At 54.3% G+C, this 223,821-nt stretch overlaps 10 protein-coding genes across 18 annotated transcripts; 4 read left to right on the top strand and 6 right to left on the bottom strand.

Moving 5' to 3' along the window:
* Positions 1–56,622: 56,622 nt before the first annotated feature.
* Positions 56,623–121,386, top strand: DNAH1 (dynein axonemal heavy chain 1). Its single transcript, XM_056335106.1, is given in 77 exon segments — positions 56,623–56,783; positions 57,291–57,447; positions 57,976–58,108; positions 59,607–59,768; positions 60,302–60,554; positions 61,786–61,943; positions 62,790–63,001; positions 64,235–64,533; positions 65,546–65,696; positions 66,277–66,470; positions 67,778–68,003; positions 68,665–68,784; positions 69,555–69,637; positions 71,066–71,207; positions 72,283–72,438; positions 73,419–73,617; positions 75,449–75,702; positions 76,606–76,818; positions 78,561–78,725; positions 79,407–79,528; positions 80,098–80,203; positions 81,305–81,484; positions 82,350–82,490; positions 83,146–83,309; positions 83,719–83,832; positions 84,477–84,665; positions 85,773–85,878; positions 86,957–87,070; positions 87,392–87,541; positions 88,029–88,115; positions 88,220–88,406; positions 88,522–88,613; positions 89,093–89,247; positions 90,923–91,100; positions 91,375–91,569; positions 92,226–92,345; positions 92,962–93,120; positions 93,377–93,478; positions 94,647–94,787; positions 95,260–95,420; positions 96,148–96,305; positions 96,443–96,616; positions 96,985–97,023; positions 98,123–98,301; positions 99,127–99,357; positions 100,713–100,909; positions 101,328–101,463; positions 102,638–102,846; positions 103,637–103,808; positions 104,165–104,356; positions 104,902–105,012; positions 106,104–106,289; positions 108,361–108,552; positions 109,014–109,181; positions 109,795–109,986; positions 110,404–110,535; positions 110,783–110,908; positions 111,405–111,524; positions 112,336–112,485; positions 112,881–113,041; positions 113,150–113,375; positions 113,460–113,655; positions 114,250–114,401; positions 114,878–115,074; positions 115,473–115,617; positions 116,062–116,220; positions 116,660–116,791; positions 116,975–117,145; positions 117,546–117,725; positions 117,814–117,990; positions 118,731–118,901; positions 119,094–119,224; positions 119,558–119,702; positions 119,966–120,172; positions 120,575–120,670; positions 120,672–120,810; positions 121,119–121,386. Coding segments are annotated over 77 exon segments (12,372 nt in total). The 3' UTR covers positions 121,241–121,386.
* Positions 121,387–121,555: 169 nt separating this feature from the next.
* BAP1 (BRCA1 associated protein 1) lies at positions 121,556–135,848 on the bottom strand. 2 transcript variants are annotated; one of them, XM_056337093.1, is made up of 17 exons: positions 135,721–135,848; positions 131,753–131,782; positions 131,598–131,652; positions 130,736–130,868; positions 130,234–130,353; positions 129,688–129,749; positions 129,462–129,604; positions 128,527–128,605; positions 127,674–127,797; positions 127,235–127,352; positions 126,649–126,836; positions 126,180–126,313; positions 125,099–125,571; positions 124,805–124,965; positions 123,968–124,060; positions 123,384–123,456; positions 121,556–123,091 (listed from the first exon to the last, which is right to left on the bottom strand). In XM_056337093.1, the coding sequence occupies exons 1-17, from the start codon at positions 135,755–135,757 to the stop codon at positions 122,958–122,960; spliced, it is 2,157 nt and encodes a 718-aa protein (XP_056193068.1). In that variant the 5' UTR covers positions 135,758–135,848; the 3' UTR covers positions 121,556–122,957. The 2 variants fall into 2 exon arrangements, with proteins under 2 accessions (XP_056193068.1, XP_056193069.1); XM_056337094.1 differs by having other exon boundaries at positions 124,859–124,965.
* A 2,384-nt stretch (positions 135,849–138,232) lies between these two features.
* On the bottom strand, positions 138,233–150,242 carry SEMA3G (semaphorin 3G). Its single transcript, XM_056338410.1, has 16 exons — positions 150,149–150,242; positions 146,024–146,184; positions 144,917–144,979; positions 143,171–143,290; positions 142,420–142,510; positions 142,194–142,310; positions 141,799–141,941; positions 141,605–141,719; positions 141,428–141,497; positions 141,068–141,212; positions 140,554–140,785; positions 140,343–140,434; positions 140,041–140,082; positions 139,631–139,856; positions 139,183–139,322; positions 138,233–139,080 (listed from the first exon to the last, which is right to left on the bottom strand). Exons 1-16 carry the CDS (start codon positions 150,234–150,236, stop codon positions 138,616–138,618), a joined length of 2,310 nt encoding a protein of 769 aa, XP_056194385.1. The 5' UTR covers positions 150,237–150,242; the 3' UTR covers positions 138,233–138,615.
* Positions 150,243–151,743: 1,501 nt separating this feature from the next.
* On the bottom strand, positions 151,744–156,426 carry ACY1 (aminoacylase 1). Of its 2 annotated transcripts, none has more exons than XM_056337189.1 (14): positions 156,300–156,426; positions 155,608–155,672; positions 154,947–155,051; positions 154,748–154,842; positions 154,487–154,563; positions 154,145–154,234; positions 153,843–153,899; positions 153,660–153,733; positions 153,528–153,577; positions 153,187–153,331; positions 153,037–153,105; positions 152,865–152,944; positions 152,526–152,586; positions 151,744–152,385 (listed from the first exon to the last, which is right to left on the bottom strand). In XM_056337189.1, exons 1-14 carry the CDS (start codon positions 156,406–156,408, stop codon positions 152,221–152,223), a joined length of 1,242 nt encoding a protein of 413 aa, XP_056193164.1. In that variant the 5' UTR covers positions 156,409–156,426; the 3' UTR covers positions 151,744–152,220. The 2 variants fall into 2 exon arrangements, with proteins under 2 accessions (XP_056193164.1, XP_056193165.1); XM_056337190.1 differs by having other exon boundaries at positions 153,037–153,090.
* Positions 156,427–158,350: 1,924 nt separating this feature from the next.
* Positions 158,351–160,042, bottom strand: LOC130148509 (protein ABHD14A-like). The gene is made up of 4 exons (XM_056337191.1): positions 159,642–160,042; positions 159,399–159,514; positions 158,816–159,048; positions 158,351–158,533 (listed from the first exon to the last, which is right to left on the bottom strand). The coding sequence occupies exons 1-4, from the start codon at positions 159,887–159,889 to the stop codon at positions 158,351–158,353; spliced, it is 780 nt and encodes a 259-aa protein (XP_056193166.1). The 5' UTR covers positions 159,890–160,042.
* Positions 160,043–160,384: 342 nt separating this feature from the next.
* On the top strand, positions 160,385–162,397 carry LOC130148510 (putative protein-lysine deacylase ABHD14B). 3 transcript variants are annotated; one of them, XM_056337195.1, is made up of 4 exons: positions 160,385–160,511; positions 161,048–161,257; positions 161,433–161,674; positions 162,021–162,397. In XM_056337195.1, the coding sequence occupies exons 2-4, from the start codon at positions 161,050–161,052 to the stop codon at positions 162,201–162,203; spliced, it is 633 nt and encodes a 210-aa protein (XP_056193170.1). In that variant the 5' UTR covers positions 160,385–160,511; positions 161,048–161,049; the 3' UTR covers positions 162,204–162,397. The 3 variants fall into 3 exon arrangements, with proteins under 3 accessions (XP_056193170.1, XP_056193167.1, XP_056193169.1); XM_056337192.1 differs by lacking the exon at positions 160,385–160,511 and adding an exon at positions 160,518–160,734; XM_056337194.1 differs by lacking the exon at positions 160,385–160,511 and adding an exon at positions 160,518–160,734 and having other exon boundaries at positions 160,895–161,257.
* A 1,194-nt stretch (positions 162,398–163,591) lies between these two features.
* Positions 163,592–170,043, top strand: PCBP4 (poly(rC) binding protein 4). Of its 3 annotated transcripts, XM_056338263.1 has the most exons (13): positions 163,595–163,787; positions 165,367–165,482; positions 165,821–165,844; positions 165,923–165,955; positions 166,223–166,339; positions 166,424–166,549; positions 166,779–166,907; positions 167,173–167,247; positions 167,422–167,466; positions 167,656–167,731; positions 168,104–168,156; positions 168,614–168,783; positions 169,108–170,042. In XM_056338263.1, exons 2-13 carry the CDS (start codon positions 165,387–165,389, stop codon positions 169,421–169,423), a joined length of 1,260 nt encoding a protein of 419 aa, XP_056194238.1. In that variant the 5' UTR covers positions 163,595–163,787; positions 165,367–165,386; the 3' UTR covers positions 169,424–170,042. The 3 variants fall into 3 exon arrangements, with proteins under 3 accessions (XP_056194239.1, XP_056194238.1, XP_056194240.1); XM_056338264.1 differs by lacking the exon at positions 167,173–167,247 and having other exon boundaries at positions 163,592–163,787; positions 169,108–170,043; XM_056338265.1 differs by lacking the exon at positions 163,595–163,787 and having other exon boundaries at positions 166,228–166,339; positions 169,108–170,043.
* A 459-nt stretch (positions 170,044–170,502) lies between these two features.
* LOC130149013 (probable G-protein coupled receptor) lies at positions 170,503–173,717 on the bottom strand. Its single transcript, XM_056338236.1, has 2 exons — positions 172,958–173,717; positions 170,503–172,635 (listed from the first exon to the last, which is right to left on the bottom strand). The coding sequence occupies exon 2, from the start codon at positions 172,523–172,525 to the stop codon at positions 171,296–171,298; it is 1,230 nt and encodes a 409-aa protein (XP_056194211.1). The 5' UTR covers positions 172,526–172,635; positions 172,958–173,717; the 3' UTR covers positions 170,503–171,295.
* A 154-nt stretch (positions 173,718–173,871) lies between these two features.
* Positions 173,872–178,742, bottom strand: PARP3 (poly(ADP-ribose) polymerase family member 3). 3 transcript variants are annotated; one of them, XM_056338233.1, is made up of 11 exons: positions 178,475–178,742; positions 177,603–177,836; positions 177,265–177,390; positions 176,624–176,815; positions 176,120–176,255; positions 175,641–175,867; positions 175,340–175,483; positions 175,114–175,191; positions 174,645–174,867; positions 174,328–174,474; positions 173,872–174,210 (listed from the first exon to the last, which is right to left on the bottom strand). In XM_056338233.1, exons 1-11 carry the CDS (start codon positions 178,655–178,657, stop codon positions 174,041–174,043), a joined length of 1,860 nt encoding a protein of 619 aa, XP_056194208.1. In that variant the 5' UTR covers positions 178,658–178,742; the 3' UTR covers positions 173,872–174,040. The 3 variants fall into 3 exon arrangements, with proteins under 3 accessions (XP_056194208.1, XP_056194210.1, XP_056194209.1); XM_056338235.1 differs by having other exon boundaries at positions 177,603–177,798; XM_056338234.1 differs by having other exon boundaries at positions 174,690–174,867; positions 178,475–178,740.
* Positions 178,743–193,165: 14,423 nt separating this feature from the next.
* Positions 193,166–208,456, top strand: RBM5 (RNA binding motif protein 5). Its single transcript, XM_056335264.1, has 24 exons — positions 193,166–193,325; positions 193,462–193,909; positions 194,269–194,424; positions 196,223–196,292; positions 196,778–196,851; positions 199,197–199,280; positions 199,977–200,037; positions 200,198–200,263; positions 200,413–200,573; positions 201,618–201,715; positions 202,172–202,259; positions 202,473–202,550; positions 202,639–202,711; positions 203,240–203,325; positions 203,676–203,754; positions 204,021–204,112; positions 204,651–204,815; positions 205,269–205,415; positions 205,496–205,567; positions 205,996–206,175; positions 206,381–206,455; positions 206,937–207,034; positions 207,113–207,242; positions 207,805–208,456. The coding sequence occupies exons 1-24, from the start codon at positions 193,309–193,311 to the stop codon at positions 207,928–207,930; spliced, it is 2,724 nt and encodes a 907-aa protein (XP_056191239.1). The 5' UTR covers positions 193,166–193,308; the 3' UTR covers positions 207,931–208,456.
* Positions 208,457–223,821: the final 15,365 nt, after the last annotated feature.

Here is a 223,821-nt window from a genome sequence, read left to right as displayed (position 1 = left end):
TTATTCCTCTGCACAGTGCTCAGCACAGAATTGTCTGTTACTGCTCCAGCCCAAAGCCAGCTCCATCTGACCTGCAGTCCCTTTGCCAACAGCAAAAGACCCCACGCATGAGCTAGCGTACATGGGGCTGCACTGGTCGGGTTTTGCAAGGATTTGTAAGAAGACAGTTGCATCTAAAGATGCAACAGCATTGCTTACCTGCCAGGTAACGATTTGCCTCTGGGCTGTTGGAGCCTGCCAGGAGCAATGACTTTCCCATGGGGAACCTGACTGAGTCACCACAGCTGAGCAGGGCTTTGCAGCTTGCCCATGCTGTCGTGGATGGGATATTAGCATCATGTGAGTGTACCCAGGGATGTGAAGAAACACAGAGTGCAACTATGGTCACACTGAGAGATCCCAGTGTGCTGGCCATGCTGGGACTAGCTCCACACCATCCTGGCTCTGAGGTGCTTCTGCCTAAGGAGACAAGTCACAGAAAGAGTGAGGAAAGTAAGAGTTGCTTGGTTTTGACACTCCCTTCCCTTTTTATTGGAAAAGCAAAACTCTTTCTATGCCAGCCAGTCTCCAGGAAGGAGGGAGATGGCCGGAGATGGCCAACAGCTCCCTGGCCGCAACCCATATGTGGGCAGGGGATACAGGGGCAGCTGTCAGGAAAAACACACCCAGCTGCTGGGCAGGGAGTGCACGAGCAAAGCCTGGGTGCATTCGGCATCAGTTTGCTCTCCTAAGCAGGCTGCTCATAGCCAAACAGTGCTAATGGTCGGGAGAAGTAACTGCGTTATTAACAGCACGAGCTTTTGGCAGTAAATTAAAAATCTTGGCTGCCGCCCTTGGCTCTGCTCTTGCCTCTTAGGAGACATTAATATCACAGCTCCCCAGCATTCCCATTATCACTTCATTAAGGATCCAATAATGATAAATGTGGATGGTTTTATTTTGCACAGAGCCTGATTAATGGCTAATATTTCACTAGGTGTTAATGGGGCCCTTCCTTTATGGAGGGTTTGGAAGGGGGCTGCCTTTCATCTACTCCACAAGCTGGGTAATTTTCACTATTTTCGCTAATGTGACAGATTTAATGCAAACCTTGAAAGAGCTGCTGAGGCCTCTTGAGAAACTTTGAAGAGCATCGTGCTTGGGGCAGCCCTTGCTGCCATGGCCGTTCCCCAGCTCCTTTCTTCTTCTTCTTCCTCCTTCTCCTTTGTCCTGCCAGCAGCCTCCTTCCAGTGCACACACCCAGATGCTTCCCAAGGCTGTCACCCATCTCTCAGGATAGTGGGGGCCAAAAGCAAACCAGGGGTCTCCCCATGGACGACCCCACCAGCACAGCTGCCAGGGCTCTCCACAACAGATGTGGTGCAGAATCAGGCCAGCCCTTGCAAGGGGGTGCTGGCCTCACCCCAGAGCAGCTTGGCACCCCTCATCTGCCCCGCCTCCCCCCCCCCCCGGCCCCGAGAGGGCTGGGGAGCCTGCGATGCAGGACAGAGCCTGGGCTGAGGCCAGTGGCACTCCTCCAGCACCCCAGGGGATAGCTTTGGTGGCTCCTCCAAGGCTGGCTTCCATAGCACAGGGGCTGTTCTCCGCCGTAGGACCCTGGCGTATTGCACGGCTTCAATCCCTATATGAAGTGGGATGTATAATCACATAGGAATAAAAAGCCATACATGACGGCAGGCTGTGAGTTGCTCCACGCTGGCAGGGCAACGGGCCAGTCCCTCTGCAGTGGCTGCCACAGCCCTCACTGGGATGAGGCTGGGCCCCGGTGAGCCCCCAGGACACCCCCCCAGCCCCTGTATCAGTCTGTGGGGAGACAGAGGAGCCCTGCATCAAACAGAAGAGAGGCGACGTTGCAGCCAGGAGAAAGCATGGGAGGCCCCAGAGCCTCGGCAGAGGGACACCCTGCAGGTCAGCACTTGCTCCCAGCTCTCCCAGCTAACAGGGGGCCTCCCACCCCAGGCACCTCCTTGGAGCTGAGACAAGACTTGCCCTGTGGTACACACAGAACTGCCCATCCCTGTCCCAGAGCATCAGCTCCAGGAGCTCCTCCAAACTGGTGACCCTCTGCTTGCACCACTGTCACCCCCAGGGCTTTATCAACACCACAAAGGCAATGGGTTGTGGTACCTCCAGCACAATTGCAAACACCTGGTGGGGGAGAAAAAGGCACCAGCCCCCTCCCTGTGGTGGCTGGAGTGTCCTCTGCCATCTGACCAGAAGAGGAGAGCCCAGCAGGTGAAGGGAGCAGTCGCAAGGAGCTGTCAGCGGCCGGCTGTCAGAGCACAAATCCCCTGGCAGCCCATTAGGAGCAGCTCCCGGCTGCCTGCAGGAGCTCTTGACAGGGGGCCAGGCACTGGCGCGAATCCTCCGCTAAGAAGGTGGACGTGGGTGGAATGAAACCAGGGAGCTATTGCTCTGGTGAACGCTTACTGGGCAGCACTGGCACAGCCGCTGCGGGCAACCCCATGTACTGGGGTGAGGGGGGCGACCTGGGCAGGCTCCTGCAGGAGCCCACCCAAGCGATGCTGGGGCTAAAGCCAAGTGGTGGCTGGCAAGAAAGGGGGGTTTGTGCTGCCTACTCTGCTGCCTTTCTGCTCACATCCCAGTGGCGATTCTGGCATCCTCAGGATGGGAGACCCAAGCAGCCCCTGCAGCCAGAGTGGATGTGTGGCATGTGCAGGCTCATGCAATGCAGCCCGGACGTGCACCGAGAAGGGAAGAGCTTCCTTTAGCTAAAAAAAAAACCCCAAAAAAAACAAAAAAACCCAAAACAAACCTCAAAAAAACACCCAGCAACAAAAGAACCCCACACAACACTACACAAAGCACGATGCAAACTCTGCTTGCCACGTGGCACCAAAACCCCTCTTTTTGCTGGCCCGGGAGACTGCAGCCAATTGCCAGCCCCTGGCTGAGCACTGTGGCATTCTTGGGCAGCACCGGAGGGGCTGAGCCACCTGAGAGCCATCACCCCGGGCTCCCCTGAACCCTTGAGGAAGATCTTCAAACTCCAGGCTGCCTTTCCAAGCCACATGGCAGCACTGGGGACATCAACACCCTTCAGAGCACTCAGGGAAACCTTCCTCCATCCCCAGGCTCAGGAGCAGCTCAGCAGGCTGGACTCTGCACATCATTCCCCATTGGGATGCTCCTGCCCAGCCCGACCCTGCACAGTGGACGGCCAGGAGTCCCTAGGTGAGGGTCCCCACATGTCCTCTCCCTGGGACAGCACAGGCAGGGGGCTTCCAGACCCCAAGGAGCAGGGGGGAACATCCCTTGCCGCTGCCTCACACAGAACAATCTAAGCAAGGGGCCTTTTTTTGGTGCAAAACCTGGAGGATTTGGCTTTCCACATCAGTATTTCCTAAACTCTCACCCACCTGCTCCATGAGCTGTGAAGAGCTGAGGGTTGAGCCATGTCACTGCCACATTTTGGGAGGATGGAGGGGTCATCCCCTCCCTGGAGAGGGGCAGCCACGACTCTCCCTCAGCTGGGCTGTGCCACAGCAACTGCTGGATCAGGCACTGTGGCTCCTCGAAAAGCACAAATCCTGCAGCGCGAGGGGCTTGACCCAACCGAGACCTCCAGCAAAAGCCATGCAGGAGGCGAGCGGTGACAGCCATCGGTGCAGCAGGAGGGAGACGCACACGAGCAACCACACCACCGGAGCAAACCGGGTGCGGAGATGGTACTGCCAGGTCCTCGGTAGCTCCTTAACCGCCTCCAAACCAAATCAGCAATTAAGGGATCGTCATTTGATGAATTGTACAAAAAGATGCATTTGTGAATCACCGTACCCAGGCTGGGTAAGAACACTGCCGGTGCTGTATTTGGGAGTAATTACTCTCCACGAGCATGTGAATCATTAGGTATAATTACCCTAATAAATAAAAGGAAGATAACTCCAGTCTCTAGCCTAATCTAGCACAAGCGATTTTCGGGGCAAACTGCGCAAAAGAAAACTGGGAGTGCGAGGCAAAGGGAAAGCAGGAAGAGGAGAGCTTCAAAACCTGGACCGTTAATCCCTCCCGCAGCAATCGAAGCTGGCCAGCAGCGATGGAGCCTCTCCCACAGGTCCTCGACGGAGTTTGGTGGCAAAGAATTTGCCGCAGAGGGCTGAGGTTTGGCTGCGACAGGGTTGTCCCTTCCCAGGACAGCATCCCACTGGAGCACAACTTCTCCTGGCAAAAGTTTCCCTGCTACAAAAATGCAATTGGGTTAAAAAAATATTTATTTTTGAGGTGGCTGGGGGCAGGGGGGCAACGGTTATTTGAGTCTGATGAAACCATTTTGCTTTTTTCCCCTGGGAAATGCTGGAATAAAATAAATAAATGAATAACCCCCACCCCACTCAAAGTTGACATTTCAAAACGAAGCAGCAATGTTCTTCTCCACTTAAAATGTCATCACAGACTTTTGCTTTAAAAAAAAAAAAAAAAAAAAAGCAGCCTTCTGAGTGACATTTTAAGGGGAAATGTTGACTTAAAGCCAGAAGGAAACCCCCTAACCCATGCAACAAAACGCTTTGAGCTACAGTGAGACTCGCTGCAGGAATATTGATATTTTTTGCAGGGAAAAAAAAAAACCCACCAAATTTGCAAGTAACTGCAGATCTTTTGCAGATTGAATTTCCCACAGGGCTAACCCATCCTCGAGGAAGCAAGACTTTGGACCATTGTACCAGACCTGCATGGAAAAGGATGGAGCAACACCACTGCCCTGTCTCAGAACAAACAGCATCCCCAATTCTGGGCATATTTTCTCAAAAGCGCTGCAAAGCAAAGCAAATAGTTGGGAGTGGAGGCTGGTTTTGTCCTAGAGAGGTGGCAGGCGAGTGGCGCTGGCTCTGTGCTGTCCCCGCAGGATGCCAGCACAGGAGCTGAGGCTGGACAGGGGCAGTAGTGGGGAAGATGCTGAGGCCAGGGGATGCCGGCACCAGGGTGGGGAGCACGAGGTTTATCCCACCTCCTCCAGGGTTCCCCACAGGCAGAAACAGGTTTTAGTCTGTGATTCATGGGAATCCCTGCTTGCTCCCCAGGGAGCAAGAGACTTGCAGCTTGTCCCTTCTCCACCTGCAAGAGGGGCTAACCCCTGCCGAGAGATGCTCCACAAGATCCAGCTGTGCCTAGCTGCCTCTGCCTGTGGCTCTTCTGCTGCGTGGGGTCTGACCGAGAGCAATCTGTGCTTGGGCTCTCCCCAGGCCACTGTTATTGCTGCCTGGGTTTGTTTTTTTTTAATAACTCGTAATATGAGAAGCCTGCCCAGGAGAGCAGAGGGATTACTGGCAACTACCACATCCCATTTACTGGGCTTCGAGGGGCTTGAGCCAGGTGGATTAGCCAGGAGCAGAGAGGGGGACACAAACCACCAGGCTGGGACAGACCATGGCTGAATCCTTTTAACACAGGGCTGCAGCAAAATCCCACAGACAAGTATCTTCCAGCCTCTGAAGGAGAGGGCCAGGTGGGAAGGGCTGTGGAATCCTAATTAGCTTTTTGATATTAATGAATTGGCACTGAAGCAAACAAACCGGCAACAGTGGTTGGCACAGCTCCTGCCACCACCTCCCAGTCCCAGCACCGGGCTGCCTGCACAAGGGGGCTTGGTGGCATAGCCCCTGCCGGGGGGGAACAACTGCCAGGAACATGTGGACCCAGAGAAACAGAGGGGGACACATGCCACTGTGGGAGAGGAGCTGCTTAGGCACAACAGCACAGGGAAGACGCAAAGCATCCAGGACCCAAGGGCACATGGCAGGGCACGCTGCAGTCTCCATCGCCACAGCTGACACTGGGAGACGCCACCGCTTGCACGGGGACACCCACCTTGCCAGGGGCTTTCTGCGAGACCAAGGCCGAGTCACTTTGTCCTCCCCGCCAGCAGCCAGGGAGGGGGCACTCCATCACCAGCTATGCTGACAGGTGCCCACTGGCTTGGAAAGCTAAAAGCCAGCAGCTGGAGACACAAGGCACACAAATAAATCCTCACACTGGACATCCGTGCCTCAGCCCCTATTTCAGGGCTCCAAAAGCCTAGAAGACACCCAGCAGGCAAGCCAAGAGGAGCCACAGGTGCTGGGGACATCCTGCAATATTAATTAGCACTATTAGTTATTAAATTTTGCCCAGGGAGAACCAGAACCAGACAGCTCCTTTCTTGTCTCCAAGACTAATATCTGCTAATGGGGAGGGAAGGGGCTCCCCACACACCACCCCCAGCACCCTGGGTGCAAACCTGGGAGTCACCTATTGGTAGCTGCTTGGATGCACAACCCAGCCACAGCCCCACTACTAACAGAAGGCACCCAAAGAGCCTGAAGGTCCTGGCCCAGCACAGGCTACAGGGGTAAGCCCTGCAGAAAGTCCCCCTCACCCACCCCCAGCTCAGGGTGATACCAAAAGCAAGCAACACCCTGGGCACAGCCCTCGAGCCCATCTCACCTCCTGCCTGCACCAGCAGCTCCAACAAGTCCAGCCTGAGAGGACACCTGAGTCTTGTCCCAGAACGCAGCTAACGTGACTCTACTTGCCAACAGACTACATCCCATCCCTCCTCAGCTGCTTTAACCTCTTGTAAGCCCTCCTGGAAAGGCAGGAATCACTGTGTGCTGTGCTGAGCCACCAGAAGTTGATTAAGCCCTAATTAATTGCATTAAGGTCAGCCAATGTACTCTGTTAAGGAAGAAAGCCAATAATTAAACTCCACGTGGGGCATGCTTCTGCCATTAGCTCCCCCGGCTGCAGCAGCAGAGTTGGGCTCGGCAGGGTCACAGCCAGCGCCACTCGCCAGCACACAGTGGTGGCAATCGGGGAAATAATTAAGTGCCAGGCATAAAACCATCAGCACTTCAATGGCTGGTTGACAAAACCCACCCAGCACGGCTGGCAGTAGTGGGGCTGCCTGGGAAGGCTCAGAGTGGAGGGGACCATGGGGGGGACACTGGCCACATGGAGAGCATCCTCTGCAGGGTGCCCTGAGGAGTGTGCAGCCATGTCTGGCCAGGCTGAGCCGCATCCGTGGCAGTGCTGGGGTGAGGAGAGCAGCAGGGGATGGCACAGGTCCCTGTGCAGGGAGGGAAGCCCTGTGGGTGCCGGCAATAGGGTTTTGTGTAGCCCAGAGGAGAGCACTTGCTCCCGCACCGGGTGGGAGGCAGCTGGGGGCACCGTACAGAGGTGACCTGCCCCTTGCTGTAGTGGTGCCATCTCTGTGTGGGGCCAGCCTGGCCAGGGATGTGGCCCCTGGCGTGGAGATGAGCTTGGGTGCTGAGCTGTGCAGGACTGGGCCATGCAAGCCCTGCCTCTGCCCACTGCCAGTCCAGCCTGAAAGTGCAAACGCCAGGCATAGAGGTGATGGGTATGAGCATCAGGTTGTTCCTGGCCCCCAGAAACCCAGGTGCTACGTGCCCTGAGAAGGCGAGGGTGCTGCAGGGGAGCCCCAGCGAAGACCCTCACCTGGCCCTGGGGCTCTGCAGCAGAGCAGGGAGCGACAGGGCAGCATGAGCCATTCCTGGGGTGAGGGATGGGGTCCTGCCACTTCTGGGTAGGGGAAGGAGCACAGGGCGCTTGGGGCTCTGCCCATGCAATCCCTCCCCGGCAGCAAGCTCATTTAAGGCTTTGCTTTGCTCCCAGCTGAAAAAATAAAGGACAAGGTAATCTGCCTGCCTGTCCCTCTTTGTCTCGGGGATAATAGCAGGCAGCACAGTGTGGAGCCCCCCAGGGCTTTGCAGATTACAGCTTTCAGAGATGTCTATAGTGCCTGGACAAAAATGAGAGGTAGTGGAGCAGAGCAGGACAGCAGGGACGTCACAAGGTCACCCGCTCCCTGCCTGCCTAACTGCATCTCCCCTCTTCTTCCCCTGCCACTGGCCAGGCAGGCGATGGGACGGTGGCCGGGCGATGGGATGGCAGCAGAGCTCTCCTCTGGGCTTCCCAGCTCCAAAGGCTGACCCTTCACTGACGGCAGAGTCATGAATATTTCACGGAGGCTTTTTGCTTTATAACTTACGCTTCACCAATTCTGATAATTACACATCTGATCTGGGGGGGCGTGAAACAGAGACAAAACCATGTAACCTGCCACAATAACCACAACAGTGTGAGCTACCGCTCCCATACTCATGATGACTTCTTTGCAAATCACCTACAGACCCAAAATGACTAGCTGGAGACACACAGGAATCACTGCACGGGGCTGAGCTGCAGCTGGCTTTTCAATAACTCCAAGGGTCAAGACACCGGAGGGAAAAAATCCCAAACCAATTCCCCCATTTCCCATTAGTTTTGTCTGGCAGGAGGCGTCCCAACCCCGGCAACAAATATCCGCCCAGGAATGCCTCATGTCTAAAAGCACACAAAAAAAAGGGGAGGTGGGAGGAAACCCTAGGCCTGGCCTTCTTTCCCCCTGGCCGAGTTCAAACAGCTTTGGGAGGGCAGGCAGGGGCAGGCAGGGGCTCGCAGCACCTTGTGCTGGCGCTCGGCAGCGTGGATGTGGGCAGAGGGGCAGGTCGGAGGAAGACGCCATCCCTTGTGCATCCCTCTCCCCAGCTCCTCGTCCCTGCTGCGGCTGCCCACGCCAGCCCCAGGTCGTGGCCAGGCTCCGGCTCCTGCTCATCCCCTGCTCGCCCTCCCTTCCCTCCCGTCACCACACACGTCATCCCTCCAAACACAGCCCACGTCGCTGGCGCAGCGGTGCCAACAGTGAGCCGGAGGGGGCCCGGCCAGCGCACACCATGGCGTGCGGCTCTGCACCTTCACGTGCGGCTCCTGCACAGCCCGGGTTTATTTAGTTTATTGAAACCAGGGGGGGCTGAAGCCGCAACAGCATCCTCCAAAAAAACTTCTGGGGACAAGGCATCTGTGTGGGCATTTTGTAGACCCTAGTGTGTACACACACTCCGAAACACCCCGCATGCCCTCTGTGTGCCACCCACCCTGACCATCACCTCTTTCCTGCCTTTGAGAGCCAGCCCCGAGACAGAGAAGGAACCAGACAGAGCAAAGGGGAGAAAGGGGCACCAGACAATAAAACCATGGCTAAACCCACAGTCCTTGACATCCCAGTTCTGGGCTTCACAGATCTTGTGGCTCCTCTGACCCACTCTGGCAGGCCCACACCTTCCCTGGGCACCCGGTCCCCTGGGGGTAGCACCCACGCCAGCTGCTGCCCAGGGCGAACTGCAGCATCCCATTGAAATTCTAGCTCCGGCCTCTGTAGCGGATGGAGATAAGGACAAAACTACTCTCCTGCTTATAAACAAGGGGCCAGATTCTGCCGCCAGCATCTGGCAGGCGATACCTGAGCCAGCGAGGCCAAACCCAGCCACAAAGCAGCTCCATGCAGGGATCACAACCAGGATCCAGCAGCTAGCCCACAGTATCGGGAGCGCGGATCAGTCCCAGCTTCTCCTTTTACCTGGGGCCGGCAGTGCAGGAGGAGCGATGTGAAGCAAAGGCAGCTTGGGGAAACAGGATCCCCTCCTGGGGACAGTATCAAAGACACATGCAAAAGGAAAAATAAAAGACCAACCCCCCTGGCCCCCATCCTCGTCCCTGCTCCAGACAAAGGCAAACCTAGGCATAGCAGCACAGACATGAAACAACGCCCCCCCACCCCCTTCCCCCCCCCCCCCCCCGAGACCCCAGGCCGGCTGAGGCCCCCCTAGCCCTGTGGGACCCCAGGGACCAGCACCACATACAGACCGGAGTGATGGAGATGCCCAAACTGAGAGACAGGGCCCATGATGAAAATCGTGCCGGGAGAAACACCCACCCTGGGGAAAGCAACGCCAGGGAGGTACCTGTACGATCCCCAGCCAAACCGTCGGTGGCCCCCAACCGCAGGGCATCCCAATGCCGCCTTTCCTGGGAGGTGACAGGTATTTATTGGGGCGAGTGGCTGTCCCCCCGCACTGGGGACCGGGGCTGGAGGGCGGCAGGGGCTGCCATTGGCTCCCGCGCCGCCCGGGCAGCATCGCTCTCCAGGGGCTCGCTCTGCCAGGGCCAACTTTACAAGGGAAGCAATTATTTCTTTTTTTTCTTTCCCCCAGCTGAAACAAAGACAAGGGCTAGAGCAAGCAAGAGCACAGATGAGAAAACAGGAGGGGGGGGGGGGGGCGGCTGGAAAAAAACCCACACAAACCCACGGATCTTGAAACAAGAGGGAAGGATAAAAAAGAAACTGGAGGCTGCAGAGGTAGACGTCGAGATGGGAGGGTAAAAAATTGCAGAGGGAAGAGGCGGCAGCTGGGAGCTGAGTGGGGAGCTCGGCCGTGTCACACGTTATCGCACCCCCAGGGAGCCACCAGCCACCCCGACAGCCCTGCAAGGCCACCCAGGGGGATGCCGTGCCCCACAGAAAGCCAGTCCCTGGTGGGCCAGGGCTCTGTGGGGCAAAGAGGGTGCAGGGGAGACAAGGGCTCTCCCCCGCAGGGCACAGCTCCTGCATCCCAAGGTTGCTCCCCACTCGGGTGGGCTCTCCACCAGGCCCCCGGGTCCCCACCACGGTGGCCAGAGGAGCGACCGCTGAGCACATGGGGGAACACAACGAGCGGCCAAGGGGTCCCACCGAGTGCTCCCCCGGATCCACCTGCCATCAGGCAGCCGGTGCCCCCAGCCCACGCCCACGCCAGCCCCAGCATCCCACGACCCCGCTTTCCGTGGGCCACCCAAGAAGCCCCCCATCACCCCGAGAGGTCCCCGGGACGACCAACCCTGCATCCTGGGAGCCTTTTCCCCCCGGCCGGCGAGGCAACCGCCTCCGTCCCCGCTGGCTCCCGGCGGCAGGATCCGGCCCCGGCCCCGGCCCCAGCCCAGAGCCCCCGGCCAGCGGCAGCCGCGGCGCGGGGGAGCAGAGCCACGCGGCTCCGCTCCGCGTCCCGGGGGCTGCTCCCGCCACCGTCCCGGGGGCTGCTCCCGCCGGGGCCGGTACCGGCCGGGCAGGGGCCGGCCCCGCTCCCCGCCCTCACCCTGCGCCCGGCGAGCCCAGCCGGGGCGCACCCGCCCGCCGCCCGCTCCTGCCCCCGCAGCGAGGCCCCCCCGCCCGGCCGCGGGGCCGGGGCCGGTGCCGGTCCTACCTGCGCGGCGCCGCCGCCGTCCCCGTCTGCAGCCGCCGCCGCCGCCGAGTCGCGCTGCCGCGGGGGCGGGCAGCGGCAAAGGGGGGGGCGAGCGCCCCCTCCCCGCCCCCAGCCTCCCCCCGGCACCGCCGGTCCGCCCTGCCCGGCCCGGCCCTGCCCGGCCCCGGCCCCCAGCCCCTGCCGCTGCCGGGGCTCCCCGCCCCCGCCGCAGCCTCCCCCGGCCCCCTCCCGCGCTGCCCGACATCCCCCCGGGACCCCCCTCCGCGGCTGCACCGGGCCCGGGCCGCGGCACAGGGGAGCCCAGCCCGGGATGGGGAGCACGGCCCGGGATGGAGGGTGCAGACCGGGGTGGGGGGCACAGAGGGAGAGCAGCCCGGGATGGGGGGCGCAGACGGGGGTGGGGGACACAGAGGGAGAGCAGCCCAGGATGGGGGGCGCATTCTGGGATGGGGGATGCAGACCAGAGCGGGGGGAACAGAAGGAGAGCAGCCCAGATGTGGGGCACAGCCCAGATGGGGGTTACAGGGGACCCCCAGGCCAGGATGGGGGGCACAGCTTCGGATGGGGGAGCAGAGGGGGAGCACAGCCTGGGACAGGGATGCCTGCACTGGGAGAAAGACCAAAACCACCTCAGCCAGGACAGAGCATCATCACTGGCCTCTTCCCTGCTTGCCCCGCACTGAGCTGTGGCAGGTCCAGGGAAGGGGCTGGCACTGTCCCCAGGCACTGGGGTGCTGCAGGGGCATCCCACATCAGTGCTCCCCAAAACCATGCAGGTGTGGGCACCCCTCCATGTCCTCAAGCTGGGTACCACCACTTCTGCCGGATGCTTCCAGGCAAGGGAGCTGCTACCCACCCTCCAGGTGATGCCAGGTCAGTGGGGACACTGGGGGTAGTGTTGCACCCCATCCACATTCACGCCTCCTCCTTTGATGCCTCACAACCAATTTGCCTCCCCCTTCATCTCTGAGGGCTGGGGCCAAGCCGGCAGAAAACCAGAGGGAAAGCGCAGATGGCACCCAGGCTCAAGGACACCAGCCTGGAGTGCTCCCCTTCATGCCAGGCAGAGAGGGGATGGTGAGAGGGGGACACCAGGCTGCAAGATGTGGACCCTGGGTTCCCTTTTGCCCATGCCAGTCTAAGAGCAACAACTTCATCCAAAACCATAAGGGAAGGTGGCCCTTGGGTCTGAAGCATGGCTTAAGGATGCAGGTGGTTTGGACCAATATCCCTGCTTGGTGACTTCCAAAAAAGTCCCTTTTCACCCTTTCACAGTGTCCCGCCTGCTCCCACCCTCACAGCACTGCTTGCCTGGAGCATGGCACAGCTGCTGGACTCTGAGCTGCGATGGCAGAGGTGGCCCTGGGGCTGTCACTGGAGAAGGATGGGGACAGGGAGTGCGTGGGAGCTGTGTCCCACCCATGGTGACCCCCTGAGACTGCCCTGAGCTTCATCTTCACACCCTGGATTCACCCAAGCTCCCCTACCCCTCCTGTCCATAGCCCCTGGGTGCAACCTGTGCCATTCCTCTAGCATTAATAAAGCCATTAATTAATTAATAGATTGGAGAGACAGCTCAGAAATGCTGCTTTGCAAGCGAGCTGGAAGCGCCTCAATTCGGATCATGGCAATAAGTGGGCTCAAGGAGGCAGAAGACATTTTAACGCCGGGGAGGCTGTTTCATACAGACAAATCCTTCCCTGGTCGCTTCTGACGCCCCGTGCACACCAAGCATAGGCCCACAAAGAAAAAACCCACGATGGATGAGCTGGGTTTCCCAGGAGAAAAGCCCCAACTGGGAGCAGAGGAGCCTCGGCCACCACGCCACAGAGCCGCCTTTCATTACAAAGGGCCGGGAAGCGGCGCGGAGCTGCCAGCAACACCGACACAGTGCAAGAGGGGATTTTTCAGGCTGATGCAGCAACAAAGGCAGTTAAATCTAACCAGGTAAGAGGCTTTCGAGGTTAGCTGGCCATTCCCACAGCACAGGCTTTTTTTTTTTTTCTTTTTTCTTTCTTTTTCTCTTTCTTTTTTTCCCCTCCTTTTCTAGGGGGAATTATTTTTGGTAATCCATGCGTTGCTGCTCATTGGGCGCTGGAGCAGAAGTAAGCAGGTAAGCGGTGCTTTCATCCCCAGCCCGGCTTCCCACCACAGCCGGGACTCCAGCGAGGGGCTTTGAGCCTCAAAGAGAAGCGGCGAGGCTGGGCCAAGGCAGCTGGAGCGGCGCTAAGCTTGTGGCAGCTGGGAATTGCTTATTTTTTTTTATTGAAGTGATGGCAGCAGAAAGCTACCTGGAGATGAGCAGCTTTCACACCAAATGCCTGGCGCACCGGTGGAGGCTGGGTGACATAAGGCATCGCTGGGTGATTTGGGGTGCTGGCACCCACCCGGAGGCAGAGAGCAGGGTGCACTCGCCACCTCCTCCTGCCTGGAAAGGTCGGGGGGACAGGGGCATCTCCAGCACCGGGGTGGGCAGAGAAGTGATCTTGCACTGTAACTTGGGCCCGGATGCTGCTTTGGCTGGCACCCACTGCCCAACCCCTCCTGGCAGGGCAGAGGGGTCCTAGGAATGGGAAAGCCACCCATGACACCCATGTCCATCACCCTGCAGGGAACCCAGCACCCTTGTGTGGGGAGAGGTGGGTGCTGTGGTCCTAGGGCAGGAGGAAGCTCCCATTGCCAGCTCTGCAGGGAGCCCAGGTGGTTCAGGCCTGTCAGTGAGATATTTTGGGGGTAGACTAGGATGGAGCCCAGACCCTGAAGCCTGTTGGAGGCCAGGAGGGTGTTTCTGAAGGGATCTGTGTCACTGAAGACCTGCATGCCTGCCCTGGCCCTGCCTGGGGAAACACCCTGGGCCAGAGTGGGCTTCGCCCTGGGCAGCCACCTTGCTGTGGTTCAGCCAGAAGGATGTGCCAGTGGCCCATGACTCAACACCTCCTGGCGCTTCGCATCAGCAGATGGGATGTGAAGTGAACCCAGAAGCTGTAACGAGCCGTGTCGGTGGAGGCAGCACTGGCTCAGTGAGCTGTGCTGCCGTGTGGGGACCCACGGCCCCCTGCCATGCCGGGGTTGTGGCTGTGATGGGGGGTGGCCACAATTCATCTCCCTGATAGAGCATGTCATCTCATCCTTCTTCTGGTGAAAGCCCCTCAGATGTCACCCCACCGGGCCCAGAAGACCCTATACTGATCCATCTGGTGCAATGATGTTGCAGACTCCATCCATCCTCTCGTATCGCCTTTTGGATCACTCCAGGCCACGTGCCGTGCAGGTGCTGTGCAGTGCCGGTTGCTTCCCACAGCCTGCACCCTGCTCTGGTTAACGGTGCAACGAGAGCACCCACCGCACCGCACCGAGCTGCCCGGCACCCTGCCTGTGGACCTTGCAACCTGCCTCTAGCATGGGGCCATGGCAGTGGGGGATCCCTCTTCCTCCTGATCATCCTCCTCCTCCTCCTCTCCCTCTGCCCAGCCGGCATCTGCTGCCACAACAAGATTAAACCAATTGCACTGTTATTTGTTTCATATTTAATAAGGGCTTGAGGAGCAGATCTCCCAGCAAGCCCCTGCTATCAATCAAACCCGCACAGAGTCCCCCTTTGCGCCCGCCTTTCCAAGAAGAAAGAAAACAAAATTGGACTAATTTATTATTCATTCGTTCATTAAGTCTGTATTAACCAGATATATTATAAAGGAAAACAGGATTGCTCCTTTTGATCAGCAAACTCTCTGCTCATGAATATTCATGAGGCCCCACCCCACCCCAGCGCCTCTCCTGTGTGTGGAGCGAGCCCACGGTGGGTGCCGACGGCGGGTGCTGATGGCAGGTGCCGGTGCTGGGCTGGGTCCTGGCACACACTGGGGCTGGGAAGCTGCTCTTGACATTCTCTGCTTGCACAGCACTGGGGAGCGGCTGTGCCACCCCACGGGTCTCCAGAGCTCAGGCCACCCGTGGGTGCCCACGGCTGGAAGGGGGAGGCTGGGAGCAGGGAGCTGACAGGGCTGTCCCGAGGGGCACCGGGGTGATGGGCTCCCCTCCCGCCTGCCTGGGGCTGAGCAAGAAGCCGAGCAGGTGTTGTTTCTGCGGCGTGAAAAAGCAGCATATGTCCCTGGTTCCCCAGTACGCGGCAGCGGGTGGCAGTGCCCGCGGCTCCCCGACGCTGTGGGGAGGCAGAGCGGGACCCCAGGGTGCCAGCCATGCCCTGTGGGACCAGCACAGGACTGGGGCAGCCTGTTCCCCCGCACCCTGGGGCACCATCCACAAGCCCCTTCCTCCAGCCCAGGAAGGATGGGCCAGGGCAGTACTGGGGCCCCAGCAGGCTGTTGTAGGGACCGGCTGGCACCAGGCTGTAAGCTCGCGGCGACGTGTGCCCGAGCCAGCCAGCAGCACCTCAGGCAGCGGCGGAGTGCGGGAGAGCCGTGTCCCAGCCCAGCGGGCGGTGGATCCTGGCCGTGCCCAGCATCCTGGGGCAGCAACAGGCGCACGCAGAGAGATGCCGGGCGGCACATCCGCACAGATGTCCGTGCACCCATGCAGTCCAGCCGGACCCAAAAATAGGTTGGTTTAAAAAATGCATCGCTTTGAAGTTATGTAAATTAAAAGCAGTGGCAAACAGCATGCTGGCGAAAGGTTTCCTATTTTATTCTTTTTCTTTCCTCCTCACCAGCTTCCTCCAGTTAAAATTGGGTTGCAATTCATTAATAAAGGAACAGTTGTACTGAATAAGCTCCCGTGCTTAAATCAGGACAGAGAAGCGTAATTAACCCAGCTCCAGTCTGATGTGATGGAGGAGGAAAATGCTCTTCTGTTTTGGTCCCTTCTCTTAAAAGCCCGCTGCGTTCTCCTGGCCTCTTGGGAACGGAGTCGAGCTTCTTATTTAAAAATGAAGCTTGCAGCCTGGTGGAGTGGGTTCATGTATATATATAAAAGCTGTCATGATGATATTTTATTCATACCCCTCTTCCCCTTCCCTTTGCTTGGAAAATCCAGGAGCAGCCAGCAAGCAGCTTGGAGAGAGAAAGCAAGAATCCCCTTTTAAAACTAAATTACAGATGCAAGTCACATTAGTTGAAGCCCCATGAGGCGGTGGATTCCCGAGCACCGGAGCTGGCACCGGTGGCTTGGCCGGCCCAGACCGGGCACTGCAGCTTCCCCCCCAGAATGCCAGCCCCCAGGAGCAGGAGGGGACAGGTGGGGTGGCTTCGGCACTGGGGTTACACCTCTGATTTATGCCAGCTGAGGACGTGGCCTTGCTTCTCTAATTGGAGCTAGCACCTAAATTACAGCTTAATTACAGTCAGGGCCACGAGGAGCTCCCGCTGGCAGGTCCCGCGGGTGGGATTCAGCCCACTGTCCCTGGCTCAAGGTGAGAGGGCTCCTTCTCCACCATTATTCTTGGGGCTGAATTTGCCACCTTTTCCCACAGCAGTTTGTCTGGGCGAGCTAGACACCGTCCGGCCACCATCGAGCTGGCACACTGCTCTGCATGTTGATGCAGCATCCCTGCAGCTCAGTGCTGCTCTGCCCGGCCTTGCTCCCCCCTCCTCCAACGCTGCTTTCTCACTCGCCATAAAAATACCAGCTGGCTATTCCCTGCATGGGAAGGCAGATTGTATTTTGGGTGGTCTCGGGGCGGGGGAAAGCTACCCGCAATGAAGGGGTTGGATTTGCTGTGAGGGGCAGTGGGGTCCTGCAAGGCAGAGCCAGCCAGCGTGGTCCATCTAAACTGGGGGTGCTGCGGGAGGATCCTGGCATGCTGTGAGAGGTGGGAGCTGCTGAAGTCCCGTGGGAGCAGCCATGGCCCCATCAGCATCTCGTCTGCCCCTGTTAGAGCCACGCTGGTCCCTGTGTCACCTGGGGTGAGCTGGGGTGAACGCCTGGGGGGATGTGGCCAGCCAGCACCAGTGCTCCAGGAGCATCCCCATGGTGGGGACATGCAGGAGAGCCCTGAGATGGGGACATGCACAAGCACCTCTGCAATAGGGACGTGCAAGAGCACCCCTGGGCCAGGGATGTGCAGCAGTATCTGTAGGCCCATGCTATGGGGCTGCCCAGATTCCTGCTGCAGCCTGTCTAATTGCTTTGCCCTGAACATTGAACTGGAGCAGGGATGGCACTGCCCCATGGCACTGCTCCCCCCACCTCCATCAGGGACCTCCCTGGGGACCTTCTCCATATTTCTTCTGCTTCACTCACAGTGTCCTGTGCCTATTTCCTCCCCCCATAGCCATAAGGGATTTCAAAGCTGCAGTAGTTTTGTTATCCATGTTGATTCCCAGTGCATGGGGGATGCTGGACCCTGCCATGCCATGAACCCATCATCCACCCCATGAGCGGATGGGCTGGCACTGCTGGGTACCAGCGCGGAGGAGTAGGAGCCCCACTGGGGCTCATCTTCCCCTGCCACACAGCAGCAAGCCTGGAAATCCTTGTCGGGGCACACTGGGACCCCAGGGCTGGAGAAGGTGCAGGGTGATGCTGGCCAGCCCTTTTGTGGCAGAGGTGCTTCTGGTGGAGGAAGACAAAGAGAAATCAGTGTTTGTTTCTTTTGGAGAAGATTGCTCTCTGCACGCTCCTTGTATTTAGTTATTATTAAAGGGTTGTTTTGCTGTCAGTGAAAGCCTGCAATTACGGGCTCTCTGTTTTTTTCTGGCTGTCACTACTATTCCCCATGAATGCATTGCCCACAATTTTAGCCTTTCTGCATTTCAATGTAAAAACACAAAATAATTTTGTGATTAAGGCCGAGATTTTCATGTGCACAGGGCTGGTTTCAAACTCCCCCAATTGTCATGTCTGTCTGTGTGTCGTGTCGTGTCCCCCCCCCCCCCTCCCCGAAAAACATTATTTTTGGGGCTCAGAGCAGAGCAGGATATAGCTGTGGACTACTAGGGGCTCATTGCTCTTTTACCCCCACTTGCTCCAGCCATATACCCATAGGCAAAAAGCTCACAGGAATCCCCCCGATGCCAACACCACAGCCCCGTGAAGCCAACACCACCTTGTGCCCTGCTCCCATGAATGCTGACGGGGAAAAAACATGCACTATTGCCATTGAAGATCCTTATACATTTCCCTTTGTCAAATAAATAACAGCTGATGGCTGGAAATATGCTTCATGCCCTGCATCTGCCTGCAGCAGCTATGCATCATACCTCCTGAGTCCTACGTCCCTTCTCCAGCCCCATGCGGCATGGCACATTCCCAGCCAGAACCAGCATCCCTGCAGGAGCCAGGGATGCAGCAGATGGGGCAGACCCGGCTCTACCAGACCCCGAATCCTCGATGTGCCTGGAGGAATTCCCCCAAAGTTCATGGGGACGCAGCTCCTCTCTCCAAAACCCTCCTCCCCAGCTGTATCACCACTAATCTAATGTGGCTAATTTTAAACGAAGCTGCCCTCCCTTGACATGCATCTCCCCATGGCATTGAAATTAAATGTAGGCTGTAATTTGGCATTTGAGAAGCGAAAGGGATGGTGGCCCTAAGGGAAAAGATAACAGCTTGGCTGTTTGTGTTAAATAGCTGTCTGCGAGCTTCAAACTGCAGCCGGAGATCCAGCCCGCCGGTGGGCAGGCTGCCAGCCGCCGGCCTCCTTTTTGGCTACAGCTTCTTTGCAGCAGGAAGCTTGGGGGGGGGGGATGTCAGCCCTGACCCCCCGACTGCATCTCACAGGGCATCTGCTTCTTCCCCACCCTCCATGGCTTCTACTAAAACTGTCTGATGGGCTCCTTGCTCCGGCAAGGGTGGGTGTCCAGGGGGCACGGCCACAGGGGAAGCACCAGGGATGGATGCCCTCCTCCGGGGCATCCAGCAACCTGGCATGGGGCAACACAGCCTGGCAGGGATATCCCCACTGCAGGTGGCATATTGCATGTTGCGGGTTGTATTTGCACGCTGCGTGTTGTACGTTGCATGTTGTATGGCCCCATTGCACCTTGCACGTTGCATGTTTCACATTGTACCTTGCACATTGCGTGGTAGTGGCAGCCCGTCAGGGACATCCCTGTTGCACCGTGGGTGCTGTGTGGCCGAGGAGGAGGAACACACAGAGCGACACAGGGTGGGAGCACCCTCGATGGCACTGTCCTTTGTGAGAGCACCAGGCAAAGATGATGGCTGATGTTGCCCTGAGCAGGGAGGAGCTGCCACCAACCCAAGCATGCCTGAACCCTACTTGCCTTAGGAAGCGTAACCCTGGCTGCCACCAAACACCTCACCAGCATGGATGTGCGGCTGGTGATGCTGGGATCTGGCCTCAGCGTGGCACAGAGGTCCCTAGAGTGGCTATAGCCCCTGCACTCCTCAAGGAGGAAAGCTGCCTGGCACCCAAGGATTTTGCTTTAAACAAAACTTTGTTTTGCTCAAATCACATGTTTCTCTTGGCCTGAAACAAAAATTAATTCTAATTTCAAGCTCGTGTTTGTTGTTTTTTTTAATGGATGTTGTTAATAAAAGGGAGACTTTGAGATAGTCATTTCCAGCAGCAGAACATGCCTGTTTGGGGGGCAGTTTGTTTTAAACTGGAGAAATTTCCCAAGCTGGTGGGAATTGGCCTGTGCTCCCTTTGCACAAGGTTTCTTTCTGGCTGGGAGGTGCCTGCCTGGGACAGGGACCCCTGCCCCCAAAAAACCTTTGCAGGGGCCGCTGCAGCAGGCAGGGACTGGCAGTGGATGGGGAAGGGGCAGATGCCCCCACGGCTGGAGCTGGCTGCGGGCCGGGGCTCCGCAATGTGGTGGGTTACCTGATGTATGCCGCAGCCCCTTGACTCTCACAGAAGACCCAACCCACCCACCATCCACCACCCACATCCGTCCCTCTGCCCTTCTCTTCCTCACCCACACCCAGCTGCCATTTCCCAGGAGCCACTCATCCCTCCCAGCCCTTTGTACCACTCTCCTCCATCCTCCCCTTTGTTTAGCATTTTAATTATTTTAATTACCTTGTTTGCCAGCTTATCGCGGCGCTCAAACCCATCTGTGCGTGCAGGCAGACACACAGACTTTTATCTCCAGCCCGCCGTCAGCCCGATTAGCATTTTTTGCTTTGGTGTTTGGTGGAGGAAAAGAGAAATTAGCATTTCTCCCTAGGCCGGTGGGGCAGGCATCGCCACCATCCCTCTCCTCGCAGGGTCACTTCATTCTTCCCAGAAGAATGGGACTAATTTATCTCTCCCCTCCTTGTATCCATTTCAAATGAGAGATTAAAAAAATAATAAATATAAAGCCCAAGTGGGGGGCCATGCCTGCACCCTGCGTGGGGTTTTCCCTCCCCAGGGAGGCAGCGGTGCCCAGGTGAGATGGGTGCTGTCCCTGGGGAGCACTGCTGGGTTGCCAGGAGCAAGGTGTCTTTGGAAAAAAACCTCTTTCTATTGAATTTAGATGCCAACGTGCTGCTTGGTGAAGGAGGTGGGGGTCAAAGGCGGGGATGCCAGACCTGACAGCGAGCAGAGGGCATGGGAACATGGTCGGGGGCTTCAGTCCGCAGTTAAAGCAGCCATGTTGCTACAGCAGCAGGAGTTTTTCAGGTGGGCTGCATGGCTGGAGCCCCTCACTCTCCTTTGGGGCCGAATGACAGATTTCACTGCTGGAAATGGTTTTCCAGCATCCTCTTAGCACTACTTAAATGCGTCTCCCAAAGAGACCTGGCCACCAATAAATCTGTATCAGCTCACCTTCAAATGCACTTCAGTGCCCTAATTTCTCTCCACAACAACAAAATAACAGCCCCAGTTCTGGAAACGACTGCCAGTCCCCCCAGCTGGGCTCCCCTAAGTGATCTGAGACCCCTTTCTCCCACAGCAAAGCATTGTTATAAGCACCCCACGAGCTGCCCCCGGAGGACCTGCCCATGGGGAGGGGTGTAGTGAGGATGTTGTGGGGGCAAGGCTGGGTGAGTGGCAGTCCCTCAGGGACGAAGGGGTGCCTGGGGGATTCATGGGTGCCTAGCTGTGCCATAGCTGTGCATGGTGTGAGCAGGGTGAAAAATGTCCCACCACTGGGCTGGGAAGCCAGAAGCTCCATCTCAGCCAGGACATCCACGGGGACAGGACAGCTCATGGGGACGGGATGTTCTGTGAGGACAGAAAACCCTTTGGAGAGAGGACCCTGATCCAGGGAAGAATGACCCTTGGGGACAGGACCCCCATCCAGGACAGGATGTCCCCTGGGGACAGAAATCCCCCTGGGGCAAGGACACCCCTTGGGAACAGGATGCCCCTCAGGGACATGATGCCCCCAGGCGACAGGCCAGCCCCTTTGCTGCCAGGGGGTGCCGGACAGTCCCCCCACCAGCGACCCTCAGAGCACTCCCCACTCCTGCCACCTGCTTCTAAACCCTCCTTTAAACACACAACACACTTACGTATGTGAATAAATTAACCAAATTCTGCATCAGAAGAATCCTCCCAAAAGCCTGTGCACCTTCCCTGCCTTCAGCAAAACCCCTTAAGACCCAGGAAAGGCAACAAAGACCAGTTTATTGGTCCTAAACCCGTTAAACAAATGAGCCAGAGGTGCAAAATCATCTGTCAGCCTGGAGAGGCTTGAGGGAGGCAGGTGGGGGTCCCATGGGACAGGGCGCAGGGATAGTGGCTCGGGCAGCTGGGGACCTGCCACAGCTCTGTACCACAGCCTGCACCAGGAAAGCAACAGGCAAGTGATTTGCTGATGTTTGATCACTTAACGAAGAAGAAATTAGAAATAGAAACTTCATTAAAGTAGCATTAGGACATCATCCCACCAAAGCAATAGGATGAGGAGCAACGGAAGGTGTAGGGACAAAACCCAAGGGAAGCTAGCATCTGAGACAGCACTGTTTGCTGAATCTGCTTAGGTGAGGAGGAGGAGGGTGAGGAGGAAGGGCTGCCTGACCAACTTGGTGGAGCCCAGCGCCACTGGCTGACAAGGGTGGGCTTGGCTGTGCGGTGATGGTGGTGGCAGGACAGGTGGGAGAAGAGCACCAGCCCCAAGGCGTCCGTCCAGCTGTGCCATGCCATGCTGCGCTGTGCGGTGGGGGACAGCCACTGCATTCACAAGCACGTCACGAGCTCAGCTGCTCCACTGCTGCTGGAAAGCACAGTGAATTTGATCTATAATTTACAGAGATGTCCGTCTGGGGAGCGGCTTGACGAGCCTGGGAGAGCAGCGCTGCCCTCTTGGCGCTCACTTGTCTTTTAATTTAAAAAATCTTTACATTGAGGGACGGTGTGAATAAGGGCTGGTGACAGGTGCCTCCTACCTCCCTCCGTACCCTGCCACCGCCACCCCACCTTGGCTTGCAGTAGTGGGTTCCCACACCCCACTTTCAGCCTCCCTGGAGCAGAGCATAGTTCGGAGGTGTTGGCTCCTGCATCTTTAACTCAGGCCATCAGGATGCATTTTCTTAGGAAGCCCCCAGAGAGATGTCGCATCTACCAGGGCCAGGCTAGATGATGCTGGTTGCTGTGGAAACAGCAGGGCCAGATCCAGGGACCGCATCCTTCCTGCGCCCAGGACCAGCTCCTCTCACCCATTTTGTGGCTGGAGAGCATAGGATGTGGGAGAGCAATTCTGGTGGCATTGGTCTGTCCCTGTCCCCAGCTTGCTCCAGTCCTGTTTTCCCTGGGGACCAGTGTGGTCACCTTGTCTCACCCCACCTGCGTTGTGCGTGGGGTCTTTCCTGGGATGGGAGACAATGCGCAGGACCTTGGCCATCACCTCTCCTCCCAGTCACCTGGGGGCTGGATCCAGCCATCCCACTGGGCACCACATGGCATAACCTGGCACCTCCAGGCCATAACACCCCCAGGAAAGCTTTTTGCACTGGCACCAACACTTCACTTACCTGGTGCACCACCACAGGTTCTCCTAAATGCCACCCAGAACCTGCGGGAGGTGAGATACAGTCACAAGCCACAGAGGGTCCCCCATCAGCATAGCCAAACCCTGCCACTTGCCAGGCAGGTGCCCACCGGGTGCCAGGCTCACACCCATCCCAGGCTTATCCCTCCTCCGCTTATGGGCAGCTCAGCTCGTTAGGGATGCTGGGATGATGGAGTATCCTGCTGGAGCAGAGGAAGCCAGGCAAAACCTCTCCATCCATCAGGGCCCCCACTTTCTGCCAAGTGCATTAGGGGATAATTAAGTAAAAATAGGCCTTCCGACCAGTGTAGCTCATTAAGGGCTAATTAAGTTAATTAGTGCCAGGTGTGGATTGCAGCGCTTGCGCGTGTGGCTGTTGTTTGCTGTAATTGCATTTTCTCAGCAGCTTCCTCCGCCAGGCTGGAGCGCAGCCAACAAGGAGGGTATTCAGTGCCCTGCTGTTGGTGCAACATGGAGCGGCTGATGGGCACCCAATGATGGCACTGCACAGCGGGCAATTAACACTTCTCTCCCTGCCCCCCCTGCCCCCCCAAGGTGGGTCTCCCACCCCAAAGCCAAGGCTTGGTGGTGGGGCAGCATGTGCAGCTCCTGCCCATCCCTCTCGGTGTGCTACTGCTGCCAGCACACAGGAGAGGGATGAGGAAGTTTGCCATAGCGGTCCCCAAAAGCAGCCAGGAAGGCAGAGGACAGCAGCAGGCACATTCCCCAGGCCCAGCAGCGTCTCCAGGACCGAAATCTCTGAAGACATTTGAAGACAGATACAGGCAGGGATGAAGCAACAGAGACAGCTGAGTGCACTGATCATATTGGTGCTGGTAAAGGAAAAGGGGATGGCAGAGAAAAGGGTGGAGAGGATGAGGGAAAGGCGAGAAGAAAGCATGAGAGGGTGAGGAGAGAGCTGCCGGGCTCTGATCTCTGCTCTCCGCACCCGGGAGCAATTAGAGCTATTCTGCCTGTGCCCCACAGAGACACTGGAGGGATGAAGATGTGACAAAGACCAGGCTATTTTTTGCTGAGGTTACTGTCACTAATAAATGGAGACTGTCCCTTGGCACGTGTTCCTGCTCCTTCCAGTGTCTGGGCATTTGGCATCCTCCTCCGAGCACAGCTCCACTGGTAGCAGCCTTGCTCGGAGCTGACCTGCGCTCCCTCTGGAGAGGCGAGATTCGGAAACAATCCCCTGAAATACAGCTGGCAGACGGACAGGGGACGGAGAGGCCGCACAGGGACCAGCAGCTCTCCCCACATCCCTCTCCTCATGCCATGAATCAGCCCCTGCAGAGGCAGGATCCAGACAGAGAGCCCCATCCATAACCCAGGATGGATGATGGGGAGCACAGCCGGCATCCCGGGGGGCTGCCTTGCCTGCACCCTCCGGCCGATGGAAAGTTACTGCTGCTTGCACCGCTGTGGCAAGCACGATGGAGAAAAGGGGGCTGGAGGCAAGGCAGGAGGAGAGCTGGGTCCTTGCATCCCCACTGTGAACTCTCAGTGCTGAGATAATTGCCTGCCAGTGACAGCTGAGGTCAGGCATGACGGATACCTTGGGAAAAGCTCCCAGTTCCAAGACCTCCCTGCAGCAACCCAGTTCAATACTGGGGTTGAGAAGTGGTTTTCCCCACCTCCCTCCTCCAGCACAGGCTCTCTCTGGGTGGATCAGGGTCCAGGTGGTGATCTTTTGGGCATCCCTGCCTTCAAACCACATGCAGCCACATCAAACAGCCTGATGCATGGCTGTGACCCTCGGGGAGGGATGGGGAGTAGTAGGGTACCAAGCCTGAAGCCCTAGAGCTCACATGGGGTATGGTGAGAGCACCCAGGCAGCAGTGCCCACCTGGGGGTCAGTGGGGCACAGATGGACCGGCTCCTGCCCTTTATCCCTCTATGACCAAAGGAGGCTTTTCCATCTTCCTCTCCCCTCTCCCTGCCACTCCAACCTGATGCACCAGGGATGTGCAAAGCACCAGGAAACCCCATGTCATGTGCCACGGGGAAGGAGCTGGGGAGAGGGTGTCCTGCAGACCCCTCAGATGGCTGGGAGACTAGTGGGCATGTCCTGGCACTGGCAAGGGCTTCATCCCTCCCTCTGTGCTGGGGTTGCTGCAGGAGGATTTTGCTTTCCTGTCCCCGTGCTCCAGCAGTGTGAGCGGGACAGGGCAGGAGAGGTGCATGTTGGGCATGGAGAGGCCAGGATGAGGCACAGAGCATGATGCCACCAACTTGGCACCTGCGGGAGCGAGGATGTGCCCAGGCAGGCAGGAGCAGGCAAGGAAGCAGGCAGGCAGCGTGCACTGAGGCAGCAGCGCAGCACCCTGGCTGCCCTCTCTTCGGAGCCGGGCATGGAGGCTGACAGGATCATTACAGCCGCTATCTGGGCTCACCAGCTCGTCCCTCTCCCCTTTGCCTTTTGCATAATGGATAGGCTGTGAGTAATGGGAAATGGCAGCCCAGCCGCGCTTGCTGGCAGTCCCTTAATGAAGAATATGGAAATCTCATCAGTCCAATCAGGCCAGCAAATGAAACTGCTTTCCCCTGCCGATGTGAGCAGAAGGCTAACGACCCGCACTCCCCGGATCCATCCCTCTCCTAGGAAGCCCCCCCTTCCCCTTTCTGTGTTGACAAGCAAGCTGTGAACTTCATTTTTCCTGGCAAGCAAAGCCCCAGCTCGTCTTCCTTGCCCCCCTTCCTCAGGCCAGCAGGTATTCCTGGCCTGAGCCTTCCTCTGGCTCCTGCAAGGGTTTTGCTCCCCACCCATGATGGTGTTGCTGGATGGGTAACACCATCTGCAGGTGTCACCCATCCCCGTCCCCTGGTCCTCCCTTTTGTCCCTCTGCTGTGCCTGAGCCTCCCAGCATCAACTTTGCCACAGTTGAAGGTGCAAGTCTGTGTTCCATGGTGGGGATGTGGGACACACGTCCTTCCCACAGCCACAGCCACCCGACATTAGTGTGTCTGTGCAAGCGCTGAGGTCTCTGTCGGTCCCCTGTCCAATGAGTCCCAGCACGACCAAGCTCTATGGATTTGTGTCTTCTCCTGCAGGGTTACCTGCAAAGAGCTACAGCATGGAGGAACCACTGTTTCCTCTCTCATCTCCCTTGTCCATCACCCATAGCCTTGAATCTGGTGTAGAGAAGACAGGCCCATCTCCACTTACCACTGCAGCATGCACCATCTCCCAAGAAAGATCTCGAGCCGTGACACCTGCTCAGCGATGCCTCCTGTTTTGTCAGAATTGGAGCATCTTTCAAGAAACCATATACCTCAGGGAACACACTGGTAGGAGCTGGAACCAGCACCTCCCCTCCAAATACTGCCCACTTTGGTGTCATCTGCAAACTTGATGATGTACCTTTTGTCTCCTCCTCCCCATAAGCACCTTCTTGAGCAGCCTGGAAGCGCCTCCAGTTCACGTCCCACAGCTTTTGGAGTTGCTCTGAGCTTCTGAGCTGTTGTCTCCATGGAGCTGTGAAACACTGTCCTTCAACTTGGCTACCATGGTGGCCTAGTAGTTTGGCTTGTGCATGTTGGTAGGACGTTTGGCTGAGAAAGCCTGGCCGTGTCTGTAGTGGGACACAAGATGTGGTCAGTACTGGTATCTCAGGCCACTGCGGGATCTGTACGGGGATGGTCGCCTTGGATAAGGAGCTAAGGGATGCAGGCTCAGCTCTGCTTTGGGCTCCCTGAACTGGAAAATCTGCACCAAACTGGACTTGCTGGGTCCAAAACATGGCTGAAAACAGGTGTTTGCACAGCACCTCACACCGCCAGGTCCTGACCTCCACGGCAGCATCCTCTGGCCTTTGCAGCACTTTGGGCAGGGGAGAGCAGCATCCTCCTCCCCTGCACCTGTCTGCTCCCTAGGCAAAGGCAAGAGGCTGGCAGGGAAATGGCTCACTGTTTTGGGGGAATATTTAATTGCTGGCTTTCACAGCCAGCATGTAGCTCCTAAACTGATGGTGTACTTCAGCTGTGAACTTGCCCAGAAGCACTGAGATGGGTATATGTTTTAATAAAGTCCCAAGCTATGTATACACCCAGGGCATTCATCCACGCATAAATATATCCGTAGCGTACACTCTTTGTACAGCAGTGGATGCTAGCTCAAGGCTGCAGGAAACCATTCGTTTTCATGAGTTATAAGTTCATATCTGGAAACACCTCTAACAAGCCAAGATCAGTGCAGTGGCTAAGCTGGCACTGGTCCCCAGTGCAAGCTGTTTGCACACACCAGCAGTGATGTGAATGGGCTGCCGTTCAACGGGCTGATCAATATCAAACCATTGAAATTAAAGGCTGAGGAGAGGCAGAGCCATAAACATTTATTGCAACACTCTGAGTATCATCAGCTGCTGATTTGGAGGCAGTGGAAATGTGCAGCTGAAATAATAGGATTTATCAGAGGCTGAGATGAACTGTCCTTGATGGATGGTTGTGGAAGGGAAACAATGTGCCATCTCCAGCACAAGGCCATTCCTAAAGTAAAGCAAGGGGATGCGGGGGTGTTGCCTTTATTAACAGTAATCTTTCACGATTTTAGAGCCCGCACCAGCCGTCAGACTCAACCGCAGCTGAATGAGAAAGCCAGCTAGAAGATGATGTGCTAGAATATCCCGGAGGACTGGAAATCAAAGTTGTGGTCTCTAAACGCCGAGTGTGTAATTTGCTGGAAAGCTGACACCATTTCTGCTTCATCTCGTTTGATCCCCTTTACATTTTTATCTCTGTTCTTTGGACAGAAAAAGCAAATCTAGGAATTTCTATTGCTGCTAGTGACACAGCTCAAGTTCATTCATAATGACACTGACAATTCACCTTGTAAACCAGAAGCATCTCCATCTCCTGCCACCCACCGAAGCAATGGATGCCCACCTTTGGCAGGGGAGACGCAGCTGCTGTGCTCCTGCAAACAGCAGGTTAAGGCAGGAACCGATGGCACTCAGAGCTCGGAGCTGCTGTAATCAAATTGTCTCCTGTCACCTCGAAGCACCCTGTAATACTCCTCTAGCTAACGGGCTGGGAGGAGGAGAGTGCTGAGAAAAGCAGTGTCAGAAGAAAGCAGGAAGAAAATAATTTGATGGATTTTTTTTTTTTTTTACATTGATCTGAAAATTGAGGTTAAGGATTGTTTTTTAAAAGGGAACTTCAGATAAAATCTCTCTGTCTCTTTCTCTGCTAGAAGTGACCCCAAGGAAATATTTCCATGCAAAAGTCTCTGACTTACAGATCATCCAAGGTGTTTTATGCACATCAAAGTGCCTAATACTTGAAACAGGAGACAAACCCCGTTTGACTTCACCAGATTTACAAATGGTTTAGCTTTGGCTGCACTGAACGTCTGCCACAGGCCCTGTGGAGAAGATCTGTCTTGTACCCCTGCACCCAAACTTCTCCTGGGGACCCCGGGCATGGCTGGATGCAGAAAGGCTGCTGCTGCGACCAACTAGCCCTAACTTGACCTCTAAAGAGGGTGGAACAGCACTACCGCCGACACCTTGCCTCTACGCACTGACAGGACAAACCCATCAGGACTGAGGCAAGAGGGAATGCAATGATGTTCCTGTCCCATCTGAGACATCCCTGACAGCCCAAAATTTAGTGCGAGATTCATACCTCATCAGTCTCTTTTCTACCCCCTCGACGCCAGCATCTCTGATAAAACAAGCCTCCCCAGGAGTCTACTGTACCTCATTTTTCTTGCTTGAATGGGTTGCAGAAGGGACTTGCTTTTGTTTCCACCAACACAAAGCCGAAAAAAAAATCCCGAAGGCTACATCAGTATGGGACGTGGGTGGCTGGAGAAAAATGGGTTTCCTGCTGCTTTGTATGTCCTAAAGCCTATTAGCTGGTACTCTGTTCCGACCACTTCTTGTTTTCCCTGACAGATTAAGCCCGCGTTGGCTTGATGGGACATTAGCAGCAGAACGTCTCTTGTCCCAGCCTGCCATGGTTCCTGCTCCTGCAGCTCCGATGTGCGGTGGTTAGCCCTGCTGAAGTCACTGCACCACAGCTCCTCACTCAAACCAACCCCATAGCCCTCTGAAGATTGCTGTGAACTACGCAGAAACAAAATTGGCTTCTTCGAGATGAGGTTGCATGCAGCTAGTGATCAAGGCAGTGTGGGGGTGCAGGGGCATGTAAGTAGAGATTTTCTGTCTGTTTTGCTGCTTTGGGCATTTGGCTTCTTGATGCTCAAGGCCCTGTATGCACAGGGGTGCCCGCAGCATCCCCTCCTCCCTGGGGCATCTCTGCTTCACTGACCTCTCAGAAATGAAGCTGGCCATCCCACCTCTTGGTGAAGGTGAGAAGCAGCCCACAAGATATCCAGAAGGGCTGGGATGAAGTCTGGGCAACCTCACTTTCAGGGAAAGCCTCAGATCAGATGGCCCACGTTTCCCAAGAGGAATCCTGTCTCTGGATGTCTCTAGGAATTACTGGGGAGCCTTTCTGCTGGGCTGTGTGCCGGTTGGAGGAGAAGGGGTAGCTGGAAGTTGACATCTTTCTCTCCAACATTGTCCTGGCTCCTGTGCTGCTACTGGGTGAATAGTTGGAGGGAAGCACACAGGGCCACTTATCAAATTGTGCACCATGGCAGTTCTCCCTGTGCCTCAAAACCTTCTCTATCAGGACTGCTTTTTCCCCTCCCTCTTGTGCTTTAAGGATCCCTGTCTCAGCCTTTGCTTTTCCTCCTGAGCTGGTCTTGCCTCCTCCCAGCCTTCCAAGAGCCCTGTTCCCATCAGCAGTGAGAACTTCAGTCCTCATTCCTTCTTCTCATCCAGAAGCAGGTTTCTTCTGCTGCACTTCCTAATAGAAATCTGTTTCTGAGTGCCCCTGAGCCTGCTTCCTCCTGCCTGCCCTGAGCCCTGTGCAGTCCGATGAGGAGGAAACAAGAAACATGAATGCTACGCACCTACAAATGCAAGAAAAAGGACCTTTTCAGTGTGGCTTCATGTCTTAGAGGTTGTTCAGAAACTGTTTTCAAGCACTTAAATAGTACGATGAAATTTGCAGCTCTGCACCTTTTGAAAAGGAAAATCAGTGCTAAGGTAACCTGCCCAAAAATGAGGGGTTGGCAGGCTGGTGTGAGGGAGGCACAGGTGATGGAGGAGCAACAGGAGAGTGTCTCCAGGTGGTGATCCCTCACTGCAGCCAAATCATTAACCACTGGAACACATATATCAAACCCAGCTCGGGGTTTATGCCTGTGGGAATGCTGTTTGGTCCAGGAGGGCTCACCTTTGCAGCAGCTTTTGGAAGGATCTTGCCAAGACTAGCCTGAAGGGCTGCCATGTGTTTTTGTTTGCGTTGACACATTTGCCCCATTATTCATGCTGGTGTGCAGTTTGTTTCCACTTGGTTCCCAGCTTACTTTATAGCTGGGTTTTCATGCCTTCGAGGCAAGCAGCATTGAAATGATGCCAGAGCGATAGTCCTTTGCTAAGAGCCAACTGATAGTGATAGTCCCAGGAGAAGGTGTCTGTGGTCATCCACTGTCTGTTTTGCCTCTCCTCTGCCCTGCCCAGCTCACTGATCAGTTTTTAAATCTGCCAGCTGATAGATGTGATGGAAGAGTAGGAGTCTCAAAGACAAGTGTTATGAAAACAGGTGTTCAGGTCTTTTTCCTTCATCTTCTTGCAGCACCAGCTGAAGGGAAAGGCTACAATGTATGAGCTCACCTTTAATTAGACAACAGATAATCCAACTGGGAGAGAGCAGTACTATATAAATTCATTCAGGGCTAAAGAAAATCTTCCACCGGTACCTCTCACCAACCATAAGACTCAGTGTCTCTGCCAAAAGTTGCAGGCTTTTTGCCACCAGATCAGCTGGGGCAGAGGCCCCTGGGATGGCTGAGCGCTGGGGGAAGGAGGACAGCCATGGGACATGGCCCACAGCAGGAGCCACTTGCTTCCCAGTGGGTCCTTGACTTGGACTTTATTTGCCATTTATGTCCCTAGAAGAACTGAAGAAAACCCAACGCCCATCCTGCCCAGCATCTCATCTCTGCCCATGCCTTGCGCTTTGCACAGTTACCCTGAAAACAGAGCAGCATGGGGCAGAGTACCTTGGAAACAGCACTGCCTTGCCAGCTACAGGTCCTCAAAGCCTCCTGCCCAGACCGTGGACTTATTTGCCTTCTCCTAAGATACTATGAGGTCTGAAGGCCAGGAAGAGAGTGATGCTATGGGGTCCACCTCTGAAATGAACCCAGGCACAGGTCTGCACAAGACAGGCAAGAGTTTCTCCAGGAGGTTTTGGCTGCTGCTGGAGCTGCTCAGCAGCGCAAGGGGATGAGGTGAAAGACTTGCTTGGCTTTCCTCCACAAAGGCACAACTCAGGCTGCGCCCGCATCGCTGCTCCCCTCCGACACAGTGCCGGGAAGGTGCTGCTGCTCTCCCAGTGACTGGCATGGGGAAAACAAACTGGCTGTCCTCCACATTTGATATAAGGCTTTCCACAAACACCAGCTAATGGGAATTCCTCAGTGGTGTCCCTGGGAGCTTCAATATTGGATGTCAAGGCAGCCTTTTGTCTTCTCAGCAGGCAGTCAGACCTGATGTGCTTAACCCTTTCCAGCCAGAACCAGAGGGCGAGGGACTGAGTGTGGCAGGATCTCAGAGCAGGCTGAAGGTCCCGCTCCAGCTCTCTGCTGTGTTTGCCCACTCCACGGCCTGGCCTCAGCTGCACAGCACTTCTGCTCCTGCAAACTCAGTGCACATACAGCTTCACTTTATCGGCAAGGTGCCTCGGAGGATGGGGATCCGGGAGGATTGAATGTCTTGCAGCTTGGAGCTGGCAGGCACACGGCCATGCTAAAGGGTTTTGTTTGTGCCCAGTGAGAGCAGCTGTAGGCAGGAGTGGGTGAGCGGGGAAGTTACAGAAAGAGAAATGGGGAAACAAAAGGCGCGTTGGGGCAGGGGGGGTATGTTTGCATGGGGGAGGGCAGGAATTTCTTTTCTTTGCCTGAAAGTCTAAAGTGCCTTTCTTTAGTGCCTCTGTCGCTGCATGGGGCCTTGGTCAATAACATTCCTCCCTCACCCTGCGGAAGGAGACGGGCCAAGCAAGACGTGGCTGAATGAAATTCCTCTCACCTCACCCCGTAAACATCCCGAGAGTCTGGCCCCATTATGGCTGGGTACAAAAGTCTGGGTCCGAGGCCGAACAAAAGGATGGGGAAGAAAGTGCAGGTTGCCAGGGCAACGCTGTCCAGGCCTCCTGGTTTTATCAGCAAGGGGCCTGGGTTTTCTGCCTGAGTTACAGGAATCTGAGGCAATTTATTTCCACCACAAGACAGAGGCTTTAGAGGGCAGGCACGGTGAGGCTCCAGCTTTGCTTTTGGTTTTTGCAGCAGGGCAGGTGAGGTGGGAGCAGCCAGCAGGGTCTCCGGGGAAGCTGGGTACCCAGGCAGCACGCAGCATCCCGGGCAGTGAGGGGAGCAGAGAGATGCCCAGGGTGTCTCCTGCAAAGGTTAACACAGAATGGTGACCTCTGCTGGGTCCATCCCGCCTGCCCATTACAGGAGGTGGGCTCTGTCCCAGCCTTTTCTACCACACGTGGAGTCCGTTCATCCCTCTGTTCACTGAGTCCATTCGTCTCTGTTCACTGAGGATGGATTTACCCCTTTCTCCCTGCTTGGGGATCCCAGTGCCCCAGCAGGTTGGATTAAATTGGAAAAGTTGGTTTTCAGTGGCTTGATGGAGAGGGTTTTCCAATTTAACCAGGACACACTTTGTTATTTTCCTTCCGGATGAAGGCTGGTGACTCCCAGATTTAACATTGTCCCCACTAGAGAGGACCTGGTCTATACCCAGAGAGCACCAGGGCTGCCTCTGAGAGGCCTGGATTGCAGCAGGAATATCTAGGACCCAGTGCCTGAAGGTCAGAAGAAGTGGGACTACCAGGTCCCTTGGTATGGCATTTAGCAAAGCCAACATAAGACTTTAAAGCATTGACATTGACAAGGAAGAGTTCAGCTACGGGAAATCCAGTTCTACCTGATTCGTCATCCTCACCTACCAGTCTGGGTGACAAGAGAGATGGTACTCTAGAGACCTGGAAGCAGTAAGGATAACATGGCAAGTTGAGTTGAGATAAATCTTACAAAGAGTGTTATGACACAGGGGAAAATACCATTCAGGCATCAGTTCAACACAGTCAGTCTATTGGGTGGCAAAGATGTTAGTGATGTGGCCCCCAACCAGTCTGAAGGAGATGACAGTGCTGAGTATAGGGTCAACATGCAAGATAGAGAATGACAGTATAAAGACTGAATGGTATAATAAAATAAGAGACAAAAGTCAGATCTGTTGATGCACTGCAGCCAGGGCAAGCAGGTATTTGTGGTTTCCAAACAAACTAATGTGCCAAACCGCAGGTGTGGTGGCAAGGTTTCCAGAGGCAGAACCTCTTGCAGAAGAGAAAGAACCACACTGCAGACTGTGAACGTAATACCCTTTGTTTTATTTTTTTTACTGTGGGGCTTGGGGAGTTTGTCAGATGGGTCAGTAGCAGGCAAAGACCTGGAACAAAATTTGCAGACCAGTGTGGTTAAACGGTTGGAGAAATAACAGCTCGACATGCCACGGAAAGCGTTGGGCCGAGACAGCCTGTTCATCTCAATTTATCTAGACAAATTTCTAGACAAATGTAGCAAGCTGTGCTCAATGGAGTAACAGGGAAATTGCTAATTAAACTGAAGATGATGGGATTGGTGGAAAAAATAGAAGTTGGGTACAGAAGCTGTACCTCTGGACAGATGCAGTAGCAGGCTAGACAGAGTTCACCACTGGAGTTTCTCCGGAATCGATCCTGGGATCAATCTTGTTTATTCTCTCCATGAATGATGTTGTCATAAGAAGTGGAAGCACTTAGGTTAAGCCAGCTGATGACACAGAAGAGGGAGGCATTGTGAATGCAGAGGAGATGGGACGTCAAACAGAAAGCAGCAGACAACCTTGAGCGCAGAGACACAGGAACGAGTTGAAATTCAACAGCACAAAATGCAAGACTAATCACAGGGTTGGTTTTTTTTGTGCTAGACAGGGAGTGTGTCAGTTGGACATGCCTGAGGAGGAGGTGAACTTGGTTGTAGCAGTCATGAGTGATTATGAACCACCAATGAGCTAAAAGCACATAAAGGCGAACAAGACCTGAGGGGCTTGGGATATTTCCAGTAGAAGCAGAAAATTATTAATAGCATTTGCAAAGTACTGACAAGACCTTCTCTAGCACTGGGTAGAGTCCTGGGCAGGTAGGCTGAATTCACACCAGAGGCAGTGCAGAAAAATTCTCCAAGTATGATCAAAAGACCAGAGGTTGTATTTCACCAGTAAAAGGAAGGCTGGAAGGAGTTATCTCCTCCAACGGTTTGCTAGCCAAGGTGGTGGAAAGAGCACATAGGAGGAAGAAAAGCTGCATAAAATAATGGGTGATGTGGGCAGAAGAATGAGTGATATCCAAGCACACCAGAAAAACTCAGTAATTAGAAAGCAAGGATCTTGACAAGCCCAAAGGCCCTGCATCCATCCCTGTGTTTCCAGCCCACCTGAAGCCACCTGTGCTTGCTCTTGCCTTCCAGGATCTCTTTTGTTGACCTACTGTTTGCCCCCTGCTCCTTCCCCCTCCCCACTTTCGTGTCTGGAAACTGATCCCCACTTCAACTTTAAAGAAGGAAAAAGAAAAGGAAAGCCAGTAGACTGGGCCTTTTGTACAGCAAAGCAGATTAGGGGCCTCCCAGGGACTTGCAGCTTGTGTTCAGAAGAGGGAAGGGCTGGGAGACGGAGGGAGGGAGGGAGGGAGGGAGGGAGGGAGGGAGGGAGGGAGGGAAGGAGGGAGGGAGGCTCGGCTGGGCTCTTGTCTCGCAGCCAGTGAAATTCAGACCTGCCTTTGGTCTGCTCCCTGCAAACATTTTTGTCCACCTTTCTTCCTTCCCACTTGACACTTTGGATCAGAATTTTGGGGACTAGGATCTTTTCAGTTCCTGCAACAGGTTTAATTCCTGAAACGTGTGTTGTGTTACCCTGCTCCCAAGCTGAATCAGGAAAGCATTTGCCCAAACAAAAGCCAAATCCCTCTCCTAGGGGAAAGCAGGAAAAGGGGTCCCTGCAGTGGTCTCTGGTCTGATGACAAAAGGTTGCTTGGACTATAGACAAGCAGGTTAGTGCTGCAGTGGATTAAAGAAATGGCTGTGGACAGCAGGGATTAGCTACCACCTGTGTAACGAAGGCTACGTGTCTGTAGTCCTAAAGCAAGGAGGACATGCCAGATGCTTTGTGCTACCTGTCTGCCCAAGCTTGACCCTCAAGATTTTTTTTTGTTTCCAACTTGCCCCCCAAAATGCAAAGCGCCTAGGTTAGAATAAGCCAGACTTGCCTAGACCCAGGTTTGGACAATCTCAGTCTCTCTTCATTTGAAATGGCTGATACCCTCTTTGATTCTGGACTGTAGGAGATGATTTGGCACCAGCAAGCACGCTAAGGTGCAAGCACGCTAAGGCGGTGCAACGCTTGGGTATGGTGCTAGCACAGAGCCCACCGCTCCAGCCAGGCACAGAGCTTCTCCTCATGCAGCAGCTTGGTTAAGCAACCCCTTCCACACTGGTGTGTGCTTCATTTTCCAGGTGTCTGCCACGGGGCAGCTGGCTTTCAGAAAGTCTCCCCTCCTGAAGGAAAGCTGCTACACTTTTCTGAGTGCTCTGTAATGTCCCACCCGAGGTGTGTCCGTGAAGTGCTCCAGAAATCCCATCCCTTTAGCTCTTCTGGTCTGAAGTTTTGTCCTCTGTGAAACAGCCATAGTGCAGACCAATCCTCTGGCAGGGGAGTTGCAAAGCTAAAATCATTAACAGGTTCAAAACATTTTAGCAAACTCGATTGAAAAGCTTTTTAAGAGACTAATAATCTCACCTCCCTAGCAGAGACTGAATAACGTGCAGTAAATCCTGCCTAAGGCTTCATGCACTGAGCCACATGGTGGAAACGAAGTATTGCGGGACTTTTTGCTAACCGTGCAAAGTTTGTCCTGTGTGCAGAATGAACTGGGGTCCTCTGGAAAATAGCTCAACTGTGTAATTCACGTTAAAAATTAAAAAATCTGTGCAATAATAAAAAAAAAAGATCTGTGCAAGTGACTTTGTTCTAGTGTTTCTCATGCTGCAACCAGCATGGCCTTTGGGCAATTTGCATGTGTATATGCATGCATGTTTTGTTCCATAGTAGTCACCCATACAGTCCATTTTGCCAAAGAGTTTTTGATTTTGGCCAAATTTGAGTGTTTCACAGGGACAGCAAGAACTTGAAAGAACAAAGTTAAAGTTAAACAAAAAACCTTCCCACAGGGGTGATGGAACACTGGAACTGGCTGCCCAGAGAGGCTGTGGGGTCTCCATCCTTGGAGATACTCAAAACCTGATGACATGCCTCCTGATCAATTTGTTTGAGCTGACTCTGCTTTGAACCAGGTGGTCGGACGACACGGTCTCCAGAGGATCCTGCTAACCTCAACTATTCTACGATTTTTAAGTAGGTGTAGAAGGTGACAGAGTAAATATATGCATACATTTCCCTCAAACTTAAGAAGTAGATGCCCCATAGAGAAAACTCATTGAAAACAATGAAGCTGGGCAAAATTCTAAGTAGCTGAAAAATTGGTCTTATGTTGGGAAATGTTGAGCAACCCTAACTGATACTTAAGACCCTGCTGGCAATGGGGTTATTTCTCCTATTCTAATTATTTTCTGCAAACTCTAAGGCTACTTTAGGTGTTTGGAGCTGCGGTCTGCTATAACAAGATAGGCACAGCAACAGAAGCTTGAATTTTGACAGGATATGTGAAGAAAGTAGTTTCACCGATCCTTTTTCAGAAGATCTTAATTGAGTTTATTCACCGTATCGGGTCAGACTGAAGACTCACCTCACCTAGCACCGCTCCTGCTGGCAGCCGTGGGGAGGTGTTTGGAGGAGAGACGGTGTGTGACCCTTCCCTCAGGCTCCTGACAACCAGCAGTTTAAGATGTCAGCAGGTTGGGAGAAGATGATTTAGCTGCTAACCTTCAGGACATGAGGTTTGCCATGGGAACTGACCATGCATGATGCAACGGCACTGAGCCTGCAATCCCATGTGAGCCAAGGGCAAGGTGCTACCCACAGAACACAAAAAGCCTCTTTTTGCTTCTTCCATTCGGTCAGGAGAAAAAGACAGTGGTGGTGGCCTGAATTATGGCACTTGTGGGTTTTTGCTGTTGCTGACAATAATGGGAGGCATCATTAGTTTCCATGCAACTGATCTTGTGGCTTTCCAAGGGCATCTGGCGGGGCGGGGGCGGGGGGGAGGTTCACTGAGGACCCTGTTTTCTTCCCTTTCCCTGGTAAGCATTACGCCTTCACCCAAACCACACAGACTCCACTCTCCTGGTTGCAGGTTTTTTGCCACCCCTTGACTTTGATTTTCAGATCCTCACAGTTCTTTTTGAAATATCAGCCAACACGGGCTCTCCTCATGGACACCCCCAAAGGGGCTAGATCAGGGGCAGAGATATGAAGTGAGGATGGCAGACATTAAAGAACTGGGCTGGTGGGTCTGGCAGAAGAAGACACAGTGGTAAGGTATAGCCCCACATAAGGGCATGTAAGCTTGGTGCTTCTTATAGCCTGGGGTGATTAGACTAGGGAAAGACAATGCACTGGGCTCAGCCCACAGCTTTGACAGGCCTTCATACCTACAAACCCTACAAAGCCACCCAAAAGAGTGAACTCAGCTGAGTCCTCATCTCAGGTCATGGTGCTGCTGCAGCAGGACCTAAGGCAAGAGACGACCGTGATGTTGCTAAATGCCACAGCATATTCCCTGCTAAAATCAGGGCTATTTCACTGCTGAGCCTGCAGCTTCTGAAGAGGAATAAAGCTAAAATACCAGTCTTTACCAAATAAAGCTGAATAAAGCTGGGTATTTCAAGGAACAAGGGAAATCAGACTCTCCATACTGCATTGTAGAAGTGGTGCCCAATGTTCTCTGGCTCCAAAACGTATATAAATGTAGATATGCTTCTTTAAGCCAGAGAACCAGAATGGTGGGCACTTTTTTCCTGGACCTATATTTTTTGTCTTTAAAATGTGAAATACCAGAAGAGAAGGAGAGCTTATAGGTTTCTAGGAACAGGAAGGATCAACTGTTTCCTAACAGAAGGCAAACCAGGAGCCAAAGGTGACCCCAGTAGAGGCATTGCCCAGTCAGGGCACAGTCCCACAGCATCGGACCCTGGCAGGCAGAGTCAAGTGCTGGTAACATGGGCCACAGACAGTCCCAGGCAAGGAAAAATGATGAACCAGCTCCAGGGTCCATCCATGGAGTCCTGTTAGGAGCACAAGGGCCAGAGACAGAATTGGAGACAAGGCTATGACATGGGTCTAAAGTCGACCCAGGAGGCAGGGCCAGAGATGGGGCTGGAGATGGATACACCTGTAACAATAGTTCAGGCAAGAACTGGGGGTCCAGGTCTGAGCTTAAATGGTGCTCTTGGAGCAGAGTGGCAGGAGGGACACCCTAGGTGAGGCTGGTCAGGGCCACTAAAGCCTACTGCTGCCCTCAGGGCCCTAACAATACAAGATTCACAGCCTCACTGGAAGCAATAGAAATACCTTAAAACCCTACAAAACCCAACAGGTAGATCCCACTCATGCCTCTGCTAATGACCACTTGCATTTTTCCTGGTGCCCTCTTGTGTATCATTTGCATCTCGGGAAGGGGGAAAACTGGAGCCAGGAATCAGAGTGTTCAGATCAACCCCAGGGACAAGGCAAACATACCAGACATGCCCAACATGAAATGGGATCTAAGAGGGAACAGGAGAGGAAAGGTGAAGGTGGATCCATTATTCATGAAGGCAACAGTACTACAACACAGCCTCCACAGACCCATGCAGCATCGGGTAAGGTTACTGCAGAAACAAGGGTTGGTAACGGTACGCCAAAGCTCTGCTTCTTGGGTGCAGAAAGCAGAAAGGCGTTGAGTTCCTCCTTTCCTTTCCCTTCCCTTCCCAGCAGATAACACTCTCCTGGAGTGTATGACAGCAGAAATAAGCTTCCTTGGAAAGCGCTGCTTGTGGCCCTTTGAGGAAGAGTTGGGAAGTTAGAAGTCCATACAGCACAGGAAAGGGAGAAGCAGCTCCCCAGAGAGGCGGGAGACAAGTGAGATCAGGGTAGCAGAGAAGCAAAGGAAGTGTGAACATGAATCAGACGGCTGGCCAGCCTCAGAGGATGAGGTCCAAGAGCTTTGGTGCAGGCTCCTGGGTGGATGTAGCAAAGTTTTCTGTCTCCTTGTGTCACCTGTTCCCCTTCTCCACCTCTCACCAAGGCTGATCCCTATTTCTTTGGAAAACCTATCGGGGCTTGGCATTTGTCTCAAATTACAGCATGCCTTTGCTACAGCTCTACTGTTTTTCACAAAACAATGATTTCTATTACATCTCCTAGACATCCTTCTTCCCCTCCCCGCCCCCCCCCCCCCATTTGCTGCTTTCTTTCTTTCTTCCCCTTGCAACCAGAGACAATAGCTCCTGTTTGGCAGGCTGGCTACAGGGCACCTCTTATATCTGGATGGGTGAACCAGGTAGCTGTGTAATGCCAACCGTTACAACACAGAGGATACATCCCAGCAGCTGTCTGGGGAGTTAAACTTCCCTGGCTGTTTGGACAGGAGACCAGGCTCTGGCTTTGCACCACTTGGCCTGGGAGCATCCTGAGAGTACGCCAGAGCGTTTGTCACAAAGAGGGGAAGCCACCAGCTCACAAGAAGATGGAGGTTAACCAGCTAGATTGATTTGCAGAGAAAGGGCTGTAGCCTTTATAGCTCATTTCCCCTGGAGTGGCATCACCTGCAGTGGTTTCTTTACCAGGGCTACTTAAATTTTGCACGATGAGCTGGATCTAGTTCCTCTTTCAAGCAGCAAATGGTGATTATTTTCTGCATCACTGTAGCTGCTGGAACTCGATCAAGCCTGTGGGGCAAGCAGAGGGATTGCTTCCTGGGCAGTTGGTGGTGTGTCTATATATAACACAGGTGTTGGGTAGGACAAACATTGAGGCATTTTGCTCAAACCGGTGTGCTCCTGCTCACCTTTTGGGCCTGATGTCTAGGGGAGAGGCAATGAGGAAGAGAATTATATATTAAAAGAACAATCAGGTGCTGAATGCAAATATGGACTATCATCCAGGGGGAAAAAAAATTCATCACTCACTGCAATGCTTTTGTTTTGCCTTGAACAGAATCAGACCTGAAATCCTAGTGGTGATAGAAAATGAAGCATTTCCTACCCTGGGTAGGTTGTGCAAGGCAGAAATGTGTGCAGGCATGAGAAGTGAATGGGATCTCTCAACCTAGCAGGTGAGGAGGCAGCAGCAGCTCTAAGCTTACGCTGATGGTGTGGTGGCCCTGGGACTGCAACACATCTGTAGGGGCCTCTTTGGTGGACTAGAGTGCAGGCTGAATCGGCCCCTTGTGCAAAAAGAGCTCTTATGCAGCTGAGGAAGGCTTTGCAGGATCAGACCCTGTTGGTGTTGCAGGAGGTGCTAATATCAAATCTCTGTGTGTCATCATTAGGCTACGCCTGGAGGGACGTATGGCTCGAGCACGCTGGCTTGGATCATGTCCCAGGTATAGTATTGAGGCTGCCAGACACTGCAGCCAGGAACGCTTAGCTCTCACCTGGAATACGTTGCATGATATATTTAGAAACCTTTTTTTTTCATTGTTTTTAATTACATTCAGCTTTTCTGATATTCCTGCCGGTGGTCGGCCACATGGTTTTGCACAAAAAAAAAAAAAAAAAAGCCACCACCCAGCAGTGTGTGGGCCCTGTGTCTGCCTGTGAGCCAGGTCCCATCTGGCTGTAATTACTAGCTTCACATCAGCAGAATAGGGTAATATTTAAACACAAATGTTCGATGTTTGCATAGCAAACCTCAGGATGGAAAGCTCTTGATAATCAGCCTGCAGGAGAAGAGGTGGGCCTGCTGCAGGTGCGCACGGAGGTGTATGGGTTGTAGCAAGACTTTGTGGGTTTTCAGGAGAATAGTAGGAAAAGCAACACTGAGTCCAGGAGCCCAGGAGGACTTCGTGCCTCACTTCAGGGAGAAGCTCCGTGCAGCCTCATAATCCTCATTTCTTGCTTAGACATAGAGGAGCTGCAGGCAGAGGAGCTCCAGCCACAGGCTACAAGCTGTGCAGAGCGGTGCAGTATGAGGCAGCTGTCCCTGGCAGGGGTCTCCTGTCTCATTCAATACTTGTGAGGTGGTCATCAAAGCTTGCAAGATGGTAGAAGAACTACTGAAACCAGCACAGGCTCCTTGCCCAGAGCAGCAGCCATCAGGATGGATAACAACATCTGGTGCAGCTCAGCAGCTCAGTGACCAGCCATTCCCAAAGAGAAGCGCAGGCTATGGCATGTTCCTTGAGTACCCAAGCTCGCAGAAACACAGAATATGTATTGCACTGGCCTCTAAAAAGTGATACTGAAAGCACAGCAAGCATTAGCTGCTACAGGGTGGACCTTATCTCTGCCAGAGAAGGCGGCTGATGGTGAGCCCCGGCCCTTCCAAGGGAACCTCCCTACCCACACAGGACCCAGTCTGACCTCTCTGGTGTACAAGACTTCACCTCCCTACCCTTCCCTGCTCATCCCTTGGGGAAGGGAAACAATAAGCTAGTACTTCACCCTGCTCCAAGTGGGATGACAAGTAAGAAAACAGCTTTATTCACTCCCAGACACCTCTGGAAGGTGACAGAGACACTCATGCTGTCTGCAACATCCTACTTTTAGCATTAAGGTCCAAGGGTGACCTGGCACACCCAGCCAATGACAGTCCTGGAGCTGCTGGTCCATGGGCCACCTCTGTAGGGTAAACAGCACGCTCGGTTTGCTTTCCTGATGGGGAAGGAAAGGCACGCCTGAAGATGGCTTTCATTCACGATGCCATCGTGTGGCTAGTGGCTATCTTTTCCTGAGCTTGTCAACCTGTTGCAACCTGTCATTTCATATCAGCAGGAGGCTAGAGCAAAGGTAGGATAACAAATGGTTCCTCGTCGTCTCACGGGGGGGTTGAGGCCTCTTCTCTGCAGCTTGTGCACCCAAGGTGAGCCAGCCCTACTGTCGTCATTGCCTCTGAGAAGCATTGCTCATCTCGGCAAACTCTAAAGCCGCATCCTGACAGACCAAAATAAATCAATCAATAAATAAATCGTCCGTCTCGTCTACTGGATTCTGCAGTTTATTTCCTTGGTGCTGATGAAAAATAGTTGGATGCTCAGTAGCTTCATGAGACTAATTATGATAAACGGCCCCATCGCTGCTAATATCCGGCCATTAATTCCCAGATGGAGCTGCAGAAAATGTCAGGAATGGAAATGTCAGCTCTCTAAAAGGACCTGGCAGGTATTGAAGTGGGGACTGGAGCGTCAGCAGAGGAGGGAGCAGGGGGAGAGCTGGGAATTAGCAGGATGACGATACACATTTGGAAGATATAATTCTTCTGACTTGATTGCTCAGTTTCTCCCAGTCATGTCTCTCTAAAGTAATGCCATGACCATGGCTTCCTTCAGATTTTGCCTACTCTGAGCTCCGCTCCCAGCACCAAGGCAAAAGATTTGGCACTCACTACGTGGGTGACACTTCCTTTGGGTAGAAGCAGCTCAACATTAAGCTTCAGCAATCTCCTCCCTGCTGAGATCCCCAGAAATGTCACCCTGTTTTGCAGGATGGGCACACCAGTAATTGCCTTTACACCAAGTGCAGGGTAGGCAGGCTGACTTGCAACAAAAGGTCACACACAAACACAGCTTCCATTCTCCTCTGGGTTTCATATTTGTGTTTGCATTCATATTTACACTGCTACAATAATCAGATGCACACAAAAATCAGATGGAAAACAGCAAAAAGCACTTGGGTTATTTTGCTTTCCACTGATAGTTTTTAATGGTTTCTCTGTGTTGGAGAGGGCTCTTTACAGGGAATATTCACTGCTAAGTGAGAAGGTACTTCAAGAGTAGATGAACCAGCCAGATAAATGATATGAATGCCCAGATATTGACAGTGCTGTGTTAATGATGGCAGGAAGTCAGGCTGGCACCTGGTGCAATAAATCAGCTGATGCACAAGTGTCAAGAAGGTATGTTTTGAAGCCATTCTAAATCCAAAAATGTTGGATTGTCCTCTCGTGTGGAGAGACGCTGCTCTGACACATTGGCATGCTTGAACCTCTGCTTCTGACGGTGTTACGCTTCTAAGGCCTGATGCAAAGAAATTTGTTGATTTTGTTGCTGTGTTCAGCACAGTGGCTCAGGCCCTGCTCCGTACAGCTTCTGAAATGCTGATGTTCAGGTGAGGATCTACCCCAGCTTTTGGCACATGCCTTCTAGCTGTAAAAATCTGAACAGGTTGGGGATCCCTTAATCAAATGCCAGTTGGCTGAAAGAAAGGCTTTTCACAGGAATCTGTTACTGTTTGTCAGCAAAGGATGGAATTTTTGCTCAAACCCAGATGATTTCAATGCTTACCTGCTGAGAGGAGATATAACATTGAGCCTGATGGGTCTGGTCCAGACCACAGATTTGAACCAGAGCTCCCCACACCCCCCAGCAAGTGCCTTTATGGTAGGGAGCCAAGATTTTTCCATCTCATGGAAAGCTTGATGTTCCCCTGGAAGCTTCAGGGAAAATTTCCATCCTTTCTAGAAGCGGCCAAGTAATTTCTCCTCAGCTTATTGAAAAAAAGCATACCCCTGCACTCCTGTGAGCATTCAGAATTAATTGGCTGAGGACCTTGATCCCTGTATGTTGTCTGGGAATGCCTGAGTTGTAAGACTGCTAGCAGCTCTTCAGAAACGGCTTGCAGTTCTTTTAGGATTGTTTTCACCAGTGTTGGGCGATAAATTTCCTTGAAGACAGCAGGCTCTATCTATAGCTTCCTAAGTGCTGTGTTTGCATGCTTGAAGAGTGTTTATATGTGAATCTCTGAAATTTCGGAAAAGTGCCAGGAAATGTCACCTTTCAGGCTACATCCTCCAAGTACAGACTTGGCATATTGTCTTCCTTGTGAGGCAGACCCTGGTACTCTTACCTGGGATGACTCGTGTCCCAGCTGTCAGCGGCCCCCTCTCAGCAAGAGCAAAGCTACAGCCACCTACTTTTATGCTCCTGGGTGCCAGTGTTTAGACTGATAGCTCCATTTTGATGATTTCGCCTAGGAAGATGGGGAAATGCCTGCACCATATCTGCCAGAAAAGCTACAGCGCTCCAAGCCTTCCGTGCATGTCCTGACAAATGACCTATCAACATGTCATCTCAGGCTGCATGAAATCTGGCCATTTATGTGGCTGGGGCTTCTGAGGAATTTAAGAGTCTAACCCCAGGGGATTTGGGAGACAGAGGCTGGGATACTCAGGAGCACGCCTGCCACTAACCCTCTCTGAAATCAAGGTTCCTATAAAGTACATACAGGCTCTTCGAAAAAATCTCTCAGCTCACTGCTGGCTGACAGGTTCTTTCTACCTGCAGCCCCATGGAGGAGATGGCAGCATTGTGTTTGAGACAGTTCTGGCCAATTCAGCTGAACCAGTTGTGTAAAAAATGCCTGCTGCAAGCTTCTCTGCCCACCACTGCTGAGATCTCATCACTGAGGCTTTCTTAGCTTCTCCATCGCCACCACTCCCTGCCTGCTCAGGCTTGTCCCTGGAACCCTTACTGTCATCTTCCTACTTCTGGCCAGCATCACACTTTCTGCACACCTTCCTTGGTGAACCAACCTCTACCTGCAAATTCCATGGGGAAGCCTTCTGGCTGAGCTGATGGTGTGATCTCAAATGTGAAAGAACGCACCCTGGGGAGATGATCCACTGCAGCACAGTGGTGGAGACGAGGAAGAAAGCTAATCAACAAAAATGTCACTATCGGGGTCAAAGCCTTACTCATTTTTTGAGCCTGCAGTGAAAACTGTGGTTGGAAGGCACAGAACTTGCAGCTGGCTGCCACAAACCTGCCTGAATCCAAGGTAACAGCCTTGCAATGAGAGAGATGTTGAAAGTAGTAGGAACATAAGTTGAAACTGGCTTCATATTGCCTTCCCAGAACCAAGCTGCCTCTTCAGGAGAAGGGCACAGGCAACGTGAAGCCAGACCTTGTCCTGACTCTTCCTGCTTTATGACTTTCTCGTGGGTTTGCATTTTGGGGTTCAATTTAAGGAGTTTCTGCCAAATGTTCTGCTAGCATCGTCAACACGTGGTGTTTTACTCTACATTAATGCTGTGTCTTGTGTGTGGGAACACATGTAGGTGTGGAGACAGAGAAATCTAGGGCCTTTTTCTCCAGTGGCCTTGTGCTTTGAGGATCATTTACACCTTCAGCAAAATGTGTGTGGGGTGGGTATAGAAATACTGGCAAATCTGAAAGGGCCTGCCACCCACATCGGGTAGGTGCAAGTGATAAAACAAAACAACCAGCATATCATCTCTGAGGTCCACAGAAATTGGGATTTTTGATATTTTGTTATCACTGCCATAACTAGAGGAAGGCCACTCTCTGTAGAAGCGAGCTTTGGTGAGATACGCTGTCCTGGCAATGGTGTTTTCTCAGCTGTTGGTTTGGGATAGATGCATGAGAGCCAAAGGAGTGAAAGTGGAGGGCAGGAAAGGTGGCTCCAACAGCTCCTGGACAATACAAGAGAAGCTGTGCTCTTCAGCCAGAAAAGCGCCTCAGAGACAGAATGAACCATCAGCATATTTCATGTATTTCCCCTTCCAGTGCCAGCTCACATTCTAACACCTATGAAACTGGTTCGATTCTCATGTCTGGTAACTGGGTGAGACGAGCACTTTCTCCCTCATTGTGTGTGCAGACTCTGCTAAACCCTGCTCATGTTTTCACCATGACAGTGGTCTGGCTGGTTAGATAGGCAGAACAGTGTTTTCCTTCTCCCAAAACAGCCTCGCACTAGGGAAAATCCTGGCTAAGTCACTGATCAGCTTGTTTCAGCACAGCCTTGGGAACCTCTTCTTGGAGAACCGTTTTCTTGGGAACTCAGCATCACATGTAAGCACGGGTGGATCTGTGACCTCAAGAGTCCCTGGCAGAAAAGGAGCAGGAAGAACTGTCAAAGGAAAGACAACCCTAAACTTTTTCTGCTGGCCCAGCTGGGGACAGCATCTCAGCTTGGACTGATACAAGAAGGAGAAAGCACAGAGATGCTCAGCTGTGCCAGCTGCTGCCACTGCCGCTCTGAACCTGCCTTTTGCAAGTGATTAGGTCTTACACTCCCCTGCCTGGCTATCCTGGGGTAAAGGAGCATCTGTGGAAGCAGGACACAGTGTTGGTGCACCCTACTGCAACCCCTGGGAGTGAGTCTCTGGGGAACCAGAAAGCCCTTTTGAAGGCAGGTCAGAAAATGAATCAGTCATGGCAGCACATGGATGGAGACCAGGGTTGCTCACACACCTGTCTGCATTCTGTTCTGGCCTGGTGGGTTTGTGAAGGCCCAGCCAGTCAAAACAGCTCATTTTCATCTCCTGACTCGTTGAAGTTGAACTTTGAAAGCCTGGTCAAAAATGAAGCACAACTAATTTCAGGGACAGCAAGACCTGCTATGAATCCCAACCTGCTGCAGAGGAGACAAAGCCAATATGAAATGTACAGGTATTTTTCCCATGCAAAGGGTGAAGGGGCTCCACCATCCCGTCCTTCTGGCCAGAGGAACCATCTGGGAAGTGACTCTAGGGGACTCCAGCAAAAGCTGAAATTATATCAAACCTAATTGAGGCAAGCCAGCACGGGCTCCTTTCGTAAGTAAAGCAACAGGGCCGGGCAGTACGGCAGAGAACCTACACCTGGGAGTTCCTCCAGCAACCACTGCTTTGAGAAGGGCCAGGGGCAGTCCAGCATGGGGTGCGAATCCACACAAAGACAGATGCTGTGTGCATGGGGCTGACCCAGAGAACACCTTGGCAGGAGTTGAGCATTGCTGGGAGGGGGATTTCTTGTGTGAAGAAGCTTGTGCTTCTTCCCTGAGGCTCTGCCTGCCACAGCCTCCACCCCTCTCTGCCCAAACCTCACATCCCCTTGCCTGCAAATTTTTGGATGGCACAAGCGCCTCTTCCCGCCTTGACTCCCAGGCCCTTTGTACCCAGTGCCAACCCAGCTGCTGGAGCAGGTGCCAGGGTGGAGCAGGTGCCCAGGCATGGAGCAGAGCCGGTGCTCATCACCTGGGCTCTGGTGCCTCCCCGTGGCATGCCCCTCCACCCCGGTGCCAGCCTGCCTGACCCTCTGCCCCCAAGCAAGGCCATGCTGGCATCCCATGGGCCAGCCTGCCGCTCTTTTGTCCTCAGGAAGCCCTGCAGAGCTCTGCTCCTCTGGCCCTGCTTTCCCGGACTCTACCCCTCCTGGGTGCAGAGCTGTGCAGCAGCAGGACTTGCTCTCAGCTCTCTGCCTGCCTGGCCAGGGCCAGCAGGTGTGGGGGGTCGAAGGGGCTGTGAAGCAGCCCCTGCCCATGGGTCCCCTCCAGCAGGAGCCTCCACTCTGGTCTCCTGCTTCATCCTTTCCTCCTCTGCCCTTTGCACTCACTCACACTAGATTTCTTACTTTTATGGCTTTTTTTCCCCTCTTTAAATCCTTTCCTCTCTGCTTCTTCCACCTCCTTCCTCTCCCCCCAAATAATCCAAACCTGTTCTTCCTCACTCCTCTCTGGGGCTGGTACTGCTTGTTCCTTCCCTGCCATCCCCTCCCCAGGGAGAACCTGCTTGTTGGGGCCTTCCCAGCAGGACTCCGTGCCACTTTTCCTTCTGTAGGGCATGACATGTTCTCCAGGGTCAGAGCACACGGTGGCAGTCACCAGCCGACATGACCTCCCAGGTGTGACTGCTCAAGACAAGTACATAAGCTGGGTCATAGACAAGCCATTAGGCAGTTCTATAGCCTGCAACCTGCCTGCCTACGATGGTTTTGGGGGTAGGATGAAGGAGGGATCTGCTGGACCTTCCTGGCCAGCTGCTGGTGAGATGGGAACCGGCTGCCATGGCAGGTGGCACTGGAGCGGCAGGTGCCCAGCCCCTCGCTGTCCCCGCACAGGGAATGGGGGCTGGCAGTGGTGAGGGCCAGCTCCTCGAGGGAATGGCTCAGCACGCACACCCTGGGGCTGGCAGCCCTGGAAGGCAAGGGCTGATGTGGTGGTGACTTGGTGGCAGTGGCTCCACGGCAGTGGCCTTGGCCTCTGGTGGCAGCTCTGCGGTGGCCCTGGGGTAACGGTGGTGGTTGGGTGATGACTCTGAGGCAGCGGTGGGGGCTCTGTGGCGGCGGCTCTAAGCTGCCACTGGGGGCTTCGTGACGGCGCTGTGGTGGCAGCTGTGAGGCGGCAGCAGCAGCTCTGCGGTGGCAGCCGGGCCTCCGCGGCGACCCCGCGCTGCCGACAGCGGGCCGAGGCGAGAGCTCCCCGCCCGGGCCATGCCGCTGCCCGGCCCGCGCTGCCTGGCGCCTCCTCCGGACCAGCCCAAGTGCCCGCGGGGGGAGCCGCCCCCTCCAGCGGGATGGTTGCGCCCGCCCCCTCTTTCCGTAGCAACGAGGCCGGCGTCGGGTACCTGCAGCCGGGGCGGTGCGGGCCGGGCGGTGCGTAGCGCCCGCCGGGAAGGGCCGGGCCGGGGTCCCGCCGCCAGGCTGCCGCCCCCCGGCCCGGGCAGCGCCGCCGCGGCCGGGAGCGGGCCCGGGGCTCCGGGGTCTACGGAGGGGCCGGGGGGGCTGGAACGGGCCCCGCAGGGCCCGGCCTAGTGGGGCGGCAGAGGGAGGCCCGGGCGGGCCGGGGCCGGTGGGCGGCTGCGCGGACGGGCGGTGGGCGCTCGGGTGTGGGTGGTGAGGGAGCCCCCTCGTTGTCCAGACACTGGAAATGTCGGGCAGGGTTTGGATCCCGTTGGAAGTGGGGTGCCCCCCCGCCACTGCTGCAAAGTGGAGGGCCCGGGTAGCTGTCCCCCGGTGCCTCGCCCTGGCCCTTCTCCACAGCTAGTGTGCCGCTGCCTTGGGTGACTTCTCTGGCCCTCCGGTAGCAACAGGAGTTGCTGTTCTTCCTAAATGAAACGAACGTTGTTGGAGTCACGGTCTAAATATTTTGTGTGGTGCCTTGTAACACCCGCCATGGCTATAACCTCAAATCGTGTGGTGTAACCTTGTCGTTAAGGCGCTCTGTGTAATGAGCAGCGCTGTTCACCATCAGTCTTGCTGTTCCCCCCTGCGTCCTCAGGTTCTAGTGGTGGTTGTGTGGAGCTTTCCCATGGAGAAAGGAATGCATTTAAAAACCCAGAGGAAAATCAATTTTAAAACCACGCAAATTGTTGGAGGGAATGGGCTGCTATAAAACTCGAAATTACTTTCAACTCCCTTTCTAAAGTAGAGGAGATTTGAAGTAGAGGATAATGTTTAAGCAGTTTGTTGAGAGTGCATCACCTTGTCTGAGCTTATATTATATGGCTTAAATTACAGGAAGAAGGAATTTCTACGTGTTGGCATCCGGATGGTGTAGTAGTTGGGGTTCTGGCTATTCACAGATAAATAGATTTCCAATAAATGACTACTGGATTTCAATCTGCAGTTTTGCTTAGGGGTGACATTATTTTTAAAGTACTTTTCTCTTTTTCTGTTGCATTTTTCAGCTGTTTTGAAAGAAAAGAGTCCATTTTGTCAAAGCTTTGGATCAAAGAATCAAAGTAGAGGCAGTAGATCAAAAAGCTCGTATCAGATATTGAGCAAGACATGTAGGAGTTTGACTTGGATATGTAAAGCCTGGATTTACCATGAAATTGTAATTATAGTTTTGCCACAATGACACACAGACGCTAGCTAATGTTGTGTCAGCAGTGCCATTAGAATATGCTCTCATTTTGAATAGTTCAATTTAGCATAGACAACGTACCTGGTATGTCTAGGAAACATGTTTTTCAGGTGTGAGAGTGCATGACTGACCTGTTAGAAAGATAGGCGTTTCAGCAGTCGTGAAAAGATTTTGAAAGCTTACTATTGCCAAAGCTGGGATGGCTGGTGCCAGGCAGATGTTTGCCATTGAAGAATGGGGAGGCGCTCCCAGGTGCATAGGGGCAGCGAAGGGTTATTGAGGTGGGCAGAGGATCTGCTTTCAGGAAGACACCTCATCTACTTGTGATGAGTTGAACTCCTTTTTCCCGCACTTTTGAAGCGCTCCTTGTTGAAGGGGAGCTTCAGCCCTGAGGAAAGTGTTCTGAGTAGAAAAGGATCGAAAATTGTGAACATGGCGTGCAGCCGGCCTCCTGCCCACAGCAGCCAGAGTGTGACACTAAGAGGACTCTGGGTGATTTTACTGCTTTTCTTAGAGTTCCTCAGGCAACCAAGAAATCCTCAAGTGTGAGCTACTTCACACCATTGGTAGTTGCTCTAGCGTAGCTGGCTGAAGGCTTGGGCTGCCGTTATGTTTTCGCTGCAAAGAGGAAGGCAACATGGCATTCAACAGCCTTGGCAATGCCTGTCAAGCTCTGCTGCCCAGGGATGAGGGTCTGGGGTCACCATTGAATGGAGGGTGGGGAGGACAGCCCTGGAGTTTACATGCTGCCTGTTGTTTTGTGGGGAGTGGGAAGGGCCTGTTAGTGGAGTTGGAGGCTGGGGAATAGTGAACTGCTCTTCAGTAAAGCCCTTGGCTCAGCAGCTAGGCTGAATAAAAGACAGGGTCTCTTTTGTCATCTTTTAAACCAACCTGGAGACTGTTCTTGAGAGCTGAATGTGAGCACCAAACTAGCTGGAGGCTGGCATAAGAGCAAGCTCCCTACCATGCCCCAGGAAACCAGTTTGCTGGAAACCCTGACCACATCACGACAGCTGGGGTGGCAGGACAGTCGGATTGTCTTTGGTCTTAGCAGTTGTCCCATCTCTGTATCAGCTTTAGCACACTCAGACTAGCTGTTGTACTCATCTGTCTGGGGAATTGCCAGGAAAACTTTGGAGGCCTGGTTTTGTTCTTTTTTTTTTTGTTTGTTTGGTTTTTTTTTAGTTGGTGTGTGTCAGGTTTTTTTGCAGTTGCAAACACTAGACCTTCCCTCTGTGCAGCTGGGAGAGCATGACAGATGGATGGTTTTTAGCTGGACACTGAGTAGGGGTTTGTTTTATTTTGAGATAAGTTCTCAGGAAGGGCTTTACGGAGGTGTGAGTGAGTATACAGGGAGCAAAGTAGTGAAGAATTAGGCCTGCTGTGGGCAGGCTTGGTGCACACTTCCCCCACCACGGGAACTCAGCCATCGTCTACAGCAGACACATTATTTTGGTTTTAGGCAGAGATTGCTAATCCTGCTAAATTGGCAGTGGGCTCAGTCACTCACCCTACTAAAGGTTCAGATTAACCTTGCATCCTGGAGGTAGCTTTTCTGAATCGGATGGGTTTAGGATTCTGGTCCTAAGAGGTAAAACAGCAAGTCATCTTGCCACTTTGCCCCTGCTCCCAGGAAGAGGGTGCTCAGGTGACATATCAGGAGAGCCACCACAGGGTCGTTCTGCCTTGCTGCTGCTGCTCCCTGTGCTGGTGCAGCAGGCACGAAGGAGTCCAGCAGTGATTCATCAGGAATCCTTGGATCTTGGCTGATAGCAATCATTCCTGCTGGGCTGCTAAAATAGATATGGCCAGAGCATAAAATAGCTAATAAAAACAAAATCCTCCATGGAAAATTCATTCTTCAGGGTATGAAGTTCCAGTTGCCACGCCAAAGAGAAGCTGAGAAGAGAAAGATTTGAGATTTTCTATCTTGAAGGAGGGGAGGGGGTGTTATTGATCTCATCTCCCAGGTCTCTCCAATCTGTTCATTTACTCCATTTCGCTTAAAGGATTCGCATCATGGTAACCTTGATTTATTATCTGTTTTCTTTTTTGATTCAACCTCTCAAAATTGTGCACTGGCTTGAACCTGCAGTAATAAACCAGCACAGTTATTCCCTCTTATCTCCGGCATGCATGTAATGCCTTCTGTGCTGTGTGTAGCCAATTCATTCTTGCAGACAGGCAGCAAGGTGAAATATAGAAAAAATTGCCCTCCCTGATCAAGAGTATAGGATGGGCAGAGTTTTCACTCTGTTCAAGTGCGGAACAGAGGGCATGGCAGGAATGTGGTGTTGTCTCCATGTCAGGATGAGACTCCAGACAGGTACCGTGCCAGCTGTGGCCTGTAAGACCAGGCAAGGCCTTTCTAGCACTTAGCTGCAGCAAAGCCGTAAGAATCCCATGTAGCAGCTTCTTGCAAAGGCTTGGCTTCCAGAAGCAAGCAAGGCAGACATGTGGGTCCTAGCAAGGGTGCAGGACACAAACCGTTAGTCGTGTGGGGCTGGATGAGGATTCTGGGTCTAACCCTGAGTAGGAATTGATGAATAAGCTGTATTGCACTTGGAGTAGCCTTGAGAGATGCTATGGAGAGCTTTGACTCATAATTTGTAGGAATAAGCTGTGTGGGTATGTGTACATCATTATATTGGCACATGTGTGTGCAGGCCGGAGGGGCTTGTGTCACTTTAGCTGTACTAATTAGTTACAGTAGTCATCTCTGTGTTTAGACAAGCCTAAAATCAAGGGTTGCATTATCATCATGCCAGAAGTCCAAGGGCAGCTCTTAATTACTATTTCTCAGTGTGCAAAGGTTTTTATAAAATAAAGCTGTATAGCTGTGATGTTTGCCTGGACTTGTGTCTCCCGAGATGGAAGAGTAGAAATTATCTGTGAGCTGACATCACCAGCAAAAATATCCCCTGCAGGAGGAGAGAGAGGGGAGCTTCTAGCTTTATTTTAATATGCGTTAGGCAATGCTTAAACATCTCTCCTGAATTGTTTACATGAAAGAGTCAGACTTTACACCTGGGAGTAGCTGTGTTTGTATCTAGGCTGTAGCCTGCTCCCACTGGAGTCAAGTGTGACGAGGTTTTTAAGGGATTTGGGTACAGCAAAAGTAGCACTTCTTTTGTAGTCCCAGCTTACTCAAATTCTCCTGGTAGCCTTTTGAATGCCGCCACAGATCCGGGAAGCCCCTGCTGCTTCAGAAAAGCAGCTTTTAATGTGTATACTGCTGGTTTTCCCCCTCCAAAATCCATCCAGAGTAATAAAGCACTCCCTTTCCCCAGGGTTAGTGAGCCATCGAGTCAGCCACATGAGACCAATGGCCCCCAGGTTATGAAGGCAGCACTTGGTTTCGAAGCAGGAGATCGAACCTACCTTGTTACCCACTTATCTTTGACTTGCTAAGATACCCAGCGCAGCAGGAGGGTGCGGAGGAATGCCAAAGATAGCGTTTAACAGTCTCCAATGTCTTTCCCTTCTAGCCAGCCTAGGGTTGCATCACAGCATTGTCTCCCTAAGAAGATGGATAAAGCAAAGGAGTATCTGAGGAATTCTCTGGGTAGGAGCCCCAGTCCTCCTGGTACCAGCAATGAGGCTTCATGCTGGGACTGCAGTCCAGGAACAAGTTTGTTGCTTCCTGATAGCTGCAACCAGGGGCCAAAAGAATACTCAGCCTTTAGACAAAAGACATCTTATGCTGATGTCCTCACTCCAGGAGCCTCCAACATGTTGGGGGTAAGTGCAAAGAGCAATTCTTTTTCTACCACTGTCCTAAAATGAAAAGACCTATGGTACACCTGGGTGGAGAAATACAGCTTTCGCCTCAGGTCCTAGCCCTTCATTTTGGTCAGAGATTTTAATGAAGACCTTGACCCGTACAGAGTGAAGCCATAAGGCTCTTCCTGATCATAGTTGTGCTGCCTTCCTCAGCAACCAGTACTACCACTGTCATGGTGTCCACCTTTAGGACATCAGTGTGGCAGGGCAGGTGTGTGGTTGTGACTGCAAATGGTATTTAGAAGTAAAACCCTAATGACTGCCTAATCAGCCCCCAATCTGCATCTTAAACTGCACTCTGCTGACAAATCCCCTGCCTCTCTGTACACTGGGCAGAACTTTGCAGGTATTTGTGTCTCTTTGAGCCTTTTCTGACCATTACTCACAGTCTCAATTGTCCCTAAGGCTCTGGTAAAGTTGGTCTTACAGTCTCACTTTCTCTCCGGACCTCTATAACGCACCCTCCCACTGTGCTAGAACTGTGCTTTGTTATCTCTGACACTTCCCTCACATGCTGCATTTCAGGATGTTTGTGCTGGCCCCCGTATGTACCACGCTTTGCTAAGACAGGCAGACCTTGAGCAGCACACCCCTAAAGGTAAATATATTGAGAGGGAAATTGATGTGGCAGGAAATGGGGCCATCATTCTTAAGGTTGCTTATAGTGAGCATGTTGGGAACTAAGCTGATAACTCTAGGTTAGTGCTTTGCTTTCATTCTCCTCTCGGTGCTCGGGAATGGTGCAGAGCTGCTTGAATGTCCTGTGAAAAGTGAATTTCATGTGGAGGTGGAGCAAAGTGATCTGAATGGGTGGTAAACCAGTGCTCCCTTGTCTCCTTGATATATCCACTCCCCCCAGCGTGTTCAGGGTGGGCTATGTTGCTGCTTATGGGAGTTTTGGTCCCATGAGCCAGGAGAGCACTGAATTTGCATGTGCTGTCATTGAGTATGGAGCCAGCAGTGTCCCTTTCCTAAGAAAACAGGACCTGCCTGAGAGCGCTGTATCGAGTTGTAGGTACCCATAGCCAAAGTCACGGCACTCTTTCATTTATTCATTCTGTATCCAACTGCACCCCAGAGTGGCCTGTTCTCCCTAGATGCAAGAGGTCTGTGTATACAGAGCTGCTAGTCCCACCTGCTTACAAGAGCTTGTTGTATCATGGATACTCAAATACAGGAGCAGAGCATGGCTGAAAGGTTTGCCAGCACTCTCCTGTCCCCTAGAGCACCCCTGGGGATACAGATCATAGACTGGCAGCAGGTGAGGAGAAAGTGTGCATGTGAGAGGATTTTAGTCTTAGGGAAAGATGGGAACTATATATACCACCTTCCTGTGCTTAGAAGTGACATTTATTTTCATGAGTGAGGACAAATGACTGCATCCTCAAGTGAATCTTGACAAGCTAGACTCATCTCTAACAAGTGGAGACAGATCTCTATTTATGATCTGCTGCTTCTTCAAGGGGGAAGAAGCTATCAAGCTGGAAATGTAAATGCAAATGAAACGCTAAGTATTGACATAAATAGTTGATAGTGCACAAAGTGCCATAATGGATGGTGCCATGGATTTTGCAGCAATGAAGTGACAAAATTGGAACAGCTGTGCTCCCTGACAACAAATATAAATCAGGGCCATTTTGTAAGGACCCCAAGCAAGAGATAGACGTGAGGCTAAGGAGCTGCATCTTGGGGATTCCTTGAACTTACCGTAAGCATGCATGTTGGTATGAACAACGCAAATGCTTAGGATCATATTTGTTCCAGGCTAGGTGCCCTTCCTAAGAGAGGGGAGGAGAGAGAGAGAGAGAGGAGCCATTTCAACAGCCATTTCCTTTAGTCCCTAAGCAGACAATGTACAGCTACAAGGGTTCAGTTGGGGGCCATTTAAGAAGGGCAAGGGAATGACCTCTTAGAGGACCCTTTCTGTACCTGATCATCCTGAAATGTGTCTGGATTCAGCATTATTGGCTGCTCTGCACAATTGCTTTGAAATCAAGGGGTTGCATCCATGATACAAGCAGAAGCACATGGAGCAGGGTGAAGGACTGGGTCCAAAGCTTGACGTACAAAATACCCACTTACAAGCCAGAACCTTAAGTTTCTCCTTGGTAGAATGTGAAAGTTCATCAAATGAAAAGCTCTCACTCCACTAAGATCCATTTATAGTTCAATGCTTAGCTCTGTCTAGGGAATAGGGCTTTTTAAAGCTTGCATGCAATTACTTAATTTAGGTTAAGCTTCAAATTCCCAGTTTGCTGCTGTTCTATTATTTGTGGCTTGTTTAGCAATATAAACAGTTTGGTTTATTTATGGGGTAAATGACATAGTTTAATTTCAGCCAATTCTTGGAAATGTATGCTTTCTGCTTAGTCCAAATTCCCATTGAAAACATTTGGCCAGATCGTTAGATTGTTAGCTGTTCAACTAAATTTTTTCTCACACCATTGTTGATGTGAGTGGGAGGTTCGCTTGAGCAAAAACTGCAGAGAGGTTTGTCCCAAGTAAGGTGTGAATAGGGAATTCAGGACGTGAAGATGCCCTGGGCACCTCACTCTCTCCTGCAGTATTCTTAAGCCCTTTATCACCATCTTGACCAAGTTCCTCCCAGCTACAACTGACTCTTGGTCTCGGGGCACTTCAGGAGGGCAGGGAAATCCCATCTCTTTCTGAGAATGAGGGAAACCATATGCTAAGAGACAGTAACTTGCCCATGGGCATGTAGAGAGTCTGTAGCAAAGCTGGAAACGGAACAGAGCTCCATAAAGCCAGGTCAGTGTCCTACCTCCTAATAAGGTGCATGACAGTAAGTCTCAGTGGAGGCTTCTTCTATGCCATCATTTTAATACTGGAAACCCATAATGACATGTTGCAGCAGGAAAAAAGGTCTTCCTTTCTGTTTCCTGTTTGATGTCTGCTTGATTTCTCTCACAAATCTAGTGAAGTGACTTCTGCAGACAACTCGGGAGACAGCACAGTCCTCCTGTGTGTGTGAATGTAAAGCAGAGTGATGTCTGGTGGTTTCAGATGTGTTTTGCTATGTCTCTTAGTCACAACCTTCCAGATGCCTGAGGACTTCTTAAGTGTCCTGGATAAGCAAGTGATTGGACCAACCACTGAGAACCTCATCAAGTCAGATTTCCCAGTACAATCATTTCAGCCCAAAGTGCAGATTCCTTTCCAACGGCTTCCAGGACAATGCCCTCGGAAGGTTGAAGTAGAGAGGTAAGTAAGCAGAAGGTGGCTAGAGACATAATTATGGAATGGACACAGCAGTTCAGGTGTTGCTTTTTGCTTTCAAGACATGGCATGTCAAAAATCTCTAGGAAAATACTGTCCTGTAAAGCAATGGTCTCCAAAGTGGGGCATGCGCAATGCAGCTGGTATGCAAGACAACTCACTGGGATGTGGGAAGAAAATAATTTTTAAAAATAGTGTTTTATTTCATTTTTTATCATCCTTTTTTAATTTTTATTTTTTGTATGCTCTATAATGTTCATAATATATTACTACAGTAGTACATGTATATAATTTATAAATTGGACTAGATTATCATTGTAGGTCCCTTCCAACTGAACTATTTTATTCTATAAATGAAGAAATAGAGATGTGTGCAGTGTGTGCTCAAAAACTTTTTTACTGATAGGGGTGCACAATCCAAAAGTGGAGTTGTAGGCGTGGGAGCCCTTCTAGGTGCTTTTAGTGGTTATTTCCCCATCTGATTCAAAACAGGATGAGACGGTTATATCTCACCTTTGATATTGCTGAGCTCTTAGCCAGCGAGGGGATAGACTCCAATCAGCTGATGCCAAGGCACCATGATCCTGACAATATGCCAACTGTTGAGGAGAAGAAAGATCCTATCTTTCCCATCTACCTCCCGTTGAAGGTCAGAGAGCATGTTTGGCACTTGTGATCTGTCTTATTGCTTATACCATGGGATGTTTCTGAAAACTGCGGGACACTTAGCGATCACTGAATCAACAGGCAATAAAAAAAGGAAATGCTTTAAAGCAGGTTTGGGCCCTGAAGGGTCTCTGCAAGATGCTGAGCATCTTCTGCAGGGTGCCCACTACTTCCATCAGAACTAATAGTCCTTGAGGGTGCTCCTCACTGTCATTTGTGTATCCAAAGAAAAGATGTTGTCTCATGTTTCCTTCTGAGTGCAGTAGTTAGCAGTATTATTGCATGAGACCTCTCTAGGTGGTGGTCTGCACTCCCTAGGGAAGGGCTAGATATTGCTGTTTGGGAGAAGATTGTTGATCAAACATCAGCACAGCTTTTGCACCTGGACTGTTTTGCATTTTCGTAGCCCATTTAGGAACTATATGTTAATTTCCCTCTCATGAAATGTTGTATTGGCTACTTCCGTCTCTCTGAAGTAAGACTTAATTTTACTCATGTCCTGGCTTTTTAGATATTTGACAATGATGAGTATGACTGTCGAACTCCAGAAGAGTGGATCTCGCTAGGACTGGAGCCAGGATCTCAGGATAGAAAGCCAGTGCCTGGAAAAGCACTTTTACCTACAGATGATGTACTTGGACACGGTAAAGCTTGAATGAGTTACTGCTCAAGCAAGGCAACGCTAACAGTTACAGGCCCATTCAGCAGAAGAGAATGTGTAGATTCTGATGAATGTGGCTCTGAATAGCAGAAAAGCAATATCTCATTCTGACCAGGCTCAGGCAGTCAGAGCAAGAGACCAGGGGTCTCACTGACAATGACTCCTGCCCTGGACTGACTATTTCCACTGTTTTAGAAGTAGCCTTTTAACTTTTGCCCTCCTCTTTCTGTGCCTGGAAGTCAGTACTGTCAAAATTTTGCTTTATTGATATATAGGTGTCATCATGAAGTTTGTTAGCTTGCACACAGCATGTTCTGCCTGGATTTCACAGCAAGTGCAGGATCAGAAGTCAAGTTCAGACTGCAGTGAAAATCCAAGTAGTAAATCTAGGGCAAATTAAGTGATGTGGGTGTTGTTTTCCTGTCACTTGGAGCCTTTGCAATAAGAAGGCATCACTAGGTACAGCTGATCTGGTGTCCAGTTGTGGCTGCAGGTCATATCAACACATCTGCACTAGCTTTAAATCATAGGAACTGACACGTGTACTGACTGTAGCTCTGGGGCAACCTCCAGAAGCTTGGCTGTCTGCAAAACCTAAGCGTAAAACATAAGCTGTGTGGATCTGCAGGCAGCCAGCACATGATGGCTGGGTTCTGCTTGCAGGTGGCTTGGGGAACACTACACCTGATCACTCTCCAGGTTGAATGGACTGTTCTGCACACAAGTAGTCAGACCCTCTGGGCCCTGGGGAGGGTGAGACCACTGACATCTGTGTACTGCCAGCACTGTTCCAAATTCCTGTAGTTCAGACTACTGTAGTTAACAGCATCCATTTTATATCTATACTGATATTGATACAGATATATACATCTGGGTAGCACCTCCCGGTATTTTAGAGGATCTGAACACTTAAGAGTTAGATGCCCTGGGAATGACCCAAAGAAATAATAGGTCTGGGGAGAAGGTACAGGGTTTTACATCTACTCCCAATTAGAAGAATGAGGACTTATGTGGAGGGTGACACAGGGCTAGACCCACACATGGGAAAGGAGAATGGGAACCCCACAGAGCTCATGTGGGTAATGAGGGTCCTGGATCAAGGGGTGAAGGAATTGGAGGCAGAGGGGTCCCTAGGTATGGGCTGAAAGAGGATGTAGGGGCATATGGGATCCAGATGTAAGACTATGGCTTCAAAGAGTGAGTGGGAGTGCCTGAAGCAGGAGGTAGGAGGATGGTCCACAGGGAACCTATATCGGTAAGAGGAGGGGAATGGAGAGCTTTGGTGTGTGCAGTTGGAAATGCTAAGCAGTAAGACCTCAGTTCATTATTTATTTTATCACAGCAGAAATTATGTGAGATTGACTAAGAACTAAACCAGTAAATGGATTTGACTGTAGCGTCACCCCCCTTATCAGGAAAGTACATTTGCTCTAGCTTCCAGGAGAATGGACTAACTCCATTTTAATCATTGATTCTCTCAGAGGACCCCAAAAGCCAGAAGTTAATCTACAAGTGGATTGATGTTGGTGTTCTGGATTATGACAAGGAGACAGGACTCTACTTGGTCCATAAAACAGATAAGAATGGGCTGGTGCGGGATGAAGAGGGGAGACCCATCCTCAATGGAGGAGTAACTCCAGAAGGTGTGTTTTGAGTAAGGCCTTTTGGGACCTGGCATATACTTTTGAGGGCAGTTCATTTCCCATGCTAGTTGGTCCTAGGTAGAGATTGGAAGGACATCAAGAAGTCATTCAATTCCTCTCCCCGTTACCACCCTTGACATGTGTCTGTTTAACCTGTCTGGAAAAACCTCCAGGGGAGAGAAGTCCACACCTTAATTTGACAACCTATTTGAGGCCTTCCCTTTGGAGATACCTTTCTTTTTTCTGTCTCTCATCTTTCCTGCCTTCAGGACGAGTTAAATGATGGTCTTTCTGGGTCAATGCCATTTTGAGGGGGAATGTGGACATCTTAAGATGAAGTACACCCCTCTTGAAAGGTTTGGAGCTGCTGTTAATTCCATGTTCCTTGTCTCTTGCTGTCCTCAGTTTTGGTCCCTCATTTTTATCTCCAGTAAACCAGCCCTATTATATTGTCCATCAAAAAGCTGCTGTCAGCATTGCAAGCCATTCTGTTTTCCCTGTAGACTCTTGTAAGCTTTACTTTCATTTCCCAGGAAGAGCCCCATTGTTGTCATGTCAGTACTGGGTGCCACGAGTTTGCCTGCTGTTTGTGGCTGAAGATCCCCAGGTGTTTGCACAGCGGATAGTTTCTGCCAACAACTTGCGTAAGAAGACACAGGCGCTGCTACTGTACCATTTGTATGTGGACTGCATGCCCACAGATGGACTAAACAGCATCAGCGAGAAGAGCCTGCAGAGAATGAAGCTGTTGGCTGTGCATACACCCAAACTGAGGAAAGGGAAGAGGTAAAGCATTAAGTACATGTCTGGGTCTCTGCCTTCAGTCCATTAACATTGTAGGACCTCACAGGGCTACAAAACAAGTGCCAATGGAGGCAGATCTTGAGCATCCAACTCATAGACTGTGGATCTGATCTGCCTTCCAGCCTGTGCACATGCACACCACCCCCTGGCCCAGAGTGTCATCAGAAGTAGGTTGGACAGGAGCCCCAGGGGCACGTGTACAGGATGGGTGGTTTGTCAGTGTTCCCAGATGAAGGAGGTGTACTTCATGTGCAGATCCACTGAGCCATGCATATGCCTACAGTTAAGTGGCCTTTGACAGCAGGAAAATTGGACAGAAATGACATGATTGACCTTGTCTTCCTGTGCTTTTAGGGAACAGATCAGTCACTGCTGATATGCAGGCCGCCAGCCATCTCTAGAGAGTTGGCTGTTGTCTGCTGGTGACTCTTCTACCTATTAACAGCTGCTAAAACAAATCAAAAGAAGATCTGCACAGGGTGATGCAAACAGGACAGATCTCCACCTGGATATAATTCAGTGTCTCTTTGAGATGCAGTTCATATCAGGAAGGTGTTTTAAGAGTCCCTGGGCTGGTGAATCATGAGCTGTTGGTGGTGTTGCTGGGAATCAGCCATACTGCCCTGCTCAGAGACAGGAAGGTGTGAAGGGGTGCATGGTCTGCCACCTAAACTAGAGAGTAGGAGAGTATTTAGTTGCTGTGAGAAGAAATATAGGCATAAAGAAAAGTACTCTGCCTGCTTGAGATGAAGGTTGATAATTTCCTAGGACAAACAGCAGGGTTTCAGCACTTATACATGTTGGCTGCCGAAACAAATGTCAAGAGGTGTTCAGCAGGAGGCAGTTGGGATGACAGCTCAGATAGCCCAACTTTTCCAGAGCTGCCAGCTAGCTTCCTAAGTTCTTGCTTATTTCCCCTTCCCTCTGTAATCCTTCTTCCCAGTGGAGATTTTGCTTTGATCTGAAAAGACACTTGAGAAGACTGCAGTCCTACTCCCAGGTCCCTGCATGCCTCTGTTATTAAATGTCCGGTTGATAGCTTTGCTAGCTGCTTCATTGTCTGCACAGCTCTCCTAATGTGTTCAGTAGTAGGTGAGCTTTTGGGTTAGCAAATCCAGAAGGGAGTGAGCAAAGGATGGTTTTTGCAGTAAAGCTGCAAGCATACTTCTGCTCAAACACTATGGGTTATTATTATTTCCATGTCTTGTGGCAGGGTATTAGACCATATGTGCTGCCTGGAGAAAGAAGTAAGATTAGACTATGAACGCACCATGAACAGGATAAGCTTTGACACTGTCGTCACTTCCAAACCTGAGATGTTTTCTTATGTCACCCTGCCAGACAAAGAGGAGAAGAAAGTACCAGAGAAAGGTAGGGACACAGTGAAACAGTCTGAATTAGGCATGGTTATAGGACCTCTTGTCTTTGATCGGATTCAAGCTTTGTTGCAGAAACTCTCAGGTTCACGTTAATTGTTGGAGCTCAAAAGGGGCAGCAGCAGATTATATGAGACTTTTGAGTGTGTCTGCTCTTTGTTAGGCTATATTTGCATGTTCATGTTACGTCAGTATAACACATTACCATCCGCCAGCTAAGCTGCAGTACCTCTGCAAGTGTCCCCTTAATGGCACCAAATGGATGGCACTGCAATTAGCTTAACTGCCTTCCACTCTGCACTGTGCTGGGACTTGCTGCCTTCCATTTGCTGGGCTGGGCTGTGGCATACCTCAGGTGTGAAAGAGGACTCGGGCTCTTTCAGAGTCCCAAAATGGCAGAAAATGACTGCAGTAAAAGATAAAGGGGGGAGCCAGTATATTGTGTACTTGGATCTTCCAAAGGTTGGAATGCCTTGAGGTGGTTCACAAGTGGCTTGTCACAGATGAGATGACTCAGCTGTGCCTTGAAGCCTCAGTGGGAAGATTCTTCAAGTCCAATGTTTTCTCATGGAAACTTCACGGGCCAAAGCTTCAGGGAGGTCAGGCACTGAGACAGTCCCTCAGCCACTAACGGGAGGCTGCAGAAAGTCTCTGCTGCAGAGAAGAGACTTTCTTTCATCCAGCCATCTGCTGAAACTGCTACATGATAATAAAGTCTGTGCAACAAAGGGGAGTCCCTCTCCCACGTGCTGTCCTGAAGGGAGCTGTAGTCTCCCTCTAAAACAGAAGCTGGGAATAACGTTGCAGGCAATAATGTTGTTGGTGTGTTTTTTTGGGTCAGGTCTCATCTGGATCCCAGACTATCCTTTTGTTGAACGACAGGCAGATTTCAACTTTGTCTCGCTCCTGAGCAGGCCAGAAGTCATCCTCCTCCTCACACAGGTGCAAGATGAGTGTAACAGGGCAGCCACCATGTCTCTGTTTAACTCAACCTTAGCCAAGCACGTCTGCTTGGAGGAGTTTGAACAGATCCAGATACAGACCTTCACTCAGGTGAGCCGAGGAAGCGTGGGGGGATGAACACAGGGAGCAGCAAAGCAGGCTGGCAGTGCGTATTAGACAGTGCAGCAGCTGCAGGTCGATTCCCTGGAAAGGGATGAGCTTTCAAAGGAGACATTGTGGGTGGGGCAGGGAGGAATTTGCATGTGGGTGTCAAATGTATTGGAATGTGGGGAGAATAGGCTGAAAGAGCCATAGGCCCCTAGTTAGCATCAGCTATTGCTGACCATGCTTTTAGTCATGGGTTGAGCAAGTGGCCACATAGGGCTGCAGCCCTTCCTTCCCCATCCTGGTCTCCCTGCAGATAACAGTCCTGGCTGGCACTCAGAAGTGTCCAGGTTTTTTTGGCTTTATTTCCCCATCCATCCAGATGCAAGACACAAGAGCTTTGGTTCCCCCTGAAGCACTCATAGGGTAATGCTTTGCTACACTCTATGTTCTTTATGTACTTAATTAAATTACTCGGCTTGCAATGTCAGCAGACAGACTAGGACAAAAATTTGCAACTCTGTGATAACTCTTGCTGGAAGATCTTCGTGCCCTCTAAGTGAAGGCAGCACATTGCACCCTGGATGTGGCCACATGCAGTAACTTGCACAATTACATGCTAAATCAGTGGCAGAGGGCATGTGCTGGTCCTTCCCAGTCCCATGCTGTTTCAGCTAGGCAGTGCTGTCATCCACTCAGTGACTGAGGTTGTTTTATTACACTCAAACAGCAGCTGCCTGTGGAGCAAAAGTAACACTTGGTGGTATTTTAATAAATTAAAACACTGCAGACTGCTGCTGCCCTTGGCTTCTTCCCCTCTTTCTCCTCACTTGTCAAGAGAAGACAACATTCTGTCCTTTACTTGCTCATCATACTGTCTACACAGCTTTTTATGAGGGACCCTGACACAGGCAGCTCCAGGAATACTGTTCTATAGAAAAGAGAACAAAAAGGAAATGCTGTATATAAAATGAAAGAATAGAGCACTCCTGCTTTTTAATATCAGGCTTTCTTTTTGTAGGTCTTCTGTCAGTGAAGGAGATGTATGGCCAGGTTCACGTGCCACACGTGTGTGTGCATGAATTTGAGAGCTACTGTTTAGCTGTCACAGCTCTGAGAGAACAGTTGCCTTTCACAGCAGAGAAAGGTCCAGCAGTCCCAGCTAGCAGCTAACCTTGCCATACTGCTTTCCCGTCGGCCCTTGGAGGATTACACACCTTTCTTTTTTCTTTGCCCTAGGTTCAGATGTTTCTCAAGAATACTTGGATAAATACTCTAAAGATTGCAGTAAAAAACAACCTGAAAGATGCAGGCAAAGACTGGTACAACCTGCAACAGAGCCACTGGGATGTCTACCAAATGTCCAAACTCCATAAGCTGATGAAGCGCATCAAATTCATGCTTCAGGACTCTGTGCGGTATCTGGTGCAGAACTCATTGATCAGCTTCACCTGTTTTTTGCTGGATGGTTGCCATAGTATCCTGAATTGCTCAGAGGACATGGAATGGGGAGATGACCTCATCAATAGTCCCTACAGGTAAGGAAAGGAGAGGGAGAAAAAAAAAAGGGTGGAAAGAGCAGAAAAGTGCAGTGCCATTGTCTTTCTATAACTAGTGTTTTTGCAAGTAAAATTTGCACTGTATGGCATCTTTTGGCAGGGCTGTTTCCTCCAGTCCTCCCCTTGAGGCATTTGCTTGAGTATGGAAGAATGACACAGAGCTGGCTGCTCTGTTCAGGTTGCTGTTAGAGATAAGAAGCAGCCCGTCAGAACCAAGGTCTGCTACTTTGACATACTGGTCTAAAGATTAGCTATTTCCAGTATGCTTGGGGGAGCAAATAATGACTACTAGCTTTTTTTCTAGAGACTAGGAAGAAGAATACCAGGAGGCATGGCTGCTTAATTCCATTCTTGGATTAACCTCAGGAGTAGGATCTGACCTGGGATCTCTAAGAATACCAAATTTTGGTTGTCACAGTGCCTAGAGTTTTATTCTGTTGGGTATTGATACAAGGATTTTTATTCTTTGTGATATTAAAAAAAAGAGGGTTTAGAAATTGAAAACAGGACAAAAAAGAGGAAAAAAATGGCTACTCACATGAGGCTTTCGCCTTGAAATCAGTGGAAGTCTTAACATTGACTTGAGCTGATCCTGAGCCATGCCGGTAACATACAAGATTGGAAGATATTGAATATAACTTCTAGAAGGTGCATTTTAGGAGTATATTGGAGATGCTGAATGCCTGGTTTGAAGACCATCTGCAATTTTTCTTTAAAGCAGCTCCAGTTCTCAACATAAGGTTATGACTTTTGGGGATCCTGGGATGCCATGATTAACACTTCCTTCACCTTTGATAGACAAGAGTTCTCAATGTCTTTACTGATAAATTCAGAATGCAGTTTGATACCTTCATGTGCATGGGACAGTCCTGCTCTCCTCTGCTTTCCTCTCCTGTCCAGTAGGTGTTTTAGTGTCAGCACCAGAGCGATATAGTTGTGTGCCTTTGTCTCAAAAAACATCCCTGTTCTTCCTTATCTCTTCCCACTGCAGGCCTCAAAGGAATCCGCTCTTTGTAACAGAACTTGTGCTAGACAGCAGTGGCATTCACTTCAGCCCCCCTGTAGAGAGCTTTGAGAAGTCCCTCATTTCTCTGTTCAACAAGGGAATCCTGGTGACTCACACTGTCCCACAGCTGGAGAAGGTGAACTCTTCTGCATCAACAGTCTTGTAACTGTGCAAGTCTCAGTGCATTGCAGCTTGGCATAGACACCCCTGAGCTTGCACTGAGGGAGAGAGTTACAGAAGTAGGTAGTTGGGAATCCAGTTAAATTAATTTGGGCACAGCACTGTGCTAACGCAGTTCTATTCTGACAGGATTTCTTCAAGCTCCCCAACCCTGTAGCTATTTTATCCGGTTGCTATCTCTGTTTAGTGCTGCAGGTTCTGTGGAGACATGTCCTACGTAGCCCGGTTGCCCTAAGTGCATGGCAGCTGACAAAAGCAGACTCAAAAAGGCAATAGCACCTCTTCCAGTGCTGTCAGTCTGGTGCAGATCTCTTCTGTGTATGCATTCTTCTGCCTGTGACTGTGAAAGACCTGTCTCCCTAGATCCTCCTTCTTTGGGGGGGCAATGTAAAACTGATAAAACAATTTCTGACACAATGTAGAAGGATGGACTGCATGACTTCCCAAGGGTGCCACTAGTGATTGTCTTGCCCCTCTCCTGAGGAGTCATGGTTAGCTCTGCTAGTCCTGAAAGACCTCTCTCCTTTCTCTTCCAGTATGTGTTGGAAAACATCGTTATCACAGACACACCCTTGCTGGACTCCGTGGGCTTGCATGAACCAGAAGTGGAAGAACTTCGTGAGGCTGTGCGGTCTGCCATTCAGAAGGCACTGATCCCTCTCCAAGCCTATGCCAAGAGATATGAGAAGTTCTTAGAGCTAAATAACAATGACATCCAGTACTTCCTACGGTAAGTGGCTTCTGACAAAGGCACCTCTAACCCAAATGGCAAGCCTTTTCACAAGCTGTAGTGTGGATTTGTCTGAGAATGCAGGATCTGTTCTGGGACCTCGAATGTGTGTGACATGCCTCAGATGTGAGGTCAGGCCTCCATCAGAGGCAGCCTTCAGCCGTGGGCAATGGTCCATGCTTTTAGAGGACATTGGTGGTAGCAGTGAGAATTTCTTCCTGCCTCTGACAGCAGCCACATTCCTGTCATGTTTGTAAGTGTAACTGGAGATATTAATGGCCCTAAAAATGACTCATCCTGTTTGAAAATCCAGTTAGAATACTTGACACTGACCTCCTTCAAATAACGTCTGCTCAGGCTGATAACATTCTATAGAAAGTATTGTTTTCTTTTGTTTCAGCCTCATTGTTTTCACTGACAAAACTCTGCACCTAGGCTGTCCTTTAGCCTCTGTTGCTTTAATGATCTTCTTTTTAGACCTCATTTTTTCTCCAACCAGTGGGAATGAAGTCCTTTTTCTCTTTTGTTATTCTAGCTTAATCCCATTTGACAAATTCCTGTCTCTTCCCAGAAGATGCTGAATTGCCTGCCCTCCTGCAAGGTGCCTCCTGATCTTGCCCTGTTTACACCAGTGCTTTCATTTTATCTCTCCCTCTCCTCTTACCTTATTATGTCTTTCATCTCTTTCTTCCATTCCCTTTCTGCAGCTGAAGTATTTCGTCCTCTTACTCTACACCTATTGTGCTCTAAAGCCTGTTGTAGATTTGAATCTGTCCTTTCCCTTGCTCCCCAGTAATGTTCCTCAGCTACATACCAGTTCCATGTCTTTTCATATACACGTCTTCTGAAACTGGGGGCCTGTCTACACCACTGCATGGGTGTAGCCTGGCTTCCTCTGCTTGGCATTGGTAACCGTAGCAGTGAAGACACTGAAGCAGAAGCTTTGGTGCAAGCTGGTCACCCAAATAGATGGACTTTACATGATATGTCTTTCCTACTGTAGCTTCCCATGTTCGGTGAAAGCTAGCGCTCATTTATTTGGCTGTGATACAAACCCCCCTCACTTCCTATGTAGGTATATCTTTGGTTGTAAGGTCTAGAAGCTGTTGGTTACCCTCTCAGTCTGTGCTTGCAGAAAGTTGAATATATTTGAATAGATGCATGTTTTAATAACACTAAACATACTCATTAATTTAATGTCTTGATCCTTTGGGTAGACACCTGTGGACATCCTAGGAACAGCCTGGGTGCTCAAATAACATTAAGGTCTACTTTACCTTTTTTTTTGTTGATGTTTTTATTTATAGAGACTATGAAGAGCAATGTCCATCAGCCCAGGAGGTGATGAGTATAGTAAACGTATACTTTTCTGAAAAGGACAACCTGGACAACACTCTACCAAGTTCTATTGTCATTGGTCCCTTCTATGTCAGCATAGAAGGTGTTAAGCGAAATCTGTCTGAAAAATACAAAGTGCTTGCCACTTCCATGTTGGACATACTGGCTAAAAACCTCCATTTGCAGGTGGAGAATGTAAGTTACCTGGTTCAATAGATTATCTGTCAGTGTCTTGTCCTTCTGCTTTTGAAGTCATTGTGTTTGTGAAATGGCCAAGACAGCAACTGAGGCCACATTAATGAGGACATATTAAAGACCTCATTGGAGTGATTATTTAAAAAAAACACCAAAAAAAAACCCCCAAAAAACAACTAGAGGGGAGATACGCAGACTCAACCAAATCAAGTATTAAATTTAGTTAATAAGTTAGGTTCCTGAAAGCTGTATCTCCTGAGACAAAATTTTTCAAGACCTTGCCATCTTATAAAAATGCCTTGGTGGATTGAAAAGATCTGCCTGCTGCAGGCTCTGAGGATAACTGGAACGTAGGCAATTGCTTCTGCTGGGCCAGAGGGTAGTCTGAATCTGTTATTATCATCATTTTGACTACATACCTGCAGTTCCTCTTCCTCTTTTTTTGGCAGTCTCATTCCCTTTGAGCTCAAATGAGATGGATGGAGAAAGACTGTGGAGAAAAAAAAAAGGAACGGGACTGTGGAAAGGAACAGGACTGTGTATTCATCACTTTTGACCACCTTCAGAATGGGAAGTGGGTGGATCATGGCAGGTTTTCCAGTTTGCCCATTAGCAATTAGTGACTTTTTGATGGTCTTTTCTCTGCTGTGTCTTACTGCAGATCTGTGATGCATATAAAGTTGTCAGCTGCAAAATGCATGAGAAACCAAACAGTATCGAGGAGCTGGCTGAGCTGCAGGAGTGGATGAAGGGAGTCCCTGAGCAGCTGGCTGTGCAGGAGGTAGGGCATACCCTCCTTACAGACAGGGGACACCAAGGGAAGTAAGAAGGAAATTTGTCAATGCAATGTGTGGTGTCTCAGAATTTTTTTGCTTGCATGTCTTTGCATGCAATGCCATAAGATTCCTGGCTCTGTATTTGTGTAAGTCCTAAGATTGGTATTTTTAAATACACATATCATGAATCTAAATAACTATGCAAAACAAAATAGCAGTTAAAAATCTTGCCTAAAAGACTTACATATACTTTTTGCTACCTTCATGATCCATTCTGCATTTGTATACTGAATAGCTGTCTTCCACAAATGAATGTTGTTTTCAAGAAAATATTTCTGCTACCAATTGCTCATGTTGCTATTAACGTATTTCTTTTACTAGGACACTCTAGTGCTGGTTATTTCAAAGTTATTTGAAGTGTAGGTCTTCCCAGCTGATTCAATGGGGAACAAAGGCTTGAAGCTGTAAGCTGACTTGTCCACGCCAAGGAAAAAACCTGGAGGATAACCCAAAACACTCAAATTTTGTCCAGCACTTGATCCACTAGGTCACACTTCATTCATACAGAACAGAGGGCAATGATGGCGTGATCCTTCGCAGAACAAGGGGTTGTAAATCCATTCCCACACAGCGGAGGAGCAGCCTACATCACGTTAAGCTTGTGTGACTAACGCCCTTCAAAGGCACCTCATGAAAATGAGGTATACACCAGAGAGTTGGAATTAGTATGGTCTAAAGGTGTCTATTTCTTGTCTCTTTCTTTCACCCTGTGCAGGAACTGATTCGTGAAGTCATGGAAGATTACAAGGTCATGGAGGGATTCCTTTACACTCTTACCGAAGAAGATTTCAATGACAAGTGAGCATCCCACTGTCAAAGTGGGACACTTTGCAGCAATTACCATTCTCAGTGCTTCAGGGGCTATGTGTCTGTCAGGGACTCCAGCAGAACTTCTAAGTGCCTCTCAGGCAATATAAGCACTGAATTCTTGAAATGAAGTTTATAGAGAAGAAGCGTGGGTTCATGCTGCCTTCTGGCCTGGGGCAAGGCAAACTGGTAGCTATTAACCTGTTTAATGTATTAAAGCTCTTTTCTCTTGGTTTTTTTTGAGACATTTACAAGGTCTCAAAGCATACATTTTAGTCTGTGTCTGAAAATTAACAAACATTTGCAGGGTTTTTTGGGACTAGGAAAGAACCTGAACCCTGTATTATTACTGCATTTCTTTTCCATGCAGTCTCCTCTTAGTTTTGTCTTTGGGTCTGTTGTTCAGATTGGGGCCTGACTATGCCCCAGTAGCAGAGTCGGCTCACACACACAGTCACACAGCTTCTGAAGTCAGCTCAGCCCTGGAAGCACCTCTTATATGACATGGGTTTGACCCAGTGTGCAACCTGAGTGAGTTTCTGCAGAGTGCTCCTAAAACTAGAAACATGGGATGCATGCTGAAAAAAAACCCCACAGAAGTTGCAGGAAAGAGCTCAGCTCTAGGGCAGCTTAGCATAGAGGTAGCTGTATGCTTACTGACCAGAACAGGCAGATGCAGAACTAGTAGGAGACTGCTGCATCCCCAGGTGCTGGGAGTGGTGTGATCTAATGCTCCAAAACCTGCGTCTGGCATGGCACACAAGCTAAGAAGTCCAAATGGAGGAATGGGTGGACTATGGCTGAGCAAGAACCAAGAAACCTGCCCTGGTGTGAGCAGTCACTTTGTGCAGCCTTCCCTGTGTCTGCATTGCCCTCCCCAGGGCACGCCGCAGAAGCCTTGCTATCCAGAGCTTCACTGTATCTGGGTTAGCCTGGCCCCTCGCTGCCCTGCTTAACAGGAGACTGGCTTTTTCAGTAGCCCTGAAAAGCCACAAGCCAAGACTGTGACCCCCTTTTTTTTCAGTTCCTTGTGAATGCATTCAAAGACAGACATTCCCTCTGGATGCCAACTGTTATTTTGCTGTCTCCTAGCTTTTCAGCAACATAGTGGATTTGTTCCTTTTAAAAAGGCCCTCCACTTCTCCCCAGCCCTCTCCAATTGAATAGCCTAGTCACAAGGACTGCATATCAACAAGACAAGCTGGAAAAAAAAATGTTTTGTTGAAACCACATGTGTTTCTGTTGTTGTAAAGCTTCCTTGTTTGGTGGGATTTGGCTTTCTCATTCTGTTATTTTCAGCATTTCAAACATATGCTCTAAAAGCTTCTCTCTCCCTCTCCTCTTTTTTTTCTTTTTGTTGGTTGTTTTTTTTTTTTTGTTTGGTTGGTTGGCTTGGTTTGTTACATCATGTGAGTGCAGGTGGGCTGCAAGTTACTGGCCGCTGAAAATAACTATGCAAGCTGAGTCCGTTCGGCTCCAGCACCTGGAGGATGAAGACAAATTTCGCAAAATCCACATCGTGGATCAGAATGGCTTTCAAGACAAACTGGAGGAGATGCAGGTATTAAGCCCCTGACAATATACTGCCCAGAGAAGGGAGCCTTGAAGCTCCTGTGGTCAGCCAGGTGGGAAACTTTCAGATGAGATTTTAGTCAGATGAGTTTTTAGGTCAATGTACTGTTGGACCAAAAATTACCACACTCCCCCTGGTTTTTATTGGAAGTTGGGCTTTTGACTGAGTTCTGGTTTTGTGTGAGAGACAATACTCTTTGGAGAAATACTGATTTTTCACTGGGAAGTTGTTCACTGAGATACAGTATTCTGATTCTTGGTGCTTGGGCAACAGATGCATCTCCTATTTTTTCTTGTGTACTCAGTGCCCTGCAGAGCATCTCCCGTGATGTGTTGTCATCAAGGGGAAAAATACAGCATTCAGTCATGGACTCATCTTGCATGAAAGACCCTGAAACCATAGCAGAGTTCTGGAGCTGAGATACCTCTGGGTTCTGCTGAAACAGTTTGAGTTTTATTTTTCAGCAGAAACTCTTAAATACAGAAAAAAAGTGCCATCTTGGAAAGGCTGCAATCGGTGACCTAGATTATCTTAGAAGTAGCCTCCCAAAATGATGATACCCCACTGCTGGATTAAAAAAAAGCAACTAAACAAACAGCCCAAAACAAACAAAGAAAACCAAACCACCAAAACAAAACAGAAAGGTTATTAGAGAAGCTCTGGACATGTGTTGTTAAACAATTCTTGAAAACAAACTGAGTGACCTAGTAGAGCTATCATTTTCACTTCACCGGTTCTGTAACTAATGACAGTATAAATTCAGTAGCAAGAAATCTGGGCACAGACTTACTGCTCCTACTCCTCAGGGATTAACTATTGTCAGGAAAATGAAAAGCAGCTAGTCATCACATTTGCACTTTCAACCACCTGACCAGAGCTTATTGCTTCTCCTCACCACTTTCATTGTGGTCCAACAGACGTGGAATTGGACTGGGGGAGGTGAAATTGTGAGGATAAAAATCATGCCTTTGATTGTAACAAAAGAGCACACTGGGAAGCCGAGATCTCCAGAGGCACCACTCAGCTTCAGAGCTACATCTTATGCCTGCCCTTTCTCTTCCAGCTGACTGTAGGTGGATTTTCCATCCAGGCAGATGTTAACCAAGCTCATGAGTTGGCTAAGAAAACAAGGCAGGTCAGGAAGCAGCTGAAGGAGCTTCAGAATTTGGCAATCCTCTACAACAGCAGGGAGAGAATCTTTGGGATGAAAGTTACTAATGTAAGTGTCAGGTCCTGTACCTACTGGACCCTAATCTTTGTTGGGACTTCTAGGTGGTAGGTAGAGCAAGTAACGAGACACAGTTCCTCAGGAAGGAGTCCTTCAAGCTCCTTTGGTTTATCTGGTGAACTGGTCCGTGGTCCTGTAGTGTGACACAGTGCTCCGTTACACCACTGTGCTGCAGAAGAGCTGATCCCAGGTGGATGTGGAAGGCTGCTCATGGGCCTGAGCTTCTGTGAGAGATTTTGTGTGCCCACACTTAGATCTGAGTGATGTTAATGAGGAGGAATTGGATGGGGAAGGTCTTGAAGCAGCAGTTGAGATGCATCAGTTTCTGTAAGGCTGTTACTGCAGTTATTTAGACGTGAATGAGACTGTTTGCACAGTGGTGTGCAGCAGCTGCCTGGGCTCCGAGTATAGCCTGCTCTCCCAAGGCAAGAGTTTATGTAGTTGCAGACACTCGTTTTGCCTGTAGCTGTTCAGCTGCCAATGAATCCTTGTCATCCATGTCCAGCCTAGTCTGGATGCAGAGTGGAAGTAGGAGTTCACATGATCCTTTCCTGCCTCTCAGTCGGTGGTTACTCCTTCCTGTAAGGAGCCAAGTTTCAGCATGATGTGCCGTGTGTGTTTTCACTGATTGTGTGTGGACTGCTTATCAAAATCTCCCCATTCTGCAGCAGAGCATTTGTAGAGGCAAGTGGGGAGAGTGCTTTCCATGCCAGACGTGGTGCAGGCACAGCTCCAGTGGATGCTTTCAGGCCTGAATGCATAAAGCTTAGCTCTGCTAGTTGCTCTCCCTTGGAATCTGTGTTGTGGTCCCAAGAGAAGGTAGTCTGACACACCTTCTTGAAGTACACGTCACATTGCTCGCTTGAGATTCAAAAAAAGATTTGTGCCTTTTTTGGCCTTTTGACATGCAAGCTGTCATCCAGAGAAGAATACGCTTGCTGCTTATGCTTCCTTTTTCTCTTTTTCCAAAGTACAGTAAACTATCCAGGATGGTTAAGGACTTCCAGCCATACTATGACCTCTGGACTACAGTGTCAGACTGGATGCAGTGGTACGAGAACTGGATGAATGATCCTCTCGTGCAGATTGAGGCTGAGCAGCTAGAAAAGAATGTCAGTGACTCTTTTAAGACAATGCAGAGATGCGTGAAGCAGTTCAAGGATTCACCAGGTAGATACGCAGTCTGGGAAAGTTGGTGCCTATCAGTATTTTGATGTGAGGCATGTCACAGAGTGCTCTGAACAGGGATTGTTAGGTTGTCACATGGATGTGTTGTGTATATTAGAGCCAGCTGAGAAAATGCTAGCAAAGTTATTTTCCACTTTTTTTTCTGGAACTATGATGATTCACATCTAGATGCTAGTTTGCTGCTTGAAGTACCAGTTTGGCATGGAAACAACCAGGCTGCAAATCCCTTTTATACCTAATTCCCAAGACAGTACTGAAATAAAAGCCACCCTCTTATGTTGCCGTTAATATTTACTCATTTATATAAAGTAAAATGATCCAGACTAGTCATAGAGAATTACTATCTAGCCCAGTGGCTAGACATGTGGGTTTAAGCCCTTGTGCAAGTCAGGCAGCAAAGGAACTTGAATCTGCGTCTTCCAGGTGCTGTTTTCTTGGCCAATCTTATTTTCTCTATTGGCCAATGAATTTAATGGAAAACCAGAAGAGATCTTGATTCTGTTATGAGTAAAATGAAATTGCAAAATCTGGAAATGATCTGTGGAATGTAACAACAATTTTCCTTCCTGCCTGAATGTGTGTGAAGTTTAAATGATCACATCCACCCTTGCAATTCATGTGAAGGTCTTCTCATCATGCCTCCTAGTAAAGCTGGAATTGAGACTTCATTTGGAGCTTAACCTCCCATTCCACGATTCTCAGAGATGTGTTGGTCATTCTTTAGAGCTAATTCTAAAATCTCCTGCCAGATGGCTTAGATTGAAATATATTTTGCAGTGGGAGATTTTTGATTCATCCTTTTTAACTTGAACTTGCTCTTAAACAATGCCATGAATCAGCCCCAATGGAGGAGGTGATGAGTGGATGCGTGAGTAACTATGAATCATTATGGTAAACAGAAATACTAAGAATACCTGCTCATATTCATTGCAATATTCCCTGACACCTGGTAAAATATACGCTTCGTCCTTGAGTCTGCCTTGTCTTTGCATACCACCCGGCAGGGAGTGTGAGATGGTCACATCCTTGCTGTGAGTGTGCAGTGTGACCACGCAGGGTGCAGTAAAAGGAGGCACATGCTGTAGCTAGATTTTGGAAAGGAAGCAAGTCCTATGCTTTTTGCCTGTCCATTGCTTTGCTTACAATAGCACAAGCTGAAAAAGGGCAGGATGTGAACAGTGCAGAGACATGGGCTTCCAGGGCGCCCCCAGAGAGCAAAGCTCTTTCCTTGACTTTGTCCTTCCTATGAGGCAGAAGTACCTTTGGCTCTAATGCGGCCACAGGCTGGCAGAGTCTCTCCTGCACTTTCCATTTCCACAGCTGGCTATGATCCTAGCCTGCTTCTAGCTCCTTTGTGCAGTGTCCATCCGTTTAACATGGCCAGAGCTGGGGCATGAGATAACTCACAACCCAGTCTTGTTAAGGAAGTGTGAAGATCTTGTAATGGTGACCAGAGCTTCTAAAATATCTGTTGGCAGATGGAGCTTCAAATAATTAAATTAATGCTTCTCCTTTTCCAGGGAGCTCTGGGCTAAGGAGCACTTAATCTTAGCATGGAATTACCTCTTACAGACTTTTGGCTAATGGGTCTGCTTCTGAGAGTGGGCTTGAATCCTTGCTTAGTAGCCACGTAGAGAGTGCCTTTGTGTCCTCATTACTTCAACCTGCATTCTCTAGTGCTCTCTCCTGCTGCTTACCTACCCCATACCATGTGTCTACAAGCAAATCAGGCTTTAGACAACTTCTTGTAAGTTCCTTAAGGTGACTTCCTCACGCACTGTTGTTGCTGATGTTCTGTTTTTCTCCCTGAAAGCCTGCCAGGGTGTGGCAATGGACTTTCGAGACAAGATCGAAGAATTCAGACTATACATCCCCTTAATTCAAGGGCTGTGCAATCCTGGCATGAGAAACCGGCACTGGGAAATGCTGTGGGAAGACACAAACGTCGATATCAAGCTAGAACCCAGCCTGACAGTTGGCCACTGCTTGGACATGAACCTGCTGGACCATATCAAGAGCATTACCAAAGTAGCTGAGATAGCTGGCAAGGAATATGCTATTGAGAAGGTGAGGGGAATGGGACTTGCTGTGTCTTTGGTTGCTTCTCAAATACGTTGAGCAGGCAGTCATTGCCCTGGGTAATGTTCCTGTTGTTCCAGAGCATTAGACACATTCTGCAGCATAAGTAAAAAGGCTGCTGCCCTTGGAGAGGGGAGCAATGGCCACGCAACTGAGTTCAAACACTAGAAGAAATCATTTTGCTTTGTGTGGAATTTCAGTGTTCAAATTCAGAATTTGATAACTGCGCTGCCTGACAGTTATGCTAATCCACTGGTTGGCTCTCACACCACACTGTGGGATTAGTGACTGTTTAATTTAAAATAAATTGATTGTCTGCATTCTGTTATGTCAGGGAGAGGAGCTGTGACTGGAAACAGAGGTAGCAAATTCTTTAGCACAGTAAATGTGCAGGGAAGACTTGCTGTTTCTGGAGGTTCATAGGTTAGATAGTCTTTCAGCTTCAGTTCACCAGTTCAGATGTGGCCTAAGATGGTCCTGATTGAAAGTCATTACCTTCTGGCAGCTTTTGTTCTCTGAAATCTTAGGTGAGTTCCTAATGGACAGCTACACCTTTCACAAAGCCATCATTAACCATAATCATTAATAGGCACTTTGCTGGCAGCCTCTGTACATCTAGGAGCATATATGGGCCTGGGGATGAAATTGCCCTTTTTTCCCTCCAGGTGTTCCTTTCAGGACAGCATTGAGGTGTTGAGTCCATAGGCAATGCGGAGGAAACATGCTGTTGCTGAGTATGTCATGTATAAAATACCCAGCTGCAGATTCCAGTGGAATCAAAGAGCAAAAATCTGTCACTTGCTAGAGAGGGGCATTAAGAAAGTTGAGGAAACTGAGATAACCATTGTACAGTTGTATCTGAAAATTAAATTGTTTGTCCCTCTGTTTCAGGCACTCGACAAGATTGAGAGTGAATGGAGTTCTGTCTTATTTACTGTGGTACTTTACAAAGACACAGATACCTTTATTCTGAGAAATACTGATGAAGCTTCTCAGCTCCTAGATGATCACATTGTCATGATTCAGAGCATGTCCTTCTCACCATTCAAGAAACCTTTTGAGGAAAGGATGAGCACATGGGAAAATAAACTGAAGATGACACAGGTATCGGTTTCTTAACCGCACATGGTGAAGGCAGGCAGCTGGGCTGCGCTGGGCAGCCATGCTTGAACATGGGCACTGTGTAGTTGCTGCTAGGGAACTGGGAGGACAACGATGAAGAAAACATCAGTCTTTAGTGGGGAAAAGGGCCTGTCAAAAGCCCTCTGACTCTAGTAGAAGAGGGGGTAGACTCAGAGCCTTATTCTGCAAACAGTAGTGATGAAATTCCAGCTCTTTTGCTGCCTATTGCAACACTTTTTGGTGGGGCCATGACTCTCCCATTGTTGTGAATAGTCCTGTTCTGGCGTCTGTAATCATATTAAACTAAGTGGACCTTACAGATTGTTACAGGCCCAGTAAAATCCATGCTAATCATTCACATCTCAGTGTAGGAACACATGTGGAAGACTGCTGTTTAGGGCAGGATCTGGCAGACCGTGCCAGCACTACTTCATCAAACCAGAGACTGAGTGCTCAGCACCCAACAGGACTCAGCCAGCAAAATAGCATTTTGCTGCAGGAGGAGAATTCCAATACAAGCATCTGTCTGGAGAACTCTGTGTAGATGCTGGTGTTTGCACAGCAGCATTGTTATCTGTTATTCATAACTACCTTATTCTGTTTATTGGTGCTTACCATCTGGGTGTGCTTGGGCCTTGGGCTACCAGATGCTAGCCTTGCCTCATGAGGATACAGAAAATCTACTCTAAGCCCTAAGATGGTAGGTGACATGGGGGAAACCCAGTTATTTACTTTGTGGGTTTGGCTGTGGTGATGTCCATGTATTCATCCTGCCTTTCCTGCCCATTCTTTTGATTTCATTCATTCCTATCACTAAAGGCCCATGAATCAGCTTCTGAGAAGTGGCTTATCAGGTTAGCCGATGGAGTATGGCAAACACTGTTGTCTGTATTGCTGGAAAACCCCACCTTTTGCTAGGTCAGGTGGCTGCCTGTGCTCAAGGAACTGTAGTGCTGTGTGACTAAGGGAGTCAAACACTTGCACTGCTTTGCAATGCTGGGCAGGTTCTCCGTACCTTCCAACCTCCCATGCCTGAAAATGGAGGAGGAAGATGTTCTTCCAACCTAATTTTCTTGCTCCTTGGAGTGCCTGACAAACAGGATTTCCTGTCTGATGTCTAAATTAAATGTTTAGCTTTTCATTCATGCTCTTATTTCAGAGTGCTGTTCAAAGATCTTTTCATGGGTTATTTCATAGTCAAGACTGAGGCTGAGGTACATCAGGCAGGAGAAAGGATATGACAGAACTGCAGAGTCTGGCATATTTTATTTGTCATTATTCTTCCCCCAAAAAGCTCTTTTAAAATCCCCATCTTAACTGTGTGCTCACGTTGTGCCATCTTTTGTAAAATGCAGAAACACTAGCCACAGCAATTTGACCTAGCACCACAAAGACCCTTTGAGCTTTAGTATTGGCTTGCACATGTTTCTAAACTACCCCCATTAAACTAGTGAGTGTTGATTTTGGTGCCTGCTGACAACAGTTAGCAAAGGAGACTAGGAGATTGCTAGGAAATTGTTAATTATTTGGGAAGGAAATTCCAGCCTCTGTTGCTGCAGATAGATTTTAGAATTATGAAAGGTCTTAAGTGCAGCATCACCTCTTCCCCCCCTCCCCCCACTCCCCCTCTTTATTTTAAATCCATTTTAGTGCACAGTTTGAATGGTTTTATTGAACATCTTCATAGCGTGGTGTCCTGATACGCTTTTCTTGCTTCCCACTAGGATGTCCTAGAGGAATGGCTGAAGTGCCAGCGTTCTTGGCTCTACTTGGAGCCAATCTTTAGGTCAGAGGACATCAAAAGACAGCTCCCATTGGAAAGCCAGCGCTACCAGGCCATGGATAGGGACTGGAGGAACATCATGAAGAATGCTAACGAAAACCCTGAGGTATGTGCTTTGATGAAAGCCAGTGCAGGTATCCCAAACTCCTTGGAGTTGTGCTCACACAAGGACTGCCTTTGAGTCATCATTTTTGTAGTGGTGTGGGCCTGAGCAGCACTGTATAAACCATGCATCCTTGCCCAGGGCAGTGTGCTAGGTCTTTTCTCTTGGAACTTGGCCTGTCGTTCCGGTGTCCAAATGGACAGAGTCATTCCCTGAGATGCCTTGCGCCAAGCTGTCCACCCCACCAGATACCTTCTCCTCAGCACACAGACTCCCTGCCTCCTATGACTCTTGTAACCAGCCCTGTTACAATCATAATCCATAAGGTAACTCCTTCACCTCCTCAAGACTGACTCTTTAAATTGAGAGCCATTGTTTTCACAATGTTCTGCTTTCCTCTGTTCTCCAGTCTCTGCTTCCCAGGACTCCATCACCACTTATATTCCATATTACACATTTTGGTATTTAGGAGAACCCAGAAATGTGCTTGTCACATCCATAAACACTGTTTCCCCCCCTTGCCCACAAAGCTCACACCTCTCCAAATCCCTGTGAAAGTACTCCTGTGAGTGACTCATTTAAATCTTATCAGCAACATCACTGGGCAGCCCAATTATCTCCACTGCCCTATCTCCCACATGCTCAGAATAGTGATTCTCCCTCTCTTCTCCATTCTGTTTATAGGTGATTTCTTTGTGCCCTGATCCTGTGCTACTGGAGAACCTGCAAAAATGTAACAAACTACTTGAACTTGTGCAGAAAGGGCTGAGTGAATATCTGGAGACTAAGAGAAGTGCTTTTCCCAGGTAATCCCAAATTTTAGTGGGCTGGACCACATTCTCTGGTTTAGAAAATATGAAACGAGAGGCTCACTCCAGTTAACTCTGCCAAGAAAGAGGAAAACAATCTAAGCTTAGGATATTGTCACGAGACTGCAAATATAAGTAAGGCTGTGCCTTTCAATGCTGCCATCTGATGGGGAGAAAACGAGGCAGACACAAATGTGAGTTAAGGGCAGCCTGGTAGCATCGTTGCGTATCTGTGCCTCTCATTTTTGTCTAGAAAGGATGGGGTGCAATAAAATCCTCCATGTAACTCAGTCCCTTGTTCCTGAAGGAATGCTTCTGTTGTTTGATACTCATTTAAACCCACCCTGCATGGGAATAACTGACTTCTGCAGATGGAGAAGTCTGTCTCTACAGAAAGGTAGATGGCTGGACTGTGTCTGCTAATCTCCTACACAAATACAAAGAGATCAGTGGGCAGTCAGAAACAGTGTCTCTAGCCATAGTCTTGTTCCTCAGCTTGCCAGCACGTAGCCCCTGATGCTGCAGTGAAGAGAGCCTCCCCTCATGGTTCCCTCTTGTGTTTTTAGGTTCTACTTCCTTTCAGATGATGAGCTGCTAGAAATACTGTCTCAGACGAAAGACCCCACGGCTGTACAACCTCACCTCCGCAAATGCTTTGAGAATATTGCACAGGTAGGCAAAGCAAGCATGCTAGGGCTTGGGCCATCTTTGAAAAGCTGGTGTCATGGGAACTTGGAGGTGTTCTGAGGTCTGGAGGAGTGTTCACATTCTGCTGTGTGGATGTGTATTTCCTGGAAACCTGTAACTGTATGTAGGCATTGAAAGGTACTCCCTGCCCTAAAGTGAGATTCAAGCAACCTTACTTTAGACATTTCAAACCCAGATGTCTGCCCATGAACTGAGCACCCTCAATTGCCCTTAAGACAACGTGGAGGAAATGGGCATCTGCAAAGGGAAACTTGGAGAAATTCCCTGAGCTACCTATCTTAAGAAGAGAGGACACTCCCTCTGGACGTGTCTGTCCATCTCACCATGGAGGCCAAGAGAAGTAGCTCAGACTTAGCTGTCTACTCACAGGCACCTGGTTGGGATGGAATCCCACTCTTGCTGAAAGCCTCAGGAGGGAGAGAGCGAGCAAGCCTGAACTAAATTAAGTTTCTGCCTTCATCCCTACTTAGGAGCTGGGCTTAACCCGGCTATCTTTCCTCTTTATTATTCCTAATAGACTTCAGACTCCATGGCTAGTCACAGATCACACCACCACAATACTCAGACACTAAAACCAATCTCCTAGTCATTAGCTGGGAAAATAGAAAGGAAATTGAGCTAGAAACCTGGTGCAAAGCCATTGGAATAAATAAGGAGACTTTCAGTGATATGCTGGGGCACTGAAGAAGCTGTTAAAATTTTACTCTTAAAACCAGGCACTGTGACCTCAAGGGAAATGATTTGAATCTACAGAATTGAACAGGAATCAAGGGTTTGAATGCTAGACAGGCAATGCGAAATGCTCATCCTACCTATAATTTGATTTGCTTCACTCAAGTTAAACCAGTGGTGTGAATTTCTGTTTTCATACAATCATCCTCCATTTTTTGGAGAGGTCATTTTGCACATCTGTCGCACACTTTATTATCACTACTGACAGCCAAGTTTAGCAGTGGATTTATAATGTGCGTACACCGCTATAGCCTCGCTGTCCTCCAGTGGCAGGGAGGCAAGGATAGAAAGGAAATCCTCCATTCACATCTCCTGTTGTGCTTCTTCCATTAGCTACTGTTCCAGGAGGACCTACAGATCACACACATGTACTCTGCCGAAGGAGAAGAGGTGAAGCTCTTTGTTCCCATCTATCCCACTGACAATGTGGAGGACTGGCTGCTGGAAGTGGAGAAATCCATGAAGGCCAGTGTACGGGACAACATAGAAAGATCAATTGGTGTTTATCCAGAGGTAAGAGTTTTTTATCACAGACTGATAGGTCTCTGATGGTTGCAGGCTTGCCATAGAGGTCACCAGTGATGATGGGGCTGGTGAATTTGTGATAGTCTATTAGTTTTAAAATACAATCTTCAATCCAATTGTGTGTGGGTCCAAGTGCAGAATGCGCACCTGAGCAAGCACCTAACTGTCCAGAAGAATGCACACTCACTCAGTGGCCACAGAGCACTGCCCAATATCATAGAACAACCCTGTACAAATCCACATCTATTTCTCTCTCCAGGCAACTTCCTCGTTATAAGGATCTTCTTCTTCTCTCATGTCTCACACAGTGTGCTAGGGGCTTCTAAAAGTAACCAAGGCACATGAACTATTGGTTTCAATCAATGCATAGGGGTTGCATCTTGGCTCTGGTTTCTGTGTAAAAGCTATGCTGCTAGAAAATGTAAATTTTTCTTTGGGTCTAGGAGGCAGAAAGGCTAAGAAATGAAAAGGCCTCAAATATTTCTGTTACTGTTTTCTACTCGGTCTGAAAATTTGAAACTAGGAAAGTCAGAACAGGTCAGAGGAGGGGAAACATTCTTTTGGGTCTCACAGATTCCTGTTCTTCACCTGCTGCTGGCCACTTGTTACTGGTTACTAACCTGCAGATGGCACAGTGGAGAGAAGGTACCTGCTGTACCCAGTGTCCAGAGAGCCTCTGCCTGAAGATTTCTTCACAGCAACTGGAGGAAAAACAAAGGAAAGCGTCTCAGACAGGAACTCAGTTCTTATTTGTGAATCACGCATCTCAGAGCAGGGAGATGTAGATATAAAACCAAAAATCATTGTCTTACCACCTTGGTGGGGGGGGTTGGGTTTTTTTTTCTTTTTTAAGGCTCCACGTACTACATGGGTCTTGCAATGGCCTGGCCAAGTGGTCATTGCTGGCTGCCAGATTTTCTGGACAAAGGAAGTGTCTGAAGCTCTGGAAGCTGGAGATTTGTCCAACAGGCTTTTCCCACAGCTGAGTACTCAGGTATGAAAATGAATATAAGGGTGAGATTTTGCCAGATGGAGATTTTTTCAATCATCAGACCTCAGATAACTTATAAATGTAGCCAGGACAGTACTGTGGGAGAAAGAGACACGCAGTTCTGCATAGTGCAGCTCAAAACCAGCCGAAAAAACAGGTTATTTATCATCTTAATCATTAGAATATTTGTCATCATAAACCTCCAATAAACCACAGGACTCCTAATGTGATCATTACTTGAAGACAGAAACAAGGTGAAAGGTAACTTCTCCAGGGTCACCGAAGAAGTCAAAGGTAGGAGAACTGAAGTGTTGGACAGTAGACATCAAATCAAAACTGCATCCTTCATATCTGTTCTGTACATCTAATCACATCTAATACCTGGGAGGTATTAGCTCTGGGCTTCATGGTGGCTCTAACTCTTTCTTTTCACCAGATCATGGTAACAGTGTAGGTAAAAGTCAGCTCTGAGCCAGCCTTGAGCAGTGTTTGCTTTCTGAGCAGTCATTTGTATCTCTGACAAGAGAAGAGGCAGAAGTTGCCTGGACATAGCCTCTGATCTGGACTTAGCATGCCATAAGTTTGATTGCATTGTGTTTGTACAGCCTGGGTCTTTGGGATATGGATTGCTTCAGAGCACTTTCTTTTCCTTTCCCAGCTGGGCGATTTGGTTGCCCTTGTCCGTGGAGAATTGTCCAAGATGCAGCGAGCAGTATTGTCAGCTCTTATCGTGATTGAAGTCCACGCCAAGGATGTTGCAGCAAAGCTCATTGAGGAGAATGTGACAAGCGTGAATGATTTTGAGTGGATCTCCCAGCTCAGGTAGAGAGCGTAACTGTTGAATCTCATGTAGCTACCCTGGCCAGTCTTCATTCTCCTTACCCATCAGCTGTGTCCAAGACATATGGAAACAAGAGTTTCATAGTCTGTAAACAGTATTCCTGAGTCGCCTCTAACATCCCTATGAGGAGTGGGATTGAAGTCTGCTAAGGATGCCAGGATACATCCGAGACAGACCATGCTCCTGCCCAAGGAGTGTGATGTTTGATACAACACCTAATTTCAGGTTCTGTGAGATCTCGTCCACCCTGTTGTGTTACCTTACCCTTTCTTCTCTCAAGAGGGAAATCTCTTGGCATGCAGGTCTCCAAACCTGGCTGTAGTCTTATGAGCTGCTGTATTGTCGCCAGCCAGGGTTTATCTTTCTGATGTCGTGTTCACTCATCATTAGATACTACTGGGAGCGGGAGGATCTGTACATCAGGGCGGTCAATGCTGAATTTATCTATGGCTATGAGTATCTGGGGAACAGTGGCCGTCTGGTTATCACACCCCTCACTGACAGGTAAGGGGATTGTTTTCTGGGTAAGAAGTGTATCTTTTTTTTCTTTTTTCTTTTTTTTTTTTTTTTTTTCTTTTTTCTTCTGGATGAACAAACCTCACTGAGGATTAAACCAAGGATCTGACCATGCCGGTCTTACTGCTTAATGTATGTAAATAGAAACCATTTGTACAGTGAAGGACTACCTGAGATGAGGGCATAGAAACACCTTGGCATTGGTTCTACTGTATTCCTAGTGATCAGTGCTTGGACTGATTGCTTTCACTCTCCTAATTCTTAATGTTGTGCTCTGACTCTTATAAAATGCCCACCTGATACCTAAGGAGCTGTTCCACAAACCAGTAGACAGGGGCATCTAATACTCTAGAATATGCAGCGGTAATAACAGTTTTACCCTTTTTCAACTGTCCTTTTTCTGGAGAGTGAATTTGTAGCCAGTGGCAGAAGGATTTATCCATGCAGGCCCCCATGAATACTAATCAAGGCCGCTTAGCTAACTCCTTTGCAGAATGCTGCATATCTAAGTGCTTCTGAAGAATAATAAAGGATGGATTCCTGCTTGTCTCCAGCTGGGTAGATCATATGTCTCCCTTACTGAAATCAGTAGCAGAAAGGCTTTTCATCATCTGGTCTCTTCTTTGTTGTAGGTGTTATCTGACGCTTGCAGGAGCTCTGCACCTGAAATTTGGAGGAGCACCTGCAGGACCAGCAGGAACAGGCAAAACAGAAACAACAAAAGACCTGGGCAAAGCACTAGCAATCCAAACTGTAGTGTTCAACTGCTCTGACCAGCTTGACTTCATGGCAATGGGAAAGTTTTTCAAGGGATTAGCCAGGTATAAGGAAACGCTGTGTATCGTTATCAAGGAGTGGGTAGGATACAGGGATGCTGGCCACTGGGAATTGGTGGATATTTTTTGTAGCAGCCCAGAAGAACAAGCAAAGCCCTAGTAAGGGGGTTACTGTGTTCCAGAATGAGCAAAGTTACAAAATTCCTGCCAGAAGGGAGGAACAATTGAGCCAATTAAAAAAAAAAAAAAAAAAAAAAAAAAGATAAAAATGGATTCTGTTCATTTAAGGCAAAATTAAAATGCTTTGCACCAATCCACTATGCAGTAATCCACCTGTGCAAATGTTTGCAGCTCTGGCCTTTGTTTTAATATCATACACATTGGACTGAGATTCAGCCCACAAGCTGCTTAATCTTGAGAAGGAGAGAATCTGCTGAGTGTATCCAAAATTGAGCAGCCAAGAGAGACTGCTCTAAGCCCTGAGGGATCCTCTCAGAGAAGCTTCTCTCTTCTCTACATTTCAAACAGAGCTGGTCCAATTAGTCTGTTGCACACTGGTGAATCTGAATTAGTTACTCCAACAAAAGCTGTTACTCTTTTCTCAGATGTTTTCTTTGTAAGTAATTTAACTTCTTTCTTAAACTGTGCCTTGTGGGAAGATCACCTTCCTCATATACATGCTTCCAGCTTTATACATAGTCTTCCAAGCTCCAAAAAATGGACTTAAGAGGTGTCTAAGTTGTATCTGCTACACTTACAGCTCAGGTACAAAACAGGAATTCAACATGACAACTATTTCAAGCCCGAATTTGTAACATGCGGAATTTGTCCCATACTGTAGGATCAGACATTGCCATCATCTTGCAGGGACCATGCACCTTTTTACTCATCACATGGCCTGTCGTGCATAGTCAGGGCAAGGGGCTGCAGCCCTTTCTGCTCTACCAGTACACTGTAACTGTGTCTACCTGCTGTGGGGCATTAGGGGCCTTTTAGGTTCGCTTCTTGTCTCTGTGCTGCCTCCCCAGTGTATATATATTTAAGTTTATATATATATATATATATTTTTATATATATATATATATATATATATGTGTAAGTTTTCTCCTGTGTGATGTTCCTGACTCACCTCATTTTTCCCTCCTCGCTCAGCTGTGGTGCATGGGCTTGCTTTGACGAGTTCAACCGCATTGATATTGAGGTTCTGTCTGTGGTGGCCCAGCAGATCACAACCATTCAGAAAGCACAGCAGCAGAGGGTATGTAATGAACATGTGAATGCAAAGACAGACAAACAAATCCTCCACTTGAGCTAGTCAAGGCAAGTCCTCGTCTTTGTGTGCATCTTCATGGAGGACTAGCTTCACTGCTCAGGGGCAGCTCAGACAGACATACTTGAGCTGCAGGGCCATGAGTAATGCCCTAGCTGTGGTGCATCATATCAGGCCATTACATAGTCGGCATCCTGAGTGGGTTTTGTAATTTTACCCCAGTCTGTGCTGCCACAGTTGCCCACACTCTTGCAGGCTGAAGTACGTCTCAGCTTGAGCTGCAGTGCCAGCAGACTTTGGTGTGGGAGACGCTCTGATACAGATCCACTGAGCTGATGCAAATTGGAGCTGTGATAAGGCAGCCAGCATTCTGCCATGAGCTGCTCAGCACCACATTTGTCTAAATGTGTTATCTAAGCTTTAGTGGATTCACAAAACCCAATATGTGCAAAAAAAATGCATACTCATGCACACACAGGGTTGCAACGTAAAGCGAATTGTTGGTTTTACACAGAGACTTAGCTAGCAGCCAGTCTAGCAGCCAGCCTCTGCTTTGTTCTCTGGAGACTCAGAGGGGTTAAGACCTGAATCTCCTTGACTTTGGCTTGGAATTAGAAACTTGCTCTCTGTGAATTCTTCTGCATTGCTTTATCCCCCATCTGAAATCACTACCTACACAGCTTTAAAAAGGATTTAGGTTTCTCTTTGCCCTCTCTGCCATGAATTAATTCAGGTCCAAACTCTACTGCAGAATAAATGGAAAGATGTTGTTTACAGCTGGAGGGATAGAAGTCTGTCCAAGAGCCAAAAAAAAAAAAAAATTTATCAGTAAATCTCCCCTGAGCCCAGTTTCTTAAACAGGGAAAAATATTGCTGGTAATACTGGATTCCTGTATAATCCTGGACCAGATTGAGTCACTGCAGTTGTGGGCAGCTCTGTGTGTCCATGCTTTACAATTTAACTACTGAAAGCCATTGTTTTCCTCTTGGAAGATTCTGCTACATTATTTAATTTGCAGGTCAGGCTCTGTTCTTTGAGGATGATCATGGTTTTTTTATTTTCTAGGTGGATCACTTCATGTTTGAAGGCACAGAGATCCCACTGGTCCCATCCTGTGCAGTCTTCATCACAATGAACCCAGGGTATGCTGGGCGTACTGAACTGCCCGATAACCTGAAGGTAAGGAGCGCAGACTGCCTAGACAAAAAGAAGGGCAATACAGGTGCTGGATGCTGCTCAGACCAGCAGTGTGTCCATGACAAGGGTTGGGATGTGATGCTTTTGGAAAGTTTCTAGAATAGTTTTGAGATTTGAATCACATCTGTAAGCAACCGGCGCTCTTCAGGTTGCAGTCTGCAGGGATGCTACCCTGAGAGGTGCCAGGCACACTCATGCTGGTGTCCTCTGAACAGTCTAGGATTGATACTTAGTGTTTTCAGTTTGCTGGAAAAAGCAAGAAACAACAGTGTTTTGATCTCATGTTGGAACTGCATGTTTCAGGCTCTTTTTCGTCCCGTGGCTATGATGGTCCCAGATTACTCCATGATTGCTGAGATCTCACTGTACTCCTTTGGGTTTAATGAAGCCAAAGCCCTTGCAAAGAAGATCACCACAACATTCAAACTATTGTCAGAGCAGCTCAGCACCCAGGTAGATGCCTTAATGTCCATATTGTTTTTTGAATGTGAGGCTTTCTCAACACAGGCACAAAGTACCTGGATGATTCTCTTGGTGCCTCATGATAACGTATCACAGAAAGGTCACAGTACCCATTCTTCATCTGCCTCCCTCCTTTCTAATTCTCATTTCTCCTCCTGTGGCCAGAATTTCATTCACTTGCAGTCCTAGTTAGGATTACAATGGCAGAACAGTTGAGCCAAGCAGCCCTGCCTACTTCTCTCTCCATCTAGGATTTTTTGTCATCCAGTTATTCCCCTCTTCCTCACCCATAGTCTGTACAGCTGAGGACTAGTTAGCTGTTTGAAGGATCCAGACAGCAGACTTGGATGGAAAGGACAGTTGTTTTGAAGGCATAATTCCCTCATTTTTCTTCTCTGCTGAGTGCATGTGTAGGTTCAGTCTTTTTTAGGTGATGCTCCTGTATCTGATGACATTGTTTCCCCTGTGCCTTCTCCAGGACCACTATGACTTTGGGATGAGAGCTGTGAAGACTGTTATCTCAACAGCTGGCAATCTCAAAAGAGAGAATCCTACTATGAATGAGGTAAATGTGCTTATACTTCACACTGTCATAGACTTCTGTGGCCTTTTCTGCAGCCTTATTAGAGAGGCAGGATCTTTGAAGTCTGAGTTCTTAAATCTTTGCAGGAGCTGATCTGCCTGCGGGCTATCAGGGATGCCAATGTACCCAAATTCCTGCAGGATGACCTCAAGCTCTTCAATGGTATTGTCTCAGATTTGTTTCCCAAGATCAGAGAAAAGCCTGTTGATTATGGTATCCTGGAAGAAGCCATTCGCAAATCCTGCATCAGAGAGAATCTGAAGGATGTTGATGGTGAGAGGAAAGGCTCTCTACCAGCTCCTTCTGGGCCTGGGCTTTTAGTCCAGTGCCCTGCCCTAGGAAAAAGACAGCTGGTCCCAGACCCACTCTGTATCATCTTCCTCTACAGGTTTTGTGACTAAGTGCATCCAGCTCTATGAAACCACTGTGGTTCGTCATGGCCTTATGCTGGTGGGGCCAACAGGTTCTGGGAAGACAAAGGTATGGATGAGACACTGTGCTGGCCCCAGAAAACCATTACCTACCTAGTGATGCAGAGCACTGAGCTTCACGGAAGACTCACGCTCCAGCATTTCCAGCTTTTCTCAGATAGAAGTCAGGGCACCAAGATGCTGCCTTTTAGTATTGATTTATAGCCACGGGGAAGTATATTACCAGCTCACTCTTTTGAGTTGGAAGATTAGACTGAGGCTTATTAACTCTGCTGCAGATTTCTAAGGCTGAAGCATACTTTGACATCTTGAGATGCTTCAGGCCTCTTGCATGGGAGATCTAACCTCTTCCCCTCCTGCATCTAGAATGCTTCATTTCTGTGAATACAGCCAGGTATCTCCTTACTATGACATTATCCTTCACTGTTTCCTTTCTTACTGCCTTTTGAGTGCAGTTGCTGTGAGAGCAAGTGGCTTTGTTGTTACGGAGCCATGCCAGTTAACTCTCTTGCTTTCCTGCTTTTGCAGAGTTATGAAGTCCTGGCAGCTGCAATGACATCACTGAAAGGTCAGCCTGCAGCCAGTGGTGGGAATTACGAAGCAGTCAGCTACTTTGTACTGAATCCCAAATCCATCACAATGGGCCAGCTATATGGAGAGTTCAACTTGCTAACGCATGAGTGGTAAAGTACAAAACCTACTTTCCCTCCTCCCAGATGGGAAACACTTTTCTTCTGGTCTTGAGTGTCTTCTCTTCAAGGCTGAGAACTGTTTAGGATAGTGGCATAAAACCAGAAGCGATCAAGTCCTTATCCTCACCAAGCTACAATAGCCAGTCACAGCGATTTAAGCTGACATCTTTTATTGTGTGCTCGGCCCGGCTGCCAGCACATGCCCAGACAGTTACTGCAGCTCAGCTTGCAGCATTAACTGTGTAACAATAATTCAATTGCTTTGGAGCCCATGCCCCTGCTTTAAGATACAGCAGCTTAAAAACACTTGCTTTGCTTCTAAAGAAAAGTGACCTCTGTACTGCGCACTTGAATTGTTCTGTATAAATACACTGGTGGCCTTGACTGATGAGGAGTGACTTTCAGGCATAAAGAGGCATTTCATTCCTGTTACCAGGGCTCCTGCTTGCTTACATGGTTTGGAAGCGAGAACCAATAGCCCATTTGCCCTCTTGACAGCCAGGTCCTACTGCTTATGTTTCCATATGTGACCGAAGGTTGACTTGGCAGCTCACTTTATGCAGAAGCTAAGGTGCGAGAAGCAGCGTGAATCTCCCTTTGGCCCTGTCACCCACCATTTGCTCAGGGGCAAAGCTAAAGACTGTGTTGTATAAAACAAGAGAAACTAAATGAATATGAAACTAACTGCCTCTAGGAAAAGTGCAACCAAGTAAGCATTACTGATGCTGAGACCCAGAGCTTCCCAACCTGGGCTCTAGTGCATATTTACTGAAGGACATTTTATAGGATATTCCAGCTAAGCTCTGACAGTTTATTTATGGTGTGACTCTATCCAGGGGCAGCACACAAGCACATCAACATGACAAAAAGAAAAATACAGCAGCCATGTAAAATGTATTTACAGACAAATCCATCTGTTTTAATCAGCTGAGCTTTAGAACAGACTGTTTTCCCTTGATCTCAGTAACAATACCCTGGAATTCACTAGCTCTGTAAAAACAACGGACAATTATTTAATAATAGGAGTAGAATCCAGAGCCTGAATGGAAATTGCACTCCAGGTTTCCATGTACAGATTAAGTTCGTGCTGTCAACAGCCAGTAAGTATTTCTTACGTGTCTGCTCTCCTGCTCACCAGTGCCAGCACCACCTGGGTTCACAGGCATCTGGGGATGGGGAGCTTCAGTTATAAAGAGGGGGTAGAGTCATGCTCTTTAGCCTGGATTCATCCTTGTGACCTATAGTTACCCAACTGAATTAGCAGAGTAGCTGTTCTGTCTCCCTTTACGCTTGGCAGAGAAAAAGAGGCACCTCCAGAGAGCAGATAACCTGCCTATGACCCAAACTGGATGCTAGCAAGGCCTCTTTGCTTTTCACTGAGGACAGAGACGTTAAAGGGAAGCCTGGCATTTTATAGTTAGTTGACATGAAACCCAGATCCTAATGCCCAAAGAAATTGTTTCATGGTGTCACTCAGGCTGAAATATATCTCAGTAAAAGAACGAGATGGACTTCTATGTAGCTCATCAGCAAGTGAGGTATAGGTATCCTTGGGCATATGAACCAGAGTAAGATTTTGGTTCTGTTGCCTTATACGGTGGAAGCTTTGCCATTGATTTCAGCAAAACCAGAATGGGCCAAGCCCTGCCTTCCTCCTACCTTTCAGGACAGATGGGATCCTTTCCTCACTCATCCGGCGGGGAGCTGCAGCCACTGACACCAGCAAGAAGTGGTACATGTTTGATGGGCCAGTTGATGCTTTGTGGATTGAGAACATGAACACGGTGCTAGATGACAATAAGAAGTTGTGTCTCAGCTCAGGGGAAATAATCAAGCTGACAGAGGTAACTCATCCCTCCTGCTTTTGCTACCTGTTGTTTTCCTTCCCTTTTCTTGGAACAGATTTGCCTTTTATTTTCCACTTGATGTCGGTGATGGCCTTGTATGGAAATTTGTGTCTCAGTAGCATCCCTGTGTTGTCCAGACCTCTGCTGCACTACAGCAAAAAGAGGGCTTCTGCAACAAAGGAAAAGATTTCAGCTCCACCAAATTATGCTGAAAGATATATCAGCAATGATCAAATCCTTATCCTCCTTTCTTTCCTTTTGCAATTTCCAGAGCATGACCATGATGTTTGAAGTCCAGGATTTGGCTGTTGCTTCCCCTGCCACAGTCTCCCGCTGTGGCATGGTTTACCTGGAACCCAGCATCCTGGGACTAGAGCCCTTCATTGAGTGCTGGCTGCAAAAAATCCCAGACATCATGCAGCCCTTTTCACAGCAGCTAGCATCTCTCTTCAGGAGATTTCTTAAGGTGAGCTACCATGCTGTTCCAGCCTTTCCATGGCTTGGAGCTTGTCAGCTCAGATATCAACCAGCCCAAACTTGTCAAGGCCTGAATTTAAGTGCCATGGTGGGAATACTTCAGACTACTAGTATACAAACTGCTCTGTGAATCTCCTGGGTTGAATAGAGGTTATTCACTGATCCCTATAGATGTGGCTTAGTCTTACTGGTCATTATAGTTTGTTTTGTTTCATTTTAAAATTATCTTCTGGACAAAATCATCCCTGATGCAGCTGCATTGCTTACAGTGGAGTAACTCCAGGGAGAAGGTTGTAAGAATAAGTCTTGTTATTTCTACTCTGCTCCTAAGCCACTATTTTAATGAATAACCTGGAGCTGCAAAGGATGGCTCTGAAGGGAGCAAACCGTTTAACAGCAGTGATGGCACAAGATGCGCAGAACCAAAAGGCAGGCCTAGAGGTTTCTTGGGTTTAAGACTGAACCAAGGGGTTTGACTTGCTTCTCTCCAGTCAAAACAGTGGTACTTGGGATGCATTCTCAGTCACACTGTCCCTGCTAAACATACCCTGCAGGGAGGCAAGGAGAAAGCAGAACCGTAGAAGGTAAAAGCAAAGTCACATGTGTTAGATGGTGACGCTGAGCTGTTCCTGCCTTTCCTTACAGGAGGCCATTGGCTTTGTCCGGAGGTTTGTGAAGGAGATAGTTGCCTCAACGGACAGTAACCTCACAAGGAGCCTCCTTACGCTCTTGGAAAGTTTGTTTCAGCCTTTCATTCCCATTGAGGTAGGATTTTGCTACCTCTATCACTTGTGCCGGTAACTTCTAAGGGCACTAAGTCATGCAGAGGTTTAGTCACCAGAGAACAAGGTGTGGGTACAGAAAGGTCATGCTACAGCTCATCTGTGTGGAAGAAGGTAATACAACATCCTGCAAAGCACAGGTAAACCTGGAAGGATTATGCTTTGCCCACTGAAAGAGCAAAAGATAAGCTCCGTGCCTACCAGGCTGGAGGGAAGAGGTTCACTTATATTTATAGCAGAGGGGATTGGAGAACGAGTGGAAAGCAGAGATCAGAGCTAAGCAGTGATGCACTTCAGATTGCAGGTCCTTTGAGAATTAGTATTGAAGAAGGCTGGACAAGTTTCAAATTAAAACCAAAGACTAAATTCTTCTCCCAGCTCCTGTTGAGTGATATTAGTTCAGCAAGGGGAGTCTCTCAAGTACACCAATGAAATAGCAAGTTTTAATCCACAGAATACATTAACAAGGCCTGTGAAAAACTGGCTGGAAAAAGCTACATAGAAGCTGAATAGAATTACAAGCATATTAAGAAGAGTCTGGATTTTGTGTATCTTAACTGTATCTGAGAATTTTACTTCCGCCCTTCTCTGATTCTCAGGGAATTAGGATGATTCCCAAGGAGAAAGCAGCTCGTATTGGAGAGCTGATTGAACCCTGGTTTATATTTGCCCTGGTCTGGAGTGTGGGTGCTACTGGAGATTCCCAAGGTCGCATGGCCTTCAGCTTGTGGCTGAGGGAGAAGATGGCAAAGGAAAAGGTGAGTAAAGGAAAAGCAGATCCTCTCTCATTATGGAGGAATGGGGGTCAGAGCTGTTTGAATGCCATGGGTGGGCTGCTGCACCACATCTACCTCAAACTTTAAGGGACCCCTGGAGCTGGAAGATCTGGGAGAGAGACCTGAGCCCTCTGGCCTGGGCAACATCCCATTAGTAAAATTTTCCTTGCGGTAGTGCAGATCCTCCTGTGAATTCAGCTGAGTGGCAGCCACATTCACCACAGCTTTATTCTCACAGATCCAGCTACTTTTCCCAGAAGAAGGACTGGTTTATGATTATAAACTGTATGATGCTGGACTTAGCAGTGCTGAGGATGATCTGGATGAGGTCGCTAGGGAGGTAAAATATTTCACTTTCAACTCCAAGCTGGGAAATTTAGGGGGAGGGACCAGGAAGCAATACAGTCCTGCAGGATTTGTAGGATTTCCTCATCAAGGGCAAATAAGAAAGGCCTACAGGAACCAAGTGAGAATGTTTAAAGTGAAATCAAGCTTTTCATTAAAGGAAGAAGGCTGTTTCGTGCCCTCGGGTTTGTAAAGTAGATTATTCATGTCTGAGCCAAGGGCTGGTCAGTTCAGACCCAAGTGCCTGTGCCAGTGCTCAGGAAAGTGGGAGGGCTCTACAAGTGTGGCAGCTGGAGGAGGACAGAGAGAAGCTCAGATGGAAAGGTCTGTGTTAGAAAGCAGTGCACAACAGCAGAAGAGCTGCATGCAGTAGAGGCTGGAGGAGGAGCAAAGCAGACAAATATGCCATCTTTTCACAGGAGACAGCAGAGCAGTAGGGTATGGAAGGCCCATCTGGTTGACAGTCACCAGCCCCTGGGCTGAAAAAAAGGGAAAAAAAAAAAGAGGAAAATGCTTCCCCTTCCTGAAATCAGAGCAGAACAAAGAGCCCTACATGAGGCTTAGCAGAAGCTGCTAGAGTTGCCTCTGTGGGAAGGCCACATGGGGCGGTCAGGAATGCACATTTTCTCAGTGTTCTCCAGCACATCCCTGACAAAAACCTCCATCTCACTTGTATAGTGGCCCCTGGGAGTTTAGTTTGTGACTTAATTCTAGCACAAGTCGTCCATGTCTTATACAAGTACAAAAACCTCCATGTGCCTCTGAGTGCAACACAGGTAATAGCACCAAATGTGAAGACAAGATCCCAGCTAAGCCCTCTGCCATGGGGGCACCTAAAGGGTGGGTCAGCTTAGGACAGAATTCCAGTTCTTCCAAATATCACGAGTATTCCATTCCCTTTTGATCCCAGTTTTCAGAAGGGAGTGCAAGTGTGTTGCTGCTGGGGCAATAATCTTATTCTTGAGCTACCTCGCTCCTGAAAGAAATGTATCAGACACTCACAGCAGTGCCATATAGAAAGGTAAGGCTGGCAAGACTAGGCAGAGGGGCTGGAAACCTGAATTCTTCATCAGAATCTGAGGGAAGACACAGCAGAAATAGTTTTCCTTTTCCCACAGGGGATAGCTACAACTGCTCCCTCTAAACACACCCATACCTTTCAGGTGTGCTGGGAGAAGTGGCTGGACTCTACCGCAAAGTTCACCATGGTTCCTGACACCAACTTCTGTGACATTATTGTGCCCACGATGAACACAGTCCGAATGGCCTATCTGCTGGAGCTGTTGCTCACCAACCATAAGCCAGTACGTGCCCAGCTTTGTCTTTGATGTCTCACTTCAGCCTTGGTCTCATCAACAGGAGCACCTTTTCCTCTCGCACTGCAGTCAGAACCTAGTTTGAGATTATTTCCCATTCCCATGGATTGGTATTTCTCTGCTCAGAAGCTGTGCCTAAGTGACAGGAGTTCTACATTCAGTCCTCAGACACCATGCCAGTGCCCCAAAGGAATATCAACGTTCCATTGTTCAATCAAAATGCAGCAGTTGCTAGATAGCCCATTACCATCCCTCTTTACCCATTTCTTACGGTTCCATTTCATACTTCTCTGGTCTGATTCCTTCCACACCAAGAGATCTGTTGAACAGCTGTCCTGTCCTTTCCCAGCCTTTGAATGTCTAAGTGAGCAGTAACCTGCATTTCTTCCAGCAAATGTCAGGGAGCTGGGAAACAGACTGTATGCCTATGGTTATGCTGCATTGCTGATTATGCTTCTAGGTTCTCTGCATTGGTCCCACTGGCACAGGGAAGACTCTCACAATTACAGACAAGCTTTTGAAGAACTTGCCTCTCAGATACATCACCCACTTCCTGACATTTTCAGCACGCACCTCTGCTAACCAAACCCAGGATCTCATCGACAGCAAACTGGAAAAGAGGCAAGTTCCTTTTCTATGTTTGAGAAGGCAGTATCCCTACGCTTAGTGTGTCTATCAACTTGGCCATCTAGTTTCATCCCAAGACCTGAAGGGGCCCCAAAGACACACAGCTGTGGATAGCAAATAGGACACACAGCTGTGGATAGCAAATAGGACACACAGCACATCTGAGCTGGGGTTGTGAGAGCCAGTAATGACTTCATAGAATGGCAAGAAAGTGAGGATCATTAGTGAGGGTCTGTAAAAGTTGCTCCAATTCTAGTTATTCCAGAAATACTACATTTCACAGCACAGGTGTTTGCAAACCCTGGTGTGGGATTTTTATAGAAACTGATGAGGGGAGAAAATGTGGCTGCTGACTCCCAATCCTACTCCCCATGGTTAACAGTTTCCCTCTTGCCTCCCTGGTCAGCCACTGTGGTTTGAAGTTTCCAACAGATTCATGGGCTCAAGCTTTGCTTTTATTCGTATGCATTTATTCATTGACATTGTGCATAAGTAGGCAAAATTTCACTTGTGTTTGGAAAGAAGCCAGTGCCTCAAACATTTCTCTGAATCTTTTCTGTGCAAAGGCCCAAATAAAGGGGTATACGGAGTGTCAAGCGGAAGGATAGGTGAAACTGCTGTCCTAGGAAGCCTCTGGAGAAAAAACTGCTTTGGGATCAAGTTAAGAGTATCTTTGCAATAGGAGTTGTCCTGCATCCTTACACGGCTTCTGTCTTTACAGGCGGAAGGGTGTGTTCGGGCCTCCAGTTGGGCGGTATTTCATATTTTTTATTGATGACTTGAACATGCCCGTGCTGGAGAAATATGGTGCTCAGCCACCTATTGAGCTGCTTCGGCAGTGGATGGACCGCCAAGGCTGGTACGACAGGAAACAAATAGGTAGGATGCAGATCCTTTGCCTAGTACTCTTGGCAGAATTGGCCCTGTTAGGTAGATGTGCATACCTGCTGCGGAGATTTGTGGCGAGGGTTTTTAGCTACAACTTCACATTCATTCGTGATTTTTGACTCTTCAAGGTACTTTTAAGAAGCTGGTAGATATTAATTTTGTCTGTGCCATGGGACCTCCTGGAGGGGGAAGGAATGCTGTCACTCCACGCTTCACTCGCCATTTCAACTACCTCTCCTTCACTGAGATGGAAGAAAGCAGCAAGAAGATTATCTTCTCCAGCATCCTCAGCAGCTGGATGGGTAGGTTCTGCAGACAGCTGCCGCCTCCTCATGCTGCGAGTCAACCTGATGATAATGGAGATTGGAAGGGGAGCAATTAATAGCGATGGTCTGATCAAAGTGTTGGAAGCTGGAACTTGCAGTAGTTGCTTGAAGATGCTTTTGGGAAAGTTTTGTTTGAATCTTGACAAACAGAGAATTCATGCACTGTTTAGACTCGGGGCCAAACTGCTGGTGCAAATCAGCAAACTTCAACTTTGGCTCTCACAGTTCCATAAGGTATCCTATAGCCTCGGCCTTTCAAAGAGGATTTTGTTTGTGATGAATGACACAGATATCTTTCATCTCAGTATGTAAATCTGTAACTCAGTTTTTTTGCCTTTTTCTAGCTGGACTCCTAGGAGAAAGAAGTTACAGAGATCCAGTGCGTAAGTAAGAGCAGAAAGATAAGAGAGAGAGGGAGAGACTGTGAATGGAACAAGCTGATGGGCACAGCATGGCATAGCTTACCTGTGCTTTCAGCAGGCAGGCACTTGCCCAGACAACAGCCTTCTGTGGAAGCAGAGCCTTCTGTTACTCTCCATCTGCTGCTGCCTGTGGACAGCTGAGCAGGGTGGATCTAAGCATGGTGCTAGAGCCACCCAGAAAAAAGGGTTCATTTGGAGTGAAATGAGTCCTCTCATAATTGACAAGGTGGGAATTTAGGATCATCTTTGCAAATGTGCCCTCATCTGCAAACTGCCAGTAGGAAGGAATGAGAATAGTGAGCTATGAGAGAAGCAAAGCAGAGCTTTCTGAGTGCTTCCAATATTCACAAGCATCAGTACCTGACTATGAGCTTAGGGGCATACTGAGGCATCTAGCTGTGATTTAAAAAGAAATTAAAAGAATTTTGGAAATAATGCAGAAACATACAAAATACTAAGTCACAGGGCTCCAAGTTTGTTACAGACACTCCTTGGGAAGTAATTGAGGGGGGGGGGGAAGTATTTTATGCTCTAAAACTGGCAGCTGTGTTTAAATCTTGCTAGACTATTGCATAAGAAATTATTCCTCAGTGACTTTGCATATGCTAAGCAAAATGAATTGCGAGGTGGTTTAGCTAAGAGGGCACTCACACCTTCTAGCTTAAAACTATCTGAGACTCTACTGTAGGAGTACAAGGAGGGAGCAGGAAAGCTTGTCTGGAATATTTCAAGTAGGCACCAATTACCTGTCTGGCAGTGTTTCCTCTCTCCTTGGGGTGCATGAAGTCTTAACACTGCAGAACTGTTGTGATACATTCTCTTCTCTCCCCAAAGTTGATTCCTTTGGGTTGGGAAACTCATTGGCAAACTGTCCACTGCAGTGAGCAGGTGCTTGGTCAGGTCCCCACAGTCTCTGCATAAGTAAGCAGAAGAAAAGTGTGTTCCTGGCCAAGCCCTAGCAACACCTCTGCCACTCAGTGCCACCTGTCTGCACTGCTAGGACCTTCTCAACCCAGAGTCACCACCTTGACATCCTCTCCACCTTCCTCTGTCTCTACAGCAGGAGCATTTGCAGTTAAAGACTTAAACGAGCCCTTGGTTGATGCCAGTATCCGCTTGTATTTGACCATCACATCCCAGCTGCTGCCCACACCAGCGAAGTCACATTACACCTTCAACCTGAGAGACCTCTCCAAGGTGTTCCAGGGCATGCTCATGGCTGAGCCCAGCAAGATTGAGGTGAGTCCTTCCATCAACACAGCCATGCCACTCGGGGGAAGACCAGAAATGTTCCAGTTAAGGGTCTCATTGACAGGCCTGCAAACAGGCCTCGATTTCTTGTTGAAGCTGCATTTTGGTACTGTTCAACGAACGTGGTGATCTTCCCTTTGGCTATATTGCCTAGTACCAGTAGTGAACAGACCTGTCACGCCACCCCAGCCCTGCCTTGGCATGGAAGCAAGCACAGGGAGCCAGTATACACAGCCTGGCCATTCAGAGCTGGATGGAGCCATAGGGGACCAGACAGGAGGCCACACAGGAGCAGAAGTGTTTTCCTGTTACCAGCTTGTAGCAATGGAGGCTTCTGCCCCTTCAGCTCTCCTGAGGGACCTTGTTCTGGCTCCGGTCTAGCTGGTAGACATTGTCTTATCACAAGAAATACTTGGGACCCTGGTTCTGTGCTACACTGGAATAAAAGGATCTTTCCAAAAAGAGACAAGAACTTCTGAAAACAGTAAAAATTAAATCAAACTGGGGGAAAGATAAGGACAAACAACATGAAATTAAAATCTCTCAAAGAAAGCCTGACATATGGACAAATAGAAGGGGGATTAGCCAAAGCTGTAATGAGCTCCCTGCAAAGCAGATGTTTTGACAAGAGTTGATTTTGAGAAGGAGAAGGGAATGCAGTTTCCTCCGCCCAGTTCTTTCCCCACTCCAACAGCTTTGTAGCAGGAGTGGAGCTGGCCCCACGCCACGCAGGAACCAGCTTTCCTGACAGCAAGGCTCTTAATAATTCTCTGCTTCTCTCATGGGGGCTGTTTTGCTGGGATCTCTTAACAGAACAAACTGCACCTGCTAAGACTGTGGTACCATGAGAGCTGCCGGGTCTTCTGTGATCGTCTGGTCAGCAAGGAGGACCGGGCTTGGTTTGACAACCTGATGAAGAGTATGATGGAGGAGCTAGGCAGCACTTTTGATGAGGTTGTCCCCTCCCAGCCAGTTCTGTTTGGAGACTTCATGGAGCCAGATGCCGATATCAAACGGTACAAAGCCATTGACAGCCAGGAAAAGGTAAGGGCCCTGGGAATCGTGATGTAGTGAACTATGTTCGCATCTTCCAAGTGTTCTGTAAACAAAACAGTTAATAGCAACCATGGGGCTGCTTGAGTTGAAGGTGTCTGGAATCACAAACCCTCTCAGGGCTCTCCTGTGAAATCCTACCCCAGATATGGATACTGGCTGCATTTGGTGTGATGAGAAGTTGAGGTGGAACAAGCTGTCTCTGCATTGCCATCCTGGGGGCAGCCTGCTAGGCCAAATCTCCCAGATGAGCTGCTCTTGGGACTGAAAAGTGAAATTGGCTGGAAAGAAATGGCACATTACTCCCAAACAATACTACTTTTGCTATTAAAGACTTCACAATTGACCTTTACAAGTAATTAATGTTACTGCCAGATTCCCTGTTGAAAAAGATACTGCGAGTACTTTGGTAGTGATAATTAAGCAAAGGCAATGAGCAGTGCGTTTTGCAGTCATTATCAGAAACAGATGATTATCCTGTCGTCTCTCCTCTTGTGATAGCTGTGTGACAAGGACTGGTAATTAACTGAGCTTTCCAATCTCTTCTGCAAAGTAGGTAGGCCTGTACCCCACTGAGGTGAGCACAGCTGAGGCAGCCAGACTTACCGAGCTGCTGTACAGTCCACTGATGCGCATAGGACTTTGGCGTCTAGGCAGGGATCTCAGTACTGTATGAATGCCAGCTGATGTTGCTTGCCCAGGTTCACAGTGAGATTGCTGAGGGGGTAGGACCAAATCCCAGATGCCTTGGTGCTTCATCTCATGCTCTGGCCCAAGGTTACTGTTAGAGAGCCCTGGAAAAGGCAGGAGATGCTGCTCCTGCAGCTATTCTGTGTGATGGCTGGACTGGGAGAGGAACATGCTTCTCTACCTGTCCACAGCCAGCAGTATTTTCTTCCAGCACTTGCCCTTTCCAACCAGGATCCTAGCTACAGCATGCAGCGGTCAGCTATAGGGCAAGGAAGCTTGCTCTCCCAGAGGGAGGCCCTGGAACAGTGTGGATCAGGCAGCCATAAACTACTTTATTTTGAACTATGCCTTGCTGTTTCTCCAGGCAAACAGCACTGTTGGGAACAGCAGACCTTAGGCACTTGCCTGAATTAGTTTAAGATCACCATCCAGCAGCTGCTGCCACCACCCCTACCTAAATTCAGCCTAGTGCAATGGCAGCTCCTATAGGAGCACAGAGTAAGGAGAACCATCACCTCACCACAGGCAGCTGCTCCCAGACCCTGCTGAGCACCAGGCTCTGCCCTCCTAGAGCCTTAGGTGTGCTTACAGGCAACCGCCCCCTTCCTCACAATTGCTTTTATCTGGTAGCCACAATTGACTGTTTCTGCCCACAGCTGAAGCTTGTGATTGAGGATTACCTGGAGGAGTACAATCAAACCAACACCCCAGAGCTGAAGCTTGTGCTCTTCATGGATGCGATACAGCACATCTGCCGAATCAGCCGGATTCTGCGGCAGGCTCCGGGGAACGCTCTTCTGCTGGGTGTTGGGGGAAGTGGGAGGCAGTCTCTCACCAGATTGGCATCACACATGTAAGTAATGCACCCCTATGCGCATAATGTGGAACAGCTCCACTGGAGCTGCCTCCAGAGAATCTTTTCCTGCCCTTCCTGCTACTGGTTACATGTTTTTCTGGTTGCTGACTTCAGATTTCACACTCAAGAGCTAGGGCTCAGTTAACATGGACATCTACACTGGAAAAATTGGACTCTTTCACCTGCTAGTAGCTTGGGTTACTTCTCCCAGTTTCTAGCTAGCTCAGGTATCTCTGCCTTGAGTAAAACATGCCCTTGGGTTGGTGACCGAACATGCACAAGGGCAGGTGTGTGCTCAGGACTCATTGCAGGAACACAACTTGTTTGGGTTGCCTGAGTCCAAAACACATACTCGGGAATGACAGAAGAGGAGATTTTAGTTCAGTGTAACTCCACAGGCTTCTTTTTCCTTTAGGGCAGATTATGAGTGTTTCCAGATCGAGCTGTCCAAAAACTATGGCATGACCGAATGGCGAGATGATGTGAGGAAGATCATGATGAAGGCAGGCCTTCAAAGTCTACCCAAGACATTCTTATTTGTAGACACACAGGTACAGGAGTATTAGCTTGGTGGACTCCATCTCAAATGGAGTCAGAAACACATCTCTAAGCTCAATAAATTGCCTTAAAAGGGATTGCGGAGCTTGATACAAACCAGGCACCACTTGTACTTCTGAAGTAGCCCACCTTCATCATCTTATAAAAAAGTCCCCGGGAAACTAAAAGTGGTACATTTGTTGCTAGAGGGACTGTGGAGCTGTGAATGGGGTGATTCTTCTGTTGCTCGAGGAAGACTCTTTCAGCTCCATCCAAGGGTTTTGTGGGATCAAAGATTTTAGACCCAGGTGCCTGAAGCTAAGCACTACACTGACCGCTGATACTAGTAGTCCTAAGTCACATCATTCTCTTTCTTTTCAAAGATACCCATAGATTTAGGACCTTATGCCTGCTGGTTCCACAGGATAATGTCGGCTTGTTACTGTGAACTGTTACTTGCTAATGACAAGGCCAGCTTCTGGAATTCACAGTTATGTTCCCCATAGGCTTTTTGACTGCCTTCATTATCATAGGAACCAAGTCCCTTCTGGCAGTGCCCTAAGCAGTGAGATGAGCATCTGTCAAATGCTGCTTGCTCTTGCATCCTTTTCCCTGCAGTGAGAAGCATATGTGGGAGAAGAGGAGCATGGGAGGGTACATTTAGGCAAGTAGATGGATTCTGTGTATTTCTGATTTAGCAAAGGTGGAGAGGTGAGTGTAGCTCTGGAGGGATATAATCCCACAAACTGTGACACATCCCTACGATTACTCTGTCTCCCACATCGATGAGATTTATCCTAATAGTGAAGTGCTCTGTGCTGGATGAATGAAGACCCAGAGCAACCTGGTGTCTGGGATCTGCTTGCAGATTCACTGCAAGGCAAGGAGCGAGGCCCTGAGCTCAATTTGTCTGTAAGGAGACGGCGAATGGGCAGAAGGATGTTTGTCCCCAGACACACAGCCTCATCCCTGAAATGGCTGAAGATGGCTGTTCAATTGGAAATGCTGGACAAGGGTCAGGGTGTGCTTTGGTGGAGCTGAGTGATCACAGAAATTATTTCTTATAACAGAGGCAGAGGGCTGTATTTATCCAGAAGTGATCTCTGTGGTATGTGGAGACATGACTGTCTTATGACGTACAAAACTGCTTTATTTCCTCCCCTCCCCCCATCCCCATCACCTACTTAGATTAAAGATGAATCCTTCCTTGAGGATATCAACAACCTGCTCAACTCAGGTGACGTTCCCAACATTTATGACCCTGATGATCAAGAACAGATCATGACGGCTATGAAGCCCATTGTTCGAGATCTAGGGCAGCAGCCCACCAAGGCCAATTTGATGGCCGCATACACAGGACGAGTTCGCAGCAATATCCACATGGTCCTGTGCATGAGGTATGGTTCAGGCGTAGGACTCCGTACTGTCAATGTTAATTACTCCCTCCTTGTCCTTTGCCTTGCATCACTTTGTCATGGCACCTTTGTTTCCAAGCCCCTGACTTTGGAGAAGGAATACCATTTGCATACCACCTTCCCATAGGACTGGATACTTTTTTTTTAATGCTTTGCTGGTTTCAAGATGAAATTTGAAAACTTTAAGAGTATGATTGTATGTGATAAAGATTAAACATAAGCTTCCTCCTCCCTCATGCACCATTGAGCTGTTTGTTACAAAAATATCTTGCTTGAATTTGGGGCTCAGTTGCACCATGTTTACTCATGAATCTAGTGCATAGTCCATGGGCAGCTTGCTTGCTTGCAGGAGGGCTGCCAGAAGGTACAGGGCATTCTCAGTGCAAGTGGAAGCATCGGGGCTGTGATTTTGGTCGGGTGATGGATGCAATCTCTGAATTCACCTTGAAATAGAATTCAGATCACATTTATTTCTTATACGAGAAGTGTTCTTTCTAGGGAAGGACTCGTAAAACATCACCCCACTACCATCTTAATATTTCCAGAATATACCCAGGACTTCCACAGAGTATGTTGTGATGTGTGCCTTAGGACATGCAGCTCACTGCCGCAACTTTCATTCCCCATTTCCCCTCCCACCTTCTTCCTTGGGTATATTCCACTCCTCCTTAATCTGTTAAGAGTTCAGGAGGGTTCTAGGGAACTAGGAAAGCTATTTTATCCCTCTGTTTATAGCTAGTTGTAACATCTCTTTTCTGCATTTTTCCCTCAGCCCTATTGGAGAAGTCTTCCGTGCACGCTTGAGACAGTTCCCCTCCCTTGTGAACTGCTGCACCATTAACTGGTTTAATGAGTGGCCTGCTGAAGCCCTGCAGTGCGTTGCCTTCTCCTTCTTGCACGAGATCCCCCATCTTGGTGCCCGTACTGAAGATGTCAATGGGATGGTAGGTGCCACACTCAACACACAAAACACAGCTCCTGTATGCTCAACATGCCATGTCTCTAGATGCACGTAAGCAATAGATGCAGGGCATACCTGCAGAAAGGTCCTACACTGTAGCAGAAACATTTAACGGCAGGATCATTCAAATACAGAACTGGTTAGCCTTTGTATGCCTTGAAATGAGCATGTCCCTTTGTCACCCTCTCTGTGGCACTGAAGCCCACATGCATATATAAACAGTGCTGTGACTGTATACTTAGGCTCTTTGTAAGCCTTTTGTGCTCTCTATGGGCATCACATAGACTTACCTACATGTTCAGTAACGACTAAGATTGTTTCTGTCCTTTCTCCTTGTAGGTTGAAGTATGTGTAGAAATCCATCAGAGTGTGGCAAAGAAGTGCCAAATGTACCTAGCAGAGCTGGCCAGACACAACTATGTCACTCCCAAGAGCTACCTTGAGTTCCTCAGCGTCTTCAGTTCCCTGATTGGAAAGAAGAAACAGGAACTAGAGATAGCCAAGAACAGGATGAGAAGTGGCCTGGACAAGGTTTGTCCCTCACACCCAGGAGAGCTTTGGGCCCCCCTTATCTGCTCTGAGCAGTGTATTTGTAGCTGCAGAGATACAGTGAGATGCCCTACACATCTCCTGTGTAACAGGAGAAAACTCTTGCTAAAGCAAATGAGAACTATGCCTTCTGCCAGGGCCAGTCTTTCTGAAGGTCTGAGACTGTAACAGCTCGAAAAGAATAATGGTCCCCAGTCTTTGAGGACCACAGACCTTTCCTGTAGCTCATCATCTCTCAGGATGTTCCTTATTAGCCTTTTACTTGAAAACCCTGTAACAGCAACGTTGTTCTGCTGACTGATTGCCACGAGCTTATGTAGTAATGCCCATTGTGTGCAGGCATTACCATTAGGTACTACTGTCTATAAGCACACCCAATGCCAGATGGTTGCTTAAACAGGGGCCAGGGCAAGAGCTGGTTTGTACAGCCTGACACTGCGCAGGGAGCACCTATCAGGGCAGCGCAGCCCTTTCCTAGGGCTTTCCGTGGCTGCTGTCGGTCCTCTTGCTCTGGTCTGCTCCCACAGCTCCTGCAAACGGCAGAGGATGTAGCAGGGATGCAGGAGGAGCTGGAGTCTGCCCGCCCTCTCCTGGCACAAGCAGCCAAGGACACACTGGCAACCATGGAGCAACTGCAGGTACAACTTGCACTTTGCAAGTCTGACTGCTCAGACTGAGGACAGCTCAGGGAGGCCGTGCGGGGACTGTACAAAACCTGCTTGATGTAGCAGTAAGAAGGTCTCCGATTAACACAGCAGGTATTTATGCAGAGCAGCACTGCCAGCAAGAATGGCCTTCTGCTGGGGTCCCTGGTGTTGTTGGGGGCTAGTCACAACCAACCAGCCAGTTGCTAGCAGAAGTGATGGCTCACATGCTTCTATCTGCAACCACAACCCAGGGATCAGTCAGGCAAGCTACCAGCTCCCTTTTCTCACTGGTTTAGATCCTTGCATGAACTAGCATCAGTACTACACAATCATTGGGTGGCCCGAGCAGCTCTTAAGCCCAGACTGTTGTTGCTGAAAGGAATCATTCCCCCACGTCCCATTCCCAGTGAGTTGATCCAGCTGCAGCCTGCCCCTGCTAGCCCAAACCTCAGGGATCACCACACACAGTCACTCATGCCATTGCAGAAGAGGGAACTGTCCTGTGTTGGTTGTCACTACCTTCCCTCTTCATTGTGTCCCTTCCTGCCCATCTACTGTGGGATGGCCAGACTGAGACAGAGGGAGCAGCAGAGGCAGTAACATACAGCTCTGCAAGCAAAGGGGAAGGAGTCTGTACATAGCAGATAAAGATTTGGCTATATACCACATTCCCTTTACACCTCCTAGTAGTGTTTTAACCCTGGAGTTAGGCAAAACCAACAGTTTTAGAAACAAAACCATCAGCATATCTTCTTATTCCTCCATCTCCTTATGGATTTCCATCTCTGGGCATCCTCTCCCTGTGCCAATAGGGAAAAGGGCTAGAGCAGCTAATTCCTGCAGGACTAACACCATTCCAGACACAGCCAGGGCTTGTGGATGATCTCTACAGGCTGACAAAAGCCTCCTGCTGGTATAACACATGAAGGGAATCCACTCCAGCAGTTAGGCCCCAGCATGTCTCTGCTGGAAGAAAGCACATGACCTGCCAAGGCAGTTGTGATATTTACCTAGCAGTGCTCAGCCAAGCCAAAGGTGTGCTCCAACTCCAGCATGCTTCTGAGGCTGTCTCTTTGCTGCAGGTAGACACAGCTGTGGCTGAAGAGACAAGAAGTGCTGTGCAGGCTGAGGAGATGAAAGCCAAAGTGAAAGCTCAGACAGCCCAAGCCATTGCAGATGATGCTCAGAAGGACTTGGCTGAAGCCCTCCCAGCTCTTGACGCTGCTCTCGCCAGCCTGAGGAACCTCAACAAAAGCGATGTTACAGAGGTAACTGGGTTGAGGGGGAGGGTGGCAGAGCTGGGTCTGGTCTTGGACAACCTCTCACTTTGCAGCAATTCCCCTTCTACAGGCTTGCAACATACCCAGCCTTTTCCAGTATCTCCATCCATCCCCCTGGGCTCACAGTCTGGGCAGCTGCCCACGCAGCTTCTCAGCTCCAGTCCTTCAGAAGCAAAGAGCTTTGAAGGGCAGAGGCAGCAACTGGCTCCTGGGTGTTTCTACATGTTGTTTCCAACTTGTGCCGGAGAGGTTATCAAAGAGGGCTCACCCCACAGTGCCTGTCCATGGGAGTAGAAAACAGGCAGTACCACAATGCAGCCATGAGTACTGACCGCACAGCACAGGGACAGATCTAGCAGCCCACTGTCTGAACCAGCAGGTTCTTTTGAAAGGGGATCCACCACAGGCAGAGAACAGGCAACAGCTGGTGGGCTGACTTCAAGGAGTACTGGCTTGGAATAGTATAGTCGGAGAAAGGAGGGCAATTCTGAGCCTGGCAAGTATCACAGCCCACAGCTAAGAAAGCAAACTCGGCAAGTACAGGACTTCACCACACAGGGGCAGGCTTATTGCTCTACAGTTGTGAATGACAGACCTTTTTATTCCCCACAAAAGATACAAAACTCCTTTCCCCAGAAGGAATCAGTCCTCTAGCCCCCAGCACCCATCCTCTTGTAGAATTGGCATGAAAAGTCTCCTGTCTATACAAGCCTTCCAGTGCCAGCACACAAGATGCATCGATTTCTTAGACGTCATTTAACCCACCCACCAGCTTTGGGCAACTCTTCATTTAAGAAATGAGCTCCGTGCGTCTTTTGAGTTCAGCTGCTGGGCCATGTCCCAAGTAACCTGTCACTGGAGCCAGGACCACCAGAGTTCTCTCCCAGTCCAGTATTGATGACCCAGCCCAACCAAAAGAGGACACCACTTCTGTGGCAGGGAGCGAGCATCCCTTTGACCTACTCCCTTTGCGCAGGGCAGCTCCATCAGCGGTCCCTTGGAGGAAGCTGACACCTGCTTCTCCAGCTCTTCCACCACCTGTCTCAGCTGATCCTCACTGCTTCTAGGTCCATATGAGCCTTCCTTAAGTCCTGCTTCACCACTTGCTCCTGCTCTTCTGAATACCTCAGCTGCTGCCACAGTTTGGCTGTCCAAGCCTGCAGCTTGCTGTGCCACCAGAGCTGACGGTCACGATAGTCCTTCACCTCCTGCTGCAGGGCCTCCAGAGAGGGACCCTCATCCTCCAGTATCATGCTTAGGATCTGTGGGACCCGACAACACATCTGCAATGCCCGCCTAAGGGCTTCTCCGTCCTGGATGGTCTTGCCTGCAGCCAGCAAGGCATCATAAGCCTCCACCTTAGCTGAGCTCAGCGCTCATTCACTGCACTGCAGAACGACTCAAGGAACTGCTTTGTCTGAGGGCAGTCAAAGTCCTTCTCACAGAGGGTGTCTGCATGAGGGTAGATCAGCCTCAGCGTCACCATAAATTGTGCTCCTCTGTTGACTGTGTCCAGTGGGAAAGTCTGGGAGTGTCTCTGGCTGAGCGTGGCAAGGACAGTCAGCACCAGAAGGGAAAAAGCAGGAGACATCCTTAAGGGTTCTGACACCCACAGCCATCTCAAGGGTGCTGCAGCAGCACCCCTAGCTGCCTGCTTGAGGAAACACTCAAGCAGTCCCTCCACAAGAGCTGCAGCCCGGCTCATGGGGTGTAGCACTGCTACAGTAGGGTACAAGACAAATGAGAGCCCACAGAGCAAGGGAAAAAGCCTGCCCATACCCCATTTCCATACAACCTCCTCCCCAGGGCCATACAAATCTAGCTGCTTTGCTAAGACATCTTCAGCCTGTCAGAGCAGGCTTTTTCAGCCTACCTAGTTTGTTCCATGCCCTTTCTGATAACCAGGTTTCCCTTCAAATACCTCTGTCCTTCCTGCCTGTGCATTGCATCCTCTAAATGTCCTGCCTGTGATCCCAGTCTCCCCTGAGCCAGCTGAGGGAGGAGCACCCCATCTCTCCGAGAACCAGGCCAACCCACTGTCTCCATTTGGGTTTTGAAGGTACGTGCAATGCAGCGGCCTCCCCTCAGTGTGAAGATGGTGATTGAAGCAGTCTGCATTATGAAAGGAATCAAGCCCAAGAGGGTGGCAGGAGAAAAGCTAGGCTCCAAGGTGGATGACTACTGGGAGCCAGGCAGAAACCTTCTCCAGGACCCAGGGAAGTTCTTGGACAGCTTGTTTAAGTTTGATAAGGTAAGTGGTGGCAGAGGGAGGCTGCAAACAGGGATCAGGTATTGCCTCACAGAGATCCTTCTCACAGCAATGAAGCCTAAAGCTCCTTGTGGGCAACACTCTTCAGCAACACAGAGGATAAGGACATGTTTGGCCCGGAAGCCCTCGTGTCAGCTGGCTACGCTTCATTGCCTTGAGCGATGGGACCCAGATGTACAGGTCTTGCCCCTCTGCCCTTTCCATGTGGATGGAATGTGGGCTGGATGGCAGTGGTATGGGAAGGGATTTACCCAGTCCCACACCCATGCCTCCCAGGCCTCAACATGCAGCAATTTGACCTGTCTTGCTCCAGTGCAATGCCTTAACCACCCAGCCAGATCCTGGGCCAGGCTGCAGCCACTGGGGAAGCCCTTTGAGACCCTCCTGAGTCAAATCTCTAGCACCCTCATTACCAAACTCCTTTGTCCTACCATTCCTTGCAGGACAATATTTCAGACACTGTGATCAAGGCCATCCAGCCCTACATTGACAGTGAGGAGTTTCAGCCACCTGCCATTGCCAAGGTCTCAAAAGCTTGCACCTCCATCTGCCAGTGGGTGCATGCCATGCACAAGTACCACTTTGCAGCCAAGGCTGTGGAGCCCAAGCGGGTAAGAAGCAGTGTGACCCAGTTGCTGTAGGTGTTAGGGAACACAATACTAGCAGCCCCCTTCTGCAGGAGGTGCATGTTCTGCAGGTCAGGACAATGTTCAGACCAAGCCTTAGCAAAGCCAAAGCCTCAAAACCCATTAACATAATAAATTAGTAGAAATCAGCTTAGAATATGCTGGGCCGGAAGTGATACCTTGTTCTTTATGCTGAGTTCCTGGCTCAGCAGAAACTGTGCTTGGAGAAGCATTCCCACATCTCACTAGTGTTTCAACCTGAATCCTCACCAAGCCAGGCTATTTACTTACTATTGTTTTGGGACAAGCAGAGGAACTTTTCCTCCTGTTCACCAGTGGGCCACATCTTGAAAAGCCAGAAGGCTCCTGGCTCTTTGGAGTTATGCAGAAATGCCCTCTTCACCCTTACTTTTGTTCCTGGGCTTGCAGAACATCCCCCTGGAGTTAGGCAGGTCAACCTTTGTCATACTGGGACGGATCTCAGTATCACCTAGTGCTTTTATGGAAAAACAACTCTTGCTCCAAGGTCTGTGTCTTTTTGGGGAAGAGTCTGGCCACCTACCCCACATACCCACTTTTTCCTTGTGCATCTCCCCAGCGAGCCTGGCAGGAGGCAGAAGAGGACCTGCGTGCCACTCAGCAGGTCCTTGAGGAAGCCAAAAAATGCCTGAGAGAGGCTGAAGGTGGCATTGCCATGCTGCAAGCCAAGTACAAGATCTGCATAGCCAAGAAGGAGGAACTGGAGATGAAGTGCGAGCAGTGCCAGCAGAGACTGGGCCGTGCCGATATGGTAAGGGACAGAGCTGGGTTCTCCCTGCTTACATGAGACAACCTGATTTCAGGTCAGGCAGCACAATGATGAAAACATCTATGTGCCTGCAACTCATGACAATCCTCAGTTGAAGCTGCCTGGCCAGATCTCAGCATCACAACAGGGCTGGGGAAGCTAAACTAGCCAGGCACTGGCGTGAAAAGCAGCTGTCCTGCGCACAGCTTCTTCAGCCAGCAATGGGTCCCCAGGACAGCTGAGAGCAGCCCACTAATCCCAGGATTAAGTGCTCAAAGCTGGGGACAGAATTCAGGATACGGCAAGGGCCACCCTGCAACCTCTGATCACCAAAGTTACCTGCGGTATTACCCAGAGACCAGGTCCAGGACACAAGGTTAGACCACACAGCAGCTCTCATGTGTACAACCTATCCCACAGCTCATTAACAGCCTGGCTGATGAGAAGGTGCGTTGGCAGGACGCTGTAGAGAACCTGGATTACAAGATCAACAACATCACTGGGGACATGCTGGTTGCCGCTGGCTTTGTGGCGTACCTGGGCCCTTTTACAGTAAGTGTTCAATGTTCCCTGCAAGGGGCTCAGTTAGCTGCTCTGCTCTCCTGGCTTCTTGCTGTCGCTGGCCAGATCCACTGGGAGAAAAGAACAGGGCAGAAGGGTGCAAGACCCTCCTGAATCTCTCTCCATTTGTGCCAGAGGCTGCACAGGATCCCATTTGAATTAGAAAGCGGAGGATTAGGTGCTCGCAGCAGACTAGCTGCAACTAGAAGAAAAGCTATGATGGTGCTTCTCTCGGCAGGGACACTACCGTGTAGCACTATGCAACGAGTGGCTGAGGCAGCTGTCAGAGAACAACATTCCTCACACCAAGGAGCCAAACCTTATCAGCACCCTTGGAGACCCCATGGAAATCCGCTCCTGGCAGGCAAGTTGCAGAAAAACCTAACGCTTCAGGCTGAATGTGCCTCAAGCAAAGGCTAAAACACTTGGCTCACCACTCACTGGGACCAAAGGACAGACCCTGAACCAAACGGCTCAATGATGACCAAACGCATCCACACTGCGAGAACAGGAGTTGCTGCCAGGACTCCTTGTGGCATGAGCAGGAGAGGACCCAGCAGCATCCAGGGCCACGGCTCTGAGGGCATCAGCCTTAACCCATAAGGCTTCCCCTTTACAAGCCACAGGCTTAGAGCAAAGCCCTGGCCTTAGCCTGGCCAAGCCTAACTGTGCCAGCACAGCTCTGTCCCATGGCTCAGCCACTCGAGGCAGAGCTGCAGCTCTGGGCTCAGCTGCTGTTGGAGGGAGGTACCCTCACCACCATCCCTATCCACACACAGGGACCAGGGCAGCAAGGGCTTCTCTCTGGTCAGCTGTGTTGTGCTACCAGGTGTTCCCAACAGCTTTTTCTATCCCATTAGATTGCTGGTTTACCCAATGACACCTTGTCTGTGGAGAACGGGGTAATAACACAATTTTCGCAGCGCTGGACTCACTACATAGATCCCCAAGGACAAGCAAACAAGTGGATCAAGAACCTGGTAAGAGTTGTGTGGGGTAGAGCTAGGTCTGCCAGGGTAGGTGAAGCAGCTTTCTGTTAGGAGCTGCACAGAGCAGCCTCAGGATTTGGACTCTAGAGCTGGAAGACCCCCGCGCTGTCCTAGCCCGGCCTCCCCAGCACCAGACAGGCTCCACATCTGTATTCAGCCCAGCTGGATTTCCCTGCTTAGGGAGATCAGCACAGGGCAGGAGGAGCCCTACTGTAAGCGAGGCATCAGGTTCCCACGCTGGTTCTCCACTAGTGTCCTAGGGGCCTTGCATCCTTCACCACAGCAAACACTAGCATCCCCCCTAAGAGCCTTTAGGGTGGCCAGGGCAGAAGAGATCCACGGTAGCATTACCTGGGTAGGGAGCTGCCAGAGCACTAAGAACACAGACCACCACCTCCTCCCTCCGGGAGGCACCCACTGCCTTTTTTAAAGGGTCAGGTGGGAGGCTCAGGCAGCTGCTCCTGTTTTGCTCCCCCAGGGCTTTTCCCACCCACATGCTCTCACTTTGCAAGCAAATGAGCTCTCAGTTACCAGTGTGGGGCTCCACCAGGGCTATGGAAGTTTGAAGGAGGTTCTCTCTGTTCACCTCCCTTTCCTGCTGCCTCACTGAGCTGTCTCTAGTGCCTGGTGACATAGACTAAACTTGCCAAAATAGCCAAAAACTAGCCAAGCAAGAGAAGGTATTATTTCTGCTGCGCCAGGGAGCTAAATCAGCCCAGTAAGAGGTGTGCTATGCCCCAGAGCTGCATGTGAAGGTGGGCAGGACACTGCAGAGATCCTGCCCTCCTCTGCTGCCTTTCAGGAGAAAGTGAACAGCTTGGAGGTGGCCAAACTGAGTGACCGGGACTTCCTCTGCAGTCTGGAAAATGCCATTACCTTTGGGAAGCCCTTCTTGCTGGAGAATGTCAGCGAGGAGCTGGATCCAGCCCTCGAGCCTGTCCTGCTGAAACAGGTCCTATGTCTTGCCTTGGCAAGGAGGAGCAGTGGGTACCTGGTTGGGCTGTAAGGGGGCATCTGATCAGGGTGCAGTGGGGTCTAGTGGCTTTGTAGGTCTCTCGGAGATGCTGCCTGTTCTGTGCTCATCTTGGTCGGGGCTCCAACATGCTGGCAGCCTCCTGCGTGACCCAGTCTCCTGCCAGCAGGTGTCTTTGCCTGGGAGGCAGGGCCATGGAATACAGCTGCTCTGTCCAGGTTCAGGCCTTTGGGTCTGCCAGGCAGCTGTGAGTTCCTCTGTCCAGAGACACTTGAGACTCTGCCCTCACGGCAGAGCCCAGGGCGCAGCAGGATGCCTTTCCTCACAAAAGGTAGCCGTCCCAGCCTTCTTGTGTTTGTCCCTTGCGGGTACAGACCTACAAAGAGCAAGGCAACACTGTGCTGAAGCTGGGGGATACGGTGATCCCCTACCATGAGGGTTTCAAGATGTACATGACCACCAACCTGCCCAACCCTCACTACAGCCCTGAGGTCTTCACAAAACTCACCGTCATCAACTTCACCCTCTCACCCAGGTACCTGCTTACCCCATTAGCTGCCAGTGCTGCTCAGCCTCATTCCTCGCAGTCCTCAAATCTTTGGGCCTGTTGTCCCCACCCTTATCTCCATGGCTTTTGTTGTAGTGGCTTGGAAGACCAACTGCTGGGAGAAGTGGTGGCTGCAGAGCGGCCTGACTTAGAAGAAGCTAGAAAGCAGCTAATTGTTAGCAATGACAAGATGCTACAGGAGCTGAAGGAGATAGAAGACCAGATCCTGTATCGGCTCAGCACTTCTGAAGGAAACCCTGTGGATGACTTGGAGCTCATCAAAGTGCTGGAGGCATCCAAGCTCAAGGCAGGAGAGATCCAGGTCAGAGGTGGAGGTGCTCTCCCCCTGCAGCTGTGCATCCCCTGCCAGCACTGCACTAACCATAACACCTCTTCTGTCCTCCAGGCCAAGGTGACGGTGGCAGAGCAGACAGAGAGAGACATCAACATCGCCCGCCTGCAGTATGTGCCTGTGGCTGTCCGTTCGCAGATCCTCTACTTCTGTGTCTCAGACCTGTCCAATGTGGACCCCATGTACCAGTACTCACTTGAGTGGTTCCTCAGCATCTTCCTAATGGGGATCAGTAACTCCAAGAGAGCAGGTACCTGCCCAGAACAGCCCCCTCCTATCTTTTTCCTCACCCCACATTCCTGGTCTAGCGGCAGCAGAAGCTAGGACACCTGCACAGTCAAGGCACATGTGGACACTTGCATTGGCTCTCAGCATGGTCCAGAGCTGCCCCTAGTTGTGTCCACACAGAAGGTCGCAGCCTGGCCTCCGTTCTCTTCCCCACGGCTTCTCCGCTGCCCTGCCTGACCGGGTGGGCGGGATGGTAGCGCAGCGCCCAGGCACATGCCATCCTGGTAGTGGGGTGGCCCGGCTTGTCACAGAGCTGCCTCCACACAGGTCCTGGCAGCCTTCCCCGCCCAACAGCACCTCAGCCGGGGTGGTGGGTGGCAGGGCCCATGCGGGCTGCCATGGTGCAGTGGGGACTCGCTCCCAGCGCTGGGGCAGCATTTTCTGCCCTGTGCTGTCTTGCGGCCTTGTGCTTTCCCAGGGGTTTCTGTGCCAAGGCCGCATTTGACAGCGGCGTCTGTTCTTCCTGAGCAGGGTGCGGGTGCACCCCTGTGACCAGGACCCACAGCTGCCGTGGAGAGCACTCTCCACCCTCGTCTGGTTGTTGCCTTTTTTTCAGACACCCTGAAGGACCGGATCACGAACATCAACAGCTACATCACCTTCAGTCTCTACAGCAACGTCTGCCGTAGCCTCTTTGAGAAGCACAAGCTCATGTTTGCCTTCCTGGTTTGTGTCCGGATTTTGATGAATGATGGGCAGATCGATATGGTGAGCAAGTCACCTTGGTTCTTTGATGGGATATGTCAGGGCAACTCAAGACCAGCCTGTTCAGCCCCCTGGAATAGTGTGCCAGGGTGGAAAAGGAGCCTTGTTCCCTGGGGCTGAGGGCAGGCTTGGCAGGCTGGTGGGCAAACCTGGGGCCTCCCTCTTCACTCAGATCTCAAACAATTCCCTGTGTCTATATGGAGAGCTGCATAGCCTGAATCATCTGCAGCTTCTGCCAGTTTGCTGCTACGCTGCTGCAAAGTTTAGCAAGTTTGGAGGGAGCAGGCAGGGATCAGAAGACATAGAAATGCTAGTGGCAGCTGAACAGCGGTGTAGATCTCACCAGACCCTCCAGTTCACTTACTCCTTGACACACACACCTAGCAGGAGAGGCACTACAGCATTTTAGTTGGATATGGCACAAATCCGCATGCCTTAGGTAGGCTGTAATCCGTCACCATGTCCCGTCTTGTTCCCAGGACGAGTGGCAGTACCTGCTGTCAGGAGGGACCATAAAGGAGACCAGGGAGAACCCAGCTCCGGCTTGGCTGTATGAGAGAGCTTGGGGAGACATCCTGGCCTTGAGTAGCCTGAAGAACTTCTCTGGCTTTGCCAATGATTTTGCAGCCAACCTTGTAGCATTCAGGGCCATTTTTGACAGCCCCAAGCCTCACAGGTAAGTGTCCCCACTCTGTCAGTTTGTCTGTACTGCACCTGGAAGCTAATGGCTTCCCTGGGAGAGCAAGAGGAGCTGATCTAGCCACAGTGCCATGCAAGGGAGAGGACGAGGCATTGCCTTGTCTCCTCAAGGGTAGCCCTTGCCTGCCCATGTTGCTTGCCCAAGGCAGAGCCCCACAATGCCTTAGCCCAGCAGTATTTGGTGCTTCCCCAGAGGAAGCAGCTCTGGTTTGCCTGCTGAAGATTTCAAAGCCACAGGCAACAACCTCAGCCAAGTGACTGGAAGGTCCTTGTCCCTTCTGAAAGCCCAGCGGCTGCCTGCAGGTGCCTTGGGTGCTTCCTGGGGAGCTTCAGGATCTGCCACGTGCCCCCAGAATGCACCTAATTGCTTTGCAGAGAGCCCCTCCCTGGGAAGTGGGAAGCTGAGCTTGATGCCTTCCAGAAGCTGTTGGTTCTTCGGTGTCTGCGGGGAGATAAGATCACCAACGCCATGCAGGACTTCGTGGCGCTGCACTTGGATCAGCGCTTCATTGAGCCACAGGTAACCAGCCAAAGGGAAGCACTGGTGGGGCCAGGAGTGGAGCGGGAGGCCTCGAGCTTGCTGCAAACGGGTCGTCAACATTTTCCAACTGCAGTGAGGGTGCTCATGCCTCTCTGCAGCCACAGTATTCCCACAGTTGGGGCAACAGTTATATCTTAGACAAGGGACATCCTGCCTAATGTCCACCAGTTAAACACAGTGGAGAGGGGGCAGATAGTGCAGGTGTATGAGGGATGAATTTGTATGACAAATGGGAAAGTGATGACTGCTCTGATCCTAACGCTGCCAGAGGAGAGCTGTCCTAGGCCCTTACTGAATGTGGTTTTGGGCTTGGCACCCGAGCGCACCGGTGCCTTGTAGAGGAGCTGGAGGCCTGGCAAGGTGAGGATGTGCAGCATGGTGCCACTGCGGCCCCTCGTCTCTGACCAGCATTCTGCGTTGCAGACCACAGACCTCTCAGTTGTCTTCAGGGAGTCCACTGCCACCACCCCCCTGGTGTTCGTGCTGTCCCCAGGCACTGACCCTGCTGCCGACCTCTACAAGTTTGCTGAAGAAATGAAGTTCTCCCAAAAGCTCTCTGCCATTTCTCTGGGCCAAGGCCAGGTAAGCTGCTGTTACCCACCTGCAGCAGCACTGTCCTGCTGGCACTCCCAGTGATCTCACCTAGCTCCAAGCAGATCAGACACCCTTGCAGCGCAGTGAAAATGCCCTGCTACCCCAGGACCCTTACTCACCAACATTCTGTTAGCTGCAGAAGCCAGTTCGGGGCAGCTGCAGCGGTTCCCTCTGTAGTGCCTTCTAACTTCCCAAATCCATCCCCAGTTCCTGGGCTCCCTCCGCCCTCCCACACAGGCTTGCAAAAGCTGTAAAAGGGCCTTGGCTGTGCCACCAGACGGCAAAGATCCAATTGAGCCACGGTGACAAAGCCAGACTAGCTCTGGAAAGCTGTCCTTCCACCCAGCAGCTGTCTGCCTGTCCAGCTGAGCAGGGCACACCCTGCAGTGAACCAGAGTCTCTGAGTTCTTCTCATCTGCCTCCTCAGGGGCCCCGTGCTGAAGCCATGATGCACAGTGCCGTGGAGCAGGGCAAGTGGGTCTTCTTCCAGAACTGCCACCTGGCCCCCAGCTGGATGCCTTCACTGGAGAGACTTGTCGAGGGCATTGACCCCAGCAAGGTGAGCTGTTCTGCTGAGCAGCCTGCCCACTCTGGGGACAACAGGCAGGAGGCTGGAGCCCTGGGAGGAGCCCAGATCTAGTTCGATCCACAGGTTCCCCATAAAACTAGAGGATCAGTGCAGGAGCAGCTGCAGTGGCTGTGCCTGCGCTCTCTAAGCACTTGCTGCCTTCTGGCTTTCCAGGTGCATCAGGACTTTCGCCTCTGGCTCACCAGTCTACCAAGCAACCACTTCCCTGTGTCCATCCTCCAGAATGGCTCCAAGATGACCATCGAGCCCCCCCGCGGAGTCAAGGCCAACCTGCTCAAGTCCTACATTAGTTTCAGTGATGACTTCTTGAATTGCTGCCTCAAGGTAAGACTCAGGTCATGCTTTGGTTTGCTGTCCCCAGCCCATGCCTGCTCCAATGTATGCTTTCCACCTGGATATTGCTTCTCTCAAGACATAGGTCTTCTCTCCGCTAGCACTCTCACATTTTAGAGAAGGGCTGGTGGTATTTCTCGGAAGCTCGTATCTACTCTGCGAGCCAATTAAGTTTCACTTTGGGAAACAGAAGCAGCAGGATTGTGGAGGCCTGGGCTAAGACACTTGCAGCTTTCAAGCAAGGGGTTGGGCCACAGCCTTCACCTCTCCAGGCTCCAGCTGGAACTACTCAACTGGCACATGTCTGCCAGGTCCCAGCAGGAGCTGACTCCATCCAGGGATGCTTCCTCCCAAGCTGAGCACCTCTTATACCCTGCTCCCCTGCCCACAGGTTGCAGAGTTTAAATCTTTGTTGCTGTCACTTTGCTTCTTCCATGGGAACATGCTGGAGAGGAGAAAGTTTGGGCCTCTGGGGTTCAACATCCCCTATGAGTTCACAGATGGAGACCTCCGCATTTGCATCAGTCAGCTACAGATGTTCTTGAGTGAATACACAGACATCCCATTCAAGGTAAGTGTGTGAGCCGGCCCCTCCTGTCAGCAGGAACAGGCTTGTGATGCGTGTGTGGGTCAGAAAGCCACAGCAGAGTCCTTCGCAGGTTCTGAAGTACACGGCTGGGGAGATCAACTACGGTGGCCGTGTGACTGACGACTGGGACAGGCGCTGCATCATGAGTATTTTGGAAGATTTCTACAAGCCTGAGGTTTTAATTCCTGAGTTTGCCTATTCCGAATCAGGGATCTACAAGCAGATCAGTACCTCTTCTGACCTTGACGTAAGTACTCAAGTAACAAATTGCAGCTCATAGATCCAGATGGGTCATCATAGTGCAAAAGGGATCTACTCCTCCCTGAAACCCCCTGCATTTCCAGTGCCCTGAGGGAATGTAAGTTTGTAAGAAAGTGGGGATCTTCAGCTGTGTTCAGGAAGCTGCAAGATAAGGAAAATCTTTTCCCTGTGCTCAGGAGGTGGTAGCAGCTATACCAGAGTTCCCCAGCTGAAATCACTCTAAACCATTTTGGTAACACCTACCTAAAGTACCTGAGGAGCTCTGAAGGAGACACAGCAGGAGGGTCACTGCCAAGCTGCCTGTTCTCACAGCATGTGTTTCCTTCCGCACAAGTGCAATTTAACTCCCCAGCCAGAGCACAAACCACGGCCTCCACTCAGACACCAAACCTGCCTCAGGGGAGCTGCCACCCCGCCAGCCTCTCCAGCAGCCCAAGTCCCGCAGCAGCAAGCATTGCTCTGGGCACACATAAACTGTCCCGAAGTCAAAGCCACAAGTTGCATTTCCTGGTTGTGACGGGACAAAGAGCTGTGTAACAGTCAGATGAATGAACCCCAAGCACCAAGAGGAGGAGGATCTCCCGAGTCTGTGATCTGCTGGGTTTAGCTTATCCAGCAACACTGGTTTAGTAATCTCGTTCAGGCCAGGCCTGTAGCAGCCTGATGGGGCACTGCAGCTTTATCCCTGCGCTTTTGGCCTCACAGCCTGTGCGGGTTCCTCTCCAGGGCTACCTCCAGTACATCAAGAACCTGCCGCTCAATGATAGCCCAGAGTTTTTTGGTTTACATGACAATGCCAACATCACCTTCGCTCAGAAGGAGACCTTTGCTCTGCTGGGAGCCATTACGCAGCTGCAACCCAAGACCTTCAAGCTGGGAGTGTGCAGCAGGGAAGAGGTGGGTGCCCTGATCCCATCGGTGCTCTGGCAGCCGGTGCCCAGCACAGGCAGCAGCACAAACGCCAGCTCTCAGCAGGTGCCACCCTGCCTGCTGGGTGCCAGCAACGGCACTGCCATCCAGGCATTAGCTCTCCCCTTCCCAGCAGCCATGGCCAGAAGGATGCTCACCCACTTGCTGCCTTCCTTCTAGCTGGTGGAGGAGACCTGCAAGGACATCCTGGCAAAGCTGCCAGCCCCCATGAACCTGCAGGAGGTGATCCACAAATACCCGCTGCTCTATGAAGAGTCCATGAACACAGTGCTGGTACAGGAAGTGATCAGGTAAAACCACTGCGGGATCACGTCCTGGGCCAGGAACCAGCTGGTCCCTTGGTGAACAGCAGAGATGTGCAGGCCCCTGCCCCTCCCTGCCCCCCACCTTTGAGGAACTTCATTGCTGGACATGGCAGTGGGGTTGGCAGACAAGCTAACAACTGTCTTATCCCCACCAGGACCTTCAGCTGATCCCTGTCCTGTGGGGACTCATTGGTGTCTCCATCTGCTAACATCGGCAGTTCAGGGCTGGGACAGGGGTCAGCTATGAGACCCCGTTAAAGAGGAATGGGGCTGGCGGAGCTTCGCTCACGCAGCGATCCATACTCTCTTTCTCGGTAGGTACAACAAACTCCTGGAGGTGGTTGCTCAGACACTGAAGGATTTGCTGAAAGCTCTCCAGGGCCTGGTTGTGATGTCCTCTCAGCTGGAGCTGATGGCCAGCAGCTTGTACAACAACACTGTTCCCGAGATGTGGAATGCCAAGGTACGTGTCCCAGCCAGCCCAGCTGCCCACAGGAGCTCACCCCAGCCGGGGAACGGGTCACTAGTCACCACAGCTGGACTGGGCTGCTTCACATGGAGCTGCCTCTTACTCCCCTGCCTTGGACGTGTCTCCTGCCTAGTGCAGCTTGCGCTTGTTTCCAGCTCCAGGCTGGATGAACCTCTGGGCAGCTGTCAGCAACTGGGGCACAAGGTCCAGGATGTCCTTGATTGTGTTCAACACCTTCCTCTGTGACTGCCCCGCAGGCCTACCCATCGCTGAAGCCCTTGGCATCCTGGGTGAATGACTTGGTGCAGCGGATTGAATTCCTGCAGAATTGGGTCAGCCGTGGGATCCCCTCCGTGTTCTGGATCAGCGGGTTCTTCTTCCCCCAGGCCTTCCTCACTGGGACACTGCAGAACTTTGCCAGGAAGTCCGGCATCCCCATTGACACCATCTCGTTCAGCTTCAAGGTCAGTGAGCTGGAGGCTCTGGATTTTTCTGGGTTATTTTTGCAGTGTGCTGCTAGAAAGCCACAAAGGCAGCAGTTCTAGCCCTGGCCTGCCCAAGAGGTGAAGCCACTAGCTGCACTGCTGCCCACAGAGCCCGTCATCCCCTTGGTGCTCAGATACAGCCACCCACTGTCAGACACCTCCACAAGGCGAGCAGGGGCTTCTCCGCCTCCCCAGACCTGCTCGCATCCCCTGCCCCAGGCACGATGCAGGGTGCCCGAAAACCCAGCCCAGCCCACGGGAGAGCTGGGGCAGGCGCCCCTTCGGCAGCGCTGACTTAACCAAGAGCAGCCCAAGGGGGTCCCTGGGGCTGACCAAGGGAGACGCCTCGCTGAAGTGCCCTGGGCCCGCTCCCCTCTGCAGGTAATGAAGGAGTCGGTGAGCCAGCTCACTCGCCACCCTGCCCAAGGCTGCTACATCCACGGCTTGTTTCTTGAAGGCGCCCGCTGGGACCCCCGCTGCCTTTCAGCTGGCGGAGTCGCGCCCCCGGGAGCTTTACACAGAGATGGCCGTCATCTGGCTGCTTCCCGGCCCCAGCCGCAAGCCTCCAGCTGCTGGCACCTATCTGTGCCCGATCTATAAGACTCTCAATCGTGCAGGTAGGTGCCCTGAAGATGGATCTCCAGGATAAGCGCTAGGAAGGGCAGCCCAGGAGAGGCTACAGGAGTTCCTCCTGCCACACACTGGCATGGAGCGAGGCAGCGTTGGCTGAGACCATCCAGGAACAAAAAAAGATTTCTCCTGCTGTGGTCGTGGAGCCTGAGCAGCCAGGCACCCTCGCTCTGCGAGCAGTGCCTCTGGCCAGGGGATCGCACATGGGCTCACGGGTATGGGGCAGGGGTCACAGGTCAGCGTGGTGCAGCAGGGTCTGCAGTACCACCTCCTGCCGTTGTTTCCCCCATTACAGGTACGCTGTCAACAACAGGCCACTCCACCAACTACGTGATTGCTGTGGAGATCCCTACTAACAAGCCCCAGAAACACTGGATCAAACGGGGCACAGCCCTAATCTGCGCCCTGGATTTCTAGCCAGAAAACCCACCAGCCCAGGAGGGGCCTGGCAGCCTGAGCTGGGGGCTCTGCCATCCTGCGCAGAGGTGTAGCGGGTGCCAAGTGCCAACTGCCAGCAGCTGCTGCCCTCTCCTCCTGTTCTCTGCGCTGTGTCAATAAATTAACTGGACTCCACCAGTATCACATTCACCCGGTGTTGCAATCCCTACACTTACCTGTTTTTTAGCACCACAGAAGTGCTGCTGGCAGGGACAGCACGGCCCGGAGCCACGTGCTCAGTGCTCCTGCCTTCCCTCGCACACCCCTGCCTTCCCTCGCACACCCTGCCTTGGCTGGCTGTTACAGGATAGCTTTATTCCTTCAGACAGATCCATTATTTACAGCACTTGATACTAGACACAGCAAGAGATGGGATTTTCTTCCCTTCAACAAATACCGAAAGAACAGCCTCATTCCATAGTCAAGACCTGTACAAACTTGCACATTTGCAAAATTCAGTCCTCTCCCATGACAGCACCCCTCGGCCCAGCTCTGCCTCAGGACACCTCTGGAGGGGTGCTGACCTCTGGCTTCTCAGTTCGGCTGGGTTGCTGGGGACAGGCCCAAGACCATGTGCAGGAGGTGGCAGGCGAGGGCCAGGCCAGGCGCTGCGGCAGGGAGCAGGCTGCTGCCCACACCAGTGAGCTCTGGATGAGCAGCTTTGTGCTCCCGCCACTGCTTCCACCCTCCCCTGCAGCCCCCATGCCACCCCGAGTGTTGCAGCACCCAGGCACCTCTCCCCACGCTGCAAGGCTTCACCAAGGGACTCCACACCCAGCGTCCACCCCGGCACAGTGCCCAGCAGCACCGAGGCCACCTGATGAACTTGGTCTGTTCGTAATTGACAGGGATTCAGAACTGGGCCTGGAGCAACCCTGTGTGACCCACCAGCACCGCCAGGGCCAGAGCTGGTCCCTAGGAGAGCAGCCATGGCAGCAGAGCCACGCGCCACCCCCCAGCACCACCACCGAGGGCTGGGCACAAGGCCCAGCTCCAGGGACAACCCCACCCCCCCTCCCCTGGCACTGGGGGTGGCACCAAGCCCAGAGCTGCGAGGGCTGGGCAAGGCAGGACCTGCACAGCCACCCAGGGGGCGGTTCTGGAAACCAGGTAGCAGGGAGGCAGGTGAGCGCAGGAGAATGGGCTCTGCCCAGGAGCCACCTTGCTCGGCAACGGCCAAAGCAGGGGTCAGAACCAAAAATAACTTGGGGAAGGGAGGGAGAGGGATAGGAGACAGACATAGATGGCCTGGGGAAGCGTAGAGCTGAAGGCCTGGACACAGGAGGACACAAGCCACAGCCAGCTGCAGCCAGCACGACCTTGCATCAGCATCGCCGGTGTTCACCATCGGAGCCGACTCGGGCCAGGTGGGCTCTCCCTCTCCTGCTGCAGTCCTTGGCCACAGTGCCGAGACACAGGCCCACAGCATGTGTGTGCTGCCGCAGCACGCTCAGGCAACTGGGCACGCCAGCTTGCCTTCTGCTGCGGCTGCAGGGACTTCCCTCAAGACAACATGTTCCTGCCTTTCACAGCTCAGGCTCAGAGGAAAACCCGATTTCTCTTTGTCCCCAGGCTCCACGTCAGCTGAGGGCTTGTCACTGTGGTCCGTCTTCCTTAGGCAAAATGTAACGTAGATCCAAGTGCCACTGCCCAAAGCCACAGAGCCCAGCTGCTTCTCACAGTCTTGACTCCCAGGCTACTGACGCTTGGCTTTATACGGGCGGGAGCGTTTCCGGCGATCTGGCTTCCTCTGCTTGTGCAGCCGGCCGATGCTGACCCCCTGCCGCCTGCGGACCGAGATGTTCTGCTCCACGAGGCTGGCCAGCATGCCTGCAGGGTGAGGCAGACAGATATGCCCACACTGGAGCGCTGCTATTGCCCATGCAAGGGTGCAGCCCTCCCCCTCTCGCCCCAAACCCATTAGTGGGCTCCTCCTGGGACTGTAAAATCAGAAGAACATAGACCAGAGATGCGCAGCTCCCCAGACTGAGCGCTACCCTCATGCCCCAGGGCAGGGTGAGCTTCCCAGGCTCCCAGCTGCTGCTCTGCCACGCTCAGCATGGCTCCCGCAGCTGAATCGGAACCCTGCGCTCCACCCCCTCGGCCGCACAGCACAGCTCACCTTCCTGGGCCAGCATGGAGATGAAGGTACATATGAACTCATCGTAGTTGTGGGTTCTCCTCTGGTCGTCGATCTACAAAGAGAGGAAAAATTCACAAATAATCCACAAATGGGTGGCACGGATGAAGGAGAGCTCAAGGCTAACAGTGAGACCAGAGCAGGCAGGGACCCACCTCCCAGCCCTGTCCTGTCTAGTGCACGACTGAGACTGTCCTCATCCCGGTTCAAATGCCAGCATTTTCCACAAAGTGCTGCTGGGGAGAGGCGAGGGTGGGCAGGGGAGAAATCCTGCCAGGCCTTGCAGCAGAGACTGCCCCCCCCCGCTTCCTCCTGTCAGTGCTGCTGTTCAGCGGTGGCTCAGCTGCAGCGCTCCCCATCCTCCTCAGGCTAGTCAGTGCTGCCCAGGGGCTTCAGTCTGTCCTGGCGGAAGCTCTGCCCCGTAAGGCTGGTTGGTAATGGGAAAGGGACCCTGAATACTTCCCATCGCCATTCTCAGCTGAACCGCTCTCCCTTCTCTTTGGTGTAAAGGCAGAAGCATTCGGGGAGCTAAACTGGCAATGCAAACAAGTCATCAACAAACAAACCTTGAATTTCTTCCTCTTCTCCACCTCTTCCTTCAGGCACGCCTCATAGTTTGCAATCTCTGCCTCCACACACTTGAGCAGTGCCAGCAGCTCCTGTCAGGATCAAGCAGACCAAACATGAGCAGACAGACCCCTGCCACAGCACAGGAGCGAGCTGGTAAGTGGCTGGGAAAGGGAGGATTTGTCAAAGTAAAAAACACTTGCCAGGGTAGGGGGGTGGGGGATCAGTTCACTGTAGGGAATTTCTGAGCCAGGGGGTGATCAATCAGGCAGCACTACGGCCAGTCCCAGAGGAGGAGCTGGGTTCTGCTCGAGCCTGGCCCAGCCCCGCGTATCTGGTTCTCTGGGACAGGGGGAAGGGTTGTGTGCATGCCTGAGGGACACCCCAGGGCCTGGTTATTCTCGATAACAAAATCTCAAGACTTCTCTTTCGAGTAAAACAGTTTCTAGCCCAGGTCTCTTCCAAGAAGCTCTTGATGTGCTTGTGCTGCCTGAGCCTAGTCCTGCCTTTGCTGGCGGGCACAGGCAGTGAAGGTACCAGCAGGCTGGGATTTGGGGGTGCAGGGTCCCACCAGCCTCTGGCTCAAAGGAGAGCAGAGCACAGCACGCCCAATGTCTCGGCTGCAGGAGACAGCAGCTCTGCTCGCTGCCAAGGCAAACGTCCCTGCGATGACGCAAGGCACACCACCTGCGCTGCCCTATGCCTGGAGGCACAGCTGCTGCGACACGTGAGCGGGACAGCGTGCACACGCAGTTCAGTCACTGCCAGCGCTGCTGCATCTCTGGGTGAGCGCAGGGAGCTCCAGGCTCCCAGGGCTGTCACAGCACAAAACTCACCTTGGGAGAATACTTTTCCCCCCCAGGGTGATCACTGGTCCTGCCAAGTCCCACCTTCTCTTTGCTGTCACTGGCCTCACTGCCCTCCTTCTCGTCCGGTTTGATTGCGACTGGGGCCTCTTCACCGGGTTTGATGGAAGGCGGGGAGCTTTTACCCCCATCTGTGGGCACAGGAAGGAAGCATTAGGAGCCATCAGCCACCGTAAAGGACCAGGATCCACTCCCGAAGTCAAAGGACACTATCCCACCACCACAGGGGAAATGCCACCCTTCCAAAAGTTGGCAGGCACCTACCTGCAACAGCCAGCGGGCAGAACACACCGTCCTCCGTGAGGTGTAGCAGCCCGGTACTGATAACGGGCCCCAAGTCCCTGACAGCCCGGTTGTAGCGCATGCAGTCAACACGCAGCAGGCCGTCCTCCTCGCCAAAGAGCACCTTGGAGATGTGGGAGGTGACGGGGCTGGAGGGGCGGGTGGGGTTGGCCGAGCGGATGGGAGAGCGCAGCGGGGAGTTGAAGGCGCTGCCAATCTCCGAGGCCGTGTCCGTGCTCTCGTTGCTGGGGGTGGGAGAGGGCTGGGAGTGGGTGACCACCGCCACGGCAGTGCCCCCGCTGCTCGTCTTGATGGACAGGGGAATGGAAAGATCCTTTTGAGATTCCTTCAGTTTCTCAGCCAGGACATTGATGGTATTGGGCTGGAGGACGGAGAGCTGGCCATCCGCAGCCCCCGCCACATGCTCTTGCTTTACCTGCCCTTTCCTTTTGTACCTGCCCGGGAACACAGCGGGGAAGGTGAGTAGCTGGTAGAAGGAGGTGGGGGCCCAGTGCAGCCACTGGCAGCTCTGCACTCAGCAGTCCAGGCTGTCTGCTGGGATGAATCAAGGCCTGACACATTTCTAGGTCATCCCCACTGCCACCATCTTCTCTGGCAGCACCCCAATACCACTGAACCGCTCAGCTGCGGGTACCTGTACGCAGCTAGGGGGGCACAGCGCGCTGCATACCCCTGCTCTTCTTCCAGAAGCCCCAAAAGCACCCTCTCTGCGACCCCACCTTCCTGACCTTGGCAGCAGTCTGAGCACACCACCACTGTCACCAGGAGCTGATCTGGCAATCAGCACTAGGGAACTGAGGTTCCCCAAAGCTGCCAATACACAGAGCCAAAACCGCGGGCTGATTGTGAACAGCTACAGCAGGGCTTCACACGGTCCAGCAAGCGAACAGTAAAACGGCAGGCAAAGAGAACAGCCCTGACGGCACACGCAGGTGCAAGCTCTAACACAACTATCAGCGCTCAGGAAAGAGATCTGGAAGTCACCCCCACTGGTTCTGCAAACGTCAGCTCCCTCCCCGCCTCCCTCAGCTCAAGCCGTCACCTGATGGCCGAGCTGGTGTTACGAACTTCATCATCGTCATCGTCATCATAGTCATCCTCATCATCTGAGTACTGCTGGTGCTGTCGGACTGGGACCCGGCTGCGACCCACTCCTGCTGCAAGGTCTTCTTCTTCCTGCAACACACAGTTGCTGATGGCCTGCCAGCAGCAGGGCAGGGAGGAAGAGCCCAGCGGTCACATCCTCAGTCCCCCTGCCCCTTCCAAGAGGAGATGGGGGACTCTTCCCCATGCTTGCTCAGCTGACCCACATCAGTGCCAACCTCTTTTGCCAGGACAGCCTTTATTTACCCTCTCACCTCCCAGCCTGGGTGAGTATGAGGGCAGGCAGGCTGAAAGGGCAGGCGAAGGGCTCCGACCAGCTGACAGCCACAGTCCCACAGAGGTGAGGGATGGGAAGTAAAAAGCTCAGCTCGAGTCAGGCATGCTGCTGGCCTGGAGCTCCAGCTTACCTGCATGGGGGACTTGGCGTAGTTGTGATTATCCAGGAAGGCTGGCAACCTCTGCACGATGGGGTTGGGGTTTCCTGGAGGTGCTCCATTGATACTGCTCGCTGACGTCTTTGCTGCTGGTTTGGATTTGTTGGGTGGGCTCTGCGTGGCCACAGGGTGGCCCTGGCTGGTGGGCTCGTCGGTGCCGTCTGCCATACAAGCACAGCACAGCCTTTCATGACCAGCACCATCACTTTTTACTCAATGTCCTCTGCCACCCTTTGCCCACCCCATGTAAAAGAAGAGCTCTTACACTCCACCAGACCATCACACCCACTTCCCGTTCCACCTCCAGCTGTCACCACTGCCCCCAAGCTTAAGCTCTCCTGTTCCCAAGCTCCATGTCTCTCCAACACTGCTCCCAGGCACAGAAGCATCTACCACACCCCAGCACAGTGCATACAGAGCTGGGCTTGGAGAAACAAAAGCGAAGCTGACCATAAAACAGCCTCCAGCTACAGGTCAGCCAACCGTTGTCACCGGCCCGTGCTCACTCCACTACAAGCCAAGCTGGCTGGCAGGTTCCACCACTGGTACAGGGGTCTACCTGGGTGGGTGCTCTCCGGAGTCACAGTCTTTATGCTGGCTGGCTTTGCCTCTTCAGGAGGCTGAGACTCCTGAGACTTCTGGGTCTGGATCAGCTCAGGCTGAGTTACTCGGATAAGCTTGAAGGCAAATGACAGATAAGACACTGAGTGCTAGACCGAGATAACCCAAACCACATCTCTCCTGTTCAAGCACCGTAGAACAACTCATGAGGGTGGGCCAGCTGCTGACCACCTGTATCAACCAATAATGCCATGGATAACCTCCCAGGTGAGCAGCAAAAGGCCAAGCAGAGAGGCCGGTTAATTCCTGTTCCCAGAGATTTCCCAAGGCCAAAAAAAACCCCAAAATCCGGGGCCCCCACAGCACAGGGAGATGCCCTGAAAACAGCCTATTCCTACCCCAGGCTCACAACTCCCTCAGAGCTTGGGCTGTCCTACCTGCTGCAAGGCCTCCAGCACAGTCTGGCGGTTCATCTTCAGGATGTGCAGTTTGGACTCATACTTCATTCTCCGATCAGGCACCACCGCCATCAGGTTGAAGCGGATGTCGTGGTACGGCTCCCTGCAGGAAGGGACAGCAGCCGTCAGGCACGAACTGGCAGGGAAAAGCCCGTCTCCCAGCAAGAGGGGCGAGCAGGCTGCCAGCCATACCCTGCACACCCCCCGAGGGCTCCTTCCAGGCAGCACCTCCCCTGCCCTGGAGTTTAACACCAACACACAGGAGGCTTTTCCTCCAAAACCAAGTTCACACTGGCTGAAGAAGCAGGACAAAGCTGCTTCAGCCACAACACAAAACACCCGTCACAGAATCACAGCTTGGTTGGGAAGGGACCTGTGGGGGTCATCTGCTCCCAGCCCCTGCTCCAGCAGGGTCACCCAGAGCCGGTTGCTCAGGACCATATCCATACAACCTTTGAGTATCTCCAAGGATGGAGACCCCATAACCTCTCTGGGCAACCTATGCCAGCACTTGGTCACTCCCATGCCCCAGCATCCAAGAATCCCAGCTCAGGACCAGAAGCACCGTTCCATCTCCTATGGACTCGAGCTAACAGGAACCTGATCTGGCCCCTCTTAATCCTGCGTGGCCATTTGCAGGGACTACCCTGCATGCTCTGAAGGCTGGCAAATTACATGCAAGAGAAGGCGAGGAAGCAGCACACCGGCACCTCTCCCCAGGCAATGTTCTCCACCCCCCACTTCCACAACTTGTCACACAAAGCCCACAGTAGAAATAACCCAGGGACGAATGGCAAGGGGCCAGTGCCTGCACCATGGCCTGGGTCATTACCCTGCAGTGGCCAGGCCGATGCGCTCCATGATCACTCTCCTGGCTTTGTCCGTCCATTCCTCATCGTCAGCCCACGGCCCTGTGATAACGAGACATTAGCTGGACTGAGCAACGCAGGCCAAGGCTCCTGCTTCAGACTCACAGAGCAGATCCTGCCACCTCCAACAGAGGCAACGTCGTGGCTCCCTTACATACCAGGGATCAAGCCAAGAAGGGGCCCAGGAAGCAGAAGGACCGTGCTGTCAGCCCATACATGGAATCCCCTGCTTCTGCCTTCCAAATGGAAAATGGGAGCTATGTGCTGGGCAGAAAGGTGAATTTTGAACCCTACAGACCACAAGCGATTCAAGGCTCGGGCTTATAAAGTCCAAGGAAATCTCAGCTCTTGCTGGGATCCACCTGCTGCTGGATCTGGTGCCATGCTTAAGTAACCCAAGCACACAAAGCGGGTACCTTACCAAAGAATCTAACAGACAGAAGCAAAGTCCTAGCAGGGATAACTAAGTGTCTGAAAGAGAGAACTGAGTGGTCAGGTTGTAAGAGATGGGAGTAACCCGAGCGGCCTGCTGGGATCTGCGTTGGGATCCTGTGCCTCATCACACAGTGGTTACTTGGCACAAGGGAAGAGTAAGGAAGAGACAAGTTCTGCTTGCAATACTGAGTTATTTCAGAGCTGCAGAAGGACCTCATGACCCTGAGCAACCAGGGAGGAAAATACAGTGCAATGCATACAGAAATAATTGCCTTCTAGACAGTCCCCAGTGCGTAGGCTCCAAAATGAGCTGTCAAAACTCAGGATGAATCTGGGAGCCATTGGAGTGATTCTCCACAAACATCAGCTAATGCTTAGAGACAATGAAAAATAATACATACATTTGGACATACCAGGGTGTCTATTCAACTCTGTCAAAAAGTAGGGACAGGCAGGTTCTTACCATGGTCAATGGGATAGACCTTCAGCCCATCCAGCTCAAACAGCCGTCCCTTGATAGGGACATAACTGACAAAATGAAAAGCCTCCATGGTTCGCACAGCACTGATACCGTTCTGCTTTTCTGGCAAGTGGCGTGGCTCCGGCCTGCAAAGGCAAGACAGGTGAGAGGTCAGAGGAGAGTCTGCCGCCTCCGGCGAAAGCGAGCTGCGTGACACCCGCTCACTCACCTGGCATGGCTGTTATGGGCCTTGGCCAGCTCTGGGGCATTGCCGATGGCATAGCCTTTGCTCTGCAGCAAACAGGAAGAGAAGAAAACAACTGAGAAGCATCAGGCAACAAACAAAATGCTTCACCCACCAGCTCCCTGCTCCCTCTCTCCCTCCCTCGACACACAGCACTGGGAGAGCAGCTTTCACGCACACCCTCTGCTCTGCTGAGTTACAGGTAAAAACCACACAATTTCCGCTACAGAAATTACAGTTGGAGAAACACAGACTTCAAGATAGGTCTGAAGGTAGGAGAGAGAACTTTTGACCATAGACTGAGCTAGGGAATAACATGACAGAAGGCTCAGAGCTACACCCAGAGTAAGGGGACCAAGGCTCTGAGCAAGGCAAGGTAGGAAGATGAGTGAGAAGAGGCAATACTGATGTAGCGTGCAGCCACAAAGGCCTGGAGAGGAGCCAGCTTGTTAGAGCATCATCCTGAGAGGGGAGCGAGAGGCAGATTCACACGCACCACCCATGCACAGCCCTGCACACCCCTGCCCCTACCTCAGGGCTAAATCCTTTGGTGAAATCCTTCATGCGGCTCAGCGTGGGGCCCAGGTCGACATTGTTGCAGTTCAGGAGGACACTCAGCAGGGCGTGGGTGGCACAGGAATTGGGGATCAGCTGGAGGGTGACATAAGGACCATCTTAACCGGCAGGAACAAGGAAACCCTTCAACAACCCCTCAGTATCAACAATAATCAATGAAAAGTATTACCAAGAACCAGATGTGAGAGCAGCAACCTGACCTCAGCTCTCAAGAGAAGGAAGGTCAGTCAGTGCTGTTTAGCAAGCCACACCATGTCCCATGAGCATCTGCTCACAGTGCAGGCCACAGACAGGCTCGCAGCGCTCAGGAAGCTCAGGGGAGAGACTCCCAGGAAAGAGGAGCTGCCTTAGGACCATCAAGAGCAGTACAGCCTCTCAGTACCATGTTGGTTCCTTGAGGTATCACATGAGACACACACATACACACACGCACACTCTCCCCTTGCCTCTAGCCTACCTGGTGAGCAAAGAACATGTTATTAACGATGTCATCATCAATGACCGACGTCTCATCCACCAGGGTAGAGACCTTTCGGCGTGATCTGCGCTCCTCAATCCACTTGAACAGGAAGATGAACCCATACACAGGGCTGCAGAGAGAAGTCAACAGCTGCATTGTTTTGGATGGACCACATCAGTGGGGCTGCTCTGCCAAGCGTCTGTTTCAAACCGTGGGCACAGCAAAGAAAGAGGAAAAGCAGAACCACCAACCCCATCTTTCTGGAAGTGACCATCCCTGCCACAAATCCCCCCAGCCTCACATCACCGAGGACACTCTCCTAGGCTAATGCTCCAGGCTCAGACAACAATCAAGCTTGAAAACTTTGGGATTTGAGAGGTCTTAAGAGGCTCAAGACAGAAAAACGGGAGGTGAAATTCACCTCTGGACACTGACTGACCTGCAGAACAGTACCTGACCACCCAACGACCTGTCCTTTTCAATGTATGTTGTATTCATCTTCAAGAGGAGTTCAGACAATGGCTTTTAAGAAAGCAACAGCCTCAAAGCCACTTCAAAGCAGCGAGACAGGGAGAAAGCCCCCAGTGCAAGCACGCTGGTTGGCACTGCAGCTCTCCATGGGGAAAGGGAGACGAAGCCCTTGAAGTATGCCCCCACCTGCCCCCACGAGGTCTTTCTCAAGGCAGGAGATTACCTGTCTGCCCCAATCCTGATGAGGCACTCCTGGTTCATCACTTCCAATGCTGACCTCCATGACCAACAAGCTCACACAAGCCCTTCTGAATGCCCAGCAATGAGTTCCCAGGCGCACAGACACATTCTGCTTAATAAAACTCGTACTTTCATGCCTGTGACTTACCCTTGGCATTTGCTCTGCAGGTCATAAATCTCTTCAACCTGCACTCCCTTGACCCCTGCAAACAAAGGGTAGAAGCTGGTGTAAAGGCACCCAGAAAGGACTAGGAGTAATGTTGCGCACAAAACAGACATCCCAGGAAGGTTTCTTGCACTCACCAAAATCTTCAACCAGGAGTGTGAAGAGACCTGGAAAGGAACAAAACCAACAGGTAGGCTACTTGTAGCTGAAGAAAGCAGAGAGGAAACTTGCTGCCACCAGCCCCTGGAAGGTTCCACATGGTCCCAGACCAAGGCACAGCCAGAAAAAATGCAGCACAGCAGCACCAGGATCACACTGACTCCCCAGCAGCAGAACTGTTGAGCCCTGGCTTGCTGCAGAGGTGCTCTGGCTCCCTTTATCCCTCCATCTCTGTTCACCATCCTCTTCCTCGAGAGGACCTGAACCAACCCTCCCCTGCCAGAGCCCAGTGTAGCCAGATCCACTTTCATCATCCTGACCCACTGCAGATGACCTGCCAAGAAGTAAATCCCCACCATGCACAGCAACAGGGAGCACCTAAATGACATGCATGCTTCTAACTGGAGGGAAACAGAGCTAGATTCATCACAGGATATTTTAAAACAAGGCAATTTATGTCCTTGTTAGTGAAAGACAGCCAGTGAAGGGTAAGCCAGCTCACAGCAACAGGGCTGCGGGGAAGTCCGAGTGTCAAAAGGCTCATCTTCATCTCCTTCTCTCCTGGGGGACCAAATCCAAGAGCCTGTCTCCAGTGTCTACAAAATTCCCATTACAGAAGGACATAACCAGAGATACAGAGACAACAGCAAAGAGACCAAAGGATTATTAGACATCAGCAACTGAGCAGCAGCTTCCACTATGATGCCGTAGCAAAGGCAGTTGGCCTAATTTTCAGATGGTCCCCCTGCACCCGGAGTTAGCGAGCTCGAGACTGGAATAATAAATAAATCTGCTTCTTTCACTCCCATACAAAGGCTGCTGAAAGCCTGGGAGGAAGTCCAGGGAATATCAATAAGAAGGATTCGATCCTGAGAAACATCCCTGTAAGCAACAGATTTAAGGAACTCGATGTAAGTGGCTCGGTCAAGAAGGGAAGAGCCCAAGGGGCTTCCACACTGAAGTGAAAATTACTAAAACAGGGAGGAAACTTCTGGGAGCAAAAAGTCTTCATTAATTTAGCAGAAAACACTGTATTTCTTACAAAATTGTCAGTGGGTAGAAACATGCTATGGAAATAACATGCTTTGAACCAGTGACAGCCTCCTCACCCACGCAAGGCCATTACACCAAACCCCAGCACCTTTCTGACAGAGATGGTTTTGCTCAAAATACTTGATGCTGTGGAGGGCTGTGTCGTACAGGTGACAGCTACAGAGACTTCAGGCAGTGCCACAGCCTCGCTGTGTTCTTTGCAGCAAGGCGCTTAGGGCAAGCGGTCCTTGCAGACCATAAGAGTCTTCAGATGCTCATTACAGCCATGGCTCTTGTTCCCTCTTTAGATGGCATCTGTTATGGAAGCAGGAGTCACAGCTGCTTACAGGTAGAGTCTCTCAACTGTAAAAGCTTCCGCAAAAGTCAAAGGCCTCACTCCTCTCCAGTTTCAGCAGTTACAGTCTACTGATCACAGCAAAACACATGATGTGAGATGTGAACCATATCACAAGCTCTGCCTTGCAGCCAGTGAAGATTTGCATCAGCACAAGGCCTTGCAAACACAAACAACCATAAATGCTGAAAGCAGCACTGTTCCTACGGGTACCACCAGAAGGAGAAGACCAAGCAGGACTTCCAAGCTCGCTATGGCTCAGCCCAGAGCACTCCCACATCCCTGCAGCAGCCCTCCAGGACCATGCACTAGACCGGCAGGGCTGCACCAAAGGAGACGGGAAGCCAGCTGTTGCATGCTTTCCTCCAGTCTGATCAACATCGCTGCGTAGTCAGAGAAAGGATGAAGCCAAACTTCTCCAAGCGTACCATGAAAGGACAAGAAGTGATGGGAACAAGCTGCAGCAACAGAAATTCTGCCTATACACCAGAAAAAAAACAATTCTTCACTACCAGCACAGTCAGCCCTGGGACCAGGGTGCAGAAATCTCCTTCTTGGGCATATTCAACCAGACATGGCCACAAGCGACCTGAGCTACCCTTGAAGTTAGCTCTGCTTTGGGCCAAACACTTCCCGGGGTCCCTTCCAACTGAGTTTTTTTCTCCACTTCATTTCAATACTTTGTATTACCTCAGCATCCATAAAAGGCATGATCCTGCTGCTGCCATCCCTCCTGGAACACCCAAACCCCTGTCCCAAATCATTTGGGTCAGCTGGGAGAAACGTTCTGGTGTCCACAAGCACACATAATATTATGCCAGCAGCCTGGAGGTTCCCAAGGCTCCCCTCTCTGCCCAGCAGCCGTGGCAAACAGCCCAAATCTGGATCTACCGACCCTTCCTGAGCAGCAAAGTTTCAAGACCTTCAATCCCAAGCCCCGTGTCAAGGGCCAGGCACCTTATGGGATGTGCTGAAAGCCAAGAGTAGCGCGTGGTTCATTCCTAACTGCTGTCTGAGCTGTCACCTCTGCATCCAAATCTCCACACGTCCAAAGGAGTACAGCTGCAGTGTTCTGAGAGTCTGTCTCTGCCCAGCCAGATTATCTTCCAAGCAAATAACCTTCCCTCCCAGGTGCAAGAATCCAACCCATGTCCTGTCTTTGACATCATCACAATGAAGAAGGAGGAAGATGGGAACAATTTCGGCAATTCCTGAATACCAGTAAAAAGAACATAAAGAGCAGCAAAACCTGGGGTGACGGGAGGCTGACAGCAGATGGAATGCTTCGCTGAGCACAGGAAGATGGGTATAATGCCAGGGGTCCAATTTCCTCACTCAGCCTCAAAACCACACCACCACATCCCAAAGACCGGCTCTCAGCCTCCCAGGGGATGATCCCACATCGCGCTACAGCAAGTCAGAGACGTTAAAACAACACTCAGCCAATGCCTCAGCTGACATTGGCTTTGGCCCTCAAATCCTATCCCACAAAACAAAGTCCAGGACCCCACCACAGAAACCACCTTCTCCAATGCAAAGGGAAGGGGACAGCTGTGACCATCCTGGTGCTGGCTGCTCAGGCACCATACCAGGCTCTTCAGCACCTTTCCTGGACTATCTGGGGGAGAGGGTTTGATCCACCCACTCAGCTGCAAAGTGACAACAGTATCTGACACACATGGGATGGAGATGCCACCCTCACATGCTCCCAACTGACAAAGGTTGTCCTCAATCACCCATGTAGGTCTGGGGCAACCACCAGTCAGAGCTGCTTCTGTAGCAAGGGGCATCCCAGATGCATGCCTCTCCCTGTATTTCAGCGATATTTCAGGGTATATTTGCAAAAACCAGAAATGCTTCATGCTACACCCTTGCAGCATTTCAGATGTCTTCCACAGAGACACCTGGCTTTATCAGATCACATGCACACAGAGGTGTCTGGGGTACCTCAGACCTCATGTACAAGTACTACCAGAACCCAGGACCTACTCTGAGCCTTCACCACGCTCCTGCAGCCCTCTTCGCCCCATCCCTCTTCATCACCATCATCACGCACCTCAACCTCCATACCCCCCGTCCTGACATGCCCTTTCCTGCCTGCCCTACACGCTCATAACCTCTCCCTACGCCCCCATGGGCCACGTCCCATACACCACAACCCCACACACTCCCCTTTCCCCCCAGGACTCACACTACCCCTGCCCCACACACCCCTCCGTGCTCGCCTGCCCTCCCAACCCTCTGCCCGCACCCCCAGGCACCCCCCTGGCGCCCCCAGCAGCCCCCCCGCCCGCCCCAGGCCCTCCTCCCCCCCGCACTCCCGCAGCCCCTGCCCCCCTGCACCCGCACGCTAGGCCTGCGCCCTGTAACCCTGCCCACGCACCCCCCACCCCAAGCGCCCCCCCGGCCCAAGCTTCATCCCTGCACCTCACACCCCCCGCCTGCCCCTCAGGGTCCCCCCGGCCTGTTCCTCCGGGCCCCCGGCCCAGGCCCCACCCCGGCCTACCCCTCCGGGCCGCTCCGCCAGCCCCCCGGGCCCGCCCCCGCCCCGCCGCTCACCGGGGTCGCTCTCCAGCTCTAGCCAGCCCTTATTCATCTTCCCGCGGGCCGGGGCGCGCCGCCATGTCCGGCCCCGCCACCCGCCCCGACTCCGGGCCCCGCCGCCGCCGCCGCTGCCGCCGCCCGCCCCTGCGCGTCATCGCTGCGCGACGCTGCGTGACGTCATCGCGCCGCGCCACGGAGGTCCCGCGGAGGCGGGGGAGGTCTGGGGGGGCCGGGGGGACGGGGCCTCTCCCTGCCCCGCCCCGGGGCTTCGGGCCCCGGAACCGGAGCGCTGCAGGCCCTCCAGGCCGCGCATGGGGCTCGGCAGCCTCGGCCGCCCCGTGCGGCCTGTGGTGAGGGGCTGGGGCCGGGGCCTGTGGTGAAGGTCCCGGGCCTGGAGCTGGGCCTGTCGTTAGGGGCTGGGCCGCCCCGGCTGGAGGAGTGAGGGCTCCCGGTGAGGCTGAGGCCAGCCGTGTTGGCCCTGACCCTGCCAGCAGCTCTGCTAACGCCGCCTCGGAGGCTGGAAGGCGCCCAGGGCGAGCGTGCGCCCCTGTGCTATGCTTCCTTAGGAAGTGACTAAAAATAGGAGCCGGATCCGTGGCGGGGCCTGTCCCCCGCCATGGCTTTGTTCTGTGGCCGTTCCCACGCGCACCCCATCCCCCAGCACTCCCCTCATCCTGCTCCTGGCCCTGGAATAGGGCTCAGCCAGCTGCGCCAAGGCCCAGGTAGGGCTTGTTCCCTCGTGCAGAGCAGACTGGGGGCAGCGATGCTGTATCTGCCCACTGAAGTTGTCTCCTTCCACCCCCGGGAAGGCTGAGGATGTTCTCATGTTCATTCAGCCCCTGGCAATTCCTAGGGACCCAGGTCGCCTCCATTGGCTGGTCATCGTGAGAGACAAGGCTGGAACTTGAACACTTTTAAAGCCCTCCTACTCCAGCCTTGCTGATGTAAACCTACCCAGGAGTGTCAGGCTCGGCCACCCGAGATTTACTGGGGGAGAGAAGGGGGAGGCCCTTTCAGGGACCGGTTTCTTCTGTATTCTGCCGCAGCTCACCTCAGGGCCAGGTCCTGCACACAGCAGAGGCCCCGGGACCCCCTCTCTTGCTGCCTCCCCTGGGGTGGACAGCCCAGCACCTGCTCTGCTGAGCGCAGGAGGTCACTCGGAGTGAATGGGGGGTGCAGACATTTCAGCCATGTGGCTCATTGCAAGCATTTCGGAGCCATTAAATCCAGGCCCTGAGGACTGAGGCTTCTGTCTCTCATTTCTGGCTTTACAACCATGTCCCTCCTTGCCTCTACCTGTTGCTTATCGTTCTGTTCCCCCCAGGCCTGCAATTAACTAAATCCATGTACTCGGCTCCAGCCTGGCCCATAAATCCATGCTACTGGCTCCACTCCCCTCCATGCAGGACGTGTCCCAGCCTGCCAGCCCCACCACAGCTCTCCCATCCCAGGAGACACCCCATGCAGGCACCCTGAGTTTGCAAGAGAGGTGGATTACGGAGCTGGAGAAGAGGGTCAGGACTCACAGCTCATCTCCATGGGCACGCCGTGGGACAGAGCAGTGCTGCCAGGGGACTTTGCTCCCATCAAAGGCACCACAGTGAGCTGTGGTGCTCTGCAGCTGCAGCACAAACACACACATGCGCACACACAGAGGGAGGAGCGATGATATCATGACCTGGCTTTGCATGAGCTATTTAGGGGAGTTAATTATTATTATTATTATTTTTCTTTTCCGTCCCTCCGCCTCTGAACAATGCCTGTCCCAGCAGGGCTGTGGTTCACACCATTGTGTGGGGCAGCCCTGCCTCAGGAAGGGGGAGATCTTTATCACCCCGGGCTGACCAGGCGAGGCGAGTGAGCTCATGTTGGGCAAGGAAAGCAAAGGAGCACCTTGCTGGCAGCCTGGGACAGTGCCGGCAGCCTGTGGGTGCTCTCCATGCACCTACCCTGTCAGCCGCTGCATTTGGGGGAGTCCCTGGGTACTGGTTTACCTCCACCAGCCACCATCAAGCCCACCAAAACCATCCTTGTCCCCCACAGTCCTGCAGGGCCACCAACCACCAGAAACCAGCGCAGCCCCCCAAGACTGTGCTGGGGCCACCCTTCTTCTGCATGTCCCCATCCCCTCTGCCACCCAGGCACAGTGACGGCAGTGGTATCAGTGCCTCTCCCTTGTTTACCCAGGAATGGGTCTAAAGTGCTGGCAGCCATTTGCTTTTCTCCCTGCCCCTGCCCAACCCTAAAACAGTCTGCCTGGGGGTGGGGGTCGGAGGGGGGGGGGGGAGGAACTGCACCCAGACACAGGCTGGCACTGCTGAGTGTGCCCTATGCCGCAGGGAAGGTTGGAAGGAGCCCCGTCCCCCAGGGTATGCCCTGGGTGGTATGGCATGGCTGTGGCTCCCCAGGCACAGGGCTCATCCTGGGCACAGAGGCTTTTAGGGGTGATGCTGTTTTTCCCCCGCTGTGAGAGCGGGCATCATCTTTCCCAGGCCCCGTGTTGGTATGGAAAGCCTGGAGCCATCAGCCACTCCCCACGGTGCCGCGCTCGGCCCCTTTATTTGCGGAGAAAGCCAGCCAGCAAGCTCCCTGGGGTGATGGTACAGCAGTGGCACTGCACGTGCCAAGCCCCAGCCTGCCCCAGGGACCATGGCCCCCCACCTGGCACAGCACCCAGCAAGAGCAAGGGGGGGCCAAGGCATCCCACCACACTGCCCATTTTGGAGGTGGCCCTGCGGCCACTGAAGGTGACAGGGACCCGCCCAGGAGCTGGCCCTGGCATCCCATCCACCACAGCTGGGGGGACTGGGCTGCAAGCCACCCGCCACAGCAGGAGGTCCCCAGGGCTGCCAGCAGCACGGGGAGCTGGTCCTCACCCACAGCCACCCCACGTCCATTACACAGCCCTCTCTAGGTGGACACTGCTTGCCGGGGCACACGGTTCCTCTCGCCGTGGGGTTTGGCTGTCTGTCCCTTCTTGCCCATGTCCACACCAGCCAGGGCATGCTTGGACTGGGCCAGCTTGCTCTTGCGGTGGTGAGGGCGGCTGCCACACCAGAGGCGAGTGCAGTACTCCTCCACCCGCCGCAGGTTTTGGGAGCTGATGAGGTGCATGATGTCCTTGAACCAGGTTTTGGGAGCCTGTGGTGCCAGCTGGGGCTCGGGGCAAGGCAGGCGCGGGGGGTCATCCCCCCACTCCCGGCGGAAGGTGTGTGCCAGCTGCTTGCTGGCAATCACCTCCAAGGCTGTCTTGGCCACCGTCTGGGTGAAGCCATGCTCCAATGTTTTGCAGTAGTAGACACCGGCATCGTGCCGGTGCAGCTTGCGGAAGAGCAGCCCTTGCTCCGTCTGCAGGATCCGCTCGTCCATCTTCACCTGTTGGCCACCACGAGGTTGGGGGGGGGTGGTCCAGGTCTGGCCCCATATCCCTCCCGTGTCCTCACAAGGGAAGCAAGGCAGGTGCAGGGGAAACCTCACCTCATCCCGCTGCTCGTCAGGGGGCCTCTGGACAAACCACTGCACAGTGGCCTGCGGGGACCTGGGCACGCACTCCAGGAAGGTGCTGTTGTCCTCCGCGCCATAAAGCACCTTCTCCTCAACGCTTTCAAAATCGTCCACTGAGGTGAAGACAGACATGGGCTCACAGGAGGGGCAGAGCCAGGCTCCCACGTGCGTGGGTGTCAGCTCCCCTGGGCCACTGAGTGTCTTCAGTCCCTTTCTCCCCCCCCTCCCTGGGGACAGACCCAGGTGGAGCACCCACCTTCTCTCAGGGCACCCCTTGGTCTACAGGATGGGGAGACGAGGGTGCCCCAGCCCACCTGGGGTGGTCGCAAGCCCCTCTGTATGCTGAGGGCTGCGGATGCCAGGACATCTTGGGGCACCTGGACAAGCCCCTCAGCCCTGTTGTGCCCCCCTAGTCTCTCACCGGTCAGGTTCTGGTCCAGGCACTGGTGCACAGGGTTACTGTGGCGGACATCCTGGCGGCGGTAGCGGCGCTTGCCCGAGGGCTGGTAGCGGGTGCAGGCGGTGCCGTCCCAGGTGCAGTAGGGATCCCTGGCCAGGCAGCACTCAGCACAAGCTGTACCATAGGTCTCACACTGGTGCAGCCGTACCTGGGCCACCCCCAGGCTGGAGCCCACGTAGAGCATTTGCTGGGGGAACAGCACCAAGATGGTGATGCTGGCAGCCCCCACAGGCACAGTGCCCAGGGTCCCCAGCTGGGACTCACCCAGGGCAAGCACCATGTGGGCTTTGAGAGGCTGGTGACAACAGCTCAGTCCCTCCTGGTCACCTGCCCTGTCCCCAGCCCCGTGGCCAAGCCACGTCTGTACTCACGCGCTTGACGGAGATCTCCATCTGGGTGATGGGCACAGGCACCTGCAGGGGAGGAGAGCAGACGTGAGGCTGGCAAAAACCTCTCCATGGAGAGCCTGGCTCATTCAGAGCCATCAGGGCTCTGAAGGGGCACCAGGAACGTTTTTGGGGAGGGTGAACACAACCAACCTCTCCCCTCACAGCCCTGAGACCTCCCAGTGCCCAACAGTGTGGTGACAGCCCTGATCCTCCATCCCCATGTGTCCCCAACCTGAGCTCATCCCACTGCACTCCTCCTGTGCAAGTAGGGTAGCGAACAGCACCTTAAAAACCTGCAGCTCTTCCAGGACGACTTCCTCAGTCATGGCTGAGCTTGTCTTCTGCAGGACCACCACCTTCAGCACTGAGCCAGTGTCTGTGGGGAGGAGGAGGAGGATGGAGGTGTGAGCACCCTGATATCGCACACCCCAGCTGCGTGCCCACCAGTAGCCCCAGCACCGGGGCTCTTTCCTGCACGCCCCTCCTGCTGCTCACCTGTCCCAAGGAAGAGGACGTCGTGCTGCCCATCCTCAGCCTCCACTCGGTCCACCACAAGCTGGCGCAGGCGGTAGGGCAGGTTGGTCTTCACTAGGAGGGGTCGGCGGTGCCGGGGGTACACGGGCTTGAACATGAGGGGGTGAGCACGGGCAAAGTGCAGCACCTCATCAGGGAAGTCCTTGGTGGTGCCATACTGCCGCCGGGGCTCGTTGGTGGTCTTGCTGGGACACTGTGGGAATGAGAGGGGACAAGCTCAGCCCAGCCACCCCAGCACCCATCCCTCTTTTCTTCCTCCATCCTGCTGCAGAGCTGGTTTGGATCCCTCCCCACCTTCCAATCTGGGATCCATCTTCTCCACCTCTTTGACAGACCTTGGTCCCCAGCTGTCCTGGGGTGGATCCCATAGGGAGCCCATGCCAGCAGGTGAGAAGATGGAGGATTGGCCTCACCACCACCCCCAAAGATTAATCGGAGGAGCAGAGGGCATCCAGAGCTCCAGGGAGTCACTCACCACACCAGGCCGCGGGTAGGGCACCCTGCCCTCGTAGGCACCCCACCGGTGGTGGGGGCTCTCCCGGTGGGCAAAGGGCCCATTGAAGACCTCCCGGATGTCAGCCATGCGGTACACACAGATGGCGGAGCCCTGGAAGACATGGCTGAAAGGGCACATTGAATGGGGTGAGCAGACCCATGCTCTGCACTGGTGGCATCAGTGCGGGACATGGGAGCACCAACATCTCCATACACATATGGACAAGGGCAGAGTTGGTGGAGGCTGGGGAGCAGCCAGTCAGCCACATGGTGATGGTGACGGGGCAGGTCACGCGCAGCTGCAGCTGGACGTCCCCAGAGGCTGAAGCTGGCCACCCACCTGATGGTGCTGAAGAGGGCATAGATCTCTGGGCTCTTCCCATCCTTCGTCCTCAGCAAGAAGACATCCTCTAGGGATGGAACCATCGGGTTTCTCCTGGATCTCAGGGGCTTCCCGAAGCCGCTGACTAAGCAACCAGCCCTGGTTCGCTCCCCAGTTCCATGCACCACCCCTTACCTAGCTCATCAAAGTAGGTGTCGATGCCACCGGGGCCGGGGACAGAGCACACCAGCCGGGCTTTGTTGAAGGTACTCCACTTGTTGACCAGCACCCTCTGGCCACCAGCATCATTCTGCAGGGACAGGGAGCATCAGGGGCACCATTGTGACTTGGTACATCCCTGTCCCCCACGGTCCCCACCAGCATCTTACCACGCAGACCCGCACCACCCGGCTGACGATGGTGTGTTCCTTGCTGTCTGCCTCCACCACCTTCTCCGTGAAGAAGAAATAGGCTTTGTCGTTGTCCCGGTCATCGTTATCTGGGATCAAGTGGGCTGCCACAAATTTGGGGTCTACAAGGAAGAGCCAGCCATGTCAGGTGGGTCAAGAGGGCATGGAAACCACCTCTGGACCCCCACACCATGCTGGGGCTGGATGCTGGCCAGGAGGACCCCCAGATCTTGCTGCCCCGGTGCCCTTCCCTGTTTGTACCTGGCATGGGGGATGCTGACCCATGGCCAGCAGATGCCCTGGCCACCACAGGGCTCACGGTCCCTGACATTAGCCCAGCTGGAGGGGATGGAGAGGCAGAGGGGAGCCCATACCGTTGAGTAAGCGCTGGTCCACCTCAGTGCGCAAGGCGGAACGGGTCCCCATGCTGCGGAAGATGCCGGGATCACGGCCCAAGAAATCTGCGGTGAGGCCGGTGTACAGCTCCCCACCTGGCAAAAACACCCCACCACGGGGCTGAGAGCCAGTCCCGGCTGGCACAGGGACCATCCCTGGTCCCTGCACCCCAAAGGTTCTCAGTTCCCAAGGAAGACAACCTACCGATAACAGTGCTGGCAAAAGTGCGGCTGGGCTCATGCGGGCACCTTCCCCGGCCGGTCTCCACGCTGGCAGGGTCCAGGCTGAAGGTGTGCTGGGCAAGGGGGAGCAGGCAGGTGAGCCCTGAGCTGTGGCGGGGCCGTGCCTGGGCATGCAGGGGCTGGGGCTGGTCCCTGCCCCGCTTGCAGGCACCTTGCTGCAGGCATCCACAGCCCCAGCGCTCCCGAAGGGACCATCTGGAAGTGGCAGCCGTGCTTTTTGAGGCAAGTCGGATCCTATGAGGATGCGAAGCAGCCAGGGGGACCAGCCAGCCCCACCATTTGTCTGTCAGCCTGGCCGGAGGCATTGTGGTATGGGCAGGGCTCCTGCTGCCAGCACAGTGCCGGGCTGCGAGCAGGGGGTTCTGCCTTTCCATCCCAGCCAACCTGATTTATGAGCAGCGAGCTGGGAGGGGGGGAAACACCACCCATGCTGCAGCCCCTGGCAGGACACCAGTCCCAGGGGACATGTCTGGAAAGGCAGTGCCAGGCCAGAAAGGTGGGGGAGCTGGGAAGGGGGTAGTGCAAGGGCAAAGGGGCAACAGGGAGCTGGTTCCTGATACCCCCTAGTACTCAGCGTGAGGCAAACACCACATTCAGCATCCCCATGCAGTCTTGAAGCCCCCCAGAAGGGAAGCAGATGATGGCTATCTACCTCCCAGGGGTGTCCCACCAGGGACGCTCAGGATGGGCACGCCACTGTGGTGCTGACCTACCTCACCACGGTACCCCACGTAGACAAAGGCGCAGACGGGGTGGAAGGCGCCCGTCCCACAGGCCAGCAAGTGTGTCCGGTTGTAGGGGTGCAGCACACGGACGTAGTTGGCGCAGTCAGTCTGGGGGAACAGCGGAGGAGGGGAAGGTCACAGGGGGCTTGGTGGTGCTTCACCCAGCCCCACTCCTCGCCTCTGCCTGGGGCCCTACAGTGATGGGTGAGCCCCAGCCCTGGCTCCCTGGGATGCACCCAGGCTCTCTGCCTTCACCCCAGTGCCAGGGGTGCGAGATGGCATCTTGCACCCACCAACAGGGCTTGCATAGGCTTCATCTGGACTGCACAAGGACAGGGCTTTTTACTGGTCGTCCTGCCACAGAGAGCATCCTGGGGAAACCACACGTGATCCAGCCATCACCTGGGCATCTCCTGCCCACAGGCACCCGTGCACTCACCCCATCACACAGCCCGTGCCAGCCGGGGGAGCAAGGTCACCTGCTCAGCAAGCTCCCAATGTGACTGGGACACAACACATTGTCCACAATTGGGACACAAAACAATGGGCTCCTACACCCAGCCCTGAACACCTGAGGATCCTTCTCTTCCCGGCGCCCAGGACGTGACCAGAGGCAGGGACGTCCTTCCCCATTGTGTTCCTGCTTGCCGGGGATGAAACAAAAGAAGGAAACGTGGGAGACAGACGGATACCCACAGGCATCCTCAGCTGCCTCCAGGACAGCCCTGATTGCTACTGTCTGGGATTGTCCCCTTCTACCAGGAACAAGTAGCAATGACGCCCCTGGGGCCACAGACCTGCCACCTCAGACCTTGCGCGGTCTCTCCTGGCAGTTCCAGCTGGAAAAGGGCTCCCATCCTTCTCCTGCTCAGGCACCACCACCGTTAGCTCAGCAGCTTGCCCTGGCCAGCGCCAGCCCTGCCTGTCCCCCCATCGTCCCCCTTCGGTGGGATGCGAGGCCCCTTGTCTGCTGGGAACACCACCAACGGAGCTGCCCCGGGGGTTCCCAGCCTCCCTGCTGTTTATTTTCCCTTTGCAAAGAGCCTCTAAAATAGCAAGTTGAAAAAAAATATACGTTCAAGAAAAATAAGAAATCGAGCCTGCCCTGGCTTAGATCTGTCGGTGAGAGCTTGTAAAATAAACACACAGAGCGGGACGGGGCTCCCGGGAGCAATTTGTCTGGGCCAGGGGAGCCTCAGGGACTTTCTCCCCGCCACAGTCCTCTTTCCTATAGGGGCAGGAGGGATGCAAAGAGGGGTGAGGTTTAGGGAGTGAGGTCACTGAACCTGAGCAAGTTACAGATTTCCCACCATCAGGGATGGCCAGGACAGGCCAGACCACATTGCTGGGGACTGGAGCACAGCACAGGGCTCTTGGTGCCTCTGAGCTCAGGTCTTGGAGCCCAGATACCCCTGCCCACTTTGTGTAGCCATGTTTGGGGCACACTGGCCACTGCTCTGTGGCCGTGGGGCTGAGCAGAGCCCCCGAGACAGCATTTCCAGAGCCCAGAGCAAACGTGCCAAATGGCCAGGCTTGGTCACCAGCTCCCTGCCTCAGTTTCCCTCATGCACCAGGATGGTCCCTTGCTCTGCCCCAGCATTAACTGGCCTGTGAGCCCCACAGGTCCATCCCCGGCAGGACGACACAGCACAGCCCTGGCAGGGGGGAGCCGGCTAGCACCAGGACACAAGGGGACCCCCCCAGCTCGGGGCAGAGCACGCATTGGGAACTTACCCCTGGGTCCTTCCCCTTCCGAAAGCATTCCTCAGTCTGCCCAGGGAGGGGTGGCCAGTAGATCTGAAACACAAAGGACCTGTTGGAGCAGGGAGGGGGGACAGCAAGGACCCAGCCCTGCAAATACACAACCCCAGGCTGCCAATGGCATAGGGACGGAGAGAGGGACAGAGAGAGGGAACAGCTCCCCAGAGCTCACCCAGCCCAGGGGTCTCAGGGCAGGACCCTTCCTCCTGGGGAGAAGCACCCTGGCAGTCACAGCCTGCAGCCGGGCTGGGTGTGGGTGCTCACACTGGGGATGGCCAGAGCTGGCCTGGAAGGGGGTGGACTTGTGGGTGGCCCGTGGAAAGGGTGCTGGGGCACAGCAGGGAGTGGTGGAGCCCAGGTCTCCTGCAGCCTTCGGCAGCTCTCGGACCAAGGGCAGCTTGGGTACACAAGCCCTTGACCCCATTGCGGTGACCCAGCACACCAAGGGGCACTCCATTTCCTTCTCCACTTTCTTCAGCTAGAAACAGCCCAGAGCCATGTTTAAAAAAACAAGAAGTTGAAATGGAGAGGGTGAAGGAGGAGGGGAGCCACTACCCAGCATTGTTGCTCTGGTCCATCACCTCTCCCACTGAGGAGCCAGGAGAGGTCTGATGTCTTTGCTAGCTGAGCCCTGGCACAGCTCGCTGCAATGATGGATGCTTTTAGCTCCTTGTCTCTGCAGGCTTTCAGCTGTATATTTGGCCTGTGAAGGGGATGCCCAGATGAGGATGGGCAGCACCCGCTCTCCCGATGGCAGCTTTTTAGGAGAATGGGGTTTGAGACCCTGCTCAGAACCCAGAGAGCACCAGTGGGCTGCACCGCTGATCTCCTAGGCTGCCAGCCACAACTACCTGGCTTCCAGGCACCACAGCCAGCCCACCCTTGCCAGGCAGTACAAGTTTTCAGATGCATTTTGGGGCACTTGAGATGGGAACATCCTCAGGGCAGGTCCTGTTTCAGGGTGACTTTGCCTGGTTTGGTTGGGCAATGTCCACTCAGAGGGGCATAGGGTGCACAGGGGGCCAGGGTGGGGTCGGAGACCCCAGGGTGCTGAGCAGGACTCAGCTCACCCCAGCTCACCTCCTTGGGGTCTGCACTGGCCCTGTCCAGGAGCAGGGAGTAGAGCACATCCTTCCCCCCGATGAAGAGCCGGTCACGGTACTCATCCAGGTAGAGGGAGCGGAAGCCCAGGAAGCCTCGGTGGCCAAAGAAGAGGATGGAGCGGTTGGTGCTCAAAAGCTCTGTCAGGGAGGGAAGGAAGGGTCAGGACCAGCCATCCCAGCCTCAAAGACCCACAGGGCTCTGTAAGCACTGCTCACCTCAAATGTCCCCTCCCAGCCGCGGCCACAAGTGCTTGCCTTGAGCCTGGGGGATGTCCTGCTCCCCGGCGGTCCCCACAACATCCCTCCATCTGCCACGCATGCTGGGGCCTCCAGCACACCCAGCTCACAGCCTGCCCTGCTGGGACAGCACAGCCCTGGGGCCCCAAGCTGTCACCCAGCACAAGGACAGGAGGGAAAAACAATGGATAACACCCCACAGCTAAATGCCCTCTCACACCCCTGGGAGCACACACACACCCCCGACCTGGGGGCCAAGCTGTCAGAGGGGGCTGCAGCAAAGGGGCATCACAACCAGGAAAACCAGAGAGGGGCAACACAACTGCAGGTGCCATGCAGGCTTCCAGCTCCCAAACACCCTTCACACAAGGATCCATAGACCCCTACGCTGGTGGCAGCACCAAGGGGTCCTGGCTGTTTCAAGGGGTGACCAGATGACTGCGATGGGCTCAGAGGCAGGAGGGTCCCTCCGAGCTGCTGTTCTGAGTATCATGGAGCTGTCCTTGGGCCACCAGAAGAGCTGCCCCCAGCCACTGTGAACAGCAGCATCCATCTTCATCCCACCCTGGAGGTGTGGGCATCCAGGCCTCACCCTGCCTGAGGTGCTGCTCTCCTGCCCAGCCAAAGACAAAGCTGCAGAGCCAGCAGGCAGCAGGGTCTCAGGCAAGTTTGCCATCAGCAAGGTTTGGTTTATCCACTCCAGACTCCTCCTGTGGCCATGCCACAGCGCGCTGGGGTGCACGAGAGCCTGGCAAAGGCTGTGCCATGCTGTCAGCCCCAGGCTGGGCTCGCACAGAGCTTGGGAGGGTGGTGAGAGCAGACACGGGGTGGGCAAAAAGCAGGTCCTTCCCCCTCCCTGGTGCCAGTCAGGGACACAATAGCAGGCACCCAGCCAGCGCCATGGGGAAATGGGCACACAAAGCCCGCCGCCGCCACCACCAGACCTCACTGTCGGGGAGGCTTCCTCCCCACCATGGCATGAAGATGGCACCTGGGGAAAGGCAGTATCATGGGGATGCTGTGTCCCTGGAATGGATGTCACATCCTAAAGCAACAGGGTCTGATGGTCAAAGTTCCCAAAGCAGGTCCAAGCCTGAATCCTGTGAGGTGCCAAGGGGACCCTTGTGGTGATGACAATGCAGAGGCAGTGGTGTGATGGATTCTGAGCGGGAAATAACTTTCAGGGTCAGCAAGCTGAAATCCCCAGCATGGTGGGCCCACCCAGCTGCTGCCGAGGGAGAGGGCAAGAGGGAGCAGCTCAGCTTCACCAGCCTCTGAAACCCCATCCCAGCGGCTGCCCCAACACCAGGCCAGGCGCCCCAAGCGCCACGACCGCCAGATGGAGGGGGAGGAGGACAAAGCGCCATTGATGAACGCAGCAGTGTCCCCAAACACCCTCCACTGGGGAAGGCTGCCAGCTGCCACTTCTGACCCCAGGGAAACCCCCAGCCTAAGCATCCCCCACGCATGTCCCTGTGAGAGGGGAAGCTGGCACTGGGACAAGCCCAGCTTCCAGCAGCCCAGGACACTGGGGTGCCAAGCTCTGCTCTTGCTGGGGGTACATTTGTCACCCCTAATGAGAAGGTGGCCAACGGCACAATGCCACCATCCTGGTGGGGAATGCCTCTTCTGGGACCTGCAAGGGAGACACATCCACCCCATCACACACAGCTCCCTTCCCCACCAAGTCGCTCAAGGGCAGTTCCAACACCCTAACTGGTAATACAGGCAGCATGGAGGGATACAGTTCCACCAGCTCCATCCTCACTGGGAAGACCCCTGTGCCTGCAAGCAGAGCTGGCACCAGGCACCGAGGGTCCTTCCACCCCATCTTTCCAGGGGGTACCCTCCTTCCCATGACCTCCCAGCATCTCCAGTCCTCCCATATTGCCAGGCCCAGCCCAGGAAAATGCTGTTGTCTCCTTCTATTCTTGCCCAGGAATATTTCCCCAGCTCAGAATAACATTGCCAAAGTTGTCAGGCTCCTTTTATTGTTTCAGGTGAAGCTTCCCCTTCTCCCCCAGCTCCGGCAAATTCCTCTTGCACCTCAGGTTACACCAGCTCTGGGTGCCTTCCCCTTCCCTGGCTTCATCTCCCCAGGGAGCAGCACCCTGCCATGCCCCATCCATCCCCAGGACCCCTTTACTCCAGGGTGTGGGTCTCATAGGAGCCATCCTCCAGATGGAGGGGTCCTTCAGGTGGGACAGCGGAGAGCTTGGAGGGCACCGGGCTGTGCTGTAATGCTCCCAGTCCACGTAGCAGCAAAATGCTCTTTCGCCTCTCAACACAAGCCACTGCTGGAAGCCAAAGCAAAAGGAAAAGAGTGGCTTGAAGTGAGAAGGAGAGCTGGGGACACGGCCACCCCTGCACCCATGGCACAGCACATTCTCCTATCACCCTTCCAAACATCAACCCATCACCAGAGCCACCAGCCATGCACAGCCCAGACCAATAAGCTAAGCACAAGCAGCTTCAGTTCACCCCAGTTTTCTTTCAGAGGTTTCTAATGGCTTTAATTGAAATTTCAATTTTCTTCTTTTTCCCCCTGGGGAGAAGGCGGTGGCAGAATTTGTTTCATGGGAAATTTCAGTTTCTGTTTCCAATTTGGAAGAGGAACAGAATAATCAGCTTAAGAAGGGAAAAAAAAAAAAAAAGCTTCAAAAGGTTGCTCACACCCTGTGGGAGCCTGAGGAGCTCATGTGGCCCCGGGGAGCCCCTCGCACCTGGGGGATGGCACAGCCAGGCTGTGCTGCAGGGGATCAGAACCTGAGCCCTGTGACCAAGCTCTGCTGGGACCCCAAACCTCCCAGCCCCACTGCCAAGCACAGCCCCAGGACAGCAGAACCCACCACGGGGCAGAGCCATGAGCCACCCTGGGCGCCTGCTGCCTCCCGAGGAAAGTGGGGCCACCGCATGCCTCAGTTTCCCCTTTTCAACAGAGAGGGAACCCCTGTGGCTGTCCACTCTGCCCAGGACAGAGCCAGGGATGCAGTCAGCCATGCCCCCAGGCCAGGGGACCCCCAGCCCGGGCAGCACAAGGGCAGCCAGCAGCTTTCCCCTGGCACAGGGACCTGCTCCACAGCTCCCAGGGCTCCCTGAGGGCTGGGCTGCCCCAGTCCTTTCCCCTCTTTGGGAAGGGAAAGATCTGCATTACACCATTTATTTTATTTTGCTCTTTTTTAGAGCAGGTTCATTGCTTTTAGGCCAGAAGGAGGAAATCAGGGCGCTCCGGACTCCTCTGTCAAGTTTGGCTGGCAGTAGCCTGTGGATTAAGCTGGCAGAGGAGGGGATGCAGCGGGCCAGCGCAGGATCACAGGAGTTTTAATTAAAACCAAGCGCTCCCAGCGCAGCACCCCGAGGGCCCCCCAGCACCCCAACACGGCGGGGCTCAGAGGGTGCCTGTGCTCAGCAGCACCCTGGGACCTGCCGGGCAGCCCACCCAGCCGTGGGCCCAGCGCCGAGCACCCACGGGGGGTGATGCCCACCCACGCACCGCAGCACCCACCCGACCCCCAGGGCGTGCCGGTGCCAGACCAGCGCTGTGCCTCAGTTTCCCCCCACTCCACGTGGGAGACCATCCCTCGTGGGAAGCGGCGGGGCTGGCGCGGAGCCCGGCGGCGCATCCCCTCGCCCCAGCACCCGGCTCCCCCCTTCCTCCACCTCCTCCTCCTCCTCGGGGCCCCCCACGTCCCGCGTGCGGGACGGGACCGCGCCGAGCAGCCACCCGCCGAGACCCCAGACCACACCGAGCCCCAGCGCAAGGTGCCCCCCCCAACCCTCCCCATAAACCCGCACTTGGGGCGCAGCGCCCACAGCCGAGGCCCCCCAAGCCCCCCCCGCAGCAGGTGCCCCCGGCCCGGCTCACCGCGGTAGGGCAGGCGGAGCCGGGGCAGGCTGCGCCCCGCCGCCAGCAGCGCAGACCCCAGCCAGCACACCGCCACCGCCGACCGCATCCCGCCGCTCCCGGGGCTGCCGGTGGCACCCAGCTTTTATGGGGCCGCCATCCGACCGCCCCCGGCCCGCCCCGGCCCGCCCCCGCCACCCCCCCATCCCCCGGGGCGGCGGGGATGCGCGGGGGGTGCGGTGCGGGGCGCAACAGCCTCAGCCCCCGGGGGCAGCGCCCAGAGCTCACACACCCCTAAATCGTCGCCTGCCACCAGCGGTTTAGGCTTTGCCGCAGCCCCCTCCCGCAAAGAAGTAACCCTGCCGGCCTCTCCGGCTCATCCCTGAGGATGGCTCATCCCTGGAGGCTGGGGAGCAAGGGGGGAAGCTGGGGTTCCCCAGCCTTGCCTTCCTGGAGGGGTAGGACACGGCACATTGGGCTGTCCCCCATGAAGGATGCTCAGCGTGGGGTGATCACCAGCAAGCACCTGGCTCTCATCTCAGCAGCCGGGCAAGCTGGGGACACCAGGCCGGTTGGAGAAGGGGGCTGAGCAGGATCAAGGGGAGCACGGGGTGCTACATGCAGCTTTGGTGCACCTACAGGGCAGGGCGGCAGGGGGGATGCACCACTGTTTGCCGAAAAGGTGCCTGCTCACCTGCACCCTGAGCAGGGACCCTAGCCAGCAAGCAGGACCCCATGGTACCCAACACACCACTCCCAGGCCACCCTCTCCCGGGGCTGCAGGGTCAGGGGACATGGCCATATGAGACATCAGAGACTCCACACAGAATTTTCTGGGGAGCCTTGGCATGGAGGCAGGCATCCCTCCCGTCCAAAAGCCTTGGATTTCCCCGTGCTGGGTGGAGGAGAAGGATGTGGGAGCTGACGGCTTCTGCAGCACCCCATCACCACCGGCCTCATCCCTTCTCCCAGCCTGGCACGGGGGCAGCCTCATTAAGCCCAGCCCCCAGAGGGCTGCAGCATCTTTATTAATTAAAACAGAAGGCAGCAGGATAGGGGGGGCCTGGCTCACCCCCAACCTTTTTTAGTGGAGCAGCCCTACAACTTCCGCCCCCGGCCAGGGTAAAACCACCCCAGTTTGGCTCAGTGAGCCCTCAGCTGGCTCTTGCCGTGGTTTCCCCGGGGAACAGCGTGCCTCTGAGACAGATCCAGCACCCCTGGGTGCTGGGAGCCATGCGGGGTGGGGTAAAAGCAAGGAGGAGATGCAGCCCGGGGCAGCTCTGGTAGATCAGGTCGGCTGCCTGCTCAGACCCGCACGCTGCCTGCCCAGGCCTGGGGGTCTGGGGGAGCGGCACTATGGCAGGACCTGGTGGGAGCAGGATGAATCCCAGCACCGCCAGCTGCTCTAGCCCCGAGGCTGATCTGGAGCAGAGGCTCCTGAGGAGCAGTCCCACAGCCTGCCTGGGCAGGATCGGCCCACAGCACCATCCCCCAACCCAACAAACCCAGGGGAGCAGGGAGCACCCCAGTAGACGCCACCACATTGAGGAAATCTGTGGTGCCCGGGCTCCCCAAGACCCCACAGGCAGTGCCACAGACAGACAGACAGACCCCTCTGCTGGCCATGCTTACCAAGGAGATTTATTGACTTGCACAGGCAGGACAGGTGGCACCGGCCCCAGCTCCCCTGGCAAACGGGCAGGGAGGCAGGATGAGGCGCAGGCAGGCAGAGCAGGGTACCAGACAGCCCCTTACCCCACAGCCAGAGCAGCTGGAGGTGGCACAGGGACAGGGGGAGGCACCACCAGCACCAGGAAAGGCAGGAGGCACCCAGGCACAAGGCTCTGCTGGCACCCGGGCAAGGGGGACACAACCCCCAGGGGTGCGGCTGGGACCCAGATTTCGAGGGCACAGCCAGGACACTGGGTACAGGCATCACCATCGGGCAAGCCCTGAGCACTGCCAACGTGGCATGATGCCATCTGTGTCCCAGGCACACTGGTAGGCATTTGCTGTGCTAACCCCCTGATCCCTTTTTAAAGTCTTGTGTCCTGCTGCTTGGCTCGGCCCCATCCTGCCCCTCGCCAGGGCGCTCAGCCCTCAGCAGGCAGCGGGGGCACCGATGCCAGGGCAGCCAGAAGATGTGCATAGATGTCGATGCCCCGCAGGAAGACTTGCTCATTGAGGAATTCGTTGTGGTCATGGAGAAGCACTGGGGTGCGGTTCATGGGTGAGAAGCCAATAGCGGGGTGTCCTGCCTGGGGATGGTGGGGTACAGGGTGAGGCCAGGGATGGGATGGGCACCACATGCCCCGCTTTTCCTGGGCATGGCTCTTGTTTGGGGCTGCAGGTCTCACCCCGGGTGGGGGACCCACAGGCAGGCTGGCAGGGCACTCACCGCTCGGATGTAGCGGCTGTCGGTGGCAGCTGGGAAGATCTCAAGCTTGAGCTGCAGCTTCCTGACAAGCGAGACCTTGCATCAGCATGGGCATGGGGGCAGCCGGCTCCCCTGCCCCCCTGCCACCCCACAGGCAAAGAGCTCACACCAGGAAGGTCCCTCAGTCCTGCAGGACACGCAATCCCATCCCTTTCGGAGGGACGCAGGGAAATGCCTTGGCACAGCACAGGACAACCCCTCCCAACGCCTGCCATGACCCCAGAGACCCCCGGGGACCACCTGCCTCCCACCAGAGGATGTCCCCACCATGGTCCCGCCCTTCCTGGGGACACTACTCACATGTCCCTGCAGACCCCGCTGAAAGCTTTCCACCACGGGTCTGACTCCTCAGTGGAGGTGACGTGTTGGTCCATGCATTTCTGATGGAGGGAGAGGGCAGGTGAGGGGCAGGGGGTGGGCATGTGGCAGGGGAGGGACAGGTACGATGTGCCAGGTGGCTGAGACCCCTCACCTGGTGAAACTCATAGGTGACACCGTCCCCAGCACCCCGACACCATGCAGCCACCTGCTCCTCAAAGGCCTGAGGCAGAGATCAGAGGAGAAGTGTGAGCGGGGTACCCCCAACGCGCTCCCTCCCAGGTGGGGCCAGCATGGCACCCACCTTCAGGTCCACGGTGGGTGGGATGCGGATGTCGAAGCTGGCTGCCATCTCAGAGGGCACCACGTTGAAAGAGACGCCCCCCTCCAGCATGGTCAGGTTGAGTGAGGTGACATCCCCTAGGGTCAGGCTTGAGTCGGACTTGAGCCTCGGGGGACGCAAGGGAGAGTCAACCTCCACCACCCAGGGAGGAGGAGAAGTGCTCCCCCACCCCACCAGTACCCCCAAATGTGGAAACTGAGGCACGGAGCGGCAGCGCCGGATCAGAGCCTGGCTCGGGATCCCAAAGACCCCCTCCACGGACTGAAATGAAGCCACAGCCATTCCCGCTGCCTGTCTCCTACCTCTGCTTCTCGCTCTCCCTGAAGGTCAGGAAGGAGTTGATGACTTTGTGCTGGGGAAGGAAGGGCAGTGGGTGAGGACCAGTCCTGCAGGCAGCCCCAGGGCAGGCAGCAGAGGGCTGCACCTTCTCTTACCATCTTCTCGGCCGCTGTGTTGCTGATGAAGCGGGACCCATGCCCGGGGCTACCCATGCACTTCACTTTTATCCCTGTGGCAGCAGGGGAAGAAGGAGGCATTGAGCAGAAAGCCCAGGGCAGTATCAGTGCCCCAGCGCCCAGCAGAGCCAGGGACAGGGTGCCACGCGTGCGGTTACTTACACCATGGGCTCTTCTCGCCATAGAAGACACTGTAGGTGTCAGACGGGCTGGCCAGGCCTGCAGCAGGCACAGACAGGGGGTCAGCAGGGCACAGAAGTGCCATGGCATGCCCCCTTCTACTCTGCCCTGGCAGCATTTCCCCTCCAGGCTGGCACCGTGTGGGTCACTCCCCGGGAAAAGGAGCCCCCAGGGGGGTCTCTGGAAGCTGTGCTGGGTGCCAGTGCCCAGGGGACGATGCCAACAGGCAGAAGGGTGCATGCCAAGAGGAGACACGTCCCCATGGCAGCCCTGCTACCACTCACCCTCGTCCAGGGCAAAGCCCACGTTGAGTGCTCTGAACTCGGGGCGCTGCACAAACATCTCCATGCCTTTGTGTCCACCCACCTCCTCATCTGTGGGGGAGAGGCTGGTGTGGAGGAAGGAACTGGGGCATCCCCCAGCCCACCTTTCATGCCAGCCTGGGTGCTGCCAGCACACCCGATGTCTTTGGACAGGGAAACCCCTCCAGCCTTGACCTAGGTTGGCTCAAAATCTGGAGAGACTGGCAGGAGGGTGCCCAGCTGCCATGCTGTGGGGAACTTCAGAGCATCACCCAGCTGCCAGCCCCTCCTGTTCCCCTGAGAGGTGACACCCTGGGGACTCACCAGGCACAAAGGTGAGGTGGATGGTGCGGGCAAAACACTTTCCCTCTGCCTTCAGCCTCCGGATGGCCTCAAGGTATCTGTGGGGAGAAGGTGGTGCCTGGTCATCATGGAGGAGAGGGGCTGGTGTGCTCTGAGACACCCCAGGCAGGGTCAAGGGGTAGCACCTTCAGCCCCAGAGACTCTGGGGATGGCAGCATCCTGTCGTGCATCATTCAGAGGCACCCCCACCACCGTGCCCACCGTGCAAAGCCCTCCACTCACTGGATGGAGACACACTTCATGTCCTGTGCACCCCGGGCATAGATGTTGCCTTGCGAGTCCTTAACAGCCTCAAAGGGTGGGTAGGTCCAGTGTTCCTGTGGGGAAGAGTGGCTGTGATGGCATAGGGGCACAGCAGGCACCAGCTCCCATTCCCCTGCCACCCACCCCATCCTGCCCACCCCTTGCCCTGTCCCAGCACCTCGAAGACAGGCACGACGTCGGTGTGGGAGTTGAGGAGGATGGAGCGCAGGTGGGGCTTTGTGCCTTGCCACGTCAGGATCAGCACCACGCGGCCCTGGCACACCTGTGGGGCAAGGGCAGGATGTCACCAAGGTCGAGGCTGAGGGGCTGGGACTGGCAGGCTGCAGCCAAAAAGCATCAGACTGGGAAAAGTTTCTTGATGCCACCCAGCAGGTCACCCCTTTCTCTGCTGGGAGAGGGCAGGCAGCAGGAGCAGGCATGCCTGCACTCCCCCAAAGCTAGACGGAGCCTGGACGAAGGCACGAGACCTGGCTGCAATTCAGACGGAGGAGGGGAGACAAACCCAGCATCTTCCCCGGGTGCCCGGGGACACCCTGGGACAGCTGGTGCCCAGCAGGAAGGATGTCCCCAGCCAACACGACCCTGCCAGGTCCCCAGCTAATCATAGCACGGGCGGCTGCAAAGGTCAGCAGGGACTAGCCGGAATACAGGCTTAAGGAAGGGCTCAGGTCAGCAAAGGATTACAGGCAGAGGGGATTCACTCCTACCCAGCTCCAGGGTGGCAGGCAGGGGAACAGCCCAGTCACTAAGGACCTGGCACAGATGGGTGGATGGGTGGATGGATGGACGGACTGGGGGCTGCTCCTCGCCTCACTCACCTCCACTTTCTGACAGGCCAAGCCCAAGTCGGTGCCAACACGCTCCAGAAACTGGACAGCCGCATCTGGGGAGGAGCAGGGATGCCCAGAGTTATGTCAGGATCTCCCACCCCTCACTACAACTCACAAGGCTCTCCGGGGCTCCCAGGCCAAGGAAAGAGGTGACCAGAGAGGGCAGGTGATGGAGGTCCTGGGCACAAGAGGTGGCTGGGAGTGGGGACAGGAGCAGCTTGTCACCATCCCTTTGGTGCAAGGACTAGGGGAACAGGAAAAAATAAGAATTGAAGGAGGCAAGTTCAGGGAGGACAGTCCTCCACAGAAGTTTCGGGAGCTTTCTACCAATAAAAAAATCTTGATGTACTCTAGTGGGAGGATGAAAATTTTAACAGAAGATCTGCACGGGGTTACCACAATCACCTGTCCCAGAGCCAGGGCAGCATGGAAACAAGGACCCTGAGGCACAGGGCTGGAGGAAGCAAACAGCAGCTCTGGGTGCAGTCAAGACATCCATGGATGTCCTCGCCCCAAACAAAGGCACCAGCAGAGATAAGGCACAAAGGTGCTCGCTCCTTAACACCTCGATCAAAACAGCCCCAGCCCAGGACTTGGGCATCCGGGTCCAAAGACCGGAGCTTCAAAGCCACATTGCTGGATCCCTGCATGGCTCCCCGTCCATTTCCCCCCATCCTCACCATAGTCAGGTTTAGGGTGGACGGTGTCAATCCTCAGGTACTCCCGAAAAAGTGTAACCGAGGGGTCCTCCGAGGCCCCGGTGCTCTTCCCGGGCTTCCCGGGTGCCATGTCAGGGACTGGGGCTGCAAAGCCCTGGGGGAAGAGCGGTGAGATGGTTAATCACCCACCGGCCCCTCCAAAGTCCATCGGCAAGCTCGGTCGTCACAGAAACCAAAGCAGGATGGGGCAAAGGTCTCCCAGTTATGAGTCCTGGGATGCTGCCACCACCAGAGAAATTCCCCCACCTGGGTGCAGGGGCAGGATGGGGTGTGCCCCCCATGCCATCCTTTCATTCTCCCCCCAAAAGCACATGTTGTCACCCCAGACGCAGTGCCAGGGCAAGCAATGGGGTGAGGGTGTGACCCACAGAAGGGCTAGCTGGGGCATAGGGGGCTAGCAGGGAGGAAAGGGGGGCAACGAGGCAAGGGAGGGGGTTATGGGGGGGAAGAAGGGTGTGTAGGGCAGGGGCACATGGTAGCTGGGGTTAGTCAGTGGTTAGAGGTCCAGCAGCATGCTAGGGGAGTGCAGGTGGGGAAAGAAGGGTGCTGATGTGAGGAGGTGCAGGTAAGGAAAGGGGGGCATGGCTTGCTTAGGGGGTACTGGAGACGTACAAGGGTGGACACTGGGGGTGCAAGGAAATGGGGATGGTGAAGGGGGATTGAGTGCTTACAGAGGACGGGGGGGCTGGGGGGCCTACAGAAGGGTGACAGGCTACTGGGTATTTGAGGGGTGCTGGGCAGCTGGAGGAGCAGGAGGATGTGGGGTGCTTAGGAGCACGTGGAGCTACAGCAGGAGGGGTTGAAGGGGAACACTGGGCAAGCTATGGGAGCAAGGGGTGCAGAGAGACTCTGAGGGGGGCACAAGGGGACCGTGGTTAGGGGTGCAGGGGTACTGTGGCTAGGGGTGCAAACGGGCACAGGTGGGGTATAGGGGTACCTGGCTGAGGTGCAAGGGAGGGTGCACAGTGGGGTGTAGCGGTACTGCAGTTAGGGTCCCACGGTTAGAGTTGTGGGGAGTGCAGCGTACCATGGGTAGGGGTGCAGGTGTATTGGGGGGGGGGGCAGGACACCATGTTTGGGAGTGCAGGGGTGTGCAGGGTACCGTGGTTAGGGGTGCAGGGTGCTGCATGGGTTAGGGTGCAGCGGCTGTGTTGTTGGGGTGCAGGGGAAGCACAGGCAAGAGGGCAGAGGGGTGCTGGATGCCATGGTTGGGGGTGCAGGGGGGTGCAAGACACCATGATTAGGGGTGCGAGGGGGTACGGGGGGCTTTCAGAGTACCGCGGTGAGGGGTGCAGAGGGGTGAAGAGTACCGTGGTAGGGGGGGGGGCAGGAGGGCAGGGTGCAAGGGGTACCGCGGATGCAGGGTACCGTGGTTAAGGGTGCAAGGCAGTACGGGGTGGGGAGGGAGGTGCAGGGTACCTCGGGGTATATACCGCGAGGGGTGCGGGCTTGCGGGGGGACGAAGGCACCAGGGCAGCCCCCCACGGGCTGCCGGGCGCTGCCGGCCCGCCCCAGCTCCTCGGACCCCCGCCCGGCCCGGCCCTACCTCCGCGCTGCTGCCGCCGGCGCCTGCCCGGCCCGGCCCCGCTCGGCCCCGCTCCGCTCCGCCCCGCAGCCGGCAGCGGGCAGGAGGCGGGCGGGGGGCGGGCAGGGGAGGAGCGGGGCCGCGGGGTGGGCTGAAGGCAGGGGGCAGGGAAGGGGAGGGGGGCAGGAGGCAGGAGACAGGCAGGGGCCGGGCCGGGCACCCTCCTGCCCCACACTAGAGGCCGAGAGATGGGGCTGGAGCCCAGGGAGCCCCGCGGCGCTTGGGGACACACGCAGAAACCAGAGCAGCATCAGTTTATTGGCCTCCTGACAGAGGACACCCTGTCCTGCCAGACAAGGAACACCCTCAGTGTGTCCCCCGCAGCCACCCTGGGGACACCCCAAAAGAGAACAGCACCTTTCACGCCAGCCACCTGTGTGTCCCAGTCCCACAGGATGCCCCAGCCTCTGTCCTTGCTCGGCAGCGCTCACTTTAGCTGGTGCAGGAAGCCCAGCAGGGCCCGGTGGAAGTCGTCTGGCTTGTCCAGGTAGCAGGCATGGCCGGCATCAGGCACCACAGCCACACGGTGCCCAGGGAGCTGCCGGAGGCTCTGCAGGGCCTGGGGAGCCAGGATTGTGTCACGGTCACCATACAGGATCAGGGTGGGCGTCTTGGTAAGGGCAGAGAGAAAACCAGAGGGGTTATCAGAGGGGGAAATGGCCACCACACTCCTTTTGTGCTGTGCCCACCTCCATCCATCATCATGGGGGCTGCAAAGCTGAGGGAAGGCAGGTGCCAGCCCCGCCACGAGCTGAGGGGAGCAAAGGTCCCCCTCACTGCTCCCCTCGCTCACCCCAAAACAGGGCCACCCTCCATGCCACCTTACAACCAGCTAGCCTACAAGGTTTGCCAGTACCCAGGGATATCCCCAGAGCCCACCAACCCAACTCACCTGGACCCGCCGGTACTGCTCAGCAGTGTAGTCCTTGGTGCCCACGGGTGCAATGGGCACAAAGCCAGCCAGCCGGTCCCCCTGCGCCAGGAGGAAGGGTAGGGCAAAGCGGCCGCTCATGGAGGGGCTGACAAGAACGGGCCTCCGGATGCCCAGCTCCTGGAGGACATGGTCCAGGAAAGCCACACGGTCCTGTGCTGTGGCCATCTCCGCCGGGGGTGAATCCCCATAGCCTAGGGCAGAGGGCATGGAGTGGGTGTGGGGTAGGGGGAACTGTGCAGCCTGCAATGATCTCTCCCCCTGAGGCTCAGCTAGCTTGGCAGAAAATAGGCACCCAGTCAAGCCTCAGCGGTTGTACAGCCACAGCCGTGCACCAGCCAGACCAAGCCAACTCCAGCCCAAGCGTTTGGGTGGCCACGGAAGTCAATGCCCTGGGGCAAAGCCAAATACCCATGGGGACCACCATTAGCTGTCTAAAAAGGTCCAGAGCCCTCCCTAAAGAGGTCCAGACCCCAGCAGTGGCTAAGGTGATGGACTGGAGCTGACCAGAGGGATCAACTTCAGGGCAATGCCGTGGTCCTACCAGGCAGATCTATTGCAACTGCACGGTAGCCTTCTCCGGCAAGCAGCGCCAGTGTGCCCAAGGCCTCCCACGTCTTGGAGGTGAATGCCTGGCCATGCAGGAACAGGACATCGGGCCTGTGGTGGGGAAAACAGGTGGGAAGGGGTTCAGGGAAGACAGCATGCCTACAGTCATCCATTGGCCACGAGGGCTAGGGAAGACCGACCACCTTCCTCTGCTACGGGAGCCGGCGGGCTGACCCACCTCCCGGGGCTGGCAGCGCCGCTGGCCTGGGGCCCTGCAGAAGCCTCCCTGTAGAAAACGGGGGGCTCTCCCGCAGCCATTCCGCTTCGTGCGGTGGTGTTGGCCACCCGCCGGCCCCGCTTCCCCTCCTCAGGCCGGGTACCCGCCAGGCGCCGCTCCTGCTGCGTGGCCGGCAGCAGCAGGTAGAGGAGGAAGGTGAGGAGCACCCCGAGGAGCAGCAGCCCCAGGCGGCCGCGGCCGACCGGCATCTCTGCTCCTCCTGGAGAAGGAAAATGGCAGCGAGGGGCTAGAAGCCCCAAACCCCACTGCTGCGGGGCAGGGTAGGCCTCAGACCGCGGTGCTCTCCTCTCTCCGGCCCGGCCCGCGTCTCCCACGCCCGGCGCTGGGAGCCCCACTCGGCTCCAGCCCCCCGAGCCCCCGCTGGCTCCGGCCGCCGCCCTCGCCGCCCCTCAGGCCCGGCCAGGACATGCAGCCCGCCCGGCCCCGGCCCTCACGGCGCCGCGCCCGCGGCCCGAGGCTCCGCCTGGCGGGAGGCCGCAGCCCTGCAGGCCCCGAGGGCTGTTAGCCGGGGGCCTGCCCGCCGCACCGACCCACCGGGCCGGGACCGAGGTCTCGGGAGAGAACGGCCGGTGCCGGGAGAGGAGCCCCGGCTTGGCGGGGCTCGGCTAGAGCTCGGCTCGGTTCGGCAAGAGCTCGGCAGAGCTCGGCCAGCTCGGCTAGCGCTCGGCTAAGGCTCGGCGGCGCTCGGCTCGGTTCGGCAACAGCTCGGCTAGGGCTCGGCAGCGCTCGGCCAGCTCGGCTAGGGCTCGGCTCGGTTCGGCAACGGCTCGGCGGCGCTCGGGAGAGCTCGGGTGACTCGGCAGAGCTCGGGTAGGGCTCTCGGCTTGACTCGGCTAGAGCTCGCTGGGGCTCGGCTCGGTGGGGCGGCGGCGGTTCCCAGGGCCGCCTCGGGCCCTGCGCTCCGTGAGGCGGTGCCGCCGCTTCCTCTGCCCGCGCCCCGCCGGCCTTTGGACCCGCGGCGCGGCACCGCCAGCCCCGTGGTGCGGCGGGGAGCGGGCGGCGAGCGGCGGCCGGCAGTGGGGCGGAGGAGCAGGTAAGGGCCGCCGGCCCGGTGCAGGGCGGGGAAACTGAGGCAAAGGCAGGACCGTGAGCCTGCCTGCCGCGAGCGAGCGGCCCCGCACCCACCCCGGGGCCGGCCTCCCACCCGTGTCCCCCAGAAGGAGGGTGGTGCCAGTGTAACCCCCCCTTCCCAGTGCCAGTGCCACAGCCTGCCAGCCCTCCTGCCGCCGCCGGGCCTCGAGGCCAGGACGAGGCCTGTGGCCCCTTCTGCTAGGCTGCACAGGGCCACCGTGGGCCCCGGGCCCACTTCCACCTCTCAACCCCCGCAACATCCCTCCCAACCCCAGCCATGGCCGCCCCGCGGCTCACCGAGAGCACCGTCACGGTGGACGGCCAAACCCTCTTCTACCGCCAAGCTGAGCCAGACCAGCAGGCGCCAAAGCTGACAGTGCTGCTGCTGCATGGCATTCGCTTCTCCTCCGACACCTGGCTTCAGCTGCAGACGCTTGCCACACTGGCCGAAAACGGCTACCGAGCTGTGGCTATTGACCTGCCGGGTAAGGGATGGTGGCAAGTGCAGCCCCGGAGCAAGGTGGGGGCCGGGGGGAGCTGTCACAGCCATTTGAGCTTGTGGTGGCAGGATGGCAGCCCCAGTGTCCTGCTGTGCTGGCTTCTCCTGGTCATCAGGCGGCAGGGAATATGACAGGGCAATTTCTGTCTCCCACGGCTCAGGGCTGGGGCTCTCGAAAGATGCCGTGGCGCCAGCACCAGTGGGCCAGCCAGCACCGGGGGCTTTCCTGAAAGCAGTTTCGGAGGCTTTGTGCCTGGGTCCAGCCGTCGTGATCAGCCCGTCGCTCAGCGGCATGTACTCCCTGCCCTTCCTCTTCCAGCACAACCACCTGCTCAAGGCGTATGTGCCCGTGGCACCCATCTGCACTGAGAAATTCACAGTGGAGCAGTACACCCAGATCAAAGTACGGCCTGGAGGGAGATTGCGGGAGGTCAAGGAACTGGGAGGGGATAGTGAGGAGGGGACCCTGGCACTGCATTTGGGCATGGGAAAACCCAAACAGGCCAGAAGCAATGTTGCCACTGGAAAAGGGGAATGTGATGGTGAAGGAATGTGACCGTAGGGTAGCAGGAGGGAAACAGGGAACGTGGGGAGACCCAGGATTCTGAGCCTGTTTCCCCTTCTCATGGTGGGTGGGGGAGAAGGGCAAGCACCTCCCCTCCATGTCCTGGTCCCAGGGTGTCCCTCGACCAGGAGGACCACGTGCCTGGGTGCTGTTGGCAAGCTCAGGGTGCGTTCCCCCTCTGCAGACCCCCACGCTGATCGTGTACGGGGACCAGGACGTGGAGCTGGGGCAGGCCAGCCTGAACAACCTGCGGCACCTCCCCAAGCACCGTGTGCTGGTGCTGCAGGGTGCCGGACATGCCTGCTACCTGGACAAGCCAAATGAGTGGCACCGCGAGCTCCTGACCTTCCTGCAGCAGCTGGAGTGAGCAGGACAGCTGTGTGGAGGGGCCCACAGGGCAGGGGGACATGGCCAACCCACCCGCCCCGCACCTGAGCACGCACCCTTGCACCAAGCCAGCTGCTCACCTGGTGTCCCCGCCCAACCCTGCCATGCCATGCCAGGCCCGTGCCAGCACCACAACCTTCCTTGGGACCAAATAAAACCCCAGCTCTGCTACCACTTTCCTGCCACCTTCCTCCTGCTTCTTTCCATCCTTCCCGCCTCCGTCCCTGGTGCCCACCTCCTCCGTGGCCCCCATCCCACGCAGATTTTTGGGGGGTGACAGCAGGGGAGGTACAGCCCCTGAGGGATGGAACATTCGCAGAGTGTTGCCCTGTGGGTGGGCAAGTACTGGCTGTGAGGCCTCTGGAGCCCACCCATCACTTCTGGCAGGATCCCTGGGAGCCTTGGATGGTGTCCAGGGAGCCCTGGGGCTGTGTTCAGGAACAGGTAGGTCCCCTGGGGTAGTGGCACCTATGTCTCCAGCCTGCCCGCTTCCTCTTCATCCTCCTCTTCCTCCTCCCACCCCTCCTAGCGTGCATCCAAGTCCAGGGTAATCCACAGGGGCTTAAAAGGGAACTGCCAGCCTTGGCTGGCTCCCGCCCGTATTGGCCACAGCCTGGTGCCCCCAGGGAAGGTGGAGGGCGATTTACTGAATGAGTGGCTACCAAGAACAGATGAGGGGGCGGGTGGGGAGGCCTGAGAGATGGGGGGGACAAGCCCCCTGGCCACCACCTGCCTTTCTCCATCTTAGTGCTGCTGCACCAGGCACTCCGGGGCACAGATGGAGCCGGCAGCAGGGTGCCTCCCCAGTGCCCCCCTTCACCAAGGCTGCCTGGGCTTTAGCTGCTTACGCCAGGGCCCAGGAGGATTTAGTGGGGGAGGTAACAGCGGGGGTGGGGGGGTGGGGTGGGGGGGCACGCGTGGCTGCGGGTGGCACGGGGCAGTACCAGGGGGACAGAAGTTGGTCCCTGCCCTGGCAGTAAGGCAGGACCCTGGTCCAGAGCATCCCTTACCCCCCACCCGGTTCAGGTCACCTGTTGCAGCCACAGGGGTGCCTCCTGCCCCCCCAGCCCTCCAGGCGCTCCCCCCTAGCAGCAGCCCCGGGTGCCAGCGGGCCCTGGGGTGCCAGCTGCCCCGTCCCTGCCCGCTCCGGTGTCCTTGAGCCCTCGAGCCCTGCCAGCTGATCGGCTTCCAGGAAAAAAAAAAAAAACAAAAAAAAAAAAAACAACCACACCACCGCAATTACAAAGAGGGGTGATGTGTGAGCCAAAGGGGGGGGCAGGGGGGCCAGGAATGTCCCCAGCGGTGGCAGATGGCCTTACCCAGGGTGCATTGTTCCTTTTAGTGTCTCTTATCCGCTGTAATAGGATCCCGGAGGGAGGGATGTGGGAGAGGGGAAGAGCGAGGGGGGCCCCGGCGTGGACCGGGGTGGGGGCCGGGGCTGCCAGCCTGGCCCTGGCCTGTCAAGCGGCTCATTGTTCCTGCCCCGGGTGTCACTGGGCGCTGCCGGGGACAATGTGGCACTGAGCGGGGTGGCCGGCGGCGGAGGGACGAGGCGCACGGAAAGGTACCCGCCAGGCCCCCTCCCGCGGGGACCGGGGGGCTTGGGGCGGCCGGGAGGGCGAGCGGAGAGTGGTTCCCCCTGGGACGGGGTGGGGGCTTCCTCCTGTCCCCCCCGTCACCTCCCTTTGCCCCCCGAAGGTGCCCCGAAGGACGGGCGGTGCCCACCCTCGCGGCTGTCCCGCCGCCAGCCGTGGCACGGCGCCGGGGCAGGTGGCCTGTGCCCATCACCGGGGCCTTGGGCGTCCCTGCCCGCCCGGCTCACCTGGGGCAGCGCACCCCCCTGCCCGCCGCCCCCCGCACCGCCTGTGGCAGTGGGGGGACACTCGTGGCCCTGCCGCTTCCCCGCCCTGCCCCACCGCCAGCCTCATCCTTCTCCCCCGGCGGTTCTTTTGTCCCCGGCGGGTCCCCGCTGCCGTCCGTCCCCGGGGGATGGGGGACCCGGCAGGCTGCCGGCACTGCGCACGGCTCCGGGCGCTGCGGGGAGGGGGGATACAGGGGGGTACACCGCCCACCCCCACCCCCATTTCAGGCTCTTCTCCATCGGCAATGGGAATATCCCCCTTCCCCAGCCTTTCCACCTTTCTCCAGGCCCCGGTAACGGGGGGATGAAGATGGGGTGTCCAAATCACGCCGGGGGTGCAAGCCACAGCACTTAGGGGGTGCAGAGGCGACCAGCCTGCCCTCCTACCCCTCCACCCTGATGCAGGAGATGTGCCGTAGTGGTGGCGAGTCCTGCCAGCACCTAAAATAGCCGCCCCCCCGCCGCCATGTCGGCAGACACGGGCCCCAGCCCCAACACGGGTGCTTTGTTTCAAAGCCGCTTGGCATCGGCCAGCTTGCCGGGAGCCAGCAGCGCCGCAGCCGCCCACCCGTGCCCGGACACACGGCGATTGTCCTCCTCCCAGCCCCGCGCTGGCACCGCAGGGCCCGGCCACCCCCGGCCCCAGGCACAAGGTCTGGGGGGGTGCTCGGGCCGGGGGGACAGGGTGCAGCGGCGTCGTGCATTGGGCATCACCGTGCAGTTCACGTCAGGCTGGCACTCCCCGTCAGGGAGGTTGCCTCAGTTGCCCTGGGCTTTGTGCACAGGCAAGGGAGGGGAAGAGGAGGAGGAGGAGGAGGAGGAGGAAGGCTCACACAGCCTGCAAGACCACCCAGGCCACCTCTGCTCCCCCTGCCCCACGTGCCACCACCCCAGCAAGCATCTGCAAAGCAAACCCCATCCCACAGCCATGCTCCCCACGTTTTCCACCCCACCCCGCCCCCAACACCCACCCAGCTCCTGGCTTCGGGAAGGTGCGCTGCCAGCTCCAACCCAGGCTGTGTGTGGGCCAGGTTGAAGGCAGCTGCCTGCAGGCTCAGGCAGACACATGGCGACACATTCATTTTGGGGAGCTCCTGGAAGGTGTGCAGGATGCCAGTGGGGTACCACGGGGCCGTGCAAGCCTCCCCTGCTGGAGAATGGCACTGTGCTGCCCCTGCCTCAGTTTCCCCACTTCCCAGCCATAGGTGCTTTTCGGGCTGCAGATTTAGCAGGAGGGTTTGTTGGTGCCTCCCCCCTCTCTGGAGACCACTGTGTCCCACAGGCTCAGCTCGCCCTCCCGCCATGGCATCGCCAGACAGAGCCAGCGGCATGGGCGGCAGCCCCGAGGAGACAGAGCTCAGCATCACACTGACCCTCCGCATGCTCATGCATGGCAAGGTAACAGCGGCGGGTTCGGCACTGCTTGGGGGGTTGGTAATGCCCGGGGTAGGGGGGCCCTGCTGGAGAACCAGCTCCTCACCAGCACCCTGTTCTCCTTCCCTGCTCCCAACCCCCCATCCTCCCCGGGAACAGCATTCCCAGAAGGATTTCTTCCCCCATCCTGAGCCATGGAGTGGCTTGTTCCCATGCTGCTGTGTCACCAGCAGGCCACCCACTGTCCCAGTGGCCACGGGGCAGGGTCTGGCTGTTGCCCATTGGTCTGGCTGTGGGCAGAGGAGGGATGTGTCAGGCAGGGAGCTGCCTGCTGACAAGGCCACCCCTCTCTGCCTTTGCAGGAGATCGGCAGCATCATTGGCAAGGTAAGATTTGGGGACCAGGGCGCTGCCAGCCCCAGGCTCCCCTGGACCTCACCACCCACCCTGTTCCTCTCCCCGCAGAAAGGAGAGACTGTTAAGAGGATACGAGAGCAGGTAAGGGCATGCTGGGGGGTTGCCAGGTCCTGCTGCTTGTCCTGCATGTACCTGGTGGCTCCCACATGCCCAGCCCTGGCCCCCCTCCAATCCCAGGTGGACCTATGGGAAACGTGGCTGCACCCCAGGGAAGGCTGCCTGGGGCAGGTGGGAGGGGGGAAAGCCCAGGTCTGCACTCATCAAGCCCCCCAGTGAGCCCTTCTCTGGGGGGGACACATGGAGCACAGGGCCTGTGATGTCCCTGATGGGGTGTCACACTGTCCCCAGAGCAGTGCGCGCATCACCATCTCGGAGGGGTCCTGCCCTGAGCGCATCACCACCATCACCGGCTCCACTGATGCTGTATTCCGCGCTGTGTCCATGATCGCCTTCAAGCTGGAGGAGGTAGGCATCTCTCCCCCCACTGTGGGTGCCCCCATGCCTACAGGTTCCTGGGGGTCTGACACTGCATCGCCCCTCCCCTCACAGGACCTGGGAGCAGGGGGTGATGGGGCAGCAGGCAGATCGCCGGTGACACTGCGCCTCGTCATCCCGGCCAGCCAGTGTGGCTCACTCATCGGCAAGGCAGGAACTAAGATCCGGGAGATCCGGGAGGTGAGGCTGAGGGTGCCCTGGGTGCAGGCTCCCCTTTTCCCCTGGGGGGCACAGAGCCGTGGGCATGTGGGCTGCCACGGCTGCGCAGGGGCTGCGGGAGTTGATGCAGGAGTGGAGCATCATCCTGTGGGTCCTGCAAAGGTCCCTGTGGCCCAGGGGAGATGTGAGCTACTGAGCCCTGGAGGGGAGTGGCTGAGGCACCCCAGCATCTCCCTTTGCCCCCCGCCAGAGCACAGGGGCGCAGGTGCAGGTGGCCGGTGACCTGCTGCCCAACTCCACCGAACGGGCCGTCACCGTCTCAGGGGTGCCGGACACCATCATCCAGTGCGTGAGGCAGATCTGCGCCGTTATCCTGGAGGTACCCACTGAACCCCATGCCCAGCCCAGGGGGTCATGAGCTGCCTGCCTCCCCCCTCCCCAGGGCTTACCATGCCCACCTGGACCCAGGCACTGAGGTCCCCCTGCATGGAAGCCCATAAGAGCACCCTGCCTTGGCAGTGTTGGGGGCTGTGCCCAGCTGCTGGGGGCATGAGAGGGCAGAGGAGGTCTGGGGGGACCCGTGGGGCTACGGGGACATTCAGCCTCATCTCTCATCCCCTTCACCTCCTTCCCTCCCTCTCCAGTCGCCTCCAAAGGGGGCCACCATCCCCTACCACCCTGGCCTCTCCCTCGGCACCATCCTGCTCTCTGCCAACCAGGTAAGGGGTGCAGCCCCCCCAGGGGCATGGGGTGGCCAGAGGGCCCGGCCTCTGCCAGCAAGGGGCAACTTTGGTGGGCTTGGGGTGGCCTCCCTGCTCTGGGGGGGGGTGGCCTGAGGCAGGGGTCTGCACCTGGCTCCCCACTGATGCCCCTTCCTTCCCCTCTGCCCCCAGGGCTTCTCCATGCAGGGCCAGTACAGTGGGGTCTCTCCCGCCGAGGTGAGTCTGTCCCTGTGGCAGCCCACCCCTGCTCCCAGGGGCACCAGATCTGTGCCCACCAGGATGGGTGCTGCTGGGGATGCCTCTCCTGGGAGGTGCTGGGTGCCAGTGTCCGGCCCCAGGAGGGACAGGGGACCCTCTGCAGTCACCTCTAATGCCTTCTTCCTCTTCCTCCCACTGCCTGGGCAGGTGACGAAGCTGCAGCAGCTGTCGGGGCACACGCTCCCCTTTGCCTCCCTGGGCCACGCACCCTCCATGGTGCCAGGTGAGCACCTCCCGTGCCTCCGCAGGGCTGGCGGTATGGAGTGCCCCTCCTGACCCACCCAGCCACCTGGCCCTGATGGGGGGAGGGCATCCCAGTCCCTTGCACCCTCTCCGATCCCAGCACCCCTGGCATGACTACCTGACCCCCAGAATTCTTGATTTCCTGGGGTCCCTGCACCCACTAGAGCCCCTCAGCCCTGCAGTGGGGGAGCACTGGCACCAAATCACAACTGGTGCCTATGTCCCGTCCTCCCTGCCTCTCCCCAGGTTTGTCCCTGGGGTGACTGACTGTCCCAGCATGGGGCTGGTATGGGGGCACGGAGCTGCTGGAGACCCACCCTCCCACCACTAACATCCCTGTTTCTCCCTCCAGGCCTGGACACCAGCTCCCAGAGCAGCTCCCAGGAGTTCCTGGTGCCCAATGACGTACGTGTGGGTCCTGGGGATGGCGAGGCAGACCACAGCGTGCCCCCACCCATGTGTTCCACCCCACAGCCTCTTTGTAGGGGCCAGCACCCACCACCCTGCACAGGGGAGGTTCTGCCTCGGCTGCCAGAGCTCAGGGGCAAGAGGGGCTGCTGGGTCAGAAGCAGTTGGAGTAAAAGGGAAACTGAGGCACAGAAGGGGGAAAGGGCTTGGTCAACACCAAGGAAGAGCCTTGGGATGTGGCAGCCCAACAATGCCAGCTTGTGGGGGGGTGTGGGGCTTGAGTAAGACCAAAAAGTAGAGTCTGCCCAAGGAAAGCAGCACCCTGCCCTCACAGTGTCTGCCTCAGTTTCCCCAATCCTCCCAGGCACAGAGCGTGGCCAGGTGAGCCCCTGGGAGCTCCCTGCTTGACGAGGCTCCAGCTGCCCCCAGCTCACCCTGGTCCCTGCCCCTCCAGCTCATTGGCTGCATCATTGGCCGTCACGGCAGCAAGATCAGCGAGATCCGGCAGATGTCAGGTGCCCACATCAAGATCGGGAACCAGACTGAGGGCTCCAGCGAGAGGCATGTGACCATCACGGGGACCCCCGTCAGCATCACCCTGGCTCAGTACCTCATCACAGCCTGGTAGGTGCCAGCTGGGGGGCACGCAGGCTGGCTGCTAGCAAGGAGTGGCACCTCCCCAGTGCCCCAGCACAGCTTTTAGGGGACACTCACTCCAGCATCCTCAGGAAGGATGAGCTGGGATGGTGCTGTGAGGTCCCCAGATGGTGGGTGCAGGACCTGAGACGCCACAGGGTTTGAGCCCCAGCTTTTTAGTCCTCACCAGATGTGCTACAGAGATGTGTGCCAGAAGGGATGGGGTGTATGGTCCTTGCACCCTACGATGGGCACATTGCGGTGGGAGACTGTCTGTCACTGTGGTTTTCACCTTGTTGCTTGCTTCTCCAGCTTAGAGACGGCCAAATCTACCTCCCAGGCGTCACCAGGCCCTGGCTCCATGGACCTCGGTATGGGCTTCTCCCAGCCCCTCGCCCCAGGCTCTGGTGCAGCACTGCCTGCCGTCGCTCCAGCCCCCCCAGCCCTGCTGGGCACCCCCTACACCATCTCCCTCTCCAACTTCATCGGCCTGAAGCCGGTGTCCTTCCTGGCACTATCCCCATCCTCTGTGGCGGGTCCCAATGGTGGCACTGCCACCTACACGACCAAGATCTCGGCAGCCAATGGCACCAAGAAAGCTGACCGGCAGAAGTTCTCACCCTATTGAGCCCCACCAGTGGGTGGGCAAGGGGGTCTGGTGTGCCACCCCGTGCCAGGGACACCTCCCCGCTGCCCACCCTGTCCTCAGCTGCTGCCAGGTGCCCCATGCCCAGGTGGACCCCCTTGCTCCCCACCCCAGGGAAGGGAAGGGTCTTCCCAGCAGTGATGCCTGCTGGAGGAACGAGCTGCTCCGCTGCCTGCTGCCTGTTCCAGCAGTGCTGTGCCCCCCTCCCTGATCTTCCTGCATGGGACCATGTGCCCTGGTATTGGCGGGGGGGCTGTCTCTGCTGGCTCAGGGTCCCTTCTCCCATTGCCCTGTGCTGAGGTGGGACCCCCACCTCCTGCCCCTTGCCCTGCCCACCCTGCTGTCCTCCTGCTCACCCCCTGGCTAGCACCCAAAAGCCAGGTCCCACTGGATGAGGGGCTGCCTGGCCTCTCTGGGGGTCCCCCTTCCCTTGGCTCTGGTGGGGCCCCTCCCTGGGCCACCCTGGGGCACTCTCCTCCCAGCAACCCCATCCAAGAGCCAGTCCCTGCTGGCTTGGAAATGCTGTACATATAAGTATATTTTTTCCTCCTTTGTAACTTATCAATGGTTTAATAAAAAGATAAAATTTACAAGAAAAAAATAATAATATACCCCACCCTGGGTGGAGACACCCCTCCATGTCAAGGGCATGGGGTGGTGGCTGGAGGGGCATCCCTGCGGCCAGAGGGGTGCTGGCCCTCAGCCGCAGTCTTTCTGGGGGTCTTCCTAGAGCCCCCTCCCTGCCATGAGGCAGTTTGAGAGGCCATGGGGCAGTTCTCCCCCAGCCCCCCAGTTATCACTGGGGCAAGGGCATCTCCAACCCACTGTGCCAGCACCAACCCTGGGACCTTTGTGGGTGGGCTGGGGGTGATGTGCCCCTCCAGCATCCCTCAACAGGGTCCAGTCCTTTTTCTTGCACTAGGGACCCCATGAGGGGGGCCTCAAGCACCACAGAAGCGATGACACTGAAGGGGGACAGCAGGTCCTGGTACCCTCCAGCTGCCGCTGCCCAGGGGCACCCCACATGCCCACCCACCCACTCACCCCTGTGCCACCACATCTACCCCAGCGCACCCCTGGCTGGCAGCCCAGTTTGGCTGGCACGTGGCACCACTGGCTGGGCTTCAGCTGGGCAGCTGTGTCCATAAACAGCCTGGCACAGACCCCCGGCCGGCCAGCATCCCTCCCTGGAGGGGCAGCCCCTACCAGCTGTGGGGGGACAGAGAACACGGCTGGGCATGGCCACGGCACCACATGCTGCCGCACCAGCCCAAAAACCAGACGTGGCCAGAGCCAGCCCCATGGGTGCTTGTCCCCCTGATAAGTACCACAGGTGACAGGAGCTTCTCCAGCCAGAGGTTAGTTTTGGGTTAAAGAGCTAAGGACAGGGGGCTCCACATAATCTCAGCAGGGTGCCCCGCGCCCTGGTGTTACTGGTGTTAGTGGTGTTAGCTGACCCACTGCTCCTGGGTAAGGTGCAATGGACATCTACTTTTCCCCACTGGCCACAAGTGGTCCCAACAGGCGATGGATATGGAGGTGCTCCCTCCTCTGCCCTGCGTAGGAGCCCCTTAGCATCCTGTGTCCTGGGGAGAGCCCATCCATGCAACTGGACTGAGCTGGTGGAGCCAGAGACAATCCCAGCCCATAGAAGGGAGATGAGGCTTCCCCAGATCTGCTGCCTTCTCCTGAACAGAGAAACTACCTTCCACCATAGGCTCAGAGAAGAGGCAAAACCTGAACAAGAACTCCTCCAAATCCAAGAGACTGAGCCCAAGCAGGTCCAATGGGGGTCCCTGACAGGTCCCCTGCCCACCCTCCTTCCCAGCATGGTGGGACAAGGCCTCTTGCTTCTCAGGTGCTTTCTTCAGGAACTTGACCTGGGATGGGGAAGCCCATCTTGGTCTGGTCCAGCCTGTTCCTGGGGCTGGGGCTGATGCAGCTGGCATGGGTCTCCAGCGTGCAAGTCGCTCTCTGAAGGAACTGCAAGAAGTTTTCCTGGATGGAAGCCTCCGAGACAGAAAGGCAGAGCTCCTGGCCCAGCGGCCGGTTGAGACAGCTGCGCCGGAGCCGGGCCAGCTCCTCCCGGATCTGGCGGTTCAGCAGCCCATAGAAGAAGGGATTGATGGCAAAGGAGGAGTAGGCAATCCAGGTGACCACCATTTCCCCATGCCCACCACCCACTGTGCCAGTTGTGACAGAGGAGTGCAAGTGGAAAGCAAAAAAGGGCAGCCAGCAGCACAAGAACTGCCCCACAATGAGGACCAAGGTGAGGATGGCCTTGTTGCTTCCCAGAAAGCGCTCTGGCATCAGCCTGGGCAGTGGCAGGTTCCTGGTGGTGATGATGGTCACTTGGCTGGCGATGGAGTCAGATCGGTGCCTCGGTGCAGCTGCCTGTGCTGGTGCAGGCATGTGCTGCAGGGATGCCATCCGGGCCACGCGGTAGACACTGCAGTAGACAGCCAAGATGATGATGGTAGGCAGAACAAAGCAGACAATGCTGAAGATGATCATAAAAATCTTCTTGTGAGCCCCAGGGCTCCAGTAGACTGTACAGCGGCTGGCACTGGTGGCCCCGTTGCCTTGAGGCCAACCCACCAGTGCCAAGACAGTGATGAGAACAGACTTGACCCAAATGAAGATCACTCCGGCCACCGCCAGCCTGATGGTCATCTTGACCTCATACCTCATGGGGTGGACAATGTAGTAGTACCGCTCCACGCTGATGATCGAGATGGTGAGGATGGAGGCACTGATGAAACAGATATTCAGGAATATCAAGCCCTGGCACTCGGCAATGCTGTAGATCACCCTGTTGAAGCAGGAGGAGCTGGAGATGATCCCCAAGGGCATGAGGAAAATGGCAGAGAGGAGGTCGACCACACAGAGGTGGCAGACGAAGATGAACTTCCTGAGAAGGGGGGTTTTGAGAATGACGACCATCACCACCGTGTTGGCCACCAGGGCGGTGAGGGTGAGCAGGACCATGCAGAGGAGGCCCACCACCTCCTGGGCAATGGACTGCTCGGGGACAGAGAGCAGCTCTAGGCTGTCCGTGGTGTTCAGCCCCATTCGGCTCGCCATCCCCACCAAGGACTAAGGCAGCAGCTCCAGTGCCTGGGCAGCAAGGGCTCTTCTCCTGCGTCCCTTAGAGGGAAACCCCACCACAACCATGGCTGCTGTCTTCTCTTTGCCTGTTGGGGAGGGGAGCAGGATGTGAAGAAGAATCAAAATGAGGAAGAGCCACAGAGAAACCCAGAGACGACCTGAAGCCCTCCAAGATGCTGGAGCAGGCGAGGTCCTGCCTACCCCAGAGCAGGCATCTGGGCTGTGCCCAACCTGGCCAGGGCTGGCACTGCTGGGACCCGCTGTGCTGTGCCAGGCTGACGCCCTGTGCCCCTGCCCCAGCCACACCAGCACACCCCGAGGGGGGACAGCATGAACCCGCCTGCTCCATCCCTGCTCCTTGCTCTGGCTGCGGGGGACCCTGGGGTGGGGGCGGGGGACCCAGCGCACCTTTGCTCCTGGGGAGGTGGGTGATGCTCCCCTCCTCGCTGGGGATCCTTCCTGCCGGCGTCGCTCCTGCAGCAGAACAGGGGCTGCTGCCCCCGTGCAAGGCCACGCTCCCCCTTCCCCGCACCCGTCACCCGTCACCCGCTCGTCATCCTGTTTGCCTGCAGCCTGCCAGCTGCGGATGGCACCAGCTGTCACTCCCGGGCGCTGCCTGCGCTGTGCGGTCCCACGGGGACAGCTGCTGGGTCCTAGCAGCCGGCGGGGGCTCAGGAAGGGGGGACTGGGGTCCCCGAGCCCTATGCCCCCCCAGCATGGCCACCCACTGCTCCAGGCCCGGTCCTGCTGCAAGGACAGCTTAGCCCTGAGGTCCCTGGGGCGTGGGGGACAGACCTCCAGGCAGGTCTGTGGCATCTCCTCCCCCACTGGCACGCAGATGGTCTAGAACTTCCATGGGGCAACCAGGGTAATGCAGCTGGGTGTTGCCCTTCCCTGGTACCCTGGGGACCCGGACTTGTGCTCAGGGGGCACACATGGGCGTGGAGAGGGACTTGGCATGGTCACCAGGCTGGGGCAGGGCAGCAGGCATGGCAGCAAGCATGGCACCAGAGGGAGGGCAGGCACTCACCCCCAGGACAGATAGATGAGCTCCTCCGTGCCCAGGCAGGGCAACGCATCTTGCTCATCCCCTGCAGCCCTGATGCCACGGTGATGGGCATGAGGCACACAACTTGCTAGGGTGACACGGGCAGCTGGCTCACAAAGCCACCAGCTTTCACCTGAAGGCTGCCAGCACCAGGTGACCACAACAGGCTGCAGTCCCTCCACAGCCACCCACTGCCATCCCTGCAGGGACCTACCATCACCCTTCCCTACTCCGCGCTCACCTCACTGGGCAGGAGAGCATGGGAACCACTTGGTACAAGGCACATTGGTTTTATTCACGGTCAAAACAAGCTCTGTCCCCATGCCAGCCTGTCTCTTGCCCAGCCTCAGGTAGGGTGGCTGGAGAGTCCGGAGCACGGTGCTCCAGGCTGGGGAGCATCACCAGCTGGTGCTGGGATGGGGCTGCTGGGTGCCCAGGCACCCTCAGAAGCGGAGCTGGACAAGGTAGCGGATCCGGCACTGGCTTTCCTGGTAGATGAGGTACTCGCTCTGGCTGAAGGAGGAGTTCTTGTAGGCAGGCATGGGGATGGGCTTGCCCTGGCACACCAGCACCTTCCTGCCGTCCAGCAGCACCTCCTGATCCTGCGCAGGATCTGGGTGAGAAGACACCCACACACACTATGTCAAACCTGAAATCTGACCTCTCTTCCCCCCACCCTGTGCCTACCCCAGCCCCACAGACCCCACACTCCCTCCTGACCCAGGCTTACCCGGCTCTGTCTGGCCGCAGGCCAGGACACTGTCGTATCCGGTGGGTGGCTGACACAGCGTGGGGTCATCACAGGTGATGCGGTAGGGCTTGCCCAGGGCCACCTCTGTCAGGAACATGATGCCAACCTTCTTGGACGTGCAGCCCACTGCCATGGGAGAAGGCGATGGGGATGATGTCACCAGCCCTGGCATTCCCACCTGGCTGTGTCCAGGCCACCCCAACACGCAGGGACTGGCTGCCATGCCAGGGAAGGGGCTTGGCCCACACACAGCTGTCTGGCAGGAGGTACGCAAAGGCAGATGGACTCATACAGACCCTGCAGACATCCCCCAGCAGCCCTGCCCGTCCCAGCACCCTCACCATAGCAGGCTGACTTGCTGTTCTCAGAGGCAAAGTAGATGCCCCTGCCCACACGCCCGCCTGAGTGGGGCATGATGCGCAGCCCACTCTTCAGGATGGCTGCGATCACCGCCACGTTGGTGCCATGCCAAAGCAGGCGCCGGTTCTCCAGGAGGTCATGGGCTTTGAAGCGCTCATCCTGGAGAGATGCAGAGGTAAGAGCTGTCCACGGAGGGAGATGTGGGTGCCCAGGGGTGAGGGATGGACCCAACCCCCCCCAGCCCAACCCCAGTGCAAGGCTGGAGGGGCAGGGGAGCAGGTGCCTTTTTGCCCCTGGCCAGCTGGGCTGAAGCCTCCCCTGGGTGGAAAAGCCCAGAGCCCTAATGCAGCCCTGGGGTGCAACCAGGGCTTCCCCACTGCAGGACAGGGATAATCATCTCCTCACCTCGCCATCTCGGGCCACCTGCCAGATGTTGAGGATGTGGAGCTTGTGCCCAGTCTGTGTCACGTAGTTTTGGATCAGCTGCCAGGGAGGAAGGCAGGAAAGCGGTCACCACAGGCAGCCATCCCAACAATGCCCATGGTCCCCCTGGGACAGCGGAGACCTTTGGGGTGCCCACAGGCCTGGCACGGTTGCTCCCTGTCATGGGGCACTGTGGCACAAGCAGCACCTGGTATTCCCAGGAAGCTGGGTCCAGGAGGGAGAGCTGGCAGCAGAGCAGGGCGTAATCCTGATCCAGTGGATGGGCAACTTCCTCCTCCTCCTTCACCTTCTGCGCCTGCAGGCTCTGTGCCACCTCAATGTCAGCCAGCACCTGGCAGGCACAGACCGAGGACATCCTCACCACCAGTGCTGGGCACTGTGCCAGGGGGACCACGGCAAGCCTAGACCCCTGCCTGCACCCCCCTGCCCCACAGGCAGGAGCACTCCTTGGGGCAGGATGCCACCTGCCAGGTGCCCTGGCATCTCACCAACAGCATGTCCTTCTTGGCACGCAGCAGGTCGGGGGAGTTGATGGGAGGTGGCCGTGCCCGCCCAAAGTTATGCGGGATGATGGTGTAGAATCGGGAGGAGAGGTCCTCCAGCAGGGCAGCCTGGGAGGGCTGTTCCCGCAGTGCTGCCTCCAGCTCCTCCAGTACCTCAAAGCCCCTCGCAATCTGCTGCTTGCTCAGCTTTCCCAGCGGCATCTTCTTCACATCTGGCCAGAGAGACAGGGGAGGACACAGATGAACCCACCTGCCACACTTGCCCCACAGCTACTTCTAACAATCTCCAGCATCACCCCAGGCATATGCAGGCACCTGGCATGGAAAATCCACAGTCCCACCAGGTGTCAGGCTGCCAGTGAGGATGCTCTAAAATCCACCAGCACCTCTGCCCTGTTCACCTCCCCACCTGCACCCCCAGCCACAGCCCCCAGACCCACCCCATGCCACTCATCACCCCCTACTGATATTCATGGTCTGCATGGCATCCTGGAACATGTCGCTGCTGAAGATGAGAGACACCAGGTCCTGTGTGGCTTTGTCCAGGGTGCAGGGCAGCACCCGCTGCTTGCAGACCTTGTCCCTGTCCACGCCATCCACCTGCAGACCCAAAATATCACTATGCCACCTGTGAGCCCGTGGGAGGCTGTGGGAGCATGGCAGTGGGGCTGCCTGTCTCAGTGGGGAGTGCCTGACCCCCACGCAGCAAGGCAACGGGGAGGCACTGCCTCCGCTTTCCATGACTGATGCCACTCAGATGCCAGTGGCTCTTGCTTGGGACGCCCTCCCACTCCACCTCAACCCATCAGCACCAAATCTCTGCCCATGAGCTGTTTCAGCTCACATCCAGACTTCTCCGGAAACCCAACCCATTCTAGTGACCTGCTTGAATGTCCTGGTGCTCAGTGGGCCAGGGGTGAGATGTAAGGACCACCCCACCATGGTGACACCCCAGCAGTCTGACATACCTTGAGGGCAACCTCCATCTCCTGCCCAGCTCCTGACTGCACCTCGATGAGTGTGTACTTCCCCGGCTGGGCAATGAAGTTCTCCCTTGCTGCCCAGCTGTTTTTGGTCTTCTCGTGAAATTTCTTCTCAAAGTCCTTCTTGGCAGCCTCCAGGGAGGCGTAGGGCATGAGCTTGGACTGGCCCACCTCGCCCTGGCAGTGGACAGCAGTGGTCAGGACCCCCCCTGCATCCCTGCTTTACCAGCCCCATGCCAGGAGGAGCAGCCTGGGCGGGGGGGGGGGGGGGGGGCTGTGATGGCAGGGCTGCAGGGCAGCAAACAGGAACATGCCAAGCCGTTAGTACCAGATTTGGGGGTCCCTCCAGCTCAGGGAGGCGGCCCAGGACTCCTTGCTGGAGTGTCATGTTCACTGTCACTGCAGTGACATGTGCCATGTCTCCCCAGCCAGGCTCACCCCATTGTGTGGGGGCAAGTCCTTGAAGCTCCCCCAACAAGGGGCTGTAGCAGGGCCACTTGATTGCTTGCTTTGGGACCAGGAACAAGGGACGGGGACCACCAGGTTCATCCCCAAGCTCTGGAGGTCCCAAGACAGGGTGGGGACAACCATGGGGAGGGGGACAAGTGGTGTTGGGGTGGACTCACCACACGGCCCCAGCGGGTCCAGACACTGTAGGCACCATCGTGCTCGATGAGCTGGATGATATAGAATTTGTTGTTGTTGGCATTGATGTTGGTCTGGTTCAGGGTGCAGTCATAGTCTTCATAGACCTACAGCGAGTGGCATGGCCTGGGCTGGCACCTGGGCAGCATTTGGGGATGGGAGAGGGTGCAGAGCTTTCCCAGTGGGAATGCAGTGGGGTCTGCAAGGGTAACTGGGGCCGCCCCTGTACCAGCAGAGCAAGGGGAGCCCTGGGACTCCCCCACCCCCCTGCCCACGTCCCCCTATCCCAGCCTCCCTGGTACCCCAGCCCCGCTCTCACCAGGGCACCCAGTGCTGTGCTCAGGGGGCAGAGCCCATCAATGATGGCAGGGGGCTTCTCCTTGGGGGCAGTTTTCAGGGCTGCCAAGGTGGAGCTCCAGGTATCTTCCTCCTCTCCCCCCCTCACTTTCTTTTCCCTGTGGTCTGGCTGCTTCAGGGCCAATGCATGGCGCTTGAGGGCCATGGCTGAGCTGCTCCTGTGGGGCCAGTGCAGCCTTAACCCCCCAGCAAAACCCTTGGGGAGAGCAGAGCGGGAGGCGAGAGACACTGTGCAGCCCTTCCAGGACAGTCTGGCTGGACTGTGCCTTGCTTTCCCCACGCCTCCAGCCCACAGCCAGGCTGGAAGAGGAGATGGGGCCTCTGCCCCAAAAATGTCCCAGCCTTGTCCCTCTACTCAGGGTGGGGGACAGAGGCCCTCAGCATCCTCCAGCCCCTGAGGGAGCCCAAAGGGGAGACATAGCCCAGTGACACAGAGCCGAGGGGGAGCGTGGGGAGGAGCACAGCCACTTACGCAGCAAACTTGGGTCAGAAGAGCTGGAAGAGGGTGAGGGTCTGCTGGAGGGGCAGGGGGAGCTCAGAGAGCCCTGCCTGGCCCCCATGTCCCCTCACCTGGGACTGCCAATCCACAGCAGTGTGTCCCCAAGGCTTCCCCAGCCCTGTGCCCCCAGGGTTGTACAGGAGAGAAAAGCATGCAATGCCCCCCCATCAAACAGGCAGTGCTCCCCCACCAAGCCCAGTGAAGGGGTGCTTTTATTGGGGCACAGCGGGGGCTCAGGCAGCCCCTCATTTCCTGAGCCCCCCCGGCTTCCAGCCGAGCAGGGGGTGCCAGGGGCAGCAAAGGATGCAGAAGAGCAGGAAGCAGCCGTGTCCTACCTGCTCCGACTGCCCAGGGCCAGCGAGCCTGGTGCCACGCACAGCTGCTCCCTGCCAAGGAGCCTTTGGCCTTTGGGAGCCTTCAGGAAGGTCGGGCAGCCTGCCTGGAGGCAAAACTTTCTCCTTAGGCAAGAGCAGGCAGGGACAACAGCGGAAACAGCTGTCACACCCTCGATAGCACATGCACACTGTGGCAAGCCTGCCTGCCTCCTGCCTGCCTGCTAGGAGGTCCCTGGGTGCGGGGTGACCCTGCTGCAGGCTGCCCCTCCAGCCAGTCCCCCTCTGCCATGCTCTGGGGCAGAGAAAACAATCTTGAAAAGGTTAAAGCCTGCGTCATGTTGCATGTTAAATCTCTTTTCTTGGTTCACTGCCAAAGAGGCGGTCTAAGGGTCAGGCAGGGAGGAGGACCTGATTCTGGCATTTGAACATGGCTTGAAGGGTTCACAGCAATTGGTGCCTTCTGCATGCAAGCTGCCTCGCTATGAGGTGCCGATCCCAGGCAGGAGGGGCTGGGCAGCCACTGGGAATGGGTGGCAGGGGCAGGAGGCAGAGCTGCCCATCCTGCTGGGGACATGGAGGGGCCTGTGCTGCTGGAGCCAGAGCATCGGTGGCTTGGTAGCCCCTGGGCTCGGCCACGTCAGCCCCAGGCAGTGCAGGCTGCTCAGACAGTGGGTGGCAGAAAAAGTCATTTATTCCGGCAGCGTGGCCCTGGAGAGGGGAAGGAAGGCATTGCTTTCAAGTTCTGCTTCGGCTCCACCTTGGGCTTCTCCCCTCTGCTTCACAGCCCAGTGGAGCAGCTGGCACTTTATGGCAAAGGCGAAGCATGAGGGCACGTCTTTGCCCTGGACCACTGGAAAGAGCAGTTGTCCTGCTGCTCTCCAGAGGACGCCAGCTCCTCTGGGGCTGAGGTGTCTTCTTCCCTGTTAGCCTTCAGGAAGAGAAGCCTGCAGAGCATCCTCGGGCTGGGGCTGCTGCTTCGTCTCTGCCTGAGCAGAGCCCTCGCTGGGGGTCGAGTGCCACCTCCCCCATGTCCTTGGCAGCCATAAACGCAGTAGTCATAGGTTAAACCACCCCTTACAGCCTTCGTCATCAAAGGATGTGGAGTGTCTGAGTTGCCAGGGAGGAGACCAGGGGGCTGGTGTCTTTCATTGCGCCTTTAAGGACTGTGGGGACAAAGCAGCAGAGGTGAGGTGACAGCCCTGTGTCCCCTCCAGGCAGGGCACACTGCACCCTGTGATTGCCAGGGCCAGGAGGCAGCCAGGGGACAGGTGGCTCGGCTGGAAGCTGCTTCTCAGGAATAGCCCCCTGCAGAAACACCCCGTCCCCCCTAGGCACGCTGGGAGCAGATCCCCCCTTGCCCAGGTTGCGGGGGGGAGCTCCGTGCTAGCTCCTTCCTCCTCCCCACTGCCCTCGCTCACCATGTCGGATGTACTCCAGGTACCACTGCTCACGCACGCACCGCCCAACGAGCCCTGGAGCAACACAGTGTGTCAAGGATGCTGCTGCCGCTCAGAGACCCTTGCAGCCAGCCCACCTGGCTGCACGGTCCCCCCGGGAGGGCTGACCCCGGAGTGCAGCATCAGGGAGGGGATGGATGAGCCTCCTGCCAGCCCCACCTGTGCAGGCAGGGGCAGGAGGGGGTGAAGGGGTGCCCCATAGGTCCTGTGCTGGGACACAGGGACCCTGGGAGTCATGGCTCACCGATGAACCTGACAGCCTCCCATCGCAGGGGCTCCTGCGAGCTGTGCAGGTAATGCAGGCTCCGGCGCAGGTAGGCCATGGCCCTGCTCCCCTTCTTGGCCAGCTGGAGAGAGGAGAAGGGTGCAGGGTCGGCGCAGAGCTGCCCCCGCGTTTGGCCATCCCTCCACCCAGGGCCATCCCCCTTCCCCCCAGCAGGACATCCCCAGCTCCCCACTGTGTGGCACCGGGGTTCAGAGGGAGCATCAGGCTCCCAGGGATGCAGGGGTGCCATCCTAGTGGCAGGGTCCCCTTGGGGACCCCAGGGGCAAAGGCAATGCGGAGCAGAGCCTGCTCCAGGAGGGTGTGTGCAGCCAAGGGGGCACAGCCTTCCACCCCCACCCCCCGCAGGGCACAGGGCAGGGCTTGCCCGGGGAAGATCCCAGGGGTGTTGGGGCTCTGCTTACCAGGCACTCGCTGATCCTCCATGCCTGCCCGGTCTCAGCCATGTGCACCAGCTGCCTCCACTTCAGGAACAGGCCAGCACTGCGGAGGGCTTCCTGGGAGGCCTGGTGAGCAACAGAGATGCCACCACCACCATCGAGGGCGCAGGACCCTGTGTCCTCCCTCTTGGCGGGGCTCAGAACCTCTTCTACCCCATGCCAGGAAGTCGCTCCAGCTGGGAATTGGTGCTGTCACCATGTTCAGCACCCCGGGGAAGAGAAGGACAATCACCCTCTCTGACTGGAAGGCCGTCAGGGCTTCAGTGCTTTGGCCCTGGGGGCCCCAGGCTGTTGTGGAGCTGTAGCTCAGTCTCTGGGGCTGCAGGACCCATGCCAGGGGCTGTGCGGAGGGAGCTGGGTGGGAAAGGGACCCACCTCCCCGTCCACCTGGGCAGCAGCAGGAGAAGGGCAGCAGTGGGCAGGGAGGGGGGCTCTGCCTGGCCCTAGGGACTCAGCAAGCTAGACCTCCCAGTGGCACACATTTGAAGGGTCCAGTGTCAGCATTGCCGGGCCCAAAGGACCGGTCAGGCTAAGAATCCCACCTTGGCCACACTTTTGTTCTGATCGTGCAGGTGCAAGAGCAGTGGCAGCAGGCTGCTCCACACCTTCTTCTTCATCTTCTTCTTTTCAGCGCCCACCACGAGCCACATCAAGCTTTGGAAGAGGTGGATGGATTGCTCCCGCACAGTGTCCAAATGCTGGGGAAGGAGGGGAGGAGGACCTCAGCCCCAAGCGCAAGCCCATGGCAAGCGAGGGGCTGACGTGGAGGTGAACTTCCCCCAGATGGCTGCAGGCAGCCCTGCTCCATAAGGGAGTGCATGAGCCGTGGCATGCAGAATGTCTGTGCAGAGGGGCTGGGGGCCGGAGAGGGAGACCCTGTGGAGGACTGGGGGATGCTGCCAGGGCAGGGTGCACATTGGTGTTGTTCAGCACACCGGCTGCTGTCCTGCCACCCCCGTCCGCCCTGCGGCAAGGAGGCCGAGCCAGGGTGAGTCCACGCTGGGGGTTTGGGGTGCAGCACGGAGTCACCGAGGGCAGCGACAGTGCCTGGGGGCTGCAGGGCAAAGCATCCTCCTGCAGAGCATGGGGGCTGCGGTGGGAGACGCGAGCGAGGTGCTGAATGAGGGGAGCATGGGGCTCTCCGCCAGCCTTACATTGTCAAAGAGTGGCTGGAGCTTGTCAGCCAGCGCCGGGGCAATGAGGCTGGGCAACTTCCCCGCCGGAAGCTGGAGCATGTTGTCAAGCACGGAGAGGGCCACGGCGCTGCCGTCGCTGTCATCAGCCTGCAGCCGCTCCATGACGTACGGCAGCAGGGCAAGGGTTTTCCATACCTGTGTGAGACACGCCACCTCATTTTTGTAAAGCGGCAAGTGACCGCAGGGCTGAAAACCCTCCCTGTGAGCACTGGCCTCCCCGCTGGCTTCTCAGCAGGCAGCATGGGTTAGGAGGGCAAGCGCCTGGCAGACAGGGCTCCCTGGCACGGCCATGGGAAGAGCAGGGTGCGCAGGGGGAGGACAGACAGCTCTGGCTCCTTGCCAGACCCTCGGCTGCCCCCTTTTGCAGCAGACCCCCTGAGCAGCCTGGTGGGTGACCAGCGCTGCTTGGAAAGCTGCGCGAGCCGCCAGCAGGCCCTGCGTTTCATCCCGGGGCTCATCACCCCACGGCCACGCTCTGCAGACCCCACACTCGGGCACGTGGCTCTGCTGCCATCATCCCTGCTGGGACGTGCTGTTCCCCTCGGCACTGCTGCCTCTCCCCTTGCCATGGGGCAGTGGGCCAGGGACGCAGGAGAGCTGGCTGCAGCTGGCTCAGCTCCCCATGCCCAGAAAAGCCCACGCCGCCACGTTACCTACCACCCACAGCTCTGCCATGGGCTGTTGTCCTGGCTGCCCCAGCTGCCCCCTACTCACTGTGTCAGGCCTCTCGGTGAGCCTGAGGATGGCCCTGAGCACCAGGGTGGGCATCCCCAGGCACTGGCTCTGCAGATACGTGGGGAAGATTGCCAGGGCACAGTCCAGCTCTTCACTGAGGCCAATGCAGCCCACCATCTGAAACACACGCAACGGGAGCTGGAGAGGTGCAGCGCTGGCTCCAGCCGTCAGCTCAGGCAGGGCAAGGCCAAGCCTGAATGGAGGCAGCAGGGACTGCGGAGAGCCCCCGTGCCCCACACCACACTGGTTGCTCGCCTTGCTCCTCCGTGGTACCAGCCAGAGCCCACCTGCTGCCCCAGCTGCCGCTGCAGCAGCGGGCATGGGAGAACTGAGCATCGGAGGGAGCTTGGAGCAGTGCCCATCAGGCTCACCTCAACAAAGAAGACCATGGCGACCATCTCCCAGGAGGGGTTCTCCACATAGAGGAGCTCTGCCAGATGGCGGAAGATGGTGGAGCGCAGGGGTCTTGGGGTCTTCATCATCTCCCTGGAAGGGGGGAAGGAAGCACTGTCAGGCCTGAGCGCAGGCGGGCACATCTCTGGGGTTCGCACCAGTGTGGTCATCACTGGACTGCAGCACTTTCTGCAAGCAGTGGGGACCCCCTGCCATCAGCCCCAAGGGAGGGGGGTGGGGTGGGGTGCACAGTCCCCCAGGAGTGTGGAGAAGGGGCTCTCACCTGGCCACGATGCGCACTCCCATGAGGTGGGTCTGGGCACTGAGCAGCATGTCCCAGCCACCCTGCGCCTCGATGGCCAGCATGTGGCTCTCAAGGCCCATCCTGCAGAGCAGCACCCGTCATGGCCCGCACCACAGACCTGCACGAGGAGAAATGCTCAGCTCCCACCGGGACCCCTGGCTTGGCTCCAGGTGGCTGGCAGGGACGAGCGGACAGGGATGGCGCACCTGATAGGAGCAATCAGACCCTGTTGGTGGCCCTTCCAGAAGATTTGCACCTCCTTTGGCGCCAGCTCTGTGGTGAATGACACTTGGAAAAGCGAGTGCCAGGAAAAGCCGGGGGAAAATGGCTTCCGCGTCCCGTGGGCAGCTGGACTGCAGGAGGATCTTGCTTATGGTCCTGGCTGCCTGCAGAAGACACCAGACACGGACATCTCCCTGACCCCTGGGGAGGCCAAGGCTTGGGGCGGGCATGGAAGGGAAGGGGTGGCCCCAGAGAGCTGAGAGCAGCCCCCGGAGGTCAGTGAGGCCTCATCCAGCAACTCACAGCCAGGGAGAGGATGCGCGGGTTGTCCTTGGTAGAGGCGGAGGTCTTGTGCAGCGACTGGTTCATCATCACGTTGATGAGCTCCTGCAGCACCTTCTTCGCAGCCTGGGGCTCAAAGAGCATCACCGTCCACATGGTCACGGCGACACTGTGGAGAACCAGGGCTCTGTCAGTGGGGACACCCAGGAGTAAGGCCGGCCTGAAGTCCCTTGGGGAGGGTCTTGGGGCCCCTCTGCCAGTGTGAGAGCAGCCCTAAAGTCTGGTGAGCCCCTTACTAGGTGCCATGTTGGGGAGCACTGCAGCAGGCCGGCCACCACCTCGCTGGGGGTGTTTGTCTGCCAGCACGCGCAGGGCCCTGTCCAGGCTGTTGACGGCTACCAGCATCCTGATGGAGGGCAGGTTTGTGTAGATGGCGTGCACGATCTTCAAGACCTGGAGAGGAGACACAGGAGGGAGTGGGGATGTCAGTCGGGAGGTGAGCGCGGCTGTTTCCCCCAGCTCCCACTGGGAGCTGCTTCTGTTCCCGTTGTGGTATGCCAGCTGGAGATGGTGTCAGCGCTGGCCAGGTGCAGAGCCGGGGGAGGAACGGTTGCCCCGGGGGGCTGGAGCATCAGCTGTGCCACCCCTGGGCGACTCACCTGCCCCGGCTGTGAAGGCAGGGCCCAGCACAAGGACATCCACCATGTGGGCAGCCACGCGGATGCTGTAGGTGCCTGGGTCCTCTCATGTTCTTGATGGCTAGGAGGATGATGTCTGCCCGGTCAGAGGACGGAGGTATTTCGTGAACTTCTGCGGCGATGAAGGAGAGGAAGGGAGATTTGTCACCTAGAGCATCCCCCAGAGCATCTTGGCTGTGCAGGGAGTGGGACGCAGAGCCAGGCTGCACTGGGCAGATGGACGGTGGGGGGTCAGGGTGCCATGGGGAACCAGAGCTCACTGGAGGCCTTTGCCTCGCCCCTGCTCAGGATCGGCACAAGCCCCCGCTATCGCCATGCATCAGGTGTCCCTTCGCTCATGCTGATCCCGCCAGCCAGGAGCTGAAGGCCCTTCTTACCAAGAAGATTTCTCTGGCACTGCTGGTTTGCAAAAGCTGCTGGGGCTGCCTCGCTTGCCAGACCTCCTGGTGCTCCAGCTGCCCTCTGTCATGCGGCCAGCGCTGCCTGCCTGGGGAGGAGGAAACCCGGGGTGCTGAGAGAGAGGGTGCAGAGCTGGAGGTGCAGTCTGAGTGCTGGGCAGAAAAGGCACTGGCAAAGGACTGGGACGCCCTGACAGGTCTGTGGAACAGATACGCAGGGAGGGTCCAGGGCTATTGTGAGCAGGGCTGAGAGGAAATGGCTCTTCAGACTGCAGGCAGGCAGGCAGGTTGTATGCGGCTTTCTCTGGCCAAGGAGGGTGGCCACTGGCTGCCCAGTGCTGGGGGGGGACCAAGCCCGACACGTCCCTCTCTTACTTCTCTGCTGCAGGATGAAGGGTGTGCAGGGTGATGGAGAGCGACTGCAGCCTCGTGGCGGGTCCTCTCATGCTTGCAGGTGCAGCAGAGAATGAGGTGCCCCCACCAGCAGCCCCAGTATGGCAAACTGATGACTCTTGGAGCACTGGTGTCTGAGGACTATAGTTTGTGCAAAGCAGGAGCAGACCTGGGGGAAGAGAGGCAGTGCAGGCACAAGGTGAGGCCGGTCACAAGGTGAGCCCCCAGCTGCTCCCAGAGCAGCCGGGCACCAGGCCGGAGCAGGGAAGCCAAGTTCCTGCCTGTGCCTGCGGCAGCCCTGCCCAGCCCTGCCCTGGGAGAGAGCGTGGACAGGGCAGGGACAGGGCAAAGACTCCTGCTCCCAGCCTCCTGCTGACTGGGTGCCCAACTTCCCCAGGAGGTGCCAGGGCTCCGGGCTGCAGGGACAGGGCAAGTGGGATCTGCCCAGACCAGGAGCTCGGTACCTGTGGCATGGAGCAGGTGGTGGTGAAGTGGATCAGCGTGGCAATCCGCGCCATGGCCCTCTCCTGCACTGCTTCCCTCTGGGACTTGGTGAAGGGCAGCAGGACCTGGGAGGAGAAAAGCTGCTGGTGTGCCAGGGGAGGTGGGCATGGCGCAGCACGGCAGAGGCAGGCTTGCTCCGGGGCAATGCCTGGGATGGGGCATGTGTCCTTCTTGCCTCTCGCAGCAACCTGCTGCGGCCAGGCAGGTCGCCGCATCCCACTCCTGCTGCTGCCTCTGCTGCCTTCCACTCCTTCCCCCTCAAACAACGTCCCTCCACCCCCCACCCAGGGACCCAAGGCTCTGTGGTGACCAGCTCCCTGGGGAAGGGTGGTGGGGGCTCTGGGATATGTGCCGTGGTAAAGCTGGAGGGGGAAAGCCCCAGGGCTGGGCTCCCCTTGCCAAGCCAGACAGGCAGGTCTGTCTGGGCGGGAGTGTTGGGCAGGATGGGCAGCAAGCACGGCTGCAGAGGTGGGGGTGAGCTGTGGCAGGAGAAGGGGCTCTGGCAGCAGCCAGGAGGCAAGGGGCTAGTGGGAGGGGCATGGCGGGGAAGGAGGGGGCATTGCCTGCCCCACTCCTTGCACCAGGCGCTGGGTGGGTCACCGCTGGAGCCGGGGGTCACTGCCCATAGGGACCCTGTGCCAAGGCCAGACCTGCAAGATGTTCTGCAGCTCCAGGATGCCAAGCGTGCCAGCACTGCATACCAGCACCTGCAGCATGCTGTCCATCACGGCCATGGTCTGCGAGGGAGACAGAGTCTTGGGGGGCAGCCCTGGAAGCCAGGGGAGGGACGGCCATGGCCCTGCGGTGCCCAGGAAGGGACCCTGGGGCAGGGGATCTCCCCGTGGTTCACCCTGTGGCATACCTTGGAGTAGAGGGAAACCTCGGGGTCCTGGGTGTCCTCCTGTGGGTGCTGGTAGAAGATGCTGCAGAAGCAGGCTTTGGAGGAGGCTGCTTGTCTTCTCCTCCAGAAGCAGTCCCACTCTGCTGCAGGGACAAAGGGGTGCTCTTGGGGCCCAGCCAGGGAGAGGCAGACTCTGGGGCTGGAGACCTGGCTCGGCTCCCACGCCGCAGGGGTCATGTCAAGCCCCACGCTACTGACACTCAAGTTGAGGGGGGAAAACCCTGTACCGCCCCCCTGCCCCTCCCTCTCAGACCCCAGCACTGGGGATGCCCCCCATATGGGACGAGTGCTGTCGGGGCCACCTGGCACCGAGGAGGCCAAGCTGGGGGCCGGGGCAGGTACCTCATGGAGGTGATGGCCAACATGGCTTGCTGCCGCACCGTGGTGCCCAGGTCGTCAGTGGGCTCCTGTTGCAGCAGCACCTGGGGAGCACAGCAGGGTGAGTCACGTCAGGATGGGGCAGTCTCCTTCACCCCAGCAAGAGCCTGCGGGGCTGGCAGAGCCCCGGCTGCCCCCATCCTGGCACCCACTCCCAACCCAGCACTCAGTGGTCCCAGGCCCCCGTGGTGGCAAGTTCTGTGCCCATCACGGAGCCACAGGCTGGCCAAGGGACCTGCAAACATCATTGGGTCCAAACCCCAGCTCCAGTCGGGCCACGCCAGTGGCTTTAGAACATCTCCAAGGAGAGAAACCTGGAGCAGCGCTCCTTCGCACCCCCCTACCCGGCCAAGCCCTCTCCTGCCCCCCAGGGCTGTGCCACTGCCCACTGCCCCTGGGCCTGCCTCTTGAGGCCTGACTGCTTGTCCCCTCACCTGGATGGCGTCCACCACCTCGCACTGAAAGTCGTTAAGCTCGTCCCACACGCTGGAGTCCATGCTGGCGGTGCCGCAGACGGTGCCGATGGCGGCCAGAAACTTCAGCTTCTGGTCTGCTTGCTGCCAGCCGAGGAGGGGGGACAGAGGGACAGACAGCGCTGATGTCTAGCTATGCATTCGATCCCCATTATCACATTGTAGTCAACATGAAGTGATTCACTTCTGCTCGGGAAGTTAGGGTCGCCATACGCCTGTAACTTTGTCCTAATGACAAGTGCCCTTGAAGGAGAACTCCAAGCCTGATAAGGGGAACACCTCACCCCAGGAGGGTGCCAACAGCCCGTTACTTGCAACAAAGGCAAGAAGCCAGCGGAACGAGACTGTAAACTAGGGGCAAGGTAAAGGCAGCGGGGGGAGGATCGCAACCACCCACTCCATTCAGGACTAAAGGACTCACCCTCACCCCTCCCTCAGACATGCAGTAAATGAAAAACACACTGTAACTTGAAATCAAAGCGAGAGATATATAAGACCAACGGAAAGGACCGTGCGTACTAATTACCAATAGCATCTTTTAGGTAGAGTTTGGAAAATACGTATGTATAACTAGACTGCTTAACAAGAATGTTAATCTTGTTCTTCTGAGCTTTGGGCTTGCTTCGTGGAGCATCATCACCTAAGCCCCAGCTTTGCGCGAATCTGTAATAAAGAAATGCCTGGACTCTGTGCGTCGGCTGGCTCTTGCCCAACGGGCGAAGGCGCACACTTTTTGGATAACAGTGGTCAGCGGGGAGAGATAGCTGGGAGGGGGCATAGTCCCCGGCACCTTGTGAGCAGGGCATGTGGGCAGAAAGACTGGCCGGGAGGTAGGGGCACAGCCTCGTAGAAGTGGCCACGCATACCTTTGGTCTGATCCTGAGGAAGCCTCGGATGATGTCCAGGGTATTCTCTTCCTCCATGGGCGCAGCCAAGTCCGAGTGGCAGGAATCTGGCGGGCACAGAGCAGGCAGGGCTGGGGGTCAGGCCGTGGGGAAAGCGTGAGCCCTCCGCCCAGCTCCTGGGGATGTCCCCAGCCCCAGCTCAAGGCTGGGACACTGGTGTCCCCTGCGCGCCCCAGGGGTGAGGGTGCGATGCTGGAGGGCAGCACCAGAAGGGGGGGCCCGGTGTGCCTGGGTGAAGGATGCACTGGTACCAGGGGCAGGGAGGGTCCCCTGCCGCAGGGATGCTGTGGCAGGGCCGGGTCTTTGGCTGCTGCCCCATGGGAGCTTGGCCTGCCAGCTTGGCCGGGGGGCTGCGAGTCTGGGGCAGGGCAGGGCAGGGTGAGCAGCGTGGGCAGCCCCCTGCCCACGATGCCCTCACACTCACACGCATGCAGCAGCGGGAACTTACAATTGTTGGGCTTCAGCCGCGAGCTGGGAGCTGGGGCAGCTTCTGTCCTTCTCCTGCCAGGACTGCCTGGGGGTGGCTGGCGGGTATCCCCGACATCCTGCGGCAGGGAGAGAGGAAAGGGGTGAAGGGAAGCCTGCACCACCCGGGGCTGCCCTGCCAGGGGCGGTGGGGGCAGAAGTAGCTCTGTTCAGGGGGCTCCTTGCCACCAGCCTGCCCCAGCACCTTCCTCCCAGACACTGTGGGGGGCAGCACTGGGTGACACGGCACGTCACAAAGTGCCCCACTGTGACCCTTCCTGATGCCCCAGGGCCCCACTGACCGCTCCTTGCCCCAGGGGGGTTGGGACTGACTCCCTCTTCCTTCTTCTCCCTCTGTGGGGCTGGGGTTCATCTAGACTGGGGGCATGCCACTTGTCGTAGGGACCCCTCTGTCACCTCGCTCCTGGGGCTGCACCCGCTTGTGGCCAGGCTGAGCTGGGGCTCAGCCCCCACACCGTCAGGCACGCCGAGGCTCTTCTCCTCTTCCACCTGGGGCTCGGGACAAGGCCTGCGCGGCTCCCCTTGCTCCAAGGCTGGTGGGGCACACAGGGACGACAGACGCCCTCCCGTGCGCTCAGCCGCAGCCGCACAGACTGGCACTGGTGGGGTCACTGGGGTTACCCCGGTCACTGTTGCCATGGTGCAGGGCACTGTTCCATCATCCCTTGGCTGGAAGCCGGGCGGGGGCGGGGGGGAGTCCCCCTGCTCCTCACCCCAGCCCCACTGGGCCCAGCCCAGGCCTGCTGGGCCAACCTGGCGAGGCGAGCTTTAAAGCGAAGGATGCAGGGGGAGGGCTGCAGTGCGGCAATGCTCGTGCCATCACCTGCGCCTGGGGCCTAGGCCAGGCCAAGCAGAGCAGCGATATGTGTTCCTTAGCTGCCTCCCGAGATGAGTCCCAGAAGGCCAACCGCCTCCAGGCTGTGCATGGCGGCGGTGGATCCTCTTGCACCCCCTCCGGGAAACCTGTGTGCTCGATCGCCTCTCTGCAGTGCCCATACACCCACACACGCGGCACAGGGAATCACCAGGAAGAATGAAAGATTCTGTGTGCGGTCGCAGGGCCATGATCTCATTGCAGTTACGGAGACATGGCGGGATAGCCTCCACGGCTGGGATGCTGTCGTGGGTGGGCTGTGTACTTTTTAGAAAAGAGGCCAGCAGGGAGAGGTGGTGGAGTTGCTCTTTGTGTGAGGGAGCAACGGGAAGGTCTCGAGCTCTCCCTTGGGGTGGGTGCAGGACGAGTCAAGAGGTTACGGGTAAAGATGAAGGGGCCCGCCAACACGCGGGATGCCGTTGTAGGTGTTTGCTACGGGCCACCTGATGAGGGAGGGGAAGCCAGTGAGGCCTTCTACAGACAATGGCAGGCAGCCTCACGATGCCAGGCCCTGGTTTCTCACGGGGGACTTCAGCCTCTCTGATACCTGCTGGAAAGACAACCCAGCTAGGCTCACACAGTCCAGGAGGGTTCCTGCAGAGCACCGACGGTAACTTTTTGACGCAGGTGGTGGAGGAGCCAACGAGGCAAGGTGTGCTCTTAGAGCCTGTCTTCGCAAGCAGAGGGCTGGTTGGGGATGTGAAAGTTGAAGGCAGCCTTGGCCGCAATGACCATGAGATGGCGGAGTTCAGGGTCCTGTGCTGAGGAAGCGAGCCGACAAGTAGGATTGCCGCCCTGGCCTTCAGGAGAGCTAACGCTGGCTTCTTCAAGGACCTCCTTGGAGGAATGCCATGGGTGAGGGCTCCAGAAGGTACTCCCCAGTTCAAGAGAGACAAGGAAGTACTGGAGAGGGGCCAGCAGAGGGCTACAAAGATGGTGAGGGGACTGGAGCATCTCCCTTAGGAGGACAGGCCTGAGGGGGCTGGGCCTGTTCAGCCTGCAGGAGAGAAGACTCAGGGGGGATCTGTCATCATCCCAGCTATGAGGAGGGAGAGAGCGACTCAGACTCGCAAATGCCCTTGGTGTGGGTTGCGCTGAGGTAACACCCAAGGTCCGTACCTAAACATCAACTTTAATGGAACAAACACCCAGTAAACATTGACCCTTTCACAATTATATCCAACCAAGCTATGTGGCTTTAGGAGAAGCTGGGGTAGGCCTTGTATTACTTTAGGAGAAAAAGCTGAGGCGGCAGGGGCGCGCCATCGGGCAAGACAGCTAGAGAGAGAGGGAGATCACCACTCCTGGATCCAGCGCCGGAGCTGCCAGCAGGGCTGTTGGACAAAGAGTCCCAGAGGCTTCTACGTGTGCCTAGTTGGGAGCCCCAGTCCCTGGGGCTCCTGGAGCCTTCTCTCGCCCCAGCTGCAGGAGTGGCTGAGGCCAGGCGGCCAGGGGAAGGGCCACCAGCCCCCGTGCCTGTCACTGCCTCCGGCACCTTCCCTCAGGGCGCTGCCTGGGCTCTGGGCACCGCACCTGGGCCTCGGCCCGACGGGATCTTATCAACGGGACAAGGGGCAACGGGCACAAACGGCCACACAGGGAGCTCCTTCCCTTCCGAGCAGGAGGAGATGGGCTTTGCTGTGGGGGTGTCACGGCCCTGGGGTGGGCTGCCCCGGGGCTGGGCAGTCTCTGGAGGCTCTCAAACCCCCGCCTGGCCGTGACCCTGAGCGGCCGGCTCCTGGGGGGAGCTGCTTTCGCAGGGGCCTTGGGCTGGATGGCCTCCAGAGGTCCCTGCCAGCCGGACCAGTCTGATTCTGCCGCTCTGTGCGGAGGCGCGGGGCCGGCCCGCGGTGCTGAGGGGTGGTGGGGCCGCAGGGGCAGCGGGGGGGTCGGGAAGGCGGTGGCGTGGGCTCTGAGGGGCTGGTGTGCGGGACAGCCGGGAGCGGGCAGCCCGGCGGGCAGCGGGTAGCGCCCTTCGGCCGGCCTCTGTGCCGCCACAGGCTCAACCGCCCCAGCCATAGGTGGCCAAAGACTGTTGCCGTGCATGCCCGGGGCATCGTGGAGGGGCTGCTGGCTGCCCGCAGGTGGTCTACTGGTCAAAGGCTTGGGCTTTGTTTGTTGGGCTTTGTTGATGGCTCAACAGAGGGCTTGGTTTTGCAGTGTGCCCTCTTACTGCTGCTCTCGTGACGCGCTGGGCAGCAGTGGCTGCAGGGCAGGTGGGGACAAGCGGCACGGGCAGGAGGCAGAGCTGCCCATCCTGCTGGGGACATGGAGGGGCCTGTGCTGCTGGAGCCAGAGCATCGGCGGCTTGGTAACCCCTGGGCTCGGCCACGTCAGCCCCAGGCAGTGCAGGGGAGGGTACAGTCCTGTGTCCTTCCTCAGGGGCAGAAGAAGTTATTTAGTTTTCCTGAGGCAGGTACTCCCCCAGAGGGATGGCAGCCCACAGGGGAGCCTGCACTGGGGTGGGCAAGATGAGTAAGTAATTAGGAGTGGCAGGAGGAGGCCAGAGGCTCTCACCCTGCGTGCCACATCACCAAAGGGATGGAGAGGGACTGAATGAAGGTGGTGAGAACAGGGGGAGTGGAGACCACAAGGAGGAAGAGGAAGTGGTGTTGAGCCTCGGGAAGGGAATGTGCTTCCCTGAAGACTCCCTTTTCTTTACATCTTTGCTTGTCCATGCCTTGATTCATAGGGAAAAGGTCCCTTCTATGGACCCACCGCCCACTCCAGAGTTCGCCACTTCTGTAGTCAGTGGCTCAGTGTCCACGTGGAAAACAGTGATTTTTGGGGTCCCTCAGGGGTCCATACAGAGACTAGTACTATTTAATATCCTGACAGGCTGGAGGAGCTGGGATTGTTCAGCCTGGAGAAGGCTCCAGGGAGACCTTATTCCAGCCTTTCTATGTCTAACGGGGGCTTATAAGAAAGATGGAGACTTTCACCAGGGTCTGCAGTGACAGGTCAAGGGGCAATGATTTTAAACTGAAAGCAGGCAGATTTAGGTCAGACATAAAGAACAAACGCCTTGTGATGAGGGTGGTGAGACACCGGCACAGGTTGCCCAGAGTATGTGTGGATGCCCCATTCCTGGCAGTGTCCAGGCTGGATGGGGCCTGGAGCAACCTGGACGAGTGGAAGGTGTCCCTGCCCGTGGCAGGGGGTCGGGCTGCATGATCTTTGATGGCCCGTTCCAGCCCGACGCCCCTGTGACCGCAGGACGCCGGGGAGACGGGGAGGGAGGGAAGGAGGCAGACCCCCGCCCACCGGCCCGCCCCCGGCCCCGGCCCGGCCCGCACTACAGCTCCCGGCGTGCCGCTGGATGGCGGCCGCCGCCGCGCCTGCGCGCCGCTTGGAAACTTCCAGGCGGCGGCCGCTGTGCCTTCTGGGTAGAAGACGGGCAGTCACCTCGGCGCCATTTTGTGGCGAGGGAGTGAGGGGTTGCGCGGGTGTGTTCGTCGCCCCGTGGTGGCGGTTAGCGCTTCGCTGCGTGCTTTTGGATCGTAGACGGCGTCATGGGCTCGGACAAGCGGTGAGCTTGGGTGGGAGGGCGAAGACAGAGGGGAGGAAGGGATGGGGGGGGGGGCGGGCGGCCCCGTGGGGTGGGCGATGGTGGGAGTTCGTTGCAGGTTCTTCTCGTTCTGAGTTCGGCCCGGTGTGCCCCGCAGCGTGAGCAGGACAGAGCGGAGCGGCCGTTACGGTTCCATCGTGGAGAGGGAGGACCGTGATGAGCGGGAATCCCGGAGCCGGCGTAGGGACTCTGATTATAAGAGGTCCAGTGAGGAGCGCCGCGGTGACCGGTACGATGACTACCGCGACTACGATAGCCGGGACTACGACAGCCGAGACTATGACAGCCGCGATAGCCGAGACTGCCGGGACTACGACAGCCGAGACTACGACAGTCGCGACAGCCGGGTCTGCCGAGACTACGACAGTCGCGACAGCCGTGATTGTCGAGACTACGACAGCCGTGATTGCCGTGACTACGATAGCCGTGACAGCCGAGACTACGATTGCCGGGACTACGATAGCCGGGATTGCCGAGACTACGACAGTCGCGACAGCCGAGACTATGATAGAGACTACGACAGCCGCGATTACGATAGCCCTGAGGTGAGTGGGGCGGGCAAGCCGGGCCCGGAGCATTGCGCACTGCAGCATGGAGCAGCTCCGGCCGCCGTGGGGGGAGGGAAGGGGCCGGGGCAGGCGGTGGTGGGCTCGCCCCAGGTCCCGGTACGAGCCCTCCTGGGGCCCGGCAGCCTGGTCCCCAGTGCCAGCGTTGGCATCCCCGGGGTTTGCTAAGGGCGAAGTTGGGGGGGGGTGACGGGTGACCTTGGTGTTTTGCCTGAGGCCATCAGGACCAAACCTGAGAAAGGTGGTCGTATGTGGTCTTGTCGTGCTTTGTTTTTACGGCGTTGCGGGGGCACGCTGCTAGAAATTGCGCTGGTTAATTCTGGGCACTGGCTTCTCAGAGGGAGCGGGAGCGTAGGAACAGTGACAAATCTGAAGATGGATACCATTCCGATGGCGACTATGGAGAGCACGACTACAGGAATGACATTAACGATGAGAAAGAAAGCAAAACCATCATGTTACGTGGCCTTCCTATCACGGTTACAGAGAACGATGTAAGTAGCCAGAAAGGGGTTTTGCTTTTCTTGCACCTTGGGAAGTCTGCAGCTTTGTGTCAGCAGGTCTGTGTTAGTCACTGCTGCCATTTTGTTGAAAGCTGCATCATGGTGGCTCGCTTTCCAACGTGTTGGTTGCACTGCCATTTTGAATCCTAAAAGGTTTTAAACTGTCGCTGTTGAGTAACAGAGGTCAGTTGAATGTTAACCAGTTTCTTTCAAACAGAATAATTTGCAAATAGTCTTCTGTTTTTGTGCATGTTTGGATTTTTAAACTACCAGTGCTTTAAACAGGATTTTAAACTACCTGTGCTTTTCTGCCTTTTGGTATAGGAGGAAAGACGCATGTTTTGTTGTTTGGTTGGTTTTGGTTTTTTCCTTCTCCTCCCTGCCCCAGGAGAGAGACACAGAGGAGGTACTTACTTGAATTTTTCTGGGTCTTTATTGAGGCCAGAAGTTCTTACTGGTGGGGTTACACACAGCCACCAAGCTCCTCAGCTGAGTATGGCCCGGCACAAAGCTGCTTTGTGTGGGTACAGCTGTGGAAGTCGTAAAATGGCTGCTGTGGAGCTGAGGGAGCAAGTACAGATGAGCTTGATATGTGGTTATCTAACATTTTTTTAATGGAAAGATACTAAATGTAATTGGCTTAGAGCTTTCTTTTTTAATTTTTTTTTTTTTCTTCCTTGCTGGATTATTTTGATGACCAAGATACAGGCCCACAGCTGTTACTTGAGGGGTGAGTGGGAACCCTGTAAAAGCAGAACTACTCCAGTTTGTTTTCAGGCAGACTCCACCTTTGCCTCAAAGATCTTAGTGCATTTTTTTGCTAACATGAAGGATCCCTGTGCACCATTTCTGTAACAGAATTACATTTTTTTGTCTTTTCCTGATTATTTACTACCCTCCTAATACTGAGTGGGTTTTTTTTAGTCATCATGTGCTGGTCTGCTATTTTTGTAAGTGGTCACTAGTGTAAGCTCATGCATCCAAATGAGGCAACTCAGTCAGACATTACACAGAACATTTCAGAACAGTTTGTCTCTGAGGTATTAAGTGTTGTAGCTCTATAGTTTTGCAAAGAACTGTAGCATAATTTATGGGGAAGTTTATAATTCTGAACTCAACTTTAGACTGTAGATGATGCATCTTGGAACTACTAGTTGTTTTTTTAACATTACCTTAAGACTTCTGATTATGTACATATTTTTCAGCTTTTTCCACTTTTTCATGATGAAAAAGCTACTTGCACTGAAGATGTCAGTTCCAGTCAGCATGTAAATGGGCAGCTTTACATCAGATCCCCTGTAGAAGTGGAACTGTTAGAGGATGAGAACTGTAGTGTGAGCCTTAATGTATGTATCATGGAGCCTTGGAATACAGTGCTGGGAGCCAGGGGCCTTTAGGTAGCAGGGAGAGGGATGCTGACAGTGTCCTGTATAAAAACTATGGAGCAAGCACAGGGGTTTTTTTTGTCTTGTTGTGCCATAGGGATTCAGATTCTGGATGATGCTGTGGCCAAGTGAAGGTTTTGTTTTTTTCCTTCTCCTCCTACACTACAGTTGGTTTAGTGTAGCAAAGAACTGGTTTAGTGTAGCAAAGAACTGTGTGGATTCTCTGGTGCTCATCAGTCTCTTGTTAAGTTCTCCATAAAGGTTTTCTTTTTCTCTGAGATAGTTTGACAACGTTATGATTCTATGTGCCTCTTGCATGTACTGTAAGGTAGGTTGCTTCTGTGACTGTCCTAGCTGTCTGCCAGGATGTGAAAATTTAACTGTCTGATTAAAATCTCACACAGATTCGCGAGCTTATTGAGTCCTTTGAAGGTCCTCAGCCTGCAGACGTGAGGCTGATGAAAAGAAAGACAGGTGAGAGCTCTTAATCCAGTTTTTGACATCAACTTCCTCTTCCCTAGCCCAAAAGAGTATCCAGAATTGCCCCCAAACTGCAAGCACATGCAATAAAAAAAAATAAAAAATAAAAGGTTTGCCATGGCTAAGGAATGTGGCTTTTTGGAAGACTCTTAGATAGCTGGTCAACATGTAAAAAGAAGTCTGTCTGCAGGGGTTTTTGTTAACAGGTATTGGTAAGTAATGATAGTATAAACACATTTAATAGTATGTAGTCTGTTGCATGGTTACCTTTAAACATGGATTCAAATCGAGTGAAATGTAGCCAGTTAAGGGAGCTTGGTTCCTTGCCATGGCAAAATAACAAGCAGATCCCAGCAGTTGGCGTCGCATTTGTAAAGCTGCTTTGTCATGAAGTAATGAAGCAGTTGGAGAGAGATTCACCTGTTTTAAAGGAACTGACTAACACAAGTATCCCGTCTATATCTGAATGCTGTCTCTAGGTGTAAGCCGTGGTTTCGCCTTCGTGGAGTTTTATCACTTTCAAGATGCTACCAGCTGGATGGAAGCCAATCAGGTTGCTTCACTCACCAAGTCTAGATATTCCTGAAAATGGAACAAGTCTGTACAGTTTAAAAAAAAAAAAAAAAAAAAAGGAAAAAAATAAAGGTGGAAGGAGTGGTTTGTTCCATAACAATGATTTAAAAGAATAAAGGCTTTGTATATATTAAAATTTGTAACAGCAGGACAAAATACTGGGTAAAATTAGGAGAGAAAATTGGTTGTTTTGAGCACTCCCTGGTAAAATGTGCTATGGTTTTAATGGCTTGGTTTCAATTTAATTGGCTCATGAAGGTTTAGCAAGTAGTCTTTAGAAAATCTGAACTTATTTCCACCTGATATTTCTTCTCTGTTGCCAGAGAAAGCACCAGGTCTGTGCATTACGTTGATATTAACCCTGAAAGAGAAGTGTCAGATCATGGCAATAGTGCATTCTTCCAGTTAAAGAGGAAGAACTGGCTCTTCTAGAGGAAAAGCATGTTTATTCCAACTATATTTTATAGACAGTGAATTGTCACATACGTTATGCTGTGTATTTTGGCTTTTTTGAAGTATGACTTAATGCAGGGCCAAAATGCAATGAGAGTCCTCTAGTTTCTGGGATTTCCCTGTTGCACTGCAGTTTGACTTGCTTTTGCTCCTTTTTGAATATTCATAGTCTGTTTCACAATAGAACTTAAAAACTCTCAAAGTGAGCAAAGTATATCAAATCTTTGTTTGTTTTTACAATTGAATATTTGATGTGAAGGTCCCTGGGCAGCATGAGGAATGGTATCTGCTCTGTTGGCGTTATGCATAAAGAAGTGGCGCTGTAATGGGATTCACAGGCAGTTAGTTCCAGCAGATGGAAGTTGTGTGCCTTACGCTGGAATAGGGTTTCATGTGTCCTGTACGGTGGGTGATTTCCCCAGCCAGAGAGCAGTATTCAAATACTGTTTTCCTGACATGCTGCTCAGTAGGGTTGGTGAATGCAGTGGAAAGATTTAGATCAAAAAATTCATGCTCAGCATGTTTTCAGAAACGAGATAATTTTAATATATACAAAGCTGTACTGATGCATAATTTATTGAAACATACTCAAATTCACTCCAGTAACCAGCCACCCTAGTAGTAGGGAAAACGTAGACTGTCCCCAGCAGCCCAGTTGCTGACTGTTAGATGAAAGAATGATGTATTGCAACTATGCCAGCAGCTTTGTTTCTATGTGTGCATATCCAATGAGTGCTGGGCCCTCCAACCCTCCCTCCTGCCGGTAGGAGAAATGGCTTTGCCCTATTTAGTTGTGCAGAATGTGAGAGCCTTATTCATGCTACGTGCTAGATCTATGTCAGACCCTGTTATCAAGAAAAGCCACCGGTCCTGACACTTCTGTGGTACCTCTGCAGTAAGCCAATCTGCTATAAAAATAGTTTGTTAAAATGTCTGGGGTTTGGCCTCTTAATACGCGCTTCCTCAGATGTACTTCCTCAGACAGACTTCACCTGTTTGACTAAACTATGTTGATGGCCATATTGTGAAAGGGCATTCTGCATAGCCACACCTGGCAAAGTGTGAGGCTGAGAATCAAGGCTTCTTAACTAGATGTAAATTCCTAACTCCTCTAAAGTCGGAGTGAGAGGACATGCTGAAAGCATTATGAACTTTTCCTACCCTTGGAGAAGCTTCACTTGCAGTCTAGTTACTCATTTTGGAGAGCTCCTGCCTGAATGAAGAACACAAACCTCTTGTGCAGGCTTCCCATTGAACTGATGCATTAGTCAAAGGAAACCACTCTGAGTTACATTTCAGTTGATGGCACTTGTAATCCGGTCTCCAAGAAGTCTTAAGCAGGGTCCCTTTGGGAGGAATTACTGTATTTTCAAAGGGACACTTGTGAAGAAAGTGCTTGGAAAAGTAATCCAAATGTGGTTTTTAAAAGGTCTGGGGTATTTGGAGTAGGGGAAGAAGTGAAGCCGTTACCTAAGGATGTTTAAAATGTTGCTCAGTACTATACCAGAAGTGAATAGAAATGTGGGGGCAAAGAGACTCCTAAAAACGTGTTAATCCTGAATGCAGCAGGTTAGGACTTTGTCTCCTTCGAGACACTTTCTGGTTCCATGTCAGCGTTTAGTGTTTGGCAGCTTTTTCAACACTCCCTGATTCCGTTTATCTTTGCTCCACATCCCATTCTCTTGCTGCCCTCGTCCTCCTCTCTGCAGGATTGGATGGGCAGGGTGTAGGTGGCGGTGGTTGTCCTCCACATCCTCCCCATATGTTGTCCATTTAATTCAGGAGCACTGATTCCTCCGAAGGGTGCTCTGCCATGGGAAAATGAACATGTGTGCCTCGATACAGGAATAATTGAAACCACTTTTTTTGCAGAAAAAGCTGGTGATCCAAGGGAAGCAGATCGCGATGCACTACAGCAACCCCAGGCCTAAATTTGAGGACTGGCTTTGCAACAAGGTATCACATGTGGTTCTATGGGCAGGAGTCCTCTGTGCTTTTCAGTGGCTCTGGCTTGAACAAAGTGATACGTGATCCAAACCTGCTTGTGCTCCTGGTCTGTGTGATAAGCATAGGAACAGTAAAATGCAGGAATGAAAACGTTTCCTAGCTCGGGTGGCAAAATAGATGGAGTCACTGAGGTGTTGCTGCAGAACACAGATTGGGTGGTGAGGTGTGCTAGAGTAAGAAGTTGCGAGGTGATGGCTAATTTACTGTTGAATTGCTGCTGGTCTGCTATAGGCTGCTGTGTGCTCCTTGTTTCACACAGCCAGTGGAGGTGATTTAGTAAGATGAGGACTAGGCTGTTTGTCGGGCTTTAGCTACATTTCTTGCCCGTAAGGGTAACTTGTTTTCCACCCTGTGTTTGATTTTAACATGCTTTTTAAGTAGTTCCTATGCCTGGGATTGTAAGTTGAAGACCTCGCAGTTAAAATAACTGAAGAGTTCAGGAGGACTAAGGGAGAGATAGTTGGGATATTCTGAAAAGGAGCTGTGATATGGGCAAGGGTGGCTTTTGCTGTTCTTGATTGTTCTGGTGGGTTTAGCTTTGTTATGTTACTTTGTGTGAAAGTCTAGTTTTTGTTGCTATACAGCAAATGCAACCATTTTAACAAATCACTCGAGTTCTTACTAGACTTCTCTTATTCCTCATAGTGCTGCCTTTACAACTTCAGAAGGAGGCTAAAATGCTTCCGCTGTGGAGCGGACAAATTTGGTATGTTACACTGATCTCTTGGCTGTGTTTGATTTTGTGGAAAACTTTCTCTCCTGTGTAGGAAACAAAGTTCACTGTAGGTCCTAGGCTGGCTTGTGAAATGCTCGGTTTGAGAGAATGAGCCGTATTGTGACTAAAACATTTTCTTCTTCTTACGAAGATTCAGAACAGGAGGTGCCACCTGGAGCATCAGAAGCCGTTCAGTCTGTGGATTATTACTGTGATAGTAAGTAATCTTTGATTTGTTTTATAATTTGATACGTGAACGCAGGGACTGAAATCCTTCCTGTACCTCAGACTACCTGCTGAAGAACCTGAACTACGCCAGAAAGCGGTTACATGCACAGCTAATATCATACTCTCTTTTCTCCTCAGCCATCATTCTCCGAAACATTGCTCCTCACACGGTAGTGGAATCCATCATGACTGCCTTGTCTCCATACGCATCTCTGGCAGTCAATAATATTCGTCTAATCAAAGACAAGCAGACGCAGCAAAATAGAGGCTTTGCGTTTGTGCAGCTGTCTTCTGCCATGGTGAGGGCCTTACTGATGTGTTGGGAGAGAAACAGCTTGTTAACGTGCTTCTGTAGCTGAAGCATTTAGAGCTTTTGAGCTGTCTGACTGACTGCTCTGGTTCACCAAAGGTTAATTGAAACTCGGTGTGTCAAAGCTTTTCATCTTTAGCTGCAGTTGGGAAAGAAGGTGGTGGGGATGTTGTGAGCACGTAGGAAAGCTGTTTCCGTAGCAGAGAGCTATTCTGGATTAAAGGCTGGTTTCATGCTTGGATCACAAAAATAGGTCTGGGATAGTATTTTGTTAACTGAAATTAAGGTCTGGAGCATATAATATGGGACAGAGTGCGCAGAATTGGCCTTCCACCTTGAGAAGGAAGGGGAGGAGGGGGGTATTGCTGCTCTCTGCAGCATCCAAAGGGAGGGTCTAGGGATAGCAGAGAGACATTTTTCTTGAGGGTATGCAGGGATAGGACACTAGGAAATAGCATTAAGTTGAAACATGGAAAATTGCAGTGAGGTACAAGGAAAACCTCTTTACTGTGAAGGAGGACAGATACTGGCATAGGGTCCCTGAAGGATGGTAAAGTCTTTGTCCTGGAGGTCCTTAAAAGATCTGTAGATACAGCACTTAGGGACATGGTTTAGTGGTGGACTTGGCAGTGCTAGCTTTACAGTTGGACTTGATCTTAAAGGTCTTTTCCAACCTAAATGATTCTACGTACCAAACTCAAGTCAGCAGCATGATCTGTTTGGGCCTGCTGTAGGTAGAGTGGAACAGTTGTTGCTGCCTGAAAACAGGTGCCTGATCTCGATACCTGCTTGGCCTCCCTTTTGGAGTAATTTGGGGCAAACATCTTCAGTGACCTGGGGAGGGAAGCATGCACTGTTGGCATGTGGGCTGTGATCGGTCCCATTGTGCTCTTCTACATGTGTATAGTATGAGAAGATGGAGGTGTTCTTACAGCACTACCTGCTTTCAGCGGCTGTATGTGAAAAGGTGAAGCTTTGGAAACTTGTGAATCTCCAGTAACCTGCCTATAATAATGAGTGTTTTTTCTTGTAGGATGCTTCTCAACTGCTGCAGATTTTACAAAGTCTTCAGCCACCATTAAAAATTGATGGCAAAACAATTGGTGTTGACTTTGCAAAGAGTGCCAGAAAGTGAGTTGCAGTAACAGTTTATTTTTTACACCCCCCCTACCCCTGCCGTTTATATTGGAGATGTGTTGTCACCCAGGCTTTTTAAGATTACTGTCACTCCAAAGTTTTGCTTATGTGTCTTGTGTTGCATACATCCAGCTTTTTACTGTGTGTGGGGAGAGTGAAAGCAGTGTTTCCTACCACCCCTATTTCCAGTCCTCTGAAGATAACATCATAACTACTTGTGTACATAGCATGCTTGTTTCCTTGGAGACTTAGTGACTTGTTATTGACTGTACAACAATGAACCTCAAGTTCCTTTACTTGCCAAGCAGTGCTTTGGCTCATTCATTATAATCAGAATGTTTTGTAACTGCCAAGAAATCCACGTGTAAGGGCAGACTCTGCCCCCTTGCATAAGGAGACACTTCAGCAAAAAGCAGTATTTACTCAGATGCATGATTTTTGTGGTTACAGAGACTTGCTTCTCCCAGACGGTAACAGAGTCAGCGCCTTCTCTGTGGCAAGTACAGCCATTGCTGCAGCTCAGTGGTCATCCACTCAGGTATGATTTGGAGTTTGGTGCTCATAGTTGTGTTTTCCTGAAAAAGAAAATGTAGAGCATACAGTTTCACTGTTGGCCACTTGCTTGCTTGAACTGACCAAAGCTGCTTTGACGGATGTGAGCTGACAGTTGGGCTGGAGCCTAAACAGTGTCAGAATCCCTAAATACAGTAACCGTATCTGTTCTAACAAAAATTACCTGCTCGAATTTCAGCCACAGACTGGAGAAGGCAGCACCCTTGACTACAGTTACCTCCAGTCAGGACAGGATGGCTACACACAGTATGCTCAGGTTGGTAGTGGTGGTTATGCTTTAACCAGTAGGTGGTTGTAATTTGGGTATCTGCTCATCTTGCATTGTCGTTCTTCTCCATTTGCAGTACTCCCAGGATTACCAGCAGTACTACCAAAATCAAGGAGGAGTATTGGACACAGATGCAGCTACCATATCAGGTAGTACTTCTGACATGTGGGGATGCTCTTGTCTGTAATCATAGTGTTGCAATAGCAGTATTTTACTGTAGCCTTTGTTACTTTGCTGTGTAAAGGGACACTTGGCTCTCCTTGCTCTCAGGATGTGTGAATGAGTATGTGTTGCTAGAGGACCGTAACAGATTGGTTCAAGTGGGTTCTCTAGTTGGTGAGGTGAGAGCGCAGCCTCCACTCCAGCCTATTGACAAAAGCCTTGAGCTCGTGAGAACTGTGTAAGCAGCTCTAGACAAATCTTGAGCACTAGCAGCTCTCAGATGCCACGAGTCACTGGCCTTGGGAGCAGAATATTTCCTCCTGAAAAGGAAACTGTTCCTTGTCTGGTTAGAAAATACCCACTGTGTATCTGTCTCCTTTTGAACGTTTACTGCCTTGTTTGGCTGCTGGAGCTGGAATTGGGAGCTGAAACTGTAAACAAAGTAATTTTAGCACTAGGATGAAATACTGTTCTACAGATCAGTTGGCTTATCCATTATCGCTCTCTGTTGGCAGGAGCTCCAGTCACTACCACCACAGCTGCAGTCGTGTCCCAGAGTCCTCAGTTATATAATCAACAGACAAACTCACCTGACTCTCCGGTAATTACAGCACTAATTGCTCCTTGCTTTCAACACAGGGTTATGTGGGATATCTGGTTTAGCTGTTGCCTTCTCTCTTTAAAGTGGGTGGTACAGCAAAGCTGCTGAGTGTCCGTGGGTTGCTCACAGTGCTTATGGTCATAAATCATCTGCCAATTCTTTTCTGTGAAAAGTTTCTTGTTTAGTTTTTTTTTGTTGGTTAAAGGTGAGTGCTAAGTGTACTGGTGAAGAGGAACTAGCTGTTGTATGTGTGGTGTGGGCTGCTCATGCCTTAGCTCGCTGTCCTTGTTTTCTTGCACCTTGGTGACAGATTTTCTAATTGAGGTTCCTGATTTGGGTTTTTTTTTCAGACACAATCAGCACCACCTACCACTAGCACTCAGGCACAAACGGCTCCCCCGACTGGCGTAGTCCCTGGAACCAAGTACGGTAAGCAGTTGGGCGTTGCTGGTGGGGACAGGTATCTGTCACTGTATAGTAAGAGAGAGACTTGGCTTTGGCTGAGTGCTCTTATCGCCATATGTCAGTGGTGAAGCTGTCCCTGGAGTGTGTTCTGCATGGGTGATTAAGAGCCCTTTACAGACATGCCTGCCATTGTGGCTGGTAATAAACTCAGAATTTTAACTGAAATACAGAAAGATACCTGTCTGAATTCGACTGGAACGACCATATCCCACACTTTAATTTTTTTACAGCTGTCCCTGACACTTCCACCTACCAATATGATGAATCTTCAGGATATTATTATGATCCTGTAACAGGGCTCTACTATGATCCTAATTCCCAGGTAAACACAAGTTCTTCCCACCTGTCTTAACTGTTGAAGTCCATTAGTTCCCTGTCTCATCATACAAGTGAAATTAACTTTGAGGTGCACAAAATACTGAATGTAACAGATAACGTTCAGCAGTGTGTGTAGGACTGGGACTTCCCTCTGGTATAGCTCTTCCATTTTTCTCTCCTTCCCTTAATTTTCCTCACAGTTTGGCCCACATAGTGTTTGTGAAAAGAGCTAATCCTAACGGAGCTATTTTGCTGCTGGGTGCATGCAAAGTGCACCTAGCTCGGGGCTCTGGTGGGTCATCTGTTGAGAGAGGCAGAAGGCTTTCTGTAGTGCTGTTGGGCAGAAGGCCTGTGTCTGGGGGCAGCCGCTTCAGCCACGTCATGCCTTTTGACTCCTTTGTGGAGTCTGCAGAACTTGTTTGGACTCTACAGAACACCTTCCTATTTGATGCAGTAGTATGAATCAAACAGCCAGCTTTGGTTCTTCCTTGGATGTTTAGCTTGTATGAAGCATTTAACTGTCTTGACTCTTCCTTTGGCAGTATTACTACAATGCCTTAACCCAGCAGTACCTTTACTGGGATGGCGAAAAAGAGACCTACATGCCTGCTGCAGAAGGTGTCACGTACCAACAAACAGCTACCACAACTACCACCAAAGAAGTGAAGGAGAAGAAAGAGAAGCCTAAAAGTAAAACTGCTCAACAGGTAAAAGACAAAATGGGATTGTAACTGGGCTAAAGTCTTCTGTGAAATGGCATAATGGTTCTCCTTTTTCATGATAAAGGAAATCCTAGGTTATTCGGTGGGGTGTATGCCTGCAATCTGCAAGTATTGTAGAGGGCTGAGGAGAGGTGGAGTTGGCAAGGCTTCAGTGCAGAAATAAGCTCTGCATAGGAGGAATGCATATGGAATCATGCCAGGACCAGTGGGAGTATAACTAAGCCATCACTTCAAGGATTAGATCGATAAGAAGGGTTCATACAGTAAAAGAAGCAAGCTGCGGTATCTTTGAACACTGTATACAGGGAAACAGCTGCACTACATCCAGTGTCCTGTGATTTTAAAAAGAAAAGGTAGTGGGTTGACTTGTTCTGGAAACTGTACGCAAGATTGACAGCTGTGAGGGGAGCTGTCTGAGCAAACCACTCTGCATTTCAGATTGCTAAAGACATGGAGCGCTGGGCAAAGAGTTTGAACAAGCAGAAAGAGAACTTCAAGAATAGCTTCCAGCCACTGAGTACCAGGGAGGAGGAGCGGAAAGAGTCAGCGGCTGCAGATGCAGGCTTTGCCCTCTTTGAGAAGAAGGTGAAAGTGCTGGCAGTAGTATGGAGCGGGGTGTGGTATGGCAGAGAGCTTGGTGCTCATGGCATTGTTGTCTCATCCAGGGAGCTCTGTCTGAGAGACAGCAGATCTTGCCAGAGGTGTTGAAGAATGGGGATGATGAAAATCCACTGAAGGTGAGTGTGAGATACCTGGCAGAGGTATTCCCAAAGGTTACCGGTAAAGCATTTTAGAAGAGTTCTAGGAAATCCTTGCTTTCCACAGCATCATCTGTAAAAAGCTGTGGTGGTTACAGTGGTCTGACACAAGTGCAGTAAGATGAGGCTAGAAGAAATCACAGCTTTTCTCTGCTTAAGAGCTCGGTTGAGGTTTTGAGGTTTCCAAAAGCATGGTACTTAAATTACTGTTTGGTTAGTGGGAAGTAAGTCTGGCTGCCACTGTAGTATATTGTTCTTTTCAGTTGCGTTTCATCCTCAGTAATGAGAGGGTGATGCCCCTCCTGTGCAACACCAAACACATCTACAGTCTCCACGTTCCCTTTTTGGGCTCTCCAAACTGTGGTGATGCTGTCATGTTCCACCTAACACTGTCCTTCCTTTCTTAGCGTGGCCTTGTGGCTGCCTACAGTGGCGATAGTGATAACGATGAGGACTTACTGGAAAGAATGGAGAATGAGGAAGAGAAGCTGACTGACTGGAAGAAGATGGCTTGTCTGCTGTGTAGAAGGCAGTTCCCAAATAAAGATGCTCTGATTCGGCACCAGCAGCTGTCTGACTTGCACAAGGTAGTTGCGTTATGCTGTCAGGAGGGTACTTGGTTGCCATAATTCGGTGTATAAACCAAAGCTATAATACCTGTCACAGTTTGGAAAACTGTTCCTATTAAATCAAACATACTGCATTGGATTGTTGCTCTCCCAAAAGTCAGCTACTTACGTGAAAGGAGCTGTTGCATGTGTCATGCTGTTAACAGGAATCTCCTTGTTTCAGCAAAACATGGATATCTACAGGAGATCAAAGCTTTCAGAGCAGGAACTTGAAGCCTTGGAGCTGCGTGAGAGAGAGGTCAGTGCTGAGATGAGCAGATGAGTAGCTAATGGAAAACCTGCACAGGTGATATGTTGAGCTCTTTATCCTGACACATGTCACTTGAGATAATCCTTGTAAGCCAACCCCTTCTTGGGTCAAGGTTCAGAGTTGTCCTGTTGCATGGAGAGAAGTGTCCTATATCCCACGACTACTTCTTAGCAGGGAAGGGCCATTTCACCTCCAGCTCAGGGTTGCCAGAGTGAGACCAGAAACCTTTGAGTGGCCAATCGAGGGCTAATCCAGCAGGTGTTGGGGCCAGACTCTTCCTACCCTAGTGCAGGTTCCCATGTGCTCCAGGGACTTGCTCGAGGTTCTCTTCTGTGGTGTTAGTCAAGCTGTGTATTAGCAGGCTGCAGCGGACAGATACCTGTCATAGCAGGCATGTAGCTTACTCATAGCTCAAAGATGAGCAAAAGTGTTTTCAAAAATCAGTACTAAATCTGGTTCCCTCATGCAGATGAAATACAGAGACAGAGCAGCAGAGAGGCGGGAGAAGTACGGCATCCCGGAGCCTCCTGAGCCAAAGCGCAAGAAGGTGTACGATGCTGGCACAGTGTATGTATCTGAGAGCTCCTCAGCAATTGCTTCGACGCACGATGAGCAATGTGGTTAACTCCTCTCTTCTTCCTGCAGTAATTACGAGCAGCCCACCAAAGATGGCCTTGACAACAGTAACATCGGCAACAAGATGCTGCAGGCCATGGGCTGGAGGGAAGGCTCAGGCTTGGGAAGAAAATGTCAGGGCATCACAGCACCCATTGAGGTAAGTGGAGATGGATGCTGCTTTGATGAGGTTTGGTGCCTGTTTTTAATCCAGAAGCACTTGCTGCTCAAGGGACAAAATGGTTGTCCACAGCAAAGCTGCCTCTGTTGATATTCGCTCCTGCTCCTGTTTGTCCCATCAGATGCTAAAGCTGAGGCAGAGCTGGGACTCGGACAGGCAGGGCTCTGCTTCCGTCTCCCTTCAGAAATCTGCTCCTGAGGTGCTGTGGGGTGCTGTGGCAGTGGGCCTGCCCTTGAGCTGCGTACCTCGGGGTGGGCCGCCCTACCTCCCCCCAGCTGCTGGCTTTGGGTCTGGCTGCTCAGGGTTACTCTGTTAGGAACCACATTCTGTGCAGTTCCATTTCGGCTGGGGTTGGAGCAGTGTGGAGCCAGCAAGTGTGGGATGCTGTGTGCGGTCTCATCTCCTGGTGTCAGTATTTATAGCTGTGTGGGATCCCCAGGGGAGCTGGAGAAGTTGGCTGGATTGATGACTTTTCCTGTGGTGTTTTGCGTGGTGGTGTGGCCTCGCTGCAGAGCTGAAGCATGTGTATTTTCCCTTGCAGGCCCAAGTACGAATGAGAGGAGCTGGCTTGGGAGCCAAGGGCAGCTCCTACGGTGTCTCCACTGCAGATTCGTACAAAGATGCAGTGCGGAAAGCCATGTTTGCTCGCTTCACGGAGATGGAGTAACGCGCTGTGGCCCGCAAAGCACACACTTGTTAGCCAGAACTGACTGTTAAACTCTGTAGCCTTGGTGGCCTGCCTGTATCCTGGTTATGGTTTAGAGTTGACCATTTCATTCCCTTGGACTTTTTTCCCCTCTCGGCATGTAACACTTCCATGAGCAGATTGTTTGAACTGCCCCAAACTTCATGCTGGAGAGCTCCTGGTTAGACCAAAGGGGATGCTGATCTTTATACGGTCCTGTACATAATGTAATGTATTTTGTGTTTGGAGCGTGTTGTCCAGATGCTGTCCCTGCCCTCTGGAGCAGGGGCAGGACCTGTTAGCTGTGGTTTCACACCATCTCTGCTCTCTTTGTTGTATTGTCTGTCTGGGTTTTGGGTTTTTGTTTTTGGTTTGGGTTTTTGTTTTTTTTTGGAGAATTTACCTGTACATTTTGTATGATACATCTTTGTATAGACTTTTTGAAGACTTTGATTCTAGTTGCCAGTTTGGCTCATTTCCAAAAGAAATACATCCAAAAATGATCCTATTTCTGTTTCTCAGTGGGTGAATGAAGAATAAGTTGCCAATGCTACTGGTCCTTTCTGTGGTTCTGCTTCTTCCTTCATGAGAGACTTCATCCTGGAGTCTCCCTCCTCCACGTAGCGTTCCACTCTCCTGCTTCCTTTCATCCCTGTGCTGTACCTTAAGTGTCTTTGTCACAGCTTCAGCGTGAATGCTGGCTGGTGGAGGACCAGCTCTTCTTGTATCCCATCCGGCCATAGCTATGGGAGCAGGACAGGACCAGCAGAAACGCCTCTGAAGCTTGCTGCCTGCCCTGGAGCCCCTGGGTATTGCGAGCAGTGCTCCGGTGGGTGGTGGGCTGAAGGGGACAGGTTGCCAACCCCTCAGCGGGGGTCTGAGCCTGGCATGGGGCCTGTGTGCTTCCCCCGAGGCGTGTCTCCAGCCTCACTGGGCACAGCGCCACAGAGCTGTGGAGGCTGGGTGATGGTGAACCACCTCTTCCCGGAGGTTTCCTCCCTTCAGTTACTGTTTTCACGTTTTTCCCTCTGCCGGCGCTTGCGTCTGGGGTATCGTCACCCTTGCACCCTCTTCCCCTTCGGCTGTGGAGCTTGCCCAGCCTCCCCTGGGAAGCCAAGCCAGGAGAAGTCTTTCCCCGTGGAGTAACCAGGCCAGCACTGTCCAGGTGGGCATAGGAACAGTTCCGGACGGAGCAGAAGCTCCACCACCCCTTGCGGTGCAAGGCCCTTCTGTGGCTGCGTTGCGGGGTGGGGTGAACCCCGCTTTGCTGCCAAACCTGCCTGGGCCGCGGGCCTCATTTCTGAGGGTTTCCCGGCGGGGGGTGGGCCGAGGTCGGGAAAGCCCCGATCCCTGCCCCGGGGGCCGCAGCCCGGCATGCGGGACGGGGCCGGGGGACTGCGGGGGGGAGGGCGGGTGGCCGCTGCCGTGTCCCTGGGCCGTGCCACCAGGTGGCAGGCGTGGCCCGGCCGTCGCACGCCCTTCACATGCACGTTGCCTCTGTGCAAGGCTTCCTGAGCATCGCTGCGGGCCCGGGTGCAGCAGTGGGGTCTACGGTAGGATGGGTGCAGCCCCCCGGCTCGCGGTGGGCAGCTGGAGCCAGGAACGTTGCTGTGCCAGGCTGGTGGGGAGAGTGGGCGCAGAGCTGGCTCCCAGGGTGCAGCATCGCAGCGGATGCCAGGTGGGCCAGACCACCTGAGTGCCAGCGCTCTGCCTCAGTTGCCCCCCGCAGGACGATGGTAGGGGGAGACAGGCCCGGTGCACTGCGCAGGGACTGCTCTGCCTGGCAGCAGTCTCCCGCACCTCCCCGTATGCCCCAGCTGGCGATGCGGCAAAGTGGGGGGGGGGGGGGGTTTGTTTCCCAGCAGGTGGACTTGATGGGTCGATAAAGTGCATTTGTGCAGCTCAGCTTCTTCCCGGCCCATCAATCCCCTTCACAGCTCATCCTCCTGATGGGGGGTCGCTGCCCCAGGCGAGGGGGGGCATGCCTGCGGTGGGCACAGTACAGCGTTCTCCTGGCTCCGGCCGGCTCCTGCCAGGCTCACTCCCTCTTTGCTGCGGCAAAGTGCTGCCCCAGCGCCAGGAGCTGAGCCAGCCCCAGCCGGTACCTCTGGCAGAGCGGCTGCGGTGCAGAGCCAGGAGCGTACTGTGGTGGCGCAGGGTCCTGTTTGTGGGGACAGCTGCTGTAGTGGGGTGCCCAAAGCAGGGCCCCTCCTGGGGCAAGGCTTTAATGGGCCTCACCACCCCCACACATGCTGTGGATGGGTCAAAGCCCCCTTTCCAGGGGAAACGTACTGCTGCTGGGTGCCCAGGGAAAGGAAGAAGCATTGGTGTGGGAGACGTGCAGCCCCCCTGCTCCCAGGCATGCCCTCCAGCCCCCGCGCCAGGCGCTGGAGCAGGGCATGAAGGCACCGGTGCCTGCCAGCACCCGCGCCTCCAATTTAGGCAGCGCAATGCGGCTGTTCGTGACTGAATGCGCCGTGGCCCACTGCCTTCAGAGGGACATGGTGTCCCTGCCTCCCCGGGGACCGACCTCTGGGGGCAGCGGAGGGGAGAAGCCATGGGATGCGAAGCGCGTTGTGATGAGGCAGGATCCCCCTGGCGCGGAGGGGAGCTCCCGCGGGCACAGCTCGCAGGGCCGCCAGCGCACCCACGCCGCTGCGGCTGAGCAGCCAAGCTCCCTTGTGGCTAAGGGAGCCACTGCTCCTGAGGGCTCGATCCTGACACAGATTGCCCCAGGAGGGTGCTGGGCCATGGCCAAAGTGCCAGATGGGGCTGAAGTGGGTCCTGCCAGGGGTGCAGAGGGGAGCAGGGTGCCAGAGAGAGGTTTTTGGAGCAGGCACTAGCAGGAAGAGAGGCAGAGCAGTCCCTGGCTGGGCAGAGCTGCACTGCAGTCCTTCTGTGCCTCGGTTTCCCTATTGCTAAGCAGTGACAAGGTCTCCTCCCCTGTGGACGACAGGGGAAGAGTAAGAGCACAGCTCCCAGGCTGGGGGCTGAGGGGGACACCCTAAAGGACCCCCTGCCCTTTCTAAGCAACGGCAACAGGGCTCCTCCCAGGCACAGGGCTGGCTACAGGGTGACTTCCAGGGCCTCGGCACCAACCAAGCTGCGGCTCCTTCCAACACCTATAATATGCAGAATCAAAGGTTGCTGTCGGTCTTGTTGGAAGGTTTGGGATTTTTCTGGCTAGCTTTCAGTGTTATTAATATTAAAACTCCCAAGCCTGCTATGCCCTGGCTTTCCAGGAGGCCCTTCGAGCATCATGAGCTCCTGTGTGCTAATTGAGGCGAGGAAACCAGCCAAGTCGTTAGTGTGAACAGCCTCTCTCCTGAGCATTTGTTAATCGCTGGAGTTACCAACTCATGGCGGAGCTTGGCACTCTGTGTGGCCAGTCCCATGTAGGCATTGCTTGCCTGCTTGGCAGCTCACATGGTTGCCAAAACGCTGCCTGCAGGCAGGAAAACATCCTTATGCTGCTGGTCGGGGCTGCCAGTGATCTGGGGTGCAGGAGGACCAGTCTGGAGCACTTGATGCAGCAACGCATGCTTGGGGTGCTTGCAGGAGCTCGGCTTGGCCCCAGGGCTTGGTGTGGATTGGACTGGCCCTCCTGCAGTCATCCCTTGCCAAAAAGCCTGCCGTGCCCTGCCCTATGGGTGCTGTGCAGAGCCAGGGCCACCTTGGCTATGCGTGTGGCAAATTCCAGCCAAAGCAGCGCCACAGGGTATATATTCCAGGTGCTGACAGGCAGCCTGAAACAGGAGGTGCTGTGGGGCTGCAGAGGGAGAGCCCGGGCTGGGGCACATGGGCATGTGCAGCTGCATGTGTGCCTGTGCAGCTGCCTGCTCACCTGTGCCTGCATGCATGCACTTATGCACCTACGTGTGCACTTGTGCACCTGTACGTGTGTGTATGTGTGCTTAAGCTCCTCTCCATCACCTTTCCTCATTCCACTGCAGGGGCGTTAATATGGCTGCTTCCCATTCTCTTCCCCACTGTGTCTGTCCGTCCTCTCCCAAGCTACTAAATGTGTCTAAAATACTTTGGAACTGCCCTGGAATAGATTTCTCTTCCTTGCCTAAACGATTTCACCTGAGTGCCCCTCAGCCGTGGGGCTGTGGCAGGGAGGATGGGCAGGGCCATGGAGCAGCATCCTGCTGCCGCATAGCAGGTACCACTGTGGCCCCCCCAGCAGCCTGCTTGTTTGCTGGGGGGATGCTCCAGGGGCAGGAGGGTGGTGGGTGAGGTGGAGGGTGCACAAATGAAGGGCAGCCCCTTCCCTGGGAGTGATGGCATCCCATGCCAGCACCGCCTGCTGCCTCATGGCGCAGAGCCTCTGTGGCCCTGGATGGGTGGCCCAGCCCAGTGGGACCAGTGTGGGTGAGGAAGGGGAGGTGTGTCACTTATCCCTTGGCTGCTCCATCCGGATGCCATTTTGACCGAGAGCCTGTTTCTGGCTTGGGATCTGCATGGTCCAGGTTTCCCTGCTGGGGCGGAAGAAAAGATGGTTTTAATTGACTTACCATCTGCAGCAACGTGGACCCAATTTGCAGCCACGGGGGGTGGAGCAGGGGGCTCTGGTGCTGCTGGAAGAAACCAAAAGCAGATGGGGACTGGGATCCCAGGGCCTGGGACCTGTGGCCTCACCCAGCGCAGTCATTCCCCTGCCAGGCAGCCGACTGGTGTGTGGCTGCATGCCAGCCCCTGGGGCTCTGCTGTGCTGAGTGCTGGGCATGGGCAGCTCACCCTGTCCTGGGCACTTGGGACATCCTCCAGCACCAAGCTCTCCCAGGGAAGATGTTCCAGCCTTGCAGAAATGCTGAAACAGGAGAATCTGGAGGGTAAAGAAATGGCTTCCCCAGCAGAGAGTCTTCCCTGCTGTTGGCTGCGAGCTGTTGATCACCTACCAGGCAGTGCTGGCAGCCCTAGAGCCGTGACACTGGGCTGGCTGTGGTGTAGAGCTGCGGGCGGTGGAGCCGAGCCCCTGGGGGAGAGGGCGAGGGGGCTGGCTGGGCCGAGGGGCTGCAGGCAGCTGGGCAAGCCAGTGCCAAGCTTGATGGAGGCAGGGCACTGGTGACCCAGAGAGCAAACCGAGCCCCCAAGGGCATGTCATGCCTGGGGAGGTTGGTGTGTGTCATAGGCTGCCTCAGTTTCCCCCTTTTGCAGGTCACAGTGCCCATCTTGTGCTCCAAGGGGTCCCCGTGCCCCTTAGTCCTCTTCCTGCAGGGGCTGGTGTGGGAAATCAGGGCATGTGATTGACAGAGAGGGCATGATTGACAGCAGGGTGGCAAGCCACCATAGGATGCCACACAGTGCTGGGGGTTCCTGTGGCACTGGCAATGGGTGGTGGTGGGTAGAGATGGTGCCTGGTCCAGCTCAGGGCACCCCACGGTGGGGGTCACCAAGCAGCCCCCACCAAAACACCCGAAGCCCCTTGCCCAGCACAGGGGAGGGGGTTTCAGAGAGCCAGGCTGGCTGTGCAGGCAGCGTGGCGTACACTGGGGTGCAGGCGATGGGGGGAAGCCGGAGCCCCTCGTGCTGCTCCGTCGGGCACCTCCTGGCCCCACAGCCCCCAGCAGGCAGAGGGGGGCAAGCAGCTCAGGCCCCTTGCCAGGCATGGGAGTGGGGGGAGCAGCTTGCAGTCTCCGCTGGGAGGGAACTTGGATGGGAGACTGCTTCATGTCAGAAACGTTTTCACAGGAATTTGTCACCACCTACAAACATCTTCCCCCCACCCCCCCGGCTGCTTTTTTTTTTTCCCTTTAACAGCAACCAGACCCAAGGGGTGCGTGCATGCGGGTGCAATGGGAAAATGGGGGCTGGGGTGTTTTTTGCTCTAATTCCTTGGAAAAAATTATTTGGTGCTCGTTCCTCTCCTCCACAGCCTGGTTTGGGGGGAGGAACTGCTTCCTGCAGCAAGAACAAACAGGCAAGAGAGGGATTGCATTTCCCCCAGCATACCCCACCATGGTCCCCGCAGGGTCACCCTGTCCTGGGCACAATATGTGTGAGCACTGGAAGCTGCCTAAACCCCCCAGCCCTCAGCTCCATCCCACTCCCCAGCCCGAATTGGGGTGGGATGCGCCTGCAGCATCATTAGTGCTCGTCTAGCCGCCGCCGCGGTGGTTTGAACCCATTTGAAATGCACTTGAAAAGGGCGGATTTGATGGGAGGAATGTGACAGGTTTTTGTTCTCTGAGCCCCCCGGTTGAAGATGTGCGTAATGAAGAGCTGTGACTTTCACTTGGGTTATTTTGGGATGGACTACTTTTTTTTCCAAGCTGGTGGAAGACCATCAAAGCGGCACTTTGAAAAATGTCCCAGTGTATAAATAACTCTGCTGAGAGCAGAATAACGCGGGCTCCTGCGCGCGGCGCGCCGAGACGAGGCAGACGGCATCTGCCGCACGACGTTGCATTATAAAAAGGAATTATTCATCCCTTCCTCTAATTAACTGGGTACCATTCACCCGCGCGGGAGGGATGGCCCTGCATGGGAAACGCTCCCGGCCATGCCAGCAGAGCGGATGCTTCTCCTGGGGTCCCCCCGTGCCCCCCACCCCCGGACTGCACGCCTCCCAGCACCGGCAGCGGGTGGGAGCAGGCAGGCTGGTGCTGCCCTGCTGCGGGGGAGCGGTGAGGCGGGGGAGCTGGCATCGGAAAACCCGAATTCCTGGGGGACTCACTATTGCTGGGAAACACCTGATCCACTGCCTCGCCACCCCCCCTGACGAAATCCAGGCAAAAAGAAGGATGGAGGGGCAAGCCCTCAGCACCCCACTAGCTCACAGGTTCCTGGGCTGTGTTTTATGGTGCTCGGAGCTGTGAGCGTTGCGTGGGGCATCCTGCATGGAGCCACCTGCAGCCGCAGGAGCCACCCAGATCTGCCCAGAGACTCAAAGATGCACGGCTGAGCTGCACCCGGGGGTGGATTCAGGGAAGATCCCAGAGAGATGGGAGCAGCGAAGGGAGCTCCGCAACCCCCAACCCCAGGAGGGAAGCGGCCACGGTGGCAGCAGCCAGGCTGGCTCAATGCTGCGGCTGTGCCCTGGCAAGGACACAGTGGCCGGGACCTCCCGGGAGGGAGACTAATTTTAGGAGCGCTCCGGAGGGGCTATTTTGGACCCTTTGCTCTGCGTGAGTCACCTGCTATTTTTCAACCCTGCTGGGGCTATTTCGGTGGCAGAGTGATTTACGCGGGCTGGGACAATGCTGCTGTCACTTGCCTGGGGGCTTGGAGCCCAAAGCCATGCTGGGTGCACAAACACACCCCACCCCCCAAGCAGGGTGCAGGGAGGGTCCCCAGGCTGCTTGCTGGGGCTTCCAGCAGCTCCCACACGGTGCCAGGGATGCCCATAGCAGGGTGGACCAACCTGGAGCATGTCCCACCTCTCTGCCACCTTCTTAGGGGACCACATGGTTGGGCTTGAAGCCTTACAGTCCTCTTCCTTCAGTGCTTCCCAGGAGAGATGGATGGGGAACGGTTGGAAATGGTGGTAGGGTGGGGTGTCGAGGCAGCTGGCAGCTGTGGGGAGGGGGACATCTCTATCTGGGGCAGTGCTGGGGGCTGAACATCCCATGGGCCATCCGCTCCCCACTGCACTGGGCTCCCCCTCCTCAAAACCTTCGGAGCCCGCCAGGCAAAAACCTGGCTGTTTCGGGGTTGTCAGAGCAACGTGATGCACCTTTCAGTTACCACGGCAACCTAGAAGAGAAGTTTTTAAAATTCAGGCAAGGTAATTTCTCCTCGCCGCTGCGATTCCGTTATCGCTTGGCTTGCTGTTCCCCAGGGACGTGGCGTCCTGCCTTGTTCCTCCGCCGGCAAGGTGGGATCTCAGAGATAAGAAATGTTGGGGCTGGCTTGGATTGTGAGGAGGGGGGTGAGCAGGTGCCCCCCTGCACCCTGTTAGCAGGCCTGGCCCGGAGACGTGGGCTGGTGCCTAATGAGCAGGGGAGGGGGGGGGAGCAGATCACAAGCACCCTGAGCTTAGGGAAAGCAGATAGATGGGCAAGAGGGATGAAGGCGAGGGCAGGTGGTGGGGTGGGCTGATGGGGCAGAAGAAGGGATTAAGGCAGTGGCGGGTGGTGGGTGGATGTCTGGCTGAGTTGGTGGGTGGATGCATGGGTGGATGGATGGGTATCTTCAGCTACCAGGATGGACAAAGAAACCACCCTGGGGTGGGTGGCAGGTGCTATGTAACCCCTGAGGGTCACGCACTCAACAGCAGGTCGAGCTGCTGTCCCCTCATTTCTCCCCATGGAAAGCACAGAGCTGCTTCACCATCCCTCCATCTCCAGGCCCTCATGAGACAGTAGGTCCCTCTTGTGCTGCCCCAGACACCATGGGCCTCCCCTGCGGGAGGTGGAGGAGCCTCCTGTGGTCCCAGCAAAGCCTTGTGCAATCCAGCCCTGCGCCTGCCCACTCGCTCTGGTCCACAGGAGAAACCCAAGACTAATATTAGGGTTTGGAGGGTCAGCAAAGCCACGGGGTTGAAGGTTCTTTCAGGAAGGGGAGGGAGAGCCAGGCACAAACACAGGGCTGCCTGTTCTGCCTGCACTGCCCCACCGGGCTGCATGGCTGCTGGAGAGCACACGGCCCCACTGAGCCCTCTGGCCCCAGTCCATATGTTGTTTATCATAAAGAACTAACAAGCTTAATTAGGGATGTGTCTGTGATAAGGTTATCAACTCATAAACACTCTGGTCCCCCTGACAGGAGCTCAGCAGCTACTGAATGAGCCCCTTGTCAGGGAGGGGAGCGAACCCGGCCAGGGGGATGCTCACTCCAGGAGGGTTTGATTCTGTCTGTGGTGCTGGTGGACAGGGCAGGGGGTGCAGGGCTGGGGAGGCTGCAGTGGTTGGGGGGAGGAGGCTGAGGGGCGGACTCCCACTCCAGCAAGATGCCTTACTCCCTGCAGGACAGGCTTTTGCCCCACCATTAGGTTTCAGAGTGAACACATACTGGAAGGGACAGAATAACACATTCCCAGCCCTCAAGATGGAGATGCCCACAGCAATGACCAGGTTCCTGAGGGGGGGTCTGTGGCCATGTCTTGTGGGGACACGGCCCCCCAGGGAGCGGCATGGCCAGGAAGAGAGCAGAAGAGGGAGATGGAGTGTGGGAGCTCCTGGCTATGGAGGCGGTGAAGGCTCCTTTCCAGCTTTCCAAGCTTTTCTAGCAAGAATCTGACAGCCCTGAGCAAGGCTCCCTGTCCTTGTGGGCTGTTGGCGCAGGCTCACCATGCTGTTGGGAGCCGGCTGTTCCATCCCCTCTGCTGCGTGTTCACTCTGGAACCTAATGGTGGGAGCTGAGGGGGCAGCTTTAGCAGCCAAGGCACTGTCACACTGTGCAAGTGTGCATCAACAGGGGCATGTTCCAGGTGGAAGGTGCAAGCAGGACTGTGAGCAGGGTGTAGCCAGGGCTGTAGGCAAGCCACAGGGTCCAGGGCTCGTCACCCCCCTGCCAGCCCCATCCTGCCAGGGCCAGTAGATTTATTCCTCCATGCAGGCAGCAGCAATTCCCGCTCCCTGGATGCTTTTACTAATGGAGCTGGCCCTGGGCAAGGGTTGCAGCATGTGGGACATTTGTCTTCAGCCATCTTTCCTGGGGACTCAGGCTGTCACTGTCCCCTGCGGGGGCTGCCATCAGCCTGAGGGGACAGGCAGCATCTTGTCATTGGTACTTGCCAGAGCGCTTTTCTTAATGACAAGCTCTGCTTGTCTGTCCCCTCGATTAACTCTGCTGCGCCGGCTCATTAGGCTGCACACACTGAGAAACGCTGCAGCAAAGGGATGCTGCAGTCTCACAGGCGTGCAACACCATCTCAGAGATGCACACGTATCTATGTGTGTATGTATGTGTCTCTCCATAGATGCACACAGATGCACATGCTCCCGAGAACACATACATGTGTTGACACACGCATACATGTGCCCAGACGTGCACATGCTGCTGCCCATGTGTGTTCCAGCAACATCCCCTCCCCACCAGCCCACACAGGCAACCCCTGCCTGCACCCCCAGCTCCTGCTCTTCCCACTAATTGCAGGAGCTAAAGGCAATGGAAAGTTTTGCAGGGGAGGTGCACAGAGCTGTAGTCTCTGGGCTGGGATTTTGCTGGGCTCCATCCCAGCTAAGCCCACCCTGAGCCAAGGAGCTGGGAGTGGGGTGCGTGGGGTGTGTGGGGCAGGATGCTGCTTCAGCACCTGTGGCCCATCTCGGGCATCTCACTGCCCTCCCTCCAGCCGGAGGACATGTGGGCAGAACGGCCACGTCTCCCACACCAGCCCTGCCCGCGGCTCTCTTGGCCTCCGGCCTGGAGGGCAGCAGGTGACGGAAAGCGAGCTCCAGCCTGGAAGGAGATGAAAGGCGGCTAGCAGCTGCGGACACCCGACGCCACCTGCCCGGGCTGTGCGGGCAGGAACCGGGATGTCCTTGCCCCCGTGGGCAGATCGCCGTCCGGCGGAGGTGGTGCAGGCTCTCCAAATGCCGAGTGCAGGCAGCGCCCTGCCAGGAGCTGCCTGCCTGTCAGGCACTGGGGAGCCCCATGGTCCCACCAGCTCATGGAGCCCTGGGATGAGCTGTGGCTGGGAATCCCAGAGCTGCCAAGTCCTGACCTTGGCTCAATCACCCCCTTGCAGTGGGGAGAGGCAGCTCCCACGGTGCCTCAGTTTACCTTCTGCCAAACACATCTCCTCCAAGATGTCTCCTCCTCTGAGGAGAGGTGGATGCCTGGGACATAGCGCTGTGCGAGTTGGGGGAGATCTGTCCAAGCAGCCCCCCAGCTGGGACATACCCTTTCTCCCTCCAGCTGGGTGCCAGGGTGCTTGCCTGAGAATAGACGTGCCCCAAGCTCCTGCACTGCCTGGTGACGCCATCTCTATTGCCACAGGAGTAAGTCCAAGCTCTGGGGAAGGCTGAGGAATTTCTAGCCCAGCCACCTGGGACTCACCCCCGTCCTGCCCCGGCAGCCCTTTCCCCTCTGTCAGCACCTGCCATGTGTGCCCTGGTGCTGCTGCCTCCGCCTGGCTAATCCTTTGCTCCATAAATCACTCCCCACACCCTGAGCTGCCCTGCGGGGCTGGGGGCTGCCAGCTTGTTTCAGATGGCCAGGACATCGCCTGAATGGGTTGTCTCCAGCACTCCTAGCCCTCTTAGTCATGGAGGCCACCATGGAGAGGTGGCCAACCCCCCAAGTTCAAGCAGTGCTGCCTGGTGCCCCCCACATTGGTGTGTCCCCACTTCAGCAGCAGCAGCAGTGCCATCACCTCCTTGCTCCTCACACCTCCATCCCAGGATGCCCGGTAAATGCCCTGACCCACAGCTGCCCTGGGGCTGCCCAGGGAATTTGTTCCTACAATTTGCCTCCTGCCTCCCAGTGGAGTCTGACTCCACAGTGGGTTCCCCCCACTCTCGGCATTCCATCCTGCTGATGCTGCAGCATCCCAGGCTTCCTGCTGCCTGCCTCCCCTCACCGAGCACCCACTCTCAGCCCCACAGGATGCCCAGGGGTCAGTCCTGCCCAGGAGTCCTGGCACCTGCATCCCACTGCTTGGTCACTGTCTCCAGAGGAGACCCTGTAGCTTGTCATTACCCCTGCACCAAGACATCCTGCTGATATGTTTCCATCCTTGGGGGGGTTGGGGGGGTGGTGTGAATAATAAGCCAGTTTTGAAGCCTATCACCTTCCTGCAAAGCTGGCTAAGGCTTAAAATTGCAACCCAGGGAGCTGGGAAACATTTTTTCTCTGTGTTTGCGGCAGGTTTGTGGCTCAGGTGAATGCTGCGGGCTCCAGGTGACTCATCCCAATTTAATTTCCCCGCTCACTTTGGCACGGCTTGGTGCCTCTCAGCCCCTGACCGCATCTCCTCAAGACGACGAGCCCCCGGGTTGTTTTCCTCCTCTATCCGTTCTGCACTGGAGCGGGATATTAGGTAAATCACATCCTTCCTCCGCCGTGGCCACCCACCTCCCTCCCACGCTCCAGCCTGGGGCTGCCTGCCTGCCTGCCCCCAGCCTCGGACACTTTGATCCCTGCCCTGCAGGGTCATCCCCACCCCAGGGTGCCTGGACATCCTGCCCCTGGCTGCTGGGCATCCCATGGCATCTCCCAACACCCTGGGAAACAGCCGGGATAGATGGATCTGGATCCAGCCCCTTCCCTGGGTGTCACACCATGTCCCGAGTGGGCTCTGCCTCCAATGTCCTGAGTGGGCTCTGCCTCCACACCTCCCTGCCTGCCATGCACACCCTTAGCATACCAGGAGCAAAGCTCTGACCCCTGGCCCAGGCAAAGGGGGGGGGTTCTCCTGGGGCAAGACCCCCCCAGAAATGGTGGGGAGCATTTGCATCCCCCTCCATCAGCTTTTCCAGCCCAGGACTGGCACTAACCTTTGGCGCGGCAGCAGCTCCCCCCACCCACCCTCCCTGGTGGGTTGCATATTTTTAGCTGACAAAGACAAGGGGAGAAAAAAAAAGAGAGAGAAGAGAAACAAAGAGGAAAAAGGCTTCTTTTTTTGTGGGGTTTTGAAAAAAATGGAAATTACTCTGCAGAGGAGGGGAGAAGGGCCAGGGGCTTTCAAAGCATCTCCTCCACCCTGGAAGCGATGTGGAGAAGATGCTCCAGGCCATGTGGCCTTTGGTGGCTTTGAAGTTCAGGCAGCAGCCAGGGAGGGACAGCAGTGAAGGGCAAGGCAGGGAGGCAGCTTCCCGGTGAGGCACATGCCGGCATCAGCATCGGATGCCTGGGCCTCACTCGCCCCTTGGCTGGAGCCTGGCCTTGGGGAGGGGGCAGCCCCCCAGCAAGGAGCCAGCCCTGGGGCAATGGGGCTGCAGAGGTGCTGGGAAGCAGTCTGGGGTGAGGGGAGTGATGGGGGTCGGATCCTGCATCCCCCCTTGCCATGCTTGCCTGTTGCCACGGCGACCCAGGAGCAGGAGCATCCTTTTGACAGAATTTTTCTGGGAAGGGGAGAGGCAGGTTGTGCTTCTGGGAGGGGAGGGGGAGTATCCAAGGACAGTACAGCCACAGTGGTCTGGAGGCGGGTCTCCCAATTCCCCTAGTCTCCATGGAGAATGCTTCTACCAGTATTCCCACCACAGACCCAGTCTGGTCTTCAGATTCATGCTGAGATGAATATCTTTTCTCCACCCAGAGGGATGCTGGGGGTGGCTGGGCTGTGCTGGGCATAGGGCTGTAGCCAGCATCTGTCTGTCCTCCCTGGGATGAAGGCAGCTACCCCTGGATGCATCCCAGTGAGGGGTCTTGTTGCTGAGCGATTGCTTTGTCCCGCAGCCAGAAATCCTCTCCAATTGCCTGGTGCTATTTTCTCCCTATGTGGTGATCCAGCTCCCAGGACAACTTCTCTGGGAGGACCCACGTGCATGGACGTGTCCCAGTTTCTTTCAGCCCTTGAGCCATTCCGGCTGCCACCGCCCTGTCCTCTCCAGCTCCTCCGTGCCCGCTGATGCCCATGGCTGTACCACTGACCCACTTACACGGTACGCCAGTGCATCAGGGCTGTGCTGCAGAGCTGCTGGCCCCCACCCTCTGCCCACATTGCCTTCCTGGGCTCCTGAGAGCCCTTGGTAGCCTCAGAAAATTGGGAAGTTATCTTAAAACTGTTGAGTTATCCAGTTGGCCCTCTCCCACAGATGACACCAACCATCTCCCTGCATTTGTGGGAGCTGGAAGATGGCTCCAGGTAGCAGTGAAGTCCCCTTCAGTGAAGCTCCTCAGAGGCTCTGCACCTTGTCTGACACTGCCCTTACCCTAAAGATGATGCTTCTCCTGGCCTGGTGGCTTGGCTTTCAGTGCAGTGACCTGTGGTGGCCCTCGTGCCACCTCCCACACAGCTAACACAGCAGTGCCATTGGGCACAGACCAGCCATGGGGCAGGTGGTCCCAGACATGATCCCAGCCTTCCCCCAGAGCACGGAAAGGATCTTGTGTTGCTCCGCAATCACTGGTATTCCTAAATATGGCTTGCATGCGGGTGTGTTGGAGGGGACACAGCCAAGCTCTGTGGCACTGCTGCACATCATGACACACCCCTGCTGTCAAGTACATGTCACTGTGCCCCAGCATCACTCTACACCAATCCCTTGGGCACAGGGAACTTCACAGGGTACCCAGAGCACCCAGTGGCAAAGCAGAGGGGACTGGCCTCACTGGGAACTGGGCCACCCGCTTCCATTAGCACAACTCTTGCAAATTTCCATGGCAACGCCTAGGGTGACACAGATGTGGTCCCACACCATGCCATGGTCCCACATGTGTGTGGGCCAGAGGGCACCAGGGGTGCTTGGTCCCAGTCAGGTGCACTGTGATGGTCCTGCTGCTGCAGAGCCTGGGGATGTGCTTGTGGGGCCAGGGAGAAGAGATGGATGAGATGGGGCTGCCTCCCACACAAGGGTGGGTGATGGTTCCTTTCTCTGGAGCGTAGAGAGCCACAAGGATGGATGACCTTAATGCTGCCCACTGAGCTGCAGCTGTGGATGACATCCCACCCATCCCCCTGGCTCAGAAACCAGCACAGGGTCAGAGCAGAACAGGTCCCCACAGCTGGGCTTGTCACCGGCAGCACCAGATGGTCCTGGGCAGGGCTTGTGGCCAGTACTGTTGTCCCGAGCCTCCTGGGGAGCAGCAGGGGAGTGAAATGCCCCTGTCCTGGGGGCAGCACTGACTCCAGCAATTCCCATTTCATGAGACTCAACCTCTCCCCAGCCCCGTGCCCACCAGCATGTCACACTGCAGACATTGCCAGGGTGCTCGTCTCCCTGCCCTCATGAGCTCCTGCTCTGCCTGGGGAACCCCAGCAGGATTTGCCCCTGCCTTTGCAGGCCACTATCGATCCACTGAGAGCCTCGCCATCATCGGCAAGAGCTGCTCTTCAAATGCCTTTGCCGTCAGCGCTGGGCTGGGCATCGATCCGGCGCCACCTTTGATGTCCTTGCCGCAGCCCCTTCCCAGAGGAGCTGCGGCTGGGTTGTCCTCTGCGCAAGAGGCTCTGCTTTCTCTGGTGCCCGTCCTGCTCCAGGCCCCTCAGCCCCCTGCCCCAGTGCACCCACTGCTAGGTAGTGCTGCCCCCCTGCCTCAGTTTCCCCACCTGCAAAGCACAGGGCTGGGTGACCCTGGGGACAGCACTGGTGCAGTGGCTGGGCTGAGCGCAGCTCTGCCTGATGGCATCTCCAGGTGCAGGGCACATCTGGGTGGCCAAATCCACTCTGCCAGGGAACAATAGGATCGACTTGTCCCCACGTCACCCTTGTTGCACACACTGGGTCCTTCTGCTTGTCCTCTCGTTTTGCCAGGATGTCACCCTGCCCATCTGGGGCAGACCCCTCTGGTGCTGCCAGAGGACCCACTTGAGCACCCACTCCAGCACAACCCCCTGTTGGCTTTCCCAGCTCGTCACGGTGCAAGGCGGAGGAGATGACATCCCCGCTCCTGCCAAGACAAACACGGCGCCTTCCAAACACGCAGGGCTTGGCAAGCCCGCTCCTCGGCCATCGATCACCGAGCCCGCCACGCTCCAGCCCACGACAGCCCAGCCAGGAAGCGAGCAGGCGAGAAGCAGCAGAGGGGGTGGGGGGGTGGGGGGTGGGGGGGGAGCTCTCAGCAAACACACACACCCCCATACACCCGCCGCCTCTCCCAGCACAGCCAGCTGAAGGATAGAGCACTCGCCTTCATCCCCTGCCTGGGACTGGGGGCTTGCCCTGGGCTCCTAGTGCCCACCCACTGTGCCACGGGGTGCTGAGCAATGCCAGGGGGTGGGTCCCCAGGCCCTTGGCATGTACAGGGTGCCCAAGGTGGGGACAGCTCATCCCCAGGGTGGCTGTGCCGAAGGGTGCCCTGCAGCTGCTGGCTTGGCCCCAGGCA

The sequence above is a fragment of the Falco biarmicus genome, chromosome 4, assembly GCF_023638135.1.
Source record: "Falco biarmicus isolate bFalBia1 chromosome 4, bFalBia1.pri, whole genome shotgun sequence".
Taxonomy (NCBI): domain Eukaryota; kingdom Metazoa; phylum Chordata; class Aves; order Falconiformes; family Falconidae; genus Falco; species Falco biarmicus.
This window is presented reverse-complemented; position numbering and strand designations above follow the sequence as displayed.

What these genes read in the sequence shown, in the direction of transcription:
- LOC130148510 (XM_056337195.1), top strand. Translation starts at nt 161,050, where the DNA reads ATGGCCGCCCCGCGGCTCACCGAGAGCACCGTCACGGTGGACGGCCAA. An exon ending in TGTGGCTATTGACCTGCCGG is followed by an intron (nt 161,258 to 161,432) that starts GTAAGGGATGGT and finishes CCCACGGCTCAG; the next exon opens with GGCTGGGGCTCTCGAAAGAT. An exon ending in AGCAGTACACCCAGATCAAA is followed by an intron (nt 161,675 to 162,020) that starts GTACGGCCTGGA and finishes CCCCCTCTGCAG; the next exon opens with ACCCCCACGCTGATCGTGTA.
- PCBP4 (XM_056338263.1), top strand. Translation starts at nt 165,387, where the DNA reads ATGGCATCGCCAGACAGAGCCAGCGGCATGGGCGGCAGCCCCGAGGAG. An exon ending in GTGGGGTCTCTCCCGCCGAG is followed by an intron (nt 167,467 to 167,655) that starts GTGAGTCTGTCC and finishes CTGCCTGGGCAG; the next exon opens with GTGACGAAGCTGCAGCAGCT. An exon ending in AGTTCCTGGTGCCCAATGAC is followed by an intron (nt 168,157 to 168,613) that starts GTACGTGTGGGT and finishes CTGCCCCTCCAG; the next exon opens with CTCATTGGCTGCATCATTGG.
- PARP3 (XM_056338233.1), bottom strand. Translation starts at nt 178,657, where the DNA reads ATGTGCTATCGAGGGTGTGACAGCTGTTTCCGCTGTTGTCCCTGCCTG. An exon ending in CAGCTTCCTGGGAATACCAG is followed by an intron (nt 175,192 to 175,339) that starts GTGCTGCTTGTG and finishes CCTCCCTGGCAG; the next exon opens with CTGATCCAAAACTACGTGAC. An exon ending in AGGTGGCCCGAGATGGCGAG is followed by an intron (nt 174,868 to 175,113) that starts GTGAGGAGATGA and finishes GCATCTCTCCAG; the next exon opens with GATGAGCGCTTCAAAGCCCA.
- RBM5 (XM_056335264.1), top strand. An exon ending in CTCAGTGGTCATCCACTCAG is followed by an intron (nt 202,260 to 202,472) that starts GTATGATTTGGA and finishes CTCGAATTTCAG; the next exon opens with CCACAGACTGGAGAAGGCAG. An exon ending in ATGATGAAAATCCACTGAAG is followed by an intron (nt 205,568 to 205,995) that starts GTGAGTGTGAGA and finishes TTCCTTTCTTAG; the next exon opens with CGTGGCCTTGTGGCTGCCTA.
- LOC130148509 (XM_056337191.1), bottom strand. Translation starts at nt 159,889, where the DNA reads ATGCCGGTCGGCCGCGGCCGCCTGGGGCTGCTGCTCCTCGGGGTGCTC. An exon ending in AGTTGCAATAGATCTGCCTG is followed by an intron (nt 159,049 to 159,398) that starts GTAGGACCACGG and finishes CCTCTGCCCTAG; the next exon opens with GCTATGGGGATTCACCCCCG. An exon ending in AGCAGTACCGGCGGGTCCAG is followed by an intron (nt 158,534 to 158,815) that starts GTGAGTTGGGTT and finishes GCCCTTACCAAG; the next exon opens with ACGCCCACCCTGATCCTGTA.
- BAP1 (XM_056337093.1), bottom strand. Translation starts at nt 135,757, where the DNA reads ATGAATAAGGGCTGGCTAGAGCTGGAGAGCGACCCCG. An exon ending in TGCTGGAGGCCTTGCAGCAG is followed by an intron (nt 127,353 to 127,673) that starts GTAGGACAGCCC and finishes TTTGCCTTCAAG; the next exon opens with CTTATCCGAGTAACTCAGCC. An exon ending in AGAAGAGGAAGAAATTCAAG is followed by an intron (nt 123,457 to 123,967) that starts GTTTGTTTGTTG and finishes CTCTCTTTGTAG; the next exon opens with ATCGACGACCAGAGGAGAAC.
- LOC130149013 (XM_056338236.1), bottom strand. Translation starts at nt 172,525, where the DNA reads ATGGCGAGCCGAATGGGGCTGAACACCACGGACAGCCTAGAGCTGCTC.
- SEMA3G (XM_056338410.1), bottom strand. Translation starts at nt 150,236, where the DNA reads ATGCGGTCGGCGGTGGCGGTGTGCTGGCTGGGGTCTGCGCTGCTGGCG. An exon ending in GGGTGGTGCGGGTCTGCGTG is followed by an intron (nt 141,720 to 141,798) that starts GTAAGATGCTGG and finishes CTGTCCCTGCAG; the next exon opens with AATGATGCTGGTGGCCAGAG. An exon ending in CCTGGACCAGAACCTGACCG is followed by an intron (nt 139,323 to 139,630) that starts GTGAGAGACTAG and finishes TCTTCACCTCAG; the next exon opens with TGGACGATTTTGAAAGCGTT.
- ACY1 (XM_056337189.1), bottom strand. Translation starts at nt 156,408, where the DNA reads ATGGCACCCGGGAAGCCCGGGAAGAGCACCGGGGCCTCGGAGGACCCC. An exon ending in ACGTCGTGCCTGTCTTCGAG is followed by an intron (nt 154,843 to 154,946) that starts GTGCTGGGACAG and finishes TCTTCCCCACAG; the next exon opens with GAACACTGGACCTACCCACC. An exon ending in AGCGGGGTCTGCAGGGACAT is followed by an intron (nt 152,587 to 152,864) that starts GTGAGTAGTGTC and finishes CTCGCTTGTCAG; the next exon opens with GAAGCTGCAGCTCAAGCTTG.